A 288358-nucleotide genomic window follows, 5' to 3' on the forward strand; every position below is an offset into this window, starting at 1 on the left:
TCATTTGGAGTGTTTACTGCTTTGTTTTCATCGACAACTTGTTCAGCATCAATGGAGAGCTTTTTTTTAAAGCCGTCAGTAATGGCTCATTATTCGCAATAATTGCAGCTAAGACAGAGTCATTGCTCTGTTGTTATACGTTGCAAATCAGTGTTAACTAAGTCGGTGGCCCAACTATCAAGTGACGGCATATCATAATGACTAAGTGGCAAATTTGAAATTGAAACGCAAAAACCTTCAGTTAAAACTAAAGCTTCATATTCATCTCTGGTGTAAAATCTGGATTTGGACATTTGTGTGTTTGTTAAACTTTATGAAATACGTCTTCAAACGTGAAAGTAATATAGTTTCTCCTTAAAAAATAATGATTGTGTTGGATAGTATGTCGTCAAAATTGTTTTAAACAGTTGACGAATACTGTTTCTCCTTATGTCAAACCTGCATTAGAAAGTGTCAACTCCCAATGACTTTGTGCTACCAATAAATACAACTTGCGACATGCATCAGGATATGTATTTGACAGTCGACAATTGACGATCCACAAATATTCCTGTCTGTTCGGGAATGTTTACCGAAAACAATACTGCTACAAAACCAGCGCGATTACAGAGGCAATTATGATTTTTTAAAAATTAAATTTATCTGGAAATAGACTCTCAATTAGTTCACTTTTCGTCTCAACGGCAGTGCAGAAATTGTCTGGCTATTTGTTGTACTGTATATTTTGATACAGTTCAATTTTACCGTTTCCAATACTCAGCAATTGCTTAGAAAATACTTGTGCGATTAGATTATTTTGCGTTTATACTCGCATGTTCATGGCCAATCGCATTATCTCGTCATTACGCTATAAAAAACGTTTTTTTTAAACATGCGTTGATTTCATCGGAATAACTGGTAATGTCTGCCGGAAGTCCCCAGACAGTATTCAGACAATTTCGCCTAAAAGTTGATCGTTGCCATTCAAATCTTGCATAATCCTATGATGTGCTTCGAATGAATGCTTTTACACATGAGACATAGTACACTCATCCCAAATTATAATTTCACTCTCTTGCAACACTACAGCCATACCACGTCTTTTTTTCTTTATTGTTTACATTGTGTTTTGTTTGTTATGAATATCTAATAGGCAACTTTTAAGCTGAATGTGCTGTTCGTGTACCATCTAAAAAAAGTAGCAGCAATGCCTGACGATGCAATTGTCACTGCAATTTTCTGTTGCGAATGTATCTTTGCAAGAATTAATGATATTAAAAATTTCCTGGGGAACAAAATAAAGAAAATAATTGTTTTCCGCTTAAATTCATTAACTTTCCTGAAATAAACCTGGAATATTTGTGAAGAATTCAGTAGCCTTCTTGGTTAAAAAGGCAGTTATGATTCTGGCACCTGCAGAGAAGCCTAACGCAGAATTAATATAATAGCCTGGAACCTTCCTGCTTTTCTAAGAAAGCTCTCAAAGCATTAATACACGCATTGGCAACGCGAAGACAGACTCTCAAGCAAGTAGCTCGAATGTAGTTCCTCTGCAACTCTTGCAAACCTTCGTGATCCAGATAACTTTTCGCACTCATTGGGTGTTGAGTCAATCTGGACAAACCGCAATCCTATTAAATACGTTTAGTTAATCTTGATACTGGTGGAGAAAAATACTTTTCACAACGGTGTGAAATCTGCAATTTGTAGCAATTCAAGGAAACGTTTTGAAAAATATAGTTGATTTTCTCAGGAAGTAAATAATAACCTGTAATATCCCGAAACGTTATATGGAAATTCTAAGCAACATCTCTGAGCTTTTTTTATCATGGTGTTTTTAGCAGCAAGTCATACGATGTTAGAGTTATATCGATTAATTAACTTACACCGCCATCTATTAAGAATTTTTAGAACTAAACAATTAATTCACACTATTATTGCATAATTAATATGAAATTTGCAGTAAAAAATTATAAAAACTATCTTATCTTTTAAGTTGGACCAAATGACACATTGATATGAAATTTGAGAAAAATCGGTTGAGTAGTTTCGGAGTTTACCCCGAACAAACATCGTGACACAAGATTTTTATATATATAGATGAAAAATTGTAACGGACATATTATATTGCCATAGAATTTAATGGAAAAATCAATGCGAAGATCACGCATTAATGTGTCAAAACTTTTGCAATAAATTACTTTATTTATGTATTGATACATTGTTAAATTTAAAAAGAAAAACATTGAAAGTACAGGGCATCATGTTCTACCGTCATAAAGCTGTCTTTCAGTCCACATTTAATATAACAATATCTCAAAAATAACTCTTCCAATGGCCAGACATATATACAGATTACTTGTAGAGGTTAAAAGTCTGAACAAAATGAGTATCTACAACATATATTTTTGTTAAATACTAAGCGCGCAACTTAATTTCAAGTTAGGCTCAAATCCCTTATCGAGCGCTTCAAGCCAGAACGTACCTTTCCCTCTCCCGCCGGCCCTCCCCGACACCCCCTGGAATAGAACGCCGTAACACTATAACTCATGACGGTTCCTACCTACGGAAGCAGCTATACAGGTACGTATTCATCAAGTTGACATACTAGATGTCGCTGAAAACAATTCATTTCATTACAATGTTACAAAGAACTGAAAAAAGATCCTATCTTCATATAGAACTTATTTTAGTTCTTAAAAAAGGAAGCGCAAGAATACTGATAAGTTAATTTTAAGTAGAACTATCCAGAGAAAATGACTGATTTTGAGTGACATAATTTGAATTAGAAAATCAAGTTCAAGGTAAAAAAGTTTTTCAGGTCACTTTTCTTGAAGTAAATCAATTTTTTAATTTACACAATTTGAAGAAAACTTAATTAATAATGTTAAATGTTTTGCTGTGAGAAATGGTACTCTATAGCTCAATCAGTGATTACGTGAGTGAACTATTTGGGAAAAACATGACTGACTGGTGTGTGATTTGGGATAAATTATACACAATTTTCGTTAAGCAACTTCCCTATATCCTTTTAACGGAATCAGGAGTTATAATAGATCATATTACAGGTGGCATGTTTTTAAGTTTGTTTTTAAACTCTTATATTATTTGCAGTCCATATTTAAAAGGAAAAAAAGGTAAAGAAGACACAGAAAAACACGCTTGATGCTTGATCGATCCGTATGTTTGAACATGCAGTTAATCAACGTCCGAATAATTGCTACTCGGTTGTATCAAAAAACTGAAAGAAAAAAATATATATATATATATTAGGGTGTCCCAAAAAAATGAAAGCCGTTTTTTTTAAACGCATACCCTCTCATTTTTTTCCTTTTATATCAAAACCGTTATAAAAGAAATTTCATACAATAGGGAAGTATCAACCTATCAAATATTCCAATTTTAACTATTGCACAATGTTGACAGGCTTACAAAACACAAAAATTCACCATGGCCGGATTTTTAAAACCAACGATTGATTTTTTATGAATTTTTTAAAGAGCGATGCGCAAAAAAGAGGTGTGGCCTAAAACGTCAGCAGCTGACGTCATTTCCCTGTTCCGATCAGAGCTCCATTTCCATGCCGTGTTGCGCCTACCAGGAGGTGAATAGCACTGTCTTTTTCAGCCTTTTTAAAGCATTTAACTAGCATTTTTTCCATCATGGGGCTAGGATTCACGAAAGGTCAATCCAATAACCTTCCTCAAGTAAAGTCATTCATGGTGTTTGACTTTTTTCGAAAGGACGAGAGATTTAATGTCCTAGAAGTACGGGGAGTGAGACAACAAAGTTTCACCATTGTTATTCTTTAAAATTGTACGTACATATCCGTCTATGTTTGCAGTTCATATTATTCGCATTAGTTTCCCTTATCAAGATTGATCATTTCCATTTGTGTGTCGATGGTTTTTTTATCTGAATATATAAATTACAATGTAAGAGCGCTATTCCAGTTCTTACTTGGCGGCTTTTAATGAGGCGCGCATTTTGTAACAACCCTACTGCAAGTGATTCCAGTACTAAGTTTTAGAGCAGTTTTTGCATGAAAATTTTTCGCTTTGTTGGCAATAAAAGTTGATCTGCTTTTTTTTTTTGTGGAAAATTGTTTTAAATCCACTAATACATGTTAATTATCCTTGAGTTTTTGTGCAACTTAGCAAAAAAAGGAAAAATATATTTTTTTGCTCTTTTGATAAAAATAATAAATTTGAAAATGGTGTTCATTTCATAAAATAAGTACCTTTTTGCAGGTGAGAAAGGTCTTGTATATATAGAAACGCTTCTGGTGATAAACTGAAAATGTATTTTTAAATTATCAATTTGTAATAGTTAAAATTTGAAGATAGTTTGAATGTTAAAAAAGAAAGTATTAATAGTTTTTGCATTGTTATTAAAATGGAAATAGTAATGCATCTATTACTTTCTATTTAAGTTTATTGTGCAGGGTTTAAATTCCTTTGTTTACTTGCATTTTTTTAAAAATATCTCATATGCTTATTAAACATTTATTTATGAACAGTTGTGAACATATATTTCAAACTGTATTTCTCACTTGACATAGTTTTTAATTAAAATGAAGTGCAAATTTTCATTTTCAAATTTTAATTAATAAACACACTTGAAAACACTTCTTTCGAAGATCCTGCTGGGACGGAACAATAACAAATCGCTTGTGAGGAGTTTTTTTAGATGTAGATACGCATCCAGGAACGAAGCAATACTTGTAATTGATTCTACTAGCCATGACAAAGAAAATCAAATTAAAAACAATCGCAGAATGCATTAAACCCTACAGACAGCAAAGGATTTTCACTAGCCTTTTATGCGCGCTGCTGTTAGAAGGCTCTTGTTTTCCTGCGCCTTCCCCCAAAGATCGCCAAGCACTTCTTTGTCCTAGCCAACCCCGCCGCCTCGCAGCGCGGCAGTGACGTCAGTCAAAGGACTTACAAGCAAATGACGTCACTCGCGCGTGAACTTTAAAAAATTATTTAAAAAAAAAGTATTAGTCGTATCGTAAAAATTTTTTCGCAGATGATGTTCATGTATGTTACTCTATCAAATAAAAATAAAATTAGAAAATCGAATACTTCCCTATTTGAAGCTCGGTAGCCCGTGCCGACTTGCGCCTAAAGGCCTAAACGTGTAAATAGCACGTGGTATTCATAAGCAAGCGAACGCTGGCGACGCGATACTTTGCGAAGCTCAAAGCAGCTGTAAATAGGGCACAGAAAACAAATGAAAACAGAAAAACATATGTTGGGGGGGGGGGAGCGTATCCGTGACAAACGTGTCAGTACGAATACATTCCGGTCAACGAGCGCAGTATAGTCCTTCCATAGGGAACGAAACATGGCAGTAGAATTGTAAAGTTCGAAAAAAGAGATTTTTAATAGGAGTTGCGTAAAACACCAAATTACGGGCTTGAAACTTCCCTCTAACGGACAAGTTCTGTCTGTTTTGTTTTATGACATTCGAGAAGTAAATTTAACCAACAGTGAAAGTGCAAATCTCGCTATTCGGGAATGCATCATCTTTTGGGAAAAGCCACGCATTCTCACCAAACCGTTGCAAATTGTGTGAATAAACTTAAAAACCTGTATCAAATTTGGAGAGACTACCAAAAAAAAAAAGGAAAGGAAAGAAACTGCAAGAAGTATTCAGGCAGCGCCAACAAGAATTTGAGAGTAATTTAAACAATTTATTCAATATTGCACATGCTGATGCACTTCGGTTAATCAAACTAGAGGAAGATGGGATTTTCTGAGCTGCTTTGAGCTGTCAAAGAAGAAAACAGGTGCATTAAATACGCTTCCACTACAACATCCTCGGAATTGTATGAACTTGTACAAGAAGATTCCTCTTCGAGCTCTAGTGAAAATATTAATTCAGAAGATTTTCCTGAAACATATAAATCAGTACCTGGAACAAGTATATTAGAACCTGGAGCAAGTATATAAGAACCTGGAACAAGTATTCCAGAACCTGGAACAAGTGTTATCAGAACCTGGAACAAGTAAATATGTAATGAGGAACGATTTTATTACTCCAAAGTTAGTTGCTTCATTGGACAAGTGTCCAAGTACACGAGATTATGTGTTTATTCTTGAAGCTACTATTGACGTACTTGGGTGTAACATTGATGAATTTCTCATAGGTTAATCTTTAATTCAAAGAATTCGAACCGAAAAGCGGAAGGAGCACGAGAAAAGAATAAAAATTGGTTTTTAGTACGAGGTGTAGTGAATTTACCTTGGAATATGAAACTGTTGCCTACTTTGGGTGCTCAAAAATCAAAAGAAGATCGCTTATCTATAGTTATTTCATATGGATATGACGAACAACTCATTGTTGAGTCTAAACTGGATAATTCTACAGGAAAAGAACAAACACAGGCTATTTGAAAGGCAGTTTTAGATTGGAATCTAGAAGACACGGTTAAAACACTTTGTTGTGATACTACAGCTTCCAAAACAGGTCTTCAAGTGGTCCTTGCGCTATTATTGAGCAAAAAATTGATAGAGAAATGCTTTCCTTTGCTTGCCACCATCATATATATGAACTATCCATCCCACTAAAATACCGTGCTATGGAGGAGCTGCGGAGTTGTTCCGAAATGTACCGTGTCTTGTAAAATTTATTTGACTTTTAGCGTGCTGAACTTACTAATATTACGGTCAGGAATGACTATCAGAAGTTGATAGAACTGCCTATCCTATTTTTAGGTGGAGATACAGAAAATGAATTTAAAATAAGACCACCGGGAGCCATGCACCAAGCTCGATGGATGGCTCGAACGATTTACTTCCTAAAACTGTTTCTGTTTAGTTCATAACTAAAATTTGATTCCAAGAAAAATGAAGCATTGTTTGATTTCTGCTTGTTTTTAGTGACAATATACGCAAAACCATGGCTTCAATACATTTTGACAGTCAAAGCACCCAAAAAAAAATTGTGCTTTTTGAAAAAATTACGAAAATGTGGACCCAATCATCTCTAAACTGCTCTAAAAAAATTCATCCAGCTTTTAAGGTATGGTCAATAATATTTCATTCCTTGATGTGAAAAAGACTGTCTCAATGCTTAGAGCAGTAAGCGATGCAGCTGAAAGAGCGGTAAAAATGATGCAGGATTTTCATGATTTGCTAACAGCTGATGAGGAGCAACAACAATTTGTGTTACGTTGCGTTCAAGAGCACCGGAAGCTCTATCCTGACTGCAAAAAGCAAACACTGAAATAAAAATTTGTACAGTAATGTTTCTTGTAGTCTAATATTGTTGTAAATATCTGCTTTAAATCAACTGATGTTGCGTGTAGTAAGGAATTATACAGTTAGCAATCTTTCGACTGTAGTCGCCGTACAGGATTTCAGGTCCAACTTTGACCTCAAGTCGGCACGGGTTCCCGTTATTTTATTTCAATAAAACTTTTTTCTCATGTTTCTGAGGTGAAAGGGAAAAAATTTGGAGGGTATGCGTATTCGATTTCACAATTTTTTTTTTCGCCATTATATCTTGGGACACCCTAATATATATATATATATATATATATATATATATATATATATATATATATATGTGTGTGTGTGTGTGTGTGTGTGTGTGTGTGTGTATGTCTAATACATACACTGTACAGTCCATATTTGAAAGGACAAAGGGGAGAAAATGAGAGAAAAAGTCTGGTCCTTCATCGATCCGGTCAATAAAACATCCAGTTAATCGACATCCGGATAGTAGGTACTCTGGTGTATTTTATTTTAAAAAAAATATATATTGCTTCAAAAAACACAGAAATCACGGCATGCCATACATAATATACAGTAGTCCACATTTAAAAGAAAGAAAGAGGAAAAAGCGGGGGGCGGGGAACGCCCGATCCTTGACGGATCCAGTTAATCGATGCCCGTATAATCACCACTCGAGTGTATTTGACTAAACTAATATTTTGTTCCTTCAAAAATTACTTTTCCTTATGCGCACATTATTTTATCCCCCTTCGCGCATAATTAATAGCTTACCGCTATCACTTGCTATCCTTTTCCAAAACAGAAAAAGAGCTTATCCTCCGTATCCCTGTTCAAATTTTGCGCGAGTTTGGCGACCGTTTGGCGGCGCAAAAGTAAGCTCTCTTTCGCGAGTAATCTCGATTCAACACAAAGAACTCACTCTCACACAGTCAGATAGATAGATCTAAGTGAATCGGAGGCCCAATCCCAGCACTGTAGGGAAGAGATGTTTCAAAGATACAGAGGAACAGGTGATCCGAAATCCTGGAATCTCCGCGGTTTATGGGCTCAATGGCAACACCAGTTACGTGTTAGCACCCTTTTAGACTACTTGATTTGCCAGTGACGAATGACAATTGCTAGGGGCAATGTCATGTCGACAGCCTGTAAGAAGTCAAATACTTTTTTCTTACTGTCTTCAACAGTTGTTTACGAGCAACTCATGCCGTCTGTTAATTGGTTGATCCTGGGGATTTTTTTATCACTGGGAGCACAGAGGTAAGAGATTTTTTTTCCTCCCCGAATCTCATGTCGCCAAATTATCAGTTTAAATCTTCTTAACTCTTTGTTGTCTCTGAATGAGTTTCTTTTATGAACTGCGGTATAGATATAAATCAATTTTATGTTAAAGATGTACATTTAGACATACATATCAATTTTATGTTAAAGACGTCGTAAGTAAGTTACTTTTATGAACTTTTGTTTAGATGTGAATCAATTTTATGTTAAAGGCGTCGTAAGTGAGTATCTTTTATGAACTTTTGTATAGGTATAAATCAATTTTATGTTAAAGACGAAAATTTAGAAGACATATAAATTTTAGCTAAAGACGTCTCTGAGTGAGTTTCTTTCATGAACTTTTGTATAGATATAAATCAATTTTATGTTAATGACGTCTCTGAGTGAGTTTCTTTTATGAACTTTTGTATAGATATAAATCAATTTTATGTTAAAGACGAAAATTTAGAAGTCATATAAATTTTAGCTAAAGACGTCTCTGAGTGAGTTTCTTTCATGAACTTTTGTATAGGTATAAATTAATTTTATGTTAAAAACGAATTTTTAGAAGTCATATAAATCTTATGCTAATGACGTCTCTCAGTGAGTTTCTTTCATGAACTTTTGTATAGATATAAGTCAATTTTATGTTAATGACGTATTTTTATGGGTTTAAGAGAAGTGGAACCAGTTGTGTGTAGTTTTTGTTTATTCTTCTCTTTATACCCCAACAAGTTAATAAAACCAATCGCTTTCAAGCTGCTTATATATATATATATATATATATATATATATATATATATATATATATATATATATATATATATATATATATATATATATATATATATAGGATTTAAAAATTGTGATAACTTGTAGGTATGCAAACGACAAATGAACAACATTATTAAAAATGAACAAAAACAACAATGTAAGCAATTGATCTGCTTTGGGAGCAGCATACCCTAACCGAGCCTCACAGGTTTCGGAACGCGTCGCGAGTCAGCAAGTAAACCATATAATATACATAATCAAACGGCATTTGCAAAAGATACAAAATTTCATTAATTCATTAGCGTATATTGCAAATTGCAGCTAATAAATATTCTAAAGAACAGCCAGATATACATTTTTCTTAAAACCACAATTTATAAAAAGGACAAAATGGAATTAACGTAAATGTGGCATCAATGTTTAAAGGCAACTTGCTGAATCGGAACTCCCCCCCCCCCCCCCCCATACCTGCAAGGCAAAAGGAGGGTAACATTACTTCATATAAGAAGACTTAAAACAGACTTAAAAAACTCACTGCCCCCACGAAAAATCTTGCTTCAAATTCATCCAATGAAACTGATTCGGATAAACTCAAGTCGTTCCGTAATCCAAAATCAGTATTCTTCAGTCCAGTCTGCACGGCACACAAATTCCAACATCCAACTGGAAGTGTTCCACGTGGGACTTGAGCAAGCAGTTATCATCACGGTTATTTGCATAACCGTGCATCCAAGTGTTTAGGAGCAATACTACCGCTACTTCTGAAAAAATTGACTGTAATACCGAATGAACTTTAGAGGGAAATTGTTATTGTAAAAAAGATTAGCAAAGAAACGGAACATTTGCTTACTGTAATTTTCATTATTATTACAAATTTTACTGAACCTGTTTAATTGTCCGATGATGATATTGATAAAATCGCGCTTATGTAAATTGCTATGCCAGTAAGGCATAGAAAGAGTATTGAAATCGAAATTATTCCGTTTGTCGTATAAATCTAAATTTAGAACATTATTTTCATTAATATCCAAAAAGTTAATGTTGTTATCATCTTCATTTGAACAATTAAGGTATAAACAATCAGGATAAACGTTTTTGTGTTCGTTAGTAAAATCAGAATTTAAAACCAAAATGTCATCTATATAACGAAAAATTTTCAGGCTCTTATTGGATTTGATAACGTAATTATATTCGTAAAAAAATAGAAAAAGGTTTGCAGCTGTACTAGAATAGTTAGTACCCATGCCAATGCCGTGGGTTTGCCTGTAGATTGTGCTATGAAAATGAATAAAATTATTGTTGAAACAAAAATTACAGAGATTTAAAAAAAGATCTCTGTTAATTCCGAGTTCCTCATCGAAAGAAAATAGATCGAAATAGATCTCAAAGTAAAATTCAAGAATACTAGCTATTTTTGGTCTGTTGATAATAGTTATGAAATTATCGACAGACTTAAATCTGGTTGCACACCTGTATCTATTCAAACGTTTGATTTTGAGAATCTTTTCAACAACATTCCCATCGAATTACTTTATAATAACATCAAAGATATTTTCGATCTATTTTCTTTCGATGAGGAATTTGTGTGCCGTGCAGACTGGACTGAAGAATACTGATTTTGGATTACGGAACGACTTGAGTTTATCCGAATCAGTTTCATTGGATGAATTTGAAGCAAGATTTTTCGTGGGGGCAGTGAGTTTTTTAAGTCTTTTTTAAGTCTTCTTATATGAAGTAATGTTACCCTCCTTTTGCCTTGCAGGTATGGGTGGGGACGTTCCGATTCAGCAAGTTGAATTTAAACATTGATGCCATATTTACGTTAATTCCATTTTGTCCTTTTTATAAATTGTGGTTTTAAGAAAAATGTATATCTGGCTGTTCTTTAGAACATCTATTAGCTGCAATTTGCAATATACGCTAATGAATTAATGAAATTTTGTATCTTTTGCAAATGCTGTTTGATTATGTATATTATATGGTTTACTTGCTGACTCGCGACGCGTTCCGAAACCTGTGAGGCTCGGTTAGGGTATGCTGCTCCCACCCACTGACGAAGAAGCAGATCAATTGCTTATATTGTTGTTCTTGTTTTTGTTCATTTTTAATAATGTTGTTCATTGGTCGTTTGCATACCTACAAGTTATCACAATTTATAAATCCTAAATATTTGATATAGTTTTAAGTGCTCCAGTTTTGCGCCTTGTCTATATTAATTTTTCGTTTGTTTAAAATCTCTCTCTCTCTCTATATATATATATACATATATATATATATATATATATATATATATATATATATATATATATATATATATATATATATATATATAATATATATATATATATATATATATATATATATATATATATATATATATATATATACTGATGGACAATTGCTAAGAACGAATGGCTACAGCAGCGTTAGCAACCACAAAATGGAAGGCAAGGGAAATATGGAAATTGGCAGAAGTGCGGGATATGGTATGGCGTGTTGTGCATATGCAATTTTTAAATTCACGACGTTGCTCGTCACGTGATAGCGCTGATAAGCGATATAAAGGATTTGGCGCGTGACGACCATTGTTGTTCAAAGGCAGAGTTTGACGGGAAAGAATCAATTGACGAACTTGAATTTTTCAGTATGATTTCCCGACATCCCTTGGATGATATTGCAGGAAGCCGTGTTGTTGGTAAGATTGAAGGAGGGCAAAAAAATCTGATGTTACCCGGGAGTTCCGCGTTAGCCGTTGGGTTGTTTCGAAGCTTCGGAAATCATTTCAAACAAATGGAATGTGCAGCAAAGTCAGGGGGGAGGTCATGCACGCAGAATGACGTCAGCAGAAGATATGTATATAGTGCTAGAAACAAAAAGCAATTGGCGCAATACAGTTAATGAGGTAGCAAAACAGTTTCCTACTGCTACTAGCAAACAAATATCCAGAAAAACCATAGCCAGACGTATGCTTGCAGTAGGGCTATACGCCCGACAGCTTGTTTTGTACATCCCATTGTCTACAAGTCAACGTTTCGCACGTTTGTAATGATATCGACAGCATCACATTTGAAGAGAAGTCGACTGGGCTTGTGTACTATTCTCAGATAACAGTAGGTTCAGTCTCGTCTAACTGTGGACGACAACTGATCTGGCATGAGAGTGGTACTGAATACAGGCCGGAAAACATAAAGAAAAGGACAAATACCCTACTAGTGGTGTCATAGTGTGGACTGGTATCATGATAAGTGGCCATAAGTTGCTCATGTGCTACCAAAAAGGACTATGGTTGGGCAGAGATGCATTGATGTTGTTCTGCTTCCTCATGTTTACATGTTCCGTGGTGCTGTGGGTGATAAATTTGTTTTCATGGATGACAACGGAACCTGACATCGAACAGTTCCTGTCCATGAGTCCCTAGAGAGCGAGAGTACTCAACCCATCGGATGGCCAGCTCATTATCGAGACCTGATTCCCATTGAAAATGTTTGGAATGCTTTGGGGAGTCAGTCTTGAGCAGTCTTGCTAGTCGACAACGCTCTCCAATAAACAAGGACACCCTCAGCCGTAACTTACAGAGGAACGGGAGAAATTACCCCAACAGCCGCTGGATATTGTTGTGCAAAGCAGCAAACGACGTGAGGAAGCTAGCATCACTATCCATGGTGGCCATATCCCATATTGACATCTTTCGCCGGAACGCCTGGAGACGGTAATTAAATTTTTTCACTTTCACGCATTCAGCACAAAATGACCGTTTTGTCCTTCGGACACTTTTCAACGCCTTCTGTATTTCAAAACACATTAAATTATCGTTAGTGTAATGTCTTAGTGTTCTGGCATTAGTTTATTTCACATACCATCGAATTACACTTACTTTTTACGCGCTGCATAGCCCATTGTGATCAGTCTTCAGCAGTTATCCACCAGTATATATATATATATATATATATATATATATATATATATATATATATATATATATATATATATATATATAAGTTTCATTCCCCAAAATTTTAAAACAATAATAATAATGGTAATAAATTTATTTTATGGACGATTAATGACTCGATGGTCCGTTAATTGATGCCTTTTGTTAATCCTTACTAAATTAATGCAGCTCCTAGGTTACTGTCACCGAATTATCAGTTTTAATCTTCTTAACTGTTAGTTATCGCTGAGTAAGTTTTAATGAACTGTGGTATAGAAATAAATCAATTTTACATTAAAGACGAAGATTTATGAGTTTAACGGAAGTAGAATCATTATTGAGCAGTTTTTTTTTTTTTTTTCATTTTTTCCCCTCTCTGGTTTTTTTCAAGGAGAAAACTTTAGAACAATAATAATAGGCATGATAAGTGAAAGTTGTGAGCAGCTGATAAATTAATGGTCAGAAAATTATTGCATTTTATTTATTTTCAGTTAGTTAATATTCTTTCGTTTTTCCAAGAAGAAAATAAAATCAAGCGCTTTTTCAAACTACTTACATATGTTTCATAGTTTTATTTTATTTTTTCAAAAATATAGAACAACAACAAGCGTAATCACAAATTAAACTTATGGACGTTTAAAAAATTGATTGTTATTAAATGCATTTTATTAATTTTCAATCAGTTAATACACTTTCAATCTGTTAATTTCTTTTCTTTTTCCATGAAGAATATAAAATCAAACGTTTTCAAGCTGTTCATATGTTCTTAACTTTTTTTTAAACTTAAAATTGTTGAACACAAATAATATTAATAATAAATGAAATTGGTGGACAGTTGTTAAATTGATGGTCAGTAAACTAAATTAGTGAATTATTTCTTAGTTCAACACATTACTAGTTACTCTTACCAAATTATCAGTTTTAGTCTGTTAGTTATCAATGAGGGTATTTTATGATCCGTGGTAGACATATAAATAACTTGTTAAAGGCGTACGTTTATGAATATAACGGAAATAAAATGAACTTTTTCTTTGCTTTTTTTTTTCTAGAAGAAAATTAAGCCAATCACTTTCACGCAATTTGAATACTTTCTTGGTATTTTTATTTTCAAAATTACAGAACAATAAAAACAACAGCAATAACAATAATAATAATAAGTTAAGTTCTTTGGATATTCAGCAAAATATTGCAGTTTATTTGTGGTCAGTAAACTAATGCATTTCGTTAACTATTATGGGGTCAACCCACATTGTTTGTTAGTCACTATAGTCTTCAGAGGACACCCTCGCTTACTCCTCACTTAACGCTTTTTTCAATGCGTAAAAAATCGGAATACCGAATTCCGTTCAAAACATGAAAATTCTCATGAAATCGAAAATGCTCCCGTGAGGTCCTATGCAACTTAAGCCCTGGTTATTAATAAAAACGTTCAAAGTTTTACATGTTGAACCAAAACATTAAATCAATAACTTTTCCGTTTTAACTCCATTTTTGTAGAGACAGTATTAGTATATCGTTGTTTGATGTTGCAGAAAAAGGCGTTTTCTCCAAAAAAAAAAAAAAAAAAACGCATGCTCATAATGCTTAGCATATTGTAAGAGTCATCTATGCGCGGTTTTTACTTTAGAATTTTTTCATCCACAGTTTTGGAAAACAATTAGACGTTTTTTAGATATATATTTTTAACTATCTATATACTTTAGTAAGTTTTTTTTTTCTGAGTAGCAAAAATAACGAAAATAAAAATTACATTTTATTAATGATTAGTAGAAAAATGATTTTAAAGCTAAATTCATAAACGCTATGTATGTACTTGAGGCATATTCAAAACAAATGACTAAGGTTTTTTTTTTTGGATAGTTTTTTATTTTATTTTTATTGAGACTCAAGTGAAAAAAAAGCAAATCTCAATGCATCTAAAAAACACAGTTTAGCTTTTTTTTTTTTTTTTTTTCAAGTATTCAAGTTTCACCTGCAACGCAGCACAACGCTTTCAGCTATAATAATACGGATATTCTGTAATCAAAACTATTTATGAGTCTTATTTAAGCAAAAGAATATAACGTATAAAAAAAAGGTAAATTTCACGAACTTTAGAAAAGAATGTCAGAAGAAAATCTTTTGCAATTAAAAACAAATTTCTTCCCCTGAAAATTTTCGACGAATATTTATCGTAATAACTAGCTGACCCAGCCACGCGTTGCTGTGGCAAAGAAGTTGGATTAAAATAAACTTGAACTCATTATTTTGATAGAATCAAATAAATATTTTTAATAGAGCTTAAAATAGTATAGCCGATTTTATAACATATGAGATTGATAATGGGCGTTATTCAATTTAAAAACGATTCCTAAATGTTCCTGGAAAATTATGGGCAGCTGATGTGGCCAATTTCTGCCAGTATCATGTCAAGCCAAAACCCAGAAAGTTTTCCGATAAAAGTTAATAACCTTCCTGAAATCATCTCGGAAGCCTCTTGAAAAATTCGAAGATCTTCCCGTTTGAAGTTAGTCGTGTTTTTGGAACTTTAATGTAAACTTAGGAAGGGATACAAAAAAAAAAGCTTAGCACCTTTCTGATTTATTAAGGAACTTCTATAAGCGGTAATGCAAACATAGCCAAAGCTTAGCCAGAACTGCAAGCAATTATCGAAAATTTTTACTCAGTAACGTTTCGGATTTTTTTTTTTTTTTTTTTTTTTACCTTGCAGACTGAAGAAAGTACTTATTGAATTCAATAAGTACTAACTAAATTTTCTATGGAAAAAGCACTATACTTACGCTTAGTAAATTTTGTAAGTATAACTTCCGCAAAAAAAAAAAAAAAAAAATTGAAAGTTATAGTAAATATCGAAACTGATTGTAAAATAACCGAATGTAGAAACTAAGCGTAAACCACCATACACTTTTAGATTCTACACTACATTTTATTCACATTAGCTTTCTTTATAGTTTGTAATCAATAACTTCTTTACAAAATACATTAACTAAATTAAAAATGTATAAAAATTAAATTTTTTCAATGAAGTAGATAACATTGACTTCGAACTATTGTTTCTATTATTTGAAAACTGAAAACTGTCTAAGCACTAAGTTGTGCACAATGTTCTTGATCAACCAGTCTTTTGCTAATACGAAAAGTATGATAACTTTCCACGTGTGAGTAGGCAATATTTCGTTGCCCATAAGAGAAATATTTATGTTTCAAGAACAAACCGAAAGAAGACATTTTTTGCCCTTTAAATCTATTTATGGTCTTTGCAAAAGCTAAACGAATCAAAAATTGAAGCCTTTCAAATGTGTTTGAAAATTATGACGCTAATAATGGATTACGTGGCAACACAAACATTTCTCCTTTAAACTTTTCCGACAAATATTGTTGACTTTATGTAGAAACGTGTACCGTTGCATAATTTAGGTGGGTTTAAATCGCGAAAAAGAATAAATTGTTGAGCCAATTTTCAACCGGAAATCGTGTAGACGCATTCCTGGTGTATCCAGGGAATTTAAAAATTCATTTGGAGTGTTTACTGCTTTGTTTTCATCGACAACTTGTTCAGCATCAATGGAGAGCTTTTTTTTAAAGCCGTCAGTAATGGCTCATTATTCGCAATAATTGCAGCTAAGACAGAGTCATTGCTCTGTTGTTATACGTTGCAAATCAGTGTTAACTAAGTCGGTGGCCCAACTATCAAGTGACGGCATATCATAATGACTAAGTGGCAAATTTGAAATTGAAACGCAAAAACCTTCAGTTAAAACTAAAGCTTCATATTCATCTCTGGTGTAAAATCTGGATTTGGACATTTGTGTGTTTGTTAAACTTTATGAAATACGTCTTCAAACGTGAAAGTAATATAGTTTCTCCTTAAAAAATAATGATTGTGTTGGATAGTATGTCGTCAAAATTGTTTTAAACAGTTGACGAATACTGTTTCTCCTTATGTCAAACCTGCATTAGAAAGTGTCAACTCCCAATGACTTTGTGCTACCAATAAATACAACTTGCGACATGCATCAGGATATGTATTTGACAGTCGACAATTGACGATCCACAAATATTCCTGTCTGTTCGGGAATGTTTACCGAAAACAAAACTGCTACAAAACCAGCGCGATTACAGAGGCAATTATGATTTTTTAAAAATTAAATTTATCTGGAAATAGACTCTCAATTAGTTCACTTTTCGTCTCAACGGCAGTGCAGAAATTGTCTGACTATTTGTTGTACTGTATATTTTGATACAGTTCAATTTTACCGTTTCCAATACTCAGCAATTGCTTAGAAAATACTTGTGCGATTAGATTATTTTGCGTTTATACTCGCATGTTCATGGCCAATCGCATTATCTCGTCATTACGCTATAAAAAACGTTTTTTTTAAACATGCGTTGATTTCATCGGAATAACTGGTAATGTCTGCCGGAAGTCCCCAGACAGTATTCAGACAATTTCGCCTAAAAGTTGATCGTTGCCATTCAAATCTTGCATAATCCTATGATGTGCTTCGAATGAATGCTTTTACACATGAGACATAGTACACTCATCCCAAATTATAATTTCACTCTCTTGCAACACTACAGCCATACCACGTCTTTTTTTCTTTATTGTTTACATTGTGTTTTGTTTGTTATGAATATCTAATAGGCAACTTTTAAGCTGAATGTGCTGTTCGTGTACCATCTAAAAAAAGTAGCAGCAATGCCTGACGATGCAATTGTCACTGCAATTTTCTGTTGCGAATGTATCTTTGCAAGAATTAATGATATTAAAAATTTCCTGGGGAACAAAATAAAGAAAATAATTGTTTTCCGCTTAAATTCATTAACTTTCCTGAAATAAACCTGGAATATTTGTGAAGAATTCAGTAGCCTTCTTGGTTAAAAAGGCAGTTATGATTCTGGCACCTGCAGAGAAGCCTAACGCAGAATTAATATAATAGCCTGGAACCTTCCTGCTTTTCTAAGAAAGCTCTCAAAGCATTAATACACGCATTGGCAACGCGAAGACAGACTCTCAAGCAAGTAGCTCGAATGTAGTTCCTCTGCAACTCTTGCAAACCTTCGTGATCCAGATAACTTTTCGCACTCATTGGGTGTTTAGTCAATCTGGACAAACCGCAATCCTATTAAATACGTTTAGTTAATCTTGATACTGGTGGAGAAAAATACTTTTCACAACGGTGTGAAATCTGCAATTTGTAGCAATTCAAGGAAACGTTTTGAAAAATATAGTTGATTTTCTCAGGAAGTAAATAATAACCTGTAATATCCCGAAACGTTATATGGAAATTCTAAGCAACATCTCTGAGCTTTTTTTATCATGGTGTTTTTAGCAGCAAGTCATACGATGTTAGAGTTATATCGATTAATTAACTTACACCGCCATCTATTAAGAATTTTTAGAACTAAACAATTAATTCACACTATTATTGCATAATTAATATGAAATTTGCAGTAAAAAATTATAAAAACTATCTTATCTTTTAAGTTGGACCAAATGACACATTGATATGAAATTTGAGAAAAATCGGTTGAGTAGTTTCGGAGTTTACCCCGAACAAACATCGTGACACGAGATTTTTATATATATAGATGTGTCAAAATTCTACTTTATGTTACTGAAACATTCGCACAACGTTCCACAGAATTTGTAAAAAGTATTATAATTTACATGGGTTTAGGGAAAGCTAGAATACAGCGAAAAGTAATTTGCCTCATTCTTTTTTTTTTTTTTTTTTTCAAAATGCTTAGTGATTTTACAAGTTTTCCATGAAATGTTTTAACCCCTTGAGGACCAGCGCATGGAAAACGAAGCGCAACTACGGGACCGAACGCTCCGAAATGGAACGCCGCCATCGGCCCGAGCATTTACAGCAGTTAAGCCTAACTGAACAAAAATATTCATATAAAATCAGCATTTCAAAATAATGACTTGAAATTTTAAATTTGCTTAAACAATGTACTACTGATTACTAATTACTAATATAAAGACTATTACATTATTAGAAGGGAGTGAAATAAGTAGAATACTAAAACTTTAACTATGTGCACAAAGTTAAATAATATGTGCACAAAAACAAAGTTAGAGTTAGACATCGTGAGTGTGCAATCAAAGAAAATGAAATGTAGCAAAAAAATATGTTCCTTATGTAATTTTAATTAAAACAACTTAGGTCAACGAATTTAAACTAGTTAAATTCCCACGCAACAAGTCTCAAAATTGCTTCATAATTCTCTCGAAAACATTCCCTTTCATTCACTTCGCTAACCATTTTTATTGCAATGTTCCAGTCTCCAAATAAAAAAGAATAAATAAAGAAGAACAATATCAGAAAGGATTCAAAAATAATCATAAACTGCAGTGCCGCTTGAAATCCTTCCTGTACTCTCATCGAACGGGGAATCCCAAAAGTCGAACACATACGCAAAAATATTTTAACCTTCCTCCCCTCCCCCATAATTTATTCAGCTAGATGTATATCTCTTTCAATTACTCGTAACAAAAAAAGAGAAGCAAAGATATAAACAAGAGCAATTGAGACCTCATAAATCGTATGCGCAGAGCAGTGATTCACTGTTGTTTACATAAAAAAAAAATCTATCCCATTGAGAGGTCCAAATAAGAAACTAAAGCGTGTACATGAAGGTCAAATACCATGTGACTCGAATATCATCAAAGTTATAGCCATTTAGCGCCATCTATTATCGTTTAAATATTCAATTCAATCGTTCCATTTCGAGAAAGCGTATATGTGACGCTGGGACGTCAGCGTCGATCAGAGCGCGTAGCGGATACGTGCCGCTGGGCTGATAAGAGAGGAATTGTTGTGTAGCGTCCGCGTGACGCTGGGTGCGAACGGGTTAAACACCATTTTCTCTACGTTTTTCATAACGTGTAACTGACATTAAATATAAAATTTTGAATAAATGTACAAGAAAGGATACTTTAAAAATATTTCATTCTAGATATAAATTCAGTTGCTGCTTTGTAAATTATTATATAAATCAGCAAGTATCTGGTATAGCCCAAACTGTCCAACCATTGAACGAGCAACTATTTTTTTTTTAATAAGGCTTCAAAATTTTTTCTCAGAGGAATTGTCAATAGTTTTCCTTTTTGAAGCTCTTTTTCTTCATTTCCTCATTTCCATTTTGGAAGTTTTTTACACAATAGCAAAAAGGAAACGACAAGAATATTTTGCGTTTGTCTTCTGTTTAGGCGTATTCATTTGCTGGGTTGCTGCAACACTTTTCATTTAAATCTTCCAAAAAACACGAGATGCAGCGCCACAAAAGTTCTCTCAGTTTTTTAATAATAATTGCACATATCAATAAAAACGTTTTTGATTTCGTGTACCAAATGTTTGTTTTCAATTTCCAAGAGATTTTCCCTAACTTAGAATTTCTATAAAGAAAATTGTGCATGAGTACTCATTTACTCTTCAGATTACCCTATACGTGGTGTCTGCAACATTCAAGGAAGGTAGAGAATAACTAAAGGAATGATAATTCCACAAGGAGCGGTAGCCGTAAACATTATAAGAAAAAGGTAGCAGAAAAAAAGAAAATACATATGAGTGACTAAGGAAAAACATTTATATGAAAATGGTTGCAGAGGTAGAAGATTCTAAAAGATACATAAATGCTAAAGTGAAAACATTTATTTGAAAGAGGTAGCAGAAGTAGAAGATCTGAAAGACACATGAGGGTAGTTAATGAAAAACATTTATTGGAAAGTGAAAGCCGAAATAGAATATCTGAAAGAGAATGTTTAGATGAAAAAAAAATGGACGTAATGTGACGTCTAATACTATGTACAAAATACATAGTACTAGATGAATACAGTTCATAACGTTACAGCGCATTCTGGAAGTTATTATCATTAGACTTTTACAACCAAAGAAATTCAAATAAATGTTCGACCGTGTCTGACAGCTAGTACTCTTTCGGGGTCACGTGCGAATCGTAACAGCTTGTCTGACCGTTCCCGAAAGCGAAGATTAGCACTCGTGATAGATTCTATTTTAAAAAGGGACGATACGTTGAGGATGTAGGATGGGCACTTTCTGTCTCTGTCTTTTTCGACGCCACTTAGAAGAACTGCTGAACACGTTATTTTGCACCTTTTACTTCCGGGTTTCCCTCTTTATTTTGATGAAATCAGAGCGAACCTGTTACACGTTATTTTAACAGGTCCTGTTACACGTTATTTAACCCTGTGACACGTTATTTTGCACCTTTTACTTCTGGGTTTCCCTCTTTATTTTGATGAAATCAGAGCGGACCTGACGCATGCGTAAATTGGTGGAAGGTCTCAGCTGAGGAAAACAGACAGTAGACCCTTCGAGTTTCTATTGCAGCACTACACTCTGTTCTTTTCTATTAATGTGTACAGTTGTCGGTATTGCATAGTCTCCCTTTGACTAATGCTTTGTGTCCTTATTACCTACGACTTTCGATTGAAACTTCAGGCCATGGGTTCCCATGCAATTATCATTCCTTTAGATATTATCTACCTTTCCTGAAAGTTTGTTGCAATATTTTTTAAACACCCAGTATAAAAGGAAGTTTTGAGACTTTTTCACGCTACGCAATGAGAATAAATTAACTGCCAAAGTGCCTAAGCAAAACAATATACATGATAGTAGAATACAGGGTGCATCAAAAGGTTCTTGACAAACTTAACATACCGATAGTCTTAGCTGTACATGCAGCAGTCTCAGCTGTTCGAGGAGACCACATGTCCTATTAAAATTCATGTCTAAGCAGTACCTTTTTTCATCATTTACATGTAACCAAAGTGTTGCGCTAAATCATCTTTTCATGTTTTTTCCATATTTTCAAAGAATTAAAGCTTAATTCTAAACTTTTTTGCGTCTTTTTTCTGTATTGCAGATTGATACGCGTGTACTATCCATTGTATGCCAATACGTGGCTGTTTCGCGCGGTTTTCCTCACTTTTTTGCTTGCTCCCCTAATTTTTTTTGAGCAGTGTCTGATACCCTATTTGGCAGTTGTAAAATTCCAAAAAATAAACGAGAAATTGACTATTTAAGAGCTGTTTTAAAAATAAAATTTTGTTATTGACTTAGTAAAATATTAGAAAAAAATTAAATAGGAAAAATGCTGAAAAAACAATCTAAATTTATGTTCCTTATTTAGAAATATTTAAAGAATAGTAATGTTTTCAAATATAGAAGAAGAAAAAAACAATTATTTTCCGATCTCGTGTATTTCAGAGGAAGTTGGTAAGTAAGTGTTGCTTTATAAAACTAGGAAAGTATCGAATAAGAATTTTGAAGAAAAAAATCTTTAATATATGTTCTTTCGTTAGAAATATTTTTATATTATAACTATATTATTAATAATTGACAAAAAAAACATCCATTTAGCGTGTTAAAAGATGTTTCCCTGTATTTCAGAGAAAATCATTTATATGTGCTTTTTCATAAAACTGGAAACATATCATATAGGAAAATTTTCGAAACATAGCGTTAATCTTTGCTTAGAGATATCTACAGAATATTGACATGATTAATATTTGAAAAAAAAATCAGATTAAGAGTTTGGTTTGTGTTGTTTCATAAAATTAAACAATATCAAATAAAGGGGAAATAATAAATCTAAGCTCCTTAGTTAGAGATATCAATAGAATATTAATATTATTAATGATCAGAAAAACAATCATTTAGCGGATTAAAACTGTTTCTCTTGTATTTCAGAGGAAATCCTTGGTATGTGTTGTTTCACAGTTGTACATTAAGCTTCGGGTCGCAACAGTTGCTCAGTGGTGGGGATCAGTAGCACACTATTCAGGTTTATTTTTTCTTTCTTATCGGTATGAGGCTTAAAAAAACTTTCTATTCCTGGTTTTCAACTAAAACTTTTTTTAAACATCTGCACTTATAGATTTTCTATATTGCCAACCTACTAACTTCCGCACATAATTGCTTTCTTTAATTACTTCTATACTGTATCTTTATTTTAAAATCTTCATTCTTTAAGCATTTAAGCTTTGGATTCTCAAAAAAAAAAAAAAAAAAAAAAAAACACCGCAACTTTATCTCTCTCTCTCTATTCCTCTTTACACTTTAAACTTTTATTTTTCTTATGCACTTTTAAGGTAGTTATTGAGTTAGATATTATTACATGGTGTTATTGGTAAGTACACTTTTTTAAAAAATCTTGAATTTTGTTTATTGATTTTGTTTGTAGTTCTGGAATTTCCACCACTGCAGTCATGTCGTAATCAGAAGCTTATACATGAAATAGTCCACCTCACGATTGTCGGCATTCGTTTTTGGAAGACTCTATTTCAGAACCGATTGAAAACAAGAGAAGCCGCGGAGTTAATGAAATCACCCAGTTGGCACACTTCGTTTAATAAACGTTTTAAAATTGTTACTAACGTTGTGAAAACCACTTTAAAACGTTTACGAAACGTTTAACCGTTAATTGTGCTTTTTGGGCAAACATTGTCGAAGCAAATTTTCTTCGTGAAGCATCATTTATTTTTCAGTTTTAAAGCGACTTTCATATGAAGTAGTGGATTTTTGTGTAGTTTGCCAAGTGCCAACAATAGTGAGATGGGCAATAACACTATTTTAGGAACTGCATGCATTAATTACGGACTCACGATGAAAAACATCGATGGTTAATAACAAGGCCATTTCTATACTGAGAAATTTCATGAAGCTTTTGAGAAAGTTATCAGGTGAAATTAATGTTGATGAACGTGCGTACGTTTTTAAAATTTACATTAAAACAATGGAGCTGTTTTAACGATGAACAGTGAGAAACAAAATACTTAGTGTTAACTCTTTTGAAATACATGTGCGTTGAAGAAACGTCTTGTAAAACGTATCATGTAGTTGGAAAACAGGGCACACTAACGAAAATGGAAAACGGTAGTACTATTGCCGAACAGAAATTGATAAGTGAACAATGGGATTTTTTTTTTTTTTTTTTTTTTGCTCGCCCAAAAAAAAAAAAAAAAAGGCTTCAACTCCGAAAGTAAACGTATTCCAAATAATAGAAACGCTCAGTTTCCCATAAGCAGATGAGAAATACATTATGAAAGTACCTATTATGTTTATGTAACATTATATCTATTGCCTATCTCTCGGTAAGTGTATGCAACATTTAGTCTTTACTTTTTACGTAGCTGTTAGGTTAGGGTAGCCACTTTTGCATAAACATGCACCCTCGTGTGCCTTGAGACCAAGCTCCATCTTGTACCGTGAACCACTGGATCAAAGTAAAATAGGTACAATAGGTTGTAGTGATTGTTTTTTTTTTATTTATATTTTTTTTAGGTAGGATTTCATCATGCCTCGAAAACTGGAATCAAGAAGGATTCAGTAGATGTTGAGGCATTGAAAAATGCTATTGAAGCACTAAGAAGTAATGATCCTGACAAAAAAAGACTTTTAGAAAGGCCGAAAAAGTATTCAAAGTGAGCAGGTCAACCATTACTAGGCATTTAAGATAGTTGAATGAAAGTGGGTCCAATAAACTTGAATACCGTGAAACCTCTCTGAGCGCGCCCCCCCCCCCCCCGTTCCGCAAAATTTCGACCGTTCAGAGGGGTGGCCGCTTTAAAGGGCTTTCGGTACAGTTGCAATATACTTCTATGATACACAATATAAGCAAGTCTAATACATAGAATGAAGTTTGAGACTGTTCTAAAAGGGAAATAGTATATTATTTAATTATTCTTTACATTTTTCAAAGAAAGGATACAATTTGTGACTTAAGTTTTCAATCTTCTTCAACAATTGTTCACAAAATCGAATTCAAAATGTTGCTTGTTGCAATTCAAATGTTTTTCAATTCAAAGTGACAAATAAATTGCTCTAATCAATTTATTTGTCATTGCATCTGAATTTTCGATGACTTTATTTATTGTCCCCAAGATCAGCTCGAATTAGTGCCTGAATTGCATAAAAATGTATTTGCTCAAAAGACGTTAATAATACACACAGTGAACTGATTTTGGGAATTTAAACCAATCCCAAACTAGAAAAACGTTTATTTTCGCTGACTCGTTAACCAGAAATTGTTTGTCTCAGTCGGCAGTGTAATTATCAAAGCTCTCCATTGCTGTTTCGTGCTGGAAAGAATTCGAAATCGTACTCTATTAATTCTCTCGCCGATTTTCCACTTTCATGTAGCTCAGAATTTCAGTACGTAGTTCAAGATTCAAAAAATGATCTCCGACAGTATTGTTTGCAACCCGGAATATACATATACACTGACCAACTAATAAAATAAATATAAGTGACATTTTTACTCCAAAATTATCGGAATTCGTTAAAGGCCAATAAGAGTTCTCCTCTTTGAACTAAAAAGCTGCCGATTAGAAACAGAAAGTGAATAGATTTTCCTGAAAAATGGAATGGGCGCATCCACTCGGTGGACGTTCAGAAGGGTTGGGTGGCCGTTGCTAGGCGTGTTCTTGACATTAAGTCTATGGCTAAAAATTCCGTGCCGCACAAAAGTGGCCGTTGAGAGGGGTGGCCGCTTAGAAAGGTTTCACTGTACTACGTAAGTTATGCAGCTAAGCAAGTACAAGAGGTCGGTCTCAAAGTACACCAGTATCATGTAGGGGAGACTATTGTACCATGAACCACTTCTAAAACATTTTGGTTTTCAAAAAAGAATGTGTGATTTTTATGGTTTTTAGTTATTAAAATTTACATTTAAGCTTTTTTGCATAAGTAAAAAAAATTTCGGATTATAAAAAAATATTTTTCTATTTTTGTACATTTTTCACAAATTTTATGCAATTTGGTCCATGGTACATGATGCTCGTGTACCTTGAGACAGATCTCTTGTACTTGCTTTACTGCGTAACTTACGTTGTATTCAAGTTTATTGAACCCACTTTCATTCAACTTTCTTAAATGCCTAGTAATGGTTGACCTACTCACTTTGAATACCTTTTCGTCCTCTCTAAAAGTCTTTTTTTTTTTCTGTCAGGATCATTACTTCTTACTGCTTCAAAAGAATTTTGCAAAGCCTCAACATCTACTGGATCCCTCTTGATTCCAGTTTTACTTCGAGGCATAATGAAATCCTACCTAAAAAAAAAATAAAAAATCCCTACAACCTATTGTACCTATTGTACTTTGATCCAGTGATTCAAGGTACGAGATGGAGCTTGGTTTCAAGGTACACGAGGCTGCATGTTTGTACAAAAATGGCTACCCTAAACTAACAGCTGCGTAAAAAGTAATAAAGACTAAATGTTGAATACACTTACCGAGAGATAGGCAATAGATATAATGGTCAATCAGTTGGGTAACACTAGTCTTTAAAAGTCCAATTTCATTTAAATAACACTGGAATTATTTACTTTTGTTTGCACAAATCACAAAACAATCACTGTCCACATAAAAGCTGGAGTACCCTACAACTCACTCTGGCAGGTGAGACTGTCATGGCTGACATAGTACCGCGATTCCTCACTAGGTAAAAGTGCTAGCTGATTAGAGTGCATGGCACAAAGTACACCATGGTCAAGGTACAACAGTCTCCCCTACTATGGACCAAATTACATAAAATTTGTAAAAAATATGCAAAAATAGAAAAATATTTTTTTTATAATCCGAAACATTTTTTTTACTTATGCAAAAAGGCTTGAAGTTAAGTTTTAAAAACTAAAAACCATAAAAATCACACATTCTTTTTTTGAAAATCAAAAAGTTTTAGAAGTGATCCAAGGTACAACAGTCTCCCCTATTATCAAAATCGGTATCATTTTCAGGAAATGACCGGTTAGACGCTTCAAAACTCATGTCTTTATTTTTTCCCCTTTAAGAACTACTTCAGAGCTAAGTTCAAATTCTAAGCAGGAAACCCCACGATCAAGGAAATTCGAAAAAAAATCGAAATTGGTAGCATTTGAAAGAGCATTTGAAATATGTTTATGGCACAAAAATTACGTGCCCTCGCAACCCCGTTATCGAAATATGAGGTCTTAAAGTTGGTCGAAATTTTAAGTTAAGTCGCCAAATTTAACGAATTTCGTTCAGAAATTGTAGGTACGGCGCGAATTCAAAATCTGCATCTGATAAGACATTTCATCGCAATTTTAGGTCTTCACCAAAACGCGTGAAAGATGCTTTAATTTGATTCTTTACTCATGGGTGACTACCAGGAGGAAAGGGAGGCGTGGCACAGACTCGTCATTAAAGTTTTTAGGGGGTTGTTTTCAGGGGTCTTTTTCTCTCGTCTGGGGGGGGGGGAGCTTTTGTTTTCTGGGGTGTTCAAGAGATTTGTTTGGGAGGGTAGCACTATTGCTCTTGGAGGAAATAGAAACCCGGCTTTACTTATGTGCGTCAAAATTAGGAACCACTATCAAGATTATGAAGCGGAAAGTTTTTCCAGAAGAACAACTTTAAATCACGATTAAACTTAAGTTTTATCTCATTATTAATGTTCAAAGAAGACCACCGCAGTCGGGGGGGGGGAGGGTTTAAGGGGCTAAGGTTGACCCTCCTGGTTTTTAACAAAAATGTATTTACGTGTATTTGCAAAAGTAGTATGGTAGGGAAGGGGTACGCTAGCGGGGGAACACTGTCACTGGAAATATTTGTTTGTTTTTTTTTTTTTTGTAAAAACAATGCAAATATAATGTTAATTGATTTCAAACCACTTTTTTTTTCTGCCGAGTTCCCTAAACCCCAAGGTGAGTTCCCAAACACATTATTTACAACTCTAGCTATGTGTATATAGGTGTGTTTTCTGGTGCTTTTCGGCATGATAAGCATTTTGTATAATTATGCCGTGGGAAAGTAAAGCGTAGTATCAGTATTTTTTTTTTTTTTTTTTTTTGCCATATTCTGTACTTTGGCCAAGGGTGCCCACCTGGGGGGGGGGAGTGCAAACTGCGACATTGAAATTTTTAGGGGAGGCAGTTGAGGGGTATTTTTCTCATTTATGGGGGGGGGGCTCTTGCTTTTTGGGAATCTTTGTGACATTTAGGGGGTACGCCTTTGCCCTTAGAGTGGTGAGCATTTCTGCCTTAGCTTTAGTGTACAAAATTGCTTATTTGGTATCCGCTGAAAATTAAGCACGAAAAGGACGTCATATTTTAAACGTTTCCATTTTTGGAATCCAAAACGAGTTTCTTCAAATGTCTCAAAAATACATTTCGGCAGATACTGCGCTTTAACATCTCACGGCAGAATTAACCCTTTCCCCTTTAAAATTTTGAAGGGACGGGTAGGATTAAAGTATAGTTTTGCATTTTAGTGTGATTTAAGTAAATTTTTCTTTAGTACTTTACCTGTAAGTGCTAATTGCAACATTATTGATGTAATATATTTCAAGCATTTGTTAATATAGTTCTGATCAGTATTAATTATGAATATTTCTTATAGATTTTGCGCAAAGTTAATCTGTATACTTGAGGCAATATAAATATAAAAAAAGAAAAGAACTTCTAACTCAGAAATTTTAATTAGCAGATTAACATTTAATACAAATAAGATGTACAGTAAAATAAAAATGAAAGAAGTTTGCCGAAAGGGCAAAAACATGCTACTGACTCTGACAAATATGACATTGAACAAAATAATGATCAAAAGACAGAATTTTCGGCACTAGAAACATTTCATGAATTTAATTCGTGTACAGATATTGCAACCATCAAACTCCCGCAAAATGCAAAATTGCAAAGGGATTTAAAATGGAGGTGGCCGAGTTTTCAATAACCCAGACTTATACCAAGCATATAGTATCATGTCCGAGTATTGCGGTTGCTCTAATCAGGAAATGAATAAGTGATAGTAGTTTGATTGAAACATAACTTGTAAAAGTTATTCCAGTATTTTAAAAAAAATGAATAAAAACATGCAATATGTTGCGCATTTACGTTATAACCATTTTCAGCTGCGGTGGCAGATTTTGTTCGGACGTCAGGGGTTGTTTTAACGAACGTCGACTATTTTAACAGTTTTTAAGAACAAAAATAACTCTTTCCCTCGATCCACGATGTAATTTCCGATATCTATAATTTTAAAGCGCAGGTTATTGACATTTTTTATCCGTTGTTTCCTTTTTAGATTTTTTTAAACTAAAAATTACATATTTTTTACAGTGTTAAGACAATTAAACTTTATGCATAAATTATAACTTAAAAAAAAAAAGAACTGATACCATAATCCACATGACCATTTTATTTGAACGTCAAAGACCATTCGTTTTATTATCTGTGTTTGAGCTCAATTTAGTCTGATTTTTGTACTTATTCATATTAATTCTCCCAGATTATTAATAAATACTTACAACATATTTCATTAAAAAGAATTAACACTTAAATAAGTTAAATTTAAATACACTTAAAATACAGAAAAATTCTGAAATGTATTATTATCACGAATGAAATGATACAATTTATGTTTAATTTCATTGTAAAGTTGTCGTTCCTCTGGTCCTCCGGATAAAGCTTAATACTTTTCACTTCATAGGCTCAATGGTGATTTTTTTTTAATTTAACACATTCAAGTAAGGGATTAATGCAATACATCTTTCACACATCTTGCAGATGACGTAAATTGGAAATCAGATGCCTTGCATGATGCTGACGATAAAAAAAGCGCGATGTTTTAAATTTCTTGCCAAGTCTTTAAATTTGGCGACTTTTCTTGAGATTTCGGCAGATTTTAAGACCCCATGTCTCGAAAAACGAGTGGACTAGAGCACACAGTTCTTGGGTCAAAAAAATGTCTAAATATGCTATTTCGAACGCGACCATTTTGAACTTTTTTCATGATTTCTGAAGTCGTGAGGTTCCCTGGTAAGAGACAATTTGAGAAAACAAATGTTTATTTATTATCTAAATCGATTGATTTTGAGCTAAACGAGTTATTATTATTACAGAGGGAAAAATACAAAGCTTATTATAGTTTAGGTGAAGATTTAGAGTAAATATGCTTAGATATGAAAGTTCTCTTATATCGCTTTTTAAAAATCAAACCTCAAAAACTTTTATGTTTGTTTATTTATTATTTTATCCTGATTCATTTCGAAAAAGCATTTTATACCTTAGATATTTTTCTTCGTAGATATTAAAAAAGAAAAATTACATTGGTAAATTAAATTTCAACGAACGTATTTAAAATAGCACGTGTTGATGAAAATCTAAAAAAAAGCTTTGGTTGCACACACAAATCTCACACAAATGAGGTTTATTTTATCTCTAAATTTTCTACGGCGATAAATGAAAGATTTTACGATTCATTGGAAAAAGACTTTGCACTGCAAAAGTAGGAAAACTCTCTTTGATGCAAAAGAAATTTGCACTAATATTTACCTTCAGTGTATGTGTTATCGTGACTAAAGAAAAAACAAAACAAAAGAGCTGCAATGAACTACCGAAATAACGTAAAACCGTAAGTATGCTCGGATTCGCATTGCTATAACAATTACGTCTTCAAATCCGTTAATGCGTACATAAAAACCCAATTTTCGCTCATGCATCCCAGAAGTTCCGTCAACTCGTATGTGACGACTGTGGCGAAATTAGGAAGTTTCAGTTTCGTTCTATTCGTGGTTGCCAGCGAAGTGAGATTTCCTCAGATCGTTTCAATGGTGCCGTGTGTTATGAAGGGCGTTAATATTTTTCTTCTTAATTTCGGAATTAAATTTATATTCGTTCAGAACTGAAAAAATATGAGTTGCGCTCCCTCTAGTGTAATAAATGTGCGACACGAGTATTCTTATTAGATTTTTTCTTTTTTCATTTTTTTTAATAAAAATAATTCTGTTCAGTATTTTTCTTAAACATTTTATTCAGCGCAATATTAATGGTTTGTGTTTAATTTGAACTATGAATCGTGTTGATACCTCAATTGGTTAATTTTTAATTGGTGCATTAGGATGTTTTCTTAATCAATACACATTCACTTTTATGGACCTACGAGAGACCATGTCAGCTTTGTCAGAAAGAGAGCGAGGGTCCTTGGAAAGACCCCGCTCTGAATGGTAGTAGTATGTTTTGAAAACTTTATAGGGGGAGGGGATCCGGAGACCAAACTGACAAAGGGGCCCACATTTACTTTCGGCGGCCTTGTGAATTTTTCCCATTTACTGTAATTAAAAATTAAATAACTGTTTGAAGAATGCAGAAAATATTTTGAAATTACAAACACTCACTCATTACACAGAGCTATGAAAGATTGTCTATTTTTAAGTGATTACTTTAATTTCTCCGTAATTGAGTCCCGTATTTTCTTTTCGATAGATATATCGGACGTATAGAAATTTAAATATCGTTATAGCGGTAGTAGATATATATCGATATATGACGGTATATCGGTATATCGCCCAGCCCAATTTGTCGCTTGCGAAACAAATACCACTTACTTTACTACCGTGAAAGAAATATTTTGGAAAAAATAAATAGATGCCTAATAAGAAATAGGCGGGTTGTTCTTATGCTGGTGGTTGGTACCATTGAAAAACTTGGCTCCTAGCTTTTTTTTTTTTGAGCAATCACGATTGCTTATTGTTCGCACTTGACTGTTTTGATGTGCTATCATTTTATTTTCCCGCCAGCACCCTCTGCAGCATCACCGTCGACCGACTCCTCACGATGCTGTTCCTGTAGCGAACCGTCTCCAGGTTGCATCCATATGCTACACACACGCGCATACATACACAACTACACACGCGCATACATACACAACTACACACGCGCACACATACACAACTACACACGCGCACACACAAATACATACACCTACACACATACACAAACACATACACACACTCAAACACATACATACATACACACGCATACATACAGACACCTACACATACACACACAACTACACACAACTACCCGCACACTCATCCCTGCACACAGACACAAACACATATGCCTTCACACACATACACATTCCCCACCACACACAAACACTCATACACACAACTACCCACACACTCATACCTGTACACAGACACAAACACACATGCCTACACACACATACACATACCCCCTACACACAAACACCCCCCCCACACACACACATAAACACACATGCCTACATACACACACACTCGTGATTGCGAAAAACATAATTTGAATTCAAGAGGTCAAAATTCAAATTATTATTTTTTTTATTTTTTTATTTTTTTTTATTTTTTATTTATTTTTTATTTATTTTTATTTTTTTTTTTTTTTTTGTCCTTTCCTTTCAGTTAATCCTCTTCTTTTATATGGGGAGTAGCTTGTTGCTACATTAGATATTGAGAAATATGTAGCATTTCATAAAACCCTATACGCCATCTTTGAAAATGAACTTTTGAACTGATGGACGAGTGTCAGTTCAAGCACGACCACACTATAGCTACAATTTTTTTAATGTCTTATACTTTAACTAACATCAATGTTCATGTCACATGTGGTACTAGAAATTCAATTGTTTATAAACTTACCAACAGAAACTCCTGAAAATCAAAAGCACACTTTTTTCTTTAACGAGTGGTATGACTATAACACGCGTTCAACTTTCACAATATATTACATCATAGGAGTCATTTTTTCATTGTTGATGGTATTCCAACGGGAAACCAATATCAAACAGAGATTAAAGTCTCAGTATTACAATTCTATGACTTAATCAAAATACCCTCCTCTCGCTTCCTCATTTCTAACCAGGGCTGAAATTTATACTATTTTCTGATGTAAAATTAAAATAAATTTGTCGAATTTGCTTATAACATGTAAAAAATCAGTATTTAGAGACATAATTTCCTTAACAGATAATTGATTCTGGGCAGTTTAAAAGTAATTGTAGTAACAAGTTAATTTCCTTACTTTTTTGCAATTACGGATTTTCTACGCTTGAAATAAAGGTAATTAAATTTACTTTATCTCTTAATTCTCCCTCACTTGACGAGTGTCTTTTAGTTAGATTTCGTCCATAACGCAGCCAGAATTTTATAATGTGGAAGGGCCATGACAAATCAGATTCTTCTCCTGGAGTAGGGAGGGAAGGGATCTGGTCACAAAACATTATATGTATACTTCTTACCATATTGGGGTTAGCAATATGACCCTAACCAAAGTTTAGGTGAAAGTTGACCCGTAACTTTTAACCGTTGTCACGAAAAAATTCTCACGAATTTATGCCGAACGAATTTTACAGAAATTTTTTGACCATCATGTCAGCAATAAAATTTCAAAGACAAGTATCTAAAATTTGATTAATTTTATTTGGAATAATTGTGTCTTAGAAAGAGTTTTACAGGAAATTAGAAACGTACTGCTACTAACACTAACTCTGTAATAGGAAAAGTATTACTTAGAATCTTTCTACAAACACAGGTTAACCCAGATAATAACATTAGGCTTTTGAAGTACTACTTGTGCCTCAGGAAAGCTTAAGGAACAATTTAGAATTAAGACCGATATCTCTTTTCATCAATAATATTTTTTCCCTATTTCTGCTTGAAAGGAATAAAAGCGGAAAGATTTACTTTAACTTTTAATTATTGGTTAACAGTCGTTTGATGCTCTTAAAGTATTCTGGAAAATAACGTTTAGATAGATAAAGATATTTACCGCTTCAATCGGTTGCTCGCTTTAAATTAGTTTGCAGAAAGATTTTATTTGAATTGATGCGTTTTTTAATTTATAATATCCTTAGTTTTGGGGCAATGACACTTCTTTAAAAATTAGCTAATCAGCTAATAATCATTCAATCACCCTCAAAACTTCTAACTTATTAGCTTAAGCTTTGAAATTATTAGTTCAAAATAAAAACTTCTTCTGTGCCAACTCATAACATTAAGTTGAAGACTTATATATTTTTTGGTCTTTCAGGTTGCCCTTGTTATTTTAATAAAAAATTCAAAATTCCCTTGATTTCTCTTACAAAATATTTCTGACATTTTTTAAAATCGATTCCTGAATAACTTAAATATATCATACAAACAATCTTACATATGATATATCGTTTGTTCTACTTTCTTGATGACACTTAAGGGGGTCCGGGACACAAAAATCGACAAATTTTGCAATTTTTTTTTTATCATTTAAAAAATTATTCCGTTTCTTCTGCTTAAAAGGACGTTTGAATCGTGTTTCTATCTTTATTAGAACAAAAGATATAATTATTTTTGTTGCCTGCACTTAACTAATGTGTATTGGACTTTAAAACTTTAAACGCGTTTTTCTCCATGATGCAGTTTTTCCCGATTTCTTGCATTCAAACTCTTATAAGTCAAGAACCAATGAAGATAAAGTAATGAAATTTGGAGCATGTCTTTTTCAGACAGTTTACTTAATTTTTTATTCGGCGATTTTGAAAAAAACGTTTACTGCAAAAAATATGGTTTTTTTAAAAAAAAGTATCTTTGAATTTTTCGAAATTTTTCTTCAAATATTTTTAATTTTTTATTGAATTAATATTTTTAAAATCGCCGAATAAAAATTAAAGCTTAGATATTTGTGCATACTTTTTTGAAAAAAAATTGAAAATTGACCAACAATATTTTGAGTTATAGCAATTTAAAGCAACCCCATTTTTTTTTAAAAAAACAAATTAAATTTGAATAAAAAAAATTTTTTTTTCATATTTATGTTGTGATTTTGTTTATTAATTAAATGGTGAATCAGTGTAAAAAAATTCAAAACTCTAAAGTATATAATAAAAAAATTTTCAAAATGTGTCCCGGACCCCCTTAAGAAAGCAAAGCAAATATTCATTAACGAAAACACTTATTAAGTTTTATCACTTTATTTAACACACTTTAATGACGTTAAAAAATAAACTTAAATCACTTGAATGTGTATACGATGTACATTTGTGGCATTCAATACCACTTTAATAAGGAAATTTAATCACTAAAAAAGAAAGTTCATCTTTTATTAATTTACGTCCTTCATCTTTTAAATTAACTAAATGTTATAACACTTAAAAAATTTTCTTTTTTTCACTATAAAAATCTTGAATTAAAAAGCAAAAAAAATGCTTTTAATAATTCTTTGAAAACATGCAGTGTTGCAGTTATAGAATAAAAATTACTTAACTATGCACAGGAAAATTAAAAATAATTTATAAGTTATATACGTGCATATAAAAAATTCTCCTTCATTATCTGCTGTCTCATCCTTTGCGCACAGCTGAAGCAACATGTATCAGTTTCAAACGCTCCATAAAACGAGCTGATGTGTGCGTCACATGACTTCCTTTTACTCCAATTTATTTTCATTTTCCCATTATTGGCAATTTTAATGTGATTCAATAGTTTACTCTCTAAATATCACCAAGAGTGGTCAAATCGAAATCAGATTTTTAAAAAAAAATCGCCAAATTCGTCGCCAAGTTGGCGACCAAAAGACTGGTGATATATCGCCAAGTGTCCGCCAAATTATAACACCACTTGAGTTTACATCGAAATTAACAAAGATTCCCCCCCCCAAAAAAAAAAGGGGGCAAAGACCCCCTCAGGAACCTCCGAATGAAAAGGGAAGGTGCACAACTAGACTCCACTAGGAGTCCACGTACCAAATTTAAACTTTCTAGGACATACCGTTTCTGAGTTATGCCAGATACATACACACATACACACATACATACGTTCATACAGACGTCACGAAAAAACTCGTTGTAATTAACTCGGGGATCGTCAAAATGGATAGCACTAATACTGCCGTGGTAAGCACAAAAGTCGTATCTGCACTTTTTATGAAAATAGAGTTATACGGTAACCAGCAGGTTCTTTGTCCCATATTTTCCATAATTGCAATGTTTTACGGTCCATTGTCAATGAGAAATCTTTTTTTTTTTTTTTTTAATTATGAAAAAGTTGCATCTGAATCAAATACTTGGTGGTGCATAAACTGCAATTACCCATTTTGAACTCAACTGCAGATACGACTTTTACGCTTAGCACGTCAGCATTACTCAATTTGAAAAAAAATGGCTTTTGACTGGTTTTTGAAGTAAACGGTTTAATCAGAGAACTTGCTTTTTCTCGTGAGCGTTAATGTTGATTTTGTTTCAATTGCTCAAAACGTACGCCACCCCCTTTTTTTTGACTCGTTCTTTGTCAAGAATAATTTTTAACTAAGTTCGTTTCAAGAGGATCAATCTGTGGGATAGTGATTTACTTATGGCTAAAATTGCATCATAAACGCTTGCATATTTTTTCAAACTGTTCGAAATTGTATGCTTTAAAAAAAAAAAAAAAAAAAAAGACTGAAATGTGGTAATGAGGTTTCGTGGCAGACGGTTTTCGAACAAAAAAAAAAAAAAAAAAAAAAAATCCGCTCGATCCCAAATATTCCATTAAAAAATATCGGGTTGGAGAGGGGGGGGGGGCAAGAAACATGCAGATCGCTAAACACATTATTTTTCCTATCTGAATATCCTGCTTCCAAAATTGTTATTCTTCAATACTTTTATGATTTATTTATTCAATTTAGTTTTGGCCTTTTTTTCGTTTTTATTGACATTTATATAAAATATTAAACCGTTTTTCACGTTTAGTTATTCTAACTTTTCCTTTTACGGGAAAGTAGGCTAAAAACCATACGAAATAATACAAACAATCTGTATCATATCACTATTGTATTTTTCATTAATTGTAGCACACCCTCAAATCACTAACATCTCAATTTAAAAGTAATATTTAGTTAGATTTAGTTACTTCTTACAGTAACAAATACTAGCACCTTCATTTGAAAGCGACATTAAGATTGCTTTAGTTACTCGTGTTTGCTTTTACATTTGTCGCCTAATACTTTTATTTGAACAGCAATATTTTAATTGGATGAGCTACTAGTTTAGTGGAGCAAAGTCGGACAAAATGCAAAAGTTACAGGATAAGAGAATCTGTTTCTTTAGGTCATGAGATCGCTGCTGGCTTACGCTCAAAAAGAAACGGTGCGACGCTCAGAATAGTTACTGTTTCTAAATGTTAGGCTGAGCTCACATTTAAAGAACATCACTAGAGCGTTGAAATTCCAGCACATTTTTCACATTTTTGAAGAAACGTTTTCTTTTACTTATTTATTTACGGCGTGTATCTTAAAATGATACTCCCAACTACGTTAACTAAAAAATAAGTTACGAATGCGCACAGTTTTTTTAATATTTTTATCATTCTGTTTAAAAATCTCTTTTTTCATTTCATCAAACGTTTTCTCTGCCTGATAATATGGGAATTTACCAATATATATATATATATATATATATATATATATATATATATATATATATATATATATATATATATATATATATATATATATATATATATATATATATATATATATATTGAATATATTTGAATGTACTTTATAAAGAAAGAGAAATTTTCGGATTAATTTCATGCTTTTTGTAAAAAAAATACGAAAAACTCTTCAAGGAAAATGCATAAAAATTTATAAAGATATCTGTTCGACCTAATGAGCCGAATTTCAACAATTCTCGGACAAGCGACAAATCGAAAGGGATCGTTAACAACTTCGCAACACTTTCCTGCAGTCGTTCAGTGTAATTCGTGATAAAAACAGGTTCAAAGAGTTTTTTTTTTTTTTATTCAACTGGAATTTTGTAATAAGTTTCAAAGTTGCCCAAGAAATTTCGAAACATATGTATTGCTTTCTTTCGAACATGCGCCATGAGATATTAATTGCGTTAAATGTTCATATTTCATAAAATTTTCAAAAATTTTTATTTTAAATTTCAGCATCATGAATCTTTTTTAGACTGTCAAATTTTCTGAAAATTTAGTACTCCTGGATGGAGCACTACGCATGTTATAAGCCAAAAAACATGCCAGCAAAATTTATATTTTTGAAAATTAGTGCACATAATAAGTACACTAATTGTTGGAATTTACAGCTTATTCCCAGCTATTGAGGACAGAGAATAATCAAAAAACTATTTTGGTTTTTATTAATTTGTAACTGGTTCTCTAAAATAATGGAGGGCTTTAATTTGTATTGAAACATGTCAGCTGAATCATGCATTTTATGTGATAAAGATTACAGAACAGTTGTTCTCTTATCCCACAAGAAATTCTTTAAAATGTTAGTTTTTTCAAGTAATGCAGTTTTTTTGTCCACCACTGTGCCGTAAAACCGTACAACTTTAGACCACTTTATGTGTATTTTTCTTCATAATTTCATTATTCTTTGCCAAAAAAAGGTTGAGAATTTAACCATACACTTCCATACATCTCAGCTGTAGAGTGACGCTTCGAAAAAAAAAATCTAAGTTACATACAAAGGGAGGGGGAATTTTTCGTATAGTGGTATAAGTTTGCACATGGCGGTGACAACTTTTGACCACCTCATATTTTCCTTGATATGCACCGCCAAACGGCTCCGGTCTGAAATTAAAATGCATAGATCGTTCTGTTCCAATCCCGTACACTGCAAAAATTAAAAAAAAAAAAAAAAAACATTGTAATTACTTTTTCTGATTTATAATTTTTTTTTTTATACTTTTCGAGTCAGTTTCAGATTTTCTTAAACAAAATCAATTGTGAAAAATGCACTGTTTTATTCAGATATATAAATATGAACGTTAGATAGTATGAAAAGCAATTAATAGGTGCCTACTCCTGGTTTTTTTTTTTTTTTTTTTTTGCAAGGACATTTTTGTTTATCATTTTTTTTACAGGGACTTAATACAAATTTGTCCCAATTGGGTAGATTTCTTCTTTGTCACAATATTTTTTTTTGTACCAAATGACATTGGGGGACTAAGGCCATCGCATCACCAAAATGTACCCTTTTTTGCCTTCCTTGTTAAAATTTGGTTGCTCTTGATTTCTTGGATCACCTTTTCCATCAGTTCAGGCGAATAGTTGAGGAAAGGATGGCCGCCTATCTTTTTTCTTTTCCCTGGATTCATGTCTAAAACCAAAGAAAACCCGAAAACTAAAAAACTGCTCATGATAATACAAAACTGTTCACAAAATATTGACAAACGATAGTAAAAATGGGTGGTCTAAAGTTGCAACTCGAATTCCCGTATTTTGTTTACTTCGAAACGACAAGTAAACAAAGCAACATCAGGATTCGTCGATAAGGCTAAATCATCTTAGATACCTAACTAATAAAGTAATAAATTTACTTTCGGAGAACTCATTTGGCAAATATGGGTTTCGAAGGAGACTTTGAGAGCTGAAGCAAAAATTTCAAAAAACCTCCCAACATAAATGAATGTTGACAGGAGAATGATAACACTGGAGCTTGGGGTAAACGACATGAACTACGCTGAACAACACTTGCGAACCTACTGAATTTCTTTTAAAGACTTTAGCTTTGTTTCAACAGCCACTACATGGTATATACTACGAGATTCCTTCAATGGTCTAAGTTGCATCACTGGTCTAAAGTTGTACGGTTTTACGGTACATACGCTGGTGGACAATTGTTGAGGGCGGATTTTAATGGGCTATGTTGCGCGTGAAAAGTTAAGTGTAATCGATGCTAAGTAAAATAAACTAATGCCAGCATTCTAGAACATTGCAGTGGCGATAATTTATTGTGCTCTGAAATCCAGAAGGCGTTGAAAAGTGTTTAAAAGACGAAACGGTCGTTTTCGACTGAATACGTAAAAGTGAATGAATGTAATTACCGCCCCCAGGCGTTCCAGCGTAAGATGTCAATATGGGATATGGCTACCATGGAGAGCGATGCAAACTTCTACACGTCATGTGATGCTTTACACAACATTATGCAGCAGCTGTTAGGGGTAATTGATCCCATTCTTCTGTCAGTCACGGATAAGGGTGTCCTTGCTTATTGGAGGGCGTTGTCGAACAGCAAGAATGCTCTCCAAAGCATCCCAAACATTTTCAATATGATTCAGATCTATAGAATCCGATGGCCATCCAATGGGTTGAATATCTTGAGTGAGCTAGACACTTCTGTACGGCGATTGTTAATGACATGCTTTGTTGCCATCCATGAAAACGAATTTATCGCCACAGCACCACTGAACATGTGAACATGAGGCAGTAGAACAACATTAATGTATCACTAGCCACTATAGTCTTGTTTGAAAGCACTCAAGCGACGTACGGTCATTGATCATAATCCTACCCATTCCTTGTTACAACTTGTATGGAGGACATACCGAAAATTTCAAGTTCGTCGATTGATCATTTCCCTTCAAACTTTGCTTTTGAACAACAATGGTCATCATGCGTCCAATCGTTTATATCGCTTATCAGCACTATCACGTAACCAGCTACTTCATAAATCTAAAATTTGAATACTCACAACACGTCTTACTGTGTCCCCAACTTATGCTAATTTCCATATATCCTTGCCTTCCATTTTGTGGTTGCTAACGCTGCTATTGCCATCCGTCCTTAGCAACTGTCCAACTGTCCTCCAGTGTATGAAGAAGATATAAATGACTAGGGTGTGACATTCTTATACTTCAAAAGGTACCAAGTTACCCCTGCATTATTAACACATTTCACTGTAAAAAAATTCAGAAACGTTACTGGTTATTTCCATGGAACGGTTCGGGATTTCAGAGGTTTTCACCTATTTCCCCGCAAAATCAAGTATCTTAGCAAAAAAGGTTCCTGAATTGCTAAAAGGCGCACGAATGCAGACTTTTCACTGGTGTGAAAAATGTTTTTTGCTACCAGTTTAAAGGTTGACTGAGCGTGTTTATTAAGTGTATCGTCTTTAGTTTAATTACGGCCCGTCTGGATTGACTAAGCTCCCAATGCGAGCAAATAAGTCACTGGATAGCTGCAGCTTTGGCCATGGTTGCGCTAATGCTTCTGGAGCTTTCTTGGTAAACCAGGAAGGTTCTAATCAAATACATTAAACCTATTTAGTTTTTGTAGAAGGTTCACGACTGGCTTTAACAGGTGATATTTCCCAGTATTTCAGGAAGGTTACTCACTTTTATCGGAAAACGTTCCTGGTTTTTGTAAGATATGTTACTGGTTGAAATTGGACACATCAGCTGCCTATTATTTTCCAGGAACGTTTCTGAATCGTTTTTACAGTGTTGTTTAAATTTCAAAAATATAGATGTTAAACAAATAGCTACATGAATCTACATCATCCGCTTTAGATCTTGATGTAGCACTTCCTTCCTCTTCAACTAAGCCAGTTAACTAAAAAAAGACATAAGGCCAAAATGTCAAAAAAAAAAAACTTTTGCCTGGAGTATTGGTTTTTGGTTTTATTAGAACTTAAAGGGAAAAATCTATAACTACATCTATTCGACTAATCACACATGTTGATATTAAAAAATATGCAAATAAAGTATTTAACAAAATCAAGAATGACAAGCTTTTATGTCTTTCCTTAAAAAGAGAAGATTGATATAGTATAAAAGACTAATATCCAAAATTATTGGAAGTCTCGATCTTTAATTAGCGTTCAACATCATCTTAAGCATTAAAATTAAATGGCTTACTATAATATCTTCATCTTTGTATATTGTCGAGCTACTTCCTTAATGAACAAATCCGTTAATATTCTAAATTAATCTCATTTTCACATGACGGCCCATTTTACCCCGTCATTTGGTAGAATGCTTCAAAATACTGAGTCTAATATGCGTTAATTTAAAAATTGAAAATAATTCCTAAAAGTGCATCAGTAGGGGAATGTTGCCGTCCACATATTTATAACAGGTGATCAATAAACACTACAAATAACAATATGTGAGAGAAAAATAGATATTTTTTCTAAAATGTTTTATTTTTGGACAAAGGAACATAAAAAAAAACCATCACTCATACAACACACAGCTGTTGTCATCACATCTGGTTCAGCACTTGATATCTTCCCAACCTGTGCAACGCTAGTTATAGCTAATATCTTTTCAACCTCTTTTGAACTGTTGAGAATTTTGTTAAATCGATTTTGAAAATTTTCGTTCGAAGCAAGATTGAGCTTGCTCTCTAAAATGTCAGAGGAAATTTTTGATCATTTTATTACTGAAACCAAAAGCTTAAGTCTCAAAAACAGACTTTTCGTTTTAATCAAAATGTTATTTTTCTCAGCCTCTTGAAAGGCCAATTCCCTTAATTTTTCGGAAGTAATTTCAAAAACTTCTATTATAGTTTCAAAATTTGATCCACTAATCATATTCCTATTTCGGAGGGCTTATCTCCTAAATTTTTAATAAGTGACTAAGGTAACTACAAACCGGTTTTATTTTCCATGCGACTGTTTAAAGTTGTTTTCAGGACTCTATATTGCAGGCAGAATTCGCTAAGGCCCATACCACCATTTCTATAAGCTACTGTAGCACGTTGCATGCTCTTACTTGTCCACTGGCCATATTTTACTAACTTTGGATTTTTTTTTTTTTTTTTTGAACAGCAAAAGTATTTGAAATTGTATTATTATGATTTAGATTTTTAATAAATTTTATAAAAAAAAAATTGCCTTGAAATTATAATTCAGTATAAGAAGTTTCATGAATTACTGAGATTATTTTTTTCATTGTCATATTTATTTTAAAACAATTGAGCAATTTTCAAAGGTAATTGAGCTGAAGTTGCAACAATATTTGAGATTTTCCATGAATGAACAACTTTGTCAGGTGATCCATTCGTGGAAACACCTAATGGTCCAATGATAGCAACTGCGTCATTATGAATATTCTTATAGGTGTTACTGCTGTGACGAATCATGATGAAGCATGAAGTATGGGGAATTGTACTTGAAAAGGCACTTTTTTAAGTCAGTGCTCACGTTTAATTGATCAGTGATGGTCAAAGCATGTTATAACTAAATGAAAATCTCAATAATTAGTAAGACAATGGTAGAAACCTTTTCTGACCGATTAACAATAAGATTAAGTAATTTTAGCTACTTGACGATGATGACATGGTACCTACAACTATAACGAATGATACAAACCGCAAATACAAAGAAAGGTCCTAGTAAAAGTACTTAGGTCCTAGTAAAATTGAAAAATAGTGATCAAATTTTGCATGCTCATTTGCCAGTGTTGAAACCTCGTAAAATTCTGGAGGGGACGGAGAAGCATACTCCCACCTGATCTCTCCTATCAATACCTGGAGTTTCCGGACCACCGTTCGTAGGAACAACCGTCCGTGAATACAGCAGCTCCCACTACGAGAAAAAGAACCTAGATATCTCTGCATTCTGAATAAACCTTTCGAATATATTCATTTTCCTTGTAAACTCTGAATGTTAAATTAATGCTCTCTGTGTTAATACTAGTCCTGTTAATACTAGCCGGGTTTATAATATTCTTTGAGGGATCATTTTGGTGTCGAATGAAAAAAAAAAAAGCCAAATTTTCAACTCTTTATCTCAAACGACGTTCGAGTTTTTCAAAAGAACCTGTTTTTTTTTTATAAATTTTTTTTCATAGTAAAATTCAAAATTAATGAATGGTGATTTTTTTTCCTTATTTTTAGGAACAAAATACATGAAAACATATTTATGGTCATAATTTTTAAACGAAAATTTGTCGACGGAAATAAAATTTAAATATATATTTTTTTTTCATTGCTTTTCTGGAAAGTGTCACTGACCAAATTTTGTTAGAAAATGTATTTTATATTTCTCTACATTCAGGATTAGTTTCGAATTTTTTGAAGTGCTGGAACAATACGAAAAAATTAAAAAGTTTTTTTTTTTCATAATTTCGCGTTTAAACAAATTTAAAACTTTTTTATTGCAAAACAATGCATCAAAAATAATTGATTTTTAAGAAAAATATAATTTTTGACATATAAACTCGGCTATTGCCTTTGCTCACCAATGAAAGAGTCGTCTATGTATTCAGTCAATGTCAAGGTAATCATTTCAGTTAAAAAAATAATTCGTTGTTGTTTTGAGCCCCATTTGTTTGACTCAAAAGTCAGCGTTTTGAATGCAGGATAGTTTTATTGCCATATATATTAAATATATAGCAGACTTTCAGATACATGACTATGAGCTGGATTTACTGACAAAAAAAAACAAAAAACTTAATTTAAATGCACACTATGAAAACAATTCTTTTCCATAGAAGCTCCAAATTGCAATTTACACTTCAGGCGTTTAATATCAAAACCAGCTCAAGGCGTGAATTTCTAAAAAAAACCTTTTTACTTCGTAATTTGAAGATTTTTGGTCGATACTATCACGCTACAGATGTATTGCGAGTAAATCCCTCTCAATCAGGTCGAAAACCGCTGCCACAACGACAATAATCGTTATTAGCAACAACAATAATCGTAATTGGGCTTTCTTTATCCCAATTTTACAAAATGCAATTGCTTAAGTTTCAGCTCATCTGAAGTCAACTTATCAGAACTAGACTCGAGAACTCTTTGTGACCGTTCCTATTCAAGGTTTCAATAAATTTCTTCAGGGTTTTAATAAAACTTAAAAAGCGGTTTTCGCAATTAGGGGCAACAGGTGGTTTTTGTTTCTCTGTCACAAATTGAACATTTCCGCTATGGAGGGATTTAAAAAACAGCCTGCCATATTCATCTCAATGTAAAACTCCGATAAGTCCCTAAATATTTTAAGCGCTTAATACTTTCTGAGATAACAGTTATCATAAGATGCAGTAAGTAATAATCTTTTCGTCAAACTAACGAAAACTTGGTGAGATTTGAGGATGAGTGTCTGATCCAGCGAGGAAAGCGTAAATAAATATAAATGAAGAAATTTGTCTAACTATTGAAGAATCCTCAAAAATGAGCTATACATTTTTGAAAGAGTGCGTGGGTTCCCTCATTGTAAAATTTAGCTCTCCAAAGCACTTTTTCAGGCGTTCAAACACAGGGGTCGGTTTTTTTTTTTTTTTTTTCGAAATCTTGGTCAGTTTGGATCATAAGGACAGCACTTTTTTCTTTTAACATTTCAACACATCGTCATTTCACAAATTTTTGAACACTAGGACCTGTTGTCTTTAGCCTGTATTGGGGCACACATTTCCTTTGAGTTACAATCGGGTTCTTATTGCTTTAACAGTAGACCTTGACGCTTGATATAAGCCCAGAAAAAATGTATTTAAGAAAAAAAAATACCCAAAAATAAACAAAACAAAAAAAAATCCTCCATCGTGTCTTGAAGTCCATTGCCAAGTTCAAATCGAATCAATCTCTCTTGCGGGGTTCAAAAGTTATTTATTTATTTATTTATTTCATATAGCTCAATATTTACCACCCTGTTATCTCCACACACTTCATTCCAAGTTATTACGAACCTAATCGGAAATACGAATAAACGCTAGATTGTTTATTTTCACGGAAGGTCGTTCAGGAAGAATTCAAAACATATTTAGAGGCACGCAGCCAAGGGAATGAATCACGAATATCACTGATTTGAGCGCGTTTGTAATTGATGCAATAAGATAAAGTATACATTAAGACAGATCACTAACCTCATCAACTCATGTGCCAGCTTTTATTTTTAACTCCCATATAACGGAGAATCTTTTTATTACAGCGTATCATGCGGAACTCCGTTTCAAGAACTCCATCAAAGGTTGCATGAAATAACGTACAAAATAAATGTGTGCCAAATCTATTAATAGATGATTTTTTGTAAATGAAAAAAAAGATTGTATGTTTCTCAGGTATCCTTTAAAGTCCTGTAGTTCAGTAAGTTTTTTTTCTCTCTCACACTCCATAATATGAATTTAAAACTTTTTCAGCTTATTCAGGAAAAAAAGTCCTAAGCAAACGTCAACTTACGAAAGTTTTGAGCAAAAACTGGCAGTTTTACAGGAATATTCCCAATGCCAACCCTCTGCATAACCCGTATTAAGTGTAGCTTTTCCAATTTGTTCCTTAATTTTATGCCAAAAAAGTTACGCTTTAAATACATATATATGTATATATATATATTAGGGTGCGTCTTATAATGCACTTTTGGAAAAAATTTTGAATTTCTTTTGGGACACCCCATTAATTGCTTCCGTTTGATGAAAAAACACCCACTTAAAAGTTTCATGGAATTTGAACAAAATTTAGAGGCTGCTACCAGCGATTAAAATTACGTTCATTGTAAAAAAAATAGAGAAAAAATATATACACAATTTTCTATTGCAATATTAGACATCAACATGAAATTGGGTTGGTTAAGGTAGAAACATAACCCAAATACTTATTTCCTATACATGCAAAAAAATAATAAGCATTTCATGGTTTTTATGCTGTGTAATAATGTCAAACAAAAATCATGCAAAAGTTCCACTACGCCATTCATCTCATTGGTTTACAATTTCAGTCTTTTACCATTCATCAATATTGTAATTTTTTCCCCTTTGTTTCTAGTAATGTGAAATATACAAGCCCTTTTCTGATTGCTACTCATCATCCAAACTATTTGATAATATCTCTTCAAAAAAACTTGATGAAAAGACCTTTATGGTGAAAAATCTGAATGTTAGTAATGAAATCCTCTATTTTTTCCCTTTGGTTTTAGATCTACATCTGCTCTTTAATGTTTCATTGGAGGAGTTGTTCTTTTAGGTTTCTTTAAGAAAGAGACCAATTTGGAGTTTTTTTCTCTTCAGAAATGACACGTCAAATAAAATTACTTGAAGCAATAGTTTCCTTTTTGTAATTGAAAATGCTTTTCAACAACATAAGACCAAATCTAGATAAACTTTTTTGCAAAATCTTGTTCTTCAGACTCAGAATCAGTCAAAGTACATTCAGTTACAACAGAGGCTAAAAAAATATTTTCACTACAGTTGATTCAGATTCTTCACATGATTTTCTTTCTTTCAAAATTTCTTCTTTTCACGCAAGTTCTGTTTCCTTTTTAAATAGAGATTTATTTGTTATCAATTTCGTCTTGTCCTCCTAGTTTTTTTTTTTTTTTTTTTTTTTTTTTTTTTTTTCAGTTAGAAATAATTTCTCGCCTGGAAGTGAAATCTTGCGTAATATATCATCAGCAAGAGCAAGGTCAAGCAAATAATCTAATGATGTATTCCAATAATTTTGTTTTTGATTATTGAAATAGAACTCTTTTAATTTTCTTTTTCAGTTCTTAACTGATAACTTGTGTTTCTTTGAGATGATAACCAACAGTTAGTTATGAGGTTGAGAGTTGATTGTAGCTACAGTTAATTAACATGATTTAATAAAATATGAAATACTTTCAAAGTCAGTAACAATCTAATTTATTACTAATTAAAATTAATGACAAAAAGATAACATAAATAAATATTATAATAATCGATGCAAAAAAAAAAAAAAAAGATTTCAAATTTTGCAGCAATGGTAGCAACCTCTAAATTTTATTCAATTTTTATTTTTAAGATATGTCAATTTTTTTTCATCCAAAGGAACAAAATGAGAGGGTGCCTCATGAAAAAATAACATCTTCAAAAATAAGACGCACCCTAATATATATATATATATATATATATATATATATATATATATATATATATATATATATATATATGTTCGGTATACCTGATTAAGTATCAAAGAAATTAAGAAATGCCGTCTCTGCATAAGAAATATTTAGCTTAAGGTGAAACAGTGAAGAGTAGGGATGACCGAGGCACGTTTACGCATGGGATACGCTTACGCTGTTCCCTTTTTACCCGATTGCGCGTGCGTGACGCAAAGGAGGATAATGTGTTTATCAGTCTATGTATGTATGTCCGTTTCTATGTGGCGTTCTAGGGGCTAAACGCCTTGGTCAATTTTGGTAATTCTTAGGTCAATCGATTTGTCTTAACCTTGGGAGTGTCACTAAACACATGACAGTAATCAAAATTCACCATATCAAAAACCAGTTGAGAAAATATGGCAGTTTGGGATCGGCGCACGTTTAGTGTTGCACACTGTGTCGCACGCTACCTGCATGCGACAAATGAAGGTAGTTTTCGCTGCGTGATTTTTTTTTTTTTTTTTTACTAAGTCTTTTGATTGGGATCTTAGTGGCCGAGTGTTCTAATTGATTGCTTCTTCCTTTTTGAGGCGGTGGATCAAGACATCCTTGCTCCGGATGTACTTTCCCCTCTTTCCGATGTGATTTCTTTCATGTGTTCTTTATTTGTATTCTGTACTGTAATGAAAAGTATATTATGCGTAACGAAGGCAAGACACTCAGATTGTAGTTATCATCAAAATAAACCCGTGCAATAAGCACCAAACCAAAGAAAGTCTACTAATTCGATTTTCATCTCTAATATGTTGCATTTGTTTTTGCCTTGATTCAAGGGACTGAGTTTCGCGATGTGTTCTTTCTCGGCAGGCTTTTTTAGTTTTGCGAGAAAGATTTGACTGACTGGGGGGGAGGGAGGGCACGTTTCCGATTTCGCGTCATCATGAGTTATACAGGCTGTTTATATAGCTGTGCTGTGGTTAACTTAAGTTCGCGCATTTTTGATGAAGGCCAAGCACATGCAGCTTTAAGCGGAGTTAGGTCCCTAGAGGGACTAATAATCAGTAGTTTAGACCACCGTAAGTTACTTAATAGATCTCACGATACAAACAAACTCTCTCAATGAAATGACAAAATTGCGAAATGTACCGTATCATAATCATAATAACTAAGTCGATGAAAATTAACTAAAAAGTGTCAAATAAAAAATTATTAAATAAAAACAAAAAACCCGACTGCGTGAAAACCAAAAAAACTAAAAAGAAAAATGTATAAGCTCAGTAGTTTAGAGTGTTATTTAGTACTACTGAATAATTACACCGTTTAAATACACTGGTATGCAAAAATTAAGGACGAGACGGTTTTTTCAATGTAACTTTGTATAAAAGCTTTCCAAATCAACACATTTAATACTGTAAGATCCCCAATACGTAAGGACATGTGTAATGTAAGCAACACTTACTAAAAGAGAAATCAGAGGGATGAAAATAAGCTTTATTAAAAAAGTAGTATGGAGCGCAATGCGACTGAAGGCCGAAACATCCCTATGATGGGTGTCCAGCAAGAAACATCCGGTCTTTAGCAGGGGATATGATCTCCCCCGACTGCTAGGCAGGTTTCACAGCGTCTGCCCATGCTGAGAATGAGGGTGTCAATGAGTTGTTGAGGGATTGCTGCTCATTCGTCTTGCAGCGCCAATCGAAGCTCCCGAATTGTTACTGGTGGTAAGGTACGAGCTGCCAAGCGTCTGCCTAGAAAATCCCATACATGCTCGATGGGATTGAGATCCGAAGATCGTGCCGGCCAATCCATACGTTCAATATCCTCACTCTCTAAGAGCTACTGTGCGATGACATGGTGCATTGTCGTCCATGACAATTAACTGCGGACCCATAGCGCCTCTAAAAAGACGCACATATGGAAGAGGAATCTCGTTACAATAACGGGTCCAGTTGATTGAACCTGCGTCGAAGATGTGAAGGTCTGTACGACTACCAAGCATGATGCCTCCCCAAACGAGAACACCGTGACCTCCATACCTGTCCCTTTCAATGATGTTCGAGGGATGATTGCGGCTTCCCCGCTCTCTCCAGATGAGTATGCGATGAGAATCGCTACTCGGACTGAATCTGCTCTCATCTGTAAAGAGTACTCGTCCTCATTCATTGTCTCTCCAATTCCGGTGTTCCCGGCACCACAGAGAACGCCTTCTCCGATGGGCAGTCGTTAGAGGTACACACCGTATAGGGCGTCGTGCAAACAGACCACCACCGTGCATTCTTCTGGCCACGGTAAAACGCGATATCGGTCGTCCAGTCGCCTGTGTCGTGTGTCTAGCGATTTCTCCCGTTGTCTGCCGCCTGTTTCTTCTATCCTGTAAGACAATATACCGGTCATTTGCGGGTGTGGTTCCTCGTGGACGACCACTACTGAACCCCCGGATAGCTGTTCCTGTACTTTGAAATTGTCTCCAAAGTCATGAAACGATGCTGTGAGCAATTCCGAACTCTGTAGCCACACTTGTCACACTGCGGCCTTCCTCCAACTTCCCAATGATTCGACCTCGGGTAAAAGCATCCAGATGTCGTCTAACAGATTGATTATTCGCCATTTCTCGCTGAGGCAGCAACTCGGTGTGATTTTAACTGCTATACACCGTGCAATCTCTTTGACAGAAATACTGATCTTACACCGACAACATGCTTTATACTACTCAGACACTCCCCCATTACGTCTGCCTGCATATCTGCGCATGTGCTACCGTACATCACCTTACTTAATCTCCTTGGTCTTTCTGTCCGCTCTGCCTCTTCGTTCAGCTGATATGCTAATTTTTCGACTTCGTCCTTAATTTTTGCACACCAGTGTAGTTTTATAACTGTACACAGATAAGACAAATCATAAATTTAAAAGCAGAATAGAAGGTTCAACAGTCAGGGCCCATTCAAATTTTACTGGTTTCTTTGAATCAGAAAGGAATGGGTCTCGTCTGTTGATCCTTCTATTCTGCTTTTGAATTTATGATTTGTCTTATCTGTGTACGGTTATAAAACTATTTCAACGGTGTAGTTATTCAGTAGTATTTAATAACATTCTAAACTACTGGACTTATATATTTTTCTTTTTAGTTTTTTTGGTTTTCACGCAGTCGGGTGCTTTGTTTTTATTTAATTTTTTTTTTTTTTTTTTTTCAAAACGAGTTATAAATGGAGAGTCAACAGTCATACCAAATTCATGCTGCTCCCTAGCAAATACTCTCACAAGTTTTTGAGCATCAGTCGAACTTCGGTTTAGGATCATGCGGATAGAACAATCTGTTTTCTACTAAGCCGAGTAAATTTTGTGTTGAACCAGCCGACGGGGCAGGTTTAGGCATTTTCATCGTGGCGCATTTACGCACGTTCTTACTGTGTCTTACTACTCTGTCTTACTTCTAAACGGGCTCTGGACGCTTTTTTCGTCCTTTTCTGTCTCAAACCTTTAGTATTTTCAGGTTATTTAGTTTCAAAAATCATCATTAATTTCTAATTAACTAACATATTCGTATCTTATAGCTTGCAATCATACATCGTTGTCTTAGTGCCTATTCAGCTTTAACTTTATACACTATTCAGCCTGTAATACATTTTCTTTATTTTAACGATGGTAAGACATTACGTTCAAAACACTAACAGAACCACGTGAGATGTCGAAATAATGAAAAGGCTTATGGATGATCCTAGTATTTCTCTTAGTAGGCCTTCCACATATGGACTACCCCAACTGAGATAATTTTAAAAAGTAAGACCAAAGCTTAGGGACTAGGAAAAGAACAAATAAGAGGAAGTTCGCAATCCAAACTGATATTCCGATTGAATAAGCTCTAAGGCAAGATCAGTTAGAAGTTACAAAGAAAAAAAACATAATGGGCAGAGCAAAACAAAAAAGAGATATATTACTTAAAATTTATAAGTTTCTACTAAAGCAGAACTAGAAAACAGAAAAAGAAAGTATGAAACTAAAACCTGCGACAGGGAAAAAGTTAGAACACTCTGTAAAAAAGAAATTAGTGAACGATTCTGATGACGAAGTAGAAAATTGTCCTAGCACCTATTGTTTGAAAGCACACAACCAATCGAAAGAAGGATAAGACAGGATTCAATGTCTTAGATATCAAAACGTGACCCATGACAAGCATGCGAAAAGAAATATTTTATTTTTATTAGCAATATCTAGCAGTGATGAAGAAGATTACTAAATAGTTTATGTTTTTAATTAGCAATAAGCCCTATGATTTTAGTTTAGCCTATAAAATGTTCTTTAATTAATTATTTGTGATTTTCTTATTTTAAAAGTGTTTTAAATGAAATAAAACATTTAAATTTTGTTAAATATCTATTCACTTACTCCTTGGCATCATTTTTATTATGCGTAAACATGTCCCACTGTATGCGTAAATTTACCCCGTGTTGGGGGCAAATTTACACAACTGACTTGGACTCAAAAAAAAAAAAAATTACGGTTAAAAACACGCTGAGCAACAACTGAAGATACAAATTTTGGCTTCATTAACTGCTTAATAAAACTACAATGTCTTAAATTTCCTAGGTTCAAACATACAAATTAGAAAATTCATTGAAAAAAATCCTCGTAAACTTGCCCCGGTCTACCCTATGCAAATATTTTTTTAGCGAACCAAATCATAGAAAAAAACAATTTTATTTTAAACAATTACAATTTTTTTTATTCTTAGTTTAAGTTTTTGACTAGTTCATTTCACTTTATTCATTTTTTTTTTGTAATTATTTTATTATTATTTATAAATTTTTAGTGCAATTTTATTATTCGTTTTTCTAACTGAATTTCTTTTTTATTATCTACTTCGTTTATTTAGTTTATTCATTAGAAGGAGGTCTGAGGCAGCAAGATCGTGATTAATGTCGACATATCGAGTAGAACAAACACCTTCGTCGAATGCCGTAAAACGCTCAGCATTGGTACAAAATGAGATTACTTTAATAAGTGTAAAGCCTGAGTCAAATTTTGATGATTTCTTTCAGCTGTAAAATCGATAGAGTTTCGCTACACCAAACTGTTGAGCACATTATGCTAAAATAGTAATGTTCTGTAAATATCGTAACCATTCATTATTTAAAAGTCAAAATTAAGTGTAGGATCTATTTAGAGTAGTGTGTATGAATGCGCCATATTTTCCTTTGGGAGGGCAGGGAGTTATGTACGACTGTACCGTATAAAGCGGGATTGATGCCGCACCGCATTCCTGTGTACAGGTCGCAGTTTCTTTTACAGGATACTGCTGTAGCTAAAATGGATAACTGTGTCTATTGTTATTTTCTTAATTAAAAGGTTTTTTTTAATGCCACTTTTACAACATACAGGAGTACCAATGTTCAATTTGTTAAACTGTACTACTACTATCGACCTTATCTCACAAACACAAAATAAGTAATTTGTTTAATTTTAATCAATATATATTATATTTAATATTTGTAATAGAAAAAAAACAAATGATTGTTTTTTTATTAGATCTTACAACGATATCAAGAGTTAATGCAACGTATTTTACGTTACGGGGAACAACTAATTCCACTAACTCTGAAGTCAAATTATGATTATTCATAGCAGTTCGAAACAGCATTTACATATTAAAGGCACTGAGAAACAGTTGCAAGATAACAAGGACATAATTAACTTGTGCATATTCTAACAAGTAAGTAATCTTCATTTACAAGCAACTAGCAAGCTAGAAAAGTAGACTTTAAACGAGGAAGGAATTCATAACGTTCATTTTACTCTTTCACTGTAACTTTGAGCCCTGTCCTATAAGTTTACTTTGAATACCTTCATATTTTTTAGAGTATTTAACTTTGAACGAGCTGATGTGTGCATCACATGACTTCCTTTTACTCCAATTTAATGTCATTTTCTCATTATTGGCAGTTTTAATATGATTCAATAGTTTACTTTCTAAATATCACCAACAGTGGTCAAATTGAAACCAGATTTTAAAAAATTTAAAACAAAATTTTAATTGCCAAATTTGTCGCCAAGTTGGCGACAAAACTTGGCGACGAAAAGACTAGCGATATATCGCCAAGTGTCCGCTAAATTATAACACCATTTGATTTTGCATCAAAATTAACAATGATTCCCCCCCCCCCAAAAAAGGGGAACAAGATCCCCTTTGGAGCATCCGAATGCAACCAAAAAGGAAGGTGCAAAACTAGACCCCACTAGGAGTCTACGTACCAAATTTCAACTTTTTAGGACATTCTGTTCTTGAGTTCTGCGACATACATACACACATACACACATACTCACATACGCACATACGTATATACAGACGTGACGAGAAAACTCGTTGTAGTTAACTCGGGGATCGTTAAAATGGATATTTCGGGTGTCTGTACATTCTTAGATACATATCCACGTGTGGTCGGGTTGAAAAAAAAACTCAACATTCATTCGGGGGTGAGCAAAATGGAAATTAAGGCTGACTTTTGGGTGAAAATTTTTTCGCGAATACAATACTTCCTTTTTTGTAAAAGGAAGTAAAAAGGTTAGAACATCAGTGCTGCACTCTATTGACAAGATTATAATACCAGTTTTCTACTCCTTATTTTAAAAAATTTTAAAAATGAGTTCACAACACTGTACTTAACTTATTATATCAACCAATGTTTCTGGAGTTTCTTTTTGGAAGCTATTTTTAAAGTTGTTGAAATCTCTCCTCCTATAGTGTGATATTCTATACATTATCATAAATAACAGAAATTTTGTGATGCAGTTAAATCTAAATAAAAAGTTTTTAAATATTTTCTGTTTCTCTCTCTCTCTTTTTCCCTGGTTTTAATAAATTTTATGCACTCACCCTCCGCCTCCCTATTTGTATCCTTATATGTTATTTCTATAGCCTGTTTTTGATTTCTACGCCAGATTTTCCTCAATTCTTGATTGATTTCATTGATTCACGCCTTATTTTAAAGCTTATGGTGCTGGCTACTGACGAAAAATAGACCCACGGTCTAAAATTTTTTTTTTTTTAGCCAAAAAACCTGTTTTAAAGAACCAGAATAAGGTTTTCGGTTAAACTTATAACTTTAATTTGCGCCATGACCGACAGAGCTGAATAGCTTGATCAGCAGAGTGTTATCTTCGTAACCAGGAGAATGCGTGTTCGGACCCACGTCTGGACAATCTGCAACAAAAATTAGAGAAATATCGCGCATTACATGAACATTTAATTAAGTGAAAAACAGCTATGCAGGAATAGAATAAATGAGACGGAAACGCTCCTCGCTGATATGAAACTTGAAGTGGCTTTGTGCTAAATCACTTCTGAATTGTACGTTTTTTTTTTTTTAAGCTTTGGCTCTGGTAAGAAAATTAAAGCATAATGCAAGCGAAAATATAAGTAACAGGTTTAAGATTTCAGACTACAATAGAATTGTTTTTTGTTCAGAAAAAAATAATAAATCGTATAATGAAATAAATATTCTTCTAATGAGTTTTTGACTCTTTGTACAAATAAAAAAATTACTACCTCAATTTGAAGGGTAAAATATATATATTTTTTCTTTTTGCAAAAATACAAATAGCTTATCACATTTTTACTACATTCGAAAAGCTACGCTTAAAAAAGAGCATAGTTCAATTTATTTTGTATTTTAACCGTGCTGTTAAATGATGAACACGTGCTGCCATCTAAGTCATAACGGTTCAAGCAGCCTGCGGTAACAGATTGTAAAAATTTTCAAGAATAAAAAAATGTTTCTTCAATATCTTATCTTATATATTATTCCCTTCTCATTTTAAAACTTTATCAGACTGGCTAATGAAGAAAAATAGACTTACGGTCGAAAAATCAAGTTTTCGAAAACGCCCCTTGCTGTTTCAAATTCTTGATGCTGCCTGTAGTTCTTATGCATTTTTTAAAAGCAAAGTTCTAATGCAGTTTTCCATTTTTTACGTCGCTTTCGGCCAAAAAAAAATAGCCTGTGTGTGTGTGTTCATATTTTAATAAAGCTTAAAAGCACTGGACTTAGTTGTTCGGTTAAATTGATAAGTTTTTTTGGTAGAGCGTTCGGCTATAAACTATCTGAACTTCGGGCAAGTTTGGGCTGTCCGATATAATATCAAATTTATAGTAGTACTACGCATTACATGTACTCATAACATACAAACGTAATAAAATAAATGCAGTGGGAATGCTACTTGGTGTTTCGACTCCTTTATGCAGGCTACAGTAATCATTCGGATAAGTTGACTGTTAATCGAAGGGTGTTCTTCCTTTTTTTTAAGCTTTGACTACATCCAAACCGCTCAGCATAATGTAAGCGTAAAAAAATATTAGATTTATCTAAAGGAAATCCTTTTTGTGCAGAAAAGTATTTTCATTCTATGCTGAAATGTAGATGTTTCTAATAGCAGTGTTCGACCTTTTGTACAAAAGAAAAAATACTACGCCAAATTAAAACTACGAGTTTCACCCAGTAAACCTTTAATTTTTTTCGCGCGAATACGATATAAAGCATTAAAATTATTATCAACTTCATTAGCAAGAAATCATTTTCTACTTCTCTGCTTTCTGCTGAAAAAAAAAAAACATTTTGTCTACGTTCGAAAAATTACACTTAAAAAACGGACTCAGTTCAACTGGTTTTGGTTTTGAATTTTTAGTGTTCGATTAAAAGAGAAACATGTGCGGGCATTTAAGCCGTAACTGTTACAGCAACCTTCTATGTGAACTAGTTCAATATTCAAAGATAAAAACATTTATTTTCAATCTAATTTATTACTTCTCTAGAATGTTCGTTTGAATCTCTACGTGAGATCTTCGTCATTCTTTAATCAAATTCCATGCTTTTCGAATAATTTTAAATCGTATCATGCTGGTTAATGACAAAACATAGAAGCATGATCTTATTATTATTATTTTTTTTGGCAAAAAGCTTTTTTGCTGTTTTTTACTACGCATTCCTTCAATGAATAGCTTTCGAAAAGGAAGGAGCAATTGTTTGTTGGGGTGTCGGGCTGTTAATCAGAATGGCGCCAATTCGAATCTGTGCCAATAAATATCTCTTTAATGTTTCTTTTTATCCCGTCAAATGCTCACATGGGCAGGACTGTATTTGCCACAACCTGTTTTTTTACATGCAAAATTATTGCTTTTTCACGAGTCACTACTCAGCCACACTTTTAATGATATTTATGTTTGAATTGAAAATGTGTACGACCAAAAGGTGAGCGATGATCAAATTATCACAACGTTGTATTTAACGAGGTTTTGTTACTGATGTCTTTAAATTACATTCCTTCTCTTCTGCGCTTACATTTTTTTCGGTTCTTCTTCATAATGTTCTTCCTTTGAAATTCTTAAAGAGCGAAATACCTTATGAAACGATTCAAAGCACAGTGCGGAGTTCTGCACGGGTCGACTAGTATTTATTTATTGTATTTTATTCTCTTTATTTATCTTTAGCTTCAAAAGTATTTTTAAGTTTAATTCATTTGAAAAACAGCTCCTCTAAATTATTAAAATTTATAAATTCATCCAAGCAAGCGCTTTGAGGCAATTTATGTAATCATGAATAATATAAATTTTTGGTCAAGAACAGCTGTTTTTATGCTAGATCAAAACTGTCAATTCATGTGTAATAGTCTTTTTCAATTTATGTATACGTGAAGTTTAATCGTTATAATTTGATTTAACACGTTAAGCAAAATAATAAAAGAGTAATATAGCACCAGTTGCGGTCCTTCTATATGTGAACACGTGATCCCTTCCCCCCCCCCTCCAAAAAAAACGAAAAAGAAAATTAATTACAAATTTTAATATTTTTTTAATAGTCCCTGATTTTTGCTAATTTTTAAAATAATTAGCAAATCTTTTCTACCTTTCTTTTTGTTTTATACGTAGCTTTTTTATATTTACTGTTAAAAGCAACTGATAATCTTTTGTTCGATGTGCGAACAAAGAAAGTGTTCGAATATCCGCTAATTTGTTGCAAAAGCGCTCGAGAATTGAGAAGAGAAAAGCACACTGTATACTATTTCGTTCTCAAAATTTCAATATGCTTCTGAGGAAACACAGGTTATCATATTTGGCTACCTATTAAAATCTTTTGATATTCGGATGTTGGCTGAATTTTGCCGCAATGAAAACTAGCTTTTTTTCTTCGTGACTGAATTCGGAAGATACAATGAGCGTTTTAGGAGGCATGTATGTTGCCACAGTTATGCTTTTAATATTCATGAATTAAAATTGCTAAAACACTATTCTTAAAAAGCACTACAATAGCCGGGCGGACTGTGATCTTTTAACCATTTCTCAATTGAAAAAAAGCACGATAAATATCATACTCAAACTCACTGGCCATGTCTCTTCTCTCTGATGAAATACCTCAGAAGCGAATGCTCAAATCTCATGTAAGTTATGTTTTACTTAAGTTAACTTTTTATCAAACTGACGACAATTTCGTGAGATTTGAGTAGAAGTTTATGACCCAGCTAGAAACGAATCGTCATGATTTACGAAACTTGTCTTATAATTGAAAACTTATTCTATGTACCGTTAGTAATAACTTAAATATATGACATACAATAAGCACCACTTAATGTGATCACGGTTAATGTTATCAGTCGGTTAATGTTATCAGAATCACGAAGTCCCGGAACACTTGTATGTTAACACATGTTAAAAAAGTCGGATATCGTAACTTTTTCATAAACTTTCAATTTTTTCCCCGTTTTTGCTCCTTAAATAACAGAAATACATAGGCAAACCCTGATGAGATTAACTTTCTGTGTAGCATTTTGTGGTTTTCAATAGCAGTTCAAATTTTTTCTAGGAATGAAGTTACAGAAAGTTCGCCCCCAGTGTCCACAGACTCCCCTTAAGAAAACGTTCTTTTGCACCTTAAAAAATTCAGTCGCTGGACATGTTGCAGGCATTGATGAAGGACCTCCATTGTTGCCATTACTTTGCAAACTATTAAAGAATTGTGTCGAGATAAAAAACAAAGCGAAGTTAAATTAAAATTTAAACAACAAGCAAAACCATGCAGGAAAAGATAGAAAAGCTGAATTTGCTTTGAAACTGGCTTACGAATGACAGGGAAAACGATCATATTTTGCTTCACTTACTACTATGTGATTAAAAATTGCATAATTTAACTTTAACTTTTTTAAAATTCAGATATTTCCAATCTGTTACTTTAATAATTTATAATTTAAAACTGCGTTAAGTTGAGCCATTGTGATTTTAATTTGAGGTTGCCAAGATAAATGTACCTTAATTGGAAAAAAAATCATTATTTTGTGTCTCCTGGATTCTTTTCGTTATTGTTATCAGTCGGTTATTGTTATCAAATTATATTTGTTCCAAAATGATCACATTAAGCGGCGCCTATTGTATAACATTTAAAAACATATGCAATAATTTCAAAAATAAGATCACTGTTATGGGTTCTGGGTAACAATTGACGGGCTCGCTTTATAGATTGCGTCAGATACTAATGCTATCACATTTTGACCAACAACAAGAACTCAGGCTCTAATTGCCCAAAGTAGGTATTCATAAAACTAACCTACCAAGAAATATGACCCTCGACCAGCAATTACAAGCGAGTTAATTTCTTAAAGTTTTTTACACTTTTTTTTTCATTAGAGAAGTAGTCGAACATGAATTTAGATAGTGTTAGGTGCCTTTTCTTTTACTTCTCCCTAGATTTAGTCTCGGCTTTCGGCTTCTCTAAATGAAAAGGAACATTTCTGCGCATGTTTTAGGACTTTTTTTCTAACAGAGACAGCTTAGAATAGACATTGACATTTATCATCTCAAACCAGTGTGTAATCTGGAGAACGAAAAACAGGAATCTTTTTTTAGCTTCTTCTACCGGAAATCAATATGCATGTTAATTCAATGCTGACTTGGTATCTTAGTAACTTCATTAATAAATAGAGCTCAAGACGTTAATCAATGACGTTATTTTTCATAAGCATGCTGATCGAAAAAAAGAGAAAAAGATTAGTTAGACACGATGAACTGGCATCGGATTAGTTTTTTGTGCAATAGAAATTACGCAAAACAATAGCAAATGGCGTTGTTATTCATAAATCAGGGAATGATCTCCCATCAATACATGATAAAATGAACGAGAAACAGAATCCGTGTTTGAAAGATCTACGACCCGCGTGCTTATATCACACTGTAAAAAAATTCCGAAACGTTACTAGTTATCTCCTTGGAACGTTTCGGGATTTCAGAGGTTTTCACCTATTTCCCAGCAAAATCAAGTATCTTCGCAAAAAAGTTTCCTGAATTGCTAAAAGATGCACGAATGCAGACATTTCACTGGTGTGAAAGATATTTTTTGCTACCAGTTTAAAGAATGACTGAGCATGTTTATAAGGTGTATCGGCTTCAATTTGATCACGGTCCGTCCAGATTGACTGAACTCCCAATGGGAGCAAATAAGTCACTGGATAGCTGCAGCCCTGCGAGGCAGGAATTGCAGGCAAGAAATATGGTTGGTTCTTGCTTACAATTATTCGCGCAGCTTTGGCCATGGTCGCGGTAATGCTTCTGGACCTTTCTTGGTAAACCAGGAAGGCTCTAATCAAATACATTAAACCTATTTAATTTTTGTAGAAGGTTCACGACTGGCTGTAACAGGGGATATTTCCCAGCATTTCAGGAAGGTTACTCACTTGTATCGGAAAACGTTCCTGGTTTTTGTTAGAAATGTCACTGGTTGAAATTGGGCACATCAGCTGCCTATTATTTTCCAAGAACGTTTCTGAATCGTTTTTACAGTGCATGAAAACAAAAAGCAGGATACTTGTTTTAAGCTTTTAAGACCTTCCTGCTTATATAAAGAGAGAAGAAAAATCAGGATCCTTGTTTGAAACACCGAAAATCCGCTTCTTATATCCAGAGAATCAAATACAGGATTTGAAACATATAAGATCTATGTGCTTATTCCGCTCTGACATGCTACCTTAATGCCACAACTAATAGGGAAATCTCACATACGATCTGAGAAAAAACTTTAAGGCCAGTAAATTTTTTTGAAAAATTGGACATATTTTAAACTGAGGATCAAAACATAATTTGAGTGATAATTACTAATCTTAAATACAAGTAAAAAAAGACAAAAAAAAGTTAATCGTAATTATTTTATTATTAGAAAATATTACAGACCAATATTTGAGCCTGAGTAAAATCTTTAAGGCCAACACAGAAAAAAACATAAGAAGAAAAAAAAATACAAACAATTAGAAGCTTGTGTAGAAGCCATTTCTTTGAATTACTTCAAATATTCGTTTTCATAGATGAAACTAGTTTTTGACTAACTTCGGGATCTGTTTTATACCATTCATCTTCGATAGTAGATTTCAGCTCTATTGATGAAGTAAAATGTCTCCCATTTGCATAAACTCTTCTTGCTAAGTCTCCCCATAAGTTCTCGATTGAGTTGAGATCTGGAGAGTTATCTGGTCATTTCAAAGTTTCCACATTGTTGACTTGAACCAAATTTTCGTACTCTTACTCGAATGGCTAAGTCTTACTAATATTTCCAATTTTCTTCGGCAATAAATTCAGCATTTGGAATAAGCTGACTTACGAGGACATTTTGATATGCTTGAGAATTCATTTTACCTTAAACAAACGCAACTGAGCCCATACCATTGTAAGCAAAGCACCCCCAAGTAAGTCATGACAGAGCCTCCATCTAATTGGCGCTTGAAGAACATTTCTTTTTCTTTTCGTAAATCATGCCAATAGTACTTCCATCCATCTGGTCCATCCAAATTTCACTTCTTTCCATCAAAAAAAATTATTTGCATCCATTGGTTATCCCAGGTCATGAATCTCTGACTAAAGTTCAAACGTTATATTTTGTGCCTATTCAATAACTGAGGCTTAGCCAATTTTGCTGTATAAATAAAACTTTCACGCCTCCTAATTGTGTTATATGTATATCGTTTTTTTTTTTTTTTTTACAAACATTTAAGCCTGTCGTTTGAATAACTTTCCGGGCTGAGTAATTTCCAGTTGATGTAAGTTTGCAAAATCTTCTTTCATCACGCAAAGACAAAGCTCTAGGTCTTCCCCCGGTGTTCTTTCTTTACTAATAACAAGGCTGAAAGTCTGTATGTCTAGATCTCTGGATCTCTAGATGTCTGTTAAGCGCTTAGCGCATTGACCGTTCTGCCGATTTTCATGAAATTTGGCACAAAATGATTTCGTGGCATAAGTGAGCACCTTGAAGCAATTTTTCGAAAATTCGATTTTAACCTTTCCAATTTTAAGCCCATTTTACCGAGCAAATTATCAAAACATGGAAGAGTAAATTACCATAGCATGGACGAGCAAATTACCATAACGTGGATGAGCAAATTACTAGGGCTCGACCGATGGCATTTTTTGGCCGATGGGCCGATGCCAATTGTTGGCCGATTGTTCAAAGATGGCCGATGGCCGATTGCCGATTGTTTTCCTCCAAATGGCCGATGGCCGATGCCGTTGGCCGATGGCAAAAAAAAAAAAAAAAACTAACGGAAATTGATAAGATTGTCAGGGATTTAAAGGATTATTTATTCATTTCACTTTACTTCCTTTCTACAAATAAGGACTTGAAATAAAAAAAAAATCAAATTTCGAAATAATTTCTATTTTACGATCACCCAATTTAAACTTCACAAGTTTTTTCGGCACATCTGTACACGCATATGTACCTAAGAACATATTGATGTCCAAAATATCAATTTCGAACACCTCCTAAGTTAATTATCGCAAGTTCTCTTGTGATGTCTTCATACGCGTAAACTTGCGTCACTCAGAAACGTTATGAAATAGTAAGTTGAAAACTCATACGTACGTAGTATGATCTAAAAGTTCGAGGACAAGCAGTATAAAACCTTACCCTGAATAGTTCACACTACCGAAGCACATCTATCTACAAAATAATCTCCTTGAACGACTATGCACTTCTGCCAACGTTCGTATAGCTTTTAGAAGCACTCGTGGCAGCCATTTTTCACAACCTCCTGTAAGGCCTCTTGCGCTGCTGCTTTAACTTCATCGTGGGGAAGAAGGCGACTTTCATGTTGAGGATACACGGTTTGATTGATCAATGCTCCGATATGACAAAGAAATAACATAACCGTTTCGTCGGACTTAGCTCCGTGAGACTTACCTGTTCCCAGCAAAAAAACATTTGCATGGACACCGCTTTCTTCCGTCAGGAGAAGATAAAGCTGCATCATAGTAAGTTGCGAAAAAGGTTTCCAGGAGTGTTTCAAAAAGTTATATGAACACTGGCAGAAGTACATAGTCCCTCAAGGTGACCCTTTGAAGGTGGATGTGCTTCGGTAATGTGAACTATTCTGGTTAAAGTTTTATACAGCTTGTCCCCGAAATTTTGGATCATACTACGTACAATCTAAATAGGATGTAGTTATGCTTCTCTTTTTTGACTATTGTATGATGATAAAGAAAGAAAAACAGCCAAAAAAAAAAAGAAAGAAAAACAAAGACACTGCTTAATAACCAACTGATTTTTTTTTTCAATTGAACATATAACTAAGATTTCAACAATATTGTAATAATGTATGGATTATGTACACTACACATAGTTAAAAAACTTTAAATTATGTTGTTTAATCATTCAAAAAAAATTAAGAATAAAAATATGAAACCGTCAACAAATTACGCAATTAAAGTGGAAAGATTGCACGTACACATTTTTTAGTCATTAAATTAAACAAAAAAGGTAACAGATAAATTACAATATTAAATCATAATAGGAATATTTTTATACTTATTTAAAATTTATGAATAGAAAAATTTGCATTTTTCATAAAAGCTATAACAGTGACATAAATTTACTGAGAAAAGAAATAGCCATGAAAAGAGTGAGGTTCTTAAAACGCAGCTACAATAAACAAACTCGATATTTACTCCAAGTTATTAATAACTGAATACATGTACTACTTGATCTGATGTTTTCGCGCATAATATTGAACAATTTGATTGTTTAAAATCTTTTATGAAGCACTGCAAATTCAAATTAATTTTTTCAATTTAACAATAATTTGCTGAAATTTAAAAAATTGCCTAATAGAAAATCCTTGAAACTTTTCTGTAACATATTATCAAAGATATGATGAAAACGATTATTCATTGATTTTATAAAAATACATGAAAATAACTACTTACAATAGAAAAAAAAATCAATCGCTATAAATGATGCAAAAAAGATGGCGCATTACGAAACAAAGATGAAACAAGAATGAGAAATACGCAAAATGACATTTCTTGAACAAAAATAAATAATCGCTAAATATTTAAGAAATGCTTGAAACGACGAGAGAAGGGAGGGGGAGTTCACCCTTTGATTTTGGATTAACTCACAACATTAAACTTCGGCCCCAACTTCGGCCTCATTTTTTTAGTACAGAACCGCTACCACCAACGTCTCGGAAGAGTTTCTGAATCTACTTCAGCACTTCCGAAGAAAAAATTCAAAAGTCCCTTTGATTTCCGAATTATGTCACCATTCAAAACGTCTTTAATTAATTTCTTACATCAATGCTCTAAATTCTTCCTAAACAATAGATTAAGTTTGTAAAAAAACATCTCTAATTTTATGAATGGTGTTAGTTTTAAACAACTCGGAAGTGCAACTAGAGTTTAATTTCAGAAACACATGGAGGGGGAGGGGGGCACGCAAGTGTTGTAAAAATTACCGTCGGTTCAACGGGAATCTAACAAAATGACACAAAAACCGGTATCGCCATCTCATATCTGTTTCCATGGTTTTCAATTCGGCAATATACACTCTATAACAAAAATATCGACGCATCAAGAAGCAATCATCCGATTGCTTTGAGATTTTTTATGCATGATTGTTTTGACTAGATGTGCAAATGATTAAAATTTGGTGTCCAATGAACGAATAGTTTGATCTCCAGCGCATCGAAACTGTGCGTCCAGCAGATGTATATAAAGAGCAGTTCTTCAACAGTTGTTAAAACTTTCGGTTTGATTGCGATTCAAATTACCTTTCAACAACTTAAAAATGCCTCGCTGCATGGTTCGTTCTCATTACGAGCAACTGTCAGAGTTTAAAAGAGGTTGTATCATTAGATTGAAAGAGGCCAGTTGGTCAAATCGGAGAATCACTCGTCATTTGAGTCGAAGCGTATTATGATTCGAAGATGCTGGCAAGGATGGGTGGAAAAAAGGCAGAGTTCAGAGTCAGGATGTTAGCGGTCGACCTAGAGTCACAATTGTCCGATCAGCTGTCACAGCGCTTTCTTCATCCTCATGAACCATCAGACATTCAACCCAAACACCAGTGTCCATCATGACCATTTACAGACGGTTTGGACCATTAAATCTATGCTCGCGCCGACCGTTACGCCACCTGCCACTGACACCTACACACTGCCGAGCCAGATTACAGTGGTGCATGGTTCGATCAGGTTGGAATGGTGCCGACTAGTAGTCTGTAGCGACAAATCCCGCTTCCAACTGTGTCATAACGATAATCGAAGATGTGTTTGGAGACACCCAGGGCAAAGTAGGGATCCTGGTTTCACTTTTGCGCGCCACACTGGCTCTCAAGAAGGTATTGTGGTTTGGAGTGCCATTTCCTTTGATAATTGGACCCCTTTGGTCGTAATTAGAGGTACACTTACTGCACAGTGGCACGTCGACGACATCCTAAGACCTGTTTTGTTGCCGTTCCTTTTGCAGTTCCCTCGACTGGTTTTCAGCAGGACAATGCCAGATAGCATACGGCATGTGTTGCTATGAACTGTCTGCAAGCTTGTCAAACTCTTCCGTGGCTTGCTAGATTGTCAAATCTCTCTCCCATCGAGCATGTCTGAGATATGATGGGATGGTGATTGCATCTGGCAAACAATGTTGATAACCTCGTCCGACAATTGGAGCGAATTTGGCCGGAAATACCGCAGGACAACCTCTGGGAGCTTTATCGGTGTTTCCCACGTCGTGCTTTAGCTTGTATCTAGGCTAGAGGCGGGTCAATACCTTATTGAACTTGTTACTGTAACTCTGACATAATTTATTCAATTGTTCTAAGAATTTAATCATTTACTATTCTGTGCATTGTCTTCCTATCCACCAATTTTCGTCTCAATCGGATCACTCCTTCTTGGTGAGTCGAGTTTTTTGTTATAGAGTGTATCACCAAATGATCGTCAGTCTGAGACGATATATTAGTTTTGTATTGAAATAAGTAATTAATAGCCACAAAAAATGAGTAAGTAGGCTTTTTAGAACACCCGATCGAAAACAAAAAGGGAAGTGCACAACTGGAACGTACGTACACCCCACATGCGAAATTTTAACCTTCTATAGCTTACCATTTTTGAGTTATGACTTATAAGAGATACATACGTACATCCAGCCGCAAGAAACAACGCAATAATTAACTTGTTTGGTACCTGAATGCAGTATTAAAAACTCTTTCAGGGGTGACTAAAATAGAATAATACTGAAGTTTAAGTAAACAATTTTATATGAAAACAATAACTCCCTTTACTTTGCATTAAAAAGTAAAACAGCAAGGGTCTGTTGTTTTTTTTTTTTTTTTCGAAAACATCGGCCAATGCCATCGGCTTTTCGATGTTTTTAAGGCCGATGGGCCGATGTTTCCTGCAAGTTAGCATCGGCTGCCGATGCCGATGCCGATGGCCAAATTGTTGAAGCATCGGCGCCGATGCATCGGCCAGGCCGATGCATCGGTCGAGTCCTACAAATTACCATAACATTGACGAGCAAATTGGCGATAAATTCATCATCCATTTTTTGTAAACATACAGGCGAACCAAATGACCTCTTAATTTTCTACTACGGGCAAAGCCTTGCGGGTACCGCTATTTACTATAATTGTCTTTCAATCTTAAAAAACTATTAGCTGCAGTCTTCGATCTTCTTATTTTTTTCGCAATAGTACGGCTACTCATCACCGTTGAAGAAAAAGCTTCAATTTGCCCTCTTTCATGTTCAGTTAACCTCTTAACGTTCGACATCTTCACAAAGAGCACCAAAACTTCGAAGAAATTAATGAAAAAACTACAAATTGAAGGGTTTCCGCAATCTTATTAACTGCTGTGATATTTATCCCAGTATATGTACATTTATTTTTTAAGAAATACTGGTGGCCTTAAAGTTGTTACTCAGGCTGAAATACTAACTTTGAATATACAGTAGAACCTCTCAATAAGGGATACTAAGGGAACTGGACAAACTGTCCCTTAAATAGAAGTGTCCCTTCTTCGGAGGTAGATGACTTGATGCATGTTGTGTACTTAACTGAATATTATTTCATAATAAATGTAAACCACTAACATATAAGATGAAGTATTGAAAATGTTTCATACCTATTAAGTAAAATTCAGAATTATTCAAACTGGAAAAAAAAAAGTTTTATCACATTCTGTAGCATTAAAGTTTGATTTTCAAAAATCACTATTTTGAATTAATGTGTTACATGGATTTGTTGGATGTTATGAAATTTCCAATGCAGGACCAGGGTTCGTACGCGCCCTTACAAGTCCTGTGTTTTAAACAGTGTGACCACATTTAAATGTTTCCATAGAAAGCTTGTCATGGACGGCACCCTAACTGTCAGGTCCATATGAAGAAATTATTGAGAGGAAAAAGCATGAATGTGTAGGACCCAGCAAGAACTTTAACATAAAAATTAAGAAATATGTATTCTAATGTCCAGACAAACTTTTACCAGCTAATTTGTGAACAAAAAGTGAACTTTGAATTCCAGTAAATTCGATATTTCTAATCCATTTATACGTAATTTTTTTGTAATTTTTCTCTGTGACTGTCCTTTAAATAGAGTGTCCCTTAATGGGAGGCAAACACATGGGGGTTCCTATTCAAAGGGACAGGGTCCAGAAAAAGTGTTCCTTAAATAGAGGTGTCCCTTATTCAGAGGTGTCCCTTAAAAGAAGTACTACTGTACCACTGTTTTTCTAGTAGTTGCATACTTTACAAAACCTGTCTGTTACTTTATTTATAACAAATGAACATTAATAGTTAATAATTCAATACTATAAAAATCTTTTAATTTCATTTTCCCGTTTTCTCAAATTTTTTTTTACTGGCCTTAAAGTTTTTACTCAGGCTGTACATGATGTCAGAAATCATCGATAGGTTGAGGAAACGAAGAACTGTATTTTCTAGCAGCAATGGATTAATATTTACGGGCTGTCAATAAATAAGGTCGCCCGATTTTCTATTATACTAGCCTGCGTGCCCGGCGTTGCACGGGCTACTTAAAAAATGAAAGAGCTGTTCAATTGATGTTTTTGTATTATTCTGACATCAGTTTCTAAAGCGCTAAGGAGTAAATAATTACGCGTAATGCAAGGTTTGCAAAACACCAGTAGAGCATATTTTTGGCAAAAACCTCTTTAACGTTAATCATATTTATCAATAATACAAGTTATGAGTATTTTCAATTAGCACAAAAGATGAAAATATATGCATTCTCAACTATAATATGTGCTCACTTTAAACTGAATTAAATCTGATAGAATATATCTGAAATATTTATGTACAATTACAATCAGCTTTTTACATAAAATGACACACACTTTTTTTGTTGATTACGTGAAACTAAAGCACCAAGACTTATTAAATACCAATAAGCATTAATTTAATATCAAGCCATCAGATTCCAATTAAGCTTTAGTTAAAATCCTTAAAAACAATATTTTTTGTTCAACTCTGTTTCACTTAAAGAAATCCAAACAATCTTAATTTAACGTGTTCTTTTAACGATACAAACTGTATTGCAAAAATCGAAACAGGAAGGAAAAAGAGATTTATTACAATTCGAAAACTCTCCCATGTGACGGAAAAAAGTCCAACAAAATAAACATAATTAGTCGCACATCCTAAATGTACCCAAATATGAGGCCGGTGAAAGATAAACTTACACTTCAATCAATAAACGTTACTAAAGAAACATTTTTCATATGCTGAAAAGAGTTAAGAACGTTGAATGTGAAAAAATAAGAAAGGACAGACGATAAATGTCCGAATAGAGCAACCAATTTTAAACTAATTAAAAATGAAATTCTAGATGGAAACGTTGTTTTAAGATTTGGACAGCAGCCAAAAAAATCTCTTTTGACACAATTATTAGAATTTTATTTGCTCACCTATATGCAAAATGGCAACAGGAAAGAAATAAAAATTCCTGAATAGCGTTATGTTAATTAACGTTTTAATTAATATCTCCGCTAATTAAAGTCGTACAATTATGAGATTGGTCCTATTGTTTTCTTTGGAAAATTTTGAATTGATCGGTATCTCGTTTGACTCCCGATTCGCAGTGGTTCTCGAGAAGATCGATCTTCAGACAGACAGACAGACGGACGCGAACAGATTTTAATATTATAGTAGATTTGTCCCTCCTCCCCCTTTGTCACAAAGCCTCAAACTTTATCTTACCCCCACCCCTCTACTTGTCACATGTCACGCTGATTATATAATTTTATTGTAACAGAAAATGTTTTTATTTCTACCAAATTGTGTGATGTTACACTTCTTGTTAAACCCTTCCTCTCCCTTGTCACTTACAGTCATAATTTCAGGAACCCTCTCCTACTCAAAGCGTAACATCGTTTATGGAAGACACGAACCCTCTCCCACTCAAAGCGTAACATCGTTTATGGAGGACACGAACCCTCTCCCACTAAACGCGTAACATCGTTTATAGAGGACCCTTATGTCCTTTATCGGTGATTTTAACTGTAGAAATAACGCAACACAATAGAGAATGTATTTGACATTTATAAGAGCAATGTTTAAAAAAAATCACGCAAGTTTCAAAGTAAATATTAGTGTGAAATGGAGAGCTTACAGCACCGAGATGGTCTGACATACCGGAAAAAATAAACAATTGAAGTCCCAATTGGTGGCGCGTGTGGGTTACAATGTGAAAAATTTGCCGTTCCTGTTGTGTGCTTGAATCCAATTTCTTATAATACTGCGCTTTTGTACAGTCATAGAAAAAAAAACGAAACACTCGATCGTATTGAAAGACTATTTGCACTAGAGACACGTGTAAGGAGTTATTGTTTCAGGAATAAAATGTTCTACCTAATTATGTTAAAAAATTGTTGTTAAGGGGTCGTCTTCATATTAAAACGAGCATCAACTTCAAAATTTTCAATGAGAACCCCCTTTTTCTATCACATATTTGTGATCAGCATCTTTTTTAAACTTTGTATACAAAGTTTTGTTGAATTCGATCCAGCCGTTACTTCAGAATCGAGTTTTGAAAAATTCCTCTCGTAATGTTAAAACGTATTTTGATATTTTTACTCATAACAAAAAAACTAGATTAGGCACGGCAAAGATTGTTTTTTGTGTCAAAATATGAATCGACCCAATAATAAAAACGCCCGTTACAACACCTAAAATGTAATTTTAGTTTTTTTATGAATTATTTTAATATTTTTTGAAAAAAATGTGATCTGAAACCATATTAAATTTTAACAGAAAAACAATTTAGAAGAACTTTTATGCGGGAATCCAAAATTTGAGCTCAAAATATTCAGTAGTTTTTGCACTATGCGTAAAACTTCATTTTTTCTCACTTTAGGGGACCGTATATTTTTTTAAAACAGAAATTATGAAAGTTGGTTTCTTCGTAAAAAAAGAAAAAAAATGTTCAACAAAATAAGCAAACCAATTATAACATGGTTTTTCTACATTAGAGTTACGTCTATGAATTTTTCAAATGCATAAATTTATTCGCTGTCTCTGCAGAAAAACAACACAATATTGCAACCGTCAGTTTTTTGTGGATATCATTCAAACGTCAATGTGTAAATAATGCGAAACACTACTTCATTGTTTAATAAAAGAATATTTTATAGAACTTTTTTTAATTAAAAGCTACACTTAAAATACTTCTGTTTTTTTTTTTTTTTTTTTTTTTTTTGCAATAGACAGTGTAGAATTAATGGCTCTTCCCGGTAGTAATTTGCTAAAAGGAAAAATTATTGCCTTGTCTAAATCGGGAAAAAGCACTCGAAAAATCCTTTAACAGTATCCAGATGGGTCAATAGGTAATATTTGCTCTTTGATAAGTTTACTGGTTTTCAGGAATTATTATTATTATTTTTTGTAAAGTGTTTGAATAATTTCCAATGTGGTAGGAGAGGAAATTTTAGTAGCAGTAGAGGGCCGCGTGCTTTGAGTCTCATTTGAGTCTATTCTTAATTATAATTTAAATACTCTTTTTTCTATTTATTTTCTCGGTCATTGTCCGTGCATTTCACATTAAAACTATTCTCGCAAGACAAAGATAAAATTTCATTTTTTTTTTAATAACGTTTAAAAATACCGATAAAAAAAAGGGTTGTAAAAAATTGTTATCAACTAATAGATGCGTATCTTATTAAATGCATGTTTTTCAGAATCCAATATCTGAATGTTCGGCTCCACCTTTAGGACACTGGCACTCTAATTCAACTTTATGGTCCTATTCTTTAAGCAAACAACGGGCCACATGGACCAGCTGCGAGGGCTGAATGTGGCTCGCGTCTCCACTGCGGTTTGGTTATCACATTCGATGGCTGCAGTGGATCCTAATAATGAGCACAACAGCGCTGCACCGAACATATGGTTTAACCGAACAATGAAGCAGGTGTCATGTCATTGAAGCCGAGAGTGACTAAAAACTGGTAGATGAAGAAAATTTATCTCATTAGTGAGATTCCGTAAACATACACCAAATAAATTTACTTTACCTACCAGTTTATTCGCACTCTTAGCTTCAATGAGGTGACTTTTGCATCCCGTACGATTAGTTGCGATTCCAGGGTGCGAAATCCGTAGCAAGGATGAAATTGTATTTTCTGGATAGATTAAACTCATCTTCCGTTTATGCTTCGTGTAGTATTGCTATAGGTGCCCCAGCCTATAGCCTCACACTATAGGAAATGTTCATTTGCAAATATATAGTACGCGAAACAAAATCAAATAATACTAAGCTTTATTTGCAAGTGCAAAGTTACGAAATCAGAGAAATGACAAGAAGTCTGATTTCGGTTCACCTTGGTTTAAGCTAAAATAAGTATTGTCTTTTTAAATTACTGGTTAGATCATCTCGAATCGACTTGCTCGAAACAGCATTGAGAAATTACTTTCACAAATTGCTTTTAAGAGCCATTACATGTTTTACTAAAACCGCCAATTGTGTTATGTTTTTTTAATGATACCACTCATTATGATCTTCCGCATCAAATTTGGATTTGAAACAAATTCTCTTTTTTTGATTACAAAAAGCCGCTAGAACAATTACTGTGTTTTTACACTGTGTTAATTCAAATAACCAAATTTTTCCCAAATAAAATTCGGGTATGAACGGCTTGCTCATTAACGGGTATTTATATTCTCCTGTTTCTGTTTTATTTTTTAGATTGTTACTTCGTTCATTTTATGTATTTAGAGCAAATTTTCACGGAATAAAAAGACCTTGCTTTGCTCCAATCTTCAATCTATTTAATGCTGCGTCTTCCCACGTTGTGCGGTGCAATTTTTATATTTTTGTGTGCGATGGCCCAAACTTCTGCCGATGTTCTGCGAAATTAAAAACGCGCAATTCCATTTGACATCAAAAGACTTTCTATTCATTCCAAAATAAACCTGTAACATAGGTGCAATACATTTATCAAACATATTCACATCATGATTCTAGGTATAAGATTTACATTTCTTTGAGGCTAATTTGCTGAATGATTATATAAGCAATCCAATAGGTTCATATTAGAAAAGGCAAAAAGTTCCATTAATTTTAATTTGTCCTTATTCGATTTACTAAACAACGATCTATACGATGGACCATTCATACCCGGTCCATCATTCTTAGGTTAATCCTGATAGACAAAAATCTGTAAATATTTTAACTTTTTTTTTCAAAAAAAAAAGTTTTCGACCGTAAATCGCTTTTTGGCGCAACATTATCGGCCCAAAAAGTATCGAATTACGGAAAAAAGAGAGAATTTCAAAAAATCATGAATTGAGCTGGATAATTTCGATCCTTTCTTTGTTTACATTCCGTTACTTGATAAGCCGTGACCTTGAAAGAAGCGTTTTCGATGTGGTGACGGTCCCTAAAACGTTTTTCGTTAATAACTCCTGTTCTACTGCACGGAATGAAGTGAAATTTCGTACCCTGGCTGTATTTTGCGGTCTAAACATAATTATGTAGCAAAAAACAGGGGTTCCTATTTGAAAATCAAGAGTTGGTGCTCGTTTTGCTTTGTATATGGTCTCTTATCAAAATAATACATCGTAGTTTTAAAGAAGACTTTAAACCAAGTCGGATGATACCTTTCTTTCCTTTCTAGCATGTATAATGGCCGAATAATTAAAAGTGTTTCGTTTTTTTTTTTTTTTTTTTTCTATGACTGTACAAACGATGAAGACATGTTCGAATCACATCGCTTGAATCGAATCAATGTAAAATATTAGAGTAAAGTAGGATTTTAAGGTATAAACTACTGGCAATAGTTTTCACTATAAATTTTCGGGAGTATTTTTCAGTGTCTTCTGCTTCTATTAACGGCTGATAGAAGATATCAAAAACAAAACATTGTAGCAGGAAAAAGAAAAACTTTGACCAAAAGTCATATTTTTGTGCACTCACTGGCAAAAGTATTTGAAAACAATACCAAATTGCAGAAGTGTTCATGGGTGATTCTCTCCAATTTAGGCCAAATTCATGTCCCAAGTTATCATTTTTAGTTTATAATTGTTTTGAAAATAAATTTAACGGGCATGCATAATGTGATGTTTAGAAGTTATTTTGATATATTTTATAATTTATATATTTATAAATAGAATTGTAATTCAATCATTTGTCACTCCCTCGTAATGTCCCCACACTAGGTTTCAACTTTTATTTATTTATTTATTTATTTTTTTATTTATTTATTTTTTATTTTTTTATATATATATATATATATATATATATATATATTTTTTTTTTTTGCAATATTGAAGTTTGAATGTATTATTTATTTTTTTTTAATTTTGTTTTATGGTCAAATAGGGTCAATAATATACCATTATTATAATTGTTAAAAATATTAACTTTGATATCATTATTGAATATTGTCTACACCTTCTTACGTCACTCCGTCACTTACCCATCAAAGTTCCTCTGATTTCTACTAGATGCCATACAAAACTAGTTGATGGAATTACTATGTTAGCCATCACAGCACGTTGTATCAAGAAAAGTATAAACTTGATATTTAGTTCTATTGTTCTCAGAGGTTCATTTTGACAGACAGGGGAAGGATTTTTTTTTTTTTTACCTTATCCCTCCTTCATCAGCCCCTACTGAATACACACAAGTAATCTTAAAAAATGCTTATTACTATTGATTTATAAGTATTTAGGTATAGTTGAAGCAGACTAAGCGTGATCTCAATTAAGATAACTGTAAACTGGTTAATAGCTATTTTGTTAAAATGCATCACTCCCTCACTTATGAGAGAGTGATGAATTTAGTCTATTATGTTATGAGATTAACATTAAATTATTGCTGTTATAGAATAAATGCTAATCAACAGAGTTTTTTTTTATATTTCACGAACAAAATAAATCATAAAATTTATTATCATCACTATATTATGAGTTTTAACTTTATTAGTCTCCGACAACGGTTAGATTGTAGGACTTCAGTTGACTGCTTGTTAGTGTAGAATACTATTTACTTAAATTAGTATTTCGTAATTTTGATGTATTGCGAGTTCTATTGTCTATTCAAAAAATGTGCTTTTTTTTTTTTTTTTTTTTTTTTTTTTACCTCATGAAGGTGTTTCGAATACCCATTCGACCAACCGTGCAGCCATTTTCACGTAGGTAAAGGTTATGATAGGCATCACTCCATCACATGTGTAAAAAGAAAAGAAAAACATATCGTATAAAAAATGTAATTGATCCAAAGATAAAAGTGATTACCAATATTTTTAGCTCAGATTAACTCATTAAAAATGAATCATATGTTTTTATCGAAGTTCGTAAAAAAAAAAAACTCCTAACTCTTATTTGGAATGTTTGGAGAGAATCGCCCTCATGAACCATTCCCATAGATTTTAGAAAATCTGATTTAACAATTGCCTGGTTGGTAAGGAAACATTATTTTTAAAACACTGACTTCGATAATGTCAAGGATTTGAAACATAAAATATAGCATCGTCATCCATAAACACATACTTTAACAATTGAACAGAAACAAGTGGCACTCAGTAAACATTTATGAACGTAACACTTAATATATATCACCATTAATTTACGACTTCGGTGCGAATGGAAATCTATCCCCAAAATCATTTTGATGCAGAATCCAGTAAATATTGAATCGTACAAACCTTCAAATCATGGATGATGTTTCGAAGGAAAAAAAAGAAAGGAAACATACATACATTCTGTAATTGAGACAAGTTGCTATTACCTCTCAAAGAATGAATTTGTAATGCTGTCTGTTATAATTTCAAAGCATGATCACATTCATGATAAAAAAAAGAAGCACATTTTGTTCTTGGCAGTCAACCATGCACTAAATCTGTCAAGAAAGCAGACACACTCTCTATTGGCATTAACGGCTTAGCGAATAAAAACGTCCTGAGTAGACATTAAACCGAGTTAGCTTTGTTTTAAGAGAAGGGTAAAGAAAGTTATGTTTTAAAATGACACTACTTGAGTACTGTTTTATTCTTTCTTCTCCCTCTTAACACACATTTTATTTTCAAAATCCACGCTTGATGAGCAATGACAGTTGCTGTTTATACCTACCTTAAAGCCATTGGTGTTTTGTGTGAATCAATTTTCCCCATTAGCATCATTAACAAAAGAAAAAAAAAGAGATTGAAGAAAAATAGAAAGGGTTCTTTCTCTTTGGAAAAATGTGAAATACTTTCTCTCTTCTTCGAACTACGAAGTCTATAACTCACAACATAAATTTTCATTTATTTCAACCTCCATTTTACCAGGGTTGACTGACCAGAAAATAAAGACCCCCGCCTCCCCCAGTGTATAGAAAAACTCGTTGCTTGTTTAAAAAAAAAAATAACGGTGTCAAGGATTTTTTCTTAGATGAACTCCCAGTAGTATATTCCTTCCAGGCATTTCCAAAAAAGAAAACAGCAGCGATGAAGACGCTTCAAATTTTATTCGCAATTTTGAGTGCTTTTCTGCTTTAAGGTTTCATGCTTAATACAAATACCTTAATTTTTTTTTAAAAACTGAAATAGCAACAAAAATTGATGTTTAAATATGCTTCTATAACCCAACAAATGCTGGTTGATATTATATTTTGCTAAAATATCTATAATCAGGGTCTGACAAATCCAGAGTGCCTAAAAAAATGCCTTGGCAACTAGCTTGTTCAGAACAGAAATTTTTCAGAAGTCATGTTGTACTGAATCCTCCCATGAACTCTGTTTTCGTCGGTTTGCCAATACCGATTTGTCATGTAATGTCGGAAGTTTTCCCCGATTAAAAGAAGTTGATGAATAGTAGAACAAGTAGAAGTCAAACCATAAGAATGAACACGCTCTTCATGGTGTCAGATCCTGTTAACTTAAGAAATTAACTCTGCGTTATTTAACTTAAGAAACATATAATGAACAGGAAAACATAGACATAGACATTCATCTCACCATTATCCGATACCATCTTTAATACAATCTCGAGAGAAAATCATCCATTATCTTACTGCAATGACAACTTGTTTGAAATTCATCATGCCATTTGATGGATGATCATAACGATATTAGAAATTCTAATATTCTTCAAACTTTGTTTTACAGAACTATTATTTCAACGTAAGCTTGAATTACAGTCCGACTGCATTGCACATTTGCATAAATATCACACTTCATCATATGGCTTTTTATAAACCTAGATCAAATATTACTTCTGTAACATCTTTATTAATTTATAGCTCCTTTACATTTTCTTTTTTTACATGCGTGGAATAAGACAGCCTTATGTGACAAATGAACTGAACAATGTTTTTTTTAATTGTTGCCTTTTCAAAACACATCATAATTGCGAATTTATAAATGCACAATTGACGGCTATAATACAATTTCGTACAGTCTTCTGCATAAGAAATTCTATAACGTTTCTAAATTCCTTCGTATACAGAATTCAAAACTTTATATTAATTAAAAAAATCACCAAATATATATATGGAAACAAAGTTAAGGAAAAAACAGTTGTTTCATTTAACTGATTTTGGACATAAAATCTTTCGCATAAATTTTAGAAAAAAACTTAACTCGTTGAAGAATCAACAAGATTTTTTTTTTTTTTTTTGTTCCTGATTGATCATCTAGTTGATTTTTCACAAAGGGACTCAGAAAGCACAATTTAGAAAAAAATGTCCTGTGTGAAGAACTAATCTAAAAACCAATATTTTTTCAATATATAAAAATAAACTTAAACGCACAAATTATGCAATAAAATTGAGTACACGTGTTTCAGAAATGCAACGAACTCTCATTTTTAAAGTAAAATATTTGAGCTTTTACATGAGTCATCCGAGTACTTCCTTTCCATATTCAGAAGCTCTTTTCTTTTAATAGTTGGAAAAGTTTCTCACTGTAATCTAAAAACACGCGCATATAATTATTATTTTTACTTGTGTGTTTCCTAATGAGTCTTCATTTATTATTTATGCACACATCAGCAATTGTGTATTTTGTGCGTCTTCAAATACAAAGTAAAACTATCGTGGGTATCGCTCTAAAAATTAGAGCAGACAGCTCTTTCAAGACTTCATGAGCTACTTCCTCCGTACTGGTTTAAAAAGTGAGATATTTCTTTCGTACATTTCTATGTCAGGGGTGCCCCACCCCACCTCTAAAAACAAGGACGCACCCCCTCAAAATCGCGGAGTCGGCCCTCCCCCAATTGAGAAAAATACCCCTCAAAACAACCCCGCCAAAACATTTCAATGGCGCAGTCTGCGCCATGACCTCCCCTAGGTGGGCACTCATGTCTATGTTGGTATTTTATTTTATTTGACTTTTAGTATCGGCTGATAGCTTAAATAGCTTATTAACATACGTAAGAAGCTTCAAACTTTTATTTACAAACAAAGTCAAGAAAATGTCTCAAAGTCTCAACGCTCTATAAGGCTCACAAACACGAAATCGAAAAACAAAATGCCATCGTACCATATTGTGAACATTTCAAAACAGCTTTTCAGAAACATACCATGAAGGAAATCAAGTATATGTCATCCAACCGCAAGACTCGATATTAATAAGATATCTGAAAATGTATCTTGAATATCTAAGAGAAATGGAAGAGTCCAATGATGAATGTATCGGAAAGAGGGGAACTATTAATGCTCAAAAAGAAGCCACAAAAAAAATCAATAGGATTTTTGAAGAACTTGAATAAATAATTTGAAATCTGAAGACACTGAAAGCAACACACTCCGTGCTTGAGAAGAGAGAAAATTAGCTAATGGTTAGGCCGTGAAACAAGGCTTAGAATGATAATACAAAGTTGAAGATTTTCATTATTTATTTATTGATTGCATTTCATTTTTTTATTCTTTATAATTTTCCGTTATAAATATTTTGAAAGTCTTTCTTATTCAATATATTACTTAATCAATTGTGTCTGCTCGCACTTTTATCTGGTAATGTGTTTTATATTTCAAAAAATTAAGAATGAATATTTCTCTTCCGGACCCATAGTTAATCTGACAAGGTTAAAAAGACTAATGCAAACATGTGTCAGTATATAATTATTGAAATTATCTATAAAAGTAACAATTAAAGTATACATTTTTCATGAGAATTGTTTACTAATATTCTCTTTTTTTTTTTTTTTTTTTCAAAGATATGGCTCAGTTTTACGTCTACATAGTCAAAGAAATAACTTAGTTATAAACCATCGTTTCTTTTGATTATGCGAACAAAAGTTCTGCATCAATGCACAAAACCTGCGCCAGTTTTTATTTTTTACTGTTTGCTATAAATTTATTGAAATTTGTCTTTGCCTTACAGTTTTTTGCTCTTGATCTTTCATTACGAATTATACTTAATTTGTTCTTCTGATATATCATTTACCGACTTCAATTTTAATGAGCTAAAACTTATACCTAAAGAAATTTTAAGTATTCTTTACACTGCTTGCATTTATATTGCGCAAGTTGATGGCATTGTAGAAGTAAAATGAAATCTGGATAAAATAATCTTGAGAATAAATATGTTTCCCATTTAAAATGTACATATCACATAATAACATAAAAAGGATCAGATTTTCCAGAAAAGCAATTACTCTCTAAAATATATTAGTTCTTATGAGTATAATAAGTATGAAAACACCCATAAGTACTTTTCTTTTTTGCTAAGCTTCCCTCCAGTAAAATCTCCTCACGGATAGGAATAACAAAAAAAATAGCGAAACTCTTATTATTCTTTTTAAAGTCTTGCTTTTCTGATCTAAGTAAAGAATAAAATTATGCTGTGCATATAAAAATCATAATTAGTTTTGAAAACGTGTAAAAAATATCATCCTGGTGAATAAATACCTTTTCTAAAAAAATGTATGATAATAATAATTATTAAACATTAAAATAATAATAATGATGTTTAATTAAGTTAATTTTTACTTTGTTTTCACTTTTATGACCTCCCATCGTGAAAGTAAAAAATAATTAACTAGTTTTGTTTTATATTTTTTCTTCGTGGTCTCCAGAACAAGATTCATCCGAGTCTCGAAAATTTAAATCCATTTTAGAAATTAACTATAACTAGTGACCTCATCTTATCTGACAAAGATCTCGATAGTTTTCCAAAAAATATATATATATTATTTTTCTATAAGAAATGTATCGGATTTATCTATGAGTTCAGTTCCTCTAGCAACGTCACAAGTTATTACTCACGTTCTGTAGAAAATAAAATAAGTTTTTCCTGTTATCTCGCAATTTTTTTTTTTTTCTGAAAGCAATTCTGATTCAATTAAGATCATTGCTTCAACTCACAATGCAAGTTAATGAACAAATTTTTAAAACATGCGTTTGTAGCTGCAGTGTTTAATTTAAAATAAACTGAAAAATGAATGGTAATTTAATGAACAAATTTCTTCAATTTATTTTAATGATGGTTATCGGATCATTACCGATATTATAAAAAAAATCATAAATAAATAAATATCTATAACTAAAAATAAGGGTTCATGAAAAACAGCTCAACGCCAAAAACTGCTTTCAGAGAAAGCCGCAGTTTAGCCAATGTATTGATGAAGTAAGAAACTAGAATATATCTGTTGGTTCAATTTATTGTCATTTGAAGAAAAAGTAGTAAACATAAAATTTCGAATTACATTTTTCTTAAAACGCGCGGCGGATGATTTTTTTATTGTTACTGATGTTTGTGTTTTTTTTTCTTTTGAAATTTTGCTCTGATTAAACGTTTGAAACGAAAATATTCATCTATTCTGACATCTTGTTGATGATTTGAGACAGCATCAACTGATCAAAGGACTGTTTAAAATGTTCAATGTCTAAATATCCTTGCAAAATAGAAACCACCTACTGGTATCTGGTTTATGTTGATTTCCGTGCATCTAAAGAGCCCTTCAAGTATCTTTTTCCTGTTATGTGTATAGCCAAAATAAATAAGTTAATCATTATACCTTATATTTGCTTGGTAAACGCGTAGATAGAAAATCAAATTAATTGCTTATGGGCAAGAGTATGTGGTTTGCTGTGCATCTATTTTGTAATACACAGACTCACTACACGCCAAGACAGGTTTGTAGTTTTAGCCGGACAAGACTGATTTTGGCTGAAAAACCGGCGAAAACTGGATTTTACCACAAAAGAACTGGCCGAAACTATATCGCATAAAAGTACACTAATGTGTGTACTAAGAATGTACGTATGAGCTATTTGCATAATGCTGCACATTGTAAGGCATAAATAAAGATTATATAAGATGTTTATTTATCATAATTGAAGTAATTTTTGAAACTGATTTAGTGATTTAATTTCAACGTTTCTTATATTAACATAAAAAATCAGTCCCAACTAAGACAATGACGCTAGTTTATTAGGAATGTTAACAGACTGCAGTAATAATAAACCAACAACTATTTTTCACAAAACTTATGTCATGTATTCAATTTATTCAAAAATAAGAAATATACTTGGAACAAATTTTAAATTACTTTTGTGCGCATGAGACTACACTGTAAAAAAATTCCGAAACGTTACTGATTATTTCCGAGGAACGTTTCAGGATTTCAAATGTTTTCATCTACTTCTCCGTAAAATCAAGTATCTTTGTAAAAAAGTTTTCTGAATTGCTACAAGTTGCACGAATGCAAACTTTGCACGTTGTGAAAAATATTTTTAGCTACCAGTTAAAAAATCGACTGAGCGTGTTTATTAAGTGTATCTGCTTTAGCTCGATTCCGGCCCGTCCATATTGACTAATTTCCCAATGAGAGCGAATCAGTCACTGGATAGCTGCAGCTTGTCAAGGGATATGCTTGATTCTTGCTTGCAATTCTGTGTTAGCTTTGGCCATGGTTGCTTTAATGCCTCTGGAGCTTTCTTGGTAAATCACGAAGGTTCTAATCAATTACGTTAAACCTACCTAATTTTTCTTAAAAATTTTCCAGACATGACTGGCTTTATCAGGGGAGAGTTCGCAATTCTTCAGAAAGTTTCAAGGATGATTTCAGAAAGATTACTTACTGACTCTTTGCGGAAAACGTCTCTGGTTTTTTTTTTTTTTTTTTTTTTTGCAAGATATGTTACTGGCAGAAATTGGGCACATCCGCACCCTGTTATTTTCCTGGAACATTCCTGAATTGTTTTATAGTGTTTGAAATAATTAGTATACATTGTGCTATTTACGCTGTTTGGCAGATATTTTTATTTAAAAAAAAAATCACATTCTGCCAGTGATGTGTAAAACCTTTAGGAACATGCATTAATTTGTGACACTTACCCAGTGCTTTAACAACTGAGCCAAAAGGACCTCAAGTCTCGAGGGCAATGTTAGGTTATGTGCTCACTGACGTACGCCACAACTTCATAGAGGAAATTAAAGAGCTTTAAATACTTAGGAAAATGATAAATATTTGATTAACTTCTAGCACTTCTTGAATTAAATCTTCGTTGTCAAGAAATTATTAAAAATTTGAAGTTTGAATTCTGTCAACCTTCACCTTTTTTAATCCTTTCTTGCAGAGAATATTTGTAGAAATTTAAAAGAGAAATGGTTTAAAAGGACAAACTGGCTATAAAAAAAAGAATAGATAAGTCTTCGTAATATTCCATGCTCAAATGAGCTAATTTATTAATTGAAACCACTTTTCAATTTTATTATTTTTTTTAAATAGCCAAGTAGCATACTTTTCAAAAGTAGTTTGTAGTCACTATATTTAAATAAAAAAATTAGGTTAACTACTTTCGCAATAAAGTTGTTGTGGATCGCAACAATAAAGAACATATTTTTTCGAGCATTGGTTGCGCTGTTGATTAACCACATACAACTGAACAATAACGAGCGCTCAACATCTAAAGGTGTCATGTCAACAAACATACATACTCGTGAATGGTAAATGGTAGAAAGAATGCACAAAAAAAAAAAGATAACATAAACAAACCTTTTTCGAATTTTGTTTGTTAGCTATCCAAGTGTACAAGATTTACCATTTTGAGCTGGTACTAGATTGCTAAAATTTCCCATACAGCCTAGTTCTTAATAATCAGAAAACACATGTCTGCATTGTCAATTAAAATTTGTATCTTAATGTATTGTTATTAATGACGTTATATATGTAGTTACCTGTGTCCGAAACATGACAGATTCAGCTGTTAAAGAAATAGAACGGTTGTCTAACGGTTCGTGAATCGAACCCAGGTTCAGGGCTATTTTTCACCTTTTATTCTCATTTGAAAACCAAGTACAAATTTATGCGACTCTAACTTATAGTTCTAAAGTTATTTTTGCAAGATTGCCATTATAATTGTACCGCTTTGCACTTGTAAACTTTGAGCAAAACTTAACATAAAAAGAAAACACCTGCAATGTATTATTATGAATTAAATTTTATTGAATTGGTTGATTAGAACCATAAGCAACAAATAAAATGCATACTATAGGGGAAAAGTAATTATGTTCATTAACACAGCATATAATAAAATTCACATTGCACAATGCTCTAAAATAATTCATATTATATGAGTTGTATGTAAGTTGTGACACTTATAATATTATATAAATTATTTTATCATTTTTCAAATAATATTACATTTAACAGATTCAAATATATAAGAATTTATTTATTTATTTTGAATGATGTAGATCATGTTGTTATTAATTTACATTTAAAAATTCTGTACTAAGTATTCTGTTTCTGTCTATCCTTTTTGATATAAATTACGTGTTTGAATATTTATAAAAAATAATTATTTTGCAAATTTGAAAAATATACATAAAATGAAATTTTTTTTACTTAATTAGCACATGTTTCTATTGTTTCAATTCAGTGAACAGAAAAATTTATCAACCACTACGGACCTACTCGACTCCTTGCTATCAGAAAACAAGTACGATAGAAAAATCCGACCTGGTCTAGGTGGTACGTATCTTTTACCATTTTAGTTTTTCTCTACGATTTATCTCTATGCATGCTACCTACCTATTGCTTCATTTTTTTTCTTAACCCGGGAGAACTCGCATCGGGCCCCTCAGGCCCAGTCATTACAAAACTACGCTGCTAAAAATCACCCTTTCAACGGAAATGAATGAGGTCCACAGTAGCTGCGCTCGAGGTGACCTACATACTGACCACATGCTTTTCAGGAATGTACATTTCTCCTTTTCCCCAGAAAATTCCGGTTCGGGCCTCAGAGGCCCGGAGCGAGCGCTCACACCTTTCATTTCAGATTGTAAATGTAAAGGAAGAGGTTTTGAAGGAAGAAGTTGTGAGAGGTGCATCGCTATTTAAGCTACAAAGATGAAATGAAGAGGTCACAGACCTTGTTGGTTGAGGTTTTAACTGATGAGGACTCCCTTAATGAAGATGATGAAGAAGAAGTTGACACAGAACAGTAAAGCGATCATCAGTAATGCTCAGAAGAACATTTAGATTCATGCATCATAAAACTTCCTTAAACCTTACTTTTTAAAACATATTTTAGAGGCTGTTTATCTATTTATAATTCAGTGTTGAAAACACATTTTTTTTCTATTTTACAAACTTAATTTACTGAAATAACCACTCCGGGCCTACGGAGCCCCCCGCGAGCGTTCATGTGACGAAAAGTATCGCGAGTTCTCCCGGGTTAAGCAATTAACACCAACTTGCAATGGCCCAGCATTCGGACATTCTCAGCATTTGCACAATGTGATTTCTCTTGAAGTGCGCCGATAATTCATAACAATGCAGTGGATCGAAATAATACGATTTATTTTCTTGACTTTCTAGTTAGCTAGAGCGACATATTTTTATTTATTGCTTTGCTGACTACAGCTAGCTTTCACTTTCTAGTTGTGAAAATATTGTTTTATTTATTATAATTTTATTATACTAGAAAATTTCCCGTCAAAATCTGACGAGTGAAAATTGCTTCTATCTTTGAACGAAGCAATTGTCTGTTTGGTGATAAATTGAGAGTTGAAATTTTAACCCTAACTCCAATGGATTAACCACATAGAGTGAAGAAATTACATAGAGTGGTCCAGCTATATTACGACATTGAAACCGGAAGTTGCACAGCTGTATCCCAAGATGATTAGCTTTTTACTAAATATCTTGAGATAAATTTTGATTTAAAACATTCCATTACTGAAATTTAATTGGTAGCTAATTTAAACTTAGATATTGTTGCAAGTTTATGAAGCGCGTTTTCAAAATTGCATTACAACATGAATTAAAATGTAAACCAATCCGCCAGCTACTTTATTCGGTAGTTATCGTAACTCCGCCCATAATTGCACCGCTGTATTCCATAATTCCGTTCATTGTTGCCCACTTTTTCGTGTCTTCATTCTCCGGAAATGACAGTCTTACCACTAAAACAGTTAAGTGACCAGATCCAGTTCACTTTTGTAGCAATAAAAATCTGCCCCTGCAAGTTTTTTTTTTTTTTTTTTTTTTTTTTTTTTTTTTTTTGCGAGTTGCTATAGCGCGGAAAAATTGCAACTGGTGAAGACTTAAAAAAAAACTGAAATCGGATATCTTCCGATCGCGCAACGAGCCTAAAAACTCGGAAAAATGGAAATTTTTATGTTTTTATGTTTTTTTACGAATTTTTTAAAAATTTTGTGTCACTGTTTTTTTAAAGCTCTAAACGGAAAGGTTGCGATAGGTGAAGCTTTAAAAAATTAAAATTAAATTTATCAAATAATGCCTTCTAGTTTAGGAACAAGCCTAACAAATCGAAAAAAGTGAGAATTTCAGCTTATAGTGATTTTTGAAAAAAAATGGTGTGATTTTTTTTTTCGTTTTTTACCAGTAATATAATAAAAACCTTTTTAGAAAGTACTATATTGCACATAAACAGTCATTTATTTCTCAATTTTGAAGGTATCTTCTAACCATGTAGAAGTTCCTTTCTTTACTGTAATTAGCCATTTTCAGACAATAGAAAATTATACAATGTTTAGCAAAATTTCTACCAGCCAATATACAAGTCTTATTGTTTTACGTGTTACTTGTTAAACCTAATTTTGTAATCAGATTTTTTGGGAACTTGGGTATAAATTGGTCTGGGTCTCAATGTTGCTCTTATTCTTAATGTTGTTTTTCTCGAATTTAATTCGCAAACTTTAAGCGAAGCCTTCGTTTCTAGCTTTACGCATCTTTCTACGGCTTGCGTAATGGTGGGGGAATAATTTTACATCCAAGTCTGTTGTAGTACCTGTTTTAATAAAATATTATTCTCAAAGAGTTTCTTAAAGTAAAATATTCCTGCCTTAGATAGGTTTAAGTCTTTTTCCAACGTCAATTATTCGGGTAAATCAGTGGGTTTTACCACTGCCGTCTCGAGTAGAAGGCCGTTCGGCTGGTCTGTGACGTCATCACCTAGGGGCGAACGTTAGAAAACGCGGGACATGTATTGAGCGACAGATGTGAACTTTTCTACAAACTGCACTGTTCTTTTTTCTTTCTTAAAACATATAAAACCATTCTTAAATTAATTTTGGAAATATTTTCAAAAAAATTTCTATTGTAGTAGAAGTAAAAAAAAAATAATATTTTGATGCTTAATAGTTGTACATGTATTTCCCTTTAATTCTTTAAATAATGTATTTAAAATTATTTAAATGTGATACAACATCAAACTTTTGTTTTAATGAATCTTTCTTAATAATTAGGAGACAGTGGAACGGAAAATTTAAAGCTTATTGATTTAAAGTGCAAAATCATTCCGATTTTTCTGCGTGTGAAAGAGCTCTTTGTAGGATAAAATAAAAACAAAAATTCAAGATTATATTTTTATTTCATACAAAACATCAGTAATACATAACCATTTGTGGAAAAAAATAATTTTTTGACACATTGTGTTTAAAAATATTTGCATAGCTCATAATAGAATTCAGCATGAGTTGAATAAAAACATTAGTATATCTTTTCAGACAAAGTAAATAGTTCATATTAACACAATTTTTTGTTTTTATTCAAATTAGAATTTACTGACAAATTCAATAGACTCTTTTGGTTTTCATACGTCACACATCGGTTTCACAATTTTAAAAATCACTGTTGAAAATTGCAACTTATATTGAAATATTGCAGAAAAAAATATATGTTTTCGAGATTTACTAATGATTTGTCCCTTAATTGCATAAAGTGCTTGTTTTAAGCAAAATAACTATAATGTGAAAAGAACAAGATGTTAATGCTGGAGAAAACCACCTAAATAATATTTTTTCAATGCACGAAGTACATGTCTTAGTCAAGTCGATTATAATCTCAGCAAAAACAACCCTGTTGTAAATATTTCCCTGCCAAGAAAAGCTTTAGTTCTTCCCCACAAAAAAGAAAGCCTTCATTCTAAACCCAAAAAACCTCAGCCTTAAAAAGTCATGATATCTAGTTTGCCCGCCAAGTATCTACCAAACTATCATCCTCCCTGTTCTCCTCTTTCATCACACCTACTTCCGTTAGAACCTCCTCCCACCTTCAAAAACTGGAACTAAAAGCAGGAAATAATCGTAATAGTCATCAAGTAAATTCAACACCACAAAAAATGTTTCTGAATAAAATTTTTGAGAATTGAGTATTTGCTTCAAGTACCCTTAATAGTTTTCGCTCTCAGAATGTTGCTCTTGTTCTTTCCCGTATTGAAATGTGCGTGAGGGTTTTAAAGATTACCAGCGAGCTTCTGTAAGTTAAATAAAATGCTTATTACTTCAAAATAAAGATTGATTAAGACTGTCTACAAAAATGATTAGTCCATTCATAATTCAAATAACTAACTTGTACTTTGTGTGAATTCACAAGCAGTTTAAGGTGCTATTTTATGTTCCAACTAGCTTTCTGCGGCGACCAGATGGTCCGCCTTTTTACGCCAAGGTTGCCGCCTTCGGGGGCTGTTTAGACAATTTAGCGACGGTATAATCAATGTTTTTCTCTCTATATCAATGTTATTATTCGCCTTTTTACGTCAATGTTGCCGCCTTCGGCGGTTGCTTTAATACATTTCGTGGCGGTATCAATCAATCTATATCTATATCATTATTAACTTTACGATCTATCTCTAAACTTTCTTATCCATCTCTATTTATTTTAACCTTCCCGCACATTTCCTAATAAAAACAAAGATCACTAAAAAAACCGCTTTTTTAGTTAAGTACAGCAAAAAAAAAGTTATCTCTAAAATTCTCCGTAGTGTGCAAAAAGTAGCGCTTGACAAAGAAAAAGAAATATCGCTGTTTTTATTGAATTAAATGCGCACAACTATGAAATGTAACGTAATATAGATACAGCAAAACGTCCAGCTTGTTAGGGGGGGGATGGAAAAAGAAATAAATGCAATCCCTAAATAAAACAACAAAAAGGAAAGAAAAAAAAAAGCAAGCGCTGCCGGAGAAACACGTGGTCATCACGTCATAAAATGTAGAAGTAATCTATATAGTAAAAAAAAAAAGATTAACATCGTTTGCGATTAAGATTCCATCGTAAATATCGAATTGAATTTCAAGTAGTGACGTCAGAGGCATAAAAGATTGAAGAACGCTTTTTTCGACCGATGCGTGGAAAGACATAATGTGTTCAGCATTAAAAAAAATGTAAAAAAAATTATTGCGTATTTTTGAGAACTTTTTTCTTCTGAAGAGGGCGAAATGTTTTTACTATTACCAACTTAAGTTTCAGAAATGAGGCTTTGATACTTCTCGCAGGATGATATTAGAAAAAAATAAAACCAGGAAAAAACGCAAATTAAAGGTTTTTTCAAAAATTTATAAAAAATACAAAAATTGCTCAATTTTCAAAATTGTTTCATTCATCATATTTAAAATTAAATTTCCTACACAATAGTGCAAAAATTATTTGTGTGATGCGATTGGTTCGATGTCTGTGAGGTAAAAATGCAAAAAAACACATAAAACATTAAATAACTTTTTTTTCAATTAAAATATCAAAAATCCAAGCTCGAGGTGCACATTTTCAGCAAAAACTGCTCCTGTATACAAATTTCATCTTTCTAGGCCTTACCGTTTTCCCGGGAAGCGCGTCACATACACACACACACACACACACACACACACACAAACATCTTATTTTATTATATGTATAGATTTATGTTTTGCTCTAGCATATTGATAAATGAACGACCAGTTTTATAAGAAACTAGCTGTCACAGAAAAAAAAGGCAGTAAAGGTTTGTTAGATCTAGTGGCTGTTGCTGTTGTTGTTTTGTGCCATCTAGGCTGGCAATTTGAGGTGCGCTGCTTTACTTATCCAACGGTCTAGTGTTGTGAAGAATGAGAAAGAATCTGCCTTTAAAGCACAATTAATCTTGACTCGAATCAATACCAAGATATCTCGTCAGTTAAAACATGCTTTTTACAAGATTAAATACAGATGTTTCTTCGAAAATTAAAATCTCTCGTATTTGTTACGGAATTAAGGGGGGACGCAGCCTTTTATCTCTTCGGAAGATCGATAGAATGAATTCCAAACGTGCTTGGGAACTAAACACTGGGTGTTCCACGTTCGGTAAGCTTTGGCATATTTCTTTCTGTTTCCCATGGGCTGTTGCGCCACTGAGTTTAGTTGAGTTAAGTGTTAGGGAGAAAGGAAAACATTGCTGTATATATATATATTTTTTTTTTTCAAACAAATGAATGTCTAAAAAGTTTTATTTTTAATCAGCGGTTCAATTATTCTCGTAATTTACGCCCTGCTACTATCTCGTGTACAAATTTCCAATCTAAGATCGATGAAAACATAGCTGGTTTTGGAGCAAAATATATGGAGATGGCATTTTGGGTATCAGTCATTTTTTTAGTTTTTGTCTCTTAGAAAATGGTGGAGTGATCAGAACAAAGGTGAATCAGATGACTAAATGTCGGGAGAGTATATTCCAGTGATTAGTAAGAGAAAATACATGGGAGATTCTCCAAAACCCTAACAATACTATGTCCCAGGAGCCTAACACGAGGATTGTTTGACATAGATTTTTTTTTTCATAGTTTGAAATAACTTTTCCCCGTGTTATTCCATTCTTATTAAAACAATCACTCATTTATTTTTTCCTAAACAATTTTTGAATAACCAGAAAGTCACTCTTTTTGTTGCACGTCCCCATTCGTTTCTCAAATGTACTTAAATTATTTAAATATTTTTGTATCAACATTCCACAAATTTAATTTGTAGCACTAAATCACGCATACTTAAAGATGCAAAATAACATTCCTTAAATAAATTTAACTATTTAAATAATCAAGGTACATCATTTTAAGCTTTGCCCCCGGGTTTTCATGTCATTTTCCAGTTCAATTATTATAAATTTAAAAAAAAAAAGGAATTTTTAATCTGCTGTACTACAACACTATTTACTATCACCATTTTATTGGATTCCTCGAGTATTTTGTTCGTATGTTTTGTCTTCTGTTCTTACTAAAACTTTGAAGTTCAAAAATGGGTAGGTATGTTACATTTTTGTTGTCATTCTCCTGGACAACATTTTTGTTTTAAATAAAAAAAAAATAAAAAAAAAACAATTCTACTCATAATGTGTGGTTGAATTAAGAGGTTAAAAGAGAAAAAATAACATTATTTACCTTAATTATAAGCCTGGGTTTACGTAACAGGCAAATTACAAGGAAAATGTCATTCTCCTGGCGCAAAATGTCATACTCCTGGCGCAAAAAAAAGAAACTCTCTTAGAATTATTTATAACGCACTGCTAATACATTTAGTAGAATAGAACTAATTTCTAAAATATTACTTAAAAAATAAGATTGTGAGGGAAAAAAAAGCTGAATTTGGCAAACGATAAATTAAAAAATGTAGCAGTAGAGAAATTCTATTTCTTGAATTTTGTTTTTCTTGTTCAGATGAATCTTTCAAAAAGAGATATGTTGGAAAAACATTTTTTAACTTTAATGTTGCTCGAATCGTTTAGTGAAGTTGCTTTAAATTTCTGACGTATATACACTGCTCGACATTGAAAATGCAACACCAAGAAGGAGTGTTCAGAAATTTATGCAAATTTTAGAGTAGACGTATATCACTGAGTTATGTAAATGATGTGAAATGCGCAGCTCTCCAACGCACGTGAAGTAAGATATAAAGGAAGGAACTTGCAGAATGGGCAATATTCGTGTCGTTATTTCTAATTGGAGAATTATCCAAGAAATTTTGTTTTTGTCTTGGATGATACGTGTAACACGAGAGAATGCCAGACCGACGTCAACGAAGGCACTTCCAGCAGATAGACGATTTTACGAGGGGTATGGTGATTGGACTGAGAAGGGGAGGTTGGTCCATACGTCAAATCGCAGCTGATACCCACATGGATGCGAGCACGGTGCATCGGCTGTGCCGAAGATGGTTGGAACAACGAAATGTGGCAAGATTGAGGGGTGGGGACAGCCAGAGTGACGTCAGAACGCGTGGATCGACGCATCCACCGACAAGCTGCAGCAGACCCACAAGTCACTTGTTCCTCGATTCTGCAGCAGGTGCAAGATACCCTAAATGTTCCCGTGTCAACTAGAACCATTTCCCGTCGTTTGGTCGCACCTGGTCTGCAATCACGGCGTCCGCTAAGAAGACTACCATTGACCCCACAACAGCAACGTTTGGTATGGTGCTGACTATAGCGACTAGGATGACAGAATGGCGAAATGTCGTGTTCTCAGATGAATCCCGCTTCTGTTTATCCAGTGATAGTCGCCGCATACGTGTGTGGCGTCGACGTGGAGACAGATCTAATCCGGCAGTAACTGTGGAACGTCCCACCGCGCGACAACGTGGCATAATGGTTTGGGGCGCAATTGCGTACAATTCCATATCACCTCTAGTTCGTATTCAGGGCACTATAACGGCCCAACGATACTTGGATAATGTGATGCGACCGGTGGCATTTTCCTTACCTTCAAGGACTACCTAATGCAATTTTTCAGCAGGATAACGCCCGACCACACAGTGCTCGCACTGCCAACATGCTCTCCAAGGCACACAGATGCTTCCCTGGCCACCATACTCTCCTGACCTGTCACCAATCGAACATGTGTGGGATGTGATTGGACGCCGTTTGCAGACCCTGTCCCGGCCTCGTTCAGAAGACGAACTGCGGCAAATGGTTGAATGGGAATGGAGAGCCATCCCTCTGAACAACATCCGCACCTTTATTGACTATGCCTAGACGTGTTTCTTCGTGTATCGCTGTCCGCGGTGGTCCTACATCCTACTGAACCGACGCCGTTCTCGCTTTGTATTCTGCCTATCATTTTGAAATTAAGATCATTTATTATTCCTTGCTGTCTCTGTCTTTCTTCCAAATTTCATCACTTTCTGACCACTCCTTCTTGGTGTTGCATTTTCAATGTCGAGCAGTGTATTTTAATGCGGTTTTTACTCCAATATAAATTTCCAAAAAGCACTACTTTTTTAAGTGCTGATGTCATTTTGAGTCATGTCGGCAAGCTACTGTAGGACATTTTTTGCAACACTATTTTCATTTTGCCATATGCTGAGCACAAATTTGCATAATTTCGAAATAGCTAATATTTAAAATGTCAGTATCAAAATATTTTCTACAGAAGGGGGGGCTATGCAATTCATTCTTTAAAAAATTTGTTCTTCTCTCTAATATATTTTCTTGAATTAGGTCCTCCTACTGTGATTCAAACAGACATAGAAATTAGAAGTTTTGGTCCTATATCAGAATCTGAAATGGTAAACAACTTACGTTTTTTTCTTACCAAAATAATTTTCAACATGGTTTTTCTTTCATAAATACTGATGGGTACTTCGAACCTACCCACCTTTTTATCTTTCTTTCATGATGCAATTAATTAAACCAAAACCTTTTAAGCGTAATTGGTCCAACAAAGGGTCTTATCATATGTTACTCTTGGTGAGGCAGGCTCAACGGCAAAAACATCCCATGCCAAATTGGCAAGTGTTTCTCAATTTTAATGCGGTTAGATATTGGGTCAGGAGAACTGTTTCAACTTCCTTGTTTTGCAAACTAACTTCAGGAGTGCTGAGACTCGAGACATATTTTAAAAGATCTGGACACAAATGCACTGTCGTTGACTTGAAAATTAAGGTTTTAGTACTTCAAAAAAAGAGAAAGAAATTATTATTTTTACTTTTTCTAGTTTGTAATTTCTTCTCGAAAAAATAGTCATTACATTAGCAAGAGTAAATAACGATTGGTTTTAAAAATTAGATTAATTATTCAAAAGGAGAGAAGGTTTATTCTCTTGTTGGATACCAGTAATCAGATACATTTGTAATTGTAATAATTTTTATGATTAGGGTTCATTTAAACAATATAGTTTAGCTCCTCAAATAGTGTCGATTCGGTCTCTTCGAACACTTGGGTTTTTCGGGAAGCATAAGTTACGAAATATATACATATTAAAACAACATTTAACAATACATTAATGTGTTGTAGGCACTTTTTATTTAAAAAGAAAGAAACTTTTTTTAATTGAAAAACACATTTTAGCTAGTGTAAGTGTGTAATTTTACTCCATAAAACCGGTGGCAGCTTAGCAGCTGCCTCCACTGCTCTGGAGTAACTTAACTGATATAATTTGATATAATTAGAGTCAAGTTACACATAGCTTTTGGAATGTTACACCATGGTAACGTAACTATAGCGTAACGGCTCACTCATTTCAGCGTAAGGTTTTACCAGAATTTTCTTTATGCTTACAGAGAAATTGCTTAAAAGGTTACACATAAGCAAAAATTAAATTTTAATCTGAGTTTCTTAAACGGGTACTCATTTTTAATTGTAAGTAGAATTATACCTCAAGCTAACAATTCGATGATTTAAACAATGATCAAGTAATTATTTCTTCCTATGCGTTTTAAATTAAAAGTACAAAAATAAATTAGTTAGTTACAATACTTGAAATTTCGTTACAACAGTATTGAAAATAATCATTTTAGAAACCCCTTCTTTACAGCTCTTGCTTTTAATCATTCGTTTTTATTCAATATTTATCAAGTTCATGCTTTTTCACAACCAATATACGTCAATTACACTGTGCGACAAAAAAAAAAAAAAAACCTTGAAAATGCTTCTGACATTTCGTCGCCTGATTCTTATGTAAAATGACCCCCCTGAATCCGAAAATTTCCTCTGTTTTCGCCCTATACGTACCAATTTTTTTAAAGACCCCCCAAGTTTCTTTTTAATTTTCCTTAGTTTGAGAGGGTTTTTTTTTTTTTTTTTTTTTTTTTTTGAGCAATCACGATTGCTTATTGTCCTCACTTGACCGTTTTTGGCGTCTGGTTCCTTTTTCAACTTGGAACACCACCGCCCACCGTCCTCTGCCGGCGCGGCTCCTCCGGTCCCGAGCTATCCGCTCTCCTGGTCGGAGGCGTCCATGTCCTACACACACTCACACACATACACACACACTCACACATACACACACACTCACACATACACACACACTCACACATACACACACGCCTACGTGCATACACACAGGTCTACGCACAACTATGCACACGTAACCGCCCTGGAGGAGGGGCAGGAGCCGTTTCTTGAAACAATAACTCCAATAAGTAGGGCCCTGTCGCAGTTCGCGATTGCGAAAAACATAATTTGAATTCAAAATTTCAGAATTCAAATTAGTTTTCTTTCTTTTTTTTTTTAGAGGTGAAATAAGTTTTATATTAACTGCTAACATAGTTTTGGTGAGCAAGAGAGTTTCAAAGTTCAAGATCATGGACACCGAGCGCAAAAAGGGGGAATTGGGGGGTATACCCCCCCCCAAATATTAGAAAAATCACAAAAAACGATCTTTTTATTCTGCTTTTTTAAAAAAGATGTTTATAAAAAAATTTCGGTGCAGAATGAGAGTATAAGACTTGCTTCTATGTCTCCTATGTCCAAAAAAATTTTTGCGATGTAAAAAAAATTGAAAAAAAAAAACTATCATGTGAATGTCGCACGTTGCATACGAGTTGAATCGCAGGAATTCATTCAAAAAGACATTCTTCTGACTGATTCTGTAAAATGAACCCTTGTTTCCAAATACGACCACCTATCCCCCCATTATGCCCCCTTTTTAGAACCTTCCCCCCTCCTCTGATTCAGAGCCATTTTTCTTTACTTGGGGAGGGGGGAAGAGCATTACAATAACCGTAAACATTATTCTGAATGACTAGAGATGTGCAAAACTCAAAATCTTGTGCATATGTAGCAAAAAGAAAACCATGGGGGGCACCCCCCTCCAAACACACTGTGCAGCAAAAAAAAAAAACTCTCAAATACTTCTGAGGCTATTCCGGCTGATTCTTCTGCAAATTGACCCCCTGAATCTGAATATGATCTCCGTTTTCCTCCTACACGAACCATTTTTTGTAGAAAAGCACTGCCCCCCTTTTTTGATTGGGGGGGGGGGGCAAATGAGACATGGAGTCATAGAAGAGAATCTTATACTCTCATTCTGCACAGAAATGTTTTTTTTTTTTTTTTCAAAACATCATTTTTAAAAAAGCAGAAAAAAAAGATAGTTTTTCGTGATTTTTCTAATATTTGGGAGAGAGGGGTATACCCCCCCCCCCCAAGTCCCCCTTTTGCTATCGGTGTCCATGATCTTGAACTTTGAACCTCTCTTACCCGTCAAAACTATGTTAGCAGTTAATATAATGCTCCTTTCACCTCTAAAATAATAATAATAACTGCTCTGAACATTAGGAAAATTGAAAAAACTTGGGGGGCCTTTAAAGAAAACTTGGTACGTATAGGGGGGAAACGGTGGTCATATTTGGTTTCAGGGGGTCATTTTACATAAGAATCAGCCGACGAAATGTCAGAAGCATTTTGAAGGGGTTTTTTTTTCCGAACAGTGTTATTTATTAAATTTTAATATACAAAAAAAAAACATTTTTATTGCACTTAGAGAAGAAATAACAACCGGTGTCTGAACCCACAATGCGAATCTCTCAGACATGTCGCAACGCAAGCGTTTTTACCGCTCAGCCAGCAAGGCCGGTTTTCGTTTCGCTAATAAGAGTTTACCATCTCTGCGACTATGATGGTCTTTACGCATGCGCTTTGACTTCTACTGAAACCATAGAGCAAGATTTCTCCAACAATTGGAAGTTTTTAAAAACAGTGATACTACACTCTTTAGAATTCGTGTAATGTTACACCAATTCACACTGGTAAACACATTTTTTTTTTTTTTTAGTGTATGAGGTTGTATGTGTGTGTTTGTATAAAGTCAATATCTACCCTCCAGAAAATTAAACAAAGGGCAAATATAGTAGATTGCAAGAACATGGTTCACATTCATTTTAACATACCACAAAAATATATTTAATCAAAACATATGTTAAACCGTGAGCTTTTAAAAGTGCTCAGCTTATTAACTTTTAGTGGAAGGTCAAGCAGGACGTGTGATAGTTCTTGATAAAACATATTTATCTTGTGCAACATCAAGAAGAGCCAAAGTTAAAAGTAACTTGTTTATTATGGCTATGATATGTACACGAAATATTGAGAACACGCTCCTTACAATATTAAGTAGCTCATAATAATTTTACTTCTGAAGTCAACATTCTAAGTCAAAGTATGAAACGTTAAACGCATTGAGCTATGATATTCATGTCAAGAGCAGTAACCCGAAGCTATAGGCAGATGTGATTACAGGCCATGTTTATTGACGTTTGGGTAAGAGATGGAGTTCAGGGATTGTCTCCGATCGATTTAAAAAAAAATAGATTGAAATCAATTCCTACTCCTCCCTGCAAGTTTTTTGAAATTGAAGTTTCAAAAAAATACAATTTTAGACAAACTTTTAAGATTTTATGGGAAGGAGGATCTGAAGGCCTTCGCTGGAAATTTTTAAAAGACTATCGTTCAAAAAACGTAAGAAATGCTTTATATTCAGGGGTTATTCCAGTTAAATTTTTTGTAAGTGTCGTTTAAAAAGCTCATTGCTTGTGATATTAAAGAAATACGGTATGGGGACCTTTGCTCGAATATTATCTGAAACTCAAGTCTTAAAAATGCTATTGTAAGGCCATATTTTGTAATATTACGGCCAGCAATTTTTCGAAATAAAAACTCCAAAAACGTAATTCTAAGCGATTTTCGATGTTGTTGAGTATTTTGGGGGCTTTTCCCTGAAACTTTTAAAAAATTTGATGTAAAAAAATGACATCTTCGTTTTTAACATAATGAAAGCTGAGATTTAATTGGAAAAAGTAAAACCAGAAAATTCTTGAAAGGAATCATTGGATGAGTTGAGATTGAAATTTAATTTTAATGCAGTTTACTTCGATAATGCATTTTCTAAACTGATTTTTCTGTGTGTATGTTGGGGAGGGGGGAGCGATATTAAATTTTCACCCCGGGTGCCGTCAGCTCTTCGGACGGCCGTGATTCACTTCCTACCCTACAACGGCATTACAAGCCCGTTAATTATTTTAAGGTAAATTTAATATATACAGTAGGGTAGACCGGGGCACGTTTACGCAGTGCCCTTTTTTCAAAACGAATTATAACTGGAGATTCAACAGTCATAACAGATTGATACTGCTCCCTAGCAAATATTCTCATAAGCTTCTGTTCGGTCTAGCATGCAGAAAGAATAATCTCTTTTCTACCAAGTTAAGTAAATTGTTATGTTAAACGATTTGAAGCTTTTTCTGAAAAAATGATGCTCAGTTAAAAAAGAACAAATATATAAAAATTAGCCGAATTTTATTCTTTTTTGAGAATTGCATTTAAATGAACTGAAATGTTATTGAATTTTTTTGCACTTTAAAAATAAATCCAAACTCGGCGACGGGGCAAGTTTACGCGTTGACGTCGGAGCACTTTTGCGCACGTTCTTACCCTGTGTTTTACTTAAACTTGCCCCTGACACTTGTTCCGCCCCAAATTGTCTCAAATCTCTTTATTATTTTCCAGCTATTTAGTTTTGAAAGTTACCATTTTATTTTTAATTAAGTTATACATTCGTATCTTAAAACTTACAATCATATAATGCTGTCTTCATGCTCTTTCATCTTTAACTTCATACACTATTCAGTCTCTAATAAATTTGTTTTATTTTAATGACGGTAAGACGTGATGTTCAAAACACTAACAGAACCACGTTAGGTGTCAAAATAAATATGCGTAAACGTGCCTCGTGTCCGCAGCACGTTTGAGCAAACGACTTGGACTCAAAAAATAATTTTTTTAACGGTTAAAAACACAAATGGAGCAACAACTGAATATAACAATTTTGACTCCATTAACTGCTTCGTAAAACCGCAATGTCTAAAATTTCCTAAGTTCAAACATAAGAATTAGTAAATTCATTGAGAAAAATCCGCGTAAACGTGCCCCAGTCTACCCGACATACAGTTGCAAAACGTTAAACAAGACGTTTGCGTAATTCGTAAAAAATGAGTAAATTTTCTTTCACTGTTTTTAATACACAAATTACTCTTATACGAGAGTTCTGCTTTGTGAAAATACATATTTCGTGCCAGTTACGTGAGATGCTTTGAGCAAAATATCAGCACAAGGCACGTAACACACTGTCACTCTTTCAACATTCTTCATTTTCTTACAAGGCTGGACAGTTGCGAGACGGATAGTCAGTAATGTAAATATGTTAGACCGGGACACGTTTACGTGGATTTTTTTCAATGCATTTTCTAATTTTTATGTTTTAACCTAGGACATTTTAGACACTATGGTTTTATGAAGCAGTTAATGAAGTCAAAATTTATATTCAGTTGTTGCTCAGCTTGTGTTTTTAACAGTAAAAAAAAATTTTTTTTTTGGGTCTTAAGTTTATGCGTCGAGCAGGGCACGATTACGCATATTAAAAATGATAACAAGGAGTAAGTGAAATAGATATTTAACCAAATTTAAATATTTTATTTATCTTAAAACACTTTAAAAATAAGAAAATTATAAATAGTTGATTAAAGAAAATTTTATAGGCTTAACTTAAGTCATAAGGCTTACTGCTAATTAAGAACAGAAACTATTAAGTCATCTTCTTTATCACTGTTAGATATTGCTAATAAAAATAAAATATTTCTTTTCGCATGCTTGTCATGGGTCACGTTTTGATATCTAAGATATTGAACCCTGTCTTGTCCTTCTTTGGATTGGTTGTGTGCTTTCAAACAATAGGCGCTAGCACAATTTTCTACTTCGTCATCAGAATCGTTCACTAATTTCTTTTTTACAGAGTGTTCTAACTTTTTCCCTGTCGCAGGCTTTGGCTTCGTACTTTTTTCTTTTCTGTCTTCTAGTTCTGCTTTAATAGAAACTTATAAATTTTAAGTAATATCTCTTTTTTGCTTTGCTCTGTCCATTATGTTTTTTTCTTTGTAACTTCTAACTGATCTTGCCTTAGAGCTTTTTTCAATCGGAATATCAGTTTGGATTGCGAACGTCCTCTTATTTTCTTTTCCTGGTTCCTAAGCTTTGGTCCTACTTTTTTAAATTGTCTCAGTTGGGGCAGTCCATATGTGGACGGCCTACTGGGAGAAATAGTTGAATTATCGATAAACCTTTACATTATTTTGACATCTAACGTGGTTTTGTTAGAGTTTTGAACGTAATGTCTTACCATCTTCAAAATATAGAAATGTGTTGCAGGAGGCTGAATAGTGTATAAAGTTAATGCCTAACAGGTATGAAAACAACGCTATGTGGTATTAAGCTATAAGATACGAACCTGTTACTCAATTAAAAATGAATGGTGATTTTCAAAACTAAATAGCCTGAAAATACTAAAGGTTTGAGACTGTACTTAGCGAAAAAAACATCAAGACACGTTTAGAAGTAAGAAAGAGTAGTAAGACACACACACACTGTAAGAACGTGCGTATAAACTTGCCTCGTCGCCAACTTTGGATTTATTTTAAACGTTCAACAAAATTTAATAACAGTTCTTTTTATACAACTACAAATCTCAAAAAAGGATAAAATCTTGCTAATTTTTATATATTTGTTTATTTTTATTACACTGGTGGACAATTGCTGAGGACGGATTCGAATGGTATATGTAGCGTGTAAAAAAGTAAGCGTAATTCGATAAGTGAAATAAACTAATGCCAGAACTCTAGAACATTGCAATGACGATAATTTACTATGCTTTGAAATCCAGAAGGCGTTGAAAATTGTTCAAAGGACGAAACGGTCATTTTGGGCTGAATACGTAAAAGTGAATAAATGTAACTACCGCCCCCAGGTGTTCCGGCGTAAGATGTCAATATGGGATACGGCTACCATGGAGAGCGATGCAAGCTTCCAGACGTCATGTGATGCTTTACACAACATTTTCCAGCAGCTGTTGGGGTAATTTATCCCATTCTTCTGTCAGTCACTGATAAGGGTGTCCTTGCTTATTGAAGGGCGTTGTCGACCAGCAAGACTGCTCCCCAAAGTATCTCAAGCATTTTCAATATGATTCAGATCTATAGAAAGTGCTGGCCATCCCATGGGTTGAATATTTTGAGTGAGCTAGACACTTCTGGACGGCGATTGTTAATGAAATGTTACGTTGTCGTCCAAGAAAACGAATTTAACGCCCACAGCACAACAGAACACGTAAACATGAGGCAGTAGAACAACATTAATGTATCACTAGCCGTCATAGCATTGTTTGGAAGCACACGAGCAACGTACGGCCATTGATCATAATCCTACCAATACCATGTCACAACTTGTAGGATACTAGTTCTTTTCTTTTATGTTTGCCGGCTTGTATGCTGTACCACTCTCATGCCAGGTTAGTTGTCGTCCACAATTAGACGACAGAATGAACCTGCGTTCATCTGAGAATAGTACACAAGTCCAGTCGACTTCTCTCCAAATGCGATGCTAAAGACATCATTACAAACGAGCAAAACACTGACTTGTAAACAATGGGATGTACAAAACAAGCTGACGTGCGTATAGTCTTACTGCATTCAAACGTCTAAATTTTTCGGGATATTTGCTTGCTAGTAGCAGCAGGAAACTGCTTTGTTACCTCAGTAGTCGTGTTGCGCTAGTTCCTTTTTGCTGCTAGCACTAAGTACCAATCTTCTGCTGACATCGTATTGCATACACGACCTCCCTCGTGACATTTGCTACACATTCCATTTCAGGGTTCGTACGCTCCTTCAAAACTCCTCCAATACTCCTTCATTTAGGAAATTTTTTTGAAGGTCCCTTCAAACTCCTGCATTTTGGTTTAAACTCTTTCAAAACTAATTCTTTCTTAGTTCAAGACTACATAGTCTTCCCTATGATAGTAACTTGAAGTACTTCGATCGACAACTTAACTTGGTCCCAAGGGCGAAAGTATAAGGGCAATTTTAATGTACAGTGAAACTTCTATGAGCGACCACCTCCATTAACGACCACTTTTCTGAAGCACCGATTTTTCCCCGTATATGACTACTGTTAAAAACCATTGAAACCTCTCACAACAACCGGAAAATTGTGAACCTCAGCATTAACAAAATATAGGAATTTTTGTCAGAGAAAACTCAAAAGAGAGTGACAGCAAAAGAAAAGCAGTAGAACATTTAGTTTGTACACAGATCAGTCTTCTCATGTTAACGAAGGTGGAAGGAAACCAGAATAAGGGATTAAAATCTATTCTCTTGTGGGTTGGTCCAGTTCAAACGTGTTCCTTTCTTTGCCTCTCTGTTTGGAACCTCAAAAATTTCACAAAAAGGAGGGCGTTGATTTTCGGACCCTTGTGAAGCAAAAGTGGCACATGCACATCTCAAGGCAAGTCACCTGTCATTGAGGGCAGATGATTAGAATAGAACTTCTTTAAAAGGTTGTTTCTTGGAATTTTTGGTTGCTTACAGGAGAGGGGAGGGGGGTATTTCTAGCACATTTGAATAGCTCAAGAATTGGTTTCAGTGAAGTGGCATTCTGAATTTCATCACCATATATCGCTGTCAAAATTCTGAAAAAGCGAGTTACCTCACACTCGAGAAACGAATAAAAGTTATCAACTTACACAAGAAAGGAAAATCAGAAAGGAAATTAATGTAAAAAGTATATTTTATATTAAAAAATGAAAAAAAAAAACGTTTCTTTGATTAAATACATTCTTATCGTAATGTTCTTGATTAATGCACCGCGGGAAGATGGTAAATAGCAGCTATTGGTGCTGTAAATTTGCATGTTCGAAAATGACCTCTAAGAGCAACCAACCTCCATTAACGACCACTTTGTTCAGGAACAGAGTGGTTGTTCCAGAGAAGTTTCACTGTAGTAATTTCGTATATTTATTTTTTCATAAAGATGTGATTTACAAATTGATCACAGAAGTTATAAAAGTTGAAGCTGAAAATATTAATAGATGACTAAGACATTTCATAAATGAAATAAACCATGCTTAAATAATGCTTGGCCATTTTTTCAAGTTTTATGATCATTGCTTTTCCTTTCACACCACTCTCAGCTGCAAATGTCAGTTTAAGTATTATTTAAATATTTAAAAATACATAAGCAGATGTACAATATTAAGTGATCGTCTAAAAAACAATTGTTTAGCAAATCGCAGTTATGATATTGTAAAATGAGTCATCCACAAGTGATGTCATGCCTTGAGGGGGAGATGTGCTCATGAAATTGGGCCAAGGGGAAGAGAGAGGGCGGCAAAAAGTGACATCACGCAGTTATTATAACAATATGGTTATAAAAAATATGACATGTGACAAGAGGAGGAGTAAGATAAAGTGTGACACTGTGTGACAAAGAGGAAGGATTGTCAAACATGTTTTTAAAAAAGTGCGACATAAGACAGCCCGTTAGTACTCCTTCAAAATCTCATTTTACTCCTTCAAAACTCCTCCAAAACTCCTTCATTTTATTTCTGAAATTGAGTACGAACCTTGCATTTGTTTGAAATGATTTCCAAGCTCTAGAAACAACCCTGTGGCTGACGTCAAACTCCCTGGCAACATCTAAATTTTTCTGCCCTTCTTCGATGTTGCCAACGACACGGCTACCCATAAAATCATCTAAGGGATGTCGGGAAGACATACCGAAAAATGCAAGTTCGTCAATTGATTCTTTCCCGTCAAGTTTTGCTTCGGAACAACAATGATCATCACGTGCCCAATCCTGTATATCGCTTATCAGCGCTATCACGTGACCAGCAACGTCGTGAGTCTAAAATTTGCATGCTCACTAGACGTCTTACTGTGTCCCAAACTTATGCTGATTTCCATATTTCCTTGCCTTCCATTTTTTGGTAGCTAACGCTGCTCTTGTCATCCGTCCTTAGCAATTGTCCACCAGTGTATTTATTCACAATAAACTTCGAAACGTTCAACACAAAATTTACTCAACTTGGTAAAAAACAGTTTATTGTTTCCGCGTGGTAAACCGAAGCTCGTCTGGAGCTCAAAAACTTGTGAGAATATTTACTAGGGAGCAAAGCATTATTAATCTGTTATGACTGTTGGTTCTCCCATATCTCGTTTTGGATAAAGATTACTGCGTAAACGTGCCACATGAGTAAATGTGTCCCGGTTTGCCCTACAGTAACTACTGGACTAAATGGGACCAAAAGAAATTAGTGGGGTCAAAAAGTGGGTTAATAAATGAGTGATAAGGGAGAAAATCCTCTAATAAATAGACCTACCGTAGTTTTTATTGCGTTAAAAAAATAATGTTTTGTAACAAAATTAAGTAGAATTGTTTTCAAGTGATTAAAAAGTATGTAAATATTTTTTCATACCTTTGTTAGCAAAGAATGGGTCCAATGTCTTGTCTTTCAAGCACGTGTGACTTTATACGCTTTATAATTACATAATTTGGGTGGAGAGGTGTTGGGTTGGTGCGCCTAGTACACCATAAGGGTTGTCAGATTAGCATAGTTTATTGTACAATTTATGCAGGAGCATTTAGTCAAAATTAAAAGTGAATGTTTGGTGTATTTATAACGATTCTCTAGCTATCAAAATTTTAGATTGTTATTGGTTTGGATATGTGCAATTATTTAAGAACTCGGATCTGGATTATCTAGAAGTTCTTAGAAACAAGAGCCGGATAAACGAGATCCTACTGTACCTTGGAATATTTTTTTCGAGCAATGAAAGTTTCACACACGTGTTTCGGCGCATAAAGGATCCCATTTTTAGTGCTACAAAATGTAGCTACAGTAAAATGCAGAACTGTTATCCAGAAACAGGTTTCTAGAACATCAAACATTAGGATTACGACAGTTCAGGTTACAAGGGCTCTAATATAAGTTTTACGATGCTCGTTCCTAAAACCTTTTGCTAAAATACAACAATTACAACAAGGTAAATTTAGTAACTTTTCTTTTAAAGGTTTATTCCATGGACTGCTACTTTCGCCAAACATGGAATGATTCCAGGTTGCAGTTTCATCATTTACTTAATGAAAAACTAAGGCTTCAGGTTTTATCAATGGACTGGAAATTTCTCCAGAAAGTTTGGATTCCGGATACTTTTTTTCTAAATGGTAAAAGCTCATATCTTCATAAAGTCACAGCTCCTAACAAGTTCATCCGTCTTCACAAGAGTGGCCAGCTCAGGTATTCTATGAGGTACGAGGAAATGTTATCTGAAAGTAATGCTTAGAACTGCATTACCAATGAAGTCTAATTGTAAAATGTGTCTTTGATGTTAGGTTGACAGTCAAAGCAAGTTGTCCAATGCATCTTCGAAAGTATCCTTTGGATACTCAAGCATGTCCATTAGAGATTGGAAGCTGTAAGTTCTTTTTTACTTCTGTATTTTTAAGCACTTTCACATAGGCAAAGTAGTTGCTACGTGTGAATATTTTGTCCTGATTATTCAATCTGGCGATTTTATCTATTTCTTTGTTCGTTTGTTTTTTAAGTATTATTGTTAGAGACTTCAGGGTGTCATGCTATAAATTAACAACATTTAATCACCCAGCATTCCCTCCTGTCCTTCGTAAATCAGTACCAAACTAGTACAACCGAAAATCAAAAGTTCTCAAATTTTTCAACGAGTATACCAGAAAGATCAGTTTGCTTTGTAAATAATTCAAGATTTATCAACTAGAAGATAGTTTTATGCAATTGCCTGGTGGGTCTTTACAAAATGTGCCGGGGCTTAAGAGTGTGCGAATCCTTGTTTTTTGAAACTAATTTGGTACTGGTTTAAAGACGGAAGGAGGGAATGCATGGTCAGAAATTATGCCCCGACGCAAAATGTGCCGTGTTATAGGGCCGTGTTTCATCTCCGTGCTGCGACGGTATTGAGAATAGGGCCGTTACAGCCCTATTCTCAATACCGTTGCAGCACGGAGATGAAACTCGGCTTCCCAAAACCGAGAACTAAGGAAAAACTAGCTTCGAAAGCGGTGCGTATTCTTCAAGTCGTTTCAAGCACAAATTACGTTAGCCGAGTTTTAACTGAAGTAGAAATGAAACGGCTGTCGCCATTGGGTAGAGTGACTCACGTGACATTTTCTAAATGACTGCATTCCACGTGGTAGCTAAATTCGCGCTCTAAAGAATGATTGACATAAGAATTGGGCGTAGCAAAATGGATCTAGTTCATGCAATTATTTTTTATTAGACTGAATTTGGAATTTAATGCATTTTTTTAAGTTTTTGGAAAGAAACTTAAAAAGTTATTTCATCTTGTTATTAATTAAATGTTTATTTCATCTTGTTATTAATCAAGATGAAATAAAAACTACTAATTCAATAATATCGTCACGTTCTTGGCAAGGGTTTTCTCTCGGCCGGGCTGTAATTTACGAAATCTCCCCCCCCCACACACACCCTTCAAAAAGATGTTTTATGCAAATATGAAGCTCGTGCAATTTTTCAGAAACAGCAACTCATTTTTATTTTGGCGTTGTAACTATAGTTGCAATTAAAAAACGAATTTAATTACGAATGAATACTATGTAAAATTTTCCCTAGACGAATATGTAACGTGTCTCGTCCAAGCATTGTGCTTTGATTTCGTTGACATTTAATAGATTAAATATGATTTAAGAAAAATTCGGGAAAAACTTCAGAGAATTAATTAAAATTCATTTATTTTATTAACTTTGAAATCCACTTTAGGTGCCATTCCGGGGCAGACCGTTGCCACCCCCCCCCGCCCCTCTAGATACGCTGCTGATTAATATACTCATTAATAATTGTGGTGTCATATTCTTGGAATAATTGAAAGCTACAGGAATACTCAAGTTTTCCTTTCCGACTCAGAAAAGTTACTTTTGAGTGCATTATAAAAAGGGCTTAGAATTTTTTTTTTTTTTTTTTTTTTTTTTTTTTTGTAAGTGTTATTATTGACATTCAAGCAGTTTTAGAAATATTTCTTTGGTTCAATCATGAGGTGGGAGGGGCTCATTGCTTAACATGATCCTCCTTCCCACTAACGTGGTAGTCTATATCCGGCTCTGACCGATAGATCGACGTCCATTGTTATAAATGTTGCTTTAAAAGATATGGGAATATTTACCAAAGAAGATAAAGTAGTAGTCGATTGTAGCAAAGTCAGAAGAAAAAAATCCTATTGACTGGAGAGGAAAATTGAGGAATAACACTCTCTTCATCAGAATATACTGTACTTTAACGGTCGAAGAAGCAATACTTCGATTCAAATTAAGGAATGAAAAGATACTAGAAAGACAATAGAAGACCGAGTAATTTTACTTTTAACCTGAATCAAAATATAAGATGTACTTGTCCCTCCTATGTCTGGTGTGTCCTCTTAACATTGAATAAGCATAGCAACTTTTCTAAACAGAAATATTGATATTTTTAAGTTACGCACTATAGTTAAGTGCGAACAGTGGTCAATACAGGATTTAAAAGAGGAGTTTTAAGGAAAATTGAGATTTCTAATGGACGTCCTTTGCAATAGTTTATTTGGTAATTTCATACAAATGAATTACCGTAACGCCGTCAACTGCAACATTTAGGTGGAAAAACTGCTGGGCCGAAAGGATATTACACGTATTTAGAAATTTGATAAAAACTAGAGTCCTATGAAAAATGGCTGTAGTAAACATTTAAAAATTAGATGTATCTTTGGCAGAGGTGCGCCTGATGAACTTAGTACAGATCAATGGTACGAAATGTCGAGTGGAATGTCAAACGGAAATATTTCATTCAGTTTCGTATGGAAGAATACAGTCAATGCAGAAGGTTAACGAGAACAAATAGAACTTTTCAGTTATCTATTTCAATAAAATGCTCATCAGAGAACGTAAAAGTTTTAACAGAATATGTTATTAGAGTATACACTCTTTAATTAATCCTAAGCCATCACGTCGGATTGGAAGTGAATACAATGTAATAAAATAACGTAGTCACATTAAGAAAACATTCTATTGATCATTGCGCTACAATAGAAAACGCGTCAGAGAGCTGGGCCCTCAAACCTTTAAAGGGGAAAAAATGGCTAAACTGGATAACTATGTTCATGAATTCAAGATTATTGCAATAAATTTCAATGTAAACAGCTATTTGACTTTAATTAACTGGAATTCCGTTGCACTTATAAAAAATGATGCTTATCTCATTTACTTTGTTGAAGAGAACTCTTGATTTATAATTGTGTTTTTTTTTTCCTATCAAGTTGTTTATATGTAAAAACATCATCTTCATTTTCGTTTGAAATAATTCAATAGTTTGAAATAATTTTGAACTAAATAGAATACTTTTAAAAAGAAAGACAACTAGAAGAAAGAACGCAGTTAATAAGCAAAGAAAGGAGTAACCAGAGCTGCAGAGCATGTGCTATGTGTGCGCTAATGCACAGTGGAAGTTCATTTCGCAATTTCCAAGGTCATGCAACTAGCTGTACTTGAAGTATTTATTTCTCCAGAGTTTAATTTCAACCATTCGTAGATTCAAATATGAGATAATTATATTTTATCATCTGATTTCCGCTGATTTGGTAAAAATCAGGTTAAATACTTAAAACTGAAAGTGAAATGGGCAGGTATAGATATCATTTGATTTAGCTAAAATTTTGTATGATAAATAGGCTTGGTAAGAAGCAATTTTTCCACATATAGGTGTTACATCTTTCTCAATTTTGTTTTTTCACTTCACCCTAATATACATATTGAACCCGCGTCTTTTTTAACGGCAATAAACATTTTTAACGGGATGAAATTTATCTCTAAATATTGGGTTACTGGGACATCAGGAGGTGCAATACCTTTTTTATTTTAAATTTTAATTACTGAAGCAATGATAAACAAAATTCGATTCTTTTTTTTTTTTTTTTTTTTTTTTTTTTACAACAAGAAACCAAAGTTGACGTAAAGGAATAAAAAACAGCGTTTTAATGCACAAATTAGCAGGAAAGCTGCATGCATGTGTTTAATAATAAGGGAACCCTTTTTTAATGTAAAAGAAGTGAGCTAATGACACTTATTTCGCATGGAAAAAGGGGTTCCGTGTAACCTCGAAACATGTATATGCAGTTTTCCTGCTAATTTATGCATTAAAACTTTTTTATATTCCTTTATTTTTCAAGCAATAAGATATCCATTCAACTTTTAGAGTTGACGTGTTTTAGGATTTTTTTGACGATATCATTCACTGTGATAGATCATCCCTCTCAAAATCAACACCTTCGAGTGAATTGAAAAAAAAATCAAAGAAACCTAAAACACGTCCATTTTAGTGTTTCTTTTTGTACAATACATTTCTATCTTTCGGATTTTCAATACTTTCTTGAATTTTTGAAATTAAAATGAAAGATAAAAAAACATATTGCACCCTCTAATATCTTAATAACTCATTATTTAGGGTAAATTCCCCTCCCCCCCCCCCGGTAGAAATGTGCATTGCCGACAAGAAAAAAACAAGAGCTCAATGTTTTTAAGTGTACTATCGATGTATAAAGTTTTATTCCGATCGACGAATCACAATCTTGGGTAGGTTTACTTGTAAGTAAAACAGAGTGAAAAACACTCTTCACTTCCAAATGGTAAAAAAGGTACCATAATGTGTTCCTCGTTTTCTTCACATAACTTTTCCTTTTTATCCTAAAGCAAATTAAACGAGGAAAGACCTTCTCAACAATGATTTTTTAAGCTAACTTTTTACTAATTTAACTTTTTCTCCTCAACTGTTCAACCCTCAGATGAATATCAGGTGCTGCCATTTGGAATGGTAACTTTTCGAACAAAGCACATGCGAGTGAAATACATTTCTAATTATGGATTCCGTTTAGTTCTCTTTACACTTGGAACTCATCAAACGATAACTAGTTATGGAACCAACATTCCGGAAATTGCTTTTCACTGTAGATGTCACACTCGTAACTTCTGAATCGATTAATATAAGCTTTTCACTTGGGTTTGAGTAATCTTTTATATTCTACTTACTTCATTCCTACCCATACGAGAAAAAATTACGAAGATTTCGTTAGAGGGGAAATTGCATTTGTTTGATGTTAATTTCAGCCGTCCGTTCAATCTTCATTTAGTTAGGAATATCGTAAGAGGACTATCGCTGGTGTCACTCTTAATCAAGGTCATAGTTTTCATATTGACAAGATGTTCAAAATGAACTAAAAGATATTCAGTAATTGATATGCCGTTGAAAACTCAGTATTTCGGTTTCATGAGTTCGATTCTCTTAATATTACCTGACTGCTCTAGAATATCAAATTTTAAATCCGATGCCTTATCATTTATCCAATTTTATATCCGACTAGCAGTACCCGCACAGCGTTTCCCGTGCTGAGACTTTAAAGAAAGTCCGCTGACTATAAAAAATCCATCCCCCCCCCCCCATGTGAAATTATCGTTTTTCATGAACTAAAATGCGTACACACCTTTTCAAAAAAAAACTTATTAGAGTTTTTTTGGAATTTAAAATTATTTACCAAAACATTAAATTAGATTTACAGTTGTTTTAAAACTCTTTAGCTAGTGAGGCAGTTTTTTCTGCAATTTAAAATGTTTTGTCAAATAAACAAAAAAGACACCAAATAGTATCTTTCAAGTGTAAAAATAATTCCGCAACTCTATTATTGTTCATCGCCAAACTCGCCCAGCAACCACGCAACCGTACCGATAGCCGCGCTAAAACATTCTGCAGCCAGCTTGAAGAAGGGCAGAGAAGTTCTTTGGGTGCTAAAAACATATAATTGTTGAGCTGAAAGATTTTAGTTTTCAAAAAACATCGATGAAAACTGAATCTGGGCCTCAAATTTGAGAAAACACTTTATTATTTTAAGTATTTCATGGGTTGCGTAATTATTTTGGAGATTTTACCAAAAACAACGTGGAGACTCGTTTTTCCCAGCAGGCGAAAGCTTTATCTCACGGCGTTAAATTTCGCAGCAGGGCCTTTTTTCAAAATCAATTAAAACTCAATCTCGGCATTAATTTGAAAGAAACATTTTATCTTTCTACCTTTCACAGTTTGAGTAGTTATTTTAAAAGTTTTTTTTTTTTTTTTTAATCAAAAACGGTTAGAAGAATTGCATTTTATTGTGGACAAATGTTTCATTACATAGGATTAAATTACGCCGTTGTCTCCTTTCTGCGCATGAGCATTGCGCAAGATGGCCGCCGCTCTTAGCAGTCGAAAGCGGTAACACAAAGCGTGAAATTCCACCGCAGACCCTTTTTCCCAAACTTTTTATGCATCGTTTAAAGCTCAATTTCGGCTTCAATTTGAAGGAAACATTTTATCTTTCAGTCTTTCATCGTTTGAGTAATTATTTTGAGAGGTTTTACCAACAACGGTTAGGATAATTGCATTTATTGCTGATGAATCGCATAGGGTTACATTACACACACACATACGCCACTGGTCTCTTTTTTTTTTTCAACGTTTCTAAGCGTGATAATTTATTGCTCGAATTGAAGATAAGATTTTTTTTTATCTCCCTATGAATTATCTGCGGTTTGAGAGTCGATTTGATTTTTTAAGCCGTTCGAGCAATATTTTGCGTGAAAGCTAGAATTCTTTTCTAAGGTCTTCTGCGGAGGTGTACTGCTCAAGATGGTGGACTCAAGAATTGATGAAAATTTTCAACGATGTGTTTCAAAATTTATTTAAAATTTTCTAGTCCGAAATTTAGAATTTGGCCTTCGACGTGCAGACTCCCGTGGTACGTTCGATTTTTTTTTACGTTACTGCAGAAACACATTTCGTCCGTATATCGAAGTTGACGTCACTTCAGAAACACATATCAAGTTTAGCCTTGAAAATTGGCTCAATTAGAATTGCTTATATCTCCTGTTCTAAATAATTGAGAGAAATGGATCAAAAATCATCTTGTTTTGAAAAGAAAACCCTTTCCAATGATATATAATGCTAGGGAGTGTTGGGATTTTTTACCCCCTAATTGAGAGGAAAAAAAGTGAAATTTTAGCTTAATTAGTTAATTATTAAAAAACTAATTCGAAATTTAGAACTTGGGCTTGGAGGTGCAGACGCTCGTAGTACGTTCGAATTCTGTGCAAAGTTTCAGGGCTGTAGGTGCTACGGGGCCTCCTAGCCATCGGATACAAATAAAGAAAGAAAGAAAACAAACACCCCCCCCCCCTCCCGTCCGACTCATACATATAGATTCATTCCATTTTTAAAGGTTTTCTGTGATGAACTATTTTTGTCAAATCCTGATCCTGTTTTTCAAACCTAAATACAGGGTTTCATTTGTAACTGAAAAAAAAAAGGTGCATTGTTCTTTAATTATGTTTATCGATTATTTTAATGATCGTAATAATTTTGAAAATGTAAATTTTTAAATTTTAGTCATTTTTTATCTGTAATATATAAAGTTTTGAAAATATACATTTTTAAATTTCATTCATCATGTTTATGTTACGCCATTTTGGCCCGTAGTCTAATCATTTATTACAGTGTAAGATTATGTCAGACGTTCCGAATTATAGGCATATTTGCATCGAAATGCATTTCATATGCCAGCTCAAGCGGCAGTTCTTATGTTAGTTTATATAAAAAAAAAGGATTATAAGATACTAGTCTACTGAAGACAAACTGAAATTAGCGCTTTACGCTTAATTTAGCCTATCTTTCAAAAGTTTAACTCCTATATGGATCGAATGTGCTTAGCGTTGCTTCTAACAAACACTTCTGTTTCAGGCTAAGTCGTGATTGACATTTGCTTTATTAAGTGGTTATGGACAATCGAAGAGCGAAGGAAATACCAGATATCTTAAGTTGGCGCGTTAGAATTTGAACAAAACTAATTAACCCAATAGCAGTGCATGAAAGAGTTTATTTTAATTGTATACCAATGATCATACGTCAAATCATGACTATGTCTTCTAAAATTAAAAAAGGTACAACAAAAAACTTATAGACATAGTAGAGAAAAATGAAATAATTTTCAAACTTCAAAATACAATTGCACGCAATTTAATGATACAATAAATACAACAAACTATTTTACATTCAATGTATTTTTACTCCACGGGTAGTGCATTTTCTAAAATGTTCTGTTACTTTTTAACAAAAAAAAAACTGTATTCTACAAGAGCTAATAGGTTCTAAAAGGCGTTTTTATTTGAGGCACCAAAGGATATTATTTCCTTTAGAAAAATTATATTTTGAGGGAAATCTTTTTGGGTAATTATTTCATCATTCAGCTTTTAACGATTTCTCGGTGAAATAGGAAGAAAGTCCGGGGTATGAAGTTTTGTTAATACTGATGTTGCAAGTTTTGTGAAAATTGCAACACCAAGAAGGAATTATGCAAATGCCCCGAAATTCACAGGAAATGTATAGCAGGATAAGATATGCAAATGATTAGAATTACAGAGACGTTGCGTATGCGTGCACCGAGAAACGCCCTCTGAACTGCGGCGTAGGCTCTGTATATAAGGGGTTGTAGAGGTTTTTCGAAATCAGTGTGTGATCTTCTGCCGATGGTAGATGTTTCTCTACTACCCAATATGCTTGTTCGAAACGAAGAGCGTCATGCGAACGAGAAACGGAGTTCGAATGGCGCCGCATGATCGGCATACGTGAGAGTGATCTTAAGTGCAGAGAAATCTGTGCCCGCACAGGGCGTAAGGCGTCAACTGTGTGTGTATTTGTAAACGATGAACGGAGGACAATGAAATTAGCCGAAGGGCTCGCACCAGCCCACACAACTGAAAAACAACACGGGATTATCGACACCTCACCCGCTTAGTTGTGATTGATCGCATAGCGTCCTCTAGTACGCTAGCACAACGTTGGAGTATGGCTACAGGTGTCCCACTTGATGCATCCACATTTCATCGACGTCTGCTGCGCCATATCCTGCATGCAAGGAATCTTCTACAGTTGATTTCCTTCACCCTCAACCATCATTGCTTCCGGCTTCAATGGGCCCAACAACACGCCCAATGACGTGCGGACTAGCAACAGGTCCTCTTCTCGGATGAGTCTAGATTTAATCTGCACTATAACGATGGGTGTGTACGCATCAGGCGTTACACATGGAAACGTTACCTCCCAGAATGCGCAATCCAACGTTATACCGGCATAACGCCAGGCGTTCTGGTCTGGAGCACCAAAGAATATAAAGGGGAGTCCCATGTACTCCGATTTACGGTTAATCTCAATAGCGAGCGCTACTTCAGAGACGCTGTGACGCCAGAGGTACTACCGTTTCTTCATAACATTCCTGGCGCAGTGTTTCAGCAGGACAATGCACGTCCTCATGTCGCACGTAGCGTACAACTGTTCTTCGGTGCACAACAGGTTGCGCTATTTCCCTGGCCTGACTGTTTTCCGGATATGACGCCCATCGAGCATGTTTCGGATTGCGTTGGTCGAAGACTGGCCCATGTGCCTCGTCTGGCAGTGGGTACGGATGAACTTTGGCTTGAGATTGAAGCCATATGGGATGCTATTCCCAATCGTGATATTCAGCACCTCTATGATTCGATGCCAAAACGTGTAAAGGCGCTCATAGCTGCACGGGTAGCTACATTCGATATTAATTTACGGCTATTATTTTTACTTCATCGATATGTAATTTTGATCGTTTATTTGTAGCACTATGCTACATGTGCAATTAATTTTATTCGTTTCCAATGAGTCCTTCATGTTGTTGCAATTTTCACAAACATGAGTTATTATGGTGGTCAACGTGATTAGGTGTTAATACATCAGTTCACATTCACTCTTAACTTCGGTATTTGATTGCCAATTCCTGAACTGTTTTATGTTTAGTTTACCTGACGCACATTATTCACCAACTGGTGGACGTGTATTGAAGTAGTAGATGAAACAGTTTTTTTTAATTACATTTCGTGGTACACATGTTTTTTTATATTTGCACTCGTGCAGGATGTTCCATTACAAATCTAAACTGTGTACAGAATCCTCGTTTGGAGAACACAGAACCTGTTCCTTTATGTTGCTATGACCGATAGTGTTCAAGAAAAATGTGACAGAAAAGTAAGATGTCTCATCTGGTGTATGAAACGAAAATCTACTAAAAATATGAACATCACTATTTGCCTAAGTTTGCATGGAAAGTTGTTCAAACTGCCCCCTGCTCTCGAACCTGTACACCCTCAAACCTGTGGAATTTTTATTTTTATTTATTTATTTATTTTATTTTTTATTATTTTTATTTATTTATTTATATTTTGCTACCTCAAACTTGTGTGCGTTCGGCCTTTTTTTTTTTTTTTGCGCCCTCAAACCTGTGCGCCTATGGTTGTTTTTTTTTTTCCCATATTTTGGCGTCCTCGAACCATCTGTGCGCCTTCGTTTCTGACTGCGCCCTCAAACCGTCTTCGCTTGTTTTTTTTTTTTTCTTTCCTCTAAAAACATAACATTTTTTTTATTCGCACTCTTGAACGTGTGCGCCTCCGTTTTCTTTCCTTTTTTATTCCGGTGTCCTCAAAACTCCGACTTTATTTATTTCTTCCTTTAATTTTTTTCCGCCCTCGAACCTCAGCTCTTTTTTTTTTTTTTTTTTTTTTTTTTTTTTTTTTTTTTTTTGCAAATAAAAAAAGGGTATCATGGAAAATAAAATTTGATGTCATTGATGTCATTACTGCCACGTGTTAATGAGGAACGGCATTTTGTGTTTAGGTAACGGAGGTGAGAATTCATTGTGTGACATGACTTCTTGTCCTACTAAAACGAACTAAAACACAATATTAAAAAATTAAATATACATGAACAATTGGTATTTGAGACACTTATGAAAGGAGTAATGAATAAATAAGTATATACTTTTAATTAAACAAGTTAATAAGCAACATAAATAGTCACACAAGGTGTGTGACATGGCCCAGTGTGAGAATTCACATGTTGTGAAACAAAAATATACCAAAATAAAAATTATTATTAAAATATTGTTGGCAGGTTTAAATAGATATATTTTTGATGAAATTAAAAATCATTGTTAAAGGAATTGTTCCTTAAAGTTTTTACTGTAAAAGGCGTGTGACAGAAAAGTTACACTTTTTTAAGAATGGCCCATATATTTTTTCATTTAAAACAAATTTAAATGCATCCGCACTAAATACATTCACACATGACGGAGAAAGAATGAGCAAATATTCTTACTTATTTCAGGGAAAGAAACATGTTTATTAAGAAGCTCGTGTAATTTTTCCTTTCAGGCAAACAGCACCAATTAGTTGACAGTAAGATATTGGAATACTTGGGGCCATTTAAAGATTATTCTTGCACTCTTTTAACCCTAGAGAAATCGCGCTTCTGTCGATTCCCCGCCCGTTGTCAGGTATTTCGCTCTATCCCACCACCCCTTATTCTAATAATGGGGCCTATCTGTGTAGCTGAAGGTCAGACTCTCCCAAGTGCACACACTTAGTTCTGAGAATTTTCTTCGGTATTTCAAGGTTACATAGCTTTTGGAAAGGTATGTTGGTCATTTAAACCAATAGCGTGCCATCCTAGTCAGGTGTCATTTTCTCCCCGGCACTTCCTTTCTTCTGCTTTCGTCTCACGGATCGCTACGGCGGGAAAAAGACCGAAGCGCGAGCACTAGCGTAACAAAAGGAAACGCGACTTCTCTAGGGTTAAAGATCTCTTACATGCTTTATATGATCAAATGGAGTCGCCGCACTTTTTTTTTTTTAAGTACTTTTGCGGGTATTTTGAAATCAAAACAATTCTATGAGGGTCAGTCAATAAATAACGAGACAGAGGCTACAAAACATATTTCATTCGACTTTCTTCAAAATTCTGACTGAAATTGTTTAAACACTTATCCCACTGGGAAATTAGTCGCATAATTCCGTGTTCATAAAAGTCCTTTGGCTGCTGCTGGCACCAGGTACGCATGCACTCCTTTACTTCATCGTCCAAATGAAATCGTTGTCCCCGAAGTGCCTTCTTGAGTTCCCCGAAGATGTGGGTTCACATGGGGATAGATCTGGACAGGGGTGGTTCAGGGTGGTTCAACATTTCTCACTTAAATTTCCGTAAAAATTCTTCTTTTGCAGTGAATTTAACGTCATACCTTACTCGTACAATGTTCTTAAAAACTAGGGGTCTTAATTACATAGCGCTGACGGTTTCTTTTCTTTTTCTTTTTTTTTTCTTTTTAGTGGAGGAAGTAAAGGATTCTACAGGTGATCCTGAACCACTCTTGTAACACTTCCGATAAGCTAAGGCTTATACGCTTTTATTTGCTAAAGTACGTGTGAGGAAACCGCATTTGGGTTGCTAATAACGATCTTTGGTGTTGTATCAAACAAAAAAAAAAAAAAAAAGAATTGCTCCTTTTTCAAACCAAAGTTAAATGAGCTCTTCCAAGGTCGAGTATTTTTTACTAGAACCAGACCATATGCACACACACAGTATTTTCCCCTGCTCTTTCTTTAAAATGTATCATAGTTTATTAACAGCAAAATTCTCTTATTTTCAGATGCTTATCCTACTCATGATGTGTTTTACAAATGGAAAGGACCTGATGCAGTCACATTATCTAAAGATGTTGTTCTTTCACAGTATGACTTCGTCAATATTTCAATTTCTCATCGTACAAACGTAGTAAAAGTAGGAAGTAAGAGAATTTCATTTCTAAGTGATCTTAATAGAACCTTATAACACAGTAGAGCCCCGAAAACTCGTCCTAATGTGGACAGAAAAGTAGCCGAGCTTGTGAGAATACCGGGTTATAGGGAATGTGCGCTTAACAGGTTTTCTCCACGGGTTTCGGACGAGCTATTCGAGCTATATTAACTGTCGAGTTTTCGAGACTCTACTGCACTTGAAATGAAAATAACAATAAAACAAAATTAAAATCATTTCTCTGTATAGATCCTCAGGTTAGAGTAAGCGTCGGATTCATCTTTTGCTTTAAAAAAAATATTTCAGCTATTTTGAAGCTTTTAGAAACTTCGGACGAATTTCATCTAATGCAGAAAAAAGTAAGCTTTCAAATGACATAACAACTTAAAAGAGGTATAAAATTGTCCAGCCTCATATCGACAAACTTTTTGTTGAAAATGAGCTTAAAATGGAATAAAAAAGAACGAAATTTCGACTTGCACACGCTTATGCTTTAACCTAATTTTGTGCTTTATTTCATGAAAATCATCCGATCGATCTCGTACCTGTATGTGTTGCTTTAAATTTGTCGCATACATGTACATACGATTACACTTACTTTTTCCTTTTTAACGCTGCGTTGCACGGTCTACCTCAAAACTAAAACTTGTGCGAAGTGACACAGGGGGCCGTGGTAGCCTGATCGGTAGGGCATTGGACTCGGGGCCGGAGGGTCTCGGGTTCGATCCCCGCTGGTCGAAGACCCACCGTCGTCATTAAAGGGGACTGGGCGACGTTAAATATGCTCGTGGTCTCAATGTCCTCCAAGTGAAACGATACCTCTGGGGGTGCTAGCACCAGGTAGCTATTAGCTCTTGGACTAGTTCTAAATTCTCATTAACTGTTCGATCCGGTGATGGTGCTGCCATCTATCGGTATATAAAATAATGGAGGCAAGGCACTTAGTATGCAGTCCTCGACATAAATACAGTTGTAGTCAGTTGTGACTCTTGAATAGAATAGAATAGAAGTGACACAGGTTCAACAATTAGGCTTGAATAAAAGAAAACAAAAATGTGTAAAAATTCCCGTCAACGTGTCAAAAAGAGCAACTTTATGACTCAAAATTTTATTTTCAAACTTCTTTGCATTTATTTTGTGAATTCCGAAAATTCACTCATTCCATTTCACGGATTTTCTGGCGAAATTCCTGTATAGGAATTCCAGAGCGCCAAAGGACCTCTTTGAGCAAAATTTGATAAAGATCTGACGTAAACAGTGGATTTGTATAAAGAGACCCCTCCCTTGCGCTGCTGTATGATATCTTGAGCATCAAAGAACTGCTATACCAGATTTGGAAAGGATCCGACGTAAACTATGGATTTGTATAAGGAACATGCACACACACATGCAGCTATTTATACTATATATATATATATATATATATATATATATATATATATATATATATATATATATACTGGTGGACAAAATTAAGAGATGGAAGGCATTTACCCAAACATCTTGAGAAATACTGGATAAAAATAGTTGAAATTTGGTATAGATATAACTTATAGTGTGGCAATAATGTGTGCAAAGCAAAAATTAAATTGTCATTCTTTGGCAAGAGTTATTGCCAACATTCCAATGTGGACTGAACTTTACGATGAAAGATGGCAATGAAAGTGAGGCTTTTGTGGTGTGTGGCCGCCTCTAGTTTGGTGTGTGGTCACCTCTGACAGATAGACAGCATGCACATCGAGTATGCATGCTGTTAATACGCGAGTTAAGGAGGGTGCTTGGGGAAGGTCCTCCCACTCTTCCACCGGAGCAGTTTTTAACGCTGAAAATGTTCTGGGTGGGTGTTGACGTATCGCAATATCCCTCCCAAGAGCATCCCAAACATGTTCAATGGGGATATGGTAAGGAGATTTGGCTGGCCAATCCATTCGATGAATATCTTCACTTTCCAGATACTCCTGAACCAGGACTGACCTATGTGGTCGGCATTGTCGTCCATAAAAAAGAATTCAGGGCCAACGGCACCCCTGAAAAGAAGCACATAGGGTTGAAGGATCGAGTGCCTATACCTCTGGGCATTTACGGAACCAGTATCAAACAAATGGAGTGGTGTGCGGTATTTTGCATGATCCCTGCCCAAACCATGACTCCTCCCCCAGCATAATGGTTCCTTTCCATGGTGTGATTTGGATGGTCCCAGGTTCCCTCCCTATGAATATTCGGCAAGAGTAAGGTTGTAAACTGAATCTGGACTTATCTGGGAAAAGAATATTAGCAAATTGGAGCTGCGTCCAGTGTTGGTGCTGTCTGGCCATTGTACACGCTCTTTTCTGCGGGAGTGAGTGAATGGGAGGCAAATGGCGGCCTTCCTGGCATATAACCTTCTTTCACCGAACCTCCTGGCAACTGTCTTCCTTGGAACTAATGTTCCTGTGGCAACAGCGAGGTCCTTAGACAGTTGTGTCGCTGTAGACGTCTTCTGGCGCTTGGCTATAAATAACAAATACTGGTCTTTATTGGGCGTTGGTGTTCTCGGATGACCTTGTCCTGGTTTTCTGGACACTGTCCCACTGTTTTTTAACTGATTCCACAAATTCGAAACAACGTTTGATGTTACACCCAATTCCCAAGCACCCTAGGCAACCTGAGCTTGGGACTGTCCTGCCTCAGGTCTGCCCACAATCATCCACCTCATATCTTCGTCTAAACGATGATGTTCACTCATTTCATCTAAAAATCAACAAAAAACAACAAGATTATTCCAGAAACACAATTCAAATTGCTACTGTGTTGTAAAGTGGAATGAGCTGAGCATCTGGTAGCAAACTTTTGTATATCCTGCTGCCTTAGCAACACGCCCACAAGAATACATAAACTTATCTAAACTTATCTCAGCAACACCAGCGCCATGTGCATTACTTGGCAACCAACTGTCTAGGTTTTATGTGATATTTTCCGAGAAACGTGTGAAAATACCTTCCATCCCTTAATTTTGTCCATTAGTGAGTGAGTATATATATATATATATATATATATATATATATATATATATATATATATATATATATATATATATATATATATATATATATATATATATATATATATATATATATATATATATATATATAATGTGTGTGTTTGTGTGTGTGTATAGATAGATGGATAGAAGTGACTTGATAAATGCCAGCTTGCCAGCTTCGGAATTGGGAAAATGGTGTTGACGAAATTTGTTTCGAAAATTCAGTAAGCGAAGCAAAAATAACTAGAACCGGTCCAAATCAGATGAGCTAGAATATTTACTGTTATTGATGCAAAAATTCTGCAGCTTTAATCCAATTAAATTTTAAGTTGAACTCCTGGAAATTATTGAAGGTGTTTCCACCAAAGATAATAAGATCTGTCAATCTATGAAGTACAGCCTGAGTAAAAACTTTAAGGACAGTATAATTTTCTTTGAAAAAAGGAAAATGAAATTAAAGGGAGATTAATATTATTGTATTATTAATTATTAATGTTCATTGGTAAGAAATAACGTAACAGACAGGATTTGTAAAGCATGCAATAACCAAAAGAGCAGTGGTTTATCCAAAGTTAGCATTTCAGCTTGAGTAAAAACTTTGAGGCCACCAGTATTTTTTAAAAAATGCAAGTACTTATACTGTACTGAAAGTCCCTCAGTTGACAAGATTGTGGAAACCCTTCCACTTGCAGTTTTGTGATTAATTTTTTCAAAGTCTATATTCCACTTGTGACGATATCGTACGGTAAACAGTTAACTGTTCAGGAAAGAAGGCAGATTGAGGCTTTTTCTTCAACAAGGATAAGTAGGCGTACTATTGCGAAAAAATAGGAAGATCGAAGACTGAAGTCAACATTTTTGTTTGATTTATACACAATTAGGGTAAAAAGAAAACCCGGGAAAACTTAAAGATTTGTCCTCGCGTCATGGAAGAAGAGTTTGGAAACTTACATTACCTGAAAAGTACTCAACCAGGAAACTTGTTCAGACGATAGGTTTAAATGTTTGTCAAAAATGATATATAACACAATTAGAAGGTGTGGAAGTTTTATTAATGCTGCAAAATTGCTTAAACCTCAGTTATTGAAAATGCACAATATAGAGCGTTTCAACTTCAGCTAGGAAATCATGACCTGGGATAACCAATGGGTACAAATATTTTTTTTTCTAACGGAAAGAAGTGGAGTTTGGATGGACCAAATGGATGGAAGTACTATTGGCATGATTTAAAAAAAGGAAAAAAAATATTCTACTTGCGCCAATTAGATGGAGGCTCTGTCAGAACTTGTGAGCGCTTTGCTTACAATGGTCTGTGCTCCAGTTGCGTTTGTTTCAGGTAAAATGAACTCACAAGCATATCAAAATGTCCTCCCAAGTCATATTTTACCAAATGCCGAATTTATTCCTGGAGAAAATTTAAAATATCAGCAAAACAATGCATATCTATCCATCCGAGTAACAGTGCAAAAAATAGGCTCCAAGTAAACAATGTTGAAACTTTGAAATACCAACTAATTCTCCAGATCTTAACCGAATAGAGAACTTATTGGATGACTTAGCAAGAGGAGTTTATGCAAAAGAGAGACATTTTACTTTATCAATAGAGCTGAAATCTACTATCGAAGATGAATGGTAAAAAATACATCCCGAATTTTGTCAAAAACTAGTTTTATTCATGAAAACAAGAATATTTAAAGTAATTTGAAGGAATGGCTCCCACACAAGCTTATAAATATTTGAATTTTTGTCCTCATATGCTTTTTTCTATGTTGGCCTTAAAGATTTTACTCAGGTTCAAATATTGATCTCTAATATTTTCTGATAATGAAACACTTACATTTTTTTTTTTTTTTTGGTCATTTTTACTTGTATTTAAGGTTAATAATTATCACTCATATGACTTTTCGATTCTAAGATTAAGTTGTGACGAATTTCTCAAAAAAGCGCACTGGACTTAAAGTTTTTACTCAGACTGTAGAACTGTTACACAATGCCTGACTATGATGAACTTCAGTCCAGGGCCTTCTCTCCCTCAATCGACGCACACATATCGACATATGGTTGGTCTATTAATTCTTTTTATTATTATTCAATTAATTTTTACAGGTTTTAGTAGAAATTGATTAATGAATAATTTGATAAACTTAAAACATGCTTTTGAACTTTTGTTAAAAGTTTTAAAATCTATTACAAACGCATATTACTGTAATAGTACTGGTCTTAGGCCCCTTCAGATTTAGTGAGCCCAAGCCCTACTGATCCGTGCGGTTGTGCGCTTGCTAGTACATTTCTGATGAACCGCGACTAGTAAACGTTCAATTTCAAAACTTATTACTCTTATTGAGAAAACTTTCAAATGTAATAACTTAACTTCTACTGGAAAGATGTCAGTTCGGCATCTTATATCTTCCAATGCTAACTTAGGTAGTAGTAGAAGTGAGGTTAGAAGTGAGTGGTAGAAGTGATAGTTAGGCAGTAAGAAAATTACCAAACCTGTTTCTGATAATGCAGTTATGCATGCACTGCTGATAATACTTAGAGTCGCCCAGGCGGTCTCCTTTTCAGTTTGGTCGCCAGACCTTCTCTCCCCATAAAACTTAGTAAACTCATTCTACTCCCATTCCGAGCCGAGTTGCTCCAGGGCTGTGCCCAGGGCTAATTTCGAACTAGGCTGACATGCAAAGTAAAAAGAGAAGAAACAACGTCAAAAAGCACAAATCGTAGATTGCTGTAGACACGTGTTTCAGCGTTACAAGGAACGACTTTTTCAAAGCAAAAGAAATGAGCTTACGGATGAAAAGACATCCGACAAAAGTAATCTGTAATTAGTACTGCAAACTGCGATTTGCAGTAATCTGCAATTTGTGCTTTTCGACGTATTTTTTTTTTTTTTTTTTTTAACTTTACTTTTTATGCACAAAGATATTTATTTAACTTAGGCTGGCCTGACTCCTCGTCAGCCCTAATGACAAAACACCAAGAGCAATAACACCAAAAAAACAAAAGAAAAAAAACCTTGGTCTTCGGTCAAAGTAAATTTTGATGACGAAATAAATGACTGCCACAGAGTAAGCGCGAGGGCATAAACTTTAAATTACGTAGAACCAATGACGTAAACAGAAACGAGGCAACAAAGATCACTAACATGCACTGTTGGTGTTAATTCATATAAATTAACACCAACGGCGACAGCTTTCCTTTTCCTTTTTACGCCAAAGTGCAATAAAGTAAAAAATCTTTATTAAATAAAAACAAAAAATACTCGACTGCGTAAAAACAAAACAAAAAAAAAACTAAAAAGAAAAAAATACAAGCCTACTTTAGAATGTTATTAAGTACTACTCAATAAGTACACCATTGGATTAGTTTTATAATCGATACACACATAAGACAAATCATAAATTTAAAAGCAGAATACAAGGATCAACAGTCGGGGCCCATTCAAATTTTATAGGATTCCTTGCTTGGTCAAAAAGGAATGGATTCCGACTGTTGATCCTTCTATTCTGCTTTTGAATTTATGATTTGTCTTATGTGTGTATCGATTATAAAACTGTTTCAATGGTGTAGTTATTCAGTAGTACTTACTAACAACTGGAAAAGTTCCTGTTAGCTATTTTAAATTTTTTTTAACCTCTTTTATTTGTTTACTTTGCCTCATCTTTCTTCTCATTTAAAGAACAATTTCACTAAATACATAAAATTATCCTAGTTTCAATTATATTATAATACATATTTTAATTAGGAAGATTTATAACAAATCAGACATCAAATTGTAGGTAAGGCAACCTAAATTTTCTAACATATGTACAATTTTATTTATAGGGCCCACTTCCAATCTATAGTCAAATTCAAAAGCTATTAACGTCATGCCAAAATATAAGAAGTTCATCTGTCAGCCCAAACGTGAATGAGCTCGTTGTCTCTCTTGTTATTAGAGTCAGACTATATTTAAAACTACTTGAGCTAACCTTTAATTATGACCTTGAACATAGACTCTACTGCACGTACATTTGATGAAATTTATAATTGAGACAGTCTTTTATGTACATCTTGTATAAACGTGACATAAATTTGTGCAATATCTGAAAAAGAAAACAAAACTGAAGATGTAAAATCTCCAAACATGTAACATATGATTTTCACATTTTCAGATCGCGAAGATCAACGTTCTGTCCTTCTTGTTCATTTTAAAATTAGAAGACGGAGAGGGTACTTCATACTTCAAATTTACGCTCCATGTGCTATGATTGTTGGGGCTTCTTGGGTATCTTTCTGGATTAACAGAAGTGATGCAGCAGGAAGAGTAGCTGTTGGTAAGGTTTTCAGCAACTTAATTTCCTGTTGTTTACTTTATCCTTTGACCAGCGCCTGGTTAACAAACGATCCTGTGGATCCATGGACCTAGGCACAAAAATTTTAGAGTCATTAAAAGAGGATCGATTTCATTTTCTTTTCACTTTCATTGAAACTGCTTGTTTAAAAATGAGCGATTTTTTTGTTAGAAGGGGCCAAATTTAACCAGAACCTGGACACCAGGTGGTTTTTTGTCATATGTTTGAATCGTCAGGTTTAAGAAGGGAATGAAGACCTAAAAATGTCAAAATTACTTTTTGAACTCTAAATTATCTCCAAGCGCGGGAAGTAAAAAAAAAAACTATAACCTGTCCCTAAAGGCAGATATAGAAAAAAATTGATAATCATTGAATGAAAACTCTATAACTTATACAAATTAGTTCGATGGCTCAAACATATGATTTTTGGACTTATTCAATTCTTAAACCAGACAATTGATTTCCTCTAAATACAACGTTTTATTGTCATTTGCCAATGGGAAAGATTTTTTAAAAAAAACCTGAAAAAGTTGCATTTGAATCAAATGCATGGTGACGCAAAATTATAAACGGCAATTTCTCATTTTGAACTCGGCTGCAGATACGAAATTTGCACTTATCACGGTAGTGTAGCTTTTTTTTTTAAATCTTAATAATGTTTTTAATGCTCAAGATGTTTCTTAAGAGTTTTCTTAGAAAGTTCCTGACTTATTTTAAAAACGGGATTGATTTTTTATTGAGAAAGTTTCTGAATTCTTCGGAAAGATTCCAGGTTAATTTCAGGAAGGTTGCTAACTTTTAGGGATAAATTTTTCTGTGTTTTTCTAGATATGTTACTGGGAGGAATTGGGCATGTCAACTGCCCATTATTTTCCAGGAACGTTTTGTTTTTTTTTTTTTTTTTTTACTGTGTAAGCTCATTATTTTTTCTCAAAACTGGCCTTTGCTTTTGTAAAGAAATGTTCCTTTTATTTCAGGTGCTACAACCGTATTAACAATGGTAACGATGGGATTTGGTGGACGAGGTCGAGAGAAGGTCAATCAGGCTACAGCTATCGACTGGTTTGTCATCATGTGCTTCACATTCGTGTTCGCCGCATTAGTCGAATATGCTTTTGTTAATTATATAGATACGTACGAAAAGAATCAGATTAAAAAGCAACTAGAATTGGATCGTGAAAAGAAAAAGAAGGAAACAGCACTCGATACCATAACAGAACCAGCGGTAAGAAAGTTTATGGATTGCGTAACAAATCATGTCTAGTGTTGATTGTCATAAATTTCAATCATGCGATGAAGAACATTTTTTTCCTGGCGTTTAGAATCAAAATCGTCTCAATCCATGAACTTTTTAAAAACATTATTTTTTTACTAGCTGCGTTGTACGGTCTACCTCGAAAATAAAAATTACGTCAACGTGTAGAAAAGAGCAATTTTATGAGTAGAAACAGAAACTTAAATTTCAACCTCTTTAGTACTTTTTAACTCCAGAAATCTAGTCATTGTTATTACTAGACGTAAACATCCCGTTTCACAGATTTTCTGGCAAAAAAACCCTATGTCAATTCCTGAGCGTCAAAAGACCTCTATGCCAAACTTGATAAAGATCCGACAATAACTATTAATTTGTATAATGAGCATACACACATCCACACACTCTGCCAATGCATATATATTTGATACTTTGGTGTAAACTCTCAAGCTACAAAACGATTTGGAGCACATGTGGTCGAAAACTGCTACCAAAAAAACCGGTTTTCAAAGAAAAACAGCTCAATTTGTCTTTGTTTTTTGTCTTTGTTGTCTTTGTTTTATATATATATATTAGGGTGGTCCTTATTTATAGGGGAAATTTTTTTTTTCGGAGTTCAACAAGTGACGCCCCCTAGTTTTGTGACACTATAATAAAAAGTAATCGGTGCAAAATTTGAACTCGATCGGTCAATAATAACACGTGCCCCTAGGACGTTGAATTCAACACTTTTGATAATTTGCCCACAAATGGAGTTTTTACTTCAGTCCCGGTACATCGTTTCTTCTATGTTTGCAAAATATTTTTACAGCGAGGTAGCACTAAAATTAATCTTTTTAATTACATCATATCGTCTAAAGATTTTACATTAAATAAGAATGAAATAGTGCTTTAGAAACTTTACATTAATCGTACGCTTTTCTCAATGTATCTCAATCGTGTGCATTTTTTTCCGATAGTCTTGGACTGTCTGTAAAATACTAAATTGCTTTTGTGACTCATATTTTGTATAAATTGATTGTGAAATTCTTAGATTAATTGTGCTCCTCTTTCAGTAGTATCATTCACAACTTTTAGCATTTTAGCGATATCTCTTCCCTTTAAGTAGCTTCCTTCATTTTGCCATGAATCAGGATCAAATAGGAAAACATCTTTTGGTGTTTGTAACTTATCAAACAGTTTTATTGACTTGTAATTGATTTTATAAAGAGAAAGATCTTTACTAAGAAAGTATTCTAAATCATCTACTGTTATCGGAAATTTTTTATACAATCATCAGACACGTCTTCCTATTCAACAAGCATTTTTTTGAAGTAGTCTTTTCCTATCTTCAAAGTTAATTCCTTCATCCAATACGGACAAAGCTACTAGTTCATCCCCTAAGTACCATAAGTGATTTATGAATTTTTCAGTCATTGCTTCTGCTGCATGTTTGTCATCATTTTGCACGCTGCAGGTTTTTTAGACACTACACTTAATAATTTAGAAGTCCTAGAATGGGTTGCTGCGAAAAACTATATCTTCATACAACATTTAACTGTAAAACAGCATTTATGATCATTCTCTTCATGTAAGGTCAATTTAAATTGTTTCCTATATATATAAATATTCAAACAATAAATTCCTTTTGCCACCCATCTGGCTCACAGATAAGCTTCAGGTTGCCGAAAACATATCCCTGTAGGAGGGAGGACTTCACCAAGAAATATTATTACACGTTATGAGAATTCTCTCTAATATTTCTTAATTCCGCTTTCTATGAACAATAATATGTCAGCAAATTCTTCTTTTAGAATTTAAGTGGTATGTGTACTTTTTGAATTTTGAAGCACTTAAATAATGGAATATCGAGTCTAGAACTAAGAAAGGTAAGAACTTCTTTAAAGAAACTCTGCAGTACGATTTCAAGTGCATGATGACAGCAATACAAATGCAATATATCACCGTTCAGCTTTTGCTCCGAAAAATTGCATGCACAATTTATACGGAAGGTATTGTAAGCCACTGTATAAAACACTGCAGCCTGAACAGTTAGCAATAAAGAGCAATCATCTAAGATATAATATACAACTGAAGAAATATCTCAGAAATTCTGAGTAACTGTTCAACATTGGAACCTGAAGCTATCATGGTAAGCCTATCGGCGTTTTTTTCCAGTTACATCTGGAAGTAGCTTTGTATCCCAGAGAACAACTAAAAAATCCAAATTTAAATTCATGAAATCTGATTTTACCTCTCGAAGATTTTCTCTTGCTCTCTTAAGGGATGTACGATTGATCAAAAGGTTATTTGGATTTAAATTTACTGCATCTACATAGGCTGTTAATAAATGAGCAGCATCTTTGTCCCTAATATGGCATTTGTCTAACATTGATGAAATGCGAGCAGATCTCAATAGTTGTCAAACTTTCTTGCGTTGTGGTAGACCAGATATAGAAAAAAAGTTCAACAGGTAAGGATAGATACCCATTTCGGTTTCTAAATCTTGTGAATTGCAAGAGGAATTTGATGATAATAAAGGACTATGTACTGAAATAGAAGACAGTTTAAAGTATAGATTTTTACATTATTCCGATCTGGAATTTTTTTTAATTTATATTTTAGATATGGAAAATAGAGTTTATTTTTATGGTAGGGTAATCGAGGATATTTCAAAATTTAAATTATAAGAATGCATAAACATTTAATTATATAACTAAAGAACAGCGAATTAAAATATAATTGTCATTACTTATATTCATAATATGGAAACCTAGTGACCCTATTTGCCACACCTATTACATACACAGAAAATTTTCTAAATCAACACCCCCAAAACCTGGAGGAGGCAATTTGTCGTTGTCAAAAATCATTCATTAATGGCCTATTCCATTCATTAATGGCCTTTAGAATCCCCTGTGTCCATCTGGGCGAAAAGAAATGTTCTCCTGCCGCTTGGTTTGAAACGAGCGCGAATCGCGGTATCCCTGTCCCAAGGCCATTGGTGTACATGTACCCTATGTAATATGTAAAATTTTACGGGATAAAAGTGAGAGAATGGTTGGTATGGAAGTAGCAACATCTATTGAGATTAAAAATTACTTTGAATATGAAACCTAGGAATATTTTTACATAAAAATGAGAAAATCCGCAATTTTTTCTTCGAAACTCAAAAAAGGGGGCCCTACGGGCACGTGTTAATGTTCATGGATTGACTTAAAATTTTGAATGGATCATTTTTTCGTATAATGGAACAAATTGAGGGGGCGTCGTGTAAAATATCTACAACTTCATAAATAAGGACCACCCTAATATATATATATATATATATATATATATATATATATATATATATATATATATATATATATATATATATATATATATATATATATATATATATATATCCCGGTTTTTAACTCACTTTCCCCTATATGTGTCGAACTCAGAAGTCGCACTAAGATTGGAGTTTTGGCCATGATCTTAAGTGCCATGCTTTCAAGTTTATTCTTCCGTGGTTTCTTGAGAAAAGATATATATATATATATATATATATATATATATATATATATATATATATATATATATATATATATATATATATATATATATATATATATATATATATATATATATATATATATATATATATATATATATATATATATATATATATATATAACGCGAAACGCAATGATAACAGCTTTTCGTTTTCACTTATTGTTTTACACTAATCTATTACCGTGTTTGAAAAGTACTTCATTTTCATAAGATGTGTGACAGTAAACATAATTAAATTGCAAGAAAAGGATATAGCTATGGAAAAGGAAACAATTCTGATAGTTCACTTTCGAAAACTATAATTGAAAAAAAAAATGTGTGGCTAGGGAAATTTTCAGGTAAATTCCTTTGGTCATACCCCTGCCTTTAGGAAATTCGGGCCTAACTGCGAGCTTTTGAATTAATTTTGTTCAGAATTTATGACAACTAAAAATCCAGGAAGAATTTCCTTTCCGTAATTTTTCAAGAGTTTGCATGACTGCTACACAGAAACTAATCAGCTAAAACTCACAAAAATACTAGAGTACATTGAAAACCAAAAGTACTTTAAGCTACCCAAATTTCAGGCTTCCAGTGTAATAAAAGTTTTCTGTAACCTTTTCCTACACGGCAATTCGTTACGACAAACAGTATTTGAAGCTCAATTTTTCATGCTTATCCGAAAAAAAAACCATAAAAATCTGTTTGGAGGGGCAAAAATCTGATATTTCTAATGATATTAACGAAAAGACACTTGAAGATGACAAATTTGAGTTACAGTGCATTGAAAACAAGCTCTTTTACATATGAAGGACATTGATAGACACTTTGGATGACAATATCTTTTTCAAAAGCAATATTTGCGTTCTGTAACTGTAACACATTAAAAACAAATATTTTGACATTACGAAATACGAGCTTTTGAATTATGTTTCATTCAGAATTTATGACAACCCAAAATCCAGGAAAAACTTTCCCCGCCAAACTTTGTTAAAAGTTTACACAAAACCTTATGAGCTTTAACTCACAAAAATTAGTAACAGCTCCATAAATGTCAGGCAATAGCGCATGGCAATTCGTTGCACAAATTCCAGTTTTGGAGCACTTTTTTGGTTTATCATAGATCCTCAAGATTTGGAGCTTGGCATCTTCAAACTTGCATACATTAGTTTCAACGGCTTATCTATACCTCTATAAAATTTTATCCAATTTGAAGATGGTCAGATGGGGTCGATTTCAAAAATCAGGTAAACTGACGTGGAATTAGGAGAAAGTGGGGTAAAACCGGGACCCTAAGGTTTGCAGGCTTTTAGAAATCACAGTTTTTAGCATAAAGGAAAGAAATTTTGCAAAAATATGCACTACTTTTCTATTAATGCAACCACAGTTTCAAAAACATAAGTGTTTTTTTTTTTAATTTTTATTAATTTTTTGTAAAAAAAATCATTTTACCCGGTTTTGCCCCACTAGTGGGGTAAAACCGGGTAGACATGTTATTGCTATGGGAAAATAAAAGTTTTAAAAGTTTCCGCAAAATTCAAGTTTTATTTACTGACATACACTCAGGAATATTGAAAATAGCGCCCCAAGAAAGAAGGAAGGTACAATCGCGAAATTTTGCATATAAGAAGAGTGACATCTGATATGCAAATGATCCAAGTTTGGTGCCAATGCGCATGACCGTTTACGCTACAGCATCGGTGCAATCGGGAAAATAATGCTATATAAACGAGTGCATATAGATTTATAAATGTTACGATTATATCCCGATTGTTGGAGAGCCTTAATGAGTGAAGGATGCCAGGTAGATGAGTTAGAAAAGTTTCTCACATAGTTAAGCGAGTTTGAGCGAGTTTTGATCATCGGTATGAAAATTCCTGGCTGGTCGACGAGCCGTGTTGCTGTCCAGGTGGATCGTTCGGAGTGTTCCGTTAGAAGCTGTTGTAGGTAGTGGACACGAGATGGCATCCACATGCAAAAAAAACTAGAGATCCTATATACCGAGTGATTGGACAACGGCGCGCCGCTATCCGCCATGTTTAGTCCAATTGTCGTCAGCTCGAAATGCTGCCCTGTGTGAATTTCCAGCTTTCCCACGGATTAGAGGACATTAAATCTTTTAAGTAGAGACTTATTTTTTTTCTCCTCGTATTTTCATTAAACTGAGTGAGTTCAAAGTCTGGAAACCCGGCGCCAATCGTTTCGTATCGTCATAGCGCTTACAAAGAAAAAAAAATTTCTAAAACATTTGTTCATAAAGGTAGAAAACAAACATATATTTGTGATTTGCACATTTCATTTCATAATATCAAAATTAGCCTCTATTTTTTTCGACACAATGTACAGTGATATTTGGGGCAGAAGATGCATTACGGTCTACGGAGAGTGAGCATCTTTGGACATAAGATGGCCGCCGCTCTGAAGTTGTCCAATCTCTCCGTATTTAGGATCTCTAAAAAAAACGGGTCTGGAGCGACCAGAAAATCGACAAGGAGAGAGAATCGAAGGATCATGCGGCAAGCGCTCTTGGATCCCACAGTGACTCGTTTCACCATACAAGCAGACGTAGAGGTAGCAGTTGTTCCTCGATCAATTTCCTGACGTTACGCAGCAGTGAATCTGCAGTTAAAACGCCCTTTTCGTGTACTCCCTTTAACACCAAAACATGGGCAATTCCGTCTACAACGGTGCAAGCCAGAGCGATGTGGGATGTCACTGACTGGCAAAAGGTGGTCTTCAGTGATGAATCCCGGTTCGTTTTGGGGTCAGATGATAACCGCGAACGGATGTGGAGGTGCCCTGGAGAAAGGTTCCATTCAACCCATTTTTATCGCACTACACACTGCCCGAACAGCGAGAATAATGGTCTGGGGGGGGTCATAGCCTATGATAGACGATCCACTCTAGCTGTGGTACGTAGAGCCTTAATTGGCTAGCGTTATTTTAATGACATTCTGCGAACCACATGTAGAACCGTTCCTAAATGCTCTCCCAGGTGCAATTTTCCAGCAAGATAATGCTCGTCCGCATACAGCTAGAGTTGTTCAAGACTTCTTACGTCCTTTTGAGACTCTTCCATGGCTAGCTGCTCCTCCGACTTATCCCGTGTAGAGCATGTATGGGATCAGCTGAAACGTTAGACGCCGCCGTGCATCTCTGCGCAAGATTTAGAAGTGGCTGTTCAAATTTGGGGGTCCATCTGCCTCAGGACAACATCAGACGTTTAATTAGCTCAATGCCGGTTCGTGTTACGGCATTTATTGCAGTAAAATGGGGTCCAACGCGCTATTGAAGTAGCACTGTATTTACCTCATTTCTTAGCCTGTATTTGTTCAAATTGCCTGGATTTTCGGATCAAGTGTCTCTCTCAACTGCATTATTACGTATATTAAATTTCACTTCAATCCAATGCTTCCTTCTTGGGGCGCTATTTTCAATGTTCCTGAGTGCAAGTTCTTGAGATAAAAGGACTCCGTTAGTTCCTGTGTCAGAAATTACGCTCAAAATGTACAAAATAGTTTTTTTTAATGACTACTTGACAAAATCGCTATTAACGCACTTTTTAACCTTCCTTTCGTTTTTTTTTTCTTTCACCTTGCATTTATTTCCATGAAATAAAACAGCATATCACAAGCGAAAGTTGCTCCGTAACATTCTGCGCACATTTTTATTCTATAGTATTAAATAGTATTTTGTTTACGCATGTAAAGCAAACAAAGTGGACTTGCATCAAAATTTACTTATTTTGTGGTCTCATTCTGAACCTAAAAACATTTAATTCTAATTAAACTAAATCTTTTTCCGATAATTTTAAAAAAGTTGCCAATAATTCTAAGACCTGCAATGATTTGACTTCAACTTGGGACAAGGGTGCTAATTGCAGCTCTTGTTCAAAGTTATTGACTCAGGCTTTTTAAAGTAATTGACCTAAAACTGTGATTCTTTTGGTTTCAAATTATCAACTTTGAGACCGCGTAATTAAAAAAGTTGATTAGTTGTCATGGGTTTCTAACCTGGCCCTTAAACCACACCACACGGACTATAGCTACAACTGTGTCCCAAAGTTGTTGACCCGTCGCGATTAAAGTTATTGACCTTTAAACTTGGGCATTTTTAAAAGAAATCATCGACTTTCAGACCGTTTATCTACTAAAGCAAAGAGAAACGAAAGCTATTTTATATTTTTCTTAGTACTATACTGTGGTGAGTAGTTAATCATATACTTATTTCCGAGGGTTACTCACGGCTTTAGCAGATATCCGGGCCTAAACAAGGCGAAAAAAGTAAAAAAAGTAGCAGTTTCAATTGACCTTAGCCTTCAAAGACATGAGTAAACCACCAAAACATTTATGCTAGCACGTAACAAGTATCAAGTAGTATCCACATTTAAAAGAATTGGTTTGGTTCACTCATTAATTTTGAAATAAAGCAATCATATATTTAGCTCTTTTTTTTTCACGACCTTAAACTTTGACCCTTACTCAAGGACAAACAAATCAGTTTTTTAGAAAAAGAAACTTTTTCTTATTATAGTACCACTAACACATCCTGAAAGTTTTGCGAAAATTGAAGACATCAACTCAAGCTTCTCTTGTTGGATTCTATCTGAATGAAGCAAGTGGCAACCTCTTACGGCAACCCTGACTTTAGACATGGCGCGGTGCTGAATGGGAGCGATCTTGGCGCCAAAACTGGCGAGATATTTTTTTTTTTTTTTTGAAAAGCACAAAAATACTGGAAAATTTTTGCTCGTAATCATAACAAGTGAAAAAGACATGAAAATCCGTAAAACTTCTGGGAAATCTGGAATAGTGGGCAGGTATGATCCACTCATTTAGCACAAAGAATTATGAATAAGTATGCATTTTTAAGTCATTATTTCAATTAGTTCTTAGTTAAGTCCAGTCAGACGATATGTCTTACAGATTTAAATCTGAATATCGCTACCACGTTAGTAAATATATATCGATACATTACGATACATCGGTATATCGTCCAGCCCTAGTAGTTACGCATGCTTTATCTAGTTCCATGCATATTTAATTCCAGTTTGTTCTCTCCCTCCCTTTCTTCCTTTCCCTGGGCACATTCCCTGAGTATATAGAGCAGAAGAACAAATGCTTGGATGTATTTTTCTTCAAACAGCAATTTTTGAGGTGTCTCAATATTGACCTAAATAGCGATAAATGGTTTTAGGAAGAATACCGTAACTAAGGCCAAAGCCATGCCAATTGGAGTCTATTGACAATGCGCTAATATTAATTTAAAATGAATTCTTAATAAATGTTTCTTTGGTAAGACATTTATTTTCTAATTTTCAGGAATCTTCTCAGGCAGCACAAACTTCCAGTGGTTTCAGCACAGTTCGATTCCAAGAAACTGCAAAAGAAAATCACATAAAGAAAAAACCCGATGACCATATGCGCCAACAACAAATGCAGCTTCAGCAACTTGGCCAAAGACTTTCTTTAAGGAGACGGCCATTTACAGCAGGTAGACTTTCATTAGAGAAAAGTGGAGGGTACAGAAACCGCCATATTGCCAGTAAAGTTGATAGCTATGCTCGCATCGTATTTCCAGTTACTTTCATTGTACTTAATGTAATGTATTGGACGCTGTTTCTGCATATAATGGACGATGAATTAACTTACTTAACAGAGCAGGATGGTTCCGTTCACTAAAGCCTGAGAATATTCAGTGAGATAGTTTGAAGCTTTTTATTCTGAATAAAGTCACATTATTTCCAAAGATTTGTGTTTGCTTACGACTGCGCTGTACTTCAGTTTTCAAATAAATAAAAGATATTTTTATGTTGTACCTTTATGTGTTTAACTTTTTCATCAACAACATTTACAGCAGGTAGACTTTCATTAGCGAAAAGTGGAGGATACAGAAACTGCCATATTGTCAGTAAAGTTGAGAGCTATGCTCGCATCGTATTTCCAGTTACTTTCATTGTACTTAATGTAATGTATTGGACGCTGTTTCTGCATATAATGGACGATGAATTAACTTACTTAACACAGCAGGATGGTTCCGTTCACTAAAGGCTGAGAATATTCAGTGAGATAGTTTGAAGCTTTTTATTCTGAATAAAGTCACATTATTTCCAAAGATTTGTGTTTGCTTACGACTGCGCTGTACTTCAGTTTTCAATTAAATAAAGGATATTTTTATGTTGTACCTTTATGTGTTTAACTTTTTCATCAACAACATTTACAGCAGGTATACTCTCATTTGGCAAAAGCAGCGCCTTATTTCAGTTTTCAAATAAATGGAAGATTATTTATGTCGTACCTTTATGTGTTTTAACGTTTTTGATAACTATATTGAACATTTGTGCCCAAATATTCGTAATATATAACCTCGATTCCAATCAAAAGATAAGTTCATATCACTGTAAAAAAATTCCAAAACGTTACTGATTATTTCCGTGTAACGTTTCGGGATTTCACAAGTTTTTATCCACTTCCTGTTAAAATCAAGAAAATTTGTCAAAAAGTTTCCTGAGTTGCCACAAGTTGTACGAATGCAGACTTCTCACTGTTATGAAAAATAATTTTAGCTACCAGTTTAAAGATTAAGTGAGCGTATTTATTAAGTGTATCGACTTCAGTTCTATCAAGGCTCGTCTCGGCTGACTAAACTCCCAATGAGAGCATATAATGCTCCGGATTCCGTAGCCTTGCAAGAATAGCAGGAAAGTTACTATGGCTTGTTAGTAATAATACTGTTTGAGCTTTCTTGGTAAAGCAGGAAGGGGCCAAGCTAAGATAGTATACCTACCTAAGTTTTGTCTCAAGGCTACAGAGACACGACTGGCTTTAATCAGGAAGATTCTTCAGATGAATTCCAGGATAATTTCAGGAAGGTTACTGGATTTTAGTGAAAACATTCCTGTTTTTTGCAAGACATAAAACTGGCAAAAATTGGGTACGTAAACTGCTTATTAGTGAAGTATCATTTTATTTTTTAATGCGAATGATTTTTTTTTTCATTGTCCTAATAGATGGAAGAACACTATTCCGATATAGAGTTTCGTGCATTAAACTCAGAAGAAGAACACCTATAGAGAGATAGAGAGTTTATAAATCAGGTCCGTAGCCTTGGAGTGGCATTAGCGCGCAATGCCCTACTCTCTTTTTGTCACTGATGCCCTCTACCTTTAAACCCGTGAAAATTCCAGTGCACATTCCTCAATCCCCCCTTCTACCTCTAAAGTTGCGTTTTAGAGCTTAAACTTCTAAATATTTCTGAGGGAGAGTATCAAACTTAATCCCTCCATCAAAGGTGACCCAAAATAGCATTGCAATAGCCTACAATAGCGATTTTAGGATTTTAATTTTGAAAAATTTCCGAAGGCATGCCTCCAAACCACGTCTTTCTCTCTCTCTCCCCATACACATTGCAATAAAATAATTATTTACGAAAAAAAAGGTGCGGAAGTTAATTGTTTCTAAATTTGTGGCATTTTCTATGCTACGGCAAATGTTAAATTTAAGGTTCACTGAGCACCCTCTTAAAATTTGAGTAAGAAGCTAAAACTTTTACAGCATAATACTATTAGTAAGTCTAAAAAGAATAGGATGTGTCCTGGACTCTAGCTGAAAAAAAGATTCTTTGAACCACCCTAGGGGGGTAGAGGGCGTACTCAATGCAAACATAATCGGAAAACAACAAAAATCCATGCCTACTTTCTGAAAAAACATAAGTTTTTCAAAGCTAGGGAGGGCAATTGAAAATACTGGCACCCTTGTATGACGGGTTGCATTAACGTCATCAAACCTGCAATTGTGTTTTTAGGGCTCCGATTTAAGAAACTTTCCTGGGGTCAAATATCAGCTAGGGTCTGGTGGGGTAAAGTGGTCATAAAATCAAGGTTTTTTAACTTAAGTGGATAACAAATAAAAGAAATTCCTTAAACATTTAAACTTTTTTTGTTGTTATTTTACATTACGTTAATGAAGAACACAATACATTGAATTTTAGAAAGAAAAATATTTATTTAAGTACTTTTATACCACTTTCTTTTCTCTATGTATTAATGACCACTTTACCCCATGGGGTGGGGGAAAGTGGTCATAGCATGGGGTAAAGTGGTCATACTTAAAAAAAGATGCAAAACCAGTATGAATAACCATATTATTTATATATTTTAGTTATTTATAATGATTACACTTATAAACACGAGTACATGCATGTATACACGAGTACATACGTGCATACATGAGTATACAAGTATATACATGAGTATATGCATCTATGCATTAGATGCGAGTTATGTACGTGTCTAGTCGAGTATATACTTGTATATCCGAGCATATACGTGCGTACACGAGTCTTCACGAATATATATGTGTCATGTGGAAATGTGTTTGGTATAGTATAAGCGAGTATTAACGCGTATTGACGTATATATACCTGTATAGACGAACATCATGTGCATGAATGTATATCTCTCGAGAATATACGTATGTACACGAATATATACGAGTATACACATACATATACGAGTATACACGTACATATAAGTGTACATACGTACATATACGGGTATACACGAGTATGCATGAATATATGTTTATATGTCTAATGCGTATATGTACTTGCATACACCAGTATAGACGTATATAAGTACATATAGTTGTATATACGTAAATTAGGTGTATACACTAGTATATGCGCGTCATCAAATGCTTGTATGTAGGTGTCAACTAGTGTATGTATTCACGATTATATATTCATGGATATATCAGATGCTTTTATGCGCGTGTATACTCGAGTATATAGGTATGTGTCCAAGTATTTACGTGTTACGCATTTCAGGAGGCTCCACCCCCTGCTCGCTCTGCTCGACAATCTCGTTCCCCACCAGCGGCTTGTGACAATTGATGCCTTTAATGTTTTTGATGATTCGATAACCGGCCCCTTATCTCCGGTTATTTAAGTACTATAAGTGGGGTGAGACAGGGCGAAATGGCTTCCCCTGAATCTCCTACATCCAGCAGAACCAGTACTGACCTGGTATACATTGCCAGTCCGGTGGAGATGGTGTGAAATCAAGTTTAATTTACGAACACATGCGTGTGATACTACTATATCTGTACGTAAACACGTATAATAGTATATAGATAGGCAGCTCTGCCCCTGCTCGCTTCGCTTGTCAGCCCCGTTCGTCCTCTGCGGTGACTCGAAACCGACTGCGTTTGACAATTATTAATTTCTAGTTTCTTCACCCGGATATCCGTCCCCTTAAGGTTTAGAGGAGTGAAACCGAGCGGAATGGCTTAATCTGGACGTCCTGCATCCAACGGTACTAGCAATGACATGGAAGACGTTGCCAGTGCGGAGAAAATAGGTTTAGAGACGTACAAACAGACAGACGCGCAAAGAAAATAATTGTAAAGGTAAGCGAGTATATACGTGTATAGACTAATATATACCTATATAGAAATATTCTTGTAGACACCCATGTAGGTATTTATTGGTACAATTATGTAAATGCCTTTTTTTAGTATACTTGTAACTCTAAATACCGGTGTATAATCGTTTATACACAGGTAAAAGCACATGTTTACACTCGTGTTTACAAGTTCATACTCGTGTACACACGCATATACGAGTATATACTCGGGCCGACATGTATACCCACATACAGACTCATGTATGCATGTAGTTACATTTATGCTTCTCCATGCCCGTACATACTATAGTACACAAATATATAGTATACGTATATACAAGTATATACTCGTGTCGGCGCGCTCATGTACGTTTTTACGTAAAGCAACGTATTTATTCGGACATGTGCATCTATATACTATTATACGTGTTTACGTACAGATATAGTAGTATCACACGCATGTGTTCGTAAATTAAACTTGATTTCACACCATTTACTGTAAAAACAAAACATGTTTAGTGAAATGAATATTTAATCAATATCTGCTTTGTACGTTAAGATTGAGTGACAGTAGAGCAACGATTTACGTTAAGCCCAATTATATGACCACTTTACCCCATCTTACTTGCATTGCTCTAAAATATTATGTAAAATAAATACAGATAGCTGCTAAAGAGTAAGTGTTCTTGAGACATGTAGGAAGCATCCCGTGCCGTCAGTTTGATCGAAATTCATTTAAACAAAATTTCCCTGAGAAGTTAAAAGAGCTGTTTAGATTTTTAAGTTTTTCATATGCACACAAAATATTTTTTTTTACTAAATAAAATATTGGCAGTTGTAAAATTTTGTATTCAAGATGTAGTTTCTAACTTCCGTACTCTAAAATAAAAAATTTATACTTATTCGAGCATTTATTTCCAAGTTACAGTCATTTATTTGATGTATGACCACTTTACCCCATTGACCACTTTCCCCCACCAGACCCTATAGTTGCATTTTGGAAATCCATTCTCAAAAAATTGCTGGGGATATTCAGACGGGGAGTTGTTGCGGGTGAGCTCCCGAGAGAACGCTATCCCTCCATAAAAATCACCGAATATTGCCTAAAATTGCGTTTTTAGAGCTACAATTTCGAAACTTTTTGGGGGAACCTCTGGACCCCCCCCCCCGAACTAATGTAAGTACATTACACTCACAACTAATTACTGGGAAGTAAGGCTACAAATAAAAAATCGAATTTGTGTTGTTAGACGCTAGCATTATTGTATTTTTATGGCAAATTGTGGGAGGGGGATCCTATAAAGTAAATTTTTGTGTGCCCCCAGCCGGGAAAGCTTGCCCCCCCCCCCCCCGTTGGGGATTTCCTAGTGCCACCCCTTATATAACCTCAATGTTTGCTATGCTAAAGTGAGGTGTGCGAATTATTTCTCTCGAAAAAGTTCAGACTCGTTCCCCTGAACTTTCGCGGTGCAATGGATTGTCAAAAACAAAAATCCCTCTCGGACGTTTTAAATGCTATACGTCATTCCTATTTTATTGGGAAAAGAGAATAGAATGTCATAAAATTTTCCAGATAGTTGCACATGGCTGTAATTTTTTTTCTTCAACAAACAACATCCTATATCAGTTCTAAAAACAGAAAAAGCAAGTAAGTGCGTATTTAAGGGGGCATTGAAGGGCTCCGGGCCCCTCCTGAAACGAATTTTAAACTACTCATTTTAACTCAGACTTTAATATTTTCAAACTAAAATGGATGATGCCATCTTGATATTGCATGCTATCTTGCAAGTATAAGATTGAGTATCTAAATGACTGTTAGAAATAGTTTAAAAGTCCTCAAAAGAATCAAAAGCCCAAGGAGTTGAGTTATATATTTTAACCAAAATACTCTGGTTGAAATTATTCTTTTAATAAATAATATATATTTCCATTATTTGTACTCGAACCACCTTTTAAAGCTCTAAACTAGGATTTCTGAACAGTAGCCACTGGCGACCAGAGTCACAAAAGACGGTAGCCATTTTTTATAAATTATATCTTTAGCGCAAAAAGTGAATAATTCACTGTTTGTTATATATTAGCACCAAATTTAGGGATTATGATACTCTACATAAGCAATAAACAAAACTTTAATGGATTTTTTTTAACATAAGGATATAAACATACAACGGTAAATAATGTTTCGCAAATTAAAAAAAAAAAAAAAACTACGAATTTCTGTCGCCTGACACGATAATTTTTCAGCGAATGAGCCCACCATAAATTGGTAGGCTCATCCACAAAAATCTTGTTTTGAAATATCGTCTCCATTGCGCTTTACTCTTAACCGTACTTATAAAATGTCCTTCCTTAATACACTTTTTGGTTCAACGCTATCCTACATGTTACTCCAAACCTTGGAAGCGTACTTTCGTAGCACGATATACACTGGTGGGCAATTGCTAAGGACGGATGGCAATAGCAGCGTTACGAACCACAAAATGGAAGGCAAAGAAATATGGAAATTAGCATAAGTGTGGAATACGGTAAGACGTGTTGTGCGTATGAAAATTTTAGATTCACGACGATGCTCGTCACGTGGTAGCGCTGATAAGAGATATAAAGGATTTGGTGCGTGACGACCATTGTTATTCAAAGGCAGAATTTGACGGGAAAGAATCAGTTCACGAACTTGAATTTCTTGGTATGCCTTCCCGACGTCTCTTGGATGATTTTACAAGTGGTCGTGCTGCTCTCAAGTTTGAAAAAAGGCAAAAAGTATCAGTTGTTACCAGGGAGTTCGACGTTAGCCGCAGAGTTGTTTTGAAGGTTTGAAAATCATTTCAAACAAGTGGAATCTGTATCAAATGTCACGGGGGAGGTTGTGTACTCGGTACGACATTAGCAGAAGATTGGTACATAATGGTAGCAACAAAAATGAGCCGGCGCAACACAGCTACTGAGGTAGCAAAGCCGTTTCCTGCTGCTACTAGCAAGCAAATTTTCCGAAAAATTGTAGCCAGACGTTTGCAAGCAGTCGGACTACACGCCCGACTGCTTGATTTGTACATCCCATTGTCTACAAGTCAGCGTATGACACCACTAGTAGGATATTTCTCCTTTTCTTTTATGTTTTCCGGCCTGGGGCATTACTCTGGATCTCTCTAGAATGAAGCCGGTAGAGAGAAAACCAGTTTTTTCTCCCGCGTGACGTCACTACTCGTGAGCTAGAATTTTGCACTACGCTCTAAAGCACGTTTACGCGTCGGTACCTTGTTTGACTAGCGTGTAGTTCTAGACTGGTAAAAAGCCGGTGAGTTCGCCTTTTCGGTAGAGAGAATTGTTTGTTTACGCTGATTTCTCGCTTTGACTGACTCGCTTTTGATGAAAATTATTAAGGAAAGTACTCTGCGCCATGATTTTAAAAGCTTTTTAAAACTTGAACTTCAGTCTATAATTCCAAATAGTCAGTTATTTATAATTGACTTTTAACCCACAATAATTTTCTTTAGCTTTATATAACAAATATAAACAAATAGCTAAATAAAATACTATCAAATTCAAACCTTAATGGAAATAAAAGTGGGTACCTTTTAAGCACTTTTACCACCTAAGTTATGTAATTGTAAATAGATTGAAAGCCACTGTTGTTCGTCCATAAAGTAGTTTAATAAATATATCCTGACTTAAGCTACAAATTTAAAACTGATAACATTAATTGACTCTTAGAAAAACGGTGCATTCAAAAACGGTAGTAATATTAAAAAATAATTTATCTTTTGCAAGGATTTCACTTTTTTTTTAAACACCTCCTGCAGCGTTTAGTTTTTCAACTAATTGTGCCTAGTTTCTCTGTCGATCTAATGCTTAATATTTTGCAGTTAATTTATTCGCATTTAAGTAGTGGTTGTTTTCCATTTCTGACTATAATAACTTTAAACTGATGTTTCTTGATTCCCATGTCCGTAATTAAGCAGCGGGTTTTAGGGTTCCAGCCCCCTGAAAAAATTTCAAAACAAAGCAAAAATATGGTTTTTATAAAACTGTTTTGCTGAAAACTTCTTTTTATTGTTTTATTTATTATTATTATTATTTTTTAAATTCCATTTAAAAAAATAAAAATATTTTTTAACGATACAAACTAAGTGCTTTTTCTGCAGTCTTTATTTTTATTATTATCATTGTGAATATCATTTCTTTTAAAACATTAGTTCTCTTCAGATTTGAATACCTGACGCTAACAAAAACGTCAAAGCTTTTTTAATTTACAAGAGCCAAACTCTACATTTTACATTTTTTAAAAGTGTCAAACAGTATGAATTTAAGAAATATCAGTTTGAGTGCGTATACAGGAGTACACGAATCTATTTCATTTCTCCCCCCCCCCCTTTTTTGAGTTTTTAAATAGACATCGAACATTTAATGGGGGTGGTTACATAATTTTTTTTTCATTTCATGGAAAAGTCCCCTTTTATATTTGCTTATACTGGTACCCTTACCCTCATTTAAATAACACATTGTAACAAAAACCACTATAATATGCGAACAAAATCAAATTTTATAAGTCTAGTATAGGTTTCACGAGAAATGCGTTGGTAAAACCCTCCCTGATACAAAAATCTGGTGACGGCATTGTTGATTCTGACATTTCTTTCAGTCCCTTTTTATGATAAAAGTGTAGCTGATTCACTGGGAGAGGTGATATACGAACATTTTTTTGAAGGGGCCCCCGGAAGTTGAAAAGTGCCTCCCCTCCCCCTCGTCCTTACACTGTTTCACTAACAAGTTTTCATGACTTTACTTTTTAGATGATTTTGAAGATCCCCTTAAGACCGATTAATATACTACATAAATATTATTATTCACAGGCTTATTCACCCCCTGTTCAAAATATATTTTTGAACAGGGGCGTAAAATATCTTCAACATTTCGAAAAAATTAAATGCTAAACCCTGGATACTTTCGCCGAGATGCTATAAAATGAGTGGTTTTAATAAAGAACATTGTTTTAATGATTATAACATAAGGGCATGGTTATTAAATAGGCTTGCTAGACCTCCCGGTTTGCCCGGGACGGTTCCGGTTTTCAAACAAAATTCCGGCATTCCGGTCGGTTTACTTCACGTCCTGATAAAAGATAAATTTGTTTATAAATCACCAAAAAGGTTTAAAAATAATTGAGTGTGAAGGATTATTTAGAAAGATTACTTTATCATTTGTAACATTGACTTATAAAATTAGAGCCGGATTAGTTTGTGAAAATTTTTACAACATGATGTAAACCAAAAAAGTCTTATAAAATGAAAAGTATATCTAAATAATGTTCAATTTTTTATTTCTCATTCAAAGTGTTTTTCTAGCTCAAATAAATTGCAAATATTTACATCTCGGAAATGAAATGTTCAAAGTTTATCTGCTTATGTCATTTTTTATTACATCTGTTTTATGTTCATAGTTAGTAACCATTTATTCATAGCACTGAGAATAAAATGCCGTACACTCCGAAAATCATCCACAGGTGTGTACCCTTTTGAATACTTGACACGGGGGGGGGGGACCATCCATTTCGGTGTCCCGGTTGAACATTTCAGAAATCTGGAAAGATTATTATTAAATAAACTCATACCTCATTTGAGTTTTTTTAAATTAGTTTATATTTCAACTATAAAATATTATGAAATTGTAAAAATCATAAGCTGTATAACATATAAGCTTAACTGAAGAATTCAGAAACTATTTGTTTGCAAATTTCAAAGCAGTTGCTGATTTGTTCTTAAAGCCATGATACAGTTGAGATATTTTGATACTACATACCGTTTGAAATAACATTATGGTTTTTCCAAGAAATTACCATGTGATTTCTTTCATTTTGCTTTTTTTATAAGCTGAGAAATAAATCAAGCATTTCGCAAATAGCTTCGGATTAATATGGCTCTTCTAGGTACTTCTACACATATTTTTAAAAATGTAAATTTTTGATCCCATCAACAAAAAATTACTGGACAAACCGCGATGTTACCTTTCCTTGAGTTCGCAAACGGTGAATTAAGTATGTATTTTATTATTCCTAACGACTCTAGGATTACTTCTTCAGCAAAGAAAAATGCTTTCATGCGAATATGCTTTGTTTAGTGTGCTCTTTGTAAAAAACTAAAAAAAATGTTGCATGTCACAAAGGAGTCAACTAAAAAATAGTAAATGAAAAATTAATTTATCCCTGTGTAAGGGGTTATGCCCCCCCCCCCCCCCCCCCCCCCCGCTTTCTTACTAAAATGCGCCTTTGTGATTCACCCATTACAGAGAAATAAAGTCGAGTTAAACTAATAAAACACGTGTAACTGTTTGGATAAACGCTAGTGAGGTGAGATATGGAGTCATTTGATTGGTCAATCGTTTCCCCGTCTCGAGTTGCAGAGCGAAGGGGAGAAATTCCTCACTAGAAGGTTTGAGCGTAGCACGAAATGTGGCAACCGACTATTTTCTCACCGATCCTCCCTTGTCGTGAGGGAGAAATAGACGTCACTTGAAGTTCTAGAGACATCCAGAGTAACGCTCCTGTATTCAGTATTACTCTCACGCCAGATCAGTTGTCGTCCACAATTTAACGACAGACTCAACCTGCTGTCATCTGAGAATAGTACACAAACTCAGTCGACTTCTCTCCGATTGTGATGTTGACGACATCATTACAAACGGCCGAAACGATGGTGTCATGATCAATGGCCGTACGCCGCTCATGTGCTGCCAAAAAGACTATGGCTGCCATCGATACATTGATGTTGTTCTGCTACCTCATGTTTACATGTTCCGTGGTGCTGGGGGGCGATAAATTCGTTTTCTTGGACGACAATGCAACATTTCATCGAACAGCCACTATCCAGGAGTGTCTAGAGAGCAAGAAAATTCAACCGGCCAGCACATTCTCTAGATCTGATTTCCATCGAAAATGTTTGGAATGCTTTGTGGAGCAGTCTTGCTGATCGACAACACCCTCCAATAAAGAAGGACACCCTCATCCGTGGCTGATAGAAGAACGAGATAAATTACCACATCTGCCGCTGGATATTGTTTGCAAAGTGGCAAACGACGTTGTTGAAGCTTGCATTGCTATCCATGGAGGCCATATCCAATATTGACAGTTTGCGCCGGAACTCCTGTGGACGGTAATTACATTTTTTCACCTTTACGTATTTAGCACAAAATGATCGTTTTGTCCTTTGAACACTTTTCAACGCCTTTTGGATTCCAGAGCACAATAAATTATCGTTATTGTAATGTTCTAGTGTTCTGACATTAGTTTATTTCACTTGGCATTAAATTATACTTACTTTTTTGTGCGCTACATAGTTCATTGTGATCCGTCCTTAGCAATTGTCCACCAGTGTAGCATTTTGACAAATAAATAAAAAAAACATGGTAGCCAATCTTGACTCCCTAAAGGCGTAAAAAAAGGAAAACATAAAAATAAAATTTTAAAAAACTGAAGGTGCAAAAAAAAAAGGCGACAACACAAAGGCGCACAAGTTCGAAAGTGCAATTTAAAATAAGAGAGAGAGAAAAACGAAGGCACACAGGGGGGTTTGAGGGAGCATAAAAAAAAACCTGTGGCGCACACGTCCGAGGACGTAAATAAAATAGAATTTTTAAAAAATAAAGGTTCAAGCGAGGGGGGGGAGACAAGGCGCACATGCTCGAGGGTGCAAAAAGTAAAACCGAAGGAGCTGAGGTTTAAAGGTGCAAAAGAAAAAAAGATTGCACAGGTGTGCAGAACAGTGGCGAATCTAGGGGGCGGTTGTGAGGCTGCAGCCGCCCCCAAACGAGGTCTAAAGGTTTTTTTTTTTTTTAACAGAAGTAGCACTTACAAAAAAAAAAAAAAAAAGTCATGCAGAAAGAAAACTTTAAACTGAAAATATTGATTTGCTTTTAAATTTCAGTCCTTATTTAAACAAATAATTTGTGGTATTTTACATCCTAACTAGTTTTGAGAGAGAGTAAGTCCTTCATAACAACCTCTGTAATAGTTAGGATTATCTGGATATTCATACGAATGGTCACAATATCACCAAAGTTCTGTATCTGATGCCTCCCTACCTACTTCGAATAGCTTTCAAGATGATCTGCTGATGTTGCTTTGTTCTGAGCTCATTCTAATGTGTTTGTTGCTATCTTTCTGATTTCACCTGTGACAGAGTTTGAATGGCATCGTGACGCACACTGATTTGTATGACGCATCATTTATTTTTGTTAAAACTAAACTAAAACGAACTGATGTGTGCAGTGACTTCTTTATACGTATGTGTAGGGGTGTGTGTGTGTGTGTGTAGGTGTGTGTATGCAAGTGACGCAACCTGGAGTCGGTTTTCGCTAGTGGAGCAGCATCGTGTGGCGGCCGGTGGTGCTGCAGAGGGAGGCGGAGTTAGGAATAAGTACATCATGTGACTTCTTTTTACACCAATTTAATGTTATTTCCCTAGTATTGCAGTTTTAATGTGATTATCTCTATAACTCTCTAAATATCACCAACAATGGCCACATTAAAACCAGATTTTTAAAAAAAATTTTAAAAATCGTCAAATTTGTCGCCAAGTTGGCGACAAAACTTGGTGACCGAAAGACTGGATATATTGCCAAGTGTCCGCCAAATTATAACACCACTTGAGTTATAAATTCCCCCCAAAAAGGTGCAAAAGACTGCTTTAGAAACACCCGAATGCAACCAAAACAAGAGGTGCACAACTAGACCCCACTAGGAGTCTACGTACCAAATTTCAGCTTTCTAGGACATACCGTTCTTGAGTTATGCGACATACATACACACATACGCACATACATACGTACATACAGACGTCACGAGAAAACTCGTTGTAATTAACTCGGGAAACTTCGAAATGGATATTTCGGGTGTCTATACGTTCTTAGGTGCATATGTACGTGTAGTCGGGTCGAAAAAAATACTCAACATTCATTTGGGGGTGAGCAAAATGGAAATTAATTCCGATTTTTGAGTGAAAATGTTTCGCGAATACAATACTTCCTTTTTTGTAAAAGGAAGTAAAAAGAAGTAAAGGATTTTACACAGCTGGTAACAGAATCAGAGGGCACTTTTTAACGCAAATGAAAAGAAGGATGCTAAAACTATAAATGCAATGCAATTGAAAAACTTATTATATCGGTGCATTTAAAACTAATAGCTGTATTTTTTTTTTTTTTTCCATTTTTGTGAATGATTAATCTTTATTCCTTTTACCAGGAATTCTGTAAATGAAAATTTTATGCTTTTAATATTACCAGAAGTTCTTACTGCAACAGTGGCTGTTTGAAGTCATAAAAAGCAAGAATTTTAAAATTCTTGCTTTCTTTTCCATTCATTTCTAATGTGAATTGCTATCGTATATAAAAGCTTCAGAAATTCGAAATCGATGAAAAGAGTCTGAAAGCATTGCAGGAGGAACATTTATTTTTTTAAACAGCTATTAATACTTGCAAAGTTGTGTATGTAGGCGTGCGTGTTTGTGTGTGGGGGGGGATATGTTTATGTGTAGGGGTGTGTGTGTGTAGGTGTGTGTAGGCAAGTGACGCAACCTGGAGTCGGTTTTCGCTAGTGGAGCAGCATCGTGTGGCGGCCGGTGGTGCTGCAGAGGGAGGCGGAGGGAGGAATAAAATCATAGGACATCAAAATAGTCAGGAGAGAACAACAAGCAATCGTGATTGCTCAAAAAAAAGGGTGTGTCCTGGACTCTAGCTAAAAAAAGTTTTTTTTTTTTTTTTTTTTTTTTTTGAATCACTCTAAGCTTAACTCTTAATAGGTACATGTCCAATTTAATTTATTATTTTTAATTTCATTGAAAGATAATCTCGTTTCATATATATATATATATATATATATATATATGAAACTACTTTGCAAGTTCTTTCTTTTTCAATGTTAATTGCTACTATGATTTTTTTATATTTTTCTTCGGTTTCAATTAAATGTATTTAATAACAATATGATTTTTTTTTTGTTTCTTTTAGTAAGATTACTTGTAATTAATACTTGTTTGTTCATTGTTTTTCTAATAAAAATACTCTGAACTTCATGTCCATCAAACTCAGCCTTTTGAGCTTTTAAAAATTTTATCTTTAAAAATCATGTTTTTTGTGAATCAATGATTTTTTTTAAATCAACTGATTTAAATCACTCAACCCTGCTTCATAAGAAAAAATAAATAAATCTTTTATGCATTATTTTTTATTTACATTGTCACATTTATTTAAAAAAAAAAAAAAAACAATCTGTAAGATGATCCTCTAATTTTAATAACATGAAACAAATTTATTTGCACTATTAATTCCTTCTGTATGCTGTATCCAACAAGAATACTGTGTTGCCTTTGAGTAAACTTCGGACAGATTTACTAAATCACATCACTGATAAAAAGTTAATTGTACATATTTCACAATCCATCTGTTATCATAGAGTTCGATAATAGTTTGAAATATATTTTTATCTAATGCAAAATTATTCATTTTTGTAAACACAAACACAAGCTTAAATAAAGTTTGTTTTTTTTTAATTACTCATCTAAAAATTTTTAAACTTGGATTGAGTGCGGTTGCTCTGTTTGTGCAACCATATGATGAACAAGATTTCACCATTTAAAAAACAAAAACAAAGGCGAAAAGCAGAATTAAAATCTTTTAGCCGACTCGAACTCAATACAATGTTTTCTATTCTATTCCTATTCAGAGTCACAACTGACTACAACTGTATTTATGTCGAGGACTGAATGCTAAGTGCCTTGCCTTCATTATTTTATGCACCGATAGATAGCAGCACCATCTCCGGATCGAACAGTTAATGAGAATTTAGAACTAGACCAGGAGCTAATAGCAATCTGGTGCTAGCACCCCCAGGGGTATCGTTTCACTTGGAGGACATTGAGACCACGAGCATATTTAACGTCGCCCAGTCCCCTTTAATGACGACGGTGGATCTTCGACCATCGAGGTTCGAACTCAGGACCCTCCGGCCCCGAATCCGACACTCTACCGATCGGGCTACCACGGGCCTTGTTTTCTATTCTGCCACTTTAATTTTTTCCCTTGCTGGAACAGGGAACTGTTGCCAGATTTCAGTCTCGACCCTATTATAGAACGCTGTCTTTGGTTGCATTCGACGAGCTCGACCGGGAGCGACCGGTCAGTTAATCACGTGACAGCTAATGATCACATGCTCCAATCAACCAATCAACTGCTTAGAATGGTAACCGCTGTGTTAACCGGTTGATCATAGAACTTTTCGGTTAGTAACCAGTTACTTACCGGTCGACCGGTGAGTTTCGTCGAACGAAACCTTTGATTCTACCAGACTTCCTAGAGAAATTCCAGTTACGTCATAACGACACCGGTTTAATCACGCGGTGTAATCGGTAGATTATTTCCGAACACAGCCCCAATAGCTTCAGTACCACGTAACATTTTTGACCTATTAAAATATTTTTTTTTTCACCTACGCGTTATTCGTCTGCTCAAATAACCGCGGTTTTATCACAAGCGTTCCATGGAGCATCGGCTAGTATACAACCGGTTAATAACCACTGACGTCATATCCTTTAATATGACCAATCAGCTGTGAACGACCGGTCACTCTATAGAAGTCTTTTCGCACGATGAACTTTATTTCGAATGAATGGCAACTCCTAGCTCCTGCCTGAAACAAACAAACATTACGCTGATCCACACCCCTGGATTTTAACCAATCAGCTTTTAGAGGAATATTTATCTTTTCTCGTCTGAAGTATTACACAACAGTTACATACCAACATTCGTACGACGAATAAGTTTTATTTGACAGCGCATACGTTCGTACTTTAGTAAGTTTTCTTAACCAGCAAACCTATTTCACAATTACTTCATATTTTTTCAGAAAAAGCATTTACCTCCTGTTTCAACTGGAGACGAAATAGTTAAACATTATTTCTATTCTATTGCAAAAATGCTACGTCCTACTTTTTCAAGACTTCTATCTTCAAGGAAAACTGCAATCAGGTATCTATTATATATTGCGCAGTTTATTGGCAAGTCAAAAAACAATGTTTTTGTCAAATAATGTAATTTCAAGTTTTTATTTAATTTTTATTTATTTGTTTTTTAACTTATTTTTTAAATCCATCATTATGTTTTTTTACGTAATTGCTGTCAGCGTTTTCCTCGTTTGTAAAATTTTGTAATTATTCAAGGTTATTATGAACATTTCTTTCACCTGAAAAGTTTGAAGACTTTCCTTTTCTATTTTGTGCCGTCTTCCATGAACTATAATTTTTTTTCCAAACAAATTCCAAATCCGATACTTAGTTTTAGTTTAAAGTTATTACCTTGACTGAATATTGTGTGGGGAGCCTATTTGGACTCGAAAGTATGTCTTCCAAATATTTCAAAATTTAAAAACAGTAAATTTATCTTACACTGATGAGTTTGAATAGTAGCCTGTAAACCATTGCCTGAAATTCATTAATGTATCACAATACATTTTAAAACTTTCAAGTGTTCTTTTATATTTTCATATTTATATCCTTTTGTTACTTTTTATATCTTTTAGGACTTATGCAATTCATTGGTCAAGGTTTCTGCTGGTGACTTTCCTTTTTATTTTTGCCTCATAACTAGATACTTATAGCAGGGATGCCCATCTCAGAGAGTGATGTTTCATCCCCCTCCTCCTTCATGCCCCCAATACCATGAAGAACTCCCAGGAATGAGTCTCCCAATAAAGAGAGAGATATCCCTCCCCTTACCAAAACTTTAGTGCTGCCTTATGCACTGTGACCCCTTCTCCTGATGGTACATGTGATGCACATATGAGGCAGTGAGAAGCAAAGGGATGTAAGTGGACATTTCCCAGTTTTGCGTAAAACACATTTAAAGATTACTTTCATTGATTTTTTTTTTTTTTTTGAATCATGCTTTACAGCAGCACCTACCAGGACTACTAGAACTACTGTCTTGCCCCAAGACAGAGAAGAGGTTCACCTTCCATTTGTACTGGTTATCTTCAAATTTTTAACTTTGTCACTTACGTCCCTTTGCTTCTCACTACTTCATATATCTGATAAAAGCTAAAAGGAGGGAAAAGTGACTTTGAAATTATAAATTGATAAAAGGAATGATGAAAAGGGGGGAAATGTTAAAACATATGACTATTGCATATTGTAGCATAAAAACATTTATATCGACTTTAATTCAAATAACAGAATTTTATGCAAATTAAATCTAAAAATTGAAATTTTAAATTAAAAGTTGAGTTCTTTTTATCATTTATAATGATAATTCTTTCTAACATTCCTATTAGTGTTTCTTCTGGACATGTTTGAGAGGGCGCTGTGCCTGTTCTCTTTCAGGCAACCTTTGATACAGCCTTTGAAACTATTTTTTTTTTTTTTTTTTTTTTTTTTTTTGCATTCTTTAACGAGTCCCCCTTGCCCTTTCGAAATTTATTAACACTTATCACAAAAGCAAATTTTCTTGCTCAATTAGGTAAATATTTACTCCAGTATGTCTTTGAAATGTAACTCTCTCATTCCTCTTGTCCACTACAATGGGTGTGTGAAGATTATATTAGAGAACCTTATACTTTTTGCCTCTTAATTCTTTTGAGAAAGTGCTCTTTTATTAAGAAGTGACACTCCCCTTTTTAGATCTAGGAAACGAACTTGTCACCTCAAAGCAACAGTAAGATATCTTACTGTTATTCCTGGGATTAGATGGGTCATTATAAAAAAAAACGTAGGTTTTTGAAATTGGAATTCATGAAAAAAAAAATCTTCAATATTTTTAAAAGTTACTTTATACTGTTCCTTTTAGGCACTTCTTACTCTCACATAGTTAGTCACGTTCTTTATTGGTTATTTTGCAGTTAAAATTTTGGATGTGAACGGAAGGTAACGGATAGTAAACATTCTGTAAATAGTAATTATTTTTATGATTAATTTGTTGTAATATGTCTAAATTTGGCGTTTATTCCATTATTCTTCATCTAAAAATTATTGTAGTTACTTAACCTGTAAATAGTTTCTTGTAATGAATATACAACCCCTTATATTAGTATATGGTCCTTCCATTTCTGCACGCTAAGATTTGTGAATGGAATAAAAAGAAAATACGAGAAACATTTTGAATTTTGTCGAACCTTCTCTAGGATTTATAGAACCTTCTCTAGGATTTATAGAACCTTCTCTAGGCCACTAGAGGGCGCCTGTGATGCAGGGAGTGTTTTTTGCTGCTAATTTGATAAGTGTTTTTTTACTATAATTTTTCATTATTACTGTCTAGTTTTAGGTTTTTTTACTTCACTTTATCATGTAATTTAGTTTTATTGTGTTTTGGGGGCTCATTTTTGCTGTTATTGTATTCTTGAAGTGTTTTTGCATTTTTTGGAGCTAAGCCTAACATGTGGTGATCTCCTGGTTTTTGATCTTGTGTGCTTTATTGGGTGTAGCAACTCTGTTTATTTACTGCTGTTTTTAGTATTTATTCTGTGTTTTTTTTGCATTTTTATCTTACTGTTTTGCCTTTTGGAACATATTCACTGAGTAGAAATGGGTGTTATATGCATTATGAAAGAGGTAAAGAGTGGGAAGGGGGACAGGTGGATCTCTTGTGATCTATGTCATATGTTCTGCCTGTATAAGGGGGAAAATGAGTCTGTTTTTGAAGAGGATTATATTTGCACTAAATGTGCTGAACTCTCAGACTTAAGACTTAAGATGCTAGTTTTGGAAGCCCAGTTAGCATTAGGGTGTAAGCCAGTTGTAGAGGGTATAAATGTTCCAGAGATTCAGGGGGAAGTTTCAAATGAGGAGTTAGATTGGGAAACTAAGGGTGTAATTTTGGGGGACTCTATGGTAAGGGAGGTGGGTAACACAGTTGGGAGAGTAAAGCGTAAGGTGGCTAGGTGTTGTTTACCAGGGGCTCGGGTAAAAGACGTTAATATGGTTGCTGAAAAGAAGGGAGTATTGAATAAGGAGGACATGGTTACTTTGTGGGTGGGAACAAATGATGTAGGCCACAGTAAAAATGAGGAGTTTTCTAGGGAATGGGAATCCCTGTTGGATAAAGCAACCAGCTTTTCGACAAATGTCCAAGTGGTTGGTTTGCTTCCCAGGTATGGAGTGCATAGGAGCTGGCTAAATCAACGTGCGAGGTGTATGAACTTGCTACTGAAGTCAATTTGCGAAAAGCGCAGTATCAGGTTCATTGATGTATGGAGTCATTGTAAACGGGATTGGATTGCTAGGGATGGCCTGCATCTGAGCTCTACAGGGGTCAAAATGGTTAGTGGATTAATTTTAAGGGCTTTGGAGTCAAAAAACTAAGTTGGAATGGGGGGCATGGTTCAAGCACCAGGTATCGAGAGAATGATATGTTTTTGGGTATTGCTAGAAATGGAATTAAAGTGACAAACAAGAGTAGTAATGTTAACAATTGTAATTTAGGAAATTTCAGGGTGTTAAATAAAAGCAACTTAGGCATGCTTAAAGTTTTCTATACCAATGCTCGCAGTATTAGGAACAAGATGGATGAATTGAAAAGCATAGTTATGGATGAGAAGTTGGATGTTATCGGAATTACAGAGACATGGGCTACCGAATCTGATGCAGAGTTATTACATATTGCTGGGTATAATTTATTCAGACAGGATAGAGTAGGTAAAAGAGGTGGTGGGGTTTTATTTTATGTTAGAGACAATTTTATTTGCAATGAATTGGTCATAAATGATAAGCCTACTGATATTGATATGGTTTGGCTGGAGTTGATGAGCAGTAAGGGCATAAAGCTACGCTTTGGAAACATTTATAGGCCACCTAATTCAAACCAGGGACAAGATGAACAGATGTACCGTATTATTAGTGACATGTCCAGTAAGGGATCCGTTATCATAATGGGGGATTTCAATTTTCCGGGTATTGATTGGAATAATTTTTATCCTGGTAATGGCAAAGAAGAGAAATTTTTAAAAGTAATTGGTGACTGTTTCTTAGATCAAGTTGTAACTCAGGGAACTCGAGAGGAGGCCATTTTGGATCTAGTTTTTTGTGACATAGGTAGTTTTGTTCAGGGGTTGAGTGTAGGGGAGCATATTGGAGATAGTGATCATAACAGCATTAGGTTCCGGGTTAAATTTGAAGTGTGCAAAGATGATAATTTTAGGTTTGTGCCCAATTTCAGAAACACAGATTTTGTTGCACTTAGGCAGAGCTTGAAAGAGGTTTTTTCGTCAGGGTTGGAAAATAGCGACGTAGATCAGCAGTGGACGGAATTTAAGGATAAACTTGCTAAAACCGTTGGGGACTATGTTCCATTTAGGAGAAAAGGTGTTAGTACCAAAATTTGGCCCATGTGGTTCTCCAGGGAGACTAAAGAAGCTCTTAATTATAAGCAAGCCACTTTTCGTAAGTTTAAAGAAACTGGTCAGAGTGCGGAAAGGCTCCAGTATGGTAAGGCAAGGCGAAATTTTAAGTATTTGGTACGGATTCAGAAAAGGGAATTGGAGCAAAGGCTGGCAGATGACATTGAATGGAACCCTAAGAGGTTTTTTGCTTACGCTAATTCTGGGAAAGCTCGAAACAGTCAAATTGGGCCTTTGGTTGATGAGCATGGAAATTTAATCCAAAACGATAGGGATATTGCAAATGTTCTAAATAACTTTTTTTCCAGTGTGTTTAACGATAACTGTATCTCAACAGTTGACACTAACAAGACACAAGCTATTATACAGCTTGAGGATTTTGTATTTTCCAGGGAGGAGGTTTTATTTCATTTGAAAAAGATTAAAGCAACTAAAGCTCCGGGACCAGATAATATTTATCCAAAAATTTTAGTTGAATGTGCAGAGGAATTAGTGGATGTTATTTTGAATATTTTCAATGCTTCTTATAACTCGGGGACGGTGCCAGAGGACTGGAAGCTGGCTAACATAATGCCACTCTTCAAGAAGGGGTCTAAAGGTATTGCTGGGAATTATAGACCTGTAAGTTTGACTTCGGTGATTTGTAAGATTTTCGAAACTTTGATCAAAATTAAGATCATGATGTTCTTAGAGACTAATAGTCTGTTGACTAGTTTGCAGTATGGTTTCAGGAAAGGTAAATCCTGTACTACTAATTTATTGCATTTCTACGACAAGGTTACCTCAGCTTTAGATAACAAAAAATGTGTGGATGTTGTTTATATTGATTTTCAAAAAGCTTTTGACAAGGTACCGCATGTTGCTCTTCTCAGCAAATTAGCTGACATTGGAATAGGAGGAAAAACTTTACTTTGGGTTAGAAATTGGCTTACTGGTAGGAAGCAAAGAGTAGTTGTGAGAGGAAATCATTCTAATTGGAGTGATGTTTTAAGTGGGGTTCCTCAGGGATCAGTTTTAGGGCCTCTTTTGTTTATTATATTTATGAATGACATCAATGATAATATTTCTGGAAGCATGAATTGTTTTGCTGACGATGTAAAAGTTATGGGGATTGTCGAAAATGAAGAACAAGTAAAACAGCTGCAAGAGGATTTAGATCATATTACTAAGTGGGCAGATAAATGGGGTATGGCAGTTAATGTACGGAAATGTCAAGTGCTACACTTAGGTCATGGAAATAAGCGTATGAGATATCGTTTACAGGGTTCAGTCATAAATCAGGCAGAAAATGTTATGGATCTGGGTGTCTTTATAAATCAGGACTTCAAGTTTAGTCAACAGTGCAGTATTGCTAGTAACAAAGCCAACAAAATGCTTGGGTTCATCAATAGATCTATTTCAAACAAATCTAAGAAAGTTCTTCTGCCTTTATATAGGAGTTTAGTAAGACCTCATTTGGAGTATGCTGTTCAGTTTTGGTCGCCTTATCTGAAGAAAGATATTTTTGTATTGGAAAGGGTTCAAAGAAGGGTAACTAAATTAGTAAGGGGACTCTCAGATTTAGATTATGATACCAGACTTAATAGGCTTAACATGTATAGCCTGGAGCAAAGGAGAGTCAGAGGGGACATGATTCAGTTATTTAAATTTATCAAAATGAAAGATGTAAATGGATTAAATTTTTGCGGGGAAAGCAGGACAAGGGGTCATTGTTTTAAGCTATTTAAATCTCAGGCTAACTTGGAAATCAGGAAAAACTACTACTTTAGCAGGGTCGTGGGCACTTGGAATAGCTTACCGGAAGAGGTGGTAATGAGCAAGGGAGTGGATAGCTTTAAGAGGGCCATTGATCTTCATTGGGGACTAATTAATTGACTAGGACCAGCCTAGCTGGGCCCAGTGCCTGTTGCTGGTCGTCACATTTGTATTTGTATTTATAAATAGCCTCCGCGCATGATAAAAAGTGAGACTGGTCTGAGCCGTTGCACTGAGAGCATGTATTTGGCTCTGTTTGTATTTTGAAGTAAATAGGTGTGTGACTGTTGAGTTTACAGTATTTAAATGTTATTTGCTTAATTGCTGATGATTGATTTAGCAGTTGTAACTACATTTCCTGTACATTGCTGTAAATAAATCTCCCGTGTTTCCTCAAGAACTGACATCATTTAAAGAAAGTTTGAAGTTGGCATCAAACGTGTAACAATATTTTAAATTTTATTTTTAAACTTTTCATTTAAATAAATATTGCATCTTGTATGAGGAACACAATTTGAACTGATTAAAATGTATACATCTTTCTTAAAATGGATTTTTAAAGAAAGTTGTATGCTCCATTTCTGATTGTATATCCTCCATTACATCTATACAGAAACGGAGGATACAACAGGGGTCTGCCCAGGATTTTTCACAGGGTCCGTTTTTTTGTGAAAAATCAAATAATTTTGTGAAAAATGAATTAATTTTGTGAAAAATCAAATAATTTTGCAAAAAATTTTTTATTTTAAACGAAATTTTAGAATGTAGAGATGGCACAAACTGCATCAATTAAACTTAAAGTTAGGTGTTTTCCTCTTCTATGTCGAGAAAATCATTCTGGAGTGGTCTAATATTTGGCGGGGGGGGGGGACATCGCTCTCTCAAGTATCAATATTTATCTACCATTCTACATTATGTTAAATTATACTAGAAATATTTCGGTACAGTATTTAAAATAAATGTAACAAAAAAATAAATTAATAAAATAAAATTCAGAATAGGGTTCAGCATTTAACTTTTTGACTCAAGACACTCTTAAAAAGCACAGAATTTCGTTTAAAACTTATAAATTCCATGATTTTAACAAAAATAAAAAGATATTTTAATTGTTTACCTCTTAACAAAGCGTAACAATCATCAAAAATTCTAAAAATCGGATTCCCGTAGCGGATGCAAAGAGATCGCAATTCTCAAAGTGAAGGCGTCAAAAGTATAAAAACAGCTTGTGAAAGAAATATTTTTGATAAAATTATTTTAAAATTGCATTTTAGAGTCCTATGCTAAACATTTCATTAATATCTGTGGACACAGTTGAAGCAAAAAAATAAATAAAATAAAATAAACCATCTATTCAGCATTTTAATTTTTGACTTAATAACAGAAAATGGAATTTTGCTTTAAAAACTTGAAATGAGAGTTCTAACAGAAATAAAAAGACTTTTCATTTATTTGCATCCTAATAAAGCGATGTTAGCTTGAAAAAAGAACAAAATATGATTCTCATATCGGATGTTAAAAGATTACATATTTCAAAATGTAGACATCTAAAGAAAAAAGAAACGGTAATTAAAAGAGTTTATTTAAAGTTAATCATCCTTATTAGCATCGAAAAATCAAAACCCATATAATTTTCTCCCAAAATAACAATTAAACATCGCACCACACCCACCATAAGAACACAAATATTGACAAGCTGGTAAAATGATGGGAATATTTTCTAGGACTTGACCGATGCATCGGCCTGGCCGATGCATCGGCGCCGATGGTTCAACAATTTAGCCATCGGCACCGGCATCGGCAACCGATGCTAACTTGCAGGAAACATCGGCCCATCGGCCTTAAAAACATCGAAAAGCCGATGGAATTGGCCGATGTTTTTGAAAAAAAAAGGACCTTTGTTGTTTTACTTTTTAATACAAAGTAAAGGGAGTTATTGTTTTCAAACACAATTGTTTACTTAAATTTCAGTATGAATTTCTATTTTAGTTACCCTTGAAAGAGTTTTTAATACTGCATTCAGGTACCAAACAAGTTAATTATTTCGTTGTTTCTTGCGGCTGGATGTACGTATGTATCTCTTATAAGTCATAACTTAAAAATGGTAAGCTGTAGAAGGCTATATTCTCGCATGTGGGATGTGCGCACATTCCAGTTGTGCACTTCCCTTTTTGTTTTCGATCGGGTGTTCTAAAAAGCCTATTAACTGATTTTTTGTGGCTATTATGCAAAACTAATATAGCGTCTCAGACTGACGATCATTTGGTGATATATTGCAGAATTGGAGACCATGGAAACAAATATGAGATGGTGAAACCGGTTTTGTTTCATTTTGTTAGATTCCTGTTGAACCGACGGTAATTTTTATTTTTTCGAGATTTGTAATATGAAATGCAGTAATGCAGTCTTTTCTGTATCGCTTCGGCGGAGCTAAAAGTTTGGGGCCCGTCTATATACATTTTGGGGCCCTATTTCTCTATCACAGAAGTTGTAAAACATTCATCATAAGCATTTTTGTAACTCCTACGGTGCCCTTATGGTTCTGGAGCCTCTCGCGCAGTTGGAACATTTGCTATATTTTAAATCCGCCACTGCACGTCAAAACAAACTCGGGTGCAAGTTTTAAAAGGATTTTTCTGCTCAATGTTTATGATTATTTTGAACTCTATTTTTTACGACTATTTTTTGTATTTCCGAGAACACTTGCGTGCCCCTCCTCCCACTCCCTCAATTTCTGAAATTAATCTCTAGTTGTACTTCTGAGTTGTTTAAAACTAACACCATTCATAATATTAGAGATTTGTTTTTTCAAGCTTTATCTATTGTTTAGGAAGAATTTAGAGCATTAATGTGAGAAATTGATTAAAGACGTTTTGAATGGTGACATAATTTGGAAAATAAAGGGATTTTTGAATTTTTTCTTCGGAAGTGCTGTAGTAGATTCAGAAACTCTCTTCCGAGGCGTTGGTGGTAGCGGTTCTGTACTAAAAAAATTAATCCGAAGTTGGGGCAGAAGTTTAACGTTGTGAGTTACTCCAAAATCAGAGGGTGACCCCCCTAACCCACCCTCGTCGTTTCAAGCATTTCTTAAATATTTAGCGATTATTTATTTTGGTCAAGAAATGTCATTTTGCGTATTTCTTATACTTGTTTCACCTATATTTTGTAATGCGTCATCTTTTTTGCATCATTAATAGCGATCGATTTTTTTTTTTCTGTTGTAAGTAACTATTTTTATGTATTTATATAAAATCAATGAATAAGTTTTTTTCGTTTTCATCACATGTTCAATAATATGTTATAAAAAAGTTTCAAGGATTTTCTATTGTGCAATTTTTTAAATTTCAGAGAATTATTTTTAAATTGAAAAATTTAATTTGAACTTGTTTGCAGTGCTTCATAAAAAATTAAACAATCAAATTGTTTAATATTACGTGTGCAAACATCAGATCAAGTAGTATATGTATTCAGTTATTAACTTGGTGTAAATATTGAGTTTGTTTATTGTAGCTGCGTTTTAAGAACCTCGCTATTTTAATGGCTATTTCTTTTTTCCGCTGTCACTGTTATACATTTTACGAAAAATGCAAACTTTTCTATTCATAAATTTTAAATAAGTATAAAAATATTCCTATTATGATTTAATATTGTAATTTATCTGTTACCTTTTTTTGTTTAATTTGATGACTAAAAAAGTCTACGTGCAATCTTTCCACTTTAATTACGTAATTTGTTGACGGTTTCATAGTTTTATTCTTAATTTTTTTTTTTGAATGATCAAACAACATAATTTAATGTTTTTTAACTATGTGTAGTTTACCTAAATCCATACATTATTACAATGTTACTGAAATCTTAGTTATATGTTCAATTAAAAAAAAAAAGTCAATTGGTTATTAAACAGACTCTTTGTTTTTATTCCTTTTTCTTCTTTTTTTTTTTTGGCTGTTGTTCTTTGTCTTCCATCATACAGCAGTCAAAAAAGGAGAAGCGTAACTACACCCTATACAGATTGTACGTAGTATGATCCAAAAGTTCGGGGGACAAGCTGTACAAAACCTTACCCAGAATAGTTCACATTACCGAAGCACATCCACCTTCAAAAGGTCATCTTCAGGGACTATGTACTTCTGCCAGTGTTAATATAAATCTTGTAATCACTCCTGGAAGCCATTTTTCGCTACCTTCTGTCATGCAGCTTTATCTTCTCCTGACGGAACAAAGCGGCGTCCATGCAAATGTTTTGTTTTTGCTTGGAACAGGTAAAAGTCACACGGAGCTAAGTCCGACGAAACGTTATGTTATTTGTTTGTCATATCAGAGTATTGGCCAATCGAACCGTGCATCCTCAACATGAAAGGCGTCTTCTTCCCCACGATGAAGTTGAAACAGCAGCGTTGAAACGAGACCTTACAGGAGGGTGCGATAAATGTCTTCCAGGAGTCCTTCTAAAAGCTATACGAACGTTGGCAGAAGTGCATGGTCGTTCAAGGTGACTATTTTGTAGATAGATGTACTTCGGTAATGTGAACTATTCACGGTAAATTTTTATACAACTTGTCCTCGAACTTTTAGAACATACTACGTAGGGGAGACCGGGGCAGGTTTTCGCGCTTTTTTAAAATTATTTTATTTATTTTTTATTTATTTGCCTAAGTTTGAAAAAACTATACTACACCATTCAGAGAAACCTTGGCTACAACGTGGAATTACTTACATTAATTAATTATGCTTTGTTTTACAGAAAAATAGTTTTAAGTGTCGTTATGTCACGTGCGAAAATGTGCCCCGTGACCGGGGCAAGTTTTCGCATACCTTATTTATAGACAGGGGCAAGTTTTCGTATGCACTTATATCAATATAATTTAGGAAATCAAACAAAATATTTTCAAGGTAGGTTATTTATTGATTTTCAGTAAATATACATTTAAAAACATTCATCACTGACTTGGCTAGTTAATAATTTTAATACATGTAGAACTGTTAAAAACACTAAACGTCATCGTCACTGTCACAATTAATGCATACAAAGAACATAGAGTTTCCTTTGATGCAAGACCCATCTTTTGCAACGAGTGCACTTTACCCATATCTCTTTAGCCTTATATTTACTGTGCAATTCTAAGCAGTAAATGCAAGCACAGTCTTCTTCCTCTGAATCACTCGATTCTTCATTTTCTTCGGGCTTGTTAGGTTTTCCAATTTGTCTCTTAAATAAACTCTTTTTTTACATTTTTCTTATTTTTCTTTTTATTCTCGTTTTTCATTTGTTTTCTCTGCTTAGCTTATTGCTGCTCTAGTCTAAGCTGGTCTTTCACCGGAGTGTCAGTCAAAATAGCCGACTTTCTCTTCTTTCTTCCTTTGCCGGTCTGTTTTCTCGGACCCGCTTTTTCCAGAGGTTTCACTTCTTCTTGGGTGGGACAACCTACGTTTGGCTGTGTTAGAACTTGAGTATCAGTTATCTCCCATGAATGATTGAGATTGTGATTTATTTTTTGTCTATTTTTTGTTTAAAAATAGAAGTTGTCGAATAAGAAGCTTACTTTTTCATGTGTATTTAACTATTTGTGCTTCATTTAAGAGTAAAAAGTATAATGAACATCGATAAATAGTAGCGATCGAAGGGGGCGGGGCATATTTTCGATACGACGGGGCATGTTTTCGATGCGAAAATATGCCCCGCTTGGTGTTCGAAAACGTGCCCCGTCGCCATGTTTTTCCTTTAACTTCACGCAGACGGTTAAAAAAAGAATTTTATGGACAAACTATCTCATCACTGGTAGCTCCTTAATGTGCTCTTTCGAAATATTACAACAGACAAAAACTTAACTTAAGACGTATGTGCTTGTTTTTAGTTTAAATGAGGTCCTCAAAAAATTTACTTACCTGTATAAAAACAAGTGAAACTGATGTTACGCAGCGATGTGAACAGCCATCCAACTGAAACTCTTGTAGTTGTCGTCTAGTGGCGCTGTCTTTCAAATAGTCTGGTCGGTGCTTCGCTCTACCAGCTCGCTAACGAGTTAAAGTCAAATCGAAAACGTGCCCCGAGCGAAAACCTGCCCCGGTCTCCCCTACGTATGAGTTTTCAACTTACTATTTCATAACTTTTTGAGTGACGTAAGTTTACACGCATGAGGACATCAGAAGAGAATTTGCGATTATTAACTAAGGAGGCGTTCAAAATGGATATTTCGGTCATCTATATGTTCTTAGGTACATATGTATGTACATATGCTCCGAAAAAACTTGTGAAATTTAAATTGGGTGATCGTAAAATAAAAAGTTAGGTTGAAATCTGATTTTTTTTGGATTACAATTCCTTATTCGTAGAAAGGAAGTAAAGTGAAATGAATCAATAATGATCCTTTAAATCCCTGACAATCTTATCAATTAATTTTTGTTAGATTTTTTTTTGCCATCGGCCATCGGCCATTTGGAGGAAAACAATCGGCCATCTTTGAACAATCGGCCAACAATCGGCATCGGCCCATCGGCCAAAAAATGCCATCGGTCGAGCCCTAATATTTTCTAATCAAGTCATTATAAAGGTTCAACGCCAGACGCTAAGTGGTGATAATTTTGAAGTTGGTAACCCTATCTGAAGCGATCATATTTTTTCCCCCACCTTTACTATCCCTTTGCAGTTCTAAGTTCATTTCGCAGATACATATTATTATTGTTTATTAAATCATGAGAGGGGAGAAAAGTGCTTACCAATGCCTTTTCAGAAAAGCTTACAACAGAATCACTGCTAATTAGCTGTGATAAAACAAAGAACCATAATTTTTATTTGGCAGTTAGAATTATTTATCGCTGGAAGGCTTGAAGGAGCATCAAAAAAGTGCCGATTTTTTTTTTTCTTTTTCAAAATTAGCCGATTTTGAAAAAAAATATCAATACATATTATATTAAATATTATATTAAATATATTATATTAAATATCAATTATATATTATAATCTGATCCCTCTAATTTGACTTTAAAAAAGGTTCAAAAAATTATCGGTTTATACACAGAAATATGCGTTATTTTACTTTCAGATTTGCTCTTTCAATAAACAATTTGTGAAAGATCCGATCTTGTTTATTAGAATTTTGTGAAGGGTCCGTTTTGTTTGATCGGGATTTTGTGAAAGGTCCGTTTTGATTGATCGGATTTTTGTGAAGGGTCCGTTTTGGTTGATCGGATTTTTGTGAAGGGTCCGTTTTGGTTGATCGGATTTTTGTGAAGGATCCGTTTTGGTTGATCGGATTTTTGTGAAGGGTCCGTTTTGGTTGATCGGATTTTTGTGAAGGATCCGTTAACGGACCCAAATATCCTCTGGCCAGACCCCTGTACAAATACTTATGTTTTGCTATGATCATTGTGTTGATTTAGGGTTAACGCAACAAGTTATTTAGAATTTTCTTTAAAAAAAGTGATCTGAAGTTTCTAATTTTTAACTACGCAGTTTCAGAGAAACTAAAAAAATATTCCCTTCTTTGGAATTGGGTTTTTCCCGAAATTTTAAAAGTATTTTTTTGAGCATGATTTAAAAGATATGATTTAACTATTTTGTAAATAATTTGACAAAGTTGAATTTTTTTTAACAATTATTTTAATCTGTGCGCAGATTGATACTCGTTTTTTACGCTTCTGCACATGACATCACAAGTGATGAAATGCCATTCACTGATGCCATTAGCGCACAGTGTAAGGTCCTGGCAACGTGGTTGACAGCAAAGCGTAATCATTTAGGGCACCAATGGAGTAGGGTGCCATTGTGACGTCATAAAGACCATGTCTCATTTTCAAAATCAGTCATTAAAAAAAAATAAATGACTAAAAAATAACTGTCGGGAAAATAAAAGTTTTTTTTTTATCCATCTTGTTATTATTTATATTTTTTGCTTATTTTATCAATTTCAGTGACTAAAAGTAATACTTTTGACTGATGAAAAAATCACCATTACATCTTATTCAGAAAAATTATCCAACTTTATTACATTCCCCATTACGAGTCAGCGATTGAAGAGAAAACAAACAGTAAATTTAATCACTTTTACTTGGTTTAATGGTGATTACGACATTCAAGTAGATAATTCGTAATATCCCCCCCCCCCAAAAAAAAAAAACATGTTTATGCAAACATGAAGTTCATACAATTGTCAAAAATAAATTTCAACTCAATATATATGGTATGTGGTGAATTGAAAATTTACATTGAAAGACAAGTATAATTTTGAACGTATTTTATTAAATTGCTCCCACAATACTAATCAATCTTCTTTAAAATTCGATAAAACAAGCAATTTAAGATTTATTTGGGAAAATTTTATCAAAATTGCAACATTTGTATTTTTTAAACTCTGTTTTGAGTTTCAGCCCTCAATGACCACTCCCCAGAAAGGTATAATCTGGGGTTGACCTCTCCCTCCATCCCTTTCCGTAAGACGCTTCCGATTACTATATTTTCCTGCATGTAATCCGCGAATCATCTGTTAAAAAAGGCAAACTTTATGAGGTGCAGATTATATGCTGCCGCGGATTATCTGTCTTTTTTTTTTCTTAACACCGAAGCATTGAACCTCAATACTTACAGTAGGATTCACCGATAGAGACCATACCATACGCCAACTGAATGTTGTTTATTTTACAAAGTTAGCATGTTCTTTCTCACTGCCTGCCTGTATGTTGGTTATTTTACGTTGCTTGAATGTTCCTCTTATGCAATTCAGACCATGTAAAATAAACAAGAATACAGCAAAATATGAAGCCATTTGCTCAAGATTAAACCGTTATATCCTTGGTCTTGACACTTTGATTTTCAAGTAATCTAGATTTCAAGAAGAAATCATTATATTTTGGATTATATTTCAGATTAATTTTGATTATGCCTTCAAAGTAATTACTTTTTCACGTTTTTAGTTTAGTTGCTCAAATGGTATGTTAAATTCAAACTTTATTTTTTCACATTGCATTATCAACAAATTATACGCCGCCGCAGATTATACGAAGCTTTTTTTTCTTCAGGCCGATTTTAGGACCTGCGGATTATAGGCCGCCCGCGTATAATACGCAGGAAAATACAGTACATTATTTATGATACATCTAATTTGTTCTATGATACTTAATTAAAGGTAAAGCAACACCAATTTTATTATTATTGTTATTATTATTATTATTTTTTATTTATTTATTTATTTTTATTGAAATATATTTGTAAGTTTTGATAGATATCAAACCTTGTTTTAGTTGTAAAAGTAATTTTTAGTGTTGAAAATATTATTTTTTTGGAATTAAACCCTCGTTACTCTACATAACTATTCAAATTTATTACATTCCCCATCACGAGTCGGACTTGTATAAATTAACCGGTAAGGACCTGTTTACATATCGGCCCTCCGTTCTGTCCATCACATTTTTCCTCCCAAAACAGGTTTTCTTTGCTGGTTGCCATGACAGCAAGCCGTCTTGGACGGGACCGGTTTCGATCAGAAAAACCTTGATATCTGATGGCCGTCAAAAGTAAGACAGCATTTCATTGGTTCCCGCCAAGCAGCGCACTCCTTTCTCCGGTGGGTGAGTTCAGCAATGTGATTGATGTGCGGTGACCATATGTGAATGCTACTGTGTTTTCATCGGCAGTCCGTCACGTCAAAAAACGGGATGGACAGAACGGATGACCGATAAGTGAACTGCCCTTAAATGTGAAAAATATTGAATAATTGATCACATTTACAAAGTTGATTTGTGATTGTGTATAATCACCGGCAATTATATACAATCGCCAATTTATCACATTTACCATAACATCTATATATATATATATATATATAGAGAGAGAGAGAGAGATCATTAATCATAAACATTCATATTGTAATCTTAATAAATGTTTAAATCCAAAAAAAAAAATTTAGTTTTAGGTTTCAAGCCACTGCCGCTCAAGCTGCTGTGAAAGAACAAGATGATGTCAAAATGGATAAAAAGCTTGAGAAAAGCACACCAGTATGTTAAACATCGACTCTTATTTTGCTTTAATATATTGTATTTATTTTGAGTTGATCTTTTTAAGACTGTATGATAATTTCTAAAACTGTATTCTTATTTATGTCAACTTGTTTTTCAAAATCTTATACTGAGGCATAGCTAAAAGTTTTCTAATCTTTTTGATCTTTATTTTATGGACACTGCAGTTCAAAACCAAATATCTTGCCTTTTTAACCTGTAAGTGTGCAAATGCCAAATGGCTGTTTTTTTTGTGTGTGTGTGTGTTAAAAGATGTGTTTCAAGTAATTTACAGAATTACGCAGTGACTATAGTTGTGTGAAATTTTGATTGGATATATATTTTTGCTTGTCAAAACAAAAGCCTTTAAAAAAATATTAAATTAAATTTTTGCACTAAGGGGTCGTCTATAAATGATGCATGCTTTGAGGGATAAATTGTGAGTTTGTGACATGGGGGGGGAGGAGATTTATAACAGGGTCATTCCACGAAAATATCAACCTGCCGGCCAAAATTTCAAACTCAATCAATATTATGTGTTATACATAATTTTATAGATAACATTCTTAATTTTCAAATATCGTAAAAAATTTTTCAAGATGGATGCTGTGCGTAGAATAATTACTACTTGATGATCTTCAACAACATGTAAATTTCAACTATAAAGCATTCAAGAAACATGACCTGTAATTTTTTAAGCATACATTCGATGTAAATATTTTTTTTTTTAGTTATTGCTTACATTTTGAGATTTCAGTTTATTTAATTTCTTTCATTGAATTTTAATTTTTTTCTCGTTGAACCTAATTTGAATTCTGTGTTGAGCGGCTAGCTACGTTCGTCACAAAAGTCATATTTTCTCTTTCACACTTTTTATAGGACTATGAAAAGAAAGCTTTTGCTTTATTCTCTTTCCAAGAGCAACCTAGAACGTATTTAAAATGTTGAAATTTTATTAAATTATTTACACAGTTAGCTATCAGCTTGACTAGCATAACATATTGATTGTGACGAATCCAATTGCTTGAAATAAACACTGCATCTTTCGAATGTTTAGTTCAATAAAAAATGAAATGTATATTTTGAAATAGTTGTTTTTTCAATGTTACTGTATAATATTTTGTCATTTTTGCAACAATTAACTGTAGTTGGAACACATATATGTGGAATTCCATTCTCTTTATTTTTTATTTGTCATTGTATGAAAAACCAGCTACAATCATGAATCCCTCAGAAAAACTTTCTTTCGATTCTTTGAACCATGTACTTACATTTTTTCTCCCCTTTTATGACAATAAATGACTCTTTTTTTTTTTTTTTGCTGTTAGCATTTAAATACACTCATGATTTTTCAATTTTGACAATTTTTTCCATTTTTCTTCTAATAAGTGTTTTCCGTTTCGAATTCTACAGTGTGTGCTGTGTTCAGCAATATGCTTTGGAGAAAAATGATGCACATTGTGATTTTTTGCTTTTTTTAAGATTTAAATCAACATTTAGCATTTTGTTTACAGTGTATACCAAGCATTTTAAAGATTTTGTAACTGTCCTTTGAATAAGGGTATTTTGTTTTAACATTAAACAGCGTACCTTTGTAACGATCCGTAGTCTTTGTAAGGTGTCCATATTTTCCTTGGATACTTGTTTGGACTTAAGGTTGCACTTGAAGCTCCAATTTGACATTTCTTCCTTTATAACTGACGATATCACCTATCGATGGGTTAAATAATCACAAAAGAATGATTCTCACATCATTTTAAGGAGGTTCAAGATATCAAGGTTCGACTATTTCTTTTGCAGTAACCAATTTTTTATTACTGCTAATCAAAATTGTCCAAAAAATCTGAAAACAGCCTCTGTATATAGAGATTAGCTTGCTGATTCTAGAAAATATGCAATCTTCACATTGAAATTAGTATAACTAAACCTCATGGGATATACTCCTCTTTATGACTGAGCTTTTCTGACATTTTCAGAAAAACTTTCGACACAGTAGATCTTTTATTGAAGTGTCTCTTGTTGTAGAAAATGAAATTTTGTTTTCCTGTACTTTTTTATATTATTGTTGCCTATTATTTATATGTTTGCATTAAATGAAATCTGCACACAATATTTTTAGTACGAATTTTTATAATGCCTTGAAAAAAATTTCTTTCCTTTAAAAATACTTGAAAAGTGCTTGAATTTTTTCTCCTTGAATGGTATGAACCCTGTAGAAGAGTTTGCCGTTTTTACTTTTAGTCTAAATAAAATTGTTTTATATGAGAATATTGCTGAACTCTGTTGAATAATTTAATTCGATTGAGTCACTGACATAACAAAAATTGCGTGGGCAAAAACGGACCTTCCTCATATGATGTACAAAAACTGCATTCCCATTTTGAAATTATTTATTACACTTCATTTTAATTTTTTCAAACATATTTATCTTCAACTTTGTGCCATAAAAAATAATAAAATAATAATGCTATTAATCATAATAATGCCTTTTCCAAGTGGTGTGACAAGAGAATCTTTTGATTTAAAAGTTCAAGTGAAAGTGGCTGATCAAAAAGGAATTAATTGCAAAAACGTGACATTTAACAAGCTCCCAATTAATTAATATGAACATTTTTGAGTTTGCTCTAACAAAAAGTATGGCTCTTAATTTAGGAACTGATTAACTAACTTCAGTAAAGCATTCATTAAGAAATATTTCCTTGTTTATTCAATGAATCGTTATAAGCTACATATTTTTTATCTATTGAAAGTGAGTGAATGCCATGAAGTAGCAGACTTTTTTCTGTCATATTTTAAATATGAAATCTGTAATAACTTTCATCAATGTAAAAATTGGAGGTGGTAATACTTTGTCTTTAAATCTTGTAATCTTTTGTAGAATAATTTAAAACAGAAAACCAACCCTCACTTGAATCTGAAATTAAGGTGATATTTCCTCCACCCACTTTTTTTCCTCTAATAAGAGCCTCTAATGAGAAGTTCTTTTAATTTCTACAAATCAAGAAGTACAAAAGTTTTCATTATGAATTTAGTAAATACGTACTTAAACATAAAAACTAAATCAATTCAAAAGTTTTTAATTGTTTCCATGCTGCAGATATATTTTGTTTTTAAACTGTGTTATAGTTTTTAAACTTGTGCTCTATGATTACATTAATTTGTTTGTGAAATTTTAAAATAAAATTTTTGCTAATGTAGTTACAAAAACTTGCCTATCAAATAAGGTAAAACTGATTTATAGTTCCGTTATTTTCTGTAAATTTATCTGGTTAAATCATTAAATGTGGTCATTCAAATAAGTTTTATTTAAAAAGTAGTATCCAACTTTGAGAAAAGAATTTAAAGTCATTTGCAAATTTTAAGCTATTTGGTTTTTTCAGTAAATGATTGAAAGATGATTTTACGCTATTTGAATTTAGTTTACATCTATCCAAATTGAATTCCTTCATTATTGTTCGTTTTCTTTCATTATTGTAGTCAAACGTTTTTGCATGGTTTGTTTCTGTGAAAAATTACAATTTTAATTTGTTTTCGATAAATGTATAATGCTAATTATTTGTGTTAGTTGTAGTTATGTAATTGAGAAATAATTTTATTTTTTCTGACTTAGGAAACAAATTCCTTTGTGATGAGCATGTTTAAGGGACTTATAAAAACTGATCAAATATTTCCTTATCCTGATGGTAAGATGTTTATCATTTTGTGTATTTTTGACATTATATTATGATGTAGGGTTGTGTGCCCTGGTATTTTAAATGTTTTCCCATCCTTTACAACAGCAGAATCGATTATCCTGAATATGTAAATCATTGTCTGCTTCTGCAATTTTGTGCCAGGAAGAAATATTTGATGTAAGACAAAGTGAAATAGTTAAGATGACTTACCTTTTTTTAAAATGAACAAATTAAAAATGTATTTTTAGAATTACAGTACAAAAAGAAAGAACAATGAATTTAAAGTAAAACTTGCATGGAAATATTAGTCATTTTTAGCAGTAAATTTGCACATTCAAAAAAAAAAAAGTGGAAAATTTTCATTTTGCATCGGAAAATATTTTCTATTTGACTGTTAAAAATATTTTTCATCAAATAAATAAATAAACAAGCAAACAAATGAATAAGTAATGAAAGAATAAATGAATAAATAAATAGACTAATATCAACCTGAAAAAAAATGAGAGAATAAAATAATGTATGAATAAAAAAACGTGATCAGTAAATGGAAGAATGTAAATGAATTATTTCATGAATGAATAAAAAATGATTCAATAAATGAGTGAATAAGTAAACAAAATGAGCTGTTTCACTTTGCCTCATTCAGTTTGTCTTGCGTGCAAGTGCCAAATCTATCTCAGAGCCAGAGGAGCGTAAGTCGCATTATGATAATTTTACAGTAGAGAGGAAAAATATTTTTTCTGGCCCATGCATAGGGTGGGAGGCACGCTCTTTTAACCCTGGTAAAAAATTGATAAAGGATATTTTTTAAGAAGTACGCTCACATGGCTCAATGCGGAGTAAGCTTCCACATACAATGCACTAATAAACAGAAAATCACAATGTTTGGACTTAGTCCTTCTGGCTCTGAGGTACAAAAATCACCTTAAACATATAAAGTCAAAACATGCTTTATATTCAGTGGCGTAGCTAGGGAAAGGTAGATGGGGCGGTCTGCCCCAGGCGGCACTTTTTGGGGGGCGACAATTTTACTTTTGATGCTAAAAAATTTTAACAGGTTTTCCCAATAAGAAAATCATGCTTTTGATCTATTACTGGAGGAAAAAAAGGAAAAAGAAAAAAAAATCTTCGAATTGTAAGGCTTTGGTACAACTGTGATGATAAAATTATTCTAATACAAAACTTGTATTTTTCTTTTGGACATCTCAGCACTATTGTTTGTTTGTTCTCTTCCTTTGTCTGAAGCTACAGACTGAGGGACCATGTTTTCTTTTTTTCTTTTTACTGTTAAGGATAACTATAGCGAAGGAAACAATAAATTCAATTTGATTTTAAAAAAGTTCCTTGAAAACCACCTTATTAAAATAAAAAAAACTTTTTTTAAAGGAAAGTGACAACAAGAGTAAAGAGAGCGGTCTCAAATGGTGGGCTATTTCTTGCTCATTTTCAGGACAGCGTTATCTGTTTCAAAAATTGTTTTGATTGGTCATTGATTATAAAATTTTCACAAAGACAAAATTAATTTTATGTTCATTTTTTAAAAGCACTTATTCACAACTTGTATGATGAACGCTTGTATTGCTGTTTTACATCAACAAATTCTTTTGAACAATGAGTTTCAAATTTAGTCATTCATTTTAAGGAAAGGTTTTTAATTGGTAAAATGTTCTCTAGGCAAAGCCATTCTCATTTACACCAAAAAATGATTTTTGATCATGAGTGCGAGACCTTCCGTCTCAGGACGGATTTCTGTCTTAGACAAACTTTCCCAGATGGAGGTCGGGACAGAAAGAATTTCAATGACTTTCCTTCACTTTTTACTTAAAAAGAAAAATTGAATGTTTAAAAAATATGCTTTAATTACTGGACCATTCCATAACCACGAATTTACATCAACATTCTCTCGATTTTCCGCCATGCACTTGTTTCGTTTACAACGTGCTTTTGGAGGAGTGGCTTTTACACTCGCACCGATTGTCTTTTTTTAGGTGTAGCTCTGTTATTTCCAACTCACTGCATTGCAGACCGCGGAGTTGCTCGCCATTCTCCCGGATTTTTCGAATTCATCATCTCTATATAAAAATTTAGCCTTTTCTCTTGCTATTTGCGATCATCCTTTCTTTTTTTTTTTTTTTTCTATTTGCGTTTTTTTTTTCGCAAACTTACGTTTTTGAAACTTCGGCATCGGAAAATTTCCAGGAGCTCCTGAACGTTCCCTATTTTCTTTAACGTCATCAAAGATAGACTAAAATTCATATCAAGTTTCAAAATATTTCCGAAGGAAAATCCAGTATTTGTTAGAGATGAGGTCCTTACACCGCTAGATATACATTCTACATTTACGTGTTTTTCAATTTAGTTGAAATGCTTTACGAACAGCACCCCTGAACCTTCCTCAATATCATCACGTATCCAAAGATAGCCAAAAATTGCTTTTTCAAGACTTCAATTTGGGAAAATTTCCTTGAAGTCCCGACCCCTTAACGTCACCAAGGAAAGCATAAAACTGATTTTAATTTTGGAAAGAAAAAAAAACTGGAGCTAACTCCAAGCCTCTTTTCTATAAGTGTAACTAAAAATTTTTTTTAATTCTTAATTTTGACTTAATTTTTGGAATTTTTCGGTGGGGCTCTGAATTACTTTTTTTTTTCTCTCTTCTGCAAGAAAAATAAAAAGGAAAAAAAATAAATTTCTTTTCTTCTTTGTTAAAATCTTATTGAAATACTTTTGACTCTTTAATGTATTAACTATTTCCCATCAAAAGGGCGGCAAATTGAGGAACCGCCCTGGGTGGCAGAAAGTGTAGCTATGCCACTGCTTATATTAACAAAATAAGTACCACATTGGACATTAGTAGGTTTCAATTAATACTTAAGAAGGTAATCATAAAAACCTTTTAATTTTATAATAACATAAATAATTTTTCCATGAAGTAAAAAATATTATTATATGCACATCAAATTTTCAAAGTAATTACTAGTATTATTATATACCTTAATCTTTAGAGGTTTTTAGTTTTGGACTGGAATTTGCTATATCTTTTAAAATATTGCTAGATAGGTGGTGTTGCAAACTGAACACATTTTACCATCTCACTTTGTCCCGCTGTTTCCCTTTAACTTAAAATTGCAAGCATCTTATTCAATTTCAAAGTAACTGTAATTTGATAAATGGTTCTGAAGAGAATTTTTTTATTCCATCATTTTTTAATACAGTAAATAAATATCTCTACAACAGTAAATATTTTTATTTGATGAAAATTGTGTTAAATATTAGAACATCAACTGGAGGTTCATTTGAGAATCATTGTTAATAAAAAATACATAAATAAATAGTTGCTCTGCTTTCTTGCTCTTATAGCATTTAACCCTTTACGAATTTGAAATTTCTGATGATCAGATTATTGTAGTGTACTACTGCTTTAGAAAAAAGGTATTTCTATAAATGTTTAACCTTTTTCTTAGTTCAGCCGTTTAATGGAAAAATAAAATTCTTTCGAAATTTTCTGAGGATTTTTTTTTTTTTTTTTTTGAAAAAGGAGCAAAATGTTCAGAAAAAAAGTGGGAGGCTTCAAGTTTATACCATAACAACTTATAAACTGACCTCTAGAATTATTAATTGTAGTAGAAATTGCTATTGGACTGGATGCTATTAAAATTTTGAAACTGAATTTGTCATGTATGTATGCATTAATGTAAAGGGTACTTGTGACTCTATAATACTCATAATGTTTTGTTTTTTTTTTTTTTTTTTTTTTCTTTTCATATATGCTCATAGTTTTGAATGCTGAAGACAAAGAAACTTTAAAAATGATGGTAGAATCTCCTAAAAGGTTCTTTGAGGTATCTATATGTTTATTCTTCTGCCTTCATATATTTTCTTAAATATTGTGACACTTGATGTTTTCTTGATTGTACTTCAGTCTTTTGTTCCTCTAAATAATCCATAATACAAAGTAAGTATATAAATAATTTTGCAATATTTTAGGATGTACTTATTCATTTTTTTGATTTAGTTTACTTTTCTCTGTTTTGTATTTCACATACAGTAAACCCTTCCTAACAGACAGCCCTTTTATTCAGACAATTTTTAATTCCCCAATTCCAAGGCAAGTAACATTATTAGACCCATATCCTGCGGACACCCCTCTAGTGCGGACCAAAAAAAAAATTCCTGTTAGTGTCTGCATTAGAAGGATTTTACTCTACTTACAAAACACAGTCACATATAAAAAAAAATCTAAAAATTATAATTCCAAATTCCTGCTGTTTGAGTGTAAGCAAGTATTCTCTTTCTTCTCCAATGTAATGAGTATCTCATTCCTAAGAGAAAAAATATTTTTTCTTGCTTTTTGAACTTATTTTTTTTTAAAACTAAAAATATACATATGTATATTTTTGCTTTGAACTGAACTAATTCAAACATTCTAGACATATCTATTTCACTCAATCAAAAAAGATTCACGTTTGAATGATATATGGTTGTTTTTGAAAACTGAGCAGACAACATTCATGGTTTATACGCTTTTGAAAAATGTTAAAAAATTGCTTGATTAAAGTTTCATTTTCAAATGCTTGAAAGAGGTTTGAATTTTGTGATTCTTTTTAAAAAGCTTTATTAAAAAATACTTGTCAACAGCATTTTTTGCTGCTTGAAAAAATCATGGAGTTGCTCCAGTTTTATTTGTATATTATGAAATTTCGGTGTTATTCCTTTTTTTTCCTCTGAAAAATTTGATTTTTTGACTTATTTAAGATTTCTACTTAACTGAATTTTTACAATCAATAACTCATTTAATTAAAAATTTTTATTTGGAATCTTGCCAACATTGAGCTTGTGCTTCGCCAAAAATTGCTTGCAGTGTTTGAAATTTCAATCACTTTACATTTGTTACTTTTTAAATATTTTTAAAGTTGGAAGCTATTTTGACACATACTACCTTAAATCTGCCTAATTTATTTTTTTATAGTAACAATTTATTTATTTTCTTAATTTAATTAAATTGGATAATTGATCACTGCTTTCAGCACTGTTATTACCAAATCTGCAGGTTCTAATACTGGCACTCTTAAATTGCATGTGACTAAACACAGTGTATTAAATGCCATGCTCAAAAATGCCTTAGAAATCATGGCTTGTATAAAGCAAACAAGCATTGCAAGTATATTTCTTCATATGTTTCCTAATTTCAGTCACAGAAAAACTTTGAAATGAATTTTGAAAATATTTCATATTTTTTAACTACTTATTGTACTACATTAGGCTTTAATATTTAAATATTACTTTTTTGTTGTTGTTTTAGTTCAGTGGTAGTCAATCTGGTTTTTAGTCCCTAATATTAAAGATTAATTTGAAGTTTTTCCCATTCGAGACGAACGGCACAAATGGTACGTCAGCATGAGATGCTCTTCTGATCCGAATAAAGCTAACTTAATTTGCCGTAACTGCACAAAATCACTTATCGCATAAGATCCATTTTCTTGACAAAAAACTCATGTGGGTTGACAGACATCAGAATTAATCCAAAAATAACTATGAAAACCACAAGTAACTGTTCCAAAATCTGCATTAAAAATAAAATAAAAAATATTTTGTAATACTTTTAATCACAATAAACAGATTTGTATATAAGCTCAATTTTCATTTTTGATCAAAAACAGATTTGTATGTAAGTTCATTTTCACATTACATTGATTTAAGTTGACAAAACATATTTAGAATATTTTTTCAACAAAAAAAAACTATTAAAAATGACTTCATACACGCGTTTTTCATTCAGTGACAGTTCATCGTCGAAAAATTTAGTTATCAAAAAAAATTACAAACATTTTCTACAATAGATTAAACACTTGAATTGAAAAGAATATCAAGTCTTTTTGGGTTGGTGGCTTCATGAAAATATCTGACAAGTTAGAATTACTTTCTACATGTGCAACAGCAAAAATATTCTTAGCAATCAAATCACGAATGAAAAATAGTTTTATATCAATATGTTTACTTCTGCGGTTTTCTATAGGTGATTTTACAAAATCTAAAGAATCTTGGTTGTCGACATAAATAATTGCTTTTATTTTTATGAACTTTAAAAGTTTATTTTTCAAACATTCTTCCAAAATTCTATCAAACCACAAGGTTTCTTTTGCCGCTTCCGTCAATGCTATGAACTCGGATTCCATAGTTGACAAACTAACACTTCGTTCTTTAAAAGTTCTCCATTCGATAGGAGCTTTATCCAACATAATCATTTGACCCCCCTCCCCCCAAAGAAGTTCTATTGTCTTTATTTGATGCGAAGTCTGCATCTGAAAAGCTATTATTTGGATTTTACTGCATTTTAATTTTAACCTTAAATCACGGAATTGATAAAAATATCCAAACTATCTTGAAATCCCATCCCAATGACGTTTCCCAGGGTTATTCTGAAATTGACGAAACAAATTTACAGGATATGAGCGTGTTCTATTGGCTATAAATGCTAAACATCCTAACAAATTTTGATATGGAAACTTAGTCATTTGTAACTTTTCATTTTGTGTATTAGGACAGTCAGACTTAGTGTAAACAATGCCTTTACTAATTGGAAGAGAGGTAGATGGGAATTTGAACTTCTTAAAACGATCATACACTTCTTCAATGTAGGAAGTTTGATGTAGATGCTAATCTTTCCCGTTAATTCAAATTCTACCCCTAGCAATTTTTTTGTACTTCCCAATACCTTCAAATCAAAGTGTTTACTTAAAGAATTTATTGCACTGTTCATATAACTTTCCTTTTTACCAAAAATAACAATGTCATCAACATATACAAGCAATAGAACATTAGAATTAAAATATACACAATTGCATGATTCAAATTTCTTAAAACCCATTTGCGATAAAACTTGATCCAATTCATAAAACCATAAGCGCCCACTCTGGTGTAACCCGTAAATAGCCTTATTTAATTTCCAAAAATAATCTTCCTTCCCTTTTGTTACAAAACCGAGAGGCTGTCTCATATAGATTAAATCATCAATTGGAGCATATAAGTAAGCGCTCTGGACATTGCACTGCATATTTAGCCAGTTTGCACAAGTAATTAACAGAGAAAAGAAAAATCTAATAATTCCAAAATTGCATGCTGGGCTATAAGTCTCGTCAAAATTCCGGTTTTTGATTTGCTGCATTCCGTTTGCAGCCAATCTGGCCTTGCAAGATTTAACGAGACCTTTTTCATCTTTCTTTAAAGTATAAACCCAGCGAGACCCAACTGAAACAATATTTTCCGGCAATTTTGCCAAATTCCAAACCTTTTGACTGAAAAATTTCCAGTTCGGTCTCCATTGCTTCTTGCCATTTAGCACTTTCTTTTAATTTTAAAGATTGTAATTTCTAGGTATTTGGATTTCATTTTCTAGTCATAAATTTTTATTGTTTACCTTGGGACATACAAACACATTACTTACTTGCCCCTCTGTTAGATCTTTCCCTTTAAAGATAAACATATGTGGATCATAGTTTCTTTTAATTTACAATGTTTTTCAATGTCATGTTTAGATCTTAATCTTTCCTTTTCCCCTTTCTCAAAATAATATACATCATTCCGTGTACTATCCGGTCTTTTCACAACTTTTCTCATCTAAACCGCATCGCGTAAATGTAAACTATTTTCTCTGTCCGTATCTTCCGATTGAGAACTTGTTTCACTTTCCCCTCTTTCACTCCCGCTAGCAATCAAGCTTTCAGAATCGGCCGAATCTGAACTTTGCTGTTCTTTCGTCTTTTCTTTCTCGCTCAAGGTTGCAGGCGAAAGTGCCATGGGCCATGAAAGAACTTGTTTCTCGCCCTCATTTGATTCATTTTGAAAATCAGTTTGGAAAAAAGAGTTTTCTTTGAACAATACATTAATTGATTATATTATTTTGTTGCTGTCTCTCAGATATATTCTGTAACCTTTTCTATTGAACGTGTAACCTATTAAAACACCCTTTTGTGCTTTTAAATCCAATTTTTTTCTAATTATTTGGGCACACCAACAAACAATATTTTTCCAAAAGCACAGAGATGCCGGATAGAGGGTTTTCTCCCCCCCCCCCCCCCATAGAGTTCAAACGGGGTTTTAGTCTGTTTGGCATGGCAAACCCTATTCCAAGTGTACGTGAAATATTTCATCGCCTCTGGCCAAAAATTCTGAGGTAAACCATTCTCCTTTAAAATCACTCGCGTATTATCTGCAATTGTTCTATTAAAGTTTTCTGCTGTCCCATTTTGTTCCGGAGAATAAAAATTGGTTAATTCATGATGAATATCTTTCTCCTTAAAAAAATTATCCAACTCTTGGTTTACGGACTCAGTAATGTTGTCTGTCCTTACTGCATTGACATCTCTTCCAATAAACTTTTCTGCTTTTGGGTCATTCCATGCAAAATTCGCAAAAAAGTGATGGCCGCATGGTAACAGATTTTTATGAAATTTGGTATACAGGTTCCTTTTATGCCTACATAAATAAATCTAAAATATTTTTGCTTAAAATTTTTTATTTGAATAGTTACATGCGATTGAAAATTGGTCAAATTGAACAGCATTCTCATAAATGATAAATGTTGCACTTTTGAAGGCTTGTATCTTATTAACTATTTAATGAAAACATAAAAGTTATATGTTGTTGCAATCTATGGAGTAGGGTAATTAATCTGATATCAGTAAAATTTTCAAAGTAATTATAGTTAACTTTTAACCGAGTTTCAAAAACTGAAAATATTTCAATTTTCTCATAATTAAGCATTTTGTTTTTTAATCTCAATCTTTAAGGAATGCATTAGCTTTGATGAAATTAATACCCAATAATGTGCTAAGTATCATAAAAGAAATACCATACTTTTGAAGTTGTATTTTAACTCCTTTGTCTTCAAAATCAGTTTTAAACTTAGTGACATTTTGCAAAATGATGATTTTCCCTTTCACATACCCACAAAAATTCAAATGAGGGAAAATTCAGACAACTTTCGAATTTTACAAGAATATAAAGCTGCGTTTCTACTATTTGCTTGAAGAAACTCGAAATTGGTTTTTGATTTCCAAACGTAAAATAAATTCAGAAAAATAGCCTTTTTTTTTGTTTTATGGGTCAATCCGTACAGGTTCAACGGATGGGTGCGCTCGACCATTTTTAATTTTTTTTTTTTGAAATTCATATTCCTAAAAGCTGCATATGAAAGATGTTTAAAACCACTTTTATTTTTTCTCTCAACTGGACCTTTGATTTTTTGTAGGTCATCAAAAGTGATTTTCGTAGTCAAAAATGGGACTTTTAGACCTTTGCATTTTGGCCGAAATTTATTTGAATTACATTTATGACAGTTAATTTAACGCTTTGATGTTAAAGTGCATAAGTTGATAGTCTTACATGCTGAGTTACGTAGCTGTAAGTTAATTATTAAAATAATGGCAACAGGGTAAATTTCAAGGCCAAATGAAACATTTTACTCATTTCAAAGGGGGATAACTCACGTAGGGGACGGAAACACAAAATGAAATACGACAAAAACTAATCACTGGAACCATGCTAAAAAGAATATGTAACTGTTGCTGTGTGTTTGTGCACCCTTTACAGATTACAGCCCCTCAAAAATCGGAAAAATGACGAAAATTAGATTTTTAGACCCTTATAAACCAAAAGGGGATGGAATTAAAAATAAAATTTCCTGGCCAATTGAATATTCCGTTCAAGTACTATACATGTTGTACATATTGTCTTTTCTATTTGGTTTGTAAAAAAGATACACGTCTTTGAAATTATGCAATTTTGCTAGTCAATTCACACACTAAAACAAATAAAAAGTGTGAAAACGTCATGGTACCTTCTTAAATTGCATATATTGTGCCCTATATAATACATTATACTGAAAAAACATATTGTAATTTTCAAAATAATTATTTTAATTTCATAACTTTAAAATATTTGAACATGAACGAGTGGAATTGACTGGGCTGGCGGTGTATTTCATGCATTTCTGCCTTAGCCCTGGCTATAGGGTGGTAACTTACTGAATGAACGAGTAGTTTATACTGTATGGAACCTGTATGGATTGACCCTTATGTGAAATTACGAGAATTCAAAGAATTAGATAAACGACTAAATGATGCAAAAGCAAGTAAAACTAACATTTATTTCAATTTTAAAAAATGTACATTTCAGAATGTACTTCATAAACATGGTTTTGAGAAAATGAAACACGAAAGAAGTGATTAGTTTTGCTAAACTTACAAAATAAAAGGAAGCAACTAATGAGATTTTACCTTAGTTCAAGTTACTCTAGTAACAAAAATACGCTGATACCAATGATTAAAATTAAGTAGCATCTAAAAAACACTTCAATATATTATGTAAAAAAATTGAGTAAATTTAGAGCATTCCCTCATTTTCAAAAAAACATCTGAAATAGAGGAAAAATGAAATTTTTGGAAATTTTCGATTTTTTTTAAGTACAATTTCGTCATCAAGAAATTCATAAACAGTTACTAAATTAGAGCAGATAGTTACTTATAGATAGTTTTTCAATCTGAATTATTTTTACTGTTATATTTTCATTAAAAGAGCTAGAAGAGTGATTTAAAATCTGAAGTAAATTGGCAAAATTTCAATCTTTGTTAACATCTCCGATTCAAAAAAAGATCCGAGTAAATTTTACTTTGCTCTTTCTCAATAGAGATTTGTTTATAGAATGCGGAAATATTTATTTTTTAAGTGTACGTTTATAACTTATGAAGTTATTGAGTCACAAACTGGCAGCAATGAACTCTGAAAATTTAGGCTTAGCGTAAGCATCAACTTCTAACTTTAATAACAAAGCAACAAACAGTTTTTAAACTTTCATACTTTGCATTTCCTCATAGATATGCATGGTTTACCTAAATAAAAATTTTCATTGAAATCTGTGACATGTCAGCCACAGCTGATTTGCTCATTTCGCATGGAATGATCCTTTTATGATATGGTTTATCAAAATTTCGGGTACCTGACTTTTATACTTTATAGGATAGAGAGAACTTCTCTTTGAAAATTCATCTATAACAGATAAATAATAACGTTCTCCATTTCCACCCTCACCATTGCAAGGTCCCCAAACATCACAAAAAAGCAAGCAAAACGGACTGTCGGATTTTGTATCCCCAATCGTTTTAAAACTCACTCTTCCGAATTTTCCTAGTTTACAAGTGTCACAATTAATTTTAACATTTTTTAATTTCTGGCAAACCAATAAACAGCTTGTAAACCCCCTGTCCCTTGGATACTTTCAGTATTTATGTGTCCAAAACGTTTATGCCATGTTTCTATGTTAACATGATTGGACTCAAAAAAAGTATTTGCATTATTATGATCACAAACAGGTAATTGGTTCGATTTTACAGAATCAACAATATAAACATTATTTTCTAAATTTGCTTTAAAAATTAATTTACAACTTTTGTCTAGTACTTCCACGAAGCCACCACCCCCTTCAAATTTAGCACCCTCCCCCCCCCCCCCCAAATCAAATTTTGGTCTGGACAAAATATTTCTTCTCAACCTTGGTGAATACATGACATTTTCTAAAAAAACAGATCTATCCCCGAAACGAACTTTAATTTTCCCACTTCCTTCAATGGGAAAAGTTTCTTGACTGCTACTGCCATTTGTACATCCTTTAAGGGAGAAAAAGTTTTAAACCAGTTCTGGTTATGTGTGTAATGATGGCTGGCCATCGTGTCAAAGATCCACTGCGATCCCTTTACCTCTACTTCATTCAAATCTGCCTCGGATAAGAAAAAGGATCAATACTCACATTTGTCAGTCAATGGAGACCTCCGCTGGTCCTGAGGATTCCCAAATCGGGCTGCTCTTTGTCACCGACTTCTTCCCCGCTGGCTCGGTCTTCCTCTAAAATTCTTGTATCATGTAGAAGTTCCTCCTTCGTTTACTGGGATTGGGGAGGGATTTCGACTTGATTTTTGCTGCCTTATTTCCAGAAAGTTTCTCCTGAGGTGTCCTGTTCGGTCGCATCTGTAACAGCGCTGCCGATTTTGGACGGTCATCACTTCAAGCTGCTCTTTGGTTTTCGTCTTGAAGGCTAATCTACTTTCCTCAATCACTAGATCCTCCACCAATTTCTCAAACTTGAAATCTTACTCATTCCTTGTCAGCATTGCTTGCACCAGATTATCATATTCCTTTGGCAAATGTTGTAAAAGTTGAAAACAGGTGCAATCTTTCGGGTATTGGGGGTAGCTAACTCCTATAGGGTCAAACAGCCGTTACAGTCTGGCCACAAATAGGGAAATGTTCTCATTTCTTTCAGGTCTTGAGTTCTGGAGTTCCATTAGTAGTTGCATCCGGGAGAAATTGTTGTCGGGATAAAAATACAATTTTAGCTTCTTCCATGATTCTCGGGGATCTTCACAATTTTCAATAATCTTCCTAAGTCGTTGCTCAACATTCAGAAAAATAATCGATATAGCTGCTCTCCTCTGAACATGGTAATCTTTGATGTCAGCTTTGGTGACTCCCGTCTCCTTGCTTTTGACTGGTTCCTCTTCTGTACCATCTACAATACTCCAACAGTTCCTGTCTAAAAGAAAGAATTTTAGATTCGTGGCCCATTCGACGTGAATTCGAGTTGTTCAATTCTTCAATCTTTACGGCTTGAGTTGACATCTTCCCTAAATTCTTTTTGAAAAATTCTTTAAAAGAAATTGTATCTTCCTTCAAATTGAAAAAGCTGTCATCCTGTTTTCTTAAATAAGTAGCTCCATTTCTTAAAAACAGAATTAATTCACGTATTTCTTTTTCTATCCCAATTTGTAAGATAAACTTCTTCTTCAATCTAACTGAATATGAACAGGGAAGGGCATCTGGGCCCATAACCCTCTTGTTGACCAAACATCTGAGCTTAACTCCAATAAATCTAAGAATGGAGTAAACTCTTAAGGTTTAGCAAATGCCTTCGTTGTAAATTCTATGAGTTTTCTTGAAGATTGAAGTAACAGAATTCAGTTAAAAACTAACTTCATTTTAATCATCCATATAATAAATAACAACTGTAAAATAATATAACTTATGTAAATAGTAAATTAATAATAACAGAATTTAACAGCTTTCAACTAAAACATAAAGTTTTCCTTAATACGTTTCATAAAGATTGAAGTCCCTAACACTCATGTTCTAAATAAGTTTTACAAAATTTAATACCCTAACTATCATGGCGAAAACTAAAAGCCATTTCCTATCCTGATTTCAGGATGCCGCTTTCAATAGCGTGCGATCCTCTAAAAAGAATGACTATCCTCAGACGAAAAAAATGAGAAACGCGAACAGAACTGATTTCTTTCTCATTCCTTCTGCTTATATCCTGTCCCCGTACGACGCAGCACGTCACGCCAGGAATGCGTACATAAAAGCCACCTGGCTCCTTCCAGAACATTCTATCTGCTCTGAGTCATCAGGAGATTACGTCATCCATCCGCTCATGGACTGACGTCACATACTTCGAATCTCGTTCCTTCCGATGTTTACACATCATAGCTTTCCGATCCGCGATTAGAAACAAGTGAGTAAATACATTTACACTTAGCTTTTAAAATGAAATGGTGAGAATAATACCTAAATAGACATAGTAGCTATCAAAACCCTATTTTCTCGCATCCATCCAAAATATGCTTCATCTTGCCGAAAATGCGTAGAACTTAAATAAAAACCCAATTTTTGTGCATATCACCATAAATGTGTAGAACTTACTTAAAATCCCTGTTTTCTCGCATGACTCGGAGCTGCCGGCAATGGCAAGAATGTATCATCCTTTCAAGTGGTGCCGTGTGTCATGAATAGAATTTATGTTGTTCTTTTTAATTTCGTTCAGATGAGTTGCACTTCCTCTAGTGAGATACATATACCACAAAAGTAATCTCATTTGAATTTTTTTGTTTTTCATTTTTTTAAAATGAAAATATTTCTGTTCAGTATTTTTCTTAAATTTTTTATTTAGTGCAATATCAATGGTTTATGTGTAATTTGAACTATGAATCGTGTTGATACCTCAATTGATTATTTTTTAATTGTTGCATTAAGATGCTTTCTTAACCAACACATATTCATTTTTCTGAGCCCTTTGAGTGGCTGTGTCAGCTTTTTCAGAAATTAGGGCCGTGGTCCTTGGAGGGGCCTCGCTCTGAGTCTTAGTAATGTAAGTTCTGAAAACTTTGTAGGGGGAGGGGATTCAGAGACCTAACTGACATGGGATCCACCTTGACCTTCGACGGCATTGTTAGTTTTCGCTTTTACTATAAATAAATATTAAATGATTTTTTGAAGAAAGCAGATAATTTCTTGAAATTTCAAACACTTACCAATCGTACCAAACTATGAAAGATTGTTTTTTTGAGTCAGTTTTTTAATTTCTCTGTAATTGAGTCCCATATTTCCTTTTCAAGCGACATATATTGTACGGATAGAAATTTAAATATCGTTATTGCGTAGTAGATACATACCGATATATGACGGTATATTGCCCAGCCCTAATAAATATATACATTTATTTAATAACAAGAACTTTATCCTTTAATAATAACAAAAACAATTTTTGACTTACAACAAAATATTTAAATATGAGTATCAATTTTCGAAAATAGTTTGTATTATTATACTCTTTGATTTTCAGAGTTAATGTTTTCTTGACTGGAATAGATTACATATGTTTAAACTATTACTAGGTAGTAGGGCGTTGCATTGATTCTTTGCAAAAAAAAGCTGGTGTACCTCCTACATCATTTAACCGGTTTAGAATTTTTCTCTAAACCAATTCATCGATACCCCACTGACTACAAATCTAACCACTGATGTTTAGACATTGTTGTCGATTTAATCTCGTAATTGTTTCAAATCGCTAGGGTAGCAAGGACAGCCCGATGGAAGGTCACTGTGACCTACATGAAATGTTCATATTCCTTTTTTTTTTTTTTTTTGTAACGCTCCGGTAAATTTAGAGACTTTTCAAATTTCCTCTTTAAAATATAATGATGTTTAGTGTATTTTCTCATGTTATTTATGCTTGTGTTCATACTGGTGTTTATGATTTGGTACAATACAGAGTAGAATTTGGCAAGTAAAAAATTTCACCTTCTCAAAAATTCAAGTTCTGGGCCGTTCTGTGTAGAAGTATCATTAGCAAACAAAGATCTCCATTTTTCTCAAAACTTCCAGGAAAAAGTCTTGACGGAAAATATATTGATAAACAACGTTTATCTTTTAATCTTTCACCAAACTCGCGTATTTTAATGTGTTTTGAAGAACCCCTTTTTAAATGCAAGCAGATGAGACAGTTTTCCAAGAGCCTCACATCTTTTTGCACTGAAAGAATAGGTTTATTATAAGCTCAAAACACATGTCTATAATATTTATTGCTACTTTTTCCTCTTGAATATATTATGTAAAATTTAAACAAGTAGTTATAAGTAAAGTTCTTTTAAAAAAACTTAATCCTGATGCATCACAGCATCGCAATGTAATTTTAGCAATGCATCACCATGCAGAAATTCCTACATCGACCAGACCTACTAGACACACTGTAAAAAAAATCTGAAATGCTACCGGTTATTTCCGTGGAACGTTTCGGGACTTCGCATGTTTTCGGCTATTTCCCTGTAATATCAAGAATCTTTGCAAAAAAAGTGTCTTGAATTGCTACAAGTTACACGAATGCAGAATTTTCACTGTTGTGAAATATATTAGCTACCAGTTTAAAGATTGAATGAGCATGTTTATTAGTGTATTGGCTTAAGCTTGATTACGGCTCATCCAGATTGATTAAGTCCCTAATGGGAGCAAATAAGTCATTGGATAGCTGCAGTTTTGCATTGCAAAATGTGCAATTATCTGCTAGCATTAGCCATTGATGCTATAGCGCTGTAGGAGCTTTCTTGGTGAGTCGGGAAGGTTCTAATCTATTGCGTCAAACCTACTTAGTTTTTCTTGAAAGTTCACAAGACATGAGTGGCTTTAAGAGGAGAGATATCTCAATTCTTCAGAAAGGTTACTGACTTTTTCCGGAAAACATTCCTGGTTTTTGCAAGATATGTTACAGGCAGAAATTGGGCACATCAGCTGCCTATTATTTCTCAGGAACGTTTCTCAATCGTTTTTACAGTGTAAGTGACGCTAAAAGCAGAGTAAATATTTCACCATTTCACTTTGCCTGACATTTCCCTGCTAAATATTCTACTTGTTCATTAAGTGTATTTTAAATGTTAAATATCTATTGAAAAAGACTACAGAAAACAAAATATAGTTATAAACTGTGCTTCACTGTAATAAAATAAGTTTCTTTTTTATACGTCTTTATCAATTATGTTTTTCATACAGTCTCTTCAAAAAGGTATAAATGGTGCTTCACTGTATTTAAAATTAATTACAATGCTCGTTTAAATTTCTTTTTGTGATAATTCTTACTCCTATTTTTGTAAGTGCATTGTAGCCCTGCCACCCTCCCTCCTCCTTGTACACAATAAATTGTTCTTTGAAGAGTTTCAAATTTATGAAGTATCTCCATTAAGTCTTCCCCAGTGGTTAGAAGTAGTGCGCTACAAGTAGCGACGCTACTGTAGTAGCTACAGTTTTTAGTAGTTTGTAGTGTAGCGCACTACTTTAAATAAAAATGTAGAGTAGCGAGTAGTTCGCTACAAAAAAAAAGTAGTTTGTAGCAATTTCTGGATACTACTTTTGAATAAAGTTTCAAAAAAAAACCCGTTTTCAAACGAATCTGACTGGTTCAAGTCTTACGCAAGTAAAACTTGCATCAATCAGATTCGTAAGACTGAAAAATACGAGCTGACCTCTGACATATTATTTTGACGCCAGACGTTCTATCTGTCTGATGCCATTAGTTTCTTTGGCATAGAAACTTTCACATTTTCCCAATATTCGCCTTGAATAGAGCATGGCTTAGAAAGAAATAAAAGAATTTTTTCGTTTCGTGCAAGCTTTGTCCATTGAGAAAAAAGCTTTCAGTATCAATGCCATATATGCACATGCAGTCGAATCTCAACTTACGCGAGGGATCGTTTCAAAACTTTTAGGTTGATATTTCGCGTTGTACTCTTAAAAAAAGCTGTGTTATTGAATAAAAATAAGATTAGGATGAACAAAAGCAACGGGAGAGAATGGCATAAAATGAAACAGTACGTACGTTATGTATAGTATGTAGCAATAATAAAATGCAGCACGACAATAGTACTGTTGTACAGTAGATACAGTAATTTAATTCTACAAAGCACATCGAAACTGTGTGCATTTCTTCATTTGTCAGAAATTTTTTGTATTCCCCTCCATTTTCAAACTTTAGATAAACAGCACGCTTATGTGAAATTATGTTTCATCAACTTCATATTTAGAACGAAAAAGATGCAGGGCTGCGATTTGTACGTTAACAATCCGATGTTTCGACTAGTACGGTGTGGGGAATTTTGGCTTTCAATGATGCTAAAGGGAAATTCCATTCACGAAACTAATATTTAGTACCCAAGAAAGAAGGTAGTAGAAGCCCTGCACTTCTGCTAAGAAAATTTTCTTTTTGTGGGTGAGGAATTCGCGTCAGCTGCAAAATTCGTTTCTCGAGTAAAACTCGCTATATAGCCATTTCACGTTAGTGGAATTGCGTTGCATCCCGAATCCACTGTTGTTAAAAGTTGCACTTTGAAGTAAAGTAAGCATTTTTACTTAAAATACACCGCCAGCTCAGTTATTCCATCCGAGGACTGCAGTTTCGTGCTTTTTAGCACTCAACAGTCTGGAATAGGAACCACATGAGCTGGAGGCGAAAAATCTCTTAAGGGAGCCAAGAGAGCCAAACAAACTGGTAGCTAATGCAGAATTAGCAAACCAGATGAGCGACTGGGAATAACTGAGCTGGCGGTGTATTTTAAGTATAAGTAAGGACATTAACTTACTACAAAATAAGCATTTTTAGTTATGTTTCGGATAGTTAGTAGTACCGTTTGGGATATTTTTTTTTATTTCTTTATTTTTTTTTACTGATTGAGTGTAGATATATTAACATATTAAAAGTCAATTATTGAATGTTGTGAGTTTTTGAGGTTATTCGGTAAAATTGAAAAATGCTTTTATTTCATTTTATCAGGGGCGTATAAAAAGAGATGGCGTCCAGGTCCGTCCTCCCTAGCTTGAAGCTCAAAAGCAATTAATTCCTACGAAATATAAGTTCCTTTAAAATTAACTCATATAATGGAAATTAAAGTTTTTCCCTTTTGCTTAAAATATGCTTTTCATCTTCTCAATCAATTTTATGCATATGTATGTCTATGTAAAATTTAAATGAAATTATGACTGAATTTATCTTAGTTTCAAGTAGCCGAGTTACACTTCTTGAATGAAATATTTATTGCCAGGAAAAGATTAAAAATTTGAAGGTTTAAAATATGTTCTTTTTCCTTCCACTTTTAAACCCTTTCTTGCAGGAAATATTCTTGCAAATCGTAAAAAAAGTTTCGATTGACGAATCGTTTCAGTGAAAAAAAGAAAAAATAAATAATTTATAGTGATATTCCATGTTCAAATGAGCCTATATATCAATCCAAACAATTATTTGAATTTTTATTATTTAATCCTCAAACTGTCTATGTGTATGTTATTTATTTATTTATATTTTAAAAAGTAGCGAAGTAGCGACTACATTTCAAAAGTAGTTTGTAGTTGCTACATTTTGAAAAAAGTAGTTGTAGTTAACTACATTTGTGTTAAAGTAGTTATAGTTCGCTACAAAAAAAATTTAGTTTTTCCAACCACTGATCTTCCCTCAGTATTAGTATATAATGCTCCATATACAAGGTTTTTTTTTTTTTTGTTCTTTGCTATTTTTGTTAATCAAAAAAGTGTTTTCTTTTTCTTGATTTATAAACTGAAACACTTTTGATTTATCTGTATAGGAAGTTAATGATGCTGATAAAAATGACGAATTGGCTAAAGTGGAAGATCATTTAATGAAACAGCTTGGAGAACTTGGAGCTTTTGGGCTACAAGTTCCTGTTCAATTTGGGGGTTTAGGATTAACAAACACGCAATATGCTAGAATGGTGGAAGATGTTGGCAAATATGATCTTGGAGTTGGCATAACTCTTGGTGCTCACCAAGTAAGTTTCACTAAGTATACTAATTTGCTATCAGAATACAGTTAACTTGCTGAAACCCGCACAAATTGAAACAAAGGCATTTAAGTAAAAACAATTATGAAGCACTTTGATATAAAACTATACTTTAAAATTAAAACTGAGAAAAGAATAGACTCCATCCTTTTAACATTTAATTTTTGTAATGTTATTTATTTTCTTACATTCCTACTAAACATCTAATTGTACATGCCACTGTATGTATTCAAAATCTTGTGCAGATTTCAGACATTTGTGCATTTCAATTTAGCGAATTTTAAAGAGTTGACTATTTTTTAATATGTTCTTTTGTCAGTAGTATGTCTCTTCATAATAAAAGATGGGGAATTTGAGAGAAAAGCATTATCTATTTCAATAACTGTATTGGGGGGGGGAGGGGTATTCTTGCTTCTGATGTAAAAAAGAATCACTGTCATCTGTAATTTATTTGTTAATGTGAGAAAATGATTCAGTGTCATTATGTTTTTTATCATTCCCACTTTAAATTAAATGTATTTTGATTTTTCACCACGTCCATTTTCCGTTCAATACCAACATCCTAAAAAAATACTAATGGGCTAACATAAATTGTGCATTGATTTAAACAAAAAGCATATTGAGTAATAGGCAATGAACAACATAAGTACCATATGAAAGATGTAAAGCAGTAAGTACTGTAGCCTCTTCAACTTTAAAACTGTAGGGCGTAACCATCAAGGTGTTTTAAAATTTATGAATATACATAACAGAAATGGGTACGTTTTCCAAGAAGCTTCCATTGACAAATTGTTTGGATCAATGTGGACTCTTTATTGTGCTGGAGCTTTGTAGGGCGATTACATACATAGTGCTTTAGTGAAACATAATACATAACTTTTGTATGATATGGTAGTTCTTCATATTAATATGATGAAGCTCTGTGTTAGGTGGGCCATAAACTTAAATTTTCTGCAATTTTTTTTTTTTGTTCGCTTCATTATATGTGAAACCATTTAACTGATGCATTTCTTTTGCTTTCTGCATTTTCTTTTCAGCTACTTTTTTAAGCAGCAAAAATCAGCATCCTTCTTTATCTTTTAAATTTGTCTTTTAGTACTGTGTATTTTACTCCCCAAAGAGCAAATGTTGATTTTTTCTGATGTAAAATACCCATAAAGTTGTTTTTTTTTATTTCTAGGTTACTGTTCATTTCGTTTAATTCCTAATATGATGAAGAAATACAAATACAAAATGCGACGACCAACAACAGGCTCTGGGCCCAGCTAGGCTGGTCCTAGTCATATGTCCTAGTTTATAAGTCCCCAATGAAGATCAATGACCCTCTTAAAGCTATCCACCCCCTTGCTCATTTCCACCCCTTCAGTAAGCTGTTCCAAGTGCCCGCAACCCTACTAAAGAAGTAATTTTTCCTAATTTCTAGGTTAGCCTGAGTTTTGAATAGCTTAAAACCACTGTCCCCTTGTTTTGCTTTCCGTGAAAAAATTTGACCCGTTAACATCTTTTATTTTGATAAATTTAAACAACTGAATCGTGTCCCCTCAGGCCCTCTAGCCTATACATATTAAGCCTATTAAGTCTGTTATCATAGTCTAAATCTGTAAGTTCTCTTACTATTCGAGTAACCCTTCTTTGAACCCTTTCCAAAACAGAAATATCTTTCCTGAGATAAGGAGACTAAAACTGAACAGCATACTCCAAATGAAGTTTTGCTAAACTCCTACATAAAGGCAGAAGAACCTTCTTAGATTTGTTTGAAATAGATCTATTGACAAACCCAAGCATTCTGTTGGCTTTGTTACTTGCAATGCTGCACTGTTGACTAAACTTGAAATCCTGATTTATTAAGATACCCAGATCAATACCGTTTTCTGCCTGACTAATGACTGAACCCTGTAAATAATAACTTGTATGCTTATTTCCATGACCTAAGTGTAGCACTTTTACCTACATTAACTGCCATACCCCACTTATCCGCCCACTTAGTAATATGATCTAAATCCTCTTGAAGCTGTTTTACTTGTTCCTCATTCTCTATAATCCCCATAACTTTTACATCATCAGCAAAACAATTAAATGTTTCCAGAAATATTTTCATCAATGTCATTCATAAAAAATAATAAACTGAAGAGGCCCTAAAACTGATCCCCGAGGAACCCCGCTTAAAACATCACTCCATTTAGAATGATTTCCTCTCACACAACTACTCTGTTTCCTTAAAGTCAGCCAATTCCTAACGAAAAGTAAGGTTTTTCCTCCTATTCCTATATTAGCCTCTTATCCTATATTAGTTTCCTCCTATTCTTATATTAGTTTGCTGAGAAGAGCAACATGCAGTACCTTATCAAAAGCTTTTTGAAAATCAATATAAACAACATCCACACACTTTTTGTTATCTAAAGCCAGAAATGCAATAAATTAGTAGCATGCGATTTACCTTTCCTATTATGATTTTCATTTTTCTGTAAATGTTAATAAAGCTTCAATGTAAAAGTAAATAAAAATCAACAATTTTTTTATCTGCAAAAGTTATGGTGAATTTAAGAGAAGTGTTAAGCATTTTTCTTTTGTCATTTAAAAGCCTGATGTATCATATAAAATACTACAGTGTGTTTTCAACACTCACTTACATATGTATTATCTAACTTGTATCGCATTTTTAAGTACATTTAAACTTTATTAAATAATGAAAAATTTTAGGGGATGACTCTTTAATTTTTTTGAACCACACTCCTGCTAATAACCATTACAATTAGATGGGTACTAATATAAGCCTTATGTTATTTAATGAACAACCAGTCTTTTTTTTTTTTTTTTTCATTTTACTGTAATGTAAATAAAACTTCAATGTGTAAGATTAATTAAATGCTTTTGATTGCTTTATAATTTTAAGTGATTGTGAATTTAATAACAGTTTTGTTTTTTTATTTAAAATTCTGTTGCACTTTATAAAATAACTAATCTGTGTTAGCAATGCTTTGAAACAGAAAAGTGTTGAACTGCAGTTGATATATGGTAGACAATAGATGGTATCTTTACAGACTATTGGGTTAATCCATCATATCATGTTGTGAAAATGGTCGAAATTTATGCTTTGTTTAATGGGTATGCAGAACTACTGGGATGATAATTTACTTTTTTAAAGACAGAGAAGTAGCTAATTAGTACTCAAAAGAATTATTGTTATTATTATTATTTTAACTTATATATGTTTTGAGACATTCCAAAAAACGTAATTACGGGCTGTTATGTTTTCATTGTTTTATAAATATATGTACTACAGTAGAAGCTCAATTATCCGAGCTGATTGGAACCGATAGTAACTCGGATGTCGGAATTCTCTGTTAATCAAAGCTTTGTATAAAAACCTGTCACGATCGCAAATGGTATAAATTAAAAATACAATAGAATATTTTTCAAAGATGGAGGGATAAAAAGTAATGTTATACAGTTCAAAAAACTAAAGTGAAAAATAACTTGCAGTAAGTTTTAAAAAGTCAATGGAATTTTTTCAGCAAAACCAAGTTAAATATTAAAAGATGCATCTAAAACGCACACAATTTTCCAGAAAGTATTTTTATTCTCAAACTTAAAATTCATTATTTTATTAAATTTACATTATTTTTTGAAACATAGATTTCATTATTGGCTCGGTTAACAGAAACCTCAATTAATCGAAGCTCGAATGATCGAGGTTCTACTGTATATGCACAACTTTCAATCTCATCACTGAAGTAAGATTGGTATGAAAAAATGTCGGGAACACGGTTAGTGTGTAACTGGAAAGAACTCTGCTTGTCTAGGAGATCCCACTTAGATGCCATGCAGCTGAGGTTTGTCTATTCACCAAAGCATATGTAGCTTGATTTAATACTAGTGATACTTAAAAAAACATAATGGGAAACTATTTTAGATATTATTTTCCTTGTTTGGTTATTAATTTGCAGACTATTTTTCCTTTAAGAGGCTACTAAAAGAACCATTTTTGAGACCATAACTCAGTGGCAGCCCTGTAGTAAAGATTGTAAGAAATCCAGAATATACAGTTAAGACTTAATAATAAAGTATTATGGTAATTTTCTTGAAATGTATGTACATTTTTTGAATTTTCATTTAGTGCTGTGTTTATTTTACTCATCAAAGAACAAATGTTGATTTTTTTCTAATGGAAAATACCCATAAAGTTTATCTTATTGTTAATTTTTAGGTCTTATTTCTTTTAATTCCTTATAAAATGCATTATTTTACAGTCTATTGGCTTCAAAGGAATATTGTTGTTTGGCAATGAAGCTCAGAAGAAAAAATATCTCCCTGATTTAGCAAGTGGAAAATTAATCGCTGCATATTGCTTAACAGAACCAAGCTCTGGATCAGATGCAGGGGTAGTTATTTTCCCTATTGTGTATGAAATTTTATTTCATTTGTTTGACCTGTATAAATCTGTGTTTGCGTTAATATTTCACTTTTCTTCAACTTCTAGTGTTCAATAAAATATATGAGAGAACAATAACTGCCCCCCCCCCCTTCCTCTGCCTTCTCCCTCCCTAAGCTGTGTATATGAAGGTGTTTTAGTTTCCGTATTTCCAATAATCAATATTCTACATAATTTAAGTATTTATAGAAGGCTACAGTTTTGCAAATGTTTCTCTGCTCAAGTATTTCACAAAATTTGAAAATAAAGTTATTCACTAGCTTATGAAAATAAAAGTAAAGTACAAAGGATTTTTTTTTTTTTTTTTTTTTGGAAACAAATCAAAGTATAAGATCGAAATGGATGGATTAAAATTTTCTCAATTTGAATAAATTAATCATTGAAGGGGGGGACTACAGATAAGTTTCATCAAAAAAACAGAATCAGTTCTTAAAAATTTAAATTTTTGAGTTCAGTTGATGCCGATAAAGGTTATGATAAGAGTTTACGCTGTTTAAAGTGCTTCAGGTAAGGAAGTCATAGTTCACAAATCAGTTTCTACATTATATGACCAAAAGTATTGGGACACTTTCAAAAATTTGCAATTTTACAGATTTCTCAGGAAATAGAATAACTGCTTTGTAACTTTTGTCACATAAAAGGTATGATCCAGCTGTCATTTTCCAATAAAAGTTATATCATCCTTGTGTTTCGGGAATCAGTAACAAATTGAGGAAAACAAAACCGTTTTTTGATCATCATTCATCGTAAATAGCTGAGAATAAGCTGTAAATTTCAGAATGTAGTTAGCTTACTATTTACAATTATTTTACATAATTTTGAGAAAGTATCACTGGTGTTCATGAAGATTTAAGCATTTCTTTCAAAACTACATATTTTATTTGAAGGTTTTTGGCTCATAACACCCAAAGTTTTCCGTCAAACTTTCAGAGCCAGTGTAATACTAAAATTTGAAATTAAAATGTTGAAAATTTGGTAAAATATGGATGTTCAAAGCAATTAATTTTTCACTGCTCATGTGCGAAAGATAGCAATTTTCAACTTTCTGAAACTCAACTAGATTTCTGAACTGACAAAAGAAATTCCAGTTCAATATCTTAAAAATTTAGAAAGTTATCAGCAATCTAATGAGCCAAATTTCAACAATTCTTCAATAGGCAACAAGTCGGGGGGGGGGGGGTAGTTCGAAAGTTTTCAACATTTGCTTGCAATTGTTCAGTGTGGTTCATGATAAAAACATTTTACTTACGAACGATCCCTCACTGTTCGTCGGCTGTCCAAGAATTGTTGATATTCGGCTCATTAGACCATGGATAACTTTCTGAATTTTTAAGATATTGAACTGGAATTTCTTAGTAAGTTGAGAAATCTAGTTGAGTTTTAGATTATAAAAGTTGTAAATTGCTATCTTTCGTGCATGCGCAGTGAAAAATTAATTGCTTTAAATGTTCATATTTTGACAAATTTTCAACATTTTAATTTCAAATTTTAGTATTACTTCTCTCTTGTAAGTTGTCAAGTTTTCTGAAAGTCTGGTTAGCTTTGATGGAAAACTTTGAGTGATATGAGCCAAAAACCTTCAATTATAATTCGTAGTGTTGAAAGAAAGGCTTATATTTTCGTGAATATCAAAAGTATGAAAAATGATTGTACATAGTAAGTTAACTAATTTCTGAAATTTACAGCTTATTCACAGCTATTTACGATGAATGATGACCAAAAAACATTTTTGCTTTTCTCAACTTGTTACTAACCCCTGAAATGTGAGGGTGACATAACTTTTATTGGAAAATGACAGCTGAATCATACTTCTTATGTAACAACAGTTGCAAAGCAATTTTTTACTTCATGTTTCAGAACAGTCATATACTAGAACCAATTTTGCACCAAAAAAACAAAAAAAAAAGTTTCTTTTTTTCATGATAATGAATTAAATTCTGAATAATGAATAATGAATCATAAATAATGAATTAATAAATTATCTAACATTAAATGTGTTTAAAAGACTATATCAGATTAGAACATTTTCCCATGTTCCTAAACATATCTTAATTATTAAGAACCATGCATATGATGCAACTTGGGACGTGTCCTAAGGTACAATAGGTTTTGCTGTCCCAAAGTACAACCACCAGGTGGTTTAAGAAACACCGAAATAATGGTCTATCTAGATTCACTATCATTATTTTCTCCTAACCAAAATATTTAAGTTACTTCTCTTTTATAACAAAATAAAATTCAGTTGATTAGTTTTAAAAATGCAAGGACAAAAAATGAAATAAAAATTAAGAAAAGATTTACTACAGAGTCATAAAATTTTCTTTCTCACAAAATCATCAATTGACCTCTTTTGATAGTGATTGTTATTATGGCACCATTTAGTGGTGAAGGTTACTATTAGAGATTGCAAAAAACATGGCTGCAAAAAATAGAAAGAAATTAGCAGTGTCCTGGGGTACAAGCATACCAAGGTACAACAACCCTACCCATTTATTTAAATAACAGCAGGGTTCAGAGTGGTTTAACAATCATTTGCATAAGATTCTCCAATCAATCATGCTTGTGAAATCTTTCAAGAAACCCCAGTATTTTGCTTCTACTATCCCTTTCAACAGTATTTTATACAATAAGATCATGATTAATCTACTCATATATCATACAACAAGAATTATCATTTTGGGTACAATTAATGTTTGACAGCAATGTTCTAAAAATGTGCTGCTATCGAGTGTAAAAGAAATAGCATCAAATGTGGAGTACTTGTTGGGTGCCTTTCCTAGGTTTAACCTTTGCAAACTCTCAGAGTGAAATTTGGTAAACCTCTGTTCTATAAAGAGCTGTCTTGATGGATGCTCTCACCCCTCTTAGTTTTGTTCAAACATTTTTCAACTGGTGTCAAATATTATTTAAAGTATCAAATGTTTCTCAAGTTTATGCAAATACAAAAGCATTTTTAGAAAGTGTTTTAATATGGTATTTTTCAGTCCATCAAGACTCGTGCAGTTCCCTCTCCAGATGGAAAATATTATGTTATGAATGGCAGCAAAATCTGGATATCCAATGGTGGCATTGCTGACATATTTACAGTTTTTGCGAAGGTATTTTACTCGGTTCGAGAAAAAAAAACTGTTTTTGATTATCTATCTTTTTTTACTGTCAATTTTAAAGTAAGATCAATTTTGGGTTTCATAATTTATGTTGACATTTTTCAAATAACATTTATGTAGTTCTATCATAAGAATTTGTAGATGAAACTTTTATTTGGCTGTACACTGGTTTGAATTCATTTTTTTATATAATACTAAATCCTAGTTACTGTGGGTGTCCTGTATTGCTAGTTGATAATGTTTGAGGCAGAAGAAATGTTCATTAAACCTTTAGCTTGAACAAGACTAAAGGGATTTAATACCTTATGGCAATTATTTATACGAATCCCCTTCATGCTTCAATCATATTTTATATTGGATCACTGATTCAAGTAAAGTTGCTTTACTTTCTACTCTAATTTACGTCATGGTTTAGCAGAAGTGTCGTGTATTCACATTGCTTTCTAAGTGATACTGGTTTTTATGTTTTTGAAAATTTTAGCCCATTTCCCTCCTCTCCCACTACCCTTTTTTTTTCCCCTTTCTATTTCACTTACTACACTAAATGCAGGACAGAGGGCGGGTAAAAACCGTGAAGAAGTAGCAGGTTGGGCTTTATCAGAAAAGAAAAAAAATAGAGCCCGAGGATATGAAAGCCATCTTCCTTTTCTGGTTTTTCTGGATAAATGATGTAAACAAGACAATTTCCCTATTGTTTTCTATCTATATTAGAATTCCAAAATTTGAGCTTTTGATAAAACTCAAGCAAGAATGTTAATTATTTAATTATCTTCCTTAATGTTAAAATAGGTTCCAGTTGAAACTCCTGCAGGGCCAGCAGAGAAAATGGCTGCCTTTATTGTTGAAAGAAAATTCGGAGGCGTAACAAGTGGGCCACCAGAGAAAAAAATGGGCATCAAAGCTTCAAATACAGCTGAAGTGTTTTTTGATGACTGTAAAATTCCTGCTGAAAATATAATTGGTGAAGTTGGTGAAGGCTTTAAGGTATTTTTATTCAAAATCACTTCTACCAGAAAGGTGATAATCACAACTGAATATTTTCAGCATTCTATTGTTTAAAACTGTACTCAGTTGCAGTACATTGCCATGCTTCATTTTTTGCCGATACAACCCAAATTCAAAATAATAGAATATTTCTTACTTTTTGAAAAAAAGTTTATTCTAACCAAATATAAGTGCAAAGTAGGTATTTAAATGAATGTGCCACCTTTCTTAGACCTTAAAGCATGCATTTCATTTCAAATATACTCAATTAAAAATAATCTTAGACAGAATAATCCAAAAATTTATAGCGATGAAGGTTTACATTGAGTCAAAAAATTAGAATATTTAAATTAAAAAGGGAAAAAACATCTTCAAAAAAAAAGAAAAAGCAATATCACTATTAGAATGCGTCAATTTTTACTGGATTCAATGTTTTACACGGATTCTACCACTTGTTTACATTAATCGTTTCTGACACTGTTTCCATACCCTCTTCCAGTGCGGCAACGAGCTCAATTTTGTTTGTGGGCACCAGGTCTTAAACCGCCTTCTTTAGATTTGATGGTACCACAAATTATTGATTGTATTGAGATTGGAAGACTTGCTTGACCAGTTTAGTACCGAAATTCCTCTTTCTGTCTAAAATCTATGAGTTAATAACTGACTGAAAGTACATTTGTATAGTTTATTACTGTTTGCAACTTATATTAATGTTTTACTTTTATCATAATCACTAAAAGAAATATTGTGTTATATAGACGTTCATTATAGAAGTATCTTCGCAAGTGTAGACTTTTTTCAGAAAAATCAGATGTATCAAATCTTTGGCTGTAGTGATCTCTTTAGACAGTTTGATGAGGGTTCGTTATAGCGGGGTCAAACTGTATATCCTTCTCCTCATTGCCAGAATTCCTTCTGCATGACTGGAGATTCATACGAGAAGAAATTTTTTCCCCCATTTTTCAATATGACCAATGGTTTCCTTACCTTACAAAGACAGGGTGGTAACACAACTAGGAAATCAGGAAATTTTACAACTTATTATCAATAAAACTTGAATTATTTTTGTCATATAATGGCAAAACTTCAGTGAGTTCACTTGGAAATATTTTTTATTTTAAGAGTTTATTATTGAAAGACTTATTAATAATTTTGGATAGAATATCAAGCATAGAAGTTTGATATCTGCTGGAAGCTGTTAAATGGCTTTTGTGCTTGAAAAAAAAATGCTGTTCCTTAAAAACTGATGGCTTAGTTTATTTTTGACACCTTATTTTTTGATGATATCTAATATTTTCTTTTCCCAGACGCTTAAGATATCAAGAGTCAACAGTTTTATTTTCTATTTCATAATCAAAATCACTTAAAGCATTTAAACTTTAGTAAAAACATAACGCACGTACAAAGTTCAGTAACTTCACGTATACCTGGAAAATTGATTTCAAGTGCATTTGTTATTTCCGGCAAAATTGATGACCTTGATGCTAAAAACCTTTTTCATACTTACGTTATTCTCCTTTTTTAGATAGCAATGAACATATTAAATAATGGACGGTTTGGTATGGCTGCTTGTCTCAGCGGAACAATGAGAGTAGCCATTGAAAAGGCTACTGATCATGCCATGAACCGACAGCAGTTTGGAAATAAAATAAGTACCTATGGTACAACACAAGAAAAATTGACAAGAATGTGCATGGCCCAATATGTTACTGAGGTATTTTTTTTCTATGTGTGTAATTTTATTTATTTGTTTATTTATTTGGAAAATGTACCTTATTTTACATACATTCCTTTTTTCCCCCCCCCTTATAGTCAATGGCATACATGGTTTCTGGTAACATGGATAGAGGATATGTAGACTTCCAATTAGAAGCTGCTATTAGTAAAGTATTTGCATCAGAAGCAGCATGGTATGTTGTTGATGAAGCCATTCAAATTCTTGGAGGTATGGGTTACATGAGATCTGCTGGTCTGGAACGTGTCCTTCGAGACTTAAGGATATTTCGAATTTTTGAAGGAACCAATGACATTCTTCGCCTTTTTGTTGCTTTAACAGGTAAAAATTTAAATTTTTTTCATTAGAGTTTGCATTCAATAAGAAATTAAAATAATTAAATAAAGGAATTGAATTATCAATTTTATGGTTTAGTGCATATTACATCACTATTTTTTTAACATTTTTTTCCTTCCCACATTTCATTTTAATTCAGTGTTTTGATCCATTTCTTTGTTAAATTTGTCCAAAAAATTTAAAAGTGATGTCAGTCAGTATTTTTAAAAAGCCATTTGTGTGGAACTATTTACATCTGGTGATATATTGCATCTTAGCATTTGAATGCAAAATTATTGAAGATGCTTTGCATGGTTAAGATAAGAACAACATTCATAAAGCACAAATTGACCAGAAAATACAGCCTATAGCTATTTCAAGACTGCAATGGAGCCTCTTCATCAGTGCAAAAGTACTCAATGCACAAAAACAAAACCATAAGAGAACATACCACAGCAAAAAGATACTGGTATATGTACCAAATAGATAGATAAACCAGTGGTGTGTCAGGGTTCATACGCCCCAGAAAATACCGGCTTTGTCATTCTGTCCTCAAAAATTCCGGGAAAAGTGGGGGAATCTTGCAAATTTGAGCTTTATACCTGGAAAACAGATGAAATGACCTGGAAAGTGATATGGAGAGACTTTTCTGCTGGCATCAATCCGTGAAAATCAGAAGAACAATAATTGGCGAATGAAAAGCTTCTCACAATGTAGCCAGGCCTCTCGGGCTTGACCTGACTTTGATATGGACCAATGAAAGCATGGCATGCTCATTCTTTAGCTGCTTTGGGATAGCTGGATCAGAGTAGCTGGGGAAGAGGATGGAGCTGGGGGAGATTTCTGCGTGATTGTGTGCAGATTTACGAGAGCTATTGAAAAGAGAGGAATAAGTGTTGCCCAGAGTATTGTTATTGTTAGTGTTTCATTCAGTAGAAATATTTAGATAATAGAAATATTCCTTCAAAATTCTAGATATAATCTGCTTTTTTTTTTTAGGATTTTTAAAAAAATTATGAAATATCATTTTAAATTATGTATTTTGTTTATTCTTTTCATTATTTAATTAATAAAAGGTTAGAAACTTCTTTCAGAGTATTTGTAGTATTAAGGTAAAGGAACGGCAATTACATTTTTCCTCACAATTTAAATTTTAAACTGTTATTAAACTTATATTTTTTTTATTGCTGATCATTGATTTGTGTCCTAAAATGTTTTGTCTTTTTTTAAAAATTAAGAACTACCAATTGGTTTCAAGAAGAAGGTTTCCTACTTGTCACTGCCAAAAGTTAACATGTTGAGAAAATCACTCATATACAGTCAACCCTTGTTAATCCTTGTTAAGCTGCCAAAGTCAAAGCGCGAAGTAGCAAAGGATGACTGTACTGATGTTTTTTAGCTAAAGTAAGCTCTCTCACAAATTTGTTGTTGCATTAAGCCCTGAAGCTGCCTGGATCAGGGGGAAAACTAAAATTCCGGCAGTAGACTGTATGTGACATTTGTTGATTGCATTGATGAGTCGTTGGTGAAAAAATAAGGTAATTTATTTTCAGTAAAGGCATTAGATAATGAAACAAGCATAGGATACACTTGTATCCTTTCTAGTTAAGATTGAGAGCAAGAGCCCTACGGCTGCATCCACTAACGTTCGAAGAGCATCTCCTGAGGGGTGGTTTTCACACTCACCTCTCCTTAAAAGGAGGCTTTAGGGCTCTTGGCTCCAAGAGCCAAGACCCCAAGCATTGCTCTACATCGCTAGGAGGGGGGGTGCAGAGACGTTAACAAGCTCTTTTGCACTGATGAAGAGGTTCCATTGTAGCCTCAAAGTAGCTATATGCTGTATTTTTTGGACAATTTGTGATTTACTCAAGCTTTTCCATCTTAATCACAATTATAATTGTTTGAACTATATTATTTAAATTTTTCAGACTTTACATATTGTATAATCTGCTTTAAAGCTTTAAATCTATGCAGTCGAATCTCGATAACTTGAAGCTTATCACTCGAATATTCCTTTATCTCGAAGTTTTCATCAGGTCCCCAATTCTTGAGACTGTTGTGGAAATTTCCCATAGCTCGAACTACCAATAACTCAAACATTTTAGCCCGTCCCTTAGGACTTCGAGTTATCAAGGGTTGACCGTATATTGTAGTAAAAACACAAATTTAATTGAATCAATGAGTCCTGAAAATATAAGTCATTCCCCCTGGGTCTTAAAAAAGGAGCTGATTGTCTTTCAGACTCATTGATTTAATTCTACTTTCTTTTTCAGCAGTACAGCATTGAAAATGTTTTTAAGTCTTAAAAACTGTTGATACTAATTGCTATGTAACCTTGTATTGATAAAATTCCTACAGGTTTACAGCATGCTGGTAGTCCATCTCAAAGAATTACAAAAAGCTCTAAAAAACCCTACTACAAATTTTGGACTAATATTTGATGAAGGTGCAAAAAGAGTAAAGAGAGTTGTAGGACTCAGTAGTCCTCTTCACTTGCTGACCATATACATCCAAATTTATCAGATTCTGGCATCTTAGTAAGTGCTCAAGTTTCATCTTCATACAGTAATTTTTGCATTGTTGAGCTAATCAAATGTCTCATGTTTAACTGATAACAAATATTCTACATTACTCATGAATAGATAAAATTTTGATTTAATATTTAGTTTTTTTTATGTAATGCATATTTCGATACAATATTCTTCATTGATTACATCGTAATGCCCATTAAAATCTTACAGATAATTGCTTAACAAAATTATTGATTTAGGAATGAAATAATCCTTGTTTCATTTTAATCATTACAGTTACTTTTTAAGATTTTTTGAGTGAAAAATAAGTCTTTCATTGTGAAAAAAATCCTTTCTTAAATATTTCTTTTTATAAGCTCTTGTTGAAAGGTTGTATAGTGAAATTTATTTAATGCATGCACAGACAATGGCACCCATATGCCTAATCTGCGGGGGGGGGGGGGGGGAGGGGGAGAAAACTTTTAAGTTTCAAGACTTTAATTTCAGGGAAATTAATTATTGAATCATTGTACTTTTCCAACCATGTCATTCACTCACTTAAGGGGCACTAAATTACTAAATGACTGGGGTTAAAGGAAAATTTGATTCTTAATTTGTCTGTTACAACAGCTGTCAGATTGCTTACTTCCCCCCCCCCTTCTCCGAATTACCAAATGAAAACTTTTGGGACAATTGTATTTGCTGTGTATGAAAATGAATAGTTTGTATTTATGCTTCTATTTTCAAGCATTCTTTTTCAAAGGCATTAGGGTACTATGCACTATGTTTCACGGACATAGTGGGTAACTTTGAAAAAGCTCATGCTTGCAGAAACTTTTTTGTAAATGATAACTAAAATGAGCAAAGATACTTTATGTTTATGTATGTAAAAGGGGAGGGGGTTGGAAAAGCTCTTAACTCCTTGACTTGGTGTCCCATTCAACTACTGCCTTCTAGAGTAGAAAAGCCAATGCGCTGAAAACATGACGTCTCTACAGTGGGCAATCAAACTGTGAAGAGCGATTCCAATTTTCGGACAAATTTAGTAAGCATTTGAAGAAAATTTCATTACAAAGAGCTTTTTCTTCTCAGATTAAAATAACAATAAGAACTTTCTGATGTAGTAGGTCTGAGTGATTTTTTTTCTTTTTTTTAATTAAAGTTTTGGAAATTATTTAACGAATGTTCATTTGAAAATAACTTATTTCAATATTCACTCTTCATTCATTTTTATAGCAACAATAATCTTGAAAATCATAGCTGGTCAAACTACTTCTAATTATACAAACAATTATTGAATCATATTTTCACTGTACACTTCACAATAATTATTCATATAGATTTCCTCTTATAGCTCATTTTTAAGGATTGTAAAATATTTCCTCTATTATACCTTTTTTATAAAATTAAAAACTCCAATAAAGTATCGATTGGGGTTTTAAAAACAAAATTCAGAGAATATTTGTAGATATGTCAATAGTGAAACTTGTTGCAATAAATAAAAAATCTCATTTATGACATTTTTTCCAAAGCTGTTCAGGGCTATAAAGTCATAAGTTATTATTTTAACTATCGTTAATGAATTCTTAACTAACGTTAGAGCTTTATAAAAATTAAATACACATGTAGGGCAGGGCTTAGTTTGCATGGGAGTTCACAGGAGCTGAGGTTCAGCGCTTCTTTTCAGTAATGTGAGAATATTAATTGCAAAATTCAGACTATTTTACATGTAAAAAACAGTTCTGAGGACTTTAGGGCTCCAGCACTTTTGTTAGAAATAAAGTCTTCATGTAGGGTACAATTCAATAATTAAGTTAAAAATAAAATCTGTCTGAAATTAGTTTGAAATTTTTTGTACACAATTGAAAAAACTCATCAAAATAGAAGACCATTTAGTCAGAAAATTTATTTACCAGAATCATATTACTAATTATTTACCAGTTGTCAGTTTCAATATTATTGGTGCTCTAAAATAAGATGATCAAATTTAGAAATAGTTATTTTTCAATTAAACATTTGATAAATCATCTTCAAATCTTCAGTAAAAAAGAAAAAAAAATTAAACATATTTAAACGTACTATGTTAGAAAATTCTTTTTGTTACTCTATTTTGAGGAGAAAAAAGGTTGTCATAGCTCCTTGTGTTGAAACGTTCTTATAAAAAGCACTAAATTCAGCCGAAAACACAATCATTCTGTACGATCAGATTGCCTACTGTAGTGACATCATGTTACCAGCTTGATGGCTTTCCTACTCTAGAAGGCAGTGATTCAATCTCAAAAATTCAGAATAAAAACTACAAATTTACTTTTGAAAGAGGTTTTCGGCATTCTAAAGGAAGTAGTTCCAGTTGAATAAACATTTTGTCAATTGTAAAATTTAGGTTCGTTTTCTAGCAACACCAAAGAAGAAGTGTTTTTCAAAGTGAGTATTACAAAAAATCTGACCCATTCAGCACTACTCAGTCGAATTTATTAAATATGTAGTTGTTTACCTTTGAAATATTTGTGCAGTTGACTCTCAATACCTTGACTTTGTCTAACTCCATTTTCCGCTTATTTCAAAGTTTTTAGATGGTCCCAAACTACTGCTAATGTTGTATAATGGAATTTTTTTCCACTTTAACTTGAAGTCTACTCCACTTATCTGAAAGTTTCAGGCAGCCATTTTTTAACATTTAATCCCTGATTATTGCTTGTTTGATTTTTTTGTTTTGAAAGCAACCAACCACTTGATCTTCAAACATTTGAGAAAATTCTTGCTGCTATTTTTAACATTTGCTGCATTGGATATTAAGGACATCGAAAGGCCCAAGTTTAACAGGTCGCCACCTCGTTCAAGAAGAGTAGAGCTAAAATGGGCTATTTAACATTTCCTTAGTGGTTATTAAAAGATAATTCTTTTTTAAAGGCTCTATTAGATCTAGCACAAAAGAGGAGACAAAAATAGAGATTAATGAGGGATTACAATACAAAGTATTATGACTTATCCTTCTTTTTAGTTGGAATCTCTACCTCATACATCTAAACCTTAAGGGGATTAAGATATTTAAGATATCCAGGATCTCCTGAGAACATCCTCCTCCTTACCAAAGATCCTCAAAAATTTCATTGTTAAGGCTTCAGAAAAATTTTCGGGGGAGATCTCCCCAACCCCGTACCCCTCTAACAGTATTGAAATTCGCCTACGATTGAGTTTCAATTTTGAAAATTTGCCAGGGGAGGACTCCCAATCTCTCCACCCATTAACATTATCAAAATTTTTTCAAAACTGCGTTTTCTACAGTAAAGAATGCTCACCTCTCTCTCTCGCCAACATCATTGAAAAACATCTTTAATCTCGTTTTTAATGCTTCAATTACAGGGCCCAATACAGGCTGATTTTGCTACCGTTTTTCGGTACCTTCACAAAAATCTTGTTTTGAAATCGGTACTTTCACAAAAATCAAGTAATAAACTTAGTAGCTTCGCAAAAACATCAAAAATTTCACAAAAATTAGCATTTTAAAATATAAAATTTGTTTCTCTGTTTAAAACAAAATTTACTCATAAAATAAAATTCTAAGCAGGTTTATATGAACAATCGCTTAAATAGAAACTTTTTTGCAGTATTTTAACTGATTTTTAGCCGTTTCTCGCCTAAGTGTATTTATGCAATATTATCGCAATCTTTCAATATCCATTTTGGGAAACCGTTTTTCTCATAATTTCCTATATTGTACGCAGTACATAGCCTATTAAGCTGAAATGACAATGGTATTTTTCATACTTCTCAGGTTTTTAGCTCCCTCCCCCCTCCCCAAAAAACGAAATCTGTTAAAAATAATACTAGATGACATTTACACTTTTCGAACTAAAATTTCACTTGTTCTACTTCTCTTTTACAAAAATTTGGATGCCTCTAAAATTTCACAAAAACAATGCTGATATAAAAAAAAAAAAAAACTTTCACAAAAATAGAATGATGCAATACTTTCACAAAAATAGGTAGCAAGAAAAAAATCCTGGATTGGCCCATGAATTATGAAACATTTCTGTATGCAAGCCCCTTCAACCCCCTCTCCCTCTTTAGTGAAGGTTCGCTTAAATTACCTTTCCGGAGCTTTAATTTCAAGAAACTGGTGGTGCACTTAATTTTAACCAATAAGCCTACAAACGCGTTTTTCAGGCTTCAATTTCAAAAAACTTCGAGGGGGGTGGCGCCCGCTTCTCTTTTCTCAATATCACCATAGATCGCCTAAAAGTACATTTTTCAAGCTACAGTTTTCAAATTTTTCCCGGGGGAGTGCCCGGGCTCCCCTTTAACTGTCACAATAAGAAATAATTCACAATTGCATTCTGGGAGTTTAAAGTTTCAAAATTTATCAGGGGATGAAGTCTCTTCCTCCCTTAACATCACTATAGATTGTCTAAATCTGTGTTTTTCAACTAACAATCTTGAAATTTTCACGGAGAGAGCGCCTGGGCCCCCTCTCCAGAAACATAATCAAATATAAATGTAAGATTGTGTTTTGGGAACTTAAATTTGGGGGAGGGGAGTTATCGGGGCAGGCTATCAAACCTCCTCTCCCCTTTATCACCAACTTAAAATATAGACTAAATCTGTTTTTATATCTTCAATTTCGAAAAGAATGCCAGGAGGAAGCCCTCCGTCACCCCTTATTTCTGTCTGAATATTATCCTTACAATTAAGTTGATTTTGCTAGTACTAAGATCTAGTGATATGACTATCCCTGCTAAATCAGAAGCTAAATCATCTCTCTTTCTCTGCATATTTGAACATTCGTTTGAAACAATTAAGGGGCCGCCGAATACGTACACCCCCCCCCCCATCAGTTTTTTGACCTAGCGACGGCCCTGAGTCAAACCTGTCATTTCAGTTTTTCCGTGAAAGGGGGGGGGGGCTGGCAAAGGGTGCATAGTTAAATACAAATTTTATCTGATAACAGCAAAAACCACATCCATTTTTCAAAGCTGGAGGAAGCAATTGACGCCAGGGCTGTTGAGAGCAGACGGGCCCTTTGATCCGGACCCCTAGTTTCCGACTCAGCTAACATTGCCTCTCGTGGGCCCTAATTGACCCCCTAAATCATGTGCTTCATCAGGGCCACCATCTGACTGCCAAGGTAGGCCTCTTGTCAATTTGGTCGCCGGGTCCTTTCCACCCCTAAAACTTGCCAAATTTATACAACTGCAATTCTGAGCCCGGCTCCCTCAAAAGAGGGGCGCCTAGTTTCTAACAAGGCTGACATGGCATCTTGTCCTTCTAGGTTTCGTGTCAAAAACTAATACTGTCGAAATATCTTAACCTATCTTTTCGTGCAAAGAACACCTTAACATTGCACATACAGGTTCAAACTTTCTCTCAACAGTTTCAAAACATTAAATGATGATTAAAATTTTTTGAAGGGAAACTGGAATAAAACATTATTAGTCTCACGGAACACTAAAATTTATACTCTGCTGGTCCAATAGATGTTTTTGTGGTCTTGGGCCAGCAGACTACTGTTAATATCAAGCCCAGCAGAATATAACAAGCTACCATATAAAATCAAACAAAAAAAGGAAATTAATCAATCATTGAAACAAAATTACATGGAAGTGAGAAACTTCTTATGGTAAAGAACACCTTATAATGTATTAGTGTCTATCTACTATCTCACTACTGTCCATCTACTACTGTCTATCTACTACCATCACCTATGTAAAGTTTATTAGGGATAGATATTTTGTCAGTATCGAAATAACTGTTTGATAGAATCAAAGCTTTAACAAAGATGAGAAATTTTTATAGCAATTTATTGAATTTTTAACAAATGAAATCATAAATACAATCAATTTTTAAAGAATGGGGGTGGGGGGAGATAGGAGATTGAAAGAAAGGAGAAAGAAACATACAGCTACTGCTAAATTTTACGAACAAAGCCGTTAAAATAATCTTAAAACTGGGGGAACAAATAAACTATGGTACTACACATGGTACGCATATTTTCATAGCAAGTTCTCTCAGTACTAGTAGATATTACAACTTTGGTTTTGCGCCAAATACGAAAAGTGTATGAACACAGAAATTCAGAGCACAAGATCAAGGTCTACTGACCTCTTTTAAACTGAATTATTTTTATATAAAATAAAAACTAAGACAGAAGTAGGTAAAATTATAAATTAATTGAAAATGATTATCTTTTTTTTCCTGAGATTTCCAGTCTTTGGAGCGAGACTTCGACCTCATATCGAGATCATAAAAAGGAATTTTTGCCACTTCTAATTCATAAAAAAGGATGAAATAATAATACTGTTTAAATGGATGATTTTTCAGGTCGAGCAAATAGTTCCTAAAATTGCGAATGTTCGTTAGTTAGGGGTTTGTAAAATACTGAATTAAGTGTCTCACACTACATTGAAAAGGAAGTTAATTGTATGCTATAGCTGTAACTTTCGTCTTTTGTGCATGATTAATAATGCTATGAAATGTTTTGTTTGATCATTAAAAATTGGTTCTTCTTACAAATTTTCTTACGACATTTTTATCATTAAAGAATTTAATGAACTAACCAAAATCTTCAACATTGTTCAGAGAAAACCAATAAATTAAAACATCAACAACACATAAAAGAAGCACACTTAAAACGTATTTCAGTTACAATTCTCACTGATATTAAAAAAATTAACAGTCAAAGTCATTTTGAAACAGCATGTATTATCTATCATGTTAAAATCTTTCACGTCTCTTTCAATGTGAGTTCATTTCGCATGTTAACAGAGAACTGGATTTTCCAAACATAACAACAATACAAACGTAAATTAAGATTGAGAAGAAACCATACAAAAACAGAAATAATTCACAACACAAAACACAGTAAATCGTGAAATTAAAACGAACTAAACCGCCTAAGGCGCAATATTTCGCATTGCAATTTCTAAATCACAATTTTAATGGTGGCTCTGTTAACATTTAACTCGGGGTTGCTTTAATGTATCCAGGTTACCATGCATTGCGATACAGTGGGCTCGCTTTTATATCTCATTTCGCCACTGCACTGTAATTGAGATGGTTTTCAAAATTCAGGGCGGGGTCCCAGTTGGAGTATTATTTTAAGGGAAGAAAATTGGGAGTTTTTGTCCTTTCTGTGTATTTGTGCTTATTTAAAAAAGAAAATTTTGATTTTTCAGCGCACCGAACTTTGGTTATATTTTTCTTAGTTGTTAGTACTTTGAGAAATCTAGAGTCAACTGTACTTGTATTAATTACTTTATTTATATTAAAGTTATGTGTTTAAGACAGGTAAAATTTATTCAGTTTTTGTAGTGCAGTTGCCAGGCTGCAAATAGAAATCCTTAGGTGGCACGTAAACATGAATCTATTTATCAGTGTATGTATAGAGTGATACAAATTATAGTCCTCACCTTCAGGTGCTAAGAGTTTATGCAATAAATTTCGTTTTTACAGGTAAATTTTGAACAAAAATATTTTTCATTTTCAAAACCTTTTTCCGTTTTTTTTTTATTTTTGCATGAAAGTGTTACCTACTAGAAGTAATGATAAACAATAGTCCAGCTAAAATGAACCAGCTCCAATTATTTTACTCATAAAAAAAATAATAAAAATACCTTGTTCATGGAAATATAAAAAAAGATATCTTTAGTGTTTGAAAATAGAGGCGAATTTAATATCACAGAAGTAATTTTGTTAATTGTGCAAACCAGGGCCGGATTTAGGGAAGGGCAGGCAGGGCTACTGCCCCTGGGCCTCCACAAGAAAGGGGCCCCCACAATAAAATTTTTACAAATTGTCCTAACTTTCACGGGTCGAAAATATCGGATATATACATATATATCAAAATATTCGGATATATATCAAAGTATCGGATATTTTCGAAAATATGATGATCTTTTCGAACCCTGATTAGGGGCTTCCACTCCTTCGTTGCCCTGGGACATCCACACTTCCAAATCCGGCCCTGGTGCAAACAATGAGGTATTTTAATGATTAGTGTAAATCTAATATTAAGCTGCCTTAACTAAAGTATGGCTTAAATTTTTGCTGTCCTTTTAGTTCAAATTTGTATTAAAAATAGTATAGTATAAATATATTTTGAAATTAGTAAATTTGAGAATACACTGATAATTTTAATTTTGATAAACTGTATGAAATTGATGTATTTCCCCTCCTTCCTTTATTCTCACCTCAGAAATAATGACATTGATAAGATCTGAAATGGAGGTGAGGAATTTTAAATTAGTACAGGCTTAGTGGATACATTTTTCAGGGAAAGCATTTTTTCTTTGTTGCTACAATCTGCATGTGTTAAGTATATGGAAACATATGCATTTCTTTTTTTACATTGATTTGCATCCCTGAAATTCAAGGCCACAGAAGTGAGAATTCCCAATAACTACACTAGATTTTTAAAGCAAAATCTCTCTTGTTTTTCAACAAAAATCTCACAATTTCTGTATGGCTGAAAATAAACAAGGGGGCTCCCTTGCTTCATGGAAAGCAAAATGTGATGTCATTACTGCCATCGGTTAATGAGAAATGGCATTTTATGTATGGGTGACAGAGGTTTTTGTGTGATATAAGTCCTCATCGTATTAGTCCTTTTTAATTAAATTCTTTTTCAACAGTTGGCAAAATCCGTTGAATCATTTGGATTATCTGTTGAAGATTTACTGATGAAGCATGGTAAAAATATCGTTAGTAAGTACTTTTTAATTACCTTAAAACTCTGACTTCTAATAATTGCAGTATCTTCAAATTTAAGTATTTCTCTATGCATGATTTGCTACAAACACTTTTGCTTTATTCTATGAAACTACATTAGATGTTTTAGATTGGTTAGACCTTTTAACTTCAAACAGTAAATAATTGAACTTCCCAAAGTATTTAAAATTACAATTTTAAGGGGTCTAACCAGGGAACCACACAACTTCAATAATCATGGAAAAAAGTTCAAAATGGTTGCATTCAAAAGAGCATATTTAGACATTTTTTTGACCCATGAACTGTATGTCCTCATCCAATTGTTTTTGAGATATGGGGTCTTAAAGTTTGCCGAAATAACAAGAAAAGTTGCCAAATTTAAAGACTTTGCCAGAAATTGAAGATACCGTGTGATTTTATCGTCTGCATCTTGCAAGGCATCTCATTTCCATTTTGGGTCACCTGCAATGCGTGTGAAAGATATGTTGCATTAACCGTTTACCCGCCAATGTTCCAAAAATGGAACATCATATTTAAGTGAAAATTTTCCCAAGAAATAACTTTAAAATAAAAAAGTTTTTTTTAACACAGTTTAGTCTTATTTCAAAGTATTTTTTGATTTCCTGCTTGATTGTTTATATGTTTTCAATTATTTATTGCGATTTTTCAAAGATAAGTGTTTTTTTAGCTTTTTGCAACTTTTTCTTATAAAATTTACCAAAAATTGACTTTTTCAGAAAATGTGATGATATTTATTATAGTTGAGAAAAATACTTCAATGTACGATTTTAAAATGCTTGTAGAAATGTACATTGATATTTCCGAAAGGTGTGCCCCTTCAAAATAGCATGTTCCAATTTTGGAACATTGGCGCTTTTAGGGAGTCAAATTTCCAAGAAGTAAATCGTTCGACTTCCAAGGGGAAATTTCATTTTTCGTAATATATGTTTCTTTTTTTTTTTTCTCATTTTGAATGTACTCTGATGTAGATGTTGGCAAAACCAAGTTTATATTTTGAAAGGATATGATGTTTCGTTAGCAAAGGAAATAATAACAGTCTTCTGTTTGACGGACTATATGGCTCCGAATCCACACCTGCTCGGACAGCTGCATTGTCACGTGATAATAAAAAATAATATTAGTGAGCGTTTTATTCTTCATATTTTAAATGCAGTTCAATAATTCGCTAGCTTTGTTTTCGAGCGAAACGAAATTCTGTTTGACGTATACCAACTGTTCATAAATGTTAAAAAATGTCTACAAGATTTCTTACTGTAGAACAAGCTGTGGCTTATTTAGAGACATTGTCAGATTCGGATTTGTCAGATGTAGATATATGCCAATTACCCCTGATGAACTAGGCAATATCACTGAGGAAGAATAGATGTTGACAGAGATGAAATCCTACAATTTTTTGGTTTGTTGCTTTTGAGTGGGTACCATTCTGTTCCTTCTGAAGATATGTATTCGAGCAGTGCAGAAGATACATCTGTGCCAATTGTACCAACAGTTATGCCTCAAAATCGTTTTCGAAAAATAAAAAACAACTTTCATTTGATGGACAACCATGAATTAAAACAAAATGATAAACTAAGAAAAGTTTTCCCTATTTACGAAGAATTGTGTAAAAACCCTCAACAATTTGGTGTATTTTATGAAAAATCGAGCATAGATGAATCTATGGTTTCCTATTACGGACGGCATTCATGTAAAATGTTTATTAGATGAAAACCAATAAGATTCGTCTTCAAAATTTGGATGCTGTGCTCTTCAAGTGGATACCCATATTCCATGGAGATTTATTCAGGCAAAAAAGAAGGATCCCCTGATGCGCAATTAGGATCCAGAGTTGTAAATGATCTATTATCAGTTTTGACTGACACGTCTAAGCATGAAGTATACTTTGATAACTTTTTTACATCATATGATTTAATTTCTCAGCTATCAAAAAAAAAAAACTGTACGAGCAACAGGAACAATTCGTGAAAACCGAACTGGCCATTGTCCACTGAAATCCAAAAAAGCCCTTTCTAAAGAAGATCGAGGAAATTTTGACTATCGATCTGATGGATCAGTGTACATGTGCAGCTGGAATAATAATGCAGTGGTTACAGTAGCATCTAATTGTTATACACATGAGCCACTTGCATCTGTAAAATGTTACTCAAATGCGCAGAAATGCAAGATAGATGTGCCACAACCTCATCTTATCAAGAGATACAATGAAGGGGGGGGGGGGTGGACGTCTTGGATAAACTTTTTGGGAGCTACAGACCTCATTTGAGGAGTAAAAAATGGTGGTGGAATCTTTTTAGTAATGCTCTGAATATTTCAGTTGTAGCTAGTTGGTTACTTCATTGTGAGTTACACGAAGTCAAGATGAAGCATTTAGAGTTCTGAAGAGAAATAACAACTGTCCTCCTAAGAAGAAAAGTACGAGTAGAAAGTCATCCAGGGCCTCGTTGTCATTTACATAAACGATCAAGAATGTCTGACGGACATTATATTGTATCTGCATCCCAAGGACGTTGCGCGGTGTGCAAAAAGATACGACTAAGAAATGTGACAAACGACTTCACCAGCAATGCTTCCTTTCATATCATGGGCATTAGATATTTCTGTATTGGATTTTCTGAATTTTGATATGTACATAAATGCAATTTAAAATATTATTTTTTCCGTAATAATGTATGCTAAGATAAATACCGCATTCAAAACCTCTTAGTTTAAAAAAATTCTCTGAAAAAAAAAACTTCATGCAAAGCGCCAATGTTCCAAAAATGGAACACACTGAAAAACATAGTAAAAAATTTTTTTCTGGAAATTTTATTTTATTTCTGTATTTACTAGACATATATAGACATAATTTCAAAAAATTACTCAAATTTGATCATCCGTCAATAGTTCGGCGGTTAAACGGTTAATCCTTTACTTGTGCATGTTTACGAATCACCATCAAGCCTTTGAAGTGGATAGTAGAAAGCTTTATCCAGAGGAACGACAACTTTACAGCAAAATCAAACCTTAATTTTAAAATTCCATTCGTGATAATAATACATTTCAGGATATTACTTTATTTTAAGTGTGTTAAGTGTCGACTCTTATTAATAAAATATGTTGTATTTCTTAATCTGGGTGAATTACTATGAATATGTACAAAAAACAGGGCAATTTGAACTTATACAGTACATAGATAATGAAATGGATAGTCTTTGATGTTAAATAAAATGGTCATGGTTTATAGTATCAGTTCTTTTTTTTAAAGTTATTATCGATACATGAGTTTTTATCGTCTGACCACTGTGAGGAAAAATATTTAATTTTTAATTTAAAATAGAAAGAAAAAATTAATTCTTAAGTGAAAACAACGGATAGTAAGTTGTAAATAATTTTTTGATAATTTTGAAGTGTAATATGCACCTTAAAGTTATCGATATCAGAAAGTACATCATGGATAGATGAAAATAGGAATTTTTATTTTTAAAAACTACACTGCTTGACAATTGCTAAAGAACACGTGATTTATGCAAATTTGTACCTCAACCACCTGGCCAATGAAAATAAATTCAAGTTCAGATGGCGTGGTAGACTAAGACTCGTTATCTGTGTAAAAGACGGTGCATACAGGCTCAAGATTCGTACAAAAATTCACGCTGTTTGGTTTTTAACAAAAATAGTGCTGGATGTTAAAAAAGGTTTTTCTCTGAAATTCTGTTTGGTTCTAGAAATACTTAAAAGTAAATTACCAGCAAGACACCATTTGAGTATCCACGATCGTGGACAAGCATTTGGACGACTGAAAGCAGGTGAAAATGTCACCACTGTGGCTGCTGCAATGAGTGTATAAAAAAGTGCCATCTCCCCGATTAAAGACTGCCGCTGAAGGTTGAAATGTTTTGCAAAAGCATGCCGGGGGTCGTGGTAGGAGCACTACATCTTCAAAGGATCGCTATGTAGCCCTTGTGGCAAAAAGGAACAGAAATTTCACTCTTAGACAGATAGCTGCAAATCTAACAACCGCTACCGGTACCTATGTTTCTGCAGGAACCATCTCATGGCGAGTAAATTATGTCGGTTTGTATGCAAGGAAGCCCGTACGTTGCATCCAAGTTTAACCACGCCATCGTCGAGAGAGATTAGGCTGGTGGTGGAACATGTTGGTGGGATTATCAAAATTGGTCTAGAGTGATGCTCTCTGACGAATCTCGTTTCAGTGTGACAAGTGATTTTGGTCACCAACTACTGTGGAGAAAGTTTGGAACACGTTATGCAAAAAAATTTGTTTGCAAACATGATCGGTTACGGCCCAGGCGTCATGGTGTGGGCAGGCATCATGCACAATGGCAGAACACCACTTCACATTTTTGAATAAGAGAGCGATAATGTCGCAAATGTATTGCAGAGATGTTATGCTGGACCATGTTCGTCTTTTTAGGGGTGCTGTAGGTCCAGACTTTCTCTTTACGGACGACGATACACGGCCACACTGGAGTATTGTAGTGTCAGACACACTGCAAAGTGAAAACATTCTCCGTATGCGGTGGCCTACTTACTTTCCCAACTTAAATCCAATTGAACTTGCCTGGGAAGCTCTTGGAAGATGTGTTGCGCGAAGAACCGTTCCTCCCAGATCAGTAGAAGAACTCAAATCCACATTGAGAGAGGCGTGGTAAAACATCCCCCAAGCACTCCTCAATAATTAGTGGGGAGTATGGAAAACGGATGTAAATTGTGCATCAGTGTCCCTGGTAATCATACATCATATTAAGGTACTCATTTCTCCATCATTCTGACCTAGATCATTTTTTTTTGGTGTTGTATGAAAATAATCTAAGTAGGATTATTTTTTTATTTTTAAGTTTTTACTTCATTAATGCAGTAATATCTGTATTATTTTGTACTTATAATAATGGCACATCCTCCCTACTAACTATATATTTAGTTCTGTTTCTTTAATCATTATCTATTCTTAACTATTCCAAAAAATGTAATTGTTCCTTAGCAATTGTCAAGCAGTGTAGATGTTTCTCTAGTACTCAATGCCTCGTCTAAAACAAAGAGCATCATACGAATGAGCAACGGAGTTTTAATGGTGCCGCATGATCGGCATGTGTGAGGGTGATCTAATGTACAGAGAAATCAGTGCCCGCACGGGGCGTAAAACGTCAATTGTCAAGCAGTGTATTAATATAGTCGACGTTCGTTATAACAGCCCCTGCCGTCCGAGCAAAACCTGTCACTACTGCTAAAAGTGGCTGTTATTTATTCATTTTTAAAAATACTGGAATAACTTTTACAAGTTTTGTTTCAACCAAACTACAATCACTTATTCATTTCCAGATTAGTGCACCACAATACTCGTGCATGATACAATATGCCTGGTACAAGTCTGGGTTATTACAAACTCGGCCACCTCCATTTGAAACACCTGTGCAATTTTGCTTTTCAAAGGAGTTTGACCGCTGCACTATCTGTACAAGACTTAAATTGATGAAATGTTCCTGGTGCCACAATTTTCTTCCTTTTAAGCATTACAGTCGACTCCTGCTACAACGCCATTTGACTTACGTGAAATGGCTATAACTCGAGTATTTCATGAGCAACAAATTTTATAGCTAAAGTGAATTTCTCGCTGGAAACACGAAAGTATTTGGATAGGAATCATAATGTTAAATGTTGGCTTCTTTATTGACTGCAAAGTATTGACTTCGTGAGTGTACTGTCATCCTTTTAGCATCACTGACAGCACAAGTTCCCACACACCGCACTAGTTCAAACATCGCTTTGTTAGTGCCTGTATTATAACCACCCCTCATTTTTCATTTATTTATTCTAAATATGAAAGGTGATGAAACATTGTGGCTCCTAAGTATGCTGTTTCATCTAAGTTTGTGAAGATGGGAGCAAAAAATAAAAGTTTGCGACAATTTAAGAAAAGCTAAGTATTCTTGATACGCTTAAACAACTAGAAAGTGAATCGAAAATAGCACGACAATTAAGTATGAGTGAATCTTTCAGACGTACAATTAAAAGTCAATAGAATGTAATCTGAAAAACTCTAGAACTGTACGTGCGTTCTTGGAAAAAGAAAATATTTCAAACATCAAAGTTAAAACTGCTCGAAATATATCTGTAATTAATAAATAATTATTTAAAGTGTTATGCTGATCAAAATATGACAACAGAGTACTGAATAGATTTCTAAATTAAAGCAGAGGCAGATCCCTTTTAAATCTTAAACTGAAATCATTTCCGGTGAAATCAAAAATTTTAAAATACGGAACCGTTACAAAAGGCATTGAATTTAAAATCCAAAACAAATAAATAGTCTCTCCAAAGATTTTTTTTTAATTTAATGCACAAATAGTTAAAGAGAAAAAAAAGGGGGGGGGAGGAGAATCAAGTTATTATGGTCAACATTTTTCAGAATAAAAAAATAACCTAAATTATTGTCTACAATGTATAAATACACTCATGTCCATAAATAAAGGATGATTCAGAATCACACAGAAATTGAACTCTAAAGTGAAAGTTTCACCTGTAGAATTATCACACACATCTTGAAGAAGAATGTGCAAATTACAGGAAACCTCCAGACGCCACGGGTAGTATGTCACAATGACGAGAATGTAAGAGAGGGGTATATAAGGAATGGTGGCGAGGAAGTAAAATTGTTTACTAGTGCTTTAAAAGCCTTTCAGTGCAATAACCGCATAGTTATGGCACAAAGGAAACATTTGGATGAATTTTTACGTAGTAGAATTATTGGACGACTAGAATGTGAACGTACCCAGCTGGAAGTATCCGAGGAACTTGGGATCGCCCAGAGTGTCATCCCCAGGCTTGGACAACTATTCCAAAACGATGGTAATGTGAGTAGACGTTACAGCACAGGTCGCCGCCCCCCCCCCTCCCCCCGAGTTACAACTCCGAATGAGGACTGGTATTTGGCAGTTACTGCCAAAAGAAACAGACGGAGCACAGCATCAGACCTGTCTGGTCAGCTCTCTTCAGCTACCGGTACAAGTTTCAAGGCAGACCCTGTAGAGAGGCTTAGAGCACATTGGTCTATATGCTCGTAGGCCTGTCAGATGTGTTCCACTTACTGCAACTCACTGTCGCCCGAGATTAGCCTGGAGTAGAGACCATGCATTGTGGACACCGCAACAGTGGTCCTGTGTAATGTTTTCCAACGAGCCTAGGTTTAGTTTGCAGTCTTACCGCTGGGCTTTCATATGGAGAGTGTCGGGTACCTGTTACCACCAAGAGAACGCCATTGAACGACACCATTACGGTGGTGCAGGATGGCTCATTTGGGGAGGAATTATTCTTGGTTGTAGAACTGACCTGCATGTTCAGCATGTAACGATGACAGGCCACATCTATCGGGATGTCATTCTGGAACAACATGTACATTTTTTTCAGGGCGCCATAGGTGCTGAATTTCTGTTTATGGATGACAACGCCTGTCCTCACCGTGCAAATATCGTAGACAGATGCCTTCAATTCAATGATGTCACCCGCATGGATTGACGAGCATACTCACTGAACTTGAGTCCAATACAGAATGTGTGGGGCATGCTTGGCCGACGAATTGCAGCCTGTCAACCCCCTCCCTCATGTCTACCGGAACTTTGGAGAGCATTGCTTGATGAGTGGTGTAATATTCCCTAAGAGCACATTGATAATTTGATACTCAGCATACCTAGGCATTGTATGACCTGTATTGCATCGTCCGGGAGACATACTTCGTATTAACCGTCATACCAACCACGTTATACTGTTTTTTGTAAATAGGTTCTTTTTTTTAATTTGCTCCAGGGAGTAAAAATCACAATTTTTATTAATTATGTCGAACACATAACATCATTTTTGTTCTTTACATTTTGTTTAATAAATTGAATTTACAAATAAGTCAAATTGTTTTGATTCTGTCTCTTTCTTTGCCTGAACTTCATTATCCTTAAGTTATGGACATGAGTGTATTTCACACATCTAAGTAATATGCAAATGTGCTTACCATATTTTTTTTAAATGTATAATAACATGAAGCAGTGAAATTACAGCAAATTAAAAATCACAAAAAGATTGTTTGCACAAATTATAATACAAAATATTCACCTCAATATGCACCTTCAAATTTCTTGCTCCTCATATGCTCAACCTTGTGTAATAAAGCCTTCCCAAAATAGCATTCATGGCTCCACATTTAAAAGGAAAATGCTAATGTATGCATTAATTAAATCACTTGTTTTCAGTGTAAAAGATAGCGCTTTTGAATATCGTGTTTAGACACAAGTCAATAATTTTTCCTTTTAGATTCTCGGCAAGACGGATTGTTTCAATGAGCAGTATAATTTCACTGCCTCCATTAGATATCATGAAGAATTCCATTTTACTTTTTGGTTAGAGTTTATTTTCCCTTCATTTGAAGCATTTTTGATTGATAGAGCTTGGCGCCCCCTTTGGGCTCTGGTGCCCTTGTGCGCCGCACAACCTTGCACATAGAGATGGCCCACAGTCCTGCCCACACCCCACAAAAACATTTATTCAAACAAAAAACATTTAGATATAATTTGGCCAAATATTTTTAATTTTTTTCAAAAAATTGATTTTTTCCTATTTATCTTTAAAATTATTACACATAAATTTAAATAAAATAGAGCAAGTTTTCAAAAATTATAATAAATACATTTTCAGACCAACATTTGCAAATGAATGATAAAAAATAATATATTTAAAATGAAAAGTAGCTTAACCTTGAAAAAAACCATATCTTTGAGTACTGTGTGGAAGACAATATTGCAGGAGAGCTAAAAGTTTTATTTAACCCTAATTACCTACGTTACCGTTCATATTTTTCAACATGATAATTTCACCTTACATTTTTAAAAATATGTATCGAAAAAAATCCATTTTTAAGCACTTTTTATTATACTTGGCTTGGTTGTCATAGAAAAGTCTGAGACCTGCTTTTGCTTATATCTCAGCAACTAGACCACTTATTGGCTTCGGGATTTGTTTAAATGATTTGCTTATTCTTAAAGTACAATTTAACGCTGAAATATTAAAATTCTTTAAAAAAATATTATTTCAGTTAGGATGGACAACAGCAAATTTCACATAATTGCCCCATTAAATGTTTAAATATAAAACCCATTGTCAACAAATTTTGTTGCCTAGCAACTGTAAAGTTGATAGTAATCATATTGAAAATTTTGAATCAAGGCTTCTCTGGAGCAAGCATGAAATGCTCCCATCTATGAAAATAATCGATAACGGGGTCAAGTAAAGAGACATATTAGGATCTTTACCATACGTAACTTGTATGTTTCGAAACATAAATTAGTTTGAGGAACCTTTAATATTTAAATGATTTTATATAAATTAGCACATAAATGAATCCTAGAGAGGAACAAGGATTAATTTTTAGTGCCAACTGCTTAAAGTTTTAGACATGTATATTGGTTTTTCTTTTTAGTACGGAGCATTTATATGAAAAAATAAGATGAAGTTTTGTGATGGTAAAGCTATTTTTGAAATACATTTACACTAAAAAGAATAAAGTAACAAATTTTTTTAAAAAATACTAAGCACTTTTCATAATACACTCTAAAGGACAAAATAACTTTTCTGAGTCAGAAAGAACATTTTAAGTATTCCTGTAGTTTCCAATTATTCCAAGAAAATGACCCCGCAAACCAAGAAAAGTGAGACTCGAGTCATTTCAAACCAAACTTTCCCAGAAAAATATGCATGTTTCAACACGCAAAGTTATGATTGAAAGCTAGATAATGATGAGAGAGAGAAATTCTCTACATGACTTGAGCCGCACTTTTCTTTGCTTGCAGGGTCATTTTCTTGGAATAATTAAAAACTACAGGAATACTTAAAATGTCCTTTCTGACTCAGAAAAAATATTTTGTCCTTTTGAGTGCATTATGAAAAGTGCTTAGTATTTTTTTTTTTAATTCTGTTATTTAACATGTGTGCAGTCCGAAACATCTTTCGTCTAAGTTGACCCATATTTTTTCTATATTTTGCTCTGATTTTCACTCTGATATTTTAATTATAAAAAAATCGAAACATGATTTGGTTGATTGATAGTTCGCAAGAGGACAACAAAGCTAATGCCAAAGGCCCCTGAATTTATTAGAGCCCTGATCAAAACCTGAGGATATGAAAGTTTGACTGATAATTATGAAGCAATTTTTGTCACTAAATTTGTAGTATGTATAGGATTTTTTTTTAATTTGGCAGCTATCGAATTTATAGCTGCAGCTACTGATGAAAATCAGTTTGACTATTACTGGTACGCATGAAAGTAAAATGGTTTAGCATTGGATAAAAGAACAGTACCAGATATAATATCTTTATTCAAAATAGTCTCCTCTTTCAGAACAAAAGACCGATCTGACAAAAATATTTGTATGTTTTTTTTTAAGTCTCCAAGTTGCAGATTGATATAAACAGCACAAAGCAGTATTTTAGTTGCCAAATGCGTATCCTTGAGAGGTCAAATATTAATCTGCAAAATTGTGAAGTAAATCTAAAAAGTGGGGGGGGGGGGGGGGGTGGAAGAAGTTTAAAGTGGTTCTAGTCGAAATCTAATTGACAAAACCACAGGTAGATTTTTTCCACAGGTAGTTTCACAAGGATGAGATTTTTCCGGCTTTTTCTGTTGGCTTTTTAAACCTTTCCTCCTTTTCGGCCTTTTTTGCCTCTTTCAAGCCTTATTTTTCTCAAAAATCGAAAAAAATTAAGATTTTTTAAAAAAATTTCAGTCCCCGATTTCTTATTCTTTCTATTTTCCACCTTCGAATCTTCATCTTCCTGCCAAAAATGTTTGTTTTGGAATCATGCCAACGACGTCAAACACGTGCTGCGCCGAAAGTTGCATGCCTTGTTAGAGATTTCAATCTTTTTGCATCCTGCAAGTATTTCAATTATTTTTAATGTTGGTTTGGTTTTTTTTACTATATGCCACCTTATATCTGCTTATTTTATTCATCATTTCAATAATACTTTTATTACTTTTATTTATTTTAGAAAAAAAATGCAAAAATTAATCAAAAAATGTGGCTTAGCACCCACAGTTTCGAAGTTTATTGAAACTTAGCATGGTTACTTTTTCGTGCATTTAAGAAAGTGTAAAAAAATATTTATGTTGAATCTCAAATGTTTAGGCTTTACAGGAGGTTAAAAGTTTTGAGATTTCATGATTAAATGAGGCAGCTGCAAGTTGTTCTTTTGATTCCAAAATTGTATTAGGAAGTTTTAAAAACAAATTTTGGGTTCTAATGCAAGGGAAAATATAACCAATTGTATATACATATGTATTTATTTATTTTTAATTCTTTACTATGAAAAGTATGTTCTGCCACATAAAGAAATTTTAGATTTTTCTTCCTGTTGTAAATTTTTACTATACAAACAGTCCTACTTTTAAAATTTATGTTCTTACACGTATAACACTATAAACTCAAATGTTTTTAATGAAAAAAAACGTATTTTTCTCCAAATATATGAAAAGTTGAAAAGTTCGTGTGATGCTGCCAAGATTATCCTCTGACTTCCCCAACCCTTTGTTCAAGGACTCGGGGGGGGGGGGGGGGGGGGGGGGGTTAGAAATTGTTGCCTCTTTTTCAAAATTTTGATTTATTTAGGAATAAATGCTCTTGATAAAATGGTACAATGCAGCCAAATTAAACAAAATTATTACTTATACTTAATTAAATACCTATTACATTTAAAACTGGTAATTTAACCATTTTTTGTTGAATTTATGAATATTATGGTTTCCAGGTTCTATTTTGATGCGGTTTTGGATATCATCCCTTTGAAGGTTTTTTTTTTTTTTTTTTTTGGATTTCCCCCTTTTTGCTCTTTGACCTCTCTCATCCCTGAGCTCAAGTTTTTTTTTTTTTTTGTCTCCAATGCCAAAGTTTCATGGCTCTTACCGTCTCAAAAATATGCAAGATCCCCCCCCCCCCAGCACCGATGATAAAGGTCAGGATGGTATTATCCCGTACATGCTACAAGTCTGCACTTTAATGAAAAAAATGAGATTTAATTCTCATTTGAACATTTATTTTTTATGAGAAAAGTAAGATTAAAAATAAGCGAGAGAGGAAGAAGTTTAAACTATTAAAAGTGCAGGAAAGTAGTTTAATTTTTTTTCTATATTTTTTTATCTCATGGTGCGGGGCCCTCAGAAGCGCGGGCCCCGTACCATTTCCTACCTCTACTCTATGCTGTTCCCGCCCTGCATGTGCCTAGGCACAAAAGATGTTCAATATCAAAAGTACATGAATGATTCTAACTGCAGATATAAAGACTAAGAAGGTGTTTTTTTTTTTCTAAATATTTAAAATGTGCTCTTTCTCATTTCAATGAAATAGTTCATCTTTTACTATGTAGCCCAGTTGTTGCTTGATCAACACAACAGGATTAAATTTTGAAAAGTTTGTTCTTATATCCAGCACAATGTTACTGTAAATATTTTCAAACTACTTTTCATCTGTTCATTTTAATTTGCAGATCAGCAGTTTCTTCTCAATCGACTGGCAAATTCTGCTATTGACATTTATGCTATGGCAACTGTATTGTCTCGTGCTACATATGCATTGAATAAAAATATTCCATCAGCATCTTATGAAGAAAAAATTAACGAACATCATATGTGGTGAAGTATGTATTTATTCTATATTAATATTTTACATAGTTTTAAACCTAGCCCTAAAAGAACAATGAGTCTACATGTTTGGTGCAATTGTTTTGTTTTTTGTTATTTCAGGCAGCTGAAAGAGTAAATCAGAATTTAGGAATTTTAAAAATCTTCTTCAAAGCTCAACAATTTCAAACTCATGAGTTCTCTTGCTGAAGATATAACTAAGTTTGGTGGAGTCATACAACATAATCCTGTGGAATTGTAATGTTTTTTTTTTTTATTGGTACAGCTATTACTGTAATACAGTTGACCTTGATTAATATGAGAAGACTGGAAAAAATACCACTTTTGTTATTAGTTTGCAAGATTCAAATTTGCAAAATGTTCAAAATATAAAAAGTACATACTTCCTGCAGAACTGAAAGTACCATAAAAATAAATAAATGAATCAATACCTTATCTATAAAACAATGCTTTATTGCATGACAGAGATTTAAAGATTATGAAGTCGTTTATTACTCTTTCAGAAAGTTGATGGTTTTAGAATACCAGGAAAGTTTTGAGTAGTTTAATTTTCAAGCTACTGTTTAAAAAAAAAGTTTTAGTTTCCTCTATTTTTTATTTTTTAGAACCTTCTTTTAAAGTCATATTAATGTGTCAAATGTATTTTCAGCCCATAGTTTTCTCAGGGAAAGAATGAAAAACATTTTTTTCGCTTAGAAAAATAAAAAATAAGTTTCGTCACATCAGCTGTGTTTTTTATGTGAGCATTTGCACAATATGTAAGGTTTTTAATTTGAGTTCAAGTGAAAGGTGGTATTAGGGGTGTCTACGTTGGCCGTGATTGGCATTTGCATGACCTTAATCAAGTTCAATTGTGCTGTATTGTATGAAATAAAAAGTACAATTGTGAATATTTAAGAAATATATTTTATTTTAAATGCCAAAATGAATTTATTTATGAATAAAGCTTCTGAAGTTTTTACTTTGAGTGCTTTACTGTTTATTTTTCAAAAAAAACTTGTTGTATAATTTTAAACAAAAGTCATTAACTTGCATCCACAATGTGGGTAAGTTTTAGGTTCAACTTACTACAATATAAAAATGAACTCAGTAGTGCACTAGCCCATGCAAGCTAAGGCCTTCTGTGCCTATCTCAGTTTTCTTGACAGAGTGCTCTAGGGTGCAAGGCAGATGATCCAGTTTGGTTGTCTACCGAGCGCAGAACTCTCTGTGTTTAGTTCGCTAGCACACTTGGTACTCATTTTATGCCCCTAATAAAGGGATGAGTCAACTGTGCTCAAACCAGGAAAGTTTTGTTTTTCAACCTTTTTATATTTTCGAAATGACTCTGATTGAAACATCAACATGTATCTGAACCAAAAACCTAAATGAAAAGCAACAATACTGCTTCACCCGAGTCACGCTGGTTAACAAAGGAAGAACACCCCTTTAGAAATGTATTGATGAAATTTGATGTGACTTCAGAGTATCAAAGGGCAATGGATGGTTAAATTTAATACTATTGAAGGAATGACCACTTTTAATTTTGACACATTAATATAATGATTAGGACATAAGGTAACAATTTTCTGTCTTTTAACTGAAGCTGTGATAAGTAAAGATATCAAATGTGCATACCAACTTGGGGAGAACCCTACAGGATTAGATTTTGGATCCAGGTTTTCTGTGACGTGGGAAGTTCTGTTCATGGGTTGTGTGTGTGGGATCCAGGGAAGTAGAAGGGATGAGATAAATCTTTCCTATTTAGAAAGTGGCAACGATTGTTCACTTTTTAAAGGGGCGCTGTCGGTGAGCCGCTCCCGACAATCAGAGCAGATCAATGTAAATGATGCTAGAGTTTCTCATTTTTTTAGAGGCAGCTATTAATGCAAAAAAAGAAAAAAAACTACTTTAAATTGGTTCTAATAAGGGGCCAATATAGTGGTCCATGTACGACTTTCGTCCACAGGAAGTTTGCACAGTATTTTGATGGAAAAATAAATTTTATTTTTCATCACCAACTTGCCTGCTATTAATAATGCGCTGTGTGCGATGTTCTAATTTTTATGAGTTGGAATGTTTCTATTCCTGTAAATAATTGTCGGAATGAGAATGTAGTAGAATTAGTTACATAAATACTTTTTTTAATTAGTTGTAAATTTCGTGACATGTTTCGAGAATTAATTAAAGCGAAATAATTTTTTGCTTTCAAGAAATTCGACAGATAAAAATAAATGTTAATGTTCTATTTACTTAACTTCAAGCTGATATTGATTATAATAATTTTATTCATGTATTTACTCACTGCTTAAACAGAATTATTATCATTATTTTTTTATTGCATTTTTTTCGACAACCAAATGGGGGAAAAAAATCGAGAAGTCATATTCATTCAAAAAATTATACCTTGGAACGCTTTTTTGATATAGTTGTGGGGTTTTCTGTTGAAATTAATCAAGTTTTAGAAAATTACAATTTACTCCTATTGTACATGTATTTTTTAAATGAAAAAGGTTTCCAGATTTTTTTTTTTCGATTTGGTTGTAGAAAAAAATGCAATAATAAAAAACGATGATAACAATTATGTCTAAGCAGTGAGTAAATGCATGAATAAAATTATTATAATCAATATCAGCTTGAAGTTAAGTAAATAGAACATTAACATTTTTTTTTATCTGTTAAAGATTGTGAAAGCAAAAAATTATTTTGCTTTAATTAGTTCTCGAAACATGTCACGAAATTTACAACTAATTTAAAAAAGTATTCACGTACTTAATTCTACTACATTCTCATTTCATCAATTATTTACAGGAATAGAAACATTCCAAGTCGTAAAAAATAAAACATCGCACAGCGCAATATTAATAGCAGACGAATTCGGCAAGTTGGTGATGAAAAATAAAATTAATTTTTCCATCAAAATACTGTGCAAACTTCCTGTGGACGAAAGCCATACATCGCCCACTATATTGGCCCCTTATTACAACCAATTTCCAGTAGTTTGATAGGTACAAAGATAAAAATTTTAGGTTTGTGCCCAATTTCAGAAACATTGATTTTGTTGCATTTAGGCAGAGTTTGAAAGAGATATTTTCATCAGGATTGGAAACTGTTTCTTTCAAACCTTTTGCTCCGGGAGCGGGGCAGGGCAAGGGCGTATTTAAGGGGGCGGGGCATTTTACGAGTTTGGAGAGGGTAAGGGTGTATTTAACGAGGAGGACCCCCCCCCCCCCCAAGAAATAAATTCAAAATTACCAACTCTGAATAATTTTATAACCACAATTTGTGAAGTTTATTTCATGTTTGCCTTGCCTCAATTAAATCCCTGTATGCGTCCACGGGCAGGACGATATGAGTTGTAAAAACACTCCTGGTTCATTATATCGTTCCATAAAAATGTAACAGAGCAAAAGTCTGACAGTACTGCAATATTATGAAAAACAAAAGTTTTTATTGGAAAATGCAAAAAAAAAAAAAAATACAATCATCAAAATATACACAAAATCACTCTAAGCAAGAAAAATATTATCAAGTTTCATATTGATGGTCAGAGCCAGCCTTAAGCCGATTAGAGCAAAAAAGCCAAATGGGGACCTGCGGCAGCAGGGGCTCCGCTCGTAAAAAAAAATTTTTCCTCACAAAAGAAAATAAAGGAAATAAAAGTTCAAAATGAACTGAACTGATATTAGTAATAATATGCTTAACTGATATTTAATCTGGGGGTATGGAGCTACTTACTAAAATTGAACATATATCCAGTTACTTAGCCAGTTTATTACTTTAGCCATTGGCTGAAACAATTTTAACCAGACTGAAGTAATTTCAGCCATTTGGGGCTCCCGAAATATTGGGGGCCCCGAGGCCATGGCTTAGTTGGCCTATTCAGTAATCAGGCCCTGCGTAGGTGCAATTCTGAAAAATAAATGATAAAATTCAAGTACTGCGTGCTTAATGCTTGTAAAATATCTCTACAACAATTCTAAAGAAAGCAAATTGTCATTTATCTTCTAACGTTTATACTTATAGCCTGGAATTTGGTTTTTAAATCTTCAAGGCCAAAAAATTTGTTGGGGCAGCCCCCAAACCCTGACATATCTCTTAACATGACTGAAGATGTGTTTTTAAGACTTCAATTTCAAAATATTCTGGAGAAGGCTACTCAAACGCCCACCCTTACCTCAACTTTATCACAAAAAAGCTGACTAAAATTACATCATTCAGTTTTCAATTTTAAAAGAGTTCCAAGGAAGGAAGATTCATAAATTTCATAGTCTTCTACCCCTTCTCCTCCTTTAACGTCTCCAAAGGTAGCATAAAATGGTGTTTTTAAGATATACATTTCGAAATATATTATGTGGAAGACCTCTGAAACCTTTTTCGTAACTAATGACCCCCTTTCTTTAGCACCAGCACAATAGGTTAAAACTTCCCTTTTAGAAAATATTACCACGAGAAAAGCAAACCCTTGAACTCTTCCTTCCCATGGATAGCATAAAATTGATTTCAGTTCCAAAAAAATTCCGGGAGGAATCTCCTCCCTTTTACTTTATTGTTACGAAACAGGGTCTAAAATTGAGTTTTCAACACATCAGTATCGAAAAATGTTCGAAGGGTCACTGAAACCCCTAACGTCTCCAATGATAGTGTAAAATTGCGCCTTTAAAGCCCTTGATTGTTGAAAGTTTTCCGCAGGCTGATCACCAAATTCCTTCCTTCTCGATTTTCATCAAACATCACCTAATTTGGACAAAAATTTGAGAGGAGCCCTTGATTCCCTATTGTTACCAAAATTAATCTAAACTTATCTTAAGAGGCCGAATCAGACAGATTCCCGGTTTTCGAATCCCTATGTTAACCTACCGGGCAGAATGTCTTCTCACTCTTGCGATAGCTCATCGGGAAATTGAGATTTTCAAACTTTTCTTTTTTTGACTTAATCTATGACGGCTATAGCGTGCTTCTGTCTTTGCGGTTTTTCATTAAAATAATTCAAAAAATTTTTATACAAACTTGAAGTTGAACTTTGAGAAAAGGTGAATTTTTGACGAACCGGAGGAATATTCGAATTTTTAAAAAAATAGAAGCATAGCGTATAATCTCAGATTTCTAAAGATGTTAAAATATTTTCGATAGCTTTAATAGAACAACAGTAATCAAATAAATGGTGAGCCTATTCCAATTCACAAACTAAAAATTTCCATCCCCCTTTACAAAGGTACGAGATTCGCCTCTACGCAAGTGATTTATGGCCTTTTCGGGGAAACGGTCAGCACCCCACTTGTGGGCGTGTTTCTTCTCCACCTGCTGTCCACAGATAGACTGGAAAAAAACTGGTAAAAATGACGCTCTTAATGAATTTTAATTTTGCTTAATTTTTAATAAATAATTGCAGGGGTTTTTTTTTTTTTTTTTTGTAAAATTATGTATATAAACACAAAATTTAAGCTTTAAAAGTATTTAAATTACGATTTAAATGCAGTTGCAAAGCTTTGGGGGGGGGGGATTGAGAGTTTACGTGCTTCTCTCGAAGGGATAAAATTAATGGAACTCTCCCATTAAATAATTTTTTATTAATTTTGTCACAATGTAACTATGTATTTTTTTTAATTATTACATCATATAAAAAGGAAAGAATATTTGAATATGCCTAGAAGAAAATTTGAACTTACCCTTATCACTTTTGTTTGCTTTTCGAGTATTATTGGAATTTAAGGACAGTGCGAAAAAATGTTTCGAATTCTAGGGAACGTATTATCGCCATTCGTGTACTAATTCTTCTTTTATGGAATCAATAATTAACATATTTTTAAAAAAGTGTAGGTTCACCTAAAAAAGTCATTTTGATCCAGGCAGCTATTTGCCAAATAATAGATTTCTTTTTCAGCTCATAAAAAATGCAAAATGATAGAAATCACTTCATGGTAGTTTCTTGGAAAAATCATGATTATTAATGGAAACGGCATGTAGTATCAATATGTTATCTCAACTGTGTCATGACTTTAAAAACAAATCAGCAACTGCTTTGAAATTCACACAGAAATAGTTTCTGAATTCTTCAATAAAACTTATGTTTTATGAAGTTATGATTTTCTTACTCAAATAATATTTTGCAGTTAAAATATAAATTAATTTATAAAAACTAAAATGAGGGATGGGTTTATTTAATAACATTCTTAAAACTTTAAAATCCGGACGTTTTGTCCAGCCTGCTCAGAAAACTGGACGTTATATCCTAGCTGTCCAAAAATGTGGACGTTCTGTCCTTTTGGACCTTTTGTCCGTTGGACTTTATGTCCGCTGGACGTTATGTCGGACGTTTTGGATCTGGACGTTATGTCCGGTTCCCCAATTTTCCGGGCCTCCTCCAAAAGATTGTTCTGTATCCTATCCGTTTTCAGCTTATACGAAACAGCATGGTAAATTAGAGTGGTCCAAAATAGGCCTTTTTATTATTTTTTATTTTATTGGTTTTACTCTCCCATATGGTTTCACCTATGTAAAAAATAATTATTGTGAAGTTTGAGCTCATAATTTTAACATTTAGAGAGTGGTAGCTTAACAGCCTCGAAATTCTGTGTTTTTTTATCTTATGCTACGAATGTACGTAGAAATAAAACGGATGCTAGGAAAGGTATGTAATTTCATCATACACAAAACTTTCCAATCTTTCAAAGTCCAAACTTCTAAGATTGCAGATAAACCGTAATAAGCTGGGGTTATAATAAGCGAGCTTGGGCCACAGGGGACATTTTTTTGCGATTGTTTTCCGAAGTGTTTCCAGAAATAAAGTTATTAAACTATTTCATACTGTAATAAAAAATTTGGATTCACATTTCTACAAATGAATGTATAATTTATCATACCAGTGTGTTTAATTAAATCAGGATAAATTTAATTGATTATTAAATTTACTGACTTCTGGTTTAATATCTTTATAGAAAGTTAATGATGCGGCCAATGAAGTTCTTAAACGTAATTTTCATAATCGACTTTTAAAATGTGAAGCAGAGGCTGAAATAGATCCAATGCTAGAGAATATCAATTGCAAAAGATTAAATTAATACTGGAATATAACTGTTATACAAAAGTAACAGCTTTGCTTTTATTCGAAAATATCATTTCAAGTCAAAGTAGTTTCTTTAAAATTGGGAGGGGTGGGGGGGGCCTTGTTTTGGCACATTCCTCAAATTTTGAATAATTGTTTCATTTTGGTGAGTTCAGCCAGACCGCAGGGATTTCGCGCCCATTTGCCTGGTGCTGGACGGTAATGATGCGGTAATATTTGATGAACAAGAGCGGCAAATTCGAATCGCAACGTGATCCATAATTTGTTTTATCAATCCTGCGAATGCTTTTGATTTGCAGATTGATAATGCTGAATTTCGGAGGAAAACGAAATGTTAATGATCCTACTGCATATCCTTCTTGTGCATAAAAAGTAGTATGTAAAAGCATTTTAGTAAATCAAATTTAGAAAACAAATAACGAATATAAAATTAACAAAATTTCGAGTTTCAGTGCATAAGGAAAGGAAAGTTAGGCACAAAACACCGATTGTGTAGAAGATTTCAGTCGAAACTAAAATGCGCTAAAAGAGTCGATGCAAAAATTGTATGTGGTCATCCAATACTTACACACTGACCCTCTTCCCCGGCCAATAAATTTTGAGCGTTGACAGCATAGAGGGAAAGACGTCGCCCAAAACCTGTCAGCCGCTCCACAGGGGGAAGAAAAACGCTACAGCTTTCTCTCTCTCTTCCGAAAGCTAGAAAATTTCTGTCTGATGAGTCCTCTTAAGTTTAAAAAATAATTCGGTAGGCAGGGAACCTCCGCCTACCGACCGCCCCCTTTCCCTTCATTTTAGACAAAATTGTCCAGATTTGCCGTTAGGATACCTCTAACGCCCCCTCCCCCAACCCCTAAAAAAAAACCTCATCTCTGTATCAAAACTGCTTTTCTAAACTTCAATTTTGAAAAAATTTCCAGGAGCTAACTCGTTCCTTGGAATTCCATTTCACTTCTGACAACAGAAAGACATCTGATTTTTTGCATAAAGTCTGACATTGCTTTTTTAGAACTGATAAATATTGGTGTAGTTTCCTTTCCCGTCAAAGCTATGAACTGCGCACATAGGCGGCTCATACGTGGTACGGGGGGGGGGAGAGCAATCGCCCGCTCATTTGCAACAGTGAAGGGGCTCTCACTTCTCAAAAATTTCACAATAATGATCTATAGAAAAATGATTTTTTACAGGGTGGGTTGATTTATTCTAAACTAAATATTTCAACTAAAAGGAGTTTATGCATGTTATTTCACGATAATCGAACTTTGAACTGGAAGAAGGAAGTCTACGACGGCCATCCGTCCCGTTTTGGAGGTCATATTCCACATTTTTTGGATTTCGTTTGATCTGTTACTGTTAAAATCCCATATTATCGTCCAATTTTTCAAAAAAGGAAGAAAAAATCAGCATCGGGGATGCCATTCCCTAACCCCCACATTTCTTTTTACCCTCCACTTTTCTGGTGCACCAACCGCAAATAACTGGGTATGAAGATTCTCAGAGCTACTTTTATACAAATACAAAAGTGACGACCAGCAACAGGCTCTGGGCCCAGCAAGACTGGTCCTAGTCAATTTACAATCCCCAGTGAAGATCAATGACCCTCTTAAAACTGTCTACTCCTTTGCTCATTACCACCTTTTCCGGTAAGCTGTTCCAAGGTTCCACTACCCAGCTAAAATAATAATTTTTCCTAATATCCATGTTAGCCTGTAAAACAATGACCCCTTGTCCTGTTTTCAGTGCTAAACTTTAGCCCCGTAACATCTTTCGTTTTAATAAATTTAAACAGCTGAATCATGTCCCCTCTGTCTCTTCTTTGCTCAAGACTGTACATTTTTAGCCTTCTAAGCCTGGAATCATAATCTAAGTGGGAAAGTCCTCTTATTAGCCTTGTAGCCCGCCTTTGAACCCTTTCCAATACATTAATGTCTTTCTTAAGATAAGGAGACCAAAACTGAACAGCATACTCCAAATGGGGTCTTACCAAACTTCTATATAAGGGCAGAAGAACTTCTTTAGATTTATTTGAAATAGATCTATTGATAAACCCAAGCATCTTATTGGCTTTGTTGCTAGCAATGCTGCACTGTTGGCTAGACTTTAAATCCTGACTTATTAAGACCCCCAGATCAGTAACTTTGTCTGCCTGACTAATGACTGAACCTTGCAAATAATAACTTGTACACTTATTTCCATGCCCTAAATGTAGCACTTGACATTTCCCAACATTAACAGCCATACCCCATTTATCAGCCCACTCCGTAATATGATCTAGATCCTCTTGCAGCTGATTTGCTTGTTCTTCATTTTCTACAGTCCCCATAACTTTGACATCATCAGCAAAACAATTCATGTTCCCAGAAATATTTTTGTGAATATCGTTCATAAAGACAATGAACAAAACAGGCCCTAACTCTGATCCTTGAGGAACCCCGCTCTTTCCTTTTTTTTTCCTTTTTTTTCTTCCGCTCTTAAAATTTACACTTATTTTCGTGGCCATTCATTCATTCATTGCTTAAAAAAAAAAAAAAGAAAAGTGAAAATCAAACGTGATGTAGAAATTTGAAGGAAGACTGATAATTGCGGCAGTTTCAAATCCTTGCCCGAATCAGAAAAATCGGTCGGCACTTCTCGAATTTTTACAACCATTCTGTAAAGGGCCCCCTCCAGATTTCTCCAATCGGGCCCCGCATGTGCTACGGCTGGCTCTGTTTATGGTCCTCCGTCACACAGTAAATGCATAAGAAACTTTTAAATTTACAAAACACGCAACGATGCATGAATGTCATGTAATAAAATTATTTAAAACTAAGCACATTTACAGAAACAAATATTGGTTGAATTGTTCCTTCTAAAGTCAAATTTGGTTTCATTAAATTGTCTTACAATTTCTAAACCTGATAATAACATATAATAAAATAAAAATTGCAAATAGTGAAGAAAAATGAATCTCACAAAGTTTCACAGTAAAAAAGCAGGGAAAATGATTAGAGCCCCTATTATATGTGCACTAAAAAATCATGGAAAAAATGCATGCATATACAGGGTGTTCCGTTTTAACCTGCAAGACCTTTATTTTCGCAACCGTTAGTCTGAGATATATACTTATTTTCAATTGCAAAAATATTCAAAATCAGATGAAGAGTTAAGGTATTGAAAGTTTGAAGCAAAAATAAAAATGAGCCAAAAAATACAAAATTTAACTTTTTCTACTTGTCCCAGATCTCCTAACTAATATTTAGAGAAATAATATCCACTGAAAACTATTACTGACACAATAAACTTGACATTTGTACGACCAAAACTCAAGGAGAAATTAGAGTTTTAAAGTTTTAAGGGACCATACAAACAATGAGATTGGAACTTATCGCCCTTTCAGAGGAATGTCCAGTTGTCGAACTGCCGCCATTCACGAGCGAGCCGAATGGAGCCAAGCCATTAGGAGTCAATCCATTTGGAATGGGATAAAATTGTGACCGCATTCACGACACGACCGCACCGCGCCAATGTTTGTTTACAATTTGAAAATCGTTATTCGGGCATCTGTTTTTGTAATTATTTGGATATCATTGGTGAAATAACGTCAATTTAATGATAGCTAGTCCTCAAATAGGTTTGTATACGTTTATCTCCTGACTTTAGCAGACAAATTTGTTCATTTATTTGTGTGAACGAGTCTTGATTTTTTATCTCCTATAAAGCCGATTCGTCCTTTAATTACTAATAAGAAATACACTAATATGAGGAGAAGCATTTATGTTTACTTGCATTTTAAGATTGCTGGCTGCAAACCTAGATTAGATTACCTTTTACTGAAATTCGCTAATCGTTCGCCAGAACGGTTAACGTTTCTCGAAACTTGCTATGCAAAACTGCCTTGTTTAACAGTCATTTGAAGGTAGAAAAATCTTATATTGCCGATTTTACGATAATTTATTTCATAGTTTTATAACAACCAACAATTATCATTAAGTGAGAAGCATTTTCTAAGTTCTTATCGTGTGCGCTAACTTCATAAAAAAATTCATCTCTTTCTTTTATTATCCATTTGAAAAACCTGACACATATGTACATATATATTTACAATCACTCAAAAAAGCAAACAGCTTGTCACATTTGCTTTAATGCTGTAAAATATAAGTTGTTAATATTGAGTTACTCGACTAAAGTAAAAGTTTTTACTTCATTTAAGTAATTATGATTTTTATTTCGTATTTTTAAAAATTCGAAAAGATGGATTAACCTTTCAAACTCTGACAACTTATTTCACAAATCGCAAAGATTTAAATTGTTTAAAAAGCTTTATTCTTGTAAACAAACTGAAAAAGCAGGCTTTCTTGATTAAACCAGGTGTGCGCTCATTAATTTACAGCTACACGAATAAGAATGAATTTGGTTCAAGTTCAGGGGTTTGTTCTTCTCATTACTGTGAAAGGATTTATTTTCCTAAGCTGCAAATCTTTGTCGAAATGACGACGTGGGTGATTTCTTGAGATGAAAATGTTGCAAATTTATGTGAACAGAGCCTAAAGTCAACAAAGATATTTTGCCTTCCCGTCTGCAGCAGTATTATGTTTTTAAGGACAATATTGTTTTCTGTGTGTATGTAACTTTAAATATACATAACACGTTTATAGTAAGTAACATAAAGGGAATTCGTCCCAATGGTCATACGAGGGTGATTGCCTGTTAATGTAAATTTGGCTTTCGCTTTTGTTGGCTTTTAGGATATATCCCTCAGTAGTGGAAGTAAAAAAAAGAAGAACGGTTTGTATAATTTTTGCATTGCAATAATTCCTTTGCTTTTATCATGTACTTTCATACTACTCTTATATTTAATGTTTTGAAATGTTGAAGTTATGCAATTTTAATTTCCAGGAAAACAGTTTTTCTTTGTTTAATGATTTCTGCACATAAAATTATCTTTTATAATTTTATGTTTCCTTTAGTTTGTGGCAGGACTCTGATCACTTGTGATTGAAAATAGGATATTTACAAAAACTATTTTTATGCAATGCCAATTTTGGTTTTAATTTTTAAAAAAAATTAATTTAGTGTATGTACTTCCTTATTTTTGTCTATGAAATTGTTTCATTTATTATGATCAGGAGGGGATGGGGAATTGTCATAAAATCCTGCTTTTCAACTCATGTAGATAATAAATATTTAAGACTTTCTTTAAAAACTTCACATATGTTTTGTTGTTTTGAAACATTGCATTAAGAACACATTCCATTAAGTTTTTGGAAGAAAAAAAATATTTTATTCTTTTTCTTTTTCATACGTAGTTATGACCACTTTACGCTAAGAAGTGGTACATTGGGCAAGGTGGTCATGTTAAACAATAGATGTACAACTATTTTAAAGATCAATAAAAGTGAAAACACTCGACACTGCTAGTCCTTTGAAAGGAATCAACTTCATTTAATTAAATGATACATTTTTAATGCTCTATAGTCAAAAGTTGGCCCATTAAGGATTTATAGGTAGCTCATGCACCAAAATAGATACAGGAAGGGATGGTTAGGGGGAACTCTTCTATCATCCACTTTTAATAAAAATTAGGCTACGTTGGATTTTAACATGATAATTACTTAAATGACCTCATACATTTGGGACATGATCTCAGAAATCGAGGCAGATGGCCGCAGTAGAGACTTCTTCCCTCCATTTCACAATTTGCATGAAATTACATGAGAAAAATATTAAACATATTTAGGTCGGATTTTTTTTCAGTAAATATGATAATCGATCTATACTATTATTTTATGATCAGTTGATATTTCTGAAGTTAGAAAAGTGGAGGGCAATGCCCCTTTACTTTTGAAATTATCGAAGTAGTCACCTCCTTTGAGACACCTGTGTAAAACAATAATAAAAAAGTAAATTAATTTGAATTCTGAAATTTTGAATTCAAATTATGTGTTACACAATCACGAGTTGCGACAAGACCCTACCAAAGGTGCTCATATGCAAAATTTTAAGGGGGGGGGGGACTCAAAAATTTGCCCCATGGTTTACAAAATATTTTCCCCATGGAAACCGATTTCAGTACAATTTTAATCCCCCCCCCCTATATGGTTGCCTTTGGGCCCTACTCATTGGAGTTATTGTTTCTAGAAAAGGCTCCTGTCCCCCCAAGCCTGCCCCTGGGTGGTTACATGTGTATAGTTGTGTGTGTGCATAAACCTATGTGTATGCACGTAGGTGTATGTGTATGTGTACGAGTGTGCGTGTGTGCAAGACATGGACGCCACCGACCAGAAGAAGCAGATTCTGAAGGACAGTGCTCAGGACCAGAGGAGCCGCGCCTGCAAAGGACGGTGGGTGGGAGTGCTGCAGAGGAAGGCGGGAGGAAAATAAAATCAGCGTAACGTCAAGGACAGTCAAATGAGAACAATTAGCAATCGTGATTGCCCCCCCCCCCCCCCCAAAAAAAAAAAAACAGTGAGTAGTAACTGATTATCTTGACTATTTGCAGTTACATAATTAATGTTAAATAGAAACTTTTGCTCTCATGCAGTATTTAAGTCTTCCATATAGTGCTCAAAAATATTGATTTCTGTAAGTTTCAGCTAATTTTTTCATTTTTAACACATTGTTTTTTATTATTCATTTGCAAATGTTGATGCGCAAGTTTGTTAGCTAATGTATTTTTCAACTTGATATTTTCTTTAGTATGTTTGATTTAAAAAAAAGAAAAATAGGAAGAAATAATGTTTTGAAGGAAGATGATCAATTTTAGGCTTTGTGCGAGATGCCTAATTTTTTTTTTTTTTTTTTTTTTGGATATTAATGATTTTGTAGTACATGCGGGGTTTATAAGGGTAACTTTTTATGCACTTTGAATTTTGAAGCTTCAAAAAAAAAAATTTCGATTTGGCTTAGTACGCAAGGTTTACCCAAGGTTGGTGTAGTACATAAGGCATACTGGTTCATGCTTTTGGATGCAAGTTGGCACAGGTTGTCGTTGTTCAAATTACATAACATTTCTTTTCTTTGGATATCAAAGAAAAGAAAATAAGAGGGAATGCGACAAAAAAGATCTAAAGTCAAACCAAACAACGTAAGTAGAAGCACAAATTTGTAAATTACAGCAGACTTTTGTCGGATGTCTTTTCATCCATAAGCTCATTATTTTTTGCATTGAAAAAGGCGTTCCCTGTAACGCCGAAACACCTGTCTGCTGTAATTTACAAATTTGTGCTTCTACTTACGTTGTTTGGTTTGACTTTACTATTCAGCACAAAGGTATTTATTTATCTCAAAAAAGATCTACTTTAATTTTTTTAGGACACCCTAGTTTTCCATCCCCCAAGGTCCTAAGTACCACGTGAAGCTTTCTACACATTCAATTTCATGAAAATTCTACAAAATTTGAGAGAAAATTATACCGTTCAGATTTTAAAATGTTGTATAAGTAAATAAAACCATTGCGTTCACTAAGTAAAGAATTGCCTGCAGTAAAATTTGGAATTTAAAATTTAATTCCTTATTGATAAACTCTAAATAAAAATTTTACATTTATTCCACTATTTATCTGTCAATAATATAGTCTTCTATTTGATGTGCGCAAGTTAACACCACCTGCCCTTAATGTTCGCTTTTAAAATTGAATGTATATAAATGCTGTACAAATAAAGTTATTTTGTTGTTATGAGATGTTTTCTTATTTCAATTTTTTTCTAACAAGAGTGGTAGGTGTGAGCCGATAAGAATGAGACCACGTTGCATTTAAGCCGAAATAAAATGTGAAAAATTATTTCTTGCTTGTTCTGTCGCTATAGAATCAGCTGCTACACCTGCTGGCTAGAAATAATATTTCGGCACATAAATGCCGCTCTTCCATTCCTCTCGGCTTGCCCTTACTGATATAATTACACAGCCGAGAACATCTTCACAAAGGGTAATCAGAGAATTTAGCCTCAATTTTTCGAAGAATGCCTGGAAAAGACGAAAAGAGGAAGAATGTAATTCCTAAATCAATATTTAAAAAAAATGCTTAAATGTTACCTTATAATTTCAAAAAAAAAAAGTAAAGCTGATTTAAATTTAATTGTATGTAGTGGTGTAACTAGGGGTAAGCAGGAGTGGCTCTTGCCAGGGGGGCGGCATTTCAACTATTTAAAAAAAAAATTAAGAGGTTTTTTTTTTTTTTTGACCAGAGAATTTAAAAAATGCTAAATAAAAATAAAAAAATAAAAAAAAAAAACTCGCAAGAGCTAGAGTGGGTATATATATATATAAAGTAAAACCTCTCCTAACAAACACCCTTCAAGTGCGGACACCCCTCTTATACGGACATTTTTTAATTCTCCCCGATTCCAATGCGAATAACATTAAACCCCTGTCCTGCGGACACCCCTCTATTATGGATAAAAATATTTGTCCTGTTAGTATCGGCATTAGAGGGGTATACACATACATAACATCTACTGAGAATGAATATTGGGAATCATTGAAAACAATTCTAAAAAAGAAAATAAGAAAAAAAATTACCATGCTGCCTCCTACTTGTCAAATCAATATATCAATGTTCCAAAAAAAAATTCTTTTGGAGGTCACGGTGACTTCCCATGTGGGCCACCCTAGGGGGAGGGAGTGCAATTTCTTTAGTTCGCCTGGGGTGCTAGACCCCATAGTTACGTTACTGATTGTATGTTATTTTATAGCTATCCACATGTAGAATTTCAAATATGTAATAAGAGTTTATGACTAAAAATCCATTTAAGATCTACCAATCATGATACGGATACAGATCTTTTTTCTTTCGGATCTATCTGCCACATCACTATCAATCAAAGACAAATAGTGAGGGCAAACCTAACCTGGCAGCATTGTAAAGGCTACGCAAATCTCAATCCTACTATTACAATGCTGCCAGGTTAGGTTTGTCATAACTGTAGTGATGCAAAGAAAGTCGTGCCCCTTCTCCCCCCCCCCCACACAGGAACATATGGTTTTAATGTATATTGTCAATCCTAAACTGTTATGACCAAAAAAATGCCCGCAGAAGGTAAATTCTATCTGCACTAGTGCAAAATTTATAACATATGTATTTCTTAACATGAAAATATACACTTGATTATTCATTTAATTGCAAGAACCTGTTAAATAAAGTCTTTGTAGGAAAATTTAGCTGAGCGCTAAGAACCATCAATATTTGCTATTACTATTAATTTCAATGAAATCTTTCTATCACTAAGAAAAAAAGAATTCATATTGTTTTGTTTGGGTTCAAAATATTAGACTGACTTTCTTTTTTTTTTTTTTTTTTTGAATTGAAGAATTTAGGCATGTAGGATTTTTTTTTTTTCTTTTTAAATTAATGAAACTGAAACATATCAGAATATGCAGTTTTTAGTGCTGCATTATGCTGCACTAAAAACTGCTTACATTACAGTTATGAAAAATATATTTAAAGTATGCTGTAAAAAAAGTCAGTTTAGTTATTACTAACTAAAGTTGATAAACAGATACGTACAAAATTTTTATTATTATTATTATTATTTTTTTTTTGACAAGTATGAATAATGTGCTGCGCAATAAAGTTTTAGCCTTATAAAAAAACCTACACCTTGAGTACAATCTACTGAACCTAACAACTGTAAATAAAACCTATTAATATAAGTATTACTTTATTTTCTTACTTTTATAGGCTCTAATATTTGAGAGTAGAAGTCACACCAGTTAATCTTTTTCATTTCCAATTTTTTGTTCTCCTACCTCTCTGTTAACGAAACACATTTTCACAAACAATAATTGGTTTAAATAATACTGTTGTTTTATTTTGCAATTTAAATTCAAAATTCTCTTAAATATTATTCAGTTGTTGTTGTGAGTAAATTATTGGAAAATCTTTGCCTTGTCAGAGATTCATTCTTAACCGATGATTCTCAAATTGTCATTTTTCTTTAAACATCATGCGTTTTATTCGAAACAAATACAATATGCATGTAGAACATATGATGCATTTCTTAAACGGCAACATTTTTTTTTTATTCAATTTGCTTTCTTTTCCAATTGTAGAGCTAAAAGTTGGAAAAAAACAAAAAAAACAATTACATCCATTACGCGAGGAAACATGATTTCACTACCGAAAACAAACATTGCATCACGATTTTCACCCCTCTCCCTCTCTCAAACCCAGGGAGCTCAAACCAAATACTCTAATTGGTTGATATTAGTTAGTCGCGTCAGGTACATGAGATTATCATCGACCACTAGTTCCTATCTCGACTCTCCACTCCAACGGGTTATCACATTCACGATGCGATGGAGCGGTCGAAAATCGGCGCGGTGCGGTGGATTTCGGCTCGGTTGGATATCCAGCGAGCCGCGCCATGCCATCCAAATGGATGAGGGGTTCGGCATTCACGGGCGGATTTTGGAGTGTTGCCGCGCCGTTCGGATGGATGGAGCGCCCGTGAATGGCGGCCCGAAGGAAATAAAAAAGGGCCGGATTCAAGTGAAACACTACCCAATCGCAAAAAAGACAATCGCAATCGACGAGATTTGCAATCGCTGTTGGCAGTCGAATGGACAGTATTCACCTGACGTCACTGCGGGTAAAAACCTTCACTGCAGTGCATTGTGGGAACTGTAGCAGACGAAAATCCGGAACTACAGCGTATAATAACACATGCTTTTGTGCGGCTTATAAACTCTCCTTTCTATTTAAAAATGGGAGGTTTTTTACGTTTTTAACTAAGAAACGTTGTAAAAGAATGATGAACGATTCATTTGATACGAAATACCCTCTTTATTATCGTATTTGCATGGGTTTAAGCCTCTTTGGTTCTTTACAAGAAACATGGTGAAAACTCGAATTCTCTTTTTATTTTCCCCGTTTCTTGGCATTTTCCATCCATTCGTAAGTCTTTTTAAGCCCTAAACATGTTCATTATGCGCATGAAGTCCAGTAATCCTTAAATAAAACGAGTTTTTTTAGCACTACTGACACTACGTAATTGGTCAAAATACCCGCAGACGGACAGCTGATGAGACCGTTGCCAAACCGTGAATAAGGTCCATTCAAGTACTAGTTCAAAATTCTCACTAACTGTTCGATCCGGTGATGGTGCTGCCATCTATCGTTATATAAAAATAATGGAGGCAAGGCACTTAGTATGCAGTCCTCGACATAAATACAGTTGAAGTCAGTTGTGACTCTAGAATAGAATAGAATAGAAACAATTTGGACAATCGCAAGTGAGAAGTCGGGTTAGGAGCTACTGGTAGATGATAATCGCATGTACTTGGAGCGACTAACTGATGTCAACCAATGAGAGAATTAGGTTTGAGCTCCCTGGGTTTGAGATGGTTAAAATCGTGATGCAATATTTGTTTTGATGTTGAATTCATGTTCGCACGCGTAATGGATATATTCCGTGCTATTTTTTTTTTTTTTTTTTTTTTCAACTTTCAGTTCTACAGTTGAAAAGAAAGCAAACTGGATAAAAAATGTTGCCGTTTAAGAAATGCTCTATATGTTCCACATGCACATTGTATTTGTTTTGAATAACACGCATGATGTTTAAAGGAAAATTACGATTTGATATCATCCGATGAGAATGAATCTAATGAGGATCAAAGATTTTCAAATAATTTTCTCACAACGACAATTGAATAATACTTAGAGAATTTTGAATTTAAACTGCCTATTGTAATATCTGTTTGATTTGAACATGTTTTTTTATCCCTACGTTGAATACATTTGCACAAGTAATAAGTAAAAATATGTTTACTTATGAAGCAAAATGAGAGTTTTTGTTAATAGTTTGGGTTATGTACAAGTTTAAATTCATAAGTTGGAGCCAATTTCTAGAATAGTTACAAATAATCACATTGATAAGATACATCTAAATTTGAAATGCTGATACACAGAGATAAGTTCTTTTTACTTCAACTAAACACATTTTTACTGTATTTTACTTATTTTAGTTCATCTAGATCATAATAGGTCTCTTTGATTTCGTTTAAACAGGTGTGATTGCAGTATATCTTCTTCGTTATTAAGGGAAGTCAGTTGTTTTTTCATCAGTAAAATGTTAACTAATTTCTTGTTACCCTGAAATAAGTGTAGCTTCAAAAAAGAAATTTAATTCAAATACAAAATTATAAAACTAATTACACCTACATGTACTGTAATACGAACAATGAAAGAACACAGTATGACCAGGGCTGGGCCCGAATCTATCAATTTTGAGGCCCCCTGTCAAAAATCATCACGGCGGCTAACTGCCTACTAAATTTCTATGTAACTAAGGGCCGGGGGGCACTTTCAGTGGCATGCCCCCCTCCCCACACACACTGCAGGGTCTGCGAGTATGTAGATCTGAGCCTGACCAAGGCCGCACAGAGGGTAGGAAAGCAGGGGCAGGGCTGTCCAAAGAGACAGACCATGTTATCTTTCCTTTTATTAAAAAAGACAGGAATGTGTTAATATTTTAAATTAAATCTGTACTAATAATAAAGCTGAAAGTCTCTCTGTCTGGATCTCTGTGACTCGCATAGCACCTAGACCATTTGGCCAATTTTCATGAAATTTAGCAAAGTTTGTAGCATGAGGGTGTGCACCTTGAAGCGATTTTTAAAAAATTCAATTTTGTTCTTTTTCTATTCCAATTTTCAGAAAATTTCTCCGAAAAAATTATCACAATGTGGAATAGTAAATTACGAAATCATCATAACGCGGAACTGTAACATGGGCAAGCGAATTGGCGAGAAATTCACCATACATTATTTAAATATAAAGGCGAACCAAATGACCTTTTAATTTTCTACTATGGGCAAAGCCGTGTGGGTACCACTAGTACTGAATAAAAGTAAAAAGAATACATTTTAATGCAGCTAAAGCTCAGTTTAGAGCTCGCTGTCATGTCTTCACTCCCGCCCGGCGGGGGATGCCCTGCTCATCCTTCTCTTTGGACAGCCATGTGCCAGGCAAAAACTTTGAAGCTGGCTCACAAGGGGCCTGCTAGCCCTGGAAATGGACACAAAGGGGTGTTTTTGGGCATTGTAGCATAACGAGAAATTTTTTATATGGAGGTGAAGGTTTACTTATAACCGGGGTTGCAGTGTCAGGCCAATTTTAGGTTAGGAGATACAAGTTGGAAGCTTTGAAATTCTAGGAATTTGGAATCTTTTTCCCTCTAGACTATAGCTGTTTCAGGGATACGGAGTAATAGTGGAAATTGGTTTGCTTTTGGGGTAAAAGCAGGGCAGCTGAGAGCCAAGGCGAACCTGTTGTTAGTTTGGTCCCCAGCCCCCACTCTCCTCATAAAACTCTGAGCTGTGACCCCCTAGTTTTCGACTAGGCTGCAATGGTCTCTCGTTGGCCCTGCGTAAACAAGTCTGAGATTTAAAAATTCAAATGCATTGCTGTAATACAATTTTCCCATCACTGCCGCACGTAAAGGCATACATTGGCCTTAAACCAGCCATGTACTTCATGTAGTATTACAGAGCTACATGCTGTATAACCCGCCACAAGTCGAACCGCACGATGCTGCGGACACTCACTGGTGAGATAAATTTACTTTGTCTACCAGTTTGTTGGCGTTCTCAGCTCCAATGAGTTGATATCTGCCTCCAGCTCGGTTGTTCACACTATTCCAGACTGATGAGTTCTAATAAGAACCAAACTGCAGTCTTTGGATGTGATAAACAGACTGTCTGGTACAATTGAAGGTTATTCTCTCGTACATCAAGTGCCGGATCCAGGGCAAAGGAAGCATGTTGTAATATAACTAGATGCAAAACTCAGCTGCAGCCACCAACTGTGCAAATTTTGAAGTAAATGGGCAAAAACATAGCCATCGAGGATACAATGCTGTTTCCATCCTATCAGACGCTACGGCACAAGTTGTTTCTGCACATCTTGTCAGGAGCGGATCCAGACTATGGATTTGGGAGGGGAACTTTTCTAGCAAGTATGTTTATGGGGGTGGGGGAGTTATATGAAATTACTCATTAAAAAATAACCATAAATATTGAGTTTTAATACTGCTTCTTAATGCCTCTTATGAAAAAAATGTATTCATTACAAATTCTAAAAGTACAATTCTTAAATAATTAGTTTAAAAAGTTTGTTCATTTTTCTATTTGTATGTGCTGAAAGGAAATAATATTTGCACCAGTGGTTCAACCACAAAAGTTTTATAGAGGGTGCACTTTTAAAATTTTCACCATCTGATAGGGCGGTTGTTGAAAAAAAATGTTGAAATTTTAGTCTTAAGGACGCAGTTTTAGACGGCCTCTGGTGATGTTACGAAAAAGAAAGGTTTGGGGGCCGCCTGCGGAAATTAAAGTTTTAAAAACGCAATTATAGGCGATATTTATTGATGGTAGGGTCAGAGATGGGATTTTTTTGGGGGGCTGCCTCCGTTTTTTTGTAAAATAGATTTAAATCGAAAATCTCTCCGCTAAATTTTCTGAAATTGAATTTCCAAAAACGCAGTTACAGACTAACTTTGACAATACTTCGAGCAGTACTGGGTTTCTGGGGCTTTTCCCAAAAAAATTTTTTGAAATTGAGGTCCTAGAAAACGATGTTTTTGAGCGATATTCGGTGATAAAGGATTTAAACGCTTTCCCCATTAAATTTTTCAAAACCTTAATTTTTTAATGTTCAGATTTTCAACAGGAGCATTCGGACCCTTGTCCGGAAATTTTTCGTTATCGACATCTTAAAAAAATGACTGTAGACCATATTTGGTAACGTCAGGGGTTTGGCAATTTTTCAAAATTGAAGCTTTAAAAAAGCAATTTTAAACGATTCTCGATGTTATTAGAATGCGAGGTGTTAGGTAGTTCTCCCCTTTAAAATTTTCAAAATTGAAGTCCTGAAAACAAGATTTGAGACGTGCTTTAAAGGTATTGACAGAGGAAGCGACATTATGAAGACTTGCTTATTTTTAAACCGACTAAAAAAGGCGACTGTTTCCAAGGTACGTTCTATTGTTCTCTTTAATTATAGGAAATGTTTTACAAAAACATTCTACTCGGCCTTCTGGGGGATCACGGATCCTGTCGCCCTGTGTCCCCCCCCCCTCCAGCCTCCACCTCTAATAGCGCCACTGAATTGCAGTAACTTTAAATATAATGATCAATCCTTCACCAAATAAATGCAAAAAACAGTTTAAACAGGTTTGTCTTTATTTATTTATTTATTTTTATGCAGGGAAGAGGGGAACATTCCCCAGTTCTCCTCTTTAGATCCGCTTTTGCGATTCTCTCCTATCTTTTTCTTGCGCCTTTCTTCAAGCTAAAGTTCTATATAACTGGAGAACTTCGCTGTAATATGTTGTGAAAATTTTTAAGTACACATGAGAATTTAGAGGAAGGGGAACGTTCCCCCAGTTCCCTTCCAGGGATCCGCCTCTGCTATTGTTTGATCGAATTTTCTGGAGCCTTTCCTTGAGTTTTAGTTCTATAACACAGAAGATTTTTTCTACACTCTATTGTGAAAATTTTTAGGTATATATGGGGGTTTTGAAGGGAGGAGAAGGTTCCCCCAGTTCCCTCCATGGATCCGTTTCTGTTGTTGCCTAATTGCTTTTCCTGGTGCCTTAGTTCACGTTCGAAAGTGTGTGTGGGGAGGGGGGACATTCCAGCAGTTCCTCTTTTTAGATCCGCTTTTGAAATTCTCTCTTACTTTTTCTGGCGCCTTTCTTATAGTTAAAGTTTTGAAAAACGGAATTATTTTCCTGTTCTCTCTTTTGAAAATTTTTAGGTACACTTGGGATTTTGGAGGGGGAACGTTCCCCCAGTTCCCCTCCCGTGGATCCGCGCCTGCATCTTGTTTGAGCACTTGTCTATTTACTAAAAGATCTAAATTACCTACGGCACCATTTCTTGTAGTGTATCTGGTTAATACAGTCGAATTTGCTTATAACGAGCCCTGTTTTAACGAGAACTTGGATTTAGCGAGGGAATCAAAAAGCTTTGGCTGGTACAATGTTAAGCCTATAAGAGCGTAACTCACCTTATCGAGCAAACCCCGCTTCAAGAGAGCAATATTTTTGTCAGTCATAAAATTTCTGTCAATTTCCACTGCAGAAAACATTATTCTATTTCTCGAAAAATTTCATTAACATTTTAAATTAAAAAAAAAAAGACATAAATCCTGAGAAAAAGTGACACAGCCTTTTTAAAAAAAGTTTGTGGAGTTTAGGAGGATTTAGAAATTATATTTGTTGAAGCGAATGTTAAATCATTTCCGAGATATACTTCCAAGGATATTGTAGCTCTAAGCCTTAAGCCTTGGACATACTGTCAGACCGGCTTAATCGAATATCGTCGGTTCCAAGAAATATTATTTGATTAAGCGGGGAAATTTTATTTATCTTTTTAAATTTACAACTTGTCTTAAAACATAATAATAAAAAACAAGTTTTTAAGGGAAATAATTAGTGTTATTTCTTAAGTTTTAGAAATAAGCTAAATAAACAACAAAATAATTTCTTATATAAACAAGTATATTACAAGCACGTATGAAAATTATGAAAAGTAGCTTACAACTTCAGTAATGAAATCTTTATTTTTGGCACTTTTTTTTTTTTTTTCAGAACAACATTGTTTTTTGAAAAATTCCATAATAGGCGATTGCTCGTGTAACATATTGTATACTAATGAGCATCGACTTGTAGCGCATGCGCGGTTGCCAATGCTTTGGCTGGGAAAGTCAGTCCATGGAGTGTGAATAAAAGAGTTAGACGTTCATATTACTTTGTCCTCCTTATTTTGGTATTATCATTCCACACACGTTGAAGAACCCAACCCTGGATGATTTATAACTATATAACATGGTGGCAGCTCACGGAACAACAAAGTGGAAATTGATAACAACCTGTTAAGTGCGCTCAACAAATCTTGATTTGGACCTTGCAAAACTGTAAGTAGAAATTTTTTTATTTCGAGATGGAAGCCAAATCGCCTACAGCATTATGCTTGGAAGGTAACGTTCCAGAAAATTGGAAAAAGTTCAAACAGAGATTTAATTTTTATCTAGAGGCAACAGAAAAAACAAATAAGGCGGATAAATTAAAAGTAGCATTGTTGCTAACATGTATGGGCGAAGACTGTTTAGATATTTTTTATAGCTTTGGATTAAGCTCCGCGGACTCTGAGAAATACGACGCTGTACTAAGCAGTTTTGATAATTATTTCGCACCGAAGAAAAATACAGTTATAGCCAGATACAAATTTTTCAATTGCGTTCAGGGGGAAAACGAAAGTGTTGATTCTTTCGTGACGAATTTAAAGGTTTTGGCTAAAGATTGCGATTTCGAAACGCAGGAAGAAAATTTAATTCGAGACCTTTTAATTATTGGCATAAATGATGTGGCTGTCAAAGAAAAACTTTTGATAGAATCGGATCTAAATTTAGAGCAGGCCGTGAAATATTGCCGTGCTAAAGAATCGAGCACCAAGCAAATTCAACTAATGAGTAATGCGTCTTCGGTCCTTGCAGTAAAAGAGAAAAAGAATTCAAGCGCTTCTTTAGTTATTAACAAGCGTGCGTCATCGAAAAAGAAAAACATCATGGATCATTCGGAGAGTGAAAGAAAGGCGGAAGTAAAAAAGAAATGTTCAAAATGTGATTCTTATCATCGCTACGGGAAATGTTTCGCTTTCGGAAAGCGGTGCTACAAATGCGGTAAAGAAAACCATTTCGCTAGTGTTTGCAAGAATAAAAAGATAAATTTAGTGGATAATACAGATGACTCTGATGAATATGAAACCGATAGTAATCAAATTAGTGTAGCATCGGTTGTTGACGGAATCAATTCCGAGTGGAAAGAAAAAATACATATTAACACCACTAAGGTATCTTGTAAAATTGACACGGGTGCGGAGGTCAATATTCTTCCACTATCATACTTTAAAGTAATTAAAAGAACTGAAAATATTAAGAAGACTAGTAAAATTTTGAGGTCGTATACAGGACATTCTTTAAATGTCATAGGAACTTGTGAATTTTTGTATAAATATGGCGATAAAGCTGAAGTCTTGGAATTTTATGTTGTTAAGCAAAATTAGAGTATTTTAATTGGCTTGAGTTCTTCTGAAAAGTTAGGATTTATTAAAAGAAATCAAATAATTTCAGTTGTTGAAAATGTTGATTTGTTCAAAGTGTACAATGATGTTTTCACTGGCAGTTTGGGTAAACTTTTGTATACATATGACATAAAATTAGACAAAAATGCAGTTCCAAAAATTTCTGCACCTAGAGTTATACCAGCGTCTTTAAAGGGAAAAGTTAAGGCAGAGATTGATAACATGGTGTCAAAAGGGGTACTTGAAAAAGTTACTGAACCAACAGACTGGGTTAACCCTATTGTTGTAGTACAGAAACCAAACAAAGAAATAAGAATTTGTATGGATCCCAGAGGCTTAAATAAGTATATTAAAAGAGAGCATTACCCAATACCAACCCAGCAAAGTCTTTTTCCGGAATTGGAGGGAGCTAAATTTTTTAGTGTCTTGGATGCCTCAAGTGCATTTTTACAAATTCCTCTAACAGAAAAAAGTTGTAAATTGTGTACCATTGCCACGCCTTTTGGACGCTATAAGTTTTGTAGATTACCGTATGGATTAAGCAGTTCACCTGAGGTGTACCAGAAAACTATAGAAAATATATTTATTGATATAAATGGTATTTTAATATACATTGATGATATACTTGTGTTTGGGAAAACTCAAAAAGAACATGATGCCAAGTTAAAAGCTGTTCTAGATAGAGCTCGAGAGCATGGTTTGAAATTATCTAAAGAGAAGAGTAAAATTGGAATGGATTCTGTTAAATATTTGGGTTTTGATTTATCGAAGAATGGACAGTCTATAAATGAAAACAAAATTAAAGCTATAGTAGAATACGGCACGCCAAAGAATAAAGCAGAACTTCAAAGATTTTTAGGTATCATTACATTTCTAGGAAAATTTATACCAAATTTATCTGACAGAACCAGTGGCGGATCACCGCATAGGCGCATGAGGCGATAGCTGGGGCCTCCAGCAAAGCAGGGGGCCTCGGAGCTGCCAAGTGTCACATCCTCAAAATTATGGTTTTCCATGATAAATCCTCAAAACTCATGGAAATTGATAGATAATCATGGATTTTAGGCGCGGGATGATTGCTCATTGCTCCCAATAGAGATAGGGCCCCCTGAGTCTTAAGGGGCCCCAGGCTTCAGGTGCCTTTGTTTAGATTTCCCCAGGAGTTAGGATTTTCCTCATTCTTCCCAGAATTTCTGTACAAAATAGTATGTTTTTAAATACTCCACAAAACTATTTAGTACTTTCCGATAAAATGCAGTTAGTCTTACTAGAATGATTTTTCCCGTTCCAAGCAGTTTTTTGGCCGATTACTCCGTACACTCGACCACATTACTACTCGGCTGAATAAAGAATATTCATCTTGTTAAAAAAAAAAACAAAACACTATTGATCACGAAGATATTTGCTTTAATTGGAATAGCCAAGGACAGGCCCGGATCTGCCCCGCAGATCCCGCAGTGCGGGGGCCCACCTCCGTAAGGGGCCCAACGGCCCAAGAAATTGAAGGAAAAATTTTGAAAAAAGAAAAAAAAAAAAAAACTAGCACTAAGGCTTATTAACATTACAAATATACATTGCTGACCTCTAGAGAGGGGCCCTACAGATTTATAACTCAGGGCCTGGCCAAGAACGTGTCTAGAGGGCGTAAGACCCCCCCCCCCCAAACAAACGATAACCAGTCGTTATTTGTCGCAGCATTATATCAGTCCTCAAAATATCCCAGTCGTCATTTATGAGATGATGCCCGAGTCGGTGTTTTAAAGGCAAGTACGACTTTTATTAAATGGGATGTAACTCTACGTAATTCGACCTCTTCGAATGGTCACCTTTCTTGACGAACAATTATATTGCCCTTCCTTATCTAGAAGGGAACCTAAGGGAGCAGACAGATCTGTGGGCTGTGGGGGAGTCCAGATCGAAGCCATCGGCACAATGGCACAGCTGTGTTTTCTTTCTTTACTTTTTGCAAAGTTTCCCGCTTTCCCACCAGTAACCAACCCGTAACAAAATAGCTTTATGACGTATTTAGTTAAATAAGTAATTTGGAAAAGGCAGGAATTTTTTCTTTTTTTGGAGGAAGAACGAAGAACGTTCGTCATTCGCTGTTTTGATTCACTCGTGCTCGTGAACGTGCTTTTGCTCTGTCTTCAATCAACGACAAGACCATTCTTTTTGAGATAAGTTTAATGATATGTTTTAACAACTTTAATTTTTAGAATAATGCTGCTATCATGGTGTTAAATGATGATATGGTGTTTTGAACAAATAGGTTTAATGGTACAAAGGTATAGCTTTTGGAAAAAAAATATACTGTTCATTCTTCTTTAAATTATATTTCCATTACAGAGAAAAGGAACATCTGTTAATTCATTGCAAAAACGCTTTATAAAATTACTATAAAAATTTTAAATGCCTCTGCTGCGAAAGTAGTTGATTTTGAGTGTTCTCCTTCTTTCACTGGTGCCATTTGTTTGTAATATATTTTACAATTTCCACTTCATAAAGATTGATTTACTCATTAAAGGTAAACGTTTTATATATAAACTGTAGTTGGGGCAAACCTAGCCTGACAGCGTCGTAATGCAATAATTAAGAATTAGACCTGCGTAACTTTCACAATGCTGCCAGGTTAGGTTTTCCCTAACTATAGAAGTGTTTCAGTTTTATTTTCAGGAGTGTAAATATGCCATATTCTACACAGGTAAAGAGCGTGTTTTAATGCTTAAAAAAAAATGATGGTAATGATTTTTTTAAAAAAATTTAAAAAAACATAGGCTTTAAGATTTACTTGAAAACTTCTGAAGAATAAGGATTTTCGAACTTTGAATTTCAGAAGAAAATAAATAATTCCAGGAAAATACTGTCAAAAAATCTGGATACTCAAAAATTCTGATGTTTTTTTTATATTTTTTTCATTCTGTAAAAGTACTACGAAAGAAATTCATCATCCAACTGAAGTCAAAAAATAAATAAATAAATAAAGGAACGAAAATAAAAGGGCTTCATTGATGACTTATTAAATGACCCTCGAAAAATTACTGACCCTAATGTTACAAAATATGATTTAAGAATCGCCTTTTTAAGACTTAAATTTCAGGAAACATTCGAACAAGGTTCCCCGAACTGCCTTCCTTTAATATTATAAGAAAATCAAGTTTTTTGAACTACACTGGTGCCATTTGTTTGTAATACATATTACAATTTCTACATCATAAAGAATGATTTACTCATTAAAGGCAAAAGTTTTATAAACTGTAGTTGGGGCAAACCTAACCTGACAGCGTCGCAATGCTATAATTAAGAATTAGACCTGCGTAACTTTCACAATGCTGCCAGGTTAGGTTTTCCCCAACTATAGAAGTGTTTAAGTTTCATTTTCAGGAGTGTACATATGCCATATTCTACACAGGCAAAGAGCGTGTTTTAATGGTTCGAAAAAAAAATGATGGTAATGGTTTAAAAATTTTATTTTAAAAACATAGGCTTTTAGATTTACTTGAAAACTTCTGAAGAATAAGGATTTTCGAATTTTGAATTTCAGAAGAAAATAAACAATTCCAGGAAAATACTGTTAAAAAATCTGAATACTCAGGAATTCTGATGTTTCTTTCATATTTTCTTCATTCTGTAAACGTACTACAAAAGAAATTCATCATCCAACTGAAGTCGAAAAATAAATAAAGGAACGAATATAAAAGGGCTTCATTGATGACTTATTAAATGACCCTCGAAAAATGTACTGGTTACAAAATATGGTCTTAAGAATCGCCTTTTTAAGACTTAAATTTCAAGAAATATTCGAGCAAGGGTCCCCGAACTCCTTTAATATTATAAAAAAATCAAGTTTTTTAAACTACACTTAAAAAAACTTAATTGGAATAGCCCCTGAGTAAAAAAAAAATGCTGAAGTTTAGGACCATAATTTTTGAACAAATTTTCACGGAAGAGATTCAGCACCTCTTTCTTGAAAAATTGTTTATCATGTAAAGTTTGTCTACAATTGCGTTTTTGAAACTTCAATTTCGAAAATAGGGAAGGAGGGGGGGGGGGAGAGAGAAATTGATTTCGATCTATTTTTAAAAAAGATTGATTGGGGGCACTCCCTTGGCTCCATCCCTTACCCTAACGTTGATAAATATGGCCTATAATCGCGTTTGTAAGGCTTCAATTTCTACTACTTTCCGCTGAAACACCTGAAACTTTTTGTTCCCAAACATCAGCAAAGAAAGTCTAAAATTACGTTTTTAAAACTTCAAGTTTCAAAATTTTTCCGGGGGAGAACCCCCGGACCCCCCTTCACTTCTCAGATCACAGGTTTTCTCTTTTCTTTTCTTTTTTTTCGTTAAGTATCCCGCCCTCCAAAGACTTTTTTCTGGTTGCGCCACTAAATTACACTTGCATTGTAAAACTGGGTAAAGCTGGGATTTTGCTAAATGCCAGAAATCGGGGCTCGGTGGAAATCTCCCCTTGCACTGACTAAGTTGCGAAAAAATATAGTTTTTTTTTTGTCAGAAATGTCGTTTTTTCCCTTTTAAATAAGAATGTAACTGCGCCCCCACCTCTTCCAAAACTTGTTTTTTATTTTATATATATATATATATATATATATATATATATATATATATATATATATATATATATATATATATATATATATATGATTTTCTGTATTGTTAATATTAATAAACTATATCGTTTTTGTTGTGTCAATAGAGGGCCTCCGGATAAGGCTGCGCCTGGGGCCTCACAATCCCATGATCCGCCACTGGACAGAACAGGTATATTAAGAAAGTTACTTGGAAAGAATGTAGAATTTGTATGGAGTTCAAATGAACAAAGGGCGTTTGAAGACTTAAAAAATTGTGTTACAAACTCTCCTGTTTTGTCTTTCTACAACAAAGATAAACTCTCCACAGTGTCTGTAGATGCAAGTCAATTTGGACTGGGTGCTGTTTTGATACAAGAGGGTCACCCAATTGCATACGCGTCATCCTCATTGACAGAGACACAACAACGTTACAGTCAAATAGAGAAAGAACTGTTGGCAATTTTAATTGGTTGTAAAAAGTTTCATTATTTTATCTTTGGAACTAAATTTTTGGTTGAAACTGATCATAAGCCTCTAATAGGTCTATTGAAAAAGCCTATAGATAAGTTGTCCCCAAGACTACAGCGCATGGTTTTAGAATTATTTAAATATGATTTCGAACTAAAACATGTACCAGGTAAAAAATTATATATCGCAGATGCATTGTCTAGGACACCGTTGAAAGGTAGTGAAGATACTAGTTTTTTAGAGGACGGAGCAGCAGTTGTTCATACAGTCCTATCAGCTACTGATGAGAAGACCGAAGTTCTAAAGATTGCTACTAGAGATGATCCGGAGCTAATTTTAATAAAAAAATACATTGAAGAAGGTTGGCCGCAAAGTTTTAAACAGATGCCTGAGAAAACTAGAAGCTATTGGGACAAGAAAGCAGAACTTCACTGTTACAACAATTTAATATTTCTGGGAAATAGATTAGTAATTCCCACAAAGATGAAAGCTGAAATTTTGCAGAACATACATTCAGCCCATCAAGGGATAACATCTTGCATAAACAAAGCTTCAAAAAACGTATATTGGCCAAATTTTTGTGAAGATATAAAAAAATTCATTAATGCATGCACAATTTGTCAACAACATCAGCGTGCTAATGTAAAAGAAACTTTACTACCATACAGTATACCAACACTGCCATGGGAGGAGGTAGCTATTGATTTCATGTATCTACAAAAAACAGACTATCTTTTATGTGTTGATTACCATTCCAAATTCATAGAAATTAAGAAATTGACGAAGAAAACAGCAGAGCCAGTTATCAATGCACTGAAACAAATTTTTAGGACACATGGTATACCACGCAGGTTGCATTCTGATAATGGTCCACCGTTCGATAGTAGACTTTTCCAAAATTTTACTAAGTCGTATGACATAGAGCCTGTAACATCGTCACCTAAGTATCCAAAATCAAATGGAATGGTAGAGAAAGCTATTGGAACGATGAAATCAATTTTACTAAAAGTTATTAGAAGCAAAGGAGATCCCAACCTAGCAGTACTGGAATACAACAGCACTCCAAAATCCAGTTTGTTATCACCGTCAGAAATGCTTATGGGACGAAGACTTAGAACTGTAATGCCACAGAAAACATCTCTTCTCACACCAAAGTTCCCAACAGATGAAACAATCAAGATTTTAAAAAAGCAGCAAAATAAACAGAAAGAATATTATGACAGATCAGCTGTAACACTGTCAACTCTAAAGAAAAATCAACCAGTTTTCGTACAGCTAGGGCACCGAGATTGGGCCCCAGGGACAGTTATAGAAAAGTTAAATACACCCAGATCTTACTTAGTGAAAACAGCGGCAGGAAGTGAACTTAAAAGAAATAGAATTCACCTTAGACCAGATGAGAGAAAAGAAAACATGGAGTTGGATGTAGATAAGGAAAAATTAAAATCACCATCCACCCAAATAGTAAGGGAGGATTCATCTGAAAATCCAACTGAGACTCTGCCTGATAATGTCTCAACCCCCAAACGAGAAAAACGCATAATAAGAAGACCCCTCAGGATCCAGGACTATGTTTAAAAAAAAAAAAAACTTTTGACATTTATTTCTCTTGAATATTTTAGTATTTTAGTATGTGTTTAAGTTGTTATTGTTTTAGTAATTTTTGCACTTATTTGTCTTTATCATTTTAAACTTTAGTGCATGCTTAAATTGTGTTTGGTTTAAATCAATTCTTTTGTTTAAAAAAAAAAAAAAAGGACGTGTAACATATTGTATACTAATGAGCATCGACTTGTAGCGCATGCGCGGTTGCCAATGCTTTGGCTGGGAAAGTCAGTCCATGGAGTGTGAATAAAAGAGTTAGACGTTCATATTACTTTGTCCTCCTTATTTTGGTATTATCATTCCACACGTACGTTGAAGAACCCAACCCTGGATGATTTATAACTATATAACAGCTCGCTCAAGATCTTTTGGGAACATTTTCTGACACTCTTTTCCCCCTCCTTGTCTACCGTATCTTACATTAAATATTTGTCAATTTATCATCGTCTAAATTGTGTACAATATTTATTTGTGTTATTTAATCAGGTTATCGACTGCGCTATTTTTCTTAATGTAAAGATAGTTGGCAATAAATACTACTTTATAGTTTAACTTGATGCTTGCTTGCAACCAGTTAACCGATCACGTGATTTAATCAACCAATCAACAGCTTAAAATGGTAACCGAAAGATGATAGAACGTTACGGTTAGTAACCCGTTACTCACTGGTCGACCAGTGAGGTTCGTCGAATGCAAACAATAAATGTTCTTACTTAATTTTTTTCTAATGAATTCAAAATGTTTCTCATCAAAATTGTTTGTGAAAGCCGATTAATATTTTTCGATTATCCGGGGAAATTATTCGATTAAGCGGGGATCTTTAGTATTGCATCTATGGGGAAATATTCGGTTCCAGGAGGTTTTATTCGTATAAACGGGTTATTTGTTTATCCGTTACCCGATTAAGCGGGGCTTACAGTATTCAATAGTTTCTAAAGTGCAGAAAAAATTCAAACTATTTTAAGCCGCAGATGCCATTGGCGATGTTCTTCATATCACGAAATCCTTGAAAAAATAACAAGAAAGAGAGAAATAAGACAGTTCAAAGAAAATAGCTAACTTTGGTGTTATATTGAAATATAAAAATAACTCAGTATGTATAAATTTTCATGATTTTTTCCACAAACCCTTTTTTTTACGAGCACTCTGGTATATATAACAAGCAAATGCTGCAGTCTCTTTGCGCTTGTTTTTAGTGAGTTGGACTGTACTACATATATGGGAGCAAGCCCTTGCTACAGGCGGCAACTTCTGAAAGGCAGCAAAATTCACCATAATTATTTTCTTCAAATTTGTTCAAACTTGATATAAAACCTTGAAGGTAGACGGGTAAGGACTAGTGATGGGCATAATCGAATCACTCGAGAACTCTTATTGTCACGAATTCTTGGTTACCGATTGACTCAGCTGGAGTTCTTGATTTCAAAAGATCTGGATTATCAATCACTCAAGTTCTCGATTTGGAAAGATATTGATTATCAAAAGGTCTCGATAATGCCCATCACTAGTGAGGGCATCAGTTTCAACATTTGCCACAGACATATAAAAATAACAGAAAAATTAAGCATCTAGCACTGCTCGCTTTTCACTATCACCCCCTCCCAAACCAGTATTAAACGACTGAATTCGAAATTTGCCCCCCTTGTCTGACTACGTTTTGCATATGCACCTTTGTGAAGTACTGCCATTATTTTTTTCCTCATTGGAGAAAAAACAAGGAGATTTGGATCGTCATTTATTTTTTCATTTATTTACAACGAAATGTTTCTGCCAATTACTTTTTTTTAAATCATGGATATGCAGTACATATATGTTACTGCAAAACACCAAAATTAAAGAATGTCGACTTTTACTGACGATTCACCAGAAATATTAAGTATATCACCGATGCCTTTGGTATGTGTATGTTGATATGCACTGACTAGTGTCGACATTTACCAGTTTTCAGACTTTCACAATTTCTTATGCCGGGGCCATGTAGCTAAGTTTGATGCATTTTGTTATTGTACCATAATGCGCAAGTAAATGCAATTTTAGCAAATAATTGAAAGATACTAGCCTAGAATTGAGATTTTATATTAGTAAGATAGTAAACGTTAAACAAATTTACTCACTTTCAACAATCCCTTTTCTTTTTCTTTCTCAACTAGTGTAGTACTAACTAGTAAAATTACAACAATGAAGAGAATTTAATTATAATTTCTCATCACAGTCGTAATTCAACTTGTATTGTTGTTCAGCCGGAAAAAAAATCCGTTGATTTCTTCAAAACGACGAAGTAGTATAATGACTATGCAGAATATTATGCCATCAAGTATTAAGTCATAATTAAAATAAGTACTGCATTTGTGGATGAAAACAATGTTAAATTGAAGAAGTATCGCATATTTTAAGTAAATAAAACCAATTTTACTTCCAATGTAAAATGAAGGCTACTGCAAAAATGCTACGGGAAACAAAAAACGAGCGCCTGCATCCTAGGAAGGGACTCTTACTCATGTCTCATTTGATTGGATGGCGAGAACACGTGACTTCGTGACGTAGCTGTTTGTTTTGTTGTCTCCTACACACTCCTAGGCTGAAGCAGCTCAGCGATGGAAGATTGCTGAAAATTCGGTTGGTGGTATAGGTATACTTGCATATTCGGCAGACAAATCGAATACTCGATTCGGCCGAATACTTTAATATTCGGCAACCGAAGGGTAAACAAATTTAAATGTTCCATAATTTGTAAACTACATCTGGCAAACTATTTAAAACATTGAATGAAAGTTGCAATATGTAGGTATACCGCAGTTCAAATTGTTAGTTATTAATTTTATCACATTTAAAGTAATTTTAATGTTCGAGAAAACGCTCAGATGTTAAATTTAAATCTTGTTGCTTTTTAATATTTCTTTAATCTTATGACACATTATAGCCAACTATTTTCCTCGTTTAATTATAACATAGTAATAAGAAGGAAAAACGACCGATTAACTTTAAGTGTTACACCATATGGAACATTATTGTTTAAAAACAATCAAATTTAAATTAATAACTGTAATAAAAGTTCAATGATCATGTATACTAAAAGAGAAAAATAAAAATATTTTGCAATGTTTCAATTTTATTACTCTATTTTAATGATGATACAATTATTTATCAGTTACTGAAGAGATTAATGTGCCAGGAAATCACATGGAAAATATTTTATTTTTTTATGATATTTAAAGCAACTTATGCTTATATTATTTGTATGTGGGGTAAATTTATTAAGATTATTTATTTGAAATATAACATGTTTTTGACATCAATCATCAAATCATACATCAGGAACAGGAAAGAAAGTTATTATTCACTTAGGGCAGAATTTTAGATATAAACCAAATCAGCCACTTACAGTAACAATTAGTTTTTGCTTCTGAACGGTTTATTTTAAATTTAATGTTGATAAATTTTCGATGCTAAATGGAAATGCAAATACATTTTCCATAAACAGATTATGTTTTCTGTTTTAAATTTGTAAAATTCAAATATTTTTTAAACAAATATTCGATATTTAGCTGAATATTCGGTCTGAACTTTTCCTAAACGTTTGATATTATTCGGTGCATATGTAATTGATATGTTACATGAATTTTTGCAATGTATGCAATAGAAAAAAGACTTGTAGTTTAAAATAGAATTCTGGGTATTTATACTGTATCTACAGTGTACTTAAAAAAAAAAATCCATGATACAACTTAGAATCAACTAATTGTTAGGTTCTAGGAAAGGTGGTCAAGGGAGAATTTTTTGACTTTTTTGGTTCTATTTTGTAGCTTTTGACTGTTTAGTCACTCGTGGCGAAGAGAGGAGGGGACATGACACCCCTCTGTAGTCACATCTGGTAATATAGCTACAAGAAGATATAGTATTTAGTACAGAATTTTGTGTTTTTGAAAATTGAACCTTAAAATTTAAACTGATTCTATCTCGAACATTTGCCAAAAAACTCGGCTATTCTTAAATATGTACTCCGTCATATACATATACAATAAAATTCTATGAATTTAGGTTAGTAAAATTAAGAGAATGTGTGTACATTTGCGTACAGATCAATGTCACCCAAAAAAAGAAATCACTCGCATACAAAAGAAATAACCAGCTATAGGCTCAAGGCCTATTTATGTGTGAATGTGTCCAATTTAAAAAAAAAAAAAAAAAAGAAAACAAATATTTAAACACATGCTTGTATTGAAGGTAATATTACTATTTTGACTAAATCACTCTACTTGATTTTCCATCTTCTGATGAATCGTAATTGAAAAATACTATGCATTTTTTTTTTAATATATCCATCATGAATCGAGTTTTGATAAATACGTTTAAAAAAGCTTTTAAGTCGTGAATTAACTCAGCATAATTAAATTTCATTCTAATAGCATTTAACAACCCTTTAATCATCATGAGTGAAATTTTCTTAACATCCACTCATAGTTACACTGTTGCTGCTCTAGCATTTTGCTTGAGATGAACTTGGTTTATCAACACAAATAAAAAAGAACTCTTATTTAAGTTCTTGTGTTGTTTTACTAAAAACAATTTCATGTCTGAGAATTATAATATTTTAACAGGACAGTTTAAACAGAACTGAATAGTTTAACAGTTAAAACACATTTTTACAGGATATTAAAAAAAAAAAAGATTTAAAATTCCAGTTATACAGTGTTTTTTTCAACAATACATGAAATATTCAATTGAATCAAACAAAAATCACAATTAAATAAGCTTGTAGAGTAAATATAAAAACTTTAAACAAAAACAATATTACATATACAAAAAATAAAGAGTTGGAAGGACAAACACAATTTTAGTTTAAATGATCACTTTTTGAATCTGTGGAGACAAGAAATTCGGGATTCAATAAATTAGCTTTGATATTATCCATTTCAGCTGCAGATGGTTTGGAATATTTTGCTTTTTTAGAAACTCTTGTTTTTTTGGTTGAAAAGAATCGCTTTTGTTTGGTGATGTTTTTATTTGCAGGCTCTCTAACCCTCTTATCAACTGAACTATTTTTTTTCATTAATTGGGACGTTTAATAAATGTTCAATGGCATTCAAATGTGTGTGAATTTGTTTTGCAGTAGATTCGTTGATTTCTGTGGTAGCACATGATTGTGAATATATTGATAATGTTTTTTCTTTGTTTGCCTTATAGTAATCAATTGGTTTTATATCATTGGATGTTGTTATATTTTTGACGGTTTTGATAGTAGTCAAAGGGCCAGAGAAATTTTGTGAATGAAATAAATTTATTACTATGTAGTGTATATGCTTACAGATGTTGTTGCCTATCAAGTAGTCATGACATGAACAATTGTAAGCATCTGTACAAATGGTGCATGATCTGCAGCTAATGGCACATTTTTCATTACATATATGAGTTTTCTGAACTTTGTATATTTTGCTTTCTTAAATTATTTCCCAACTGTTATCTGCTTTTTCTTGTACACTAAGTTGTATTTTTTTTTTGCTTCTTTATGCCTTCTAAAATTTCGAGAACATTTTTTGGTAATTTTACTTTTGTGTAATTCTCGGAAGTTGTCAAACTCTTTATCATTTGTTAAATTAATTAATTCTTGAATAGTAATATCCAATCGTTTTGTTTTTTTGCCTTCCAAGTAATTGTGCTTTAGATTTTTATGGAAACTTTCTATGTGCATGTTAGTGTTGAGTTTTGCCCCAGCCCGATAAGAATATGCCCAAAGTTCTTTACGCCCAAAATAATATGTTGTAAAATATTTATGAAATTCTTGCAAATCTTCATCTTCACCCAATAATTTTATGAAATTTCCTAACATTACATTAAATTTAACTAGATCTAATTCATACATTAAAGTTTTTAGAAGATGACGAATCATCGTTCTTTTTTCTTCTGTTTTAATCAGATTAATGTGGCCTTGCCATGCTCTGTCAACGTGCCAGGCACATAGCAAGTGCTGAGGCAATGAATTAAAAACCTCTGTCCATGCAGAGTAAAAAAATTCAGCATCATCGCTCATAAAAATTTTTGTTCGAAAATCATAAATATTTTTGATACATTTAAAATAAAAGACTAAATTTTTTTTGTTTACGGTGCTCATGATGCAGTAAGCTAATGGCACCCCTTGTTCGTATTTATTAATTGTTAAAACAGTAACTAGCTCAAATCCATAACTGGATATACCGTGTGTTGAATCCACACATATGCGTTCTCCCCCTAGTTCTTTTAACATTTGTTGTTGGAACTTCGTCATGATTATTAGCATGAAGTCCTTTGACTCAAGGTCTGGGTGCTCATCATTCTGTCGTTTATAAAAGAGTACAGGATTAAGCTCAGGGTTTTTTTGATGGCTCAAAACCCATGCATTAACACTTTCTTCATCATTTTGGATCGCCTCTTTTCCCATTACACTTTGTATTCCAAATTGGTTTTTGATATTGGCAATGTCCTTTCTAGTAACTAAATGTTTTCTCTCAAGTTCTGACGTGAAAGTGCATCTGATGTCCTGCATGATTCTTTTTTCCGTAACTCCTTCTAAGAGTTTTCCTAAAAAGACAAACAAAAGGAAAAAAATGTAACTCAAGCACAATTAGGGAAAACAATCATGCAGTTTTTACTTCAATAAAATACTATATTACTATGGATAGTTTCAAGGTTAACACATTACTACAGTGAAATTTCAGAAAGTGATTAGCCGAAACCTTCGATAAGTCGAAATGAATCTTTATTCCAGTGTAACTGAATGGAGAATCAATGTTATTTACTTGGATAAACCGAATTTCGTCGAGTCGAAATACTCGATAAGTCGAATTTTATTTAGTAACCGCTGTTAATTTTCCTTGCTAACATAACTCCGTAAGTGGAATACATCCCTCCCATACCCCCCAAATAGTATGATCAAAAAGTGGACATCTGGAGGTAGTAAATATAATAATTGTGATATAAATTTGCAAATTGGAGCTCTCTTGTAAAATAAACATTTAATGAAACAAACATTTTATGGATTTTGTTGTAGTTGATAAGATTTTAAGTAACATAGTACCCAACTGATGAAGGGTGAAAACAACGAAAACATTTCTCATGTTGAAGAGAAGTAGACAGTATTAAAATTACCCTCTAAACAAGATTTTAGAAGAACGTGTTTTCATAGAATCCAGTCCGAATATTCCCAACTCTTAGTTTACAGATATTTTTTTTTTACAAAATATCTTCTCTCTCTCTCTCTTTTTTTTTTTTTTTTTTGATAAGTAAAATCTTGTATTTCAGCATAAAAAATTAATTTTGTTTTCCAATCTCTACAGAATCTCGAATTTTTTTAGTAATTATAGCACATATTCAGGGGTATGCACAGGGGAGGGGGAGAGAAGGGACACCTGTTGGCCATACCCGAGCCTGAAGTGGGCCCAATATTTGAAAAACTGGAGTGAAATATAGGGGTTAACAATTTTGAAAGGATGGGTTCGGAAAAGTCATTTGTGACGGGCCCCAAAATTTCTGTGCATGCCCCTGCAGATGTTAATTATGTCAAGTAGATATCTAATCTCCTTGATACATTATTCTATCAATTTTTGCTCAGATCATAAATTTAATGAGTTTCAGGGCAGTATTTTATTTTATTCTAGTTTTATTTTGTTTTCAACGAGTCAAATTTTCGAAAATCTTTTTTGCTTTCCCTACAACTTCGACTCATCGAAGTTTTACCGTACTATGATTTTTTCATAAAAATCCATCAAAAAGAGAAGATTTGTGCTTTTGAAAAGGATCATAGGAGTATTTAAAGCCTGGATTAGTCCTAATAGCGTGAAGTTTTGAAAGTCCCTGCTTGGCTTCTAGTGGTCCTGGTTACTAGAAAGTTATTATATAAAAGTCACTGGAGTGAAACGAATAACAAGTTTATAATCAAGCTGTTTTTTTATGAGCCTCAGTCAAACTCTCAATTCCTTCATCATAGGAAATTTTAGGTTTTAATCAAAAGTTGGGATGAACATTTCTATTAAATAGCTTTAATGATTGTATGAATTAAAAAATGTAATGCTTTGGTTAAGAATTTATGATTTACCTGCTATATTTGCTTTCTCAGAATCTGGAACCGGAATGTGGCACAATGCACTATCATGCCTATAGTGCTCTTTAAAATAAGTCACTTTAACATGGGTGTTGAAATCCCTTACAATGATTCCTGATGTGCAGTGGAAGCCTAACTTCATCGTTCCTTGGCATTTTAACTGCCTGGTTCTATCTTCTCCAACTGCAGGCTTGTAGGTGCCACTGCGATTACAAGTGTAAATGCTGTAACAGCAGTCTTTCAGCATTTTTTTAGCTGTTGTTACAACATACTTGGTGTTTGTTTTCTTCTCTTCTTCTGATAACCACAGAAAAAAATCTAAAAGTATTATATTTTAATTAGTGACAGTAGAACTTGATAGATTTACTCTAAAACAGAAGCAAACTGCATTTATAAAAAACATGCAACATATCGACAACTCTGTTATAACATCCAGAGACAGTCGCTTTGCCCTTGTAATGGGCTCATCAGTCTTTAATAGTGAATAACCAAGCTGGAGACAGTCGCCAACACATTAAAGCTGCAAGGGCCAGCAAACTGATAGCTAAAATAGATTTAGCTCATCAGCATCAGTTCTCAGCAGTGGTTTTATTCAACTAATTACGAAGCAGTAAATTACCGCTCTTATGGCAGGGCTACGGCAGAACTACATGCAACATACCAACAGCCTGGTTAATTTGTTGGCACTCTCGGCTTCAATGAGAAGAACAACATCTACCTCCTGCTCGGTTATTAACTATTCTTGATTGTTCAGTCCGTACAAGAACCAACCTGCTATAGTCAAGTGGATTTATCCCCAAATTCCTGCTCTTGTCTACCCGGTTGTTACTATATACAAGGATACCCATCTCCTCCCCCAAAAATACCTGTTAAACAGGCACGGATCTATAAATATTGGGCCCCCGCAAAAAAGCAGCAGGGCCCCTCGCCACGCCTACTGAATTATCCCCTGCCCCCTGCCAAAACATATTTTTTAAAGGATTGAGTATTGTTAGATTTTAACTGCTTTTTTTAACCTGCCTACATTTTGAATTCATCAGATTAAATCTTAAAAAATTATTTATTTATTTATTACTGATAAGTTATTTCTATTAAGTAAGATTTGATTTTGTTCATACATGTTGAGTTTCTATTTTTTCTCAATTTTTTTTCTGAAACATAACAAAAATATTTTCAACTTTTAAAATTTGAGGATAAGTTCCTTTAATTTTTTTTTTTTTTTTTGAAATTCGGTTTTTTGAGCTGTAACCCCCCCCCCCTGCACTACAAGGTCTGTGGATAAGGGCTTACACATAATTATGCAAGGTGTCTCAGTTAAATGTTTCAGAACTCCTGAAAGGGGTAGGATGCATCCTTACTACTCGAAATCATATTGCAATGTGGGTGGGGTTAGAAATGCATTCCCAACCCAAGTAATTTGAGATATGCCGTGAGTATTCTACTGTTTGGATTTTCATGCACCGAAGATGTGAGGTGTGCATTAGAACTGGTTTAAAAAACTTTGAACACTTACTTGGACCCATGTACCTTTTGCTCTTTTATGTGTATTATGAAAAATATTTTTCACTTACTGTCTCTTTCCTTTGTGGTGCCTCTGTTTACATAACTACTTTAGGAAAGCATTTCCAACCCTGCCTTGCTATATGATTTCAAGTCATCAGAATGCACCTTACCCCTATTGTGAGTTCTAAAACGTCTAATTGAGACATCCTGTATGTGTATATATACACTTCTGTAGTTGTAGGAGGTATTACAGAGGTTTACTGTCCCTCAAATTACTTGGGTTTTTATTTTTAAAATAATGCAAATAAAATTGGTGTTAAACCACCTTTTCTCTTGGTGAGTTCTCCCAAATATTTTTCCAACAAAGGCATTCAGTATAATATAGTTGTTCTCCATCCCCTTAAAAGTAATCGAACACCCTTTTCTGCCCCCCTCCCCCCCAAAAAAAAAGAAAAGACCAGATCCCGTGGAATAATAACAAAAATTTTTAGCACAGCCTGCGCATCCCTGTATGTATATATATCTTTTTTAAAAAAATACTACTGCAAGGGTGTCCACAAGGGGGGGGCGAGGTTTAGAATGCCCCATTGAAATTTTTAGGGGGGTAATTTTAAAGAGATTTTAATATCATTTGGGGGTGGGAGGGACACCTGATTTGTTCGTAAATGTAACATATATATATATAATTTATTTATTTATTATATTAATAGATATATTAGCATATTTATTTAACATACAAATACATAAAGATACATTTGGAAAGTTAATGGACTAACCTGAGGAGTTCTGAAATTCAAGATCATAATGTTCTCCAATATTTTCTATCTTATGATCTTCTTGAAGATGCTGCCTCAATTCCATAACAGTTCGAAATTTTTCTTCACATTCCTCTTCCTGACAAATAACTGTCACCTTTTTCACATTGTGAAATCTAGCATGATGTTTACTAAGACTATTCTTAGAAGAAAAAAATTTCCCGCAATGCTCACAATTTAAGATTTCCCCTTCCGATTTTTTTTTCTCTTCATCAATATCTCTGTGCATCCGAGCTTGATGGCTTTTCAAATATCTCTTTTCATAAAATCCTACACCACAAATAGAACAAGTGTATTCCATGTTCATTTCGAGCAGAGCAATACCTATTAAGAACAGTTTTCAACATTCAGAACGAAAACGCGAAAAGCGCGGAAATATCATTCGGAACAACGGCGGGAATTGCGTCACCAAGTCATGTGGTTTCAATATCCAATCAAATGAGACATTAGTAGAAGTCATAGACTAATAACAGGGAGATTAAAGGGAAGGAGATAAATCTTTACTATGCAGAAGTGGCAACGTTTGTTCACTTTTTCCAGAGGACGCTGTATGTGCACCGCTCCCGTCAATCGCAGCAGATCAATGTAAATGATGCTAAGTTTCTCATTTTTTTAGAGGCAGCTATTAAAGCAAAATAAAGAAAAAAATGCTGGAAATTGGTTGTAATAAGGGGCCAATATAGTGGACGATGTACGGCTTTCGTCTACAGGAAGTTAGCGCAGTATTTTGATGGAAAAATGTATTTTATTTTTCATCACCAACTTGCCGAATTCGTCTGCTATTAATATTGCGCTGTGCGATGTTTTATTTTTTACGAGTGTGAATGTTTCTATTCCTGAAAATAATTGACGAAATGAGAATGTAGTAGAATTAATAACGTAAATACTTTTTTTAATTAGTTGTAAATTTCGTGACATGCTTCGAGAACTAATTAAAGCGAAACAATTTTTTGCTTTCACGACCTTTAACAGAAAAAAATAAATGTTAATGTTCTATTCACTTAACGTCAAGCTGATATTGATTGTAATAATTTTATTCACGTGTTTACTCACTGCTTAAACAGAATTGTTATCATTATTTTTTATTATTATTGCATTTTTTTTCTACAACCAAATCGGAAAAAAATCGGGAAACCTTTTTCATTTAAAAAATACACATGATTATTTTCAACAGAAAACCCCACAAACTATCTCAAAAAAGCGTTCCAAGGTATAATTTTTTTGAATGAATAAGGTTTCGCGATTTTTTTACATTTGGTTGTCGAAAAAATGCAATCTGTTTAAGCAGTGAGTAAACACATGAATAAAATTATTATAACTAATATCAGCTTGAAGTTAAGTGAATAGAACATTAACATTTATTTTTAGCTGTTGAAGGTCGTGAAAGCAAAAAATTATTTCGCTTTAGGGGCATTCCACGGTATTTTTGACATTTATGTAGAGTCCGTAACGTGACCTTTTTGCCATAACTTTTTAATTTACCGTTTGATTTGCAAATTATTTTAATTTGAGCTGGTGTGTTGGTAGGAAAAGATCAAAATAAAACAATATGCTAATCAAACAGTAAATTAAAAAGTTATGGCAAAAAAGGTCACGTTACGGACTCTACATAAATGTCACAAATACCGTGGAATGCCCCTTTAATTAGTTCTCGAAACATGTCACGAAATTTACAACTAATTATAAAAAGGATTTACGTAATTAATTCTACTACATTCTCATTTCGTCAATTATTTACAGGAATAGAAACATTCCAACTCGTAAAAAATAAAACATCGCACAGCGCAATATTAATAGCAGACGAATTCGGCAAGTTGGTGACGAAAAATAAAATAAATTTTTCCATCAAAATACTGCGCTAACTTTCTGTGGACGAAAGCCGTACATCGTCCACTATATTGTCCCCTCATTACAACCAATTTCCAGTAGTTTTTTTCTTTTTTTGCTTTAATAGCTGCCTCTAAAAAAAATGAGAAACTTAGCATCATTTACATTGATCTGCTGCGATTGTCGGGAGCGGTGCACATACAGCGCCCTCTGGAAATAGTGAACAAACGTTGCCACTTTTACACTAGCAATCCCGTAGGACATTTCTCTCCTTCTTCCTACTCCGTGACTAATAATAAGAGTAGACCGAGCTATGGCAACCCTTTTGCTGCTCATAAACCAAACCATGTGACTGGTGGATATCCTAGCAACAGCGGGCGTTAATCGTAGCAGACGATCAACGCCAGCGCGAAATAAAATAAATAGAATTTATAGAACACGGAAGAATGATTTTTTATGGAGTCCGATTTGTTATTCTAAGTTGTAAATATTTTGTTAATATAGTGAGTTTTTCGTTTAGATAGTATTGTGCATTTTCTTTAGTCAATTTCGATAACTCTCTAAGCAATAAAAAATGCAAGCGACCAAGAAGAATCAGCAAACGGTAAGATTTTTACCTACAGTTTCAATTTAAGATACCGATTAGTACATTTTTGCGTTAACGCAAAACGTTTACGCCATTTCGTTCACGCCAACGCTGACAGCTCCAAATGAAATAAAAGTTACCGAAAACTGATCAAAAACTATTACTAATGTCAAAATAATGCATAACTAAAAGAAAAACAGTTCAATCTCTACACCTGGAAGTTTTTTTTAATGAAAACACATTGTCTTAAAATACATGTCGAGTGCCAAACTATAGATAATGCTGCCATCTAGCAACCATGCTGCCAAAGTCTTCGCCAAGCCCTTCCACTAGTCACATGATACATCTATGAACCAATTTTCTTCATCAGCAAGAATGAGAAAGCTCGGTCTACTCTTATTATTAGTCTATGGTAGAAGTCCTCGCGTCACGAAGTCACGTGTACGCGCCATCCAATCGTATGAGACATGAGTAAGAGTCCCTTCCTAGGATGCAGGCGCTCGTAACAAAAACCAGTCTTGCATTGAGTTGCCAATTTAGAATTGAAAATTTTCAACAATAACATTCCATTAATTCTAAAATCCACTTTGCATTCAAAACAGACGCCATTGATGTTTTTCTGCACTTGCGAGAGATTTTCCAGACTTACAAGAGCTCGAGAGCAATTGCAAATTTTGCGAGGGAATCGGGACTGAAGACAATCGCAATGTTACACTTGAATTCAAATTGGAGAAATAGCGATCGCAGCGGTGCATTGCGATCGGCCGTGTTTCACTTAATCCCTGTGAAAATAAGTATTTATATTTTTCTTAGCTAATCCGAAATAAATACAAATGTTATGCCATAATATGCAAAAGCACACTGTGCAATCTTGAACAATTTGAAAAATGATACTACTATATGCACACATATAATTTTTAACCCTTGTTAACCGCTATATTTTCCCCCAAAAGGTGTTATTAATGGCGAGTGTAAAGTGATGTAATAAGTCACAAAACGCTGCGTTTCATAGCTCGGTGAATATTGGTAGTACTAATGTCAAACATTTTTTGTTTAAATGATTTTTCAGTGGAGAAAATTTCCATAAATATAAGAAAGGGGACCTGGGGCCCGTATAAAAAGTTAAATTTTGTATTTTTTGAATTATTTATTTTTACTTCAAAATTTCAACACCTTATCTCTGCATCTGATTTTGAACATTTTTGCAATTGGAAGTATAGGGTAAATCGACCAGTGAGTGAACACCACCCAGTGAATGAACAGCGCGTCATTTAAAAAAAAAAAAAGAGCTTCCAAAATTTTTTTTCTAAATCGCTAAAAAAGTTTTCTTTGTTGATATTCTAAGCTATCTGACACCTGATTGGTTACTTTGGTCATGTATTTTTTTCCTGAAAAAAATAAAGAATTTTTACTGCCGTGAATTGTTCTTATTCTCTTCTAGAATAATAAGACTGGTTTCGTACACGCAATTATTTTGATAAATATTAATTGTATTTATGAATTTTGTTTTTAAATTCTACGAAAGACAAATTAAGTATACATACTTTGGCTATGGATTTAAATTTTTTCAGTCAACGCAGAATGCGTAGATTTTCAGGCAGAGGGATGTTCAGCCACTGCGTACGAAAAATTGCTAAAAACCAGTAAATGAACACTGGCAAGATTTCTTTTGATTTAAAAAGAAATTCGAAGTTTCTTTGAGATATTTTCATTTTCGTACTCTTTTGTAATGCTGATAGTTTTATGTGTTTTTTTATATATTTCATTTTATACTTATTTCTTTCTTTTTTCTTTTCTTTGCAGACAATACACTTTTTAGCATATTGATTTTATTTTCGATTTTTCTTTAAATATTTTTTTTCATATTACATAACATTACATACCTTATTTATTTATTTATCAATCTATTTATCTATATATTTATATCTTCTATCAATATACCTAGCTGCCTATCTATTTCTATTAACTTACATATCTATTTACCTGTCAATATATATATCTATCTATCTACCTACATGTCTCTCTCTCTCTCTCTCATATATATATATATATATATAGAGTTGTCCAAATTAAAGTTCCCCAACTCAGAGGCCTGTGCAGGATGTTCTATGGGTCATAATGTGATGAAATTTTGGAAACAGACACTTCAGATCATGTGCTCGTGATTTATTTTAAAAAAAATAGTACTAAAAGTTGCCGATAGATGGCGCTGTAACACAAGCAATTGGGAAATTTGCATATTTCAACAACGTGATTTGCAGAAATAAAGCTTCTGCGCAACGTATGCAAAAGATGAGCCCTACAAAAGTGGAAGGTGGAAGACAGGCGCTGCACAAGCAGTTATTTTCAACCGCTGGTACACAATGGTGACTTTGAAAGACAAAGCTCTGTTGGTCAAACTTTTTTACCAGAATGACGAGAACTCATGTGCTGCTTTAAGAGCATTCCGTCGGCTGAAGAACATACGTCGAGGACCGATGTCACCACGCCCTTTAAGAGAGATGATGAGGAAGTTCGAAAGATCTGGACAACTGGGAATTTTGCCAGGTAAAGGACGCCATGCTGTGAATTCTGCACGCGTAGAAGACGTTGCTTTGGCGGTCGTGGATACCACTAGATAATCGCCACATGGTGTTGTCAGTGTGCCACGTGTTTCTCGTGCTGTGGATATGCCCTATACGACCGTCATCTGGGGCGTGTGATGCGTCGAATCCTACGCTATTTTCCTTACAAAATCCATAGTCTTCATCAGCTGTTGGACGGGGACCCTGTGGTTCGGGAAACATTTGCGCTGCAGTTCCTTGCCAGAATGGAAGTCGATGCTGCTTGGCCGTGGAATATCCTTTGGACGGATGAGGCCCATTTTCACCTGAATGGTCAAGTGAATGCGCACAACTGCCGCATTTGGACAAGTGAAAACCCGCGAGCAATTCGTCAAGTGCCCTAGCACCCTGCAAAGGTTACGGTATGGTGCGGTTTCACTGTAACATTCAGCATTGGGCCTTATTTTTTTGAAGAGGTGACTCCAAGAGGATTTGAAACCTGCTCTGTCACAGGGAGACGATATCAGGCCATGTTGACAACGTTTGTGATTCCTGAACTGTAACAACGTGGCCACCTCCAGGACACGATATTTATGCAGGATGGTGCACCTCCCCATATTCTTCTGGGCGTTCAACAGGTGTTACGGGCAACTTTCACTGATGCACGTGGGATCAGCCGCTGTTTCCCAACAGCTTGGCATCCTCGCTCGCCTGATCTAACCCCATGCGACTTTTGGTTATGGGGATTTTTAAAAGATCAAGTCTACCGAGAAAATCCAGCAACCTTGGCAGATCTGAAAGACTCAATTATTCAGAATGTGCGTGGTATTAATGTGCACTTATTGCGTTCCGCTGTGGAACACACTGCTTTACCTATGGAAAAAGTTGTGGAGAACCACGGCAGACATATAGAACATCTATAGAATGTCTTGTTGATCTGCAACGCCACCTATCGGCAACTTCAGGTACTATTTTTTTTTTTTTAAATAAATCACGAGCGCATGATCTGAATTGTCTGTTTCCAAAATTTCATCACATTATGACCCATAGAACATCCTGCACAGGCCTCTGAGTTGGGGAACTTTAATTTGGACAACCCTGTACTATATTGTACCTCATAGCTAGCAAATATTCAACATCGTACACAACAAGTTAAATATTTTTAATGTACCAAGAGGAGAAGATAAAAATAGTGCATTGCCATCAGCACTACCAAAAAAAAAAAAAAAAAAGAGAGGGACAAATACCAAACTGTATTTTTCACTCTTCTATTGCAAAAATTATTTTGCAGAAACTGACAGAATTGTATATTAATTACATAAAATTCTTTTGCTTTTTATAAAAGCTATCCCTGATCACTGTTCTTTCTTTTTTTTTATTCTTCGAATTGAAACGAAATTATTTTGTTTGAGCATAGTATGTTACTTTTCATGTATTGATTTATTTCATTTTGCTCTGCTTCAACTATTGCATTCAAAACAGTTATTGAAGTCAAAAGTTTCGATTTGAATTTTAAGATTGAAAAAAAAAATGAAGGGGCTTTTTGAATAATTTGCAACTCTAGTCTGAAAAATTCATGAATAAGAATAATAATAAATAAATAAATAATACTTTAGGAGCAAACAATAAAAATGAGGAAGAAACGTATTGAAGAAATAATAAATTCTCAAAAAATTTTAATTTAAAATCATTATTCCTTTTTACTTCAAAACATATTTTTAAAAAGTACAAAATTCGATAATGATTAGGATAAAGATTAATATCGTTTTCATTTATTAAAATTTGCATTACTTTGCTCTGCTCTAATTTCTGCGTCCAAAACCCGGGTCGTGCGAAGACGTGACGTTACCTCCCCCCTCGCCCCCCATACGAACAGAGAAATGAAGCTGGTTCGTTGTAACTTCAATGCACAATAGACGATCGTCTTTGTAATTTAATTGTTAATAAATGAAAAAATCTGAATTATATAGGTAGTAACTATTAAAAAACTAATAAATGAAACTTTATTATGTGTTTGCTTTTCAAAAAAAATTTTCGAAAAGAGGAATACTGTTAAAAAACTGAATTATATGTATCTGTAAAACTTCACTACACAAGATAAAAAACAAGCAATCAAAAATTAATTCAGTATGCATTTAAATCAATCTGAAAACATGTCTAAGCATTTAAAAGCACAAAAATAATCAATATTAATTAACCTAACACGTTACGTGTTATTTTTCAGATCAATAATATCAATTTTAACAGGCCAAAAGAAAAAAAAAAGATTTTAAGAGAATTGGGTTGTTTCCGAAATTTAGAAATATTTTCCTGAAAGGGCATGCTTAAAAACATAGGATTTGACCATTTTTTAATTTTTTGACAAAGTTTAATATTCTTTAAAATTATTTTAATCGGTGAGCAGATTCAATTTCCTTTTCTACGCTTCTGCACATGACATCACAAGTGATGAAATGCCATTCACTGATGCCATTAGCGCAGAGCGCAATATATAATTCGCTTCTGAATTATCAAAACCTAAACACACGCTAGACAGCAAGTGTAAACATTCAGCGCGCCAGTGAAGTGCGTGCCAAAGTTCATCACCTCTGGCTTCATAAAGACCACGTCTTATTTGAAAAATCGGACATTTTGAAAAATTAAAAATTAAATGTCTTGAAAATAAAAGATTTTCGTGGCTCCATGTTATTTCTTTTTCGTTCTTTTAACTTCAGTGACTAAAAGTAGTACTTTTGACTGATGGAAACAACCCCATTAGGAAAAAAAGCGCGTGAATTTGACAAACAAAGATAGAAAACGGTAAAATTGATATCTGGTTAATGTTATAAAATATTAAATTAAGAAGGTTTATTCCCCCATATTCCATGCGGGGAGAGATATCTACCTAGCTTGGCACTAGCAATTTGTTTGATATCTTCTTAATTTATTTTTTGAGCGTCATTATTTTCATGGCTAAAATGGCAAGTAGTGTTAATCTGCTCTGCCTCATTATAATAAACACAAATATTGTTTTATGAATGTCAGCATCTTTTGCAAGCTGTTACAGTCACTCAGGCCTGATTAAGGCACAGGACTACTAGAGCCTAGGCCTGGGGTCCATCTTCTTAAGGGGCCCCGAATTTTTTAAAAACCTGTGCACAGCATTAAACAATCATGTATTTTTGTGAAAATGAAAAAAAAAAATTATGTTTTAAGTAAATGTTAAACATTATTTTGCGTTGACTTAAAGTGATAGAATAGACGGGGGGGGGGGGGGGCTTCCAAAGCATTGTAGGCCTTATCCTCACTTTTAGTTAGTCAGTCCCTGCAGTCACTGGCACTGGTCTAGTTTAAAATTCTGAGTGGTATCATGAATGTAAAAATAAATCTTTCATTTTTGTATTCTTTATTAATTTTTTAATTTTACTTCAAAGTGATTTTATTTTGAATTAGTTAATGATGTACAGCTCAAAATAAATTTTTCTTGTGTCGGATTTTTCAAAGGGGGGGGGGGTGTCTCAATAAACCGTATTAATTTTTTGTGTAAACAATTTTGAAGTAATTTACTTGTGAGTAAAATATTGATGTTTAATTCAAAGTCAATTTTCTTGTTGTCGGAATTCTGGGAGTTGAGGGTGGGTGATTCAGCAAAGATACACACCTCTTCCTCTTCTGAAGATCAAAATAAGAGCACCTTTATTTTCAATAAACAACGGCAAACCACGCTGCACTCCTATCCCCTTCGTTTCGACTACTTCAGAAACGGTTCTATTGTAACGCGTCTTTCCAAAATGCGGGCATCTGAGTAACGCGCGGTCGCCAAACAGCATTTGGGCTACGCTTGTAGTGCTTTTCCCGGCAGCTGGAAAACCCGTTCAAGGGTTGCACTGCAACTCTGCCAAGTGAGAATATTCGCGAATCGTTTCCCGTGAACGAAAACGTGAAGAAATCAAGAAATGTTGACTCTGTCGACGAAGTTGGAAGTAAATTCGTGGTATATTTTGTTTCTTTATTCAACATAACTTACATTTACTATTTTTATTTATATAATTATGTATATTTATAAAAAATTTTACGTGTACACCAAAGACAAGGTTTCAGCTTCTTTTAAAGGGCAGTTTTCTTATCATAATCTCATGCAAAATCGTATTAATTGTTTGAGAATCATGCCAAAAAATGCCTATGTTTAAATGGAGATTGAAATCGCTACCTGCATAAAAGTTACCTATTTGTAATGAAGTAATTATTCAGGGGTTTACTTGTAAGAGTAAATCTCTTGGTGTTCAAATATAGTATATTTGAACATATATATTTAATATATACAGTGGCGGATCATCGATAAAAATTTGACAGGGCGGGGGGTCACAAAGTAAATTTTGAAAGATTTATATATTAACATATTAAAAGTAAATATTAAATATTTGTAATGAAACAACTAATAATATTAATTAATTGTTATAATAGTGATAATTAAACATACATAAGAGACAAAAAAAAAAAAGATCCGAAAAAATTTAACCGATCAAAAAAAAAAATTAACCGAACAAAATCGCCAGTAAAAGGCTTACCTACCTCAAGCTTATCATTGTAAAAGCCTCACCTCACCTAGCCTCAGGCAAGTAGTGTCAGTACAAAGAGGTAAATATAAATATGTCATTCCCGGGAATCGAACCCGAGTTCAACAAAAGATGTTCTAGGGATTTATTTCCGATGCGCTAACCACATGACCAAGAATATCTACTCATTCATTTTTAAAAATGAATCTAATCTTTTAGATGGATACTCGATGTACGGAGGACAGTGTGGTGATGACTGGGACTGGTATCCTATTTGATGGAGTTCTTTTGGGTTTTCTGGAACATTTAACTATTTATATGTTTATACTTATGTTGTTGATCTTTCAGAATGTTGGGTTTTCTGGCATATTTAACTGTTTATATGTTTATACTTATCTTTCGGTGTGTTGGGTTTTCTGGAACATTTAACTGTTTATATGTTTATACTTATGTCGTTGATCTTTCGGAATGTTGTTTTTTCGTCGTCTTCGTTTATACTTATGTTTTTATAGTATGAAGTCCTGCGGACCAGTGTATACAATGCTTTGTGAATGCGAAATAAAGGGAGATATCCCGATGACCGGTGGAATGTAGATTGCCTAGATATTTATCTAGCTTTCTTTTCTGTCGGTTTCCAGGTCTCCTAACTATCTACAAGCTCTTTACAATCAACAATTTGTTATTTTGAAAGAAGACAAGAAATAAGACAAGGTATGTATACATTTGCTTTGCGGTAAGCCGCTGCGTTTATTTTGGAACACTGAAGTTAAAAAAATTAAATTTCCAGGAAAACACTTCTTGATCCTTTAATGATTTCTGTAATTTGAAATTGTTTCTTATAACTCGGTGTTCAGCATTTAGTTCATGCCGGAGTTGTGTCCATTTGCGATCAAAAAGATATAATGCAGGTGCTGTTTTTACTTGGGTTCTGCGATAAAATTCGAATACTTGTCTGTCTTTACTTTGCATAGTGCATCTGAGGGAGCTGTAGATCATTTCTGGATTCAGATGCCCCTTGACTTACATGTAACAATGTCATCTGAAAAGAAAAAAGTATTCACTCAGGTGAATTGTCCATTTCTGGTGTACTGTTCACTTTTGTTGAATCGTCTATCTCAGGGGCCGGGCTATCATCAAACATGTTAGGGTCATCCAGGTGTGGTAGATTATTTCTAGTTGTAGTTTTGGCGTTCAACACTCTGCTTCGAATTTGTCTAGGGGAACCCTGGTCAATAGGCTGTTTCGGAGCATTGTTTTCGGGTCATTATTCTACTTTGAAAACTGTTTCAATTATTTCCTGCACGTGAATCCAAGTTACATTATATTGAAAGTCGGTTTTAATTTATACGTCTCCAAAACCAGCCGATGCGGCAAAATGTTTAAGAAAATACATTAATGCTGACACTGGAGGTACGCATTCCTAGGTAAATGTTAAAATTCTATATTTTCATAATTCTTCCTCCAATTTATTGCTGCAAATACTTTTAAGAGCAATGCAACTTAAACTACAATTAATCTTTAAAAGCATACCATCATTAGTCTTTTCAATTTTTATAACGAAAAAAAAAGAAAACTAAGTGGTTTATTGACCTGTGCGCTCCCCCCCCTTTTTTTTGCGCCCTTAAACCTGTGCACCTTTTGTTTCCCCGACCTCAAAACTTGTGTGCTCCCACTTTGTTTTACGCCTTCGAACCAGTACACCCTTGAGAGTCAAGGTTGACACCCTCAAGGAACCCAGTCGGCCCCTGCAAATACCAGAACACCAATTGAAACAGTGAGAAGCAAAAGTAACAAGTGGCAAAATTAAAAATTTGGATCCCCAGGCAGTGAGATTGATTCCCATCCTGGATGCAACTTCCTTCCCGGTGCTGTAAATTGTCCTTCACAGTGCATCAAAAACAGAATGTATCTCTCTTGAAGGGCACGAGTTCATAAACCGTCTTGTGAGACCTAGTACATACAAGTAAAAGTGTTTTAAATAGTCGCACGTCTGTTGACAATGATCCTAATTCCGGTCAACATTGGACTGCAAACAATTATTTCCAATTATTGTACTTTCTTTTATATGGTGATGCGAACTTTCTTTTTCAAAACGTCTAAAATACGCTGTTAATCAAGAGCGGCATCAGGCTAGGCAATGCAGGCAACTGCTTAGGGTCCTGCTATGTGTCATTCAAAAAAACCTATTTTGTGAAATGTAAATACATAGTCGTATAATATGCTAGGTTTATCTTCTTAAGATAAAATTAACAATAAAAAATTATTAAATTAAAACAAAAAACCCGACTGCATAAAAACCGAAAAAACTAAAAAGAAAAATGTATAAGCCCAGTAGTTTCGAATGTTATTAAGTATTACTGAATAACTACACCGTTGAAATAGTTTTATAACCGTACACAGATGAGACAAATCATAAATTTGAAAGCAGAATAGAAGGATCAACAGTCGGGGCTTATTCGAATTTTACGGGCTTCCTTGAATCAGAAAGGAATGGGCCCAGACTGTTGATCCTTCTACTCTGCTTTTGAATTTATGATTTGTCTTATCTATGTAGGGTTATTAAACTATTTAAATGGTGTAGTTATTCAGTAGTACTTAATAACATTCTAAACTACTAGCCTTATACATTTTTCTTTCTAGTTTTTTCGGTTTTTACACAGTCAGGTTTTTTGTTTTTATTTATTTATTTATTTATTTTTTGACACTTTTTAGTTAATTTTCATTGACTTAGTTATTATGATACGGTACATTTCGCAATCTTGTCATTTCATTGAGAGAGTTTGTTTGTATCGTGAGGTCTATTAAATAAATTGCAGTGGTCTAAACTACTGATAATTAGTCCCTCTAGGGACTTAACTCCGCTTAAAGCTACATGTGCTTGACTTTCGGCAAAAATGCGCGAACTTAAGTCAACCACAGCACAGCTATATAAACTGCCTGTATAACTCATGATGACCCAAAATCGGAAATGTCGTCAATCAAATCTTTCTCGCAAAACTAAAAAAGCCTGTTGAGTAAGTATTTGTCCTGAAACTCAGTCCCCTGAATCATGACAAAAACAAATGCAACATCTTAGAGATGAAAATCGAATTAGTAGACTTTCTTTCTTTTGGTGCTTATTGCACGGGTTTATTTTGATGAGGAATACAATCTGAGTGTCTTGCCTTCATTACGCATAATATACTTTTTATTACAGTACAGAATACAAATAAAGAACACATGAAAGAATTTTCATCAGAAAGAGGGGAAAGTACATCCGGAGTGAGGGTGTCTTGGCCCACCGCCTCAAGTGGGAGAAGCAATGATTTAGATCACTCCCACTGAGATCCCAATTATTAGACTTGGTAAACAAAAAAATTCAGGCAGCGAAAACTACCTGCATTTGTCGCACGCAGGTAGCCTGCGACAGTATGTAGGTAGTTCCGGAAATGACAAAATATGGCAACTGGTTGCTGATATGGTGAATTTTGATTACTGTCATGTGTTTAGTGACACTCCCAATGTTAAGACAAATCTTTTGACGTAGGAATTACCAAAATTGACCAAGGCGTCTAGCCCCTAGAACGTCACATAGGAACAGACATACATATATAGACTGATAAACACATTACCCTCCTTTGCGTCACGCACGAGCAGTCGGATAATTATGAGCTAAATTTAAAACAAATGGGGAAAAAAATTATTTGAATTCTGAAATTTTGAATTCAAATAAAGTTTTTCCCAATCACGAGCTACGACAGGACCCTAGTGATTGGAGTTATTGTGTCTAGAAATGGCTCCTGCCCCCCCAAGCCTGAGACAGTTACGTGTGTTTAATTGTGTATGTGTATGCTTGTGTGTGTGTAGACCTGCGCGAATGCACGTTGGCATGTATGTGTGTAAAGGCGCATGTGTGTATGAGCGTGCGTATGTGTAGGATATGGACGCCACCGACCAGGAGAAGCGGCTACCCGGGGGGGGGGGGACAGTGCTCAGGACCGGATTAGCTGCGCCTGCAGAGGACGGTGGGGTTGAAAAAGGAACCGGACATCAAGGATGGTCAAATGAAATCAATTAGCAATGGTGATTGCTCAAAAAAATTTTCCAAAAGCAAAACAGTATGTGGTGAGTAAGCTGAATTGATGTTTATTTACGATTCTATATACATTGATAATTTCTTTCTCCAAAGTTGAGTTTGGCATTTTGCCGAGATAGTGGCAAACACTGGAAAAAACCTGGTAAAAAATGACAACTAGGAAAATTGGCAGGATTTCAAAAAGCATACTAAAACTAATATGATTTTGTACATACTACAATTGCGACTAAAATCAGAAATTAATTAGAAATTTCCTTAATAATAAATCATTCTTTCTGATAATTTAAATTTTAAAAATGATTATTGAAATAAAACTAAATAGATTGGGAATTATGTTTCAAAGCAATTATAGAAAAATGAAATATACTACAAACTTTATAAAAAACACTTTGAAGTGAAAATTAAATTACTTCCTTGTAAATAAAACTAGCCATTTTTACCACTACGGCAAAGAAGTATTTTTACTGAGAGGGGTTTTCTCCATCTTGGCAAAACTCTGTCAATCCAACTCGATATTGATAACTGAGAGTCATGGTAACATACACGAAATGTTGTAAGTAAAGAATCCTGCATTTACCTTACATAAAAGCTTCAGAAATTAAAATAGTATATCATTGATACACATAAATAATGCAAGTTTAAAAACTAATCATGTCCCCATCCGAAATTTGTTTTCAACTTTACCGCTACGCCCGACTAAGATAAATTACTTTTTTCAAGATTTATGAAATGATCACATTTTTTTAATCTCTCATATCTTTAATGTTAAATAACTGTATGTATTATAATAAGTTGAAGTTTTGATTGTCTTTGTGTATTTGCAACATTGTAAGGGTTTATTTTTCGTTTTCTTTTTAAATGAGTGAGTAAAATAAGGTTAGTGTCAGGGTTGGAAAAAAACTGGGTTTTTAGCTTAAATTAGGTTTTTTTGGTTCAAAATGGGTTTATTTGGTTGAAACACTATTTGTTAGAAGAACAGCTTTATTTTCTGAGATTCCCAAAGACTTTGTTTATTAATTGTCAATTAATGTTAAATATTCATATTTGTACCTAATTTCATGATAATTAATTAAATAATTAAGAGCAAAAACTTGTAATTTAATTTCTCCATAAGTAGAGCTTTCTATAGCAAAAATATTTTTTGAAAATCTTTTTAACTTTTGAAAAACTATACTTAAATAGGCTTTGGCATAAATAATTAATCAGAGCAATAATTTATTATGATATTTAAAACGTAATTATATATAATCAAGAATAAATCTTGCAAATTAATTTCCTGATAATAGTTTTTTTGTGAAAAAAAAATAAAATTTAAATCATTCATTCTCAAGTACAGAGAGCAATTTGAAGTATGGATAAATGGAGCACAAGTCAAATGAACATCACATAGCTTTAAAATTCCAAAGATCATCATATAAGTAATATCACAAATCAAGCAAGTTTGGTATTGAATTACGTTTTGTTTGACATATACTTTTTGGGGTATTGAATTGTAAGAAGTACTTGGCCCATGTAATTCAAAGGAAATTAGTTGGTCAGCCTTGTACACTTAATAAGTACTCAGTAGAATAAGCTGCATTGATTTTGAAAAAAAGAAAGAAAAAACTAATTAACAAACCTAAATTGCATTAAATATAGTGATGAATTTGGAAATTTATTGATCTAACTAATCTCTAAAGCTTAGCAGATTAGTTTGCATTAAGGGTGCTCTTCACTGAGAGTCTGAAAGATTCGGATCTAATGTTAACCTACGGGGAAAGTTGGAGCTTGTTTTACAAATTCCTGTAAAGTTTTCGGATCCGTTTTTTTTTCTGAGTATTTTTCAAGACCATGTCTGTTTCTTTTAGTTTTTACTTTTTTGATGTGTCCATTCTCCGATTTTTTAAAATTCGAGAAAAAATGAATTTCTTCGAAAACGAGGTACTGTTGGACATTTCGCTCTGTAAAACATCTGCAACTCGTGCTATCGAAATTTTAAGAACGCCCTGACACGCAAAATATTTCCAGCTCTCTTTTGAGATCTTGTTTGAAATAATGCGACCATTTTTTAAACAAATATCATGTTCTAACTATTGAAAAAAATTTCAAAATACGTTCACTTTTTGCATTTGCCCCGCCCTAGAATAGTTACCTCCCCTTTTTGAGGGGTAAAAGCTAAGGCTACATCCAAATTCTTCCCCTTGCTGATAAGGATGACAGGTGAGCTGTCAGAGTAACTATTGTCTGGAACTTCCTTTGTGCAAGGAAAGAAACTTAAAAAGCAGGTTCATACAAATCCGTATGTCCGCCATTACTGGTCACGAAAACAATTGTAAGTCCCAGGGGAAAGCATTCGCCAAGGGAAAGATAACACGCCAAATTGTTGCACTCCTTTCGAAACAGCGTCCGGTTCTCCGGAAAATTCTTGGAAAGTGCCTTTGCCTTGTAAGTGTGAAGCTAGCCGTAAATAATAGGGTGGTTTCATGTGATCTTTTTTCCCAACTTTCAATAGTCTTTCTCGCTAAATTTCTTAGCGTACTGTCATAATGCTGGCATACTAATTCCGGTTGGCAAAAACAAAATGAAAAATAATTATTACTATAAATAGACATGGTACGAAGTTTCGGCTATTTCACCACAGCATCGTCCTGGCCGAATCATGAGAAGTGCTTCTGCCACTTCAGCAGATATTTTATGTTGAAATAAATAAAGATTTATGTTGTGAGTTTCATTTTACAATTGTAATTACATAAAACAGTGTCCTTTAAGTTTACGCAATTATGCCATACGATGAAATGAAGTAGATAAGTACATTTAATTAAATTGATAGTAAGTATTGAACACTTGGAACCAAAAATTGTCCAGAAATTAATTGCATATTCTTTTAACTAAACGTTTTTGGAGAAAAATAAGTTTAACCTCTCTATTCGAAGTAAATAAGTACGTAACCATTCTTTATTTTAAAATAGATTATTTGGCTGTAAGGATAATCTTTTAAAACGTTTTAAAAAGAGTCTCAAGAGAACTTTTTTCTTTTAAGTAAAAAAATGGGGGGGGGGGGGGGGGGGGGGTAAACTTTTTTCGGCTTCTTCCATAAAATATTTTCCCTTAGAGATTGTTCAAGATTATTAATAATAGTCCTGGATTATAAAACATCCTACGAATTAAGCAAAAAAAAAGTTAATTGAAAATGAATTTTTATTATTTATATTTTATAAAGCAAAATATGAAGAAAGAGACTATTCTTTGCACATCCACGTTTTATCACTTTAAAGAAAATAGTTATTTGTGATTTCTTGTTTTTTTTTTTTTTTTTTCCAAAATAAATACGTCAGCTCCGCTTAATCGGGTAGCGGACATGCAAATACCCCGCGTTTATGAACAAAATCTCCTGGAACCGAATATTTCCACGTAGACGCAATGTTAAATATCCTCGCTTAATGCAACAATTTCCCAGGATAATCGAATAATATTAATCAGCTTTAGCAAATAATTTTGTGTGGAAAAATCTTGAATAAATTAGAAAGAAATTAAGCAAGAACAATGATTGTCGTTGAAGGCGTGAAAAACAACATCCATATTCCATGAAAACGTTTTCAATGCTTTTAAAAGAACAGTGAAAGAAATTTAAAAATTTCTTTTGTCTTTGTCATTACAAAAAAAAAAGCAGTCGATAATGAAATTAAATAACGCAAATAAATATACGCACTTTAGGCGATGATGAGGAATTGATAAATATTAAATGTAAGATACGGTAGACGAGAAGGGAAAAAAAGGAGTCGGAAAAGTGTTGTCCCAAAAAGACCTTGAGTACAAGCAATTTATGGAATTTTTCAAAAAATAACGCACTGAAAAAAGGTGCCAAAACAAAGATTTCATAACTCAAGCTGTAGGTTACTTTTATATTGTAATTTCCATACGTACTTGTAACGTATTGTACTAATTGTTGAACTATTTTGCTGTTAAATTTAGCTTATTTAAAAACATTTTAGCAATAACATTTCTTTATGCAGCGATCTATTTATTATTAGTATTATGTTTTAAGACAAATGTTGTCAAATTAGAAAGGTAAATAAAATTTTCTCGCATATTCAAAAAACCCGCTTTATCGAATAATATTTCTTGGAATCGACGATATTCGATTAAGCGGGGCTAGTTCCAAAATAAATGCGTTAACTCTCTTACTAAAAGAATTTTTTCTGAAAGATAAGTAAAGTAAGAAAAAATACATGTACATAACTAGAACAATTTTAATTTGACTTCAAAAATTTCAAATTAAGTATAATGTTAAGAATATGTTATGTTACATTAAGGATCTAAGGTACTTCAATTAATGAAATTAGTTTAAAAATAAGACAGTAAGCAGGAAATGTTTTGTGACACTATACATATTAAAATATCTGTAGTACAGTATCATATTGCATGCATTTATTATGAATTCAAGTATTCATGGCTAAAAATTAAAGAAAAGAAGCAGCCGAAGCTTCGGTCAGCACTGGGCCGATGCTTCGATGTTTGGCGCTTCGGTTAAACTGCACTTCCGCGTTTTAATTATTAGCAGTAACAATGAAATAAAACAGTAATTAAAAGGCAGGGGCGGATACAGACAGTTTTTGGGAGGGGCCTCGAAAAGTAAAAAGAAAGTAAGTCCCCTTCATGGGAACTTTTTTTATTTAAAAAATTTCTAGACCGGGATCCCTCGCCCTTTTTCGTTATTCACGACTAACAAGCTAATTTTCCGTTAGTAGCTTCATTTTGTCGAGACGCCCAACATTAGCCAGTACAAAAATTTTGTACGTGGTAGCTAACAGGGGTATTAAGGACATAGTTTGTTGATTTGGCGGTTATCGAATATTTATAACTAACTGGTTTTTTTATTATAATTCTCATAATAATTATCTAAATTAGCCGAAAAAAAATTGTCCTACAAAATGCACGATTTGATCAAAGATGTCCCACTTTTGCAAAATGTACTATTTACGAAGACATGAAATATAATTACTAACCAGATGAATTTTTTTTTGGTCAGTTAGTTAATATTTATATAATTTAAAACACACATCGTCCTACAAATTGCGTGGTATGCTTTTCTGGTTCGACACTCCAAAGTTGTCAATACCACAGGACCATTTTTTTTTAGTAACCGTAGGAAACTAATATCACGTGATAGATTAGTGTGTTTTGTACCCAAATAAAACAATGTCCTACGAGAAAACAGGTATATATCCCTAGTCCTACAATAATTGTTATTTTCGTTTTCCTATGTGAAACATAACGTAAAGTGAAAATATATTTATTGAAATAAATCAACTTTATTATCTTATATAAACAAAAATTTTTTTTTACTTTTACACAAAAAAACACAAAAAAAAATAATTCGTCATCGTCGCTGCTAATATCACTCTCATCTTCATCAGTATCTTCTTCATTTAGATTGCATTAGAATGCAAATTCAGGTTCCTCTCCCCCTCCTAGGCGATAGGGCACCCCTTAAGTGTGACGGAGTACCCATCCAAAATAAAAGCCCTCAAAAAAGAAAGAAATACCCCTTGAAAAAACTGCCTTAAAATTTCCAATGACGCAATTTGCGCCATGAATCCCCCCCCCCCGTCTGTGTACTCCAGTTAATTAGAATGTTTTTCTGTGAGAGTTTATTATTTTACTATTATAGAGTGGTTTCTGCGAGTTTTAAGTTTTTTTTTTTTTTAAGTAATAGAAATTATTTTTATTGGAAAAAAAATGATTTTTCGTCCCCCCCTCTTTCCCCCAAAACCCGACGCGCAAAATGCTGGGGCTTTTTACCCCCTTTTTCCTGGAAAGGTAAGAAGTAATTTGCAACAGGTTTCAACTTTTTTTTTTTTTGGATGTTTGGGTTTGGCCATTTTTTGGCCTAATTTTACTGTACTATGTGCATTATACTCCAAATTTTTTAGAAAAATATGTAAAGCATAATGTACTTACTAAAATAATTGTTTAAAAAAATAGCAATAATTTTATCATGAAAATACTCCAGTTTTTTTTTTTTTTTTACATAATTGCGTGAAAACTTCTACTTAAATTATTTTTCATATATTTTAAAAATAAATGAAAAAATAGTCAATCGATTTATCTTTTATAGTATAAATATCTTGATTTCACTCTAAATTCTTTATAGCAAAAGGAATGATACCTGATTATGTCGTCATTCCAATTTTCCGGTAGTACGACATACCGGTAGTACGTAGAAAATTTCGACAAGAAACCAAAATATCTTGAGAAAATTTCTTGATTTCTTCGCGTTTCTCTCGAAAGCGAGGGTTGTCGCACAATATATTGCATAAAAAACACTCCATTATTTTGTAGCAATTCACAAAGTAATTGATATTATTTCAGAGCGATAAACACGTGGTCAACATTAAATAATTTAGCACGGTTAAGGGGGGAACCTCGTTGATAAAATCTTGAATTTTGTAGGACAAATATTTTTTCGGCTAATATCAATAATTATTTTGAGAATTTAAAAAATAAAACCCAGTTAGTAATAAATTTTTTATTATCATCAAATCAACATATTATATACCTGCCACAGCCGAGCATTTTTGCAAAGGAAACTGTTGGGCGTCTCATTGAAACGAAACTACTCACGAAGATTCAACTTGATAGTAATTATTTTTATATTTGGGGTTTGTACCTCAACTTTGGAGTGTCGGACCAGGAAAGCATACCACACAGTTTGTAGGACAATGTATGTCTTAAATTATATAAATATTAACTAACTGACCAAAAAAAATTCAGCTGGTTAGTAATTATATTTCATGTCTTCGTAAATAGTACATGTTGCAAAAGTGGGACATCTTTGATCAAATCGTGCATTTTGTAGGACAATTTTTTTTTTCGGCTAATTTAGATAATTATTATGAGAATTATAAAAAAAAAACCCAGTTAGTTATAAATATTTGATAACCGCCAAATCAACAAACTATGTCCTTATTACCCCTGTTAGCTACCACTTACAAAATTTTTGTACTGGCTAATGCTGGGCGTCTCGACAAAATGAAGCTACAAACGGAAAATTAGCTTGTTAGTAATGAATAACGAAAAAGAGCGCGGGATCCCGGTTTATTCCCGCGCGGACCCTTTAAAATGTTTTTAAAGATCTCTTAGAGCCAATTAAACTACTTTTAAGTACATAAAATTACGTACTAACTCATTTCGGATGTAGTGGTAAAATATTTTTAAAAACAATTTAAGCTGATTAACTATTAACTGACATAAAATGCTCAGTAATACATAGAATCATTTTCATAATGCTTAAAAAAGTGGTTATATATATATATAAAAAAAAGAATTATCTTTTTTATTTTAATTTACTAAAGAATTAATGAAGAATTAATAAACAAATCGTGAAACTATCTACCCTTGACTTCGAAATTCGTAAGTCTCTGCCGACTGCAATATTACTCTCATAGCAAACCAACGTAATTTTATTAAAATTTGTTTCTTGCGTAGGTATGTGTGTTTTAAAAGAAATAATTTAAAATTGTGAATACTGTTATGAAGAAATCTCTTTATATTAAAAAAAAAAGTAAGGTCAAAGAAAATTTCGAAAGGAAGTCTGTGGCGGGACAGCGTCAAGGAGACCCTAAAGCACCTACACACCTACAGCTTTGAAATTTTGTACGAAATTACTTAGAGTCCCGCTCCGGTGGTTTGCTCCTACGGTTTTGTTTTTTAAAATTCTAATTAGTTTTTCTGTAATTAATTTTTTTGTATATATAAATATTATATATAGTTGGAAAGGGTAGAATGTTCCGCGTTCTACGCAATTTGTTTCAATGCTCTAACGTAATTACGGCGCTAGTTATTATTTTTAGCTCGTTTAGGCTAAGCTAAAATTTAGGCACTACATTCTTCATTAAATTTATCAGTAAAAAGTGAAGGAATTATCGCACAGGTTTTTTTTTTTTTTTTTTTTTTTGGACACCATTGGAATTAGTAGCTTTTTTTACTCCAGATATAACTCGACCTATGATCGAAAAACTTAGCTTCTAGCTCCAAAGAAGAAAAAGTTACAAGCAGTTTTTATCAAGTTCGAAAAATCTCATTTCCATTCAAATTATTGATGCTTTATTTGTCGTTGCCATAGTTACGTCTTTTGTTTGATTCATTTGTTTCTTCTTTCTTAATCCCAAATTTTAAGTTTGTGATTTTAACGGAAAATCTTAGGCTCAACTCAATTCAAGCCCCGAGCTAAGGAGCAAAATATATTACTAGAGATCATGATTATGAACGCGATTTTTCAAACGTATACATTATACAACTGCAGTTTTGCAATGCGCAGGAGCCTCCTAACTAGTGAAGTGCCGGATCGTTAAAAAAGTAGATCCGCGGATCCGGATCATTAGTGTCAAGATCCACGGATACGGATCTCAATTTGTTTTGCCCAATTCAACTATCTAAGTGCTTAATTTTTTACGAAAGGTATTCCCGTCAGAATAATAACACTGCTTCTTCAAAAAATATCATCTACGGCGAAAATATAATCAAGACTATGATTTACTCTTTAAAGGAATCTCCGTTAAAATTGAGGGAGAGTTGGAAGGAACGGATCAACGCTGCATTGATGCCTAAATAGAACGTGAAGAAGTATTTCTAGCTTCCTCGGTAAATGTAGGATACAGGAGCAAGAGTGTAAAGCTGCTACTGGACAGGCTAGAAATAATTTTTCGCATTTTATTTCAGCATAAATGCAGCACTGACCCATTCCACCCAACTTACTCCGACCGACAGAATAACAGAGACGAGAAAACCTTTACAAACAGTTAATAGAGAATTTAGTTTCGCTTTTTGAAGAATGCCGAGAAAAACCAAAATGAAGAACAACACAAACCCCAAATCAATAACAGAAACTAATGTTTAACTAAAAATTAAAAAAAAAAAAAAACATTTCCTAGAGGGCCGACCCGATATTAAGATGGATTTTGCGGGTCAAAACACACATTGTTAACAAATATGAACTGACAGCGGATAGAAATTTTAAATCATTGAACTTTTTCTCCTTACCGACTATGAAATAGCTACCGATCACGCGTATAAAGGCTGTGAATTGCATTTAAAAAATTTTTTTACAAGATTATAGCTTTTACTGTGTATAACTTGGAAGTTTCAAACAAATATCAAATGTAGAAAAAATTAATTATTTCAATTTGAGGCAAATATTTTTAACGTACGGGTAAGTTTTTACTACCATAATTCTGAAAAACCATCTTAATATCTCCGGTTTTGCAACGGGTGGTACAAATTGGCATCTGAAATGATACCTTATAATTTAAAAAGGGAATAAAACCTAATCTTAACGGAATTTAAGAGTCTTTTATTCAAATATTTAAGAATTTTTAGAATAGAAAAGATCCGTTTAAGATCCGTCAAAA

At 33.8% G+C, this 288358-nt stretch overlaps 2 protein-coding genes across 4 annotated transcripts; both read left to right on the forward strand.

The window, feature by feature from the left end:
• The first annotated feature begins 8165 nt into the window (after positions 1-8165).
• LOC129218076 (gamma-aminobutyric acid receptor subunit beta-like) lies at positions 8166-134228 on the forward strand. 3 transcript variants are annotated; one of them, XM_054852266.1, is made up of 9 exons: positions 8166-8480; positions 83140-83231; positions 91942-92009; positions 103611-103849; positions 103933-104015; positions 116139-116276; positions 123461-123622; positions 124618-124865; positions 133733-134228. In XM_054852266.1, exons 1-9 carry the CDS (start codon positions 8332-8334, stop codon positions 134090-134092), a joined length of 1539 nt encoding a protein of 512 aa, XP_054708241.1. In that variant the 5' UTR covers positions 8166-8331; the 3' UTR covers positions 134093-134228. The 3 variants fall into 3 exon arrangements, with proteins under 3 accessions (XP_054708241.1, XP_054708243.1, XP_054708244.1); XM_054852268.1 differs by having other exon boundaries at positions 103611-103837; XM_054852269.1 differs by having other exon boundaries at positions 8417-8480; positions 83114-83231.
• Positions 134229-149569: 15341 nt separating this feature from the next.
• Positions 149570-224209, forward strand: LOC129219424 (very long-chain specific acyl-CoA dehydrogenase, mitochondrial-like). The gene is given in 18 exon segments (XM_054853822.1): positions 149570-149823; positions 165835-165922; positions 169533-169605; positions 173374-173438; positions 188547-188750; positions 193013-193144; positions 196179-196292; positions 197091-197285; positions 198811-198999; positions 199098-199341; positions 201694-201713; positions 201715-201817; positions 201820-201872; positions 210473-210545; positions 223089-223210; positions 223212-223238; positions 223345-223380; positions 223382-224209. Coding segments are annotated over 18 exon segments (1893 nt in total). The 5' UTR covers positions 149570-149770; the 3' UTR covers positions 223484-224209.
• The last annotated feature ends 64149 nt before the right edge of the window (positions 224210-288358 follow it).

This window comes from Uloborus diversus, chromosome 3, assembly GCF_026930045.1.
Source record: "Uloborus diversus isolate 005 chromosome 3, Udiv.v.3.1, whole genome shotgun sequence".
Classification (NCBI taxonomy): Eukaryota; Metazoa; Arthropoda; class Arachnida; order Araneae; family Uloboridae; genus Uloborus; species Uloborus diversus.

Bases quoted from the DNA above. Each gene is read 5' to 3' on its own strand.
- LOC129218076 (XM_054852266.1), top strand. From the start codon at position 8,332: ATGACAATTGCTAGGGGCAATGTCATGTCGACAGCCTGTAAGAAGTCA. The intron at 92,010-103,610 runs GTAAACAACTTA...TTTCTTTTAAAG, and splicing joins CTATATCAGAATCTGAAATG to GTTTATTCCATGGACTGCTA. The intron at 123,623-124,617 runs GTAAGGTTTTCA...CTTTTATTTCAG, and splicing joins AGCAGGAAGAGTAGCTGTTG to GTGCTACAACCGTATTAACA.